The sequence below is a fragment of the Hypanus sabinus genome, chromosome 2 (assembly GCF_030144855.1).
Source record: "Hypanus sabinus isolate sHypSab1 chromosome 2, sHypSab1.hap1, whole genome shotgun sequence".
In the NCBI taxonomy this organism is placed as follows: domain Eukaryota; kingdom Metazoa; phylum Chordata; class Chondrichthyes; order Myliobatiformes; family Dasyatidae; genus Hypanus; species Hypanus sabinus.
In genome coordinates, this window is record NC_082707.1 from 64,405,184 (window position 1) to 64,648,976 (window position 243,793).

The following is a 243,793-nucleotide window of genomic DNA, read 5'->3' on the forward strand; positions in this document are numbered from 1 at the left end:
CCCTAAAAAATTACAAATTTTACCATAATCACATGGTATTGCAGCATTGCTGTGAATTCTAGGAACAGTGACAGTTGCTTTAATTTTTGAACACAAACATCAGAGCTCTTGCTTAAATTTTTCTGGAAGTTGGAGCTATCAGCAAGCTGGATAGAAAGACTGACATCATACAAAGCCAAGCACTGAGGCAATGCAGATTAATACCTCATGCACGATATTAGCATTCCATTAGGGGAACCATATTCCCAGCACAGAACCAGCTCTGCACAGAAATAAACCCCCTGACTGCTCATCTTTTACAATTCACCAAACAAAACTGCATGAGTCATGTTAGGGATGTGGAATGGGAGTGGAAGTGGTAGTCATTTTGAAGACGGCGGTTCAAGACTCTGGATAAACATATTCAGGGAAACATCCATATGTGAGGATTACAACTGATGTGCAGCTTACAGTATTTCAGCTTGATAATAAAATCAACAATTAATGGCCTGATGATCTATAACTTTCAATGTAAAAATAATTTGGTGAAAGAATGCTGAAAACAAAGCTTTTCTTCCTGCAGCACAGACTTCCCAGGAATCCAAAGTTCAAGCAATCAGAGGGTAACAAGTTAATGTTTACTGCTATAACCCTGCAACAGGGCATTTGGATCCTAAGCACCGGCTCCTTTTTAATTACTGATTCAGGCTGCCCTTCTGAGGATTCCAACTTCTTCATGTTTGATTTCTAGATTCTCTGCAATTGCATGCTGTTTATCAGGAATTGATTGATGGTTCCTAAATTAAACTGAGTTCCTTGTTAATTAAATACATTGGATATAATCAGATATTTTTATTAAAAAGCAGCTATGCAAATTTATGAATTATACATGGGTTAAAGAAATTGAAAATCAGACTCTGCTGGAGCATGCACAGACCCATCAGAATCTGAAACACAAAGACAGGTTTACTTTCCTTAAAGGCCAAGCCTGCATGTATTAACCTGATTAATTCTAAGCATTTAAATTAGCAGATTGAGATGGAAAGAATGAAATACAAGGGGCCGATCTGATCCCTGGACAGATTGCAGCACATCTTCCCATGGTGACGGCAATGCAATCTGTGAAGTTTACTGCTCCCTTGAGTAAATTTTACACCCTGCAGAATCAAGAGTCACATTTTTGACAAAGCCAGATAAGGAGAGATTTACACAGGAGATTCTACAGATGGTGGAAATCTTGAGTAACACACACAATGCAATGTTTTGAGTTCAGACCTTTCATTAGGCCAGAAGTCAACATATGAAAGTGAGTATCATGAGCTGGTGGGTGTCAGGTGATACCAGGTAAGGGGAAAGGTGGTTGCATGGGGAAGGAGGGAAATTGTGAGAAGCTGGGAGGTGATTAGTGGGAAAAGGGGAAGGCTGAGGAAGCAGGAATCTGATAGGAGATGACAGTACAGTAAAGAGGGTGGGGAACTGAAAGGAGATGGTGGTCAGGTCATCAGGGTGGGGAAGAAAAGTGGTTCTCAGAAGTTTGAGAAAACAATGTTCATGTCATCAGGTTGGAAACCACCCGGATAAAATACAAGGTGTTGCGTTTGACCTCAACATAACAGTAGAGGTGAACATGGACAAACATGTTGGTGGGAGAATGGGAAGTTGAAATGAGATTGGCAGCCACTAGAAGATCCTGCCTTTTGCAGGGGAAGAGTGAAGAATGAAGTGGTGTCCCAATCTGCTTTGAATTTCGCCAATGGTAGAGGAGCCCACAGCAGGAACAGTGGATCCAATAAATGATCCTGATAGACTCACAGGTGAAGCACTATCTCACCTGGAAAGACTGTTTAGGGCCCTGAATGATGGTGAAGGAGGTGGTGTTGGGGCAGATGCAGCACTTGTCACAGTTGCAGGAATAAGTGCCAGGAGGGACATCAGTGAGGAGAAATGAGTGGACGATGGAGTCACATGGAGAGTGATCCCAATGGAAAGCAGGGAAGAGGAGAGAGGAATTGATGTGTCTGGTGGTAAGATCATGTTAGAGATGTGAAGGTTACAGAAAACGATGTGCTGGACGCAGAGACTCACGGGGTGGTAGATGATGACAAGGGGAACCCTACCCCTGTTATGACGAGGAGTGGAATGGGTAAGGGCAGACAAATGGGAAATGGATGATATACTGGTGAGGACAGAATCAGTAATAATGGAAGGGAAGCCCCACTTTCTGAAAATAAGAGGACATCTTAGCTATTCTAGAATGGAAAGTCTCATCCTGAAAACAGGTGCAGTAGAGACAGAAGAACTGAGAGAAGAGAATAGCATATTTTATGTGTAACAGGGTGGGAAGAGGTATTGTCATGATAACTGTGAGTATTAGTGAGTTTGTAAAAGATGTCCCTAGGTAATGTCTTTAGAAATGGAGGGGGAGAGGGATATCAGAGATACTCCACCATCCTCTCCTATCAGATTCTTTCCTCCTCAGCATCTTCTATCTCCTCCCACCTTCTCACATCATACCACCTCCACCACCCTCCTTCCCTCTCACCTAATGTCAACTACCACCCAGCTGTTTATACTCCTCTACCTCCCTCACCTTCTTATTCTGGCTTCTGCCCCCCTTCCTTTCTACACCCGATGAAGTGTCTCGGCCTGAAACACTGACTGCTTTTTCCTTTAATCTGCTTGTCACATTGACCCTTTACTCTGAGAATCTTGTGCTAGTATTTATACCAATGCCTGCTTACTTTGTCCAATAATAGCAAAAATACACTACAAGTGTTTCTTACTGAATTTAGAAATGACCTAAGTGTGTCTGTACAGCATCATCTTCAGCACAGGCACCTAAAATTATAGTGGACAGCAAATTTCTTCAAAAGTGTTGCCTTCTCACGATTGTTTTTGTTTATGATAGACCTCTTGAAGCTGAATACAAACATAATTTCAGACTACATGTATTACATAGGACTTTGCAGAAACAAGAAATTAGCTTCTATTGAATGTAATGTGTTTGATTGCGTAACAGAGCTGATACTTTGCAATAGTTCAACTGAGCTAAAAACGTTTGGTTGCTGACTTCCATTTGTACTCAGTGTCTGAGGCTTCTTGCTTAAATTTACAACAATAACCAGCCAACATTGGCAGATTCCAGTTGGCCTGATACCGTTCTTCCATGACCACAATGTCCTGGTGAAACCTTTCACCTCACTCCTCGCAGGCAGTGCCAAGATTTGCAGGGTAGAAATCAAAATGAGAATAAAGATGAATCTTTAGTGACACATTGCACTTCATGGTTTTGTATGCTTGAAGCATGTTGTCAACCAGCTGCACATAGTTTAGTGGCGTAGTTACCAATAAAATTTTTTTACATCCTCGAATGCCTTCCATGTGTTTTTCTCAGATTCCACAAGAAGTTTTTCGAATTGCCTGTCAATGATGACTTGTTTGATATGTGGACAACAAAAATGCCTTCCTTAATCTTAGCATCAGTTATTCTATGAAACATCTGTCTCAAATATCGACACCCTTCATGGATATTTTTGTGTCTGGTGGCAGCAGATTCCACTCTTGCAGTCCGTCTCGGTGAAATACACCGAGAGCCTCCTGACGGGGGATGGATGAGAGACTCAATAGGACAGGCTTAAAGGCGATGGCCAGGACTGGAAATACTATAATGAGAAGACTCAGGCAAACAATACTGACCAGAGAGGCATTCATTGCAAAGTGCCATTGTGGCGATATCTACAAAAACACCAAAGGGTTGACAATAGAGCAAAGCAGGTCCAGTTGTGGAACGAAGGTGACTCAAGTACAACGCACAGGCTCAACATCTGATGAGGCAATGGAGAACTCCAGCCAGGAGTCACTCCACAAAGCTGAAGATCTCCCTGCAACTGAGCTGCCCCAGTGCCAAAGAAGAGACCGTCTCCTCTGACACCATAAATCCATTCATCAAGGAAAGAGAGGATCAGATGGCTTGGATCATCAGACAATGCATCTTGGAAGCAGTTTGATGATGACCTGGATTACATCTTGGAAGATACATTGGCAGAGCCTGTCTACAAAAAAATCGATTCCGTCACAGCCATTGTGTTCAACTTTGCTAAAGAGTGGTTCGGCCCAACAGAAAAGAAAGAGGATCAAAAACCGTCCCAGCAACCAATCAGCAGGGAAAGGGACATTCACCAGCTGAGAAGCGAGATAAAGCTCCTGAACACACAATCCAAAAGCAGTTCACCTGATGAAAAAGGTGGTGTCAAAGCTCTAACCAGCAAACTGCGGCAACAGCTGTGCAAGCTCAGGAGGGTGGAGCTGCTGTGAAAGTGAAAAAGGGAGAGAGAGAGAAGGAGAGCACAATTTATTAAAATCCCATTCAGATTCACCAGGACACTTGGCAGCCAACAAAAATCCGGCACCCTAACCAGCTCAAAGCAGGAAGAAGAACAATTTCTGCAGGAATCACACAGTGATCCCCCTATGAATCAGGGACTATAGTTCAATCCAAAAGCCCCTAACTAAGAATTCAGCAATTGAGCTGAACATGGCAGGAGTTCCAGGATGTCATCAAGAGGACAAAGTCACCTGCCACCCCAGGACCAAGTGGTATACCCTACAAGGTACATAAGTAATGCCAAAAACTCCGCTGGAGGTTGTGGAAGATAATGAGGAAGATTTGGACCCCAGGTTCTATCCTACCAAGCTGGAAAATGGTCAAAGGATACTTTGTTCCTGAGGAAGAAGATTCCTCCACGTTCACTCAGTTTAAAGCAACCTCCCTCCTTAACGTGGAGTGCAAGATATTCTTCTCAGTGCTTGCAAGAAGGCTGACCTCTTACTTGATGGAGAACCACTATATCAACACTTCCATCCAGAAAGGTGGCATCCCCGGTTTCTCTGGGTGCCTCGAACACATCTCAATAATCAGCCAATTGATCTGCAGGGTCAGGCAGAAGAAAGGCAACCTAACAGTCATCTGGTTAAACCTGGTCAATGCCTACAGATCAATTCCACGTGTCTTCATCGATGTTGGCCTGGACCACTATCAGAAACACGAGACAGAATCACCAGCTATCTAGGAGGGTTTAAGCTACGCTTCACTTCAGCGCACTATACAACCAGGTGGCAAGACCTCCACAAGGGAATCCCAATGGGCTGTACCATCTCTCCCATCTTGTTTGTCATGGGTATGAAACTCCTCATACCAGCAGCAACAGACATAACCCGAAGCCCAGTGTTGGAGCCTGGGATCCGATAACATGCAATATGGGAGCTCCATGGATAACATCACAGTAACCACCGTAACCCATGTCCAAGCAAGATGGGTTTTGGAAACCCTGGACATTGTAGCTACCTGGGCTAGGATGACCTTCAATGCCAGGAAGTCCAGATGCATGGTAACTAGCAAGGTTGGCAGCAAGTTCAGCTTTCGAGTACAGGGAGAAGTCATTCCATGCATAGAGGACAACTCAGTAAAGTGTCTTGGAAAGTGGTTTAATACAGCAATAATGGATAGCGCCAACATCACTGACACTGTAAAGCAGACTGAAGAGTGGCTGAAGAAGATTGACAAAACCAGGTTTTCTTCAGTGGGTCTCTACATAAGATCAGGCCAGCTACAGTTCCCATTGTCATCGGTAGTGGAGGAGTTCAAGGTGGCAGTGTAGAGTTGTGTTAACACTGAGGGCCGCTGATGACAGGCTAATAAACCAAGCAGGAGTCACAGCAAGACTGGGCTGAAAGTGGGCCACCAACTCGGCAATAGACCAGGCAGCGAGCTCGTTGTAATCGAGAGACATTGGCAACCCAAACCTTGGACGGCAAGGCCTTGACTCTGCACACTTTCAATGCTGGGGGAGTGCAAATGCAAGGAACAGGTGTGACATGGTCCAGGCAGAGGTACGGAACTGTGAGGACGAAAGGCAGGTTTCGAAGGAGATGGAGTTGGGAATCACAGGGCACCTGGACGAAATGGTATCTTCTCAAGTGTAAGATCATTTGGGCAGAACTTTGGAGACTGGGGAGTCCTTCCACATTTCTTTCCTCCTGTGGTCCATGTATGACACTCTCTGACACCATCGCAGCTGCACAAATGGGGGCTGAGAGAGGACCATAACTACAAGTTTTGTGGTCAGCGGGGTTCACTGGCACACATACTCTCAGGATGTAAAACAGTTTTAACACAAGGACAGTGTAGGGGGCTCCACGACAAGGTCCTGCTGTCCCTTGCCAGCACACTGGACCTGGAGAGGTGTAAGAAGAGACCAGCTGGCAGGGAGGCAAAAAGGACAGTCACTTTCATCAAGGAGAGAGCCAGGACAGTCATATCAAAGAGACTTAAATCCAGTCTGCTGCAAACTGCTAAGTCATGGGAGGTGAGGGTCGATGTGGGGAGAATGCTACAGTTTCCGGAGGCCGACCAGACATCATACTGTGATCCACTGAAGACAAGGAAATCATCCTGGTGGAGCTCACAGTACCATGGGAGGAAGGATGTGAACAGGCTCACGAGAGGAAGGCCCTGAAGTACCAACCCTTAGTTCAGGAGTGCAGGGACAAAGGATGGCAGACGTGGCTATTCCCCGTGGAGATTGGCTGTAGAGGATTCCCGGCAAGGTCAGCATGGAGGTTGCCATCTGCGCTGGGCCTTGATGAGAAGAGCAAGAACCAAGCAGCTCGCAGGATGGGGGAGGAAGCAGAAAGAGCCTCTTGCTGGATATGGAGCAGGTGAGAGCAGTTGAGCTGGAAGTCAGATGCAGATGGGCAGTGACTTGGCCTCCATTGCTACCCGCCAACCGGAGAGTGTAATGGTTAAGGGTTGAAACACTCCATGAAAGTTTGGCACCACCTGACAACTCCTGCTCCTGGCCAAAGGCTACAGTTCCCTCAGCAGGCAATTGTAGAGAGCAGCCTGGTGTATGATGCTAGCATCAGTTATTCTGGGAAGCATCTGTCTCAAATATCGAAATCCTTCACAGAAATTGTTGTGCCTGGCAACAGCAGATTGTACCCTTGCAGTTTTAAATCCAGTAATTCTGCTTTTGCCTTTGGCAAACCCAAATCTCAATGACCAGGCCATTTACCTGAGATTGTGTTATCAGTTGAAGCTCAATCGACATAAAAAGTCCAAAATCTGTATCAGTGTCGTGAATTATGAATTGAAATAACAAATATAGGTGGCTTTTTTTAAAAAAGTGTTTGATAAGGTAATTTCATTGCAAAAGTATTCAGAATGCCAAATCTTTGTTGTCCAATATTACCAGCAACCACCTCACCAAATATAAAAGCGATTATACAGTTCTTGAAGGCACATGACAGCTGCCCAGCATCAGCCTATACCCAAATTCAATTGATGTGGAGGCAAAGAATCTACTTTGCTGGTCTGAACCATGTATAATCTCAAAGAGCAAAGATCCCTGAAATGCCACTGAACACTTTGCAGCTGGCAAAACCCATTTCCAACTTCAACAAAATAAAATAATGCAGAACTCTTAAATGTAATTTGAAGCAGTAATTAAAAATATATAATTGTATTGCAATTTCCTTAGCTCTCTTTCACTGCACCTTTCCAATATTTAGTGCAATATTGGAGAATTGGGAATGGATTCCCCAGTGTAAATGCTGAGGAATCTATAATTGAGCTACATTGCTAGATCGCAAAAGAAGCCTGTGGTGGAGCTTCTTCATTGATATGTTCAAACAGTTTGGAAATTCTGCATCTTGATATGCTGGTGTAGATAAGAAATCCTATCACTTACCATCAAATTCTAAATTAAAAATTGACCGTGCCATATTTACTTTCTAAATCACCTACACATTTACAGTATCGCTTCTCAATCTGGTCTGATATTCTTTATTGCATTCAAAATAAATCAAAAACAATATTTTCACAAAGCAGATGTCATCCTGACAGAAATCTCACACAATGAGATCCAGACATGCAGAAAACCATATTTTTTTAAAAAAGAAAACTAATCAAAACGTTATCATTTCTTCTAGAAGCCTGTAAAAACAACGGAGTTGCAAGGTTTGATATTTAACATTGCTTCAAAATAATTATTTTAGAATAGAATTAAGAGGAGCTTTGATACAAGAGAAATATCAATATGCTTTCAGGAATGTAGGATGAGTGACTCATACATTCTGAATTCTAACACATGATTGTTTTCACCAATTTGCAATATTCAGGATTTTTTTCTTTCATATTCATATTGAGCATATGTCAAATCATATGTTGCAATATTTTAATAATGCACCAAAAATTGACTAGTTATTTCTTTGCAGAAGTATCATTCGAGATCTAATGGCACACACACAAAAGAGAAATTTTGCTCAGATAAATCACTTAAAAAATCTATGTATATTATTTGCATGTGAGTGTAAATAACATGCAATTGTCAGAGCCACTTCAAAGTATGGAAATGCAGATCAACATCACAGATGGTGGAAGTTTGGTAGCTAGATAATTAACTAGAGACTCGAGACAGCAGATGCTGGAATCTGCAGTAAAATACAAGCTGCTGAAAGAATGCAGCAAGTCAAACAGCATCTGTGAGGGCAAAAGGTTTGATCTCGGCACTAGGTCCTGGTGCAGGGTCTCGATCTGAAACATCTAATACTTCTTTACCTCTGCAGATGCTGTTTGACTGGTGAAGCTCAGGTATTTATTTAATAGTTTTGAACTGGGGATAGTAACGGACTAATAAACCACATTATCAACTGAGTATCATGTGGCTAACAAACTGGAAATGCCCAAATGTAGACAAATGTGATATAGATTGATTTATTCACTTCAAAGTTAAACTAAAATGAAAGCTGTATGTGAGCTGTCATAGTTACTATATTTTAAGAAAAATCTTTCTCATCAAGAGCTGCTGTTATTACATAAAAGTGAGATTACAAAAACATGGCATTGTCACACTGAGGATAAAGCAATTCCAGGTATGTTTGTCTGATGTCCCACCTTCAGAGCTCCCACCATCAAAAAACATTAGTTATCCACTGCACTATCTGTAGCACTGGCTATATCACAGATTTTATAGGCATCTTCTCAATGGTGTCAATGAAGTCAAGTAGTGTTTCTAATGGCAAGATAATTAAATTGCAGTCTGATTTGGTTGGTAAGCCATCACTGTATTGACATGTTTAATTATGTTCAGTACCAATGATAAAGAAAAATACTTACAGAAGACAAATTGTTGATTGATGTTTGTGGGGGTTTGATGTTTACCAAATGAAGATGGATGGAACCAGTTGTCCTGGTCCACAATTAATCTGGAGAACGTGCATGTTATGTAGCAGGGTGTATCACATTCTTTGAATATTACAAGGCAAAGCAAAAGATGATCTAATGCTCATTAATATTAAATACATCACTGCAAAAAGCTACACATTTAAACAACTGAACCTTATACTAACACAAGATTTGACAATTTTCATGATTAAATGAGGATAACGATTCAGATTCGAATTCATCATAACCAAATTCTCAGTAACAATTTTTATTTGGCATTAATGTTTTAATTTCAAATACTTTTCAAAATTTGCTTGCAAATTGAAGCAGAGGCAGGCTGAAAGCGAAAGCAGACAAATGTCATTAAGAAATTAATTTTAAACATAAAAAGCCGATGGTAAAAAAGTCAGCTACAACAGTAACAGCTTACCGTTATGTATCATCTTTAAAAATAAACAAACAGAAGGTTCTTCACAGTTCTAGCATCAAGGAAAAACCTTGTTCCAAGATTTGAGGATAAAGAAAATGAAATAGAGAGGCACAAAGTTTAAGGACAGAATTTCAGGGTTTATGTGTTGCCACAAGAGAAGTGATTAAAATTAGGGATGGTCGAGAAGCCAGAATTCATTCTGAAGAGAAGTTATCATTCTTAAATGTCAAATCAATTGCTTCCACTGTGCATGTTGCTTGGCCCACTGAGTACTTCCAGTATTTTATGTTTCAGTTCAGAATTCCACCATTCACAGTTCTTTGTTTTATGTTCAGAGCTCTATTCATTCATGGTTTTGAGTAGAGGGCAGGCCAGTCTCATATCCTGTGTCCCTCTTGGATCCATCCCAACAACTTCTTATGGGTTGGTTGGGTTGGGGAGGTAGAAGAGTTCTACTCACAGTCCCTGGAATTGGATTGTAAAAATTGAAATTCGGTAGGCCAAAATCTTCAGAGAGCAAGATTCTAGCCAAATATTACAATTTCTCTAGCCCCTATGATTTTAATGCTATGCTCAGTTACCAAATCCAAACAGTGGGAAGCAATTAGGCATGACATATGAATTAATCCCATGCACAACAAAATCCACTTACAATCATCCTTAAATGAAGCAGAAGAAAAAATTTCATCTCTTGTCCTTCATTAGAAATGTGTGCTCATTTTGAAATCAATGACAACTGCAGTGAACTCCAGGGAGAAATATCATTGTACAGAGATCTAGGTCTGTGTATAAGAACTACTGAACTGTTTATTAATTCAAGACCTTTACAAATGCTCATTGAAAATTAATCGAATCTAGAAGCTGCTGAATAGACTAAACAGTCACTGCAAATCAGTTATTGATTGGTGGAAATGTCCTGTCCCCATGCGCTCTGAAGATCTACTCTTAACGTTACTACATTATTCAGGGAAAGGTAAAAATATTGCACTGGAGTAAGGTAGGAAGATCAAATATTAAACTTTCAAAAATTATGCTGGCTTAAGTTACTGCATTTCCAGGAGATCTTGGTATCTGATATTGTCAAAAGCTTTTGTATAGTCGATGAAACATTTTTTTGTACCTGGATGGATTGTTCACAGATCATCTGTAGAATGAAGATTGCATTTCTGGTTCCAAAAATCTTCAAGATCTTGACGTAGATAGGAAAGATACACACTTCTTAAGAAACTTATACTGGGACCAGACAGCATCCATCAGAATAGAAGGAGAAGTGGGTGAGTATGGGAATATCATGAGCGGAGTCAGGCAAAGTTGTGTCTTTTCACCTGACTTATTCAACCTGAATAGTGAAAATATCTTGAGAAGTATCAATGACGTCAAAGGACTCACAATTGGATGCCATAATATAAAAAAATTCAGATATGCTGATGACATCGTACTAACAGATGACTCAGAAACAAAACTTCAAGAACTACTCACTATAGTGGCAGCAGAAAGTAAACGCAGAGGCCTCTCAATCAACACCAAGAAGACAGAAAGCATGGTCATCTCCAGAAAGACAAACATCCCACAATGTGTGATCAAGATTGGAAATACAAACATCAAACAAGTCAACAAATTCAGATATCTTGGCAGCCAAATATCAAGTGATGGCAGGTGTGACGCAGATATCAAATACAGAATAGCAACGGCGAAAGAAGCTTTCCAGAAAATGAAGACCATATTAACAGACAGAAAGATAAGCATGTACACTAAAAATTTCAATCATAAATACTGCAGTGCTACAGTTATTCTATTCTGACTTATGGAAGTGAATGCTGGACCATTTCCCCAGCAATGGAAAAGAGACTTGAAGCAGCTGAATTATGGTTCTACAGGAGAATGGTAAAAATATCATGGACTACACACACATCAAATGAAGAAGTTCTCAGAAGAGCCCAAGAAGTTAGATCACTCGTACCAACAATAAGAGAAAGATAACTCAGATTCCTAGGACACATCATGCGGAAAGATGAACTAGAAAAATTCATACTCACCGGAAAGATCGAGGGGAGCAAGCCTAGAGGAAGACCTCAGCTAATGTACATCAAAAGCCTAGCCAGGTGGCTACACATCGAGGAAATGGAAGCCATCCCAAGAACAAGGGATAGATCTGTGTGGAAAACCATGGCCACCAATGTTCACTTTGGATATGGTACCTAGACAGGCAGACAGACATACAGACACAAGTTACTGCTATTATTTTGTAAAATAACTAATGATTTATAACTAGAGAGTGTTATTCTAATCCATATATGTTCAACTTCAGGGAAAAATGGGAGGTTAATTTCTGAGGGGGTGACAGTGATTTTGTGGAATCTCCATCTAGCAGAAGGCAAGATAGAACAGAATCAGCACGTTCGGTGTTTTAGTTGTTTCTCCAATGTGTCAGGGTACAGATGCACATGAAGACAAAAGAGACTCCTTGAGAAATTTTAGCGCTTATCTCACTACATAATTTTATTTCTCTTTATTGACAATTGCTTAATTGACTGTATTCTTATTATTTTCTCACTAGAGTGAAAAGAAACATCAATTTTCAGATTCCCTCTCATCAAGAATTCCAAATGGTCAATCATATTTTGCAAAAATAGATCAATTCCTGAAAAGTTCTAGATAACCAACTGAAGTAATCCAACACCAAAAGGGTAAGTAGCTGAACCCACATCTATAGAGCAGGGTATCTCTATAAAGCCTTGAAGTTTGTGGGCTACGTATCCAGAAATTAGCCGGCATACCATGCAACAACACTTCTCTACATGTGTATATTAGGAAGACATGTGCTTGCTCAAGTTCAACCAAGTCTTTCTGTCTCCTATTCCTGTAGTTTCTTAATATCATTAAATTCACAATGGACCATAAAGACTTCACTATTAAAATAACTGGACCAAGAACCTTAGAAGTTTTAAAAGTCAGAAGCCGTTGAATTGGAAACCATTATAAAGAGTAATTTAGCAGTGCAACCAAAGGAGGTTACAATAGGAAACTCCGTTTTATCTCTGAACAATATCCTTGTTTGCACATGGTATTTCAAGTCAATATGCAGGTAGCAGGTTTGAACAAAAAAAAACTATATGGAAAGTTTTGAAAGTTTGTACTTTCCCACTTGAAATGTCAACTTATGAATATATAATTGAGTTGAAGTAAAATGCTATTCTAAACGTTATCCCATTGTATTTATTGAAATCATGTTTGACCACCAGGAATGCATTTCAAAATTGTGACTGTTACAGTAAAATTGTATTACATAGTTGACAAATACCACATAGGATAGGAGGACAGAACTAAAATTCCATTTTTCAAAGTAGAGTGTGGGATAGCATGAAGTTCAATGTTAGGTCAAAATGGAAACTGCATTTTAAGCTGCTATTGATAAGCAGGGTTTTACCTTCAAACAAGATTTCTTATCCACAAGGACATTGTAGACAGGGACATATAACAGGGTCATTCATCAATGGAAATTAACATAGATTACCGAGTCAATGAAGTTAGAGAAAGGTGACATCATTAGTCACCAGAAGTCATAGCTGATTGATCAATATTCACTGTTGTTGATTCATTAATGCCATTCTAGTTGAACTTTCTTTTTAAAACTTTTATACTTCCAGAATGATGCATTTGGAATTTAACACAGCATCTTACATTCTTCCTATATTGAGACAAACACAACTGAACAAAACACTGAGTATGGTAGCCAGAATTTTCTAGAGAAGCAACATTACCTCGTGGCTCGAGCTGAACCCCATCATTCAGTTGTAAACAAAAATACTTAGGAGAATTTGTGTGTCCCTCAGTGTACAGCTCATCTTGGAAGACCACATGTTGTACGGTGTTGATAATCACTGATGCTGAATGGAAGATAAAGGAAAATTAACTCAAAGTTATAAATCCTGTTAAACCTCAAGATGCTACACTACTTAAGAGGAGCCACAGACCTCCAAGCTCTGCTTCTCATTGTCGCTTGATTAAACAATTTTTACTTCCAAACTCTCAAATCTTTAGAGGATTGTGCCATGTGATTAAGTGCTCTCCAGGCTACAACAATGTACAGAATACTGAACATTACAGAAGTTCACGAACAGTTGTGGAATAAGCTACATATTCATTGTTTATGCTCTTTGCAATCCTTACCGCTGCAGTGCTGAAAGTTCAACAGCCTACTGAACATATAACTGTGTGGAAGAGGACAGACTTTCAGTCCTTGATGTCTTGTTTAACAGGGTTTCAATTTAGACTAAATCATTTGTCTGAACATGATTCATTAAAGCCTCAAACATAACTGATTCCACCTCTACTCCAGCAGCTATTCCAGAAAGCTACAAGTTCCTTTAAACTTTCGCCCTCTCACCTTAAATGCATGTTCTCTGGTATTTAACTTCTCTACCCTGGGGAAAAGATTCTGGCTGTCTACCCTATCAATGCCTCTCAAAATTTTATATATATTTATCGGGTCTCCCCACCACCTCCGACATGTCTGAGAAACAAGCTAAGTGTGTCCAACATCCCTTATAGCTTATACCTTTACCCTGGCAAGCATCTTCTGTGCCCTTCCAAAAGCCTCCACGTCCTTTCTGTCAGGGTCAAACAGAATTGTGCACAATATTCCTTGTGGCCGAACCAAAGATTTAAATTGATGCAACATGACTTCCTGACTTTTAGACTCAATGCATGTACTAATGAAGACAAGTAGACCATGTGCCTTCTTTACTACCTTACTCTACTTGCAGGTTCACTCTCAGGGTACTATAGACTTGGGACCCAAAATCCCCCTGCTACTAACAGCCCTGCCATATACTTCTCCCTTGCACTTGACCTCCCAAAGCGCTCAGATTGAACTCCAGCTGGCACTTTGTCCATCCATATCTGTAACTAATCTATATCCTGCTGTATCCTTTGACAACCTTCTTCACTGCCCACAACTTCACCAATCTTTGTGCAAACTTATTTACAAACTTATTAATCCATGTATCTGCATTTTCATCTGAGAAGTGCATTTATGTTGCAAGTGAAGCAGCATTGATAGCAGCAGAACACCAGCGGTTAGACCTCCAGCTGCTCCCTCCTGTCTACTAGGGGCAAGCCAGTTCTGAATCCAAACTATCAGGTCACCATGGATCCAGTCATCTCAATCTTTAAACATGAGGGACCTTGTCAGATGCTTTACTAAAGTCCATGTAGAAAATGTCTACTGTCCAACCTTCAATCACCCCCATCTCCTCCTCAGATGAAAACTCAATCAAGTTTGACTAAGCACAGATTTGCAACATCACCTGTCTCCATTCATTCCCTCTCCCCCCACCACTGAGGTCTGCATCTGCTCCTTTCACTTCCTGGAGAGGGGAAACTGTATCCACTAGACACTAGAACACTACAGCACAGTACAGGCCCTTCAGCCCTCCATGTTGTGCCGACCCATATAATCCTTTAAAAAAAGTATTAAACCCACACTACCACGTAACCCTCTTTTTCTTTCATCCATGTGCCTGTCCAAGAGGCTCTTAAATAACCCTAATGTTTTAGCCTCCACCACCATCCCTGGCAAATTATTCCAGGCACCCACAACCCTCTGTGTAAAAAACTTACCCCTGATGTCTCCCCTAAACTTCCCTCCCTTAACTTTGTACCCATGCCCTCTGGTGTTTGCTATTCATGCCCTGGGAAAAAGGTACAGGTTATCCACCCTATCCATGTCTCTTATAATCTTGTAGACCTCTATCAAGTCCCCTCTCATTCTTCTACACTCCAAAGAGAAAAGTCCCAGCTCTGCTAACCTTGCCTCATAAGACTTGCTTTCCAATCCAGGCAACATCCTGGTAAATCTCCTCTGCACCCTCTCCATAGCTTCCACAACCTTCCTATAATGAGGTGACCAGAACTGGACACAATACTCTAAGTGTGGTCTCACCAGAGACTTGTAGAGTTGCAACATGACCTCTCTACTCTTGAACTCAATCCTCCTATTAATGAAGCTTAGGATCCCATAGGCCTTCTTAACTACCCTATCAACCTGTGCAGCGACCTTGAGGGATATATGGATTTGAACCCCAAGGTCCCCCTGTTCATCCACACTCTTAGGTAACTGACCATTAACCCCATTCTCAGCCTTCTGGTTTGTCCTTCCAAAATGCATCACCTCACACTTAACAGGATTGAAGTCAATCTGCCACTTTTCTGCCCAACTCTGCATCCTGTCTATATCCTCTTGTAACCTTCGACAACCTACAGCTCCATCCGCAACTCCTCCAATCTTCATGTCACCTGCAAACTTACTCACCCATCCTTCTGCCTCTTCATCCAGGTCATTTATAAAAATCACAAAGAGCAGGGGTCCCAGGACAGATCCTTGCAGTACTCCACTAGTCACCGACCTCCAGGCAGAATACTTCCCTTCCACTACTACCCTCTGCTTTCTTCCTGTAAGCCAATTTTTTTTTATCCAAACAGCCAAGGTTCCACTGATCCCATGCCTCATGACTTTCTGGATCTCTCACTGCTCAATTCCAAGCCACAAACAACCCCACCCACATCTTCCTTTGCTGCCAGCATTTTATGTAACTGTCAATCCTTTCAGCTGCACTGTAGAAGATTCATGTGATGAAGGCACCAATCGTGGAACATACATTCAAACATGTTTTTTTTTAAGTGAGCTAGTACATCCTAGATTCAATACACCATTCAAACTTATCACCCATGGTCACTGCTGTGGCGTGGATGAATTCACTGCAGAGGGAGTGAGTTACTGGTAGATACAAAGCAGCTTCATTTTTCGACAAAACCAAGTTCAGCAGACATCTTACGGACGGAGACACTTTCGGTGGAAAGGTCTGCTGACTAACGTGGGGCTCAATATTTATTTGCTACACACATGAAGGATAATTCCATATCTACAAGGTATAGACAATGCTTTCTTTTGAAGCTACATACAAGCTTCACACCTCCCGATTACACCCATCCCACTGGCGCCAGCAGTATCAGGACTGGTATTCAGGAATCCATTGTTCCAAACTGAATCCACAAGGACAATCCATATTTACAAAGTACAGATAATGCTGTCTTTGAAACTGCACGCAAACCTCACACCTTCTCACCAGCAGTGTCCGGACTTGTACTCCAGTATTCACAGCTTTTAGGAAATGCATTATCAAGGAGCAGAAGACTGGTGGCTGAAGCCATTTACTATTTATTATGTGTTAAAGACCTATACCCAAAGATTACTCTTTCACCAGTCACCACCTATCCCGTTTTCTTTTTCTGACTACAGAGATATAAATGAGCTGACCCTTTACATCAGTCAGGACTCTTGAAAAGAGGAATAAGTAATGAGTTGACCTCAGGTGTCATCTCCTGACACTAGCACCTTCCACAAATTCCCTACCAGCCATTGGCAGCTTGCAAGAGGAATCTTTTTTTTAATGCCCCCTGAGATATTCAAAACCTACTTATTTATTTAAATAATTACTTCCAGTAATTCAGAACATTAAAAATAAAATGAAGTTATCTAAGAAACATACAGAATTGTCGTATTCCCCCACAGAGCCACAAACCCAGTCAGATGACATGATCCTTATTCCAAAACCAGTCTTCACTAGGTTAAAATTGATTGTGGAGTGTGTTGTATTCAGATGCTCTCTTTGGTGAATTGCTGCTTCACATTGAGCTCAGTGATGATTTAATATCAAAATACTGCCAATTAAAAACGATGCAAAAATCATTAAACTAGGCAATCATATTTATAGAAACAATACTTTGTCTCTCCTTTTGCCTGCCAACCTGCAGGCCCAGAAACAGCTTTCAGATCTTGTACCAGGTCTAATGGTGGAGGATCCAAGTAACGATTCCTCAGGAAGAATTGACTTTTGCACAATGCCTTCTACAAAACTCAGTGTATTATTCCCCAAGGTTACTCCAAACCAATTGGCCCTCCCAAGAAGGATTCATGCAGCAGGTCCATGGGAAAGGCACCAAACTGCAGCATCTCATAAATCCGAATATGGAAAAATATCACCAATCGATTGCGGTGTCCAAAAACCTGGAACCACCAACTCAACAGTACTGCAAGGGTACCTACACCAGACAAACTAAACCAGCTCAGTGCAACTCACCACTATCACCTCCTCAAGGGCAATTAAGGATGCATAATTCTTTGCCAGCAGAACCTGCACCCCAAATGATATTGTTATTAGTTTTGCTACTTGTGTAACATGAAGAATCACAAAGAAACTCTGGCAAGAAACACTGTATGTGAAACACATCCAAGTTAAAAAGAACCCACTGTATTTTTCCGGAGTGACTAGAGAAGCACCTGAAATTGGAAATAGAATGCAGAGCAGATATCAGACATTCCACTGCTAAGTTAAGCAAAGAAATCAATTTCTATAATTTCTCCTCTGCAAGAGAAATTACTTTGAATGGCCCTCATTTACAGTGATTGGTGCTGAAAGGATAGCATATTAAATTGAAAATCAATTGAGGGACAAACCCAATAACGCCTTCTGGCATAAATCGCATCACTTGGTCTATGATGTATTTGATAGTCATTACAACTGACAAGAGGACAAAACTATCACTTAGACAAAAGCATTTATCTGACAAACAAATGTTGTGCACTTTGGTGCAGTTATAAGAGTTAATCCAAATTTGAATTTAGAGTGGCACAGTAGTGTTCTGGTTAGCACAACACTTTACAGTACAGGTGACCTGGGTTCAATTCCCGCTGCTACCTGTAAGGAGTTTGTACGTTCTCCCCGTGATTGTGTGGGTTTTCTCCAACAGTCCAAAAAGATGTACTATTTGGTAGGTTAAATGGTCATTGTAAATTGCCTTGTGATTAGGCTAGGGTTAAATCAGGGGTTAATGGGCAGCATGGCTCAAAAGGCTGGAAGGAACTGTATCTCAATTAAAAATAAATAAATACTATAATACTAATTCCTCCTTAAATGACAAAGAGGAATTTGGGACTTTGTCAATCAGAAGATATTACCTGGTGGGAATATGCTCACAGTACATCTTGAAAGGAATCTGAAACTGCCACTAGGCATTTATGTATTTTCAATAAAAAACAAACAAATAATTTTAAATCCATCCAAATAATCCATAAATGTTATTGGCAGAAGTAGACACATACATTAGGAGAGAAAGAAAGGAATATTCAATTAATAATGAATTCTGAATTATTTGTGGAAAGTTTATGAAAAGCTGAAAGACAACCATTATCCTAACACTGGTGTTCAAACTACTTGAAGTTAGTCACTACACCATTCGGTGAAAACTAAAATCAATAATAATTTTTCCCCAGGTAATGCGATATTTTTGTCTGCAAAGTCATAAATAATTTCAGTACCTTTGCCATTAAGAATGGCAAAATAACAATTAGGTTTTAATCAGTATTCTGAGGCAACTGCAAATTTTCTGGATGAAATGATGAAGAGTGCGTAAGAACCAAAGGTATCAGAACAACTAGCTTGTAACAAGTGGGTGTTTATCAACCTCAATCAAAAATTACATATTCTCCAATTTGTAACTCCATTAATCATACAAATTAAAAACTAGGAATGTCAATTGAATTGTGGTGTTCTGTATTCAATGGTAATATGCATCAAATACAGGTGATGAGCGTTTTGGAGGTAAACATGTTGTATATGAGCTGCATTATGTTTTGTATTTATGCTGCAATCAGCCTGTACACGGTGTATGATTGCCACATCAGGACTTCAAAAAACTGCTAGGAAATGCAGCACAGAAGGAAACCATTTGCTCATTATACCCACAATGCTCTATCTAGCTATCTCCTCAATCCCATTCCTCCTTTCGCTTGTTATAAAACTGTTCCTCAAGTATTTTGAAACACTCCTTTCCCCATGCACCATCCTATCCTTTCACTTCTTCCCCTCCACATCTTCTATCTGAGAAGGTTACTGCCCTCAGAACTTGAAAGTGAATTTAAAACATTGCAAATAAAGCTTTCTTTTTCCTCTCCTCATGACTTCATCTGTACCTTCATTTGTCTTAACACTTCTGTCTCTGTCTTTTTAAAAAAATGAACGTAGAAACAAAGGAACCAGTCCTTTTGTACTCAGTGATAGGTGAAACTAACAAAACTAGTAATCAAGTGCCTAAATAAACTAATTCCTTCTGCCTATACAATGTCCATTTCCCTCCACTTTCTGCACATTCATGTGCCCATCTCAGAGCTTCATATTTGTCTTCACCTACCACTCCTGGCAGTGTATACTGGGCACCACCACTGTGTAAAAAAACTTGTCCCACATATCTCATTTGAGCTTATCCCCTCTCACATTAAATCCATGGCTTCTAGTATTAGGCATTACAACCTTGAGAAAATGATACTGGCTACCTACCCTACTTGTGCCTCCCATAATCTTGTCATCCTCTATCAGGTCTCCCCTCCAGCCTTTGATGTTCAAGAGAAAATAATCCCACAGTTTGTCCAAACTCTCCCCACAGCAGATGTTCTCTAATCCAGGCAGCATCTGGTAAACTTCTTCTGCACTCTCTCCAAAGCCTCCACGACCTTCCGATAATAAGGTGACCAGAACCGAATGCAATATTCCAGATGCAGGCTAATGGAATTTTATAAAGCTGCAATATAATTTCCCAAATCTCGAGCTCAATACCTCATCTAATAAAGCGTATGGTACCCTTTCTTTATCACCCTTGCATTCTGCAGCCACTTCCAGGAAGATCAGGAAGCCCCAAGATCAACAATGTGCATCAATAGCATTAAGGATCTTGCCTTGATGTACGGTCTCTTTACCCATGATCACTTCAGATTTGGCCAGACTAAACCCCATCCAACATTTCTCCGCCCATGTCTATAACTGCTCTATATCCAATGTTTACCTCTGTTCTGAGCCCCAAACAGTCCTTCTCGGAGAGGCAACGCTTCACTTGTGAACCTGCTGGGGTCATCTATTGTGTCCAGTGCTCCCAGTTCAGCCACATCTACATTGGTGAGACCCATTTACCCATTGCTTCTTCGAGCACCTCCACTCCATCTGCCAAAAGTGGAACAGCTCACTGGCCAAGCACTTTAATTCTAATTCTCATTCCTTTATCCAACGTGTCAGTCCATAGCCTCCTTCTGTCCCAAGATGAGGCCATCCTCAGGGTAGAGGAGCAACAGCTTGCATTCCTCCAGCCAGATGGCATGAATATTGATTTCTCCTTCCAGTAAAAAAAATCCTTTCCCCTTCCTTCTTCTATTTCCCACTCTGTCCTCTTGCCCTGCTCACCTGGCTATTATCTGCCTCTGATGCCCCCCACCTTTCCTTTCACTCTCCTCCCTATCAGATTCCTTTCACTCCAGCCCTTTTCCTTTCTTATCCATCTGGCTTTACCTATCACCTGCCAGCTATCTTCCTTTCCCTCACCCCACCTTTTTATTCTGGCATCTCCCCCCTTCCTTTCTAGTCCTGGAGGAGGGTCTTGGCTGAGACCGACTGTTTCTTCATTTGCCTGACCAATTGAGTTCTTGCAGTATTTTGTGTGTGTTGCTTTGGATTTCCAGCTTCCGCAAAATTTCTTGTGCTTACCATATCCTGCTACATCCTTTTTAATGTAATTGTTACATCGACAACTTTGGTCAGCACTTCATCTCAGATATTTCCTGTTCTCTCCACTCCGCCACCTCTTTGCAATTTTAAGCACGCTCATTTTCTCATTTTTCCTGCTATGTAGGCTCTTCAAACTGAAACAGACTCGTATTTTTCTCCTCCAGATAATGTTTAAGTGAGAGTTTGACAAGCTTTGGTTCTTGTTCAAAGTAAATGTATTATCAAGTACATATATGTTACCATTTATTACCCTTGAGATTCCTTTCCTTGCAGACATTTAAAGTGAGAAGAGAAATTTATGAAAAACAAAACATAAGCAGACAAAGCCTGACTTACAGCCAGTGTGCAAAAGAAGACAAACTGTGCAAATCATACTGAGAACATGAGTTGTAAAGAGTCTGTGAAATTGAGCCAGCAGGTCATAGAATCAATTTGGAGTAGTAGTAGTAATTGACATTATTCCTGCCAGTTCAGGAACCTGACGGTTGTAGGGCAATCACTGTTCCTGGACTTGGTGGTGTGGGGCTGAAGTTATTTGTACCACCTGCCCTATAGCAGTAGTAAGAAGCAGCTCTTAATCTTTCTAGCTTCTACCCATCTCTTTGCAGGGCTGTAGAATCTAAGCTCTGGTGCCATTCTAGTGGAAATCTTTCATTTTTAAAACATGGATACTTGCAGAACGATGCACTCAGAATTAAATACGGTATCCCAGCTGAACCCTGTCCGGTGCTTTACAGAGGTTTGATGTAACTTCAAGCAATACACACAAAATGCTGGTGGAACGCAGCAGGCCAGGCAGCATCTATAGGGAGAAGCACAGTTGATATTTTGGGCCAAGACCCTTCGTCAGGACTCTTTCTTGCTTTTGTACTCTAAGATGTCATATTTATTAAAAGATGAATGAACAACTAGTGTTAAGTTGTTCACTCACTTTCACTATCTGCTAAAGTCCCTCCCCTCAAAATAGACAAGCGCATTTTCTCAGCATTCCCAATGATCACTGTTTTTGTGTGGCCTCAAGTATGGAAGTTCAAGTACCCCATGATGGGTTAAAGAACCAGCAGAAATGGAGAACACTTTGGAGTCCGGTATTGCTATTAACTATTAGTGTTTATTAGTAACTACGCAATACAGTAATATAAATGAAGTTATATCAAACAGGTTAGCAATGATTATAAATATATATAAGTGTGGAAATAGGAAAACTAAGCTTTTTCAAGTCTAGGGGTAAATGAATACAGTCTTACAATGATGAAGAAAGTTCTGTTCAGTTTGTGGTGTTTAGTTGAGTAGAGTTGGAGAGAGGGAGGAGTGTAGGTCTTCAGGTGAGCTGGTGTCGTCGATCTTCCTGTTGTCCTCCAAAATCCTTTTAAAGTCACCAACTGTGATAATGATTAAGGCAACCGTTCTTCTGTGGTGGAATTATCAACCTAGGCAAAGGTTGGACACGCAAATAACTCCCCACTGGTCACACCTTTTTGGCACTGTGAGAGCCAGTTATCGATTCTCCTGATTGATCCTCCAAAATCCCACCTTCCTGTGGGCACAACAAGCTCATGCGGTGTCCAAAACCGTGTGTGGGTATCCAGCAGCTGCCTTGGCATTTATCTCAGCTTGCTGAACACCAGCTGTCCATCAAACTGCTCTGCCCTTCCCTCTCTGTAAGAACTTACAAGCAGGCAGTGTCTTTGTAGAAATGTCAACAAGCTGCCAAGAATCCATAACATCAATCTTCCAAGTATTCTTCTCCTCTCTCTCTCTCTCTCTCTCTCTCTCTTAATAATAAAGTCTCTGCGTTGGACACCTCCCTCACTCTCTTTCTTTTTAAGAGCACAGATCATAGGGTCAATTCAGGACCCCGTCACAGGAAGCTTCAAGTGTTACTGCATGCTGCCATTCTACTTACTTCAACAAGACTGGGTTTGATCAGGGCAAATTAAGATCTATGCAATACCCTGACAAGCAGTGATCTTACCTGTGGAGAAATTTCTCAAGAAACTATTTGACCTCAGAAACGATGGCTGCAACATGGATGGAGGCCACTTGACTCAAAAAGTCCATTATGACTTTATGAGAGTAATCCAGTTACTCTCACTTCTCTTCTCATTCTCACAGATATATAATTTCCTTCCTTCTGATATAGACCCAGCTCCTTTTGAACACAATTGAATCAGCCTCTAAGGCAAAATGTGGAACTGCATTTGCAATCCAATTGCTCAGTGTAAAACTTGTCCAAATGTCACATTTGCTTGACAGTCACATTCATTCTCTATCCTTATTTCTTGGCCCCTTCTCCAATGGGAACTGTCTCTCCATCTATTCTGTGTACTCTTTATTATTTTAGGTATCTTTATCAAGTCTACAGTACTTGTATCGCTCTTTGTCCCAAGAAGATAATCCCATTTTATCCAGGTTATCTTCATAACTGAGTCTTTTATCTTTAAAATCAATTTTGTTGATCTCCTCTGTCTAATGTTATATACCCCGTGGGTATCTTGTGACTGTCACATGACCATGATGTAATTGAGTCTCTGCTGAGCATGATGTAATGGTCTTGTGATGGTGGAGTGATGTAATTTTCCGGCCAGTGAAAGGTCATGTATTAGCCTGTTTCAACAGGTATAAAAGGGGAAAACCTTGCTGTGACGTAGGTCAGTTTATTGTTTAATTCGTCAGTGACTCCGTTATGCTGCGTATTCATCTCATGATGCAGTTTTGTTTTAAAGTGGAGTTTTACTTTCTGCCTTATGTCTCAAAGGTTATTGCCGGCAGTCTCGCCAAATGCTTCCAGTTCAGTCCAGTCGGAGAGTGAAGAATTTAACGAAGTACAGAGACCTGAAGGATTGAGTAAAGTTGGCGTTGTCGGCGGTAATACAGGATCGACCTTATTGAATCCTCATTCAGAGGGTAGTGGCCTGCATCCGAGATAGATCCTGCATTGTGAAAGCAGAAAGAGCTGGACACAGCGGTATTCGCCAAGGAAAGCTCAGTGCCTTTAAGCCATTTTGTTTCCTTCATCGTAAATCCTTTGGGCAAGGCATATTTCTGCTGGGATCAGTAGTAACGTCACGTCATCGAGGAATTCGTTACTTCAGGGAAGTCTCTCCTAATTGACTGTATAACTCATTTGGATTTTAGCATTTATCGCTTTAAGAACTGTTCAAGTTGCCGTAGAGCCATTAACTTCCAGTTAAGTTAGTTGTTTGTTTACTTTTGATTTCTTTATTGAGCAGTGTTTAATAAATGTTTTACTTGCTTATAAAAAACCCATCTCAATCCTATATTCATTAACGCCATATCATAACAGTACACTCTGAAGTCTTTAAATCTTTCCTAAAATGTACTTAGAAATGGATACAGTATTTCAGGCTATCCGTAAGAAGGGCCTTTGATCTGATATGTTAACTGGTTTTTATTTTCTTTATTGTTTTATTTGAATCTACAGTAACTGACCCTTCAGACCTAACAAACCTGTGCTGCCCAATTACACCTATGTGACCAATTAACCTACAAACCCGTACTTCTTCAGCATGTGGGAGGAAACTGCAGCTTCCAGAGGAAATCTACACAGTGACAGGGAAATGTACAAGTCCTTACAGACAGCAGTGGAATTGAACTGGGCTAGCGGCTGCTGAAATTGCGTTATGCTAGCTGCTACAATATCATACTGCCTCTTTCCACAGATGCTGCTTGACTGGCTGACTTCTTCCAGCATGTCTTTGTTTCATACTGCAAGTATAGCAGACAAGCACTTCATGAAGGATCAAAAACATATTGCTCTTGCACGCAGTACTTCTATGAAGTACAATGTACCATCTTCTATTTTCTGACAGTTTCAAGGAACTATTCACAAGTACCTCCGAATCTCTATTATTTTACCTCTTTCAGATTTATGCCTTCCCATTATTCTTTGCAAATATTTCACAATGCTCAGCATTAAATATCAATTGCTAAATAGCAGTCTGTTTTATCAGCCCTTCTATTCTTTCTCTATTTACTCTCCTCCTAATAGTTCAATGTGCCTTGAAGTTTGTGACATCGGCAGCTTTGGAATTTATGCTATTGGACACCTGGATACTGCCCTCCCCCTTCTTCAGGCTGTGCCTTCTATTCTTTGGAGGCCACCCATTGTTAAATTTTGAGTTGATTGAATCATTAAAATATATTGAAGAAAGTAAAGGTACAAATACCAATCCCAATGGAATCCCACTGTGCATGTTCCACCAGTCCAAGAGGGGAAAAAAAATCAGTCTTTGACTCCTATCATCCATTTCTCATTACTTCTATTCATGCTGTAACAGCTCCTCTTAGTCCATGGCTTGAATTTAATTTTTAGTTTGTGGGTATGATAGATGATGAGAATCCTGAGGGAACAGGGTGGAAGAGATCCAGTTAGCTTATTCCCAAAGCAGGCCATCAGCACCATTTGTCTAAAGTGGTGGCATTGCTGAGATTCAGGCTACAGGCACCAGGTCGTGGCCAGAATGGTGGAGAGAAGGGGCCTCCCAGTCTACTGCTTTCAACAGCTTGGGATCTTCAGCACCACTACAACCTGACCTGGTGGCTTCGGTGAGAAAGAGGCCATCATCCACTAGCTCACAGCAAATTCCTTTCTTCTGGTGTGGGGAGAGATGTATTGGAATCCGCTTGGTTCTTTCCCAACATAGAATTCCATGCGACACACACAAAATTCTGGTGGAACACAGCAGGCCAGGCAGCATCTATAGGGAGAAGCACTGCCGACGTTTCCGGCATCCCCCATTTGTGCATACATCACAAATGGGGGATGCCATGCAGAGCAGACTCGATGGGCTGAATGGCCTAATTCTGCTCCTATGTCTTATGATTTTGTGGACTTATCTGATTTGGGCACTGAACTCATACTCATGGCCTTGCAGCTCTTCTGTGTGCTGTGACCTTTCCTTTGCCCTGTCCACTAGTGTTAGTGGGAGAAATTAGCTGGACTGCAAATGATGGGGTGAGATAAACAGGCTCAGTGAAATGCAGAGATTATGCAGTGGGAGGATGGGTGATGGAAAGTGAAGAGTAGATGGGATCAGGCTAGAGTTGGGAGGCTGGAGAAAGGGATGATTGTTTTCAGAAATTAATTGAACAGGAGACAGGAAGTGAGAATGTGGAGGCAGATGGTGTGTGGCAGAGAGGAGTTGGCCAGAGGAAGGATTGGAGTGTCCCAAAGACATCACTAGAACTCTGCGGAGTAGGGGAACAAACATAGGAAAACCACTTAAGGGAGAATCTCTTTAGAAAAGAGAGACTCCAGACTCCTATCAGAACAGACCTGGCAAAATCAGACACTTACAACAAATACCAAGGCCCTACTTGAATTAAAAAAGGCTGACAATTTCTATCACTATAGATGTTACCTGACTTGCTAACCAATTCCAGCATTATGTTTATATTTCAAATTTCCAGCACTTTCATTCCTTAAAGCAAGTTCTCTACAAATAACTTACTGAATGCTATATATATATATATATATATATACACACACACACACACACAGTATATATTTTTTTAAATACAGACTTCACATATCCTTCACAAGTCTGTCCATTATGGTACTTCATCTTCCTTCAGCCTACATTGGGGCACTGGTCTTTATTATTCAAGATCCCAGTGGGTTTAGAAACACACATTGAGTGCCATTGATTGATTCCTTCGACATAATTGTTAAAGGGCACGCATCAGCTGGAAAATATTTACTCCATTAAGCAATTATCTTGGGAGGTATTAACTTTGGCTCACAAAATAAAATTTGGAAATGAATTGCAACCCAGAGCATAAAATTTTCATCTCATTTTGAAGATAAAACAGAGCATCTGTGAGATATTACAAATCATAAACTGAAAAATTGTATTTCAACATAACACATAACCTTGCAGCTACAGATTTCCCTCACTCTTCCATTTTCTATCAAATCTGTCTTAATGAGCATGAAACGGAATGCTTGGAACAGTGACAGGCAAGTTTGAAAACAAAGTGACAACCTAGTAAAGCTGTAATGCGCACCTGCATTTCTGCAGAGTAGCAGAAGGAACGATCAATGAAATGACCAAAGCAGTTCCGCAACCAGGGCAGGAGATGAAAGCTTTGTCGTCTTCCTCATACGATCACAAACCAGAGGCTCCATGAGCATTGCTAACCTCAAAGATGGCAAAGCCCAGCAAGTGCACAATAAGATAAGGCAATTATTTTCAGCCAGTTACATTCACATAAAATTGAATGCACTGGTTACAGCTCAGTTATGGAACAATAGCATTTAGAAGCAGCTTAGTTTTAAAAGCTCATGTGCTTCATGACTCTCGATCTTCAGTCAATGCTTTTCAGCACAACACTAATAACTACATGACAAAGCAGGAAATTGTTGAGCTATTTCCTGTCCACAAAAGTGGGACGAATCTCATCCATTCAGTTGCCTCTCTATTAATTGAAACTCAGGAGACAATAAAGAGACAAAAATATCAACAATGGTACGTCAAGTAACATTCGCCAATAACCTACTCAATCTAAATCAGGACTATCCAGGTACATTTCATTCCAAAAGGCATCAGCAAATCGATGTGACTGGAAACCCATCCATCATTAAATTAGAGACGGGATGCTTTAGATTTCGCTGATTTCTCAAGGGCAACAGACAATAAAAGCAGGTGACCACTACATTCTGTGACTTAAAAATATTCGTTTCTTGAGGTTCAGCTCTGAAGATTCCAGATAGATGTGGACTAATGGTTCAACCTACTGAAGCATCACTTCTTCAGTTTTGTACTTTGAAACAAAAAACAAAATTTCAATCGCCTTACTGATTACTTTTTGTATTTATATATGGACACACATATTACTTCTTCGTCTCCACAGATCTGAGTAGCAGCACATCAAGAAAATACCCTTGTCTCTTTCTCAGATCTGAAATTGTCAATCTCACACCTCCCACACAGAAGTGAATTTTCATCAAGAGATTTCAAGCTTCATTAGATGTGTGGAGTAGGATCCAATAGCACCTCTCAATAGCTTATCAATAGTGCTATCATTTGGTGATGGTATTGATGACATCTTCTCTTCCTATATTGATGACTGGGGTGAGGCAGGTAAGGCAAAAGCTGGCCAAGTTTTATTAATCCTGTGTTTTTATATATGTGACTGGCACTTTTCTATAACTCATCGTACGGGGCCTATCAGAGGCGTCAACAGAACTCTACAAACTAAATAAGTGTACAGAAGGGGTAAGCGGAACGGCCACCGGCGGGAGTAGGCTGATGGCAATGATAGAACTGACACGCTTTGGCTCAAAAGAGGCATCAGCTCTGTGTACAGCATCTGCTAAGGTTTGCTTCTTGTCTTTTTTCCTTCTCTTACTGTACCATTTAAATGGCTGCGGTGAGTTCTTCGTGCCGGATGTTGGAGAACTGGGAGATCCAGAGTCTCCCGGGGAACTACAAACTTGTGAAGTGCATCCGGCTGCAGCTCGTTGATGACCGCGTTCGGGATCCGGAGCAGCAACTGGATGACCTTCAGCTTGTACAGGGGAGTGAGGAGATAATTGATTAAAGTTACAGGGAAGTAGACACCCCAAAGTTGCGGAGGCAAGTATCTGGGTGATGTCAGGAGAAATGTAAGTAGGCAGTTAGAGCAGAGCACCCCTGTGGCCATTCCCCTCTGAAACAAGTATACCGCTTTGGATACTTTTGTGAGGGATGACTTCCCGGGAGAATGCCATGGCGACCAGGTTACAGACACTGAGAACGGGTCCGTGGTGCAGAAGGGAAAGAGAGAGAAGAAGGGAGCGGTGGTGATAGGAGACTTGATAGTGAGGGGAACAGACAGGAGGTTCTGTGAACATGAACGGGACACCTGGATAGTATTTTGCCTCCCAAGTGCCAGGGTCAGGGATGTCTCAGATCGTGTCCACAACATTTTGAAGAGGGAGGTGGAGCAGCCAGATATCTTGGTACATATTGGTACCAACGACATAGGAAGGAAAAGCAATGAGGTAATGAAGAGAAAATTAGAGAGCTAGGTAGAAAGCTGAGAAGCAGAACCTCCCAGGTAGTAACTTCTGGATTGCTGCCTGTGTCACGCGCCAGGATGATTTGGCAGACGACTGTACGGCTGAGAAGCTGGGGCATGGGGCAAGGCTTCAGGTTCTTGAATAATTGGGATCTATTCTGGGGGAGGAATGACCTGTTTAAAAGTGACAGGTTGCACCTGAACCCAAAGGAGACTGATATTTTTGCGGGCAGGTTAGAGCTGTTAGGGTTTAAATTAATTTGGCAGGGGGTGGGAACCGGAGTGAATGGACTCAGGATAGGATGATAAAAAAGTAAAGATAGCGTGCAGTCAGATTGTCAGGAGGGCTGGCAGGTGATGGGACTTAGTTGCAGCCAACAGGCTGAGTATCAAATCATTAGGGATGCAGAATCAGAAAGGATAGTAAATACAGTACTCAAGGTGTTGTATCTCAATGCACTTAGCATAAGAAATAAGGTTGATGATCTTGTTGCAGTATTACAGATTGCCAGGTATGATGTTGTGGCCATCACTAAATTGTGGCTGAAGGATGGTTGTAGATGGGAGCTGAATGTCCAAGGTTTTACATTGTGTCGGATGGATAGGAAGGCAGGCAGAGTGGGTGGTGTGGCTCTACTGTTAAAGAATGGCATCAAATCAGTAGAAAGAAGTGACATAGGATCGGAAGATATTGAATCCTTGTGGGCTGAGTTAAGGAACTGCAAGGGTCAAAGGATGTTGATGGCAGTTATAAACAGGCCTCCCAACAGGGGGGGTGGGGGGGGGGGAGGTGGACTACAGGTTACAACAGGATATAGAAAAGGCGATTCCAAAGGGCAATGTTATGGTGGTCATGGGAGATTTTAACATGCAGGTCAACTGGGAAAATCAGGTTGGTAATGGAACTCAAGAGAGCAAGTTTGTTGAATGCCTATGAGATGGCTTTTTAGAGCAGTTTGTCATTGAGCTTACTAGGGGATCAGCTATACTGGATTGGGTGTTATGTAATGAACCGGAGGCGATTAGGGAGCTTACAGTAAAAGAACTGTGAGGAACCAGTAATCACAGTATGACTGAGTTCAACTTGAAATTTGATAAGGAGAAAGTAAAGTCTGATGTAGCAATATTTCAATGGAGTAAGGGAAATTACAGTGGTATGAGAGAGGAGTTGGCCAAAGCAAATTGGAAGGAGTTGCTGGCAGGGATGTCAGCAGAGCAGCAATGGCATGTGTTTCTGAGAAAAATGATGAAGGTGCAGGAAAAATGTAATCCAAAAATGAAGAAATACTCAAATGGTAAGATAGTACAATCGTGGCTGACAAGGGAAGTCAAAGCTATTGTAAAAGCAAAAGAAAGGGCATACCACAAAGTAAAAATTTGTGGGGAGATAGAGGATTGGGAAGCTTTTAAAAACCTACAGAGAGCAACTAAAAAAATAATTAAAAGGGAAAATGTGAAATTTGAAAGCAAGCTAGCAAATAATATCAAAAGTGGGTAGTAAATGTTTTTTCAAGTATGCTAAAAATAAAAGAGAAATGTGAGCGGATCTGGGACCACTAGAAAATGAGGCAGGAGAAATAATAACGGGGGACAAGGAGACAGCTGATGAACTAAATGAGTACTTTGCATCAGCCTTCACTATGGAAGACACTAGCAGTATGCCTGATGTTGTAGTGTGGGAAGGAAGAGAAGTGGATGCAGTTATTTTTACGAGAGTGAAGATGCTTAAAAAGCTAAAAGACCTAAAGGTACATAAGTCATCCGGACCAGAGAAGCTGCACCCTAGGGGTCTGAAAGAGGTAGCTTTAGAGATTGTGGTGGCAGTAGAAATGATTTCAAAAATCATTGGACTCTGGCATGGTGCCAGAGGACTGGAAAATTGCAAATGTCACTCCACTCTTTAAGAAAGGAGGAAGGCAGCAGAAAGGAAATTATAGACCAGTCAGCCTGAGCTCAGTGGTTGGGAAGATAATAGAGTCAGTTGTTAAGGATGAGGCGATGGAGTACTCGGTGACACAGGTCAAGATAGTACAAAGTCAGCATGGTTTCCTTCAGAAAAAATCCTGCCTGATGAACCTGCTGGAATTCTTTGAGGAGATTACAAGTAGGATAGATAAAGGGGATGCAGTGGATGTTGTATATTTGGACTTTCAGAAAGCCTTTGACAAGATGTCACACATGAGGCTGCTTATCAAGTTAAGAGCCCATGGTATTACAGGAAAGTTACTAACATAGTTAGAGCATTGGTTGATCGGTAGGAGGCAGAGAGTGGGAATAAAAGGATCCTTTTCTGGTTGGCTGCCAGTGACTGAAGTTGTTCCGCAGGGGTCGGTGTTGGGACCACTTCTTTTTATACTGTATATAAATGATTTAGATGATAGAATAGATGCCTTTGTTGCCAAGTTTGCAGACGATACAATGATTGGTGGAGGGGCCGGTAGTATTGAGTAAACAGGTAGGATACAGAGGGAAGTAGACAGATTAGGAGAATAGGCAAGAAAGTGGCAAATGAAATTACAATGTTGGAAAATGAACGGTCATGCACTTTGGTCGTGGAAATAAATGTGCAGATTATTTTCTAAATGGGGAGAAATTCTGAGATGCAAAGGGACTTGTGTGTTCTAGTGCAGAACACCCTAAAGGTTAACTTGCAGTTTGGGTCAATGGTGAGGAAGGCAAATGCCATGTTAGCATTCATTTCAAGAGGTCTAGATTACAAGAGCAAGTGTGTGACACTGAGGCTTTATAAGGCACTGGTGAGGCCTCACCTTGAGTATTGTGAACAGTTTTGGGCCCCTCATCTTAGAAAAGATGTGCTGGCTTTGGAGAAGGTCCAAAGGAGGTTCACAAGGATTATTCCAGGAATGAAGGGGTTATCATACAAGATACATTTGATGGCTCTGGGTCTGTACTTGCTGGAATTCAGAATGATGATGGGACATCTCACTGAAACCTTTCAAATGTTGAAAGGCCAAGACAGAATGGATGTGGAAAGGATGTTTCCAATGGTGAGAAAGTCTAGGACAAGAGGGCACAGCCTCAGGATAGAGGGGCGCCCTTTCAAAACAGAGATGCGGAGAAATTTCTTTAGCCAGGGGGTGGTGAATTTGTGGGATTTGTTGCCACATGCAGCTGTGGAAGCCAGGTCATTGGGTGTATTTAAGGCAGAGCTTGATAGGTTCTTGTTTGGACATGGCATCAATGGTTACGGGAAGAAGGCTGGAAACTGGGGTTGGGCGACGGAAAAAAAAGGACCAGCCATGGCTGAACAGTCTCGATGGGCCAGATGGCCTAATTCTTCTCCTATGCCTTATGGTCACTGATGAAGTGCAATTCCTACAAGAATGCAGAATGAGGAGCAAGCTCTGTTCAATAGATTTTCAGCAGAGCAGCCAAAATACTGTCACAAATAGCTGCTGCCATTTCAGTAAACTTAACTTTCTAATGACAGTTTCATCAATTGTACAATTTTTGCTTAAATATTTCTGAAGTAACATTTAAGCATTTCACATGGCTATTGCAAGACACATTCTAAGAAACGTTCGGTTACAACATGTAGCAATAATGCTCATAACATCAACTTGATTTGTATAATCAAGAATTTTTTTGATTCTGAAGATACATTTTAGTATCATGCTTTTGGATTAGCATGTGATAAATGAGTGGTGCTCAGCCAGTGTAATAAAATGTGCAATCTAACTCATGAAAATAAGATTTTCTCCAGTGTAGTGGAGAAAATGTAAGTGAATGAGGAAAAGAATAAAGCCCTTTGCTTGAATCCCTATGAATGAAATGTTACAGAAAATGAGATTAGAGACATAGTTCTTCAGATATTACCCATCAAATATATATGAATTCCGACCAGCCTCTGAAACAAAGCTGATTGGAGGAGGAAATTTATTTCAATTTAGTAGTCTTATTGCTCAATTATGAAGTTACTCGTTGAGCATCGTTATGCTTCACTCCTCTCAACGTGCATGGATTCCACCTCATAATTAAAAGTAACTTTGTGCAAATTCCCAACTGCAAACAAAACTAAAATAATTCAAGTAAAATTGGTAACTTAATAGGTACATCAAAGCATCAATTCTTCAGTTTTGAACTCTTGAGACAAAAATTCATGGCCAGAAGTAAAAGGTGGCATGCACAAGAAATTTGCAAAGAGATTTGCTGCTTCAGTAACAAAAGAATGATGTGTCTATTATGAAAGCATAAGCTTAATATATTTGTGATAATTATTAAATTGCATTTTGACCAAAATCCTTATCCCTTGTCTAATAAAGGAAGAAACCAAAAGGTACTAAGACTCAAGCAATACTGTCATCTGACAATTGAATGCTACAGTTCAGGTTAAATGTAAAATCTCTATATAAAAAATACTTAAAGCATGAAGCCCATAAATGCTTTCAGAATTCTGTTGGATAGTTTTAATGGATGACATCATGACCAAAGGAAAACAAAATACTGGCATAGGCTGCAATCAGCAGTGCATTAGGCCCTCAAATGATGCAGGGAATGCACCCAGGGCACAGAGAACAAAGCACATGATGGTTATTTAATTTTTTGCTGATATGTCATATTTTAATCAAACAATGCAAGTTTTGTCAAAGAAAAATGACTTGGCTCAGTTAAAGGTTATGATTTACACCCTGATCCAGCAGCAGAAATCAATGGAAGGCTATCCTAATTTTTGGAACCAGGCTGAATTTTCGGGACTGCTTGAGAGGGTTGCTTATTCTGTTTATGGAAAAAAAGGTTTTTTCTTGCGTCACCTTAAATAAAAATTGAGGAAGAAATGAAATCAAATTGATATTAGAAGTCAAAAAGAAGAGAAAGGATAGAGAAAGACAAGAAAGAAATAAAGGCTAAGAGATTTTCACAATTTTTCTGGAAATAGAAGGGGTTTCGGTCAGGATAGGGAAAATAAAAAATATAGTCAGGTTCAGATACAATTTTCTCACCTTGTTCAGAGAAAATGAATGGAAAGGAGTGAACAGAGACTGAAGCTGTTAGCACTTGGTGGGCAGACTCTCAAACATGACTCGTTGAACATAAAACTCCAAGAGCATCTAGAGGTCAGACACAGACATCCAGATCTCCAGCTGCACTGTTGGACTCATCATTGAGCCCTCTGGCAGAGCAACAATGTGCTTAAAGATTGTCTGAATGTACCTCATATTTGTCCCGCAACCAGGGAAAACTCGTGAAGGAACAATACCCCACTGTGATTCTGAATGGGATTACCAACCCCTGTGGCTAAAGCAAGCACACTTAGTGTTTTATCTATTTACTATCTGATAAAATGTAAATTATATACTAATAGTATCTAGGTAGTAAAATAATTCAAATTGTTTTAATTAAGTTTACATTCATAATTTTTAACAAATTATTTAAACCCAATTAAATAGTTTTTAAATATTTGTTATTCAGATATTTGTTAAAGATCCATGAGTTTTTAACACTGATGAGTTGATAGTGATCATTGGGATCCAATACCTGAGGATTGCTCACATACAGAGCCTTCTGAGATGAAGTTGGTCATCTCAGTCAGCAGTATACAGATGAGTCGTATGCCAGATCCAAGGCAATCTACCCCAATGATTTCTGTTCAGAGAGTGTGGAACATTACAATGTAGTTTCTGAGGAAAATGCCAAATTATGTACAAAACAACTCTCCTCATTTTAAACCATGAGCAGCACCTAAAACTCTAAAATAATTTAAACTATTCACATCTGTGCAAATCTGAGGTATTTATTGAACTTTTCCTAAATGTTTTCCTCGTTGTCTGGAGATCATCACCCTGATAGCTTACCATAATAGAATTTTTACTTAAAACACCCTTCTTATATTCTAAAAGATGTTCCCTTTTATTTACACCAGAAATAAAATCCATCCATTATTCCCTAATGTATCTACACACAAAGTCATCCACATGAAATGTGTCCGTCCATAGTGATTTGGACCTTTCAGCCCATGCTCTAGAAACCTTGGCAGGCAATGTCCAGCCAAGGACACTGAAGTAGTCTGGAATTTCACACAGAAACAAACCATCATCTGATATAAGCATTCAGCCTCCAATCCGACAATAAAGGCTCATGGTTATGATCCAGTATTTAGATTATGGATCAGATATGAAGTGAGATAAATGTTGGCAACTGGTTTTCCGCCCATAATCTGGCCACATAACTTCCAGATCAGTAAAGTATAATTATGCAAGTAATGGACAGTTGAATTTATTTCCTTCATTAGATTTCACTTTCATCAAAAAAATCTATTCACACTTATTTCCATTTCTTATTTCTTAATCAATTTCCAACGCTGATTTATTTTCTTGAGTCATCAGATTTGATACTTGATTAAGGCTGATCGTAAAAACAAAATGATTTGTATGAAGTTAATTCCAGTTCAGGCATCTAGTTTTATTCTCAGAAAATTCTATTAAATTAGTGCCGTATGTTTTATTGTTTCATATTCAAACCAACATGCCCTGTGACGACTTCTAACTTGAGTAACAAATCCTGTCAGGATCAAGTATTAACCAAAATTTAGTTTGTTTCATGTGCTTGGGGAACCCTGTTATGTCACATCCAGCTATTTTTCAGATATTTAATACTTTATATTCTTTTCATATCACAATGTACTGGTCTTAGTAGAGTACAGGCCATTCGGCCCACAATGTTGTGCCAAACTAGCAAAAAGCAAATCAAAAAGCACCCAAACACTAACCCCTTCTACCTACACCATGTCGATATCACTCCATCTTCCTCACATCCATGCATCTATCCAAATGTCTCTTAAAAACCTGCAATGTATTTGTCTCTATCACCATACCAGGCAGTGCATTCCAAGCATCCATGATTCTTTGAATAAAAAACTTACCCCTCACTACCCCTTGAACCTTCCCCCCCACCCCAACCTTCAGTGCCTGCCCTCTGATATTAGGCATTTCAACCCTGGGAAACAGATACTCTCTGTTCACTCTATCTATGCCTCTCATAATCTTATAATCTCAGATCTCCCCTCAGCCTCCGATGCTCCAGAAAAAACAACTCAGGTTTATCCAGTCTCTCTTAATACCACATGCCCTCTAAACCAGACAGCACCTTGGTGAACCTCTTCTGCACCCTCTCCAAAGCTTCAACGTCCTTCCTATAACGGGGAAACCAGAACTATATGCAGTACTCCAGATTTGGCCTTTATAAACCAGAGTTTTATAAAGTTGCAAAGTCAGAGTCCACATTGCTGAATTAACTGTAGGTATCTTTTCTTAATGGCATTTACATAACATGAGTACTCTGCTTTTATATTGCTTACATGTCACATCTTTGAATATCTAATTCTGTATATTCTTTTCATATCACAATATATTGGTCTTGGAGGCCCCATTCCTGAACTAACTATTTGCATCTTTTCGTAATGCTATTTGCATCACCTGAATTTCCTGCTATCCCGTTTTTATATTGCTCACTACAATCAGAAAGCCACCTCCCTTAAGAAATGTCTCCATTTTAATATGCAACAAGAAGACAGGTACCTATGTTGAAGATGCTCCACCAAATACTCAGATTTCTTTTGGCCCAAATCTCATTTAAGATGCTGTAATTCATTCTCAGCAGCTGTTGACCATTAGAGGAACAATTACATGTTGCCAATATCATCTAGAAATAAAAATCTTTTATTTTGAGTTTAATACTGCTGCTATTTCAGCATGGCTTGATCAAGACATCGAGTGCTGGAGAAAGCCAGATTTCACTATTTCAGATTTCTTGTTCTGCTTTTCTAATCAGCAAGCAAAACATGACAACCAAATAGATGCATAACTTCATGAATCATTTCCAAACTGAACTCACAATATTATTTGACAATAACCAATCTTTCAATTAATGTACAAGGCTAAATGTTAAGTGCATATTTAGCTTACAATTTTTGATACTCTAAATTACCAAAATCAACAACACGCCATGAAGGAATGACTAAACACATACCTATGTGCAAAGAAAAGATAAGTCAAGCTTATTTAATGGAGTTTATCTGAAGCTAGACGGATTGTGATGAGCCAAGCAAACTGTAAGTGAAAATGTAATGAAAACGTCAACAGCATTTCAACTCTACCAGAGAGCGAGATTACTTACGATAATAATTTTGGAACTAAAATGACAGTCATCTATACTAGTTTGCAGGGACATGCTGTAAATCTTCAATTTTAGACAGGAACAGTCTGCCAGCAGTTACATTTCCCAAGATAACTTGTTACAGCAGTAATAATTCAACTCGAGGACTAATAAAGAGCAATTAGAGACAGGTGTTGAACAAATACAAGTATATTTGGATCACCAATGAAGAGCAGTACCAAGCTTAGAGACTATCTAAAGGTTCTGAAAAAGTCATATCATGTACAGGCCAGTTATGTCCCACCCATCTCATATCATTTCCTCCTGAATCAAAGGAGCATCTGTAAAATTTACTTGAGGACAGAACTGAGAAATCCCCTTTTACAGGCTCCTCTTGTACATTGAAAACAGTGAGTCAGTGGAAGGACCTTGTAAGTTAATTTCAAAACTGAAAAGAAAGGGACACCTCTGGAAGCCATAGCTTGAATAAATAGATTTCACAATCTTGTGCTGCTCATTTCAATCACCTCTTGGTACAGGAATTATTACGGACCATCTCTCTGCACTTTTTCCCCCCTTTTTAAGAAAGTAAATGTGATTTCCTGAAATTTTGTTACTAAAACCTGTACAACTTGCCAGCCAGAAATTTACGCCATCTGCTGATTACTTATTTTTACAACCCAACTCAATAGAATGAAACCTGGGATCTACTCCAATGTTTCTAAGGACAGAACAAAGTGTGCTAACTGGTCAAATCTGAATACGTTCATTAAAATGAATAAGATAAACTGGCAAAAATAACCTATCGTAAAGAAAAAAAAACTGATGCATTTCAACCATTTTATGAAAATATCACAAATAACATTCTATTACATGAAACTCGTGAACTGGGAAGTGAAAGAGAAAGATGACTACCAAAGTTAACATTCAAAGCATTTAAACTTCACAAAACTTCAGACCAATCCTTTTACAAATATTCAAGATTTATTAAATTATCTATCAGAAACATATTTCATAAATTCCCATTCCATGGCTCATGTTGGTTCATTGCCTCCTCTTGTGCTGAGGTGTGGCCTCTCTCAGGGTGGAGGAGCAACATGTCATTTCCCGTCTGGTAAACCTCCAATCTGATGGCATGAATATTGATTTCATCTTCCAGTTATATTTAAAAAAAAACCCTCTTCCTTTATTCTCCCTTCTGGCCCTTACTCTTCTCTCCTGCCGACCATTTTCCTCTGGGTCCCTTCCTCTTTCCCATTCTCATATGGTTCTCTCTTCTCTCCTATCAGATGCCTTTATCTCCAGTTCTTTACCTTTTCTGCCGACCTGTTTTACCCACTACCTTCTGGTTATCCTTTCTCCCCCCGCCCCCCCAACCTTTTTATTCTGGCATCTTCCCCCTTCTGTTTCAGTCCAGGAGGACGATTTTGGCCCAAAATTCATTTTATTCAGCTTAACCTGCTGAGTGCCCCCAGCATTTTGAGTCTGTTAGATTTCCAGCATCTGCAGACTCCCTCATAGTTATTATCAATATGAATTTGTATTGTTTACAGGCTTTGCAAGCCTTGTTAACTCAATAACTCAAACACAATCACAATTTTGTGGAGCAATGCTCCCTGGCTACTGTCATTTACAAACAACTCCATATGAAATAGATCAAAAGCTTTCTCAGGGCAATAAGCATGTAGCCCATCGAGAAGGGTAAAGCCTTTACTGCTTGGACTACTAATGCCTGCCTATGACACAGAAAGGAAAAGAGATGTGACTGTGAAAACAATAACATTGGAGGTTTAGCCAGCAGCAGTAACATGAACCACTGAGACTTACTGTGGTTAGTAGCATTTAGCTAACACTGAAACAGGAATGGTGGAAAGAATCAAACACGAAATGAGAGAAAAAAAAAGTCAAAAACAGGAGAACCAATTACATAAAAAAACCAAATTGCTATATTTGTATTTTTACCTTTTCCAGTTGCTGTTACAAATTACAAGCCGAAGCCTTCATAATTTTTGATTGAATTTTCTTCAATTAATACCTAATTTATAGCCCAATCATAAAATGCTACCTAAGCCTGTATTAGATCATGTTGCAGAATAACTTATCAAATGAACATAATCAATTTCATTGTCTGATAAAAAGGAAGTGTAAATATTTCTAATGTTCCTCACAGGCCGTGCATTACTGTGTAGATACTTAGTTATACTGGTCAGTTCTTTAACTTCATGTGATTGCATTTATGAAAATATTATGATAACCAAACAAATTGACATGAAATAATATTATCTGAGCAATTAACATACAGTATCTATTAAATCAACCAATATTCTTGTGAAACTGTACTTTTACGAGTTTATCTTGGAAAAGTTCTCACTGAATTTCTTACTGAAATGAAATAGCCCTGTCTGAGCTCATGGATCTTCAACATTTTCTGAGCATTACTGGAAACCCTGATAATGCTCCAAGCTTTACAAAAATATGAGCTTTATTTGCATTCTCAAAAACTGTATTTCAACGTATTATTAATTACAATACTTTTTCATACAATTATACCAGATAAATACTATTATGGATAATTTTAAATTTAAGGAATTCATATTTCCTCAAAAAATCCCACTGGAAAGAATTGTTATCCTCAGCTACAATGGCTAAGAGAATTAAGATACATCTTGGGTTCTGAAGTAATGGATGCTCATGCTAAAATTACTTAATTAGAAACTTGCAACCATAAACCCAAACTAATTCTATTTTTTTTTTCTTCCTCCCGTGTCTTCTTGGTGCATCAGATGGCAACTTTGCCTTTTCTTTAGCATTTGTCTACTTTACGAGGCCAATTTGCCAGCTCGACATTGAACCCAGCATGGGTGGAACTTGTGCAAGGAGCCGGCTGGATACATACAGGCCATGCTCTCTTCTCACTACTACTATTTTGCAGAAGGTACAGGGGCCTGAGGTCCTACACCACCAGATTCAGAAACATTTATCACCACACAGCCATCAGCTGCCTGAACCAGCATGGATAACTTCACTCATCTCAACTCTGAACTAATTCCATAACCTACAGCTTCATTTTCAAGAATTTTACTATTAATGTTCTCAGTATTATTATTTTCATTTGCAGAATTTGTATTCTAATGCATATTGGTTGCTTGTTAGACTTTAATTATGCATAGTTTTTCTTATGAATTCTATTGTATTTTTTTTCTGTTTTCCTATATATACCTGCAAGAAAACAAATCTCAAGGTACTATATGGTGACATACAGTATACATTCTTTGTTAGTAAGCTTTCCTTGATTACCTTAAATTTAACTTTTGAAGATTGTGAGGTAAGGACAGAACCTATAACTACAGTGAACAACAGATTTCAAGGTATGGGTGTATATGATAGAGCTTATGAAAGTCAAGCTTCCCATCATAATTAATGGGGTGACAAGGAGAAATTATATCCACAGCAAAAGGTTAAATAATATTAACATACAAACCCCATTTCCAGAAAAGTTGGGATATTTTCCAAAATGCAATAAAAACAAAAATCTGTGATATGTTAATTCACGTGAACCTTTATTTAACTGACAAAAGTACAAAGAAAAGATTTTCAATAGTTTTACCGACCAACTTAATTGTATTTTGTAAATATACACAAATTTAGAATTTGATGGCTGCAACACACTCAACAAAAGCTGGGACAGAGGCATGTTTACCATTGTGTTACATCACCTTTCCTTTTAATAACACTTTTTAATCATTTTGGAACTGAGGATACTAATTGTAGTAGATTTGCAATTGGAAATTTTGTCCATTCTTGCTTGTTACAAGACGTCAGCTGCTCAACAGTCCGTGGTCTCCGTTGTCTGATTCTCATCATGATGAGCCATACATTTTCAATAGGAGATAGATCTGGACTGGCAGCAGGCCAGTCAAGCACACGCACTCTGTGTCTACAAAGCCACGCTGTTGTAGCCCGTGCAGAATGTGGTCTGGCATGGTCCTGCTGAAATAAGCATGAAGTCAGCATGGATGACTGAAAAATTGCAAATGTTTCTCCACTATTTAAGAAAGGTAGGAAGCAGCAGAGAGGAAGCTATAGACCTGTTAACCTGACATCAGTGGTTGGGAAGTTGTTGGAATCAATTGTTAAGGATGAGAATACAGAGTACCTGGAGGCACATGACAAGATAGGGTAAAGCAGCATGGTTTCCTGAAAGGGAACTCCTGCCCGACAAACCTACTGCATTACTTTGAGGAAATTACAGGCAGGGTAGACAAAGGAGACGCAGTAGACGTACTTGTATTTTCAGAAGGCCTTTGAGAAAGTGTCGCACATGAGGCTGCTTAAGAGCCCATGAAGTTACAGGGAAGTTACTAGAATGGGTGGAGTATTGGCTGAGCAGCATAAAACAGAGTGGGAATAAAGAGACCCTATTCTGACTGGCTGCTGGTTATCAGTGGTGTTCCACAGAGGTCGGTGTTGGGACCACTGCTTTTTACTATGTATGTCAATGATTTAGACTACATTATTAATGGAGTTGTGGTTAAATTTGCCGATGATACAATGATAGGTGGAGGAGCGGGTAGTGTTGAGGAAACAGAGAGGCTGCAGAGAAACTTAGATAGTTTAGGGGAATGGGCAAAGAAGTGGCAAATGAATCACAATGTTGGAAAGTGTATGGTCATGCATTTTGGTGAAAGAAATAAATAGGCAGACTATTATTTAGATGAGGAGAGAATTTAAAATGCAAAGATGCAAAGGGACTTGGGAGTCCTTGTGCAGGATACCCTAAAAGTTATCCTTCAGGTTGAGTCGGTTGTGAAGAAGGTGAATGCAATGTGGGCATCCATTTCTAGAGGTAAGAGCAGGGATGTGATGTTGAGGCTCTATAAGGCACTTGTGAGACCACATGGAGTGTTGTGTGCAGTTTTGGGCTCCTTATTTTAGAAAGGATATACTGACATTGAAAAGGGTTCAGAGAAGATTCACTAGAAAAATTCCAGGAATGAAACGGATACCGTATGAGGAACGCCTGGCAGCTCTTGCGCTGTATTCCCTGGAGTTCAGGAGAATGAGAGGGGATCTCATAGAAACATTCCAAGGTTAAAAGGCCTGAACAGATTAGATACAGCAAAGTTATTTCTCATGGTAGGGGATTCTAGGTCAAGAGAGTATGACTTCAGGATTGAAGGACGTCCTTTCAGAACTGAATTACAGAGAAATCACTTTAGTCAGTGTGTGGTAAATCTGTGGAATTTGTTATCACGAATTTGCTGTGAAAGCCAAGTCATTGGGTGTATTTAAAGCAGAGATAGATAGGTTCTTGATTAGCCAGGGCATTGAAGGATATGGATTAAAAGCAGGGGAGTTGGGTGACTGGAAGAATTGGATCAGTCCATGACAGAATGGTGGAGCAGACTTGGTGGGCCGAATGGCCTACCTCTGCTCATATATTTTATGGTCTTATGGTCCCGGGAAGAGATGTCACCTTGATGACAACATATGTCTCTTTAAAATCCTAATATACACCTCAGAGTCAATGGTACTTTCACATACATGCAACTCACCCATGCCATGGGCACTGATGCACCCCCATACCATCACAGATGCTGGCTTTTGCACCTTTCGCTGATAACAATCAGGATGGTCGTTTTCATCTTTGGCACGGAGAACTTGATGCCCGTTTTTTCCGAAAACTAGCTGAAATATGGACTCATTTGACCACAGCACACGGTTCTACAGTCTTTCGGTCCATCTGAGATGAGCTCGGGCCCAGAGAACTTGCCGGCGTTTCTGCATAGACTTGATGTATGGCTTCCTCTTTGCATAATACAGTTTCAAGTTGCATTTCTGGATGCAGTGATGGACTGTGTTAAGTGACAATGGTTTTCCGAAGTACTCCCAAGCCCAGGTGGCTATAATTGTCACAGTAGCATGACGGTTTCTTAGGCAGTGCCACCTGAGGGCTCGAAGATCACGCGCATTCAACAGTGGTTTCCGACCTTGCCCTTTACACACTGAGATGTCTCTGAATTCTCTGAATCTTTTCACAATGTTATGTATTGTAGATGTTGAAAGACCTAAATTCTCTGCAATCTTGAATTGGGAAATGTTCCTTTTGAACTGACTATTTTGGAAAATATCCCAACTTTTCTGGAAATGGGGTTTGTACTTGCAACCAAGCTTTTGTCAAGGATTTGACTAAAACAACTAAATTAGTGTGTGTTTCAGGAAGGAATGAGACAGTAGCTGTATTATTATGATGAAACTAAACTGCGAAGGATAGACCTAAACCACCAAGACGAACAAGCGTATTGGTTTCAAAATGTTGCGACATCCAGAAGCTCATTTATAAATGTCCGACATATACTTCTGGCCAATGAATACATGACATGCAAAGAGTGATCCCACCTGTCCCATTATCCCACACCAGGCTACCATTCAGAGTCTTGTTAAATGGTTTGCTCAACTCCATGTAGTCAATGCTTACTACCCTGCCCTTGTTAATACTCTGTCACCTTTTCAAAAAGGTCAGTCAAATTTTTGAGACATGACCTCATACACACAAAGCCATGCTGACCATCCCAAATCAATCCTTGACTTTCCAAATGCAAATAAATCCTGTCCCTCAGAATCCCTGATAGAAATGTTAATGCTTGGGTCAACAATGTTATTCCTTGGCTTATCCCTGCTGACATTCTTAAATAAGGCACATCACCCACCAAACAATTTTCCAATACTTCACTTCCAATCCCTCCAAATCCCAGAATATCCTAGGATATACAGTATCTTGATTTTTAAAAAATCTAACAGAAGGCAACTGAAAAAGCAATAAAGGGAGAGAAAATGAAATATGAAGATAAGCTAGTTAAAAACAAGAAATGGATATATAGAGTCAGAGAGAGGCAAAAGTGGACATCAGACTGAGGGGAAAGTAGTTTGAAGAATAAAATAATGGTGGCTGAACTAAATAAGAATCTTGCATCAGTCTTTACGCCTATAACATGCCAGAAGAGAGTCAGGGCAGAAATCACTTCAGTCACTGTTTCTGGGAAGTTGAGAAGTCAGAAGATGGATAAATTAGGAGGATCGCTGCAGGGTGCTGAAGGAAGTAACTGAGGAGATTCTGGAAGTATTGGTAGTGATTTTCCAAGGCACAAGAGTCAGGATTGGATCAAGATGACTGGAAATTTGCAAATGATGTTCCACTCTACAGGAAGGGAAAAAGGCAAGACAAGAAATTAGGCTGATAAGCCTGACTTCAGTGTTGGTAAGATTTTAACTCCATTATTAAGGTTTCAGGGTACTTTGAAGCACGTCATAAAATAAACTGAAGTAACAAGCAGGATAGACAAAAAGGAAGTCTGTAGATGGTGTTTACTTGCATCTTCAGAAGACATTTGACAAGATGCTGAACATGAGGCTGCTGAGCAAGATAGGAGCCCATGGTATGACAAATGGGCTGGTCTTATTCAGCATTTTAAATTATCTGAATAACAGAATTGTTGGCTTTGTAACACACACAAAATGCTGGAGGAACTCAGCAGGCCAGGCAGCATCTATGGAAAAGAGTATAGTTGATGTTTTGGGCTGAGACCGTCATCAGGTCTGGAGTCAGAGATAGGAGGTGGGGGAGGGGAGGAAGAAACACAAGGAGATAGGTGAAACTGGGAAGGAGGAGTGGTTAAGTAAAGAGCTGGGAAGTTGATTGGTGAAAGAGCTACACGGCTGGAGAAGGGGGAATCAGATATTTCCAAAAGATCTTTCCTTCTCCCCTACATTCTGCTTTCCGCAAGGATCCCTCCCTATGTGACACCCTTGTCCATTTGTCTCTCCCCGCTGATCTCCCGCCTGGCACTAATCCTTGTAAGTGGAACAAGTGTTACACCTGACCTACCCCTGCACCTCCTCCCTCACTACCAGTCAAGGCCCTAAACGGCTCTCCTGGTGGGGCGACACCTCACCTAGGTCTACTTTATCCAATGCTCCCGATGTGGCCTCCTGTACATCGGTGAGAGCCGACATAGATTGGGAGACCGCTTCACCGAGCACCTATGCTCTGCCTGCCAGGAAAAACGTGATCTCCCAGTGGCCACCTGTTTTAACTCCACTTCCCATTCCCATTCCAACATGTCAGTCCTCCTCTACTATCATGATGAGGCCACGCTCAGATTGGAGAAACAACACCTTATATTCTGTCTGGGTAGCCTCCAACCTGATGGCATGAACATCGATTTCTCAGACTTCCAGTAATGCTCCCATCCCCTCCTTCACCATTCCCATTTCCATTGTACACCTTATCTCGTTGCCTGCCCATCACCTCCCTCTGGAGCTCCTCCCCCTTTTCTTTCTTCCATGGCCTTCTGTCCTCTCCAGTCAGATTCCCCCTTATCCAGCCCTGGATCTCTTTGAACAATCAACTTCCCAGCTCTTAATATCACCCTTTCTGGTTTCACCTCTCACTCTGTGTTTTTTCCTTTCCTAACTCTGACTCCTCCCCTTTTTTACTCCAGTCCTGCTGGAGGATCTCGAGCTGAAACATCGACTGTACTCTTTTCCATAGATGTTGCCTGGCCTGCCGAGTTCCTCCACCATTTTGTGTGTGTTGCTTGGATTTCCAGCACCTATGGGTTTTCTCTTGTTTGTGATTGATGGCTTTGTGGTCATTTTTGAAAATGATACTAAGATAGGTGGAGAAGCTGGTTGTATTGGGGAAGCAGGGAGTCTGCAGGAGGACTTGACAGATTGGGAGAATTGACAAGGCTGCTGATGGAATATAGTACCAGGAAGGGTGTGGTCATGCACTTTGACAGAAGAAATAAAAGCATAGACTGTTTTCTAAATGGGGAGAAAATTCAGAAATTGGACATGCAAAAGTACTTAGGAGTCTGAAGATTTATCCACCATTATGCATTTCAAAATATCAAACATCTCATCCATGTTGATAAGCTCCAGAACATCACCAGTTCCTCCCCCCAAATCACTAGCTCCCATACTTCCTCTATTGTAAAAATAGATGAGAAGTATTTAGTTAATGCCTCACCATTTCCTGTGGTTCCACACATTGGTCAACACAATAATCATTAAGTGGACCTACTCTATCCTTTATGCACTTCCTATTGTATCACTAAGGATTCTTCTGCGCTTGATATAGCATCATTAAGGATTTTCCTTGATCTTGTCTACCAGGGACATCCACTTACCCATTTTTGCCCTCCTAATTTCCTTTTCATCTCCCCTATTTCCCTTATCATCAAGGAAATTGCTTGATTCTAGCTGCCTACAGCTGACATTCACCTCCCATTGACATTACCCTTGACTACAGCTGTGAAGATCCCTGCGGCATCTGATGACCCTGTGATCTCTGTCTCAGAGGTTGATGTTAGACTGTCTTTAAAGAGTGTGAACCCTCGCAAGGCGGAAGGTCCCGATGGAGTACCTGGTAAGGCTCTGAAAACCTGTGCCAACCAACTGGCAGGAATATTCAAGGACATTTTCAACCTCTCACTGCTACAGGCGGAAGTTCCTACTTCCTTCAAAAAGGCAACAATTATACCAGTGCCTAAGAAGAATAATATGAGCTGCTTTAATGACTACCGCGCAGTAGCACTCGCATTGACAGTGATGAAATGCTTTGAGAGCTTGGTAATGACTAGACTGAACTCCTGCCTCAGCAAAGACCTGGACCCATTTCATTTTACCTATTGCCACAATAGGTCAACGGCAGACACAATCTCAATGGCTCTTCACACGGCTTTAGACTGCCTGGACAACACAAACACCTATGTCAGGATGCTGTTCATCAACTATAGCTTAGCATTTACTACCATCATTTCCACAATCCAATCCTGATTGAGAAGCTGCAGAACCTGGGCCTCTGTACCTTCCTCTGCAATTAGAACCTCGACTTCCTAACCGTAAGACCACCATCTGAGCAGATTGGTGATAACATCTCCTCCTTGCTGATGATCAACACTGGTGCACCTCAGGGGTGTGTGCTTAGCCCACTGCTCTACTCTCTGTATACATAGCATAGCTCAAGCACCATCTACAAATTTACTGACGAGACAACCATTGTTGGTAGAATCTCAGGTGGTGACAAGAGGGCGTACAGGAGTGAGATATGCCAACTAGTGGAGTGGTGCCACAGTAACAACCTGGTACTCAATGTCAGTAAGATGAAAGAACTGATTGTGGACTTCAGGAATGGTAAGATGAAGGAACACATACCAATCCACATAGAGGAATCAGAAGTAGAGAGAGTGAGCATTTTCAAGTTCCTGGCTGTCAAGATCTCTAAGGATCTAACCTGGTCCCAACATATCGATCAGTTATAAAGAAGGCAAGACAGTGGCTATACTTCATTAGGAGTTTGAAGAGATTTGGTATGTCAACAAATACACTCAAAAATTTCTATAGATGTACCGTGGAGAGCATTCTGACAGGTTGCATCACTGTCTGGTATGGAGGGGCTACTGTGCAGAACCGAAGGAAGCAACAGAGGGTTGTAAATTTTGTCTGCTCCATCTTGGGTACTAGCCTACAAAGTACCCAGGACATCTTTAGAGAGCGGTGTCTCAGAAAGGCAGCATCCATTATTAAGGACCTCCAGTACCCCGGGCATGCCCCTTTCTCACTGTTACCATCAGGTAGAAGGTACAGAAGCCTGAAGGCTCACAATCAGTGATTCAGGAACAGCTTCTTCCCTACTGCCATCAGATTCCTAAATGAACTTTGAACCCTTGGACACAACCTCACTTTTTAAAAAAAATATTGTCAGGGTGCTGGAGCAGGGACCCAGTTGCAAACCAAGTACTGTGTGACTGTGATATTTACTGAGTAGCAAATCCAAGGGGGTAACAAAGTCGGTGTCAAAGTTCAGGCAGAGATCAAAACCTGCAGAGAAATCCAAAAACCAGAATTGGGAAACAGACAAAGTCGATATTCAGACAGACAAAGTTCAGATACAAATGCTGGAAAACTCACTGGCACAATCTGACAACAAACAGGTGAAAGCACCGGACTGAAATACACTGAGCAATAAACAGAGAGGCAGATGATAGGTGGAGCACAATGAGACACAGGTGGCAGCAATACAGGTAATAATGAGAAACAGGTGAGAGGCAGAGTATTCAGTAATCCAGGGGCCAGAGTAAAGCAGGAGTGCATGGCAATACAAAACCACAGACTGACAGCTAGGGGGAAACACACAAAAAAGACAGAGTTCAACTGGAGGTACTGAAAAATATATATAGTATCTCTATTTTTTGCATGATTTTTAATTTATTCAATATATGTATACAGTAATTGATTTATTTATTATTAATATTTTATTTTATGTTTTTATGTAAGGGGTTTCATTATGTTACTGTGTATGTTAATCAAAATGGCTTCTTTGTTATGGTAACTGGTGAGAGAGAGCTTTCCCTCGCAGCTTGTTTGGGTTATAACTACTGATAACGAGAATTGTATTCATTTGTTAACTGATTGGGATAGATATTATTCTTTCTTGTGGGTCTGTAAGCTAGTGTTGTGCAGACTTTTGGGGAGTTGGAGGGGAGATTGTGCAGATGGAAGACATGCTGAATGTGCTCTGGTTGACCACCAAGGTTGGTCCCAGGTGGTGGGTCAAGGAGGTCAGAGAAGATTGAATAGTGGACCGAAGACTTCGAGCTCCAACGGTTGTGTATGAATTGACTGAACTCTGATAAGTTTTGGCACCTTTTCTTTCTTTTCTTTCATAGATATTGTATTGCTATTAATTACCTAGTTCAAGTAAGATTTATAAAGTGTAATCTGTAAAGTGTACATTGTGTGCTGGCTGATGATTGAGGTTTGAGGCCATATCAGGTGGCATTGCAACCGTGAGACAAGGTTGGGCGGGGGACGGGGTCTCCCCTAGATGCATTTGAGCCGATGTAGCTGAGCATTACACTACTATATTATGTATTACATTGAACTGCTGCTGCTAAGTTAACAAATTTCACGTCACACGCCGGTGATAATAAACCTGACTCTGATAGCCCTCATCAACCAAGATTCCCTAATCTTGACAGAATGCCAGTCACTCGAACAGGAACATGCTGGCCTTGATTTACTCACATTTCATTCTTGACGGCCTCCAACTTACCAGGTGTCCTTATGTACAAACAGGCTGTCCTGGTCAACTTTTAAGAGTTCCTGCCTGATGCTTCAAAAGTCAGCCTTTCCTCCAATTTTGTAATTTGAATTGATGACCAGTCCTATCAGTTTATGTAACTATCTGTAAATGAAAATAATTATGGTCACTGATCTCAAAGTTCCTCCACTGACACCTCAGCCATTTGTCCAACATCGTACACTAATAGAGAGAATGGAGCCCATTCTCTTGTAGCATCATCTACAAATTATTTCAGAAAACTTTCCCAGACAAACTTAAATTCTGCCCATCTAATTCCTTAGTACTAAGGCAATACCAAATAATAATCAGAACATTAAAATGAACTGTTATTACAACTCTCTGTATTCCTAACTGTAATCCTACATATTTGCTCCTCTAATAATTGCTTACTATTTTTGGGGTTCTATAGTATATTCATGTAAAGATTATTACATTATTATTTCTAAGTTCTACTTGCATTACTCCACTGGACATTTCCTCCGGGATGGCCTCTGAGGTATTGCTATAATGTCTCCCCAATCAATAGTGCAAAACTCCTTCTTCTTCACCTCTGTCACACTAGAAGAATTAATGCCCCAGAACACTGAGCTAGAAGTTGTCCCATTTTTTATCTTGAAGGAAACTACCTTTTTTCGCTGAGCTAGACAGTTCACAGAATTTACAAGATGCAATATATTTGATCTGCAATTCCACCCATTCTTTAAAATCAACCACCTAGAATTTGAAGTGATTTTGTCCATTATATGAGAACACAAAGAAAATGCTCAAATACCAATTCCTAATGGAAAAAAAAATTATATATTAAAGTTGAATCTGTAGACAAATTATAACAAGTATTTTTAGGGTAAAAGACAAGTACAATGCTTTGAGATTTTTGTTTAAATATTAATTCAAAACACATGCTGCTGTATGTGATACTTTGACAATGATATCATCCTCAGAGCTTTTCCCACAAGGATCACTTCTCCCATCCAAAAAAAATTGATTTGTTTGGTATGGATACTTCCTCAGAAAATACTGCTGCAAAGTACAAGCAAAACAAAAGTGGTGGCATTTCTTCTGGAGCAAGCTACCTTATCAGTCTTTCTGAATACTGAGTATAGCAGCAATTTATGGCAGCAGAGAATGGAAAGACTGGATAGACAAGCAAGAACACAAATCCTCCCCCCCCCCACCCCCCAACACACACTACCCATCAAAACCATACCCACCCAAATAAAAAGAGCAAATTGAAGATTTACGTGCAGAATTTCCATTAGAACTTGCTCGATGTTTCTGGAGAATAAGCAATTCAATACAGAGATAAAGAATTTATAATACAATTTCATCCACCTACTTCGAACCAAGGATTCTTTTTCTGACACAAAGAACTCAAGCTCTGTGTGAAAATTAATTCAAATTGAGATGCAAATATTCAGAATATTGAAGAGAGTGTAAGTTGAGTGAATCCGCAAACTAAAGGAATTTGACATGGACAGGGATCTTTCAGGAATATTACGGCTTCATTTATCCTCTCTATTATTCTCTATAATATGATGCATATTTCAAAATTTGATAGTAGTTTGGGAGATTCTAAAAGGGTGCCCCAGGAGATATTACTTTCTTTGAAAATTGGACCAATCCCATGATGATTTTATAAAGCTCAGTCAAACTGTTCAGAAGAACATCTTCAAAATAGAATAAAATGAGCATACGACAACCAAGCCTGCTTCAAAGTAAAGCAATAGAGGAAATTAATTCTCTTGTCTGCCATGTCATTTCATCCAAATTCAGGAATTATAATCTTTTGTCTGGAGATGTTATGCTGAAGTGATGGAGTGTAACCTACTTAGTGTTAAATTTTACCCTGCCACACTAAGAAATGTGCCAACAAAGGAAGCAAAAGATCTTGAGTAACAAGCACAGCAGCAAATTAAATTAAAGAATTGACTAATTAATTGCATAATTGATAAGATCATGGCTTATCAGCTGAAACATCATCACCTGCTTTTGCAATAATACCAAATTTGATGGACAATAAGAACAAGTCCTGAGGTGGCTGGATAAGGAATCATTTGGAAGATCTACCTATGGACAGTGATCCTTCCTTTAACGCTGGATTTAACGATTGAGTCATTGGTTACCCACAGTCTGGAGTTGAAAATATATTCAGGAATACAGGTTTTGAATAATGGCTGTTATAAAAGAAAGGAACAGTAGATCTGTCCACAGGTTCTCTATATTTTTCATGAATATAGTACCTTTGGTTATACTTCACATTATCAACTGTTCTCCATACCTTTGACTGAATAAGGAAATTACTGAGACAGTGCCAGATGATGAAATTATGAATTTTGACATAATGCAAGAATTGAAATACTGAATGCTTTCAGCAATACTCCCCAATTGAGGTACTGTGTGGTTGCCAGGCATATTGTAGCCCACCTTTGATACTCCTCCTTCTGGATCAGACTTCATCTCAGGAGGTGGATGAGTCATTAACATCCTTTGCAACCCCACTGAGACTTTGAATATACATCCTTTCATCCTACAGTCTTTCCTTCTTCCCATTTCCATTGTCACCATCACATCTGTTACAATGACAATGCCTTTCTGCTGCCTCTGAAATACTATTCTCCCCCGGAATTTTGCCTTTCCCCCTGCCATACTGGTTGAATCTGTCAACTGTATTCCCTCTTTCATTTCCCAGGGACAGAACAAAAATTAACATCCTCCAGTACTCACCTTCCTCCCCACCAGGTTTTGCATTCACCATATTATCCTGGGCAATTTCAACCAGCTCCAACTTGATCCCACCATTTATCATATCTCCTTTCTCCTTGAATTTCACAGGGACCAGTCACTGTCAGACTCCCGAGTCCATTCTTCTGACTTTACAAACCACTCCCTGTATCTCTTTACGCAACCAGATATTCAATAGCTGTCCACTCACCTCCTCCTTTCACAAATTCCAGGGATCTAAACAATCATTCCAATTAAGGCAATTACATTTCTTCAATCTAATTCATTGCGTATGGTGAAACCATACTTAGGAATGCAAGTTTTGTGGGTTCCTCAATTTTGAAGAAATCAAATGGAGATTAAGTAAAGAGCTTCCTTAGGAGAGCTCCCACACTTCCTGTTGTATGTCACATTGTCAACCCCACTGTCTGCAGCCTCGTCCACTGCCACAGAGGCCCATCATAAACTGGAGAGAAAACATTAAATTGCATTCTGGGCACTTGGAGCCTCCTGGAATGAACATTCAGATTTCCTAATTCAGGTAAATTGCTCTCTCAACATTTTCCACGTAATGCTTGCATTCCTTCCTCAACTAGTGTCCCTGAAGGGCATTGTTAATGGTCACTGCTCATGCTCCTCATCACCTGACCAGTTTTAATCACACTCATTATCGTCTTATTCCTCAGTCCCCTAGCCATTCAAAAATTGCAAACTCTCTACTTTTCTACTAGATCTGAAAGTCCTTGGCCAAAAAGATTAACTAGTATCTCTTTCGACTGATGTTGCTCAACTGGTTGTGTTGTAGCATTTTACTCTTTTACATTTCCTTTTGCAGTTTGATTTGTTTTTTCTTGAATCAGCAGTGTTCTTTAACACAATCATTCACTAGATTGTGAACAATGACATCAAGCCGTTAGTTATTGCCTTTCATAATTTCATAACGGTCATGCCTTCTTGAACTTCTGCAGGTTTTGTGGTGAAGGAATTTGCAAACTTGGAGGGGTGCAGCAAAGTTATGATGGCGCTAAACGACGACTCCTTAGCTTGCATCTTCGGAAACAACTCTATTTCTGTCTTTGATATCTCTCTTTTTTCCTTTTGAAGACCCTGACTTTGGTTCCATGCAGGAATAGAACCCGCTCTCAGGGCCTCATGACTGGCTGCTTTTTGATATCCCAAGGTCATGGACTAAAAGGCAAGCATGCCTGCAGGGCGCCGGATTTTCTTGGCTCTGGAGACGTGCTGATTCCAGGCCAGTGCCGCTGACTGATACGTCGCGGGAGAACATGGAACATCAGGAGCAGCGTGTTAGCTACCGTGGGTTGTGTATCTGAAGAGCTACACTGTTCTGGGGCCAATTCTCCAGGCACAGAGCTCGGAAAAGTGACGCAACAGACTTTTAACATTGTAAATCAGTGAGTTGTTTGTTATGTCTCCCCTCCCGCTGTGAAACGGGGACACCTCTATTTCACTTATTAGGGAGGGAGAGCCTGTGGTATGTTGAATTACCGGGTGAACTGGTCATCTTTGGGGTACTGCAAGTCTGTGTCCTTACTGATGCTTTGCTGCACGCTTGTGTGCTCGGTGGTGGGAACTGATGCAGTGGTGGGGGGGGGGGGTGTCATTGCCTTGCTACAGCTTGTGCATGTGTGGGGGGCTTTGGAGTTCTAATGTTTAATTGTCATTCATTCTTTGGGGCACTCCTTAGTTTTCGTGGATGTTTGTGAAGATAAAGAATTTCGGGATGTATATGGCGTACGTTTCTCTGACATTAAATTTACATATCTCAAGATGGCTCCTTTTTTCATACAAGTCATCTGTCACCCATCACATTCAACGTCTCAGTCCCAGTTTGTAACTCTCATTTTAGATTTGTCAGAACAATCAAGCTTAGATTAAGCCATCAAATAATGAACAGAAGGCAGTGAACACAGGCCAGTCCACTCTTAGAAAACAAGATTTCCAAGTTCTGGGCTGGAGGCTGATTCCCCTCCTGTCAGTGCTGCCCTCCAGTGTTCGATTGGTGAAAGACAAGCTGGATTGCTTATGTCTGTGGCATGATGATCAGTCTATGGGTGCTTGCCAACAACGTCTCCCACGCACCATCAACCCACAGGAGATGACACACAGGGACCTGTGTGTGCTACATGTACCTTGTGCTGTGTATGATTATTGGTACTGTGTTTTGCACCCTGGCCCTGAAGGAAAACTGTTTCATTTGGTTATATCCATGGGCATTTATGTATGGTTGAATGACAATTAAACTTGAACTTGAACCTGTTCAGAAAATGACATTTTAAATACATCAGTAGGAATTCTGAAGGCAATCAACAATTTTGAGTCAAAGCTGGCTTACATCCTCACTAAATACTACCACAAACCTTGGATACTTTAAAAGTCAAGTCACTTTTTATTGTCATTTCGACCATAACTGCTGGTACAGTACACAGTAAAAACGAGACAACGTTTTTCAGGACCATGGTGCTACATGAAACAGTACAAAAACTACTCTGAGCTATGTAAAAACAACACAGAAAAAGCTACACTTAGACGAGAGACCTACCCAGGACTGCATAAAGTGCACAAAATTTCAACACAATCTGATCTTAAAATTTGTTAAAAATCAAACTGAACTGAACTTAAAATTCTTTTAAATCAGGTTGACATATCAATTTTGTACTTTGTCACCATATACAATGCTGAGATTCATTTTCTTGTGGGCAATCATAGTAAATCCAACAAACACAGTAGAATCAATGAATGATGACGCCCAACAGGATGAACGACTAATGTATAAAAGACAACAAGCCATGGAAATAAAAAGGGAAATAATGTAGTGATGTGCTGCACACAGAGCTAGAAATAACGACAACACAGTCAGTAAGTTGCACTCCAGACTAGTTTATTCAAACTTTTTCGCAGTTCCGTTCCCACCCTCTCCAGGCGGAGATGACGTCAGAGGTGTATTACGAAAGTCTCTTCCCGCACGTGGGCTTTCTCCCCTTGCTGGTGAAGAAGAAGGCCCAATGTCATTTTGGGGCTGGCCTCTCTGCTGACGCGTGAGCTATTTTGTGAGCCAGTTCGCCTGCAGAGAAAGTGGGTCGCCACATAACCCCTCCAGAACTGGTGATGCACCCCCCCCCCCCCACCCGATGTCCCCAGTCTGGATCAGTCTTTGTTTGGGCAGTCTGCCTCTGCGCAGCAGTGCCTGAACCTCAACCGGCTGTGCCAAGTCCACTTGGGTCAGTCCCCGTGAAAACCCCCTCTTTTCCCCCCCAATGTCCAGAACGCACATGGACCCGTTGTTGTTGATCACCTTGAATGGTCCCTCATATAGCTGCTGTAGCGGTGCCCGGTGTCCGCCCCTTCGTACAAATACAAACTTACAGTTCTGCAGGTCTTTGGGTACGCAGGTCGGGATCTGTCTGTGTTGTGAAGTTGGTACAGGAGCCAGGTTGCTGAGCCTTTCGCATAGTCTGTCCAGGACTGCTGCGGGTTCTTCCTCTTTCCCCCTTTGGGCTGGTATGAACTCTCCTGGGATGACCAGGGGTGCACCGTACAGTAGCTCGGCTGACAAGGTGTGCAGATCCTCTTTGGGCTCTGTGCGAATTCCAAGCAAGACCCAGGGAAGCTGGTTCACCCAGTTAGGCCCTTTGAGGCGGGCCATGAGAGCCGATCTCAAGTGACGGTGGAAACGTTCCACTAGACTGTTTGACTGTGGGTGGTAGGCAGTTGAATGGTGTAGCGTGTTCCCAACAGGCTGGAGGTGAACTGGGCGCCTCTGTCGGAGGTAATGTGGGCCGGTATCCCGAAGCGTGCTACCCAGGTTGCAATCAGCGCTCAGTCGCAGGAATTGGCGGTGGTATCAGTGAGCGGGACCGCCTCTGGCCATCTCGTGAACCAGTCTACCACAGGTAGGAGATATCGCGCTCCTCACGACACTGGCAGGGGCCCCACGATATCCACATGAATATGGTCGAACCTTCGGCTGGTGGGTTTGAACTGCTGCGGCAGGGCTTTGCTGTGCTGCTGCACCTCGGCTGTTTGGCAATGTGTGCACGTTTTGGCCCATTCGCTGACCTGTTTGTGAAGTCCATGCCACATGAACTTGCTGGAGACCATCCGGACGGTTGTCCTGATAGATGGGTGTGCCAAGCCGATAATGGAGTCGAAAACTCTCCGCCACCAGGCTGCTGGGACGAGGGGGCAAGGTTGGCCGGTAGCCACGTCGCACAGGAGGGTCCTCTCACCTGGGCCTACGAGAAAGTCCTGCAGCTGCAAACCCGAGACTGCGGTCCTGTAGCTGGGCATCTCGTCGTCTGCCTGCTGCGCCTCTGCCAGTGCTGCATAGTCCACCCCCAGGGACAGGGCCGGGACAGCTGGTCTGGAGAGTGCGTCCGCCACGATGTTGTCCTTCCCCGAGACATGCTGGATGTTCGTCGTGTACTCGGAAATGTACAACAGATGTCGCTGCTGGCTTTTAAGAAGTACCTGATATGCTGGATTGCCAGATACAGTGCCAACAGCTCCCGGTCAAAGGCACTGTACCGTAGGTGTCTGCTGAAGAACGCCAGGTATTGCCAGCGCCCCTCGATGATCTGCTCCAGAACCCCAGCGACCACTGTGTTGGATGCGTCCACTATGAGGGCGGTTGGAATTTCTGTTTTGGGGTGCACCAGCATCATGGCATCTGCCAAGGCTTCCTTCGCTTTAACGAAAGCGGCCACGGCCTCCTCATCCCAAGTAATGTCCTTGCCTTTACCCGACATCAGGGTGTACAAAGGGTGCATGATACGGGCTGCTGAGGGGAGGAAACAGTGGTAGAAGTTCACCATACCAACAAACTCCTGCAGGCCTTTGACCGTGTTGGGCCGGGCAAAGTGGCAGATCTTGTAGACCTTGGTAGGCAGAGGTGCTGCCCCGTCTTTGGTAATCCTGTGGCTCAGGAAGTCAATGGTGTCAGGTCCGAACTGGCATTTGGCCAGATTGATTGTGAGGCTGAAATCACTCAGCAGGGAGTAAAGCTGGCGGAGGTGGGACAGATGCTCCTGATGACTACTGCTGGCTATGAGGATGTTGTCCAAATAGATGAACGCAAAGTCCAGGTCGCGTCCCACCACATCCATTAGCCGCTGGAACGTCTGTGCGGCATTCTTCGGGCCGAACGGCATGCGGAGGAACTCGAACAGGCCGAACGAGGTGATGAGTGCTGTTTTGGGGATGCCTTCAGGGTGCACTGGGATTTGATGGTATCCCCAGACGAGGTCTACTTTGGAAAAGATTCTTGCCCCGTGCAGGTTTGCTGCAAAGTCCTGTATGTGCGGCACGGGGTAGCGGTCTGGAGTTGTAGCCTCGTTCAGTCTGCGGTAGTCACCGCATGGTCTCCAGCCCCCGGCTTTTGGGCACCATGTGCAGGGCCCATGGGCTGTCAGACAGCCAAATGATCCCCAATTCCTCCATCCTCTTGAACTCCTCCTTTGCCAGGTGGAGCTTTTCCGGGGGGAGCCTTCGTGCGCAGGTGTGGAGGGGTGGTCCCTTGGTCGGGATGTGGTGCTGAACCCTGTGTCTGGGCATGGCTGCCGTGAACTACGGTGTCCGAATCGATAGGAAGTCCACCAGGACTCTGGTGAGTTCGTTGTCGGACAGTGTGATGGAGTCCAGGTGTGGGGCCGGCAACTGGGCTTCACCAGGGAGAACGTCTGGAAAGTCTCGGCATGTACCAGTCTCTTCCCTTGCAAGTCGACCAGCAGGCTGTGAGCTCGCAAGAAGTCCACCCCCAGGAGTGGTTGGGCCACCGCGGCCAGTGTGAAGTCCCTCCTGAACCGGCTGGCGCCGAACTACAGCTGCACTGTGCAGGTGCCGTAGGTCTGTATCGTGCTGCCATTTGCAGCCCTCAGGGTGGGTCCTGGCTTCCTGTTGCTGGTGTCGTACCCTGTCAGGGGTAAGACGCTGATTTCCACTCCAGTGTCAACCAAGAAGCAGCGTCCCGACTGTTTGTCCCAGACGTACAAGAGGCTGGGCCTGGTGCCAACCGCCATAGCCATTAGCAGCGGCTGGCTCTGGCATTTTGCAGGGCAAGTGACAAAGGCGGGCTTCTGTGCCCCACCGCTGGTGGTAGAAACACCACTGTTCATTGGCCTCCTCACTCCTGCCTGTGTTGTGTGCGCACCATTGCCAGGCCTGGTCTGGTCTGCTGTTGGGCGCATGGCCTGGTAATCTGACTGACGGATGCCACACTCTCCCTCGTGACTTTCCACAGCACATCTGCCCGGGCCTTCTGGGGCTCACTGAAATCTGCATCGGCCAGCAGCAGATGTATGTCCTCAGGCATTTGCTCTAGGAACGCCTGCTCAAACACGAGGCAGGGCTTGAGTCCTTCAGCCAGGGCCAGCATCTCGTTCATTAATGCTGACAGCAGTCAGTCTCCCAAACCGTCCAGGTGCAGCAAACGGGCACCCCGCTCACGCCGTGAGAGGCCAAAGGTCCCAATGAGCAGCGCCTTGAATGCTGCATATTTGCCTTCTTCCGGGGGCGAATATATGAAATCCGCAACCTGGGTGGCCATCTCCTGGTCAAGGGAGTTTACCACGTAATAGTAACGGGTGGAATCAGAAGTTATCTGCCAAATCTGGAACTGGGCTTCTACTTGGTCAAACCACACGCGTGGTCGCAGCATCCAGAAAGTTGGCAATTCTAGCAAAACTGCGTGAAGAGTCGGTCATCTTTGGTCCAAATCCCGTTTGGACTGTTGGGGTCACCAATGTAGCGATGTGCTACACACAAAGCTAGAAATAACGACACACAGTCGGTAAGTTACATTCCAGACTAGTTTATTCAAGCTTTTTCGCAGTTCCGTTCCCGCCCTCTCCAGGCGGAGATGATGTCAGAGGTGCGTTACGAAAGTCTCTTGCCGCACGCGGGCTTTCTCCATTTGCTGGTGAAGAAGATGGCCCAGCGTCACTTTGGGGCTGGCCTCTCTGCTGATGCGTGCGCCGTTTTGTGAGCCGGTTCGCCTGCGTAGAAAGTGGGTCGCCACAATAAATAAAGAAATAAAATGAGCGGTAATTATCGAGAACATGAGGTAAAGAGTCCTTGATAGTGAGTTCTTGGATGGTGGGAGCAGTTCAGTGATGGGTGAGTGAAGTTATCCCCTCTGGTTGAGGGGTAGTAAATGTTCCTGAACCTGGTGGTGTTGGTCCTGAGGCTCCTGTACCTGATTCCTGATGGCAGCAACAAGAAGAGGGCTTTACTAGTGACAGACTGGGTTGTATCCACTACTTTTTGCAGGATTTTCCATTCAAGATCATTAGTGTTTCCATACCAGGACATGATGCAACCTGCCAATATATTCTCCAACACATAATCGAAAGAAGTTTGTCAAAGTTTTAGATGTCATGCTGAATCTTCAAACTTCTAAAACAGTAGAGGCACTGCTGTACTTTCTTCATAACAGCTCTAATGTGCAGGATCCAGGACTGATCCTCCAGAATGATAACACCAAGGAATTTAAAGTTGCAGTCCATCCCCACCTCTGATCCCCCAATGACTGGCTCACGGACCTCTGGAGTTCTCCTCCTAAAGTCAATAGTCAGCTCCTTTGTGTTTCTGACATCATCTCCTCTACACCCTCTGCAATATATTTTATCAATTTATAATATGATGGCCAAAACTATACGCTGTAGTGTAAGTATGATTCAGCCAAGTTTCAGTACAAGTTTACCATAACTTACAACCTATTCAATTTTGTCCTACTCGAAATAAAAGAATAAAAAAAAACTTACTTTGTTTTTATTTTCTTATGGCCTTGTTAATCTGTGGCAAAACTTCTAACTTTATGCAACTGTATTTGTACTCCAAGATCCCATTTCTCTTTACACCACCAAATCCTGCACCTCCAAAGCAATGTGATTTCTCAGCTCTTTTTTCCAAAATGACTATTCATACATATCAAATTTTAAAATTAATGAGCCAATTACTCATCTATTTTGAAACTCAGAACTTTAATGTCCTCCTGCAGTTGGTTGGAGAACTCATCAACATAAGCAACTGCAAAACTTACTGCCTCCCCACCCTCCTCCCGGGAATTATATTGTTCATTTCAGAGACTAAATGGTTAATGTACAGTAAATCATGAATACTAGTGTTCAATAAGTACAACTGAATTATAAATTTATATTTGTAACTTAATAAGATTTGTATCCTAAATGCTTACAGGAAATTTATTGGAATAGCTTTTCATTATTTCCATGCTTTGAAGCAACAATTCTGTTTATGACTGCTTTAAATTGGAGGACAAACTGTGATGAAACCATTTATTACAATGGATTCTACTTTTCCTGTACAATAATTGCCACATTAAACAACCAACTCTGAAATGATCAAATAACATAAGCTGCACAAAAATATCATTCTGGTATTGCACTCCCTGTTCATCCTAATTTGCAAAGAAATGGATTCCCATTTACGATCCAAGGGACCTTAATTTTGTGGTTGTGAGGGGCCAGATATGTCCGCATTTGACTTCATTATTCCACAAGTATGACACCTTCTGCAGTATGTACTTAAACAGATATCTAGAGATTTCTGTCCGTGATTTCTTTTTCTTTGTAACATAGCTTTGCAGATTTTTCCAGTGTAAATCTTCGGGAATCTCACAAGAACCAAAAAAAGGGTATTTACAAGATATTCTAACTGGAAATCTCTGAAAATATTGCAACATTTTCTGAACTATACAAATTATTATTTGCAAACTAAGCCTTAATTATGAGTCAGCATTTTAGTTGACTCCAAAAAGCCCCGATTTTACATACACAGATTGTCATCAAGTATTTCAAAATTCAGTGGATTATATCACCATGAGCTGGTTGATTAATTGAAATATCATAGAGAAACAATTCCATCCTTATTCTGTGTTCAATTAAAATAAGCTTTTGCTTTTTGCCTTAAAATCTTAAAATATGTTTTTTTTTGTTGCTATGTGTGAGAAATGTTGCCCAGCAAGTTTAATGAAAGCACTGTATATTTCTGGATGCCATGAATACCTTACAATTAATGGCTGACACCTGCACTTCAACTACTCTTAATTAAGAACTACTATCAGGGAGGAGGAACAGGAGTCTGAAGACTGATACCTATCAGTTCAGAAACAGTTTCTTACATTCCACATTCGATTTCTGAAAGGTTTATAAGTGCTACCTCATTATTCCTTTTTGTTGCATTTTCAAGGTGAAATGGCTTGATGGAGTGGATGTGAAGAGGATGTTTCCTGTGGTGGGAGAGTCTAAGATCAGCCTCAGAATAGAGGGGTGTTCTTTTAGAACAGAGATGAGGAGGAATTTATTTAGCCAGAGAGTGGTGAATCTGTGGAATTCATTGCCACAGGCAGCTGCGGAGGCCAAGTCTATATGCATATTTAAGGCGGAGGTTGATAGATTTTTGATTGGTCAGGGCATGAACCAATACGGGGAGATTGGGACTGAGAGGAAAAATGAATCAGCCATGATGAAATGGCGAAGCAGACTTGATGGGCCAAATAGCCTAATTCTGTTCCTATGTCTTCTGGTCTTATGCATTTTGTAATTTATAGCAATTTTATGTTTTTGCACTGTACTTCTGCCACAAAATGACAATGATAACAAAACTGATTTTCAGTTCTTATCACAAGGACACCACAGTAAAACGTACATTCTAGATTAAAGCCCTGGCAGACACCATAGTGAAACTCTCTGGAAGTGTCTGATTCTTTGCACGTGATACAATGTGTATCAAAACCAACTTGGATTCATTTTGCCCCAATTGGGTTGTACCAAGACAACTTCAGGGTATCCATGGAACAAAGAACTATTAAGGAGCCAAATTCTCCAAATGAGCTAAGAATGATTGCTCTCGAGTGATTGTCACATCCAGGGGTCCTGGTAAAATTGAAGACAAGGGACAATAGTGTGAAAACATTCCAACGAATGACATCACATCTCACAATAGAATAGAGAATATAAAAATCCATCATTAACACTCTTAGGGAGATGTAAAAATTCCTTAATGAAGCCCTAATTATCCTATCAAATTTGGTAAGAATGCTTTGGCAAGCTTTGTAGCCAATCATCATAGTCCCAGGATGTAACTACAGGAGTTCCTCAAGGAAGTGACCTGGGATCAACCATTGCCAGTTAGACGGTAAGACATATGAGCAGAGTTAAGCCACTTGTCCCATCTGGTCTGCTCTGCCACTTGATCGTGGTTGACTTAAACCACAAGACATAGGAGAATTAGGCTATTCGGCCCCTCACATCTTCTCTGTAGTGGGGTTGAGACCAATTTATTTTCCTTCTCAACTCCATTCTCTGTTTCCTTACTAATCAAGAACCTATCAACTTCCACTTTTGATTTATCCAATGATTTGTCCTCTATAGCCATCTGAGGCAATTAATTCCACAGATTCTTCATCCTCTGGCTAAAGTAGTTGCTCACTCTGAACTGATGAGTTGTCCTTCTCTTCTGAAACTCCTTATATATCTGAAAAATAATTACCTTTTATATCGATGCAAAACCTAATTAAGGTTTGCAGAAACTTCTTGCATGTAAATTAACACATGAACACTTATTTTAGACAGGAAAATACACATTCAAATCTTTCCAGCTCACAATTACTTTTATTTTTAAAATGGTTTTTCTTATAGCAGTTGTCAAAATGCTCACCGGCGTGAGTGAGGTGTACTCACCGAAATTCCAGAGCCAATGATTCCTCCTGAATTTCACACCGTGAGAGAAATGTTCTTTTTGGCAGACCTTCTGTAGAGCATTGGGAAAAAGAGCAGTACATTCACTTAGAAACCAAGAAGGGCTAATCCAAGAACTTTTATACCAAGACTTTTGCGGTCTTTCTGGACCAAGATCACAAGTCAATGTCATTTCCAGAATTTCCACCTTACGGTCCATGAATTCTACTGCATCTCTCATTTGAACACTAGTGTATCTGATAATGCAATAAGGACAGAAGAAAAATTCTTTCATCACTGATTTCATTCCATCAGAAGACCAAACATGATGATGTTCATTTCTAAAAATAGTGCCTAGAAAAGAGAACTCATTCCTGGATGTTCTCAAACCAGTAGTGCAACAACCTTACCAACATGTGGAAATCTGTGGTCTGTGATCAGATAAATTCAGCAAGGGCAGGAGCACACAGATGTCCAATATAACACTACAGATTATTTGTCCCTTCAAATACTTTCTGTATTTCCATTGGGGATGTGAGAGGGGTGGCAAATTCTGCAGGTCACACATTGGCCATATCAGACCCCACTAAACTTGAACTGATCACATCATCCAAGGGACTGCCTAATAATAAAGTGACAATGATAAATAGCTATCTTGTTTAAAGCTTGCACCAGTAACTGATTTTCAGACTTGTAAATGTTACAGAATTAAGCAGAATGCTGCTGTTTTAAACAAAATCATTATCTTACTGAACATTAAGTTTGTGGCAAGTTTGTGTAATGGTTAGATAATTGGACAATTAATTCATCGGAATCCTCCCTCTTCCACATGATTAACACAACCTTCATGTAACAAAGCAAGAAGCCATCAAAAGACAACTAGTGAAATTCATTGCAGTACAATTATAAGATCCATACGCCCCATCAATGTACAGCATGTAACAAAAGGCAGAAGTTTCAATAAAGAAACAATTGCTACACGTCTTTTCAGTACAGGCAGTCCCTGGGTTACATAAGGATTCTGCTCCTGACGATTATCCAGAAGCTGATACTACATCTCACCAAGCCAAAAATGTCTACTTTCTATGCCGACATATACTTCTGTAGATAACATTCCAACTGGTTGCCTCACTGTCTGGTGTGGAAGGACTACTGCACAGGATCGGAAGAAGCTCCAGAAAGTTGTAAACTCACTCAGCCCCATCATGGGCATTAACCCCCCCCCCCCAGCATTGAGGGACACCAACAACTGATGCCTCAAAAAGGTGTTATCTATCATTAAGGACCCTCATCATCCAGGATACCCCCTATCTTTTTTATATACAAGTTGTGGATGACTTGTATATAATGTGTATATATGTGAAATTTGTTGAATATAGCTGTGATATAACTGTTTTTGATTCTGCTAGAATATTTTCATTTCATTGAAAGAATCATCCTAACACTACTGTGGGTACCATCTCCAGTCATTAATCAATACCATGAGGCTTCTTTTTTTATTATTATAAGTTTGAAAATCCATTAAAAAGCTTTTGGAAGAATTTGAACTAAGTCATGTCTTCATATGTCTGGTCATCCACAACTTGGTAAACCCTTATATCTGAATAATGTCTTCCCCAGTCCAAGTGTTAGACAGAATATAGTCAGGATCCTCATGTCTCCATCATAAAGTAGCTATAATCTAGATTACTCGTTAATTCTTTGCCTCCAACCTCTGATTCAATTTGTACAATGTAGTGATTACAGTTGCAAGCCCATATTCCATCTATGATCAAACCTGGTCTTCTAGTGACTTGTTACCTCCTAATGAGTTGCTATTCAGTCTTTATAGGAATAGATACTAAGAGCTGATTTGCCTTCCTTGTTGCTTAGAACTCAGGATAAAAAGAAACTCTCCTTACCGAAGGTTTACTTTAAAATTCATGGCAATTAGACTAATTCTCATGTCCAGAAGCAAAACCAATGGCTTCCCATGAGAGCAAGTTTTACAATTCAGCAAATCTGCATATTGACAATATTACTGTGGATGCTTTATATTTTCAAATGTGAATGATCATAATTTTTTAAAAAAAGTTTAAGCAGGTGAACAAAATAAGGCAATTAAAATTTTAACCCATTTGGCACTTCAATACATTTGGAAAGGGGTGCAGTTTAGGTTGGTTCAGTACATTTGGACAAAAAAAATAGGTTCAATTTAAAAATTGCTCTGAACTTTCCGGATCTCCCCTTATCTCCTCAACAGCTGCCCTTACCAAATGTCTGGAAGAATAGCCCATAATAATTTCACCACTAAATAAAGCAGCATTTTTATTTTCAAACTAATAATTATCAACAAATGCCAACATCCTATTCTCACATCATGTCCATTCATGATTTACATTCAAATACTGGCATTGAAAAGGGAGCAAAATTTATTAATCCGAGTATTCCGGATTTCAGGATTTATTCTACTCCCTCTGATAAAATCCCAAATCCAATTTCCAAATGGACATTGAACCTAAGAACACAATCTCACTTTATATTATTTCTATTTTTTGCACTATTTTTAATTTAACTATTTAACACACATATATACTTACTGCAGTTGATTTACTTTTTTTTCTCTCTATATTATCATGTATTTCATTGTAATGCTGCCACTAAGTTAACAAGTTTCACAATAAATGCCAGTGATATTAAACCCGATTCTGATTGAGCTCATCTCATACACAAGTAAAGGGAGCAGCATGCAAATTTCTTAAAATTTACACAGTATAGACCAACGAACTTCAACTATAATCGTTGAAATTTACAGCGCACCATTGTTCCATCGTTTATGCGCCAGAAATTTGAAGGGTGCCTTTCACTTGGAACTGACAGTGCAGCACAGATCCACACTGCACTCATGCTCCCCAAGGCACTGTCCTCAAGGATGGCAAACCACCTCACACACAATAAATTGTTTAAATTGAATCACCGAAGGCATCAAGCAAAAATGCAACAGGCATTGCATGGCTTCAGAACCAGGAGAAAGGAAAGAAGCTTAACTAAAACAAATTGTTCTAATGTGCCAGTTTCCAAGAGTGCTGATGAAACATATGTGCCAATCACCTCCAATTCCTTGATCCAGGCTGTCAGATCTGCGGCTAGTTACACTTCCCACAGACGTTATTGGGTGGCCTGTGAGGTTCTCTGACTTCCAACATCTCGTAGGAGGTGAATTCCATTGCCCCGACTGCCTGTTTATCGACACCAAGACAAAGTATTTTTAAATGAAATGCAGAATTAGTATTTAACCCAATAAATTTTAAAATATTGTACCTGTTGAGTTTGTTAAACTCAGTTTCCCATGATGATTTCACCATCTGCATTAACAGCATAGTACTGACATATAGCCAAGTATGTGTTGCTGTGACAGAGAAAATATTTTATTAACAACCAATTACTGCTTAAGACAGGAGCAGAATTAGGCTATTCAGAGAGTCTGTTTTCAAATGGTGAGAGTCACTATTTGATCATGGCTGATTTATTAACCTTCTCAACCCCATTCTTTGGGTGTCTTCCCATAACTGTAGATGCCCTTATTAATCAAGGCCCTATCAACAATCTCTTTAAATATTCCCAATGACTTGGCCTCCACAAACACCTGTGGCAAAGAATTCCATAGATTCATTTCCCTCTGACTAAGGAAATCCCTCATCTCTATTCTGAGGCCGTGCCCTCTGGTCCGAGAGTCTCCCAACAGAAAGATAGTCAAAGAGAACCACAGCATAGAGAAGTACAGCACAGAAACAGGCCCTTTGGACCAACTTGCCCATGCTGAACTATTAATCTGCCCAGTTCCATTGACCTGCACCAGACCATACCCTTCCATACCCTTTTCCTCCATTTCCCTATGCAAATTTCTCTTGGTTGAAATCAAACCTGCATCTATCACTTCCATTGGCAGCTCATTCCACACTCTCACCACCTTGGGTGAAGAAGTTCCCCCTTATGTTCCTTTTACCTTTCACTCTTAATCCATGACCTCTAATTTTAGTTTCACCCAACCTCAGTGGGGAAAAAAGCTGCTTACATTTACTACATTTATACTCTCATAATTTTGTGCATCTCTATCAAACATCCCCTCGATTTCCTATGCTCTAGTTAATGAAGTCCTAACCTATACAACCTTTCCCTATAACTCAGATATTAAAATCCTGGCAACATCCTTGTAAATTTCTTCTGCACTCTTTCAATCTTATTGATGACTTTCTTATATGTAGATGACCAGAACTGCACAGAATACTCCAAAATAGGCCTCACCAACATCTTATAAAGTTCAATTTAACATCCCAACTCCTGTACTCAATACTCTGATAAGTGAAGGCCAATGTGCCAAAAGCTCTCTTTATGACCCTATCTTCCTGTGATGCCATTTTCAAGGAATTATGGATATATATATTACCAGATCCCTCTTTTCTACCAAACTCCCAGGTGCCCTACTACTCATCATGCATGTCCTTCCCTGGTTTATCATCCCAAAGTACAACACCTCACACTGGTCTGCATTAAATTCCATCTACCATTTTCCCAGCTAGTCCAGCTACAAGCTTTGATAGCCTTCCTTACTGTGCACTATGCCAATTTAGGTGTCATCCACAAATGTTCTAGTCCAGTTTACGACGTTTTCATCCAGACTATTGATATAGATGATGAACAACACATGGATACAGTATCGATTACTAGTCAGCAAACCACTAGTCACAGGGCTCCAGACAGAGAGGCAGCCATCTACTACCACTCTCTGGTTTCTCCCATGAAGCCAATGTCTAATCAAATTTACTAACTCATTTTGAATGCCATGTGACAGAACCTTTTTGACCAACCTATCCAGGACTTCGTCAAAGATCTGTTAATGCCATCTAGACAACATCTATTGCCTGGTCTTCATCATCTTTCCCAGTAACTTTCTCAAAAAACTCTCTAGGATTGGTTAAGCATAAATGACCAGGCATAAAGCAATGTTAACTATCCGTAGTTAGTCCTTATCTATCCAAATATATATCAGACCCCTGCAATTTCTGCACCAGCCTTCCACAAGGTCTGAAGGAACACCTTGTCAGGCCCTAGGAATTTACCTCACTACAGCAAACATCTTTCCTCCTCTACAATCTGCATGCAGTCTATTACCTCTCCGCTGTTTTGCCTCATTTCTGTAGACTCTGCATTTACCTCCTGAGTAAATGTAAATGTAAAAAAAGTCCATTTATAATCTCTCATCTCTTTTAGGCTCCATGCATATTGACAAACCTGATCTTCGAGAGGTTCAAATTTGTCCTTTGCTATCCTTTTGCTCTTAGTAAAGCTGTGGATGCCTTGCTTCACCTTGTCTGCTGGAGAAACATCATGCCTTCTTTTAGCCTTCATGACTTTCTTACACTCCTCAAGAACCTCATTTGTTCCTTCTCACCAAAACCTGCTACGCGCCTTCTTCTTCACTATGACCTCAATATCTCATGAAAACCAGGGTAATCCTATACCTGTTATCCTTACTTTTGTCTTCTCAAAATCTCACCTTTGAAGGCTTTCCAAAGCCACACTTTTGCCAGAAAACAGCTTGTCCCAATCCACACTTACCATATTCTTTCTGATACTATCAAAATTGGCCTTTCTCCAATTTAGAATCTCAACCCAAGGACTGGATCCTTACTTACCTTGAAGTTATGGCATTATGAACTCTAGATGCAAATTGTTCCCCGACACAAACTTCTGTCACCTGTCCCGTCTCACTCCTTCATAGGTGATCTAATATCGCACACTCTCCAATCGGGACATCTGCATGTTAAGGAAACTTCCCCGAACACATTTAACAAACTCCATCCCGTCTGTCCCTTTTACCCAATGGGAGTCCCAGTTAATATGTGGAAAGTTAAAATCTCCTGCTATGTTTCCTGCAACACTCTGTGATTTCTCCACAAAGTTGCTCCACTAAATACCTCTAAATTGCATGGTCTATAATATAAACCTATTCATGTGGTCATACCTTTCTTATTCCTCAGTTTCCCCTTATAGCCTCAGTAGACAGGCTCTCCAACCTACCTTGTCTGAGCACTATCAGGATATTTTTCTGAACTACTAATGCCACCCCTCCCACTCTGTCATATCCAAAACAACAGAACACCGGAACCTAAAGCAGACTATCCTGCCCCTCCTGCAACCAAGTCTCACTGATGACTACAATATCGCTCAGCTGCCTTTCCTATAATACTCCTTGCATTGATATACACAACTCAGAACATTACTCCCAAAATGCTCATTCTTTCAATTTCTGACTGTGTATGTAGACTTAACATTCTTCCCCACAACCACTCCACTATCTGCTCCACTGCCCATCCACCTGGAACTCTAGTTTAACCCTGCCCCTGTGCAGCTCCAGCAAACCTTCCCACAAGGACATTAGAGTTCAGTTGAAACCCGCCCTGCCTCTATAGGTTCCACCTTCCCTGGAAGGAAGGACAATGATCCAAAAATCTGAAGTCCTCCCTCCTGCACCATCACCTTAGCCTCACGTTAAACTGCATTAGCTTCCTATTCCCAGCCTCACTAGCATGTGGCATGGGTAGCAATCCTGAGATTGCAACCCTGGAGGTTGTGACCTTTAACTTCACACCTAATTCTCTGAGCTCACTTTGTAGAAGCTCATCATGCTTCCTAACTATGTCATTGGTACCAGTGTGGATCATGACCTCATACTGCTCACTCTCGCACTGACACTAGCACCCGAGAGTCAACATATCATCTGAGAATCCTGTTCCTATCCAGAGACCCTCCTGTCTGTTCCCCTAACCCATCACAACAACTCACCTCTTCTTCCCCCACCCCCTTTCCTCTGAGCTGCAGAGCCAGACTCAGTGATTGAGATCCGACCATTGTGGTTTTGCTCTGTGAGGTCATCCCTCACGGCAGTATTCAAAATAATATACTTGTTATTGAGGGAATGACCACAGAGCTACTCTGCACTGGCTGCCTATTCCCTTTCCCCCTTCTGACGGCCACCCAGTTACTGTGTCCTGCAGCCTTGGGTGCAATGTGGGTTCAAAAAACTACGTAATGGTAGGAATCTGCAAGATTATAAGCCTAGCAGGAAGGAGCTTAAGAACGAAATTAAGAGAGCCAGAAGGCCTTGGCGGACAAGATTAAGGAAAACCACAAGGCATTCTACAAGTATGTAAAGAGCAAGAGGATAAGACGTGAGAGAATAGGACCAATCAAGTGTGACAGAGGACGAGTGTGTATTGAACCAGAGGAAATAGCGGAGGTACTTAATGAATACTTTACTTCAGTATTCAGTGCAGAAAAGGATCTTGATGATTGTAGGGATGACTTGCAGTGGACTGAAAATCTTGAGCATGTAGATATTAAGGAAGAGGATGTGCTGGAGCTTTTGGAAAGCTTCAAGTTGGATAGGTCACTGGGACTGGATGGGAAGTACCCCAGGCTATTGTGGGAAGTGAGGCAGGAGATTGCTGAGCATCTGGCAATGATCATTGCATTATCAATGAGGACAGGAGAGGTTCTGGAGGATTGGAGGGTTGCGGGTGTTGTTCCCTTATTCAAGAAAGGGAGTAGGGATAGCCCAGGAAATTACAGGCCATTGAGTCTTACTTCAGTGGTTGGCAAGTTGATGGTGAAGATCCTGGGAGGCAGAATTTATGAACATTTGGAGAGGGATAATATGATTAGGAGTAGTCAGCATGGCTTTGTCAAAGGCAGGTCATGCCTTACGAGCCTGATAGAATTTTTTGAAGATGTGACTAAACACATTGATGAAGGTAGAGCAGTAGATGTAGTGTAGTGTATACAGATTTCAGCAAGGCATTTGATAAGGTACCTTATGCAAGGCTTATTGAGAAAGTAAGGAGGCATGGGATCCAAGGGGACATTGCTTTGTGGATCCAGAACTGGCTTGCCCATGGCAGACAAAGAGTGGTCATATTCTGCCTGGAAGTGGTGTGCCTTAGGGATTTGTTCTGGGACCCCAACTCTTTGTGATTTTTATAAATGACCTGGATGAAGAAGTGAAGGGATGGGTTAGTAAATTTGCTAATGACACAAAGGTTGGGAGTATTGTGGATAGTGTAGAGGGCTGTCAGTGGTTACAATGGGATATTGACAGGATGTAAAACTGGGCTGAGAAGTGGCAGATGGAGTTCAACCCAGATAAGTGTGAAGTGGTTCATTTTGGTAGGTCAAATATGATGGCAGAATATAGTATTAATGGTAAGATTCTTGGCAGTGTGGAGGATCAGAGGGATCTTGGGGTCCGAGTCCATAGGACACTCAAAGCTGCTACGCAGGTTGACTCTGTGGTTAAGAAGGCATACAGTGCATTGGCCTTCATCAATCATGGGATTGAGTTTAAAAGTCAAGAGGTAATGTTGCAGCTATGTAGACCCTGGTCAGACCCCACTTGGAATACTGTGCTCAATTCTGGTTGCCTCACAACAGGAAGGATGTTGAAGCCATTGAAAGGGTGCAGAGGAGATTTACAAGGATGGTGCCTGGATTGGGGAGCATGCCTTCTGAGAATAGGTTGAGTGAACTCAGCCTTTTCTGCTTGGAACAATGGAGGATGAGAGGTGACCTGATGGAGGTGTTCAAGATAATGAGAAGCATTGATTGTGTGGATAGTCAGACGCTTTCCCCCAGGGCTGAAATGGCTAGCACTATAGGGCATAGTTTTAAGGTGCCTGGAAGTAGGTACAGAGGAGATGTCAGGGGTAATTTAAAAAAAAACCACAGGTAGTGAGTGCGTGGAATGGTCTGCTGGCAGTGATGGTGGAGGTGGAAACGATAGGGTCTTTTAAGAGACTCCTGTTTGGGTACATGAAGCTTAGAAAAATAGAGGGCTATGGGTAAAGCCCAGGTAGTTCTAAGGTAGGGACATATTCAGCACAGCTTTGTGGGCCGAAGGGCCTGTATTATGCTGTAGGTTTTCTATGTTTCTAACTTCCTTCCTGTATCACCTAATGATTTACCCCTCAGCCTCCTGAATGATCCACAATTCCTAAACAATATCTGTAAGAAGCTATGGCTGGATTGCATTTCTTGCAGGTGTAGTCATCAAGGACACTGGAGGTCTCTTTGTCTTCCTACATCCTGCAAGAGGAGCATTCCACTACCCTGCCTGACATCCATACTGCTCTAACTATGTAAAAAGAAAGCAAAAGGAAAAAAAAACAAAAATATCTACCTAGAGCCTATGCCTTTCCTCGTTGAAGCTTCCATGAGCCAAATCCTCAACTCCCCACTCTAGCACTGGCCATTCACTCAATAGCCACTCCCACAATGCTTGTTCCACTTAAATTTATCTTCTTTTTATTGGCCCTTGCCAAGTGCCCAATTTCACGAAATTCAATGTCCTCCAGCAGTGTGTGGCACACAGAATGTCCCGACTGCCTCTGTAATTTCTTTTGAAATCTCTCTCCTGCTATGTAAGAATGCAACATCTCTGAATTCAAACTGAGAATGTTGAATGTTGATGGGTTTGGCTCCTCACAACCACAATAAATAAATCAATCTGGGGTCTTTACATCATAAATGGGAATCCATTTCAAAGCAAATTAGTGTGGACATACTAAAGTGCAGTATTAGAATGACATTTTAGTGTAGCTTCTGTCATTGATCTCTTTAGAGCTGATAACTTTAACATTGTTGTTTCGGTACAGTGAACCTGCAATAAGCAGCTTCAGTGTGTGTTTTCTACCACTTAAAAAATGTCATAAGCCAAATAGCTCACTTAAAATCATGGAAATAACAAAAACATTCTATGACATTTGCTTTGTACATCTATGATACAAATCTTAATCATAGAAATATACTAGCATTATGAGTAAGATGTGATGTGTATTTTAATTCAATACTCATATCCACATAAATTAAATTAAATATAGGACCAGTTTATAATTATTAAATAACATACTATATTTGCAAACTATATTTCAGTCTGAAAAAGTATTTATTACTGAAACATGACTAACTGACTCTTCTTCTCTCAGTCATTAGCAAAGCAAAATTCATTTCAAACAACACAAAATACTATTGTGATTTCCAAATTGGAGGGCAGGATTTACCAGGAGTATTTAACCTCAAGTCTCAATTGATAATTGTGAAAGGAGTGTTGCAATTGCTACCAATAACTAGCCTCCATTCGGAAGGAATTTGAGGGCTTCAACTGGCATGAAGAATTTAGTAATTAAATTGGCTGATAACCCTTGAAACTCATTTTTAAATTACATTATATGCTCCTGTCTTACAATTATAAAAGCCATTCCTTCAGTAAATTTAGAAAACAGCTGAGAGCACAGTCTACCACAATTGATTCAGTTGAAGATGTGCTTCATCATGAGTCCCATTCTTGATCATTTCTAAATTGTTGTTTAGATACCAGTGTTAAAAATTGCCCAACTCTGTCTCATTTATAGCCACACAAATCCATGGCCCAGCAAAGAGTTGGATTGCAGGGTCTTTTGTCCAATGCATCCATAGACAAAAAGTCCTTGTCTGTTTATCTCACAGCCATTTTAATCAATGCACCTGTCCAAATGCTTTTTAGACTGAGCAAATGCTGCCTCCTTTACAGCTTCACTGACAGCTCATTCCAAATGCCAACGGAATGTGTGAAAAAATTGTCCCTAAAATTCCTTTTAGATTTTTACTCTCTTACCCTAAATTTATTCCCTTTAATTCTAAACTCCCACATTCTGGAGAAACAGACTGATCCTGATGTTATATACCTTCGTAAGATCATCCCTCAAGCAAGGGAAAAACATTTGCAGTGTTATGGGTGATGAGAAAACCATGGGGAGATGGGGTTCAGAGTTGACACCCCCCCCCCCCATGAACTATGCTGCTAACGAGAGAGAGAGAGATAAAGAGGGAGAGAGGTGCCATTCAGTACATGCTGATAATGAGAGAGACACAAGGTTTTAAAATTATGGCTTCTCCACTGATTGTTGAATTTACTTCCAAGGACTTTGCCTGCTTGTGTGAATCCTTGTTGACATAGCAGAGTGATGCCAGGTGCTTGCTGAGACAGCAGGGAGTGGCCCAGTTTGATGGACGTGATCATTTGATGGATGGCTGGTACCCTGGCAAGGGAGATAAAAGACGAGTCTGCTGAGACACAGGCAGACACGCCACTGGACACTGACCGAGTGTTGTGCACCCACAGGAAGGTGGGGGCTTGGGGGATCGATTCGGGGGAATCGGTCAGAAGCTCAGAGTGTGTGAAGGCAGGTCGGTGGGGGCTTGTACGTGTGTCCATCCTCGCCTGGGTGACAAGTCCACCACTGAAGAATGGTCTAGCCGGGAATGGAAGGGTCATAATCGATGACCACAACAGAACAACGGAAAAAGAAGACAACTGAAGGTTTGCCTGCTGCAGCTGCTCATCTCTCTCTCTTTCTCCAACGTCACAACAGCAACTACCTCAACCCAAACTGAACTGAACTCTGCATTATCTTAAGACTATTCATTTACCCCTAGACTACGATAGAGCTTGGTTTTGATTCTTATTCCTACACTTCTGTATTTATCATTGCTAACCTGATTTATATATATATATATATATATATATATATATTTGCATTTTTAATACTGTATTACTTAGTTGTAATAAACACCTTTAGTTACAGGTCCACCGGACTCCAACGTATCATTCCATTTCTGCTGGTTTGGTAACCCAGTCATGGGGTATGTGACGGCAGCCTCTCCTTACAACTCAAGCCCTCAGTCCCAGTAACATCCTTGTGAATCATTTCTGTCATCTTCCCAGGTTGACGGCATCCTTTCTCTAACTGAATGACCAGAAGTACACACAATACTCCAATTGTGGCTGATACATTTGTGACACGAAGGAACGCACCGGAACAGGGTGAAATCAGATACAGGGAAGTTTCCTTCCCAGAGTGCTCAGTTTTAAATAATGCATACACATTTATAATGCACTCCAAAAATGGATAAATTTAAATTCATGCCAATACATGTGGAGAGTCTTACCACCAAAACACATGATTCTACTGTCTTGGAGATCAAGGTTAGCAGGTGCATGGAAGGATCTCTATCTACAAGTCACACACTATACTGAATTTGAAAAGGAGGAATATTCATTGATATTTTATTTACATATTGAAAAGCTCTTCCAAAAAGCACAATAGTAGAGCCTTCATAACATGAACTATAGCAATTAAAGGCAATTCATCACCTTCTGAATGGCTTTGAGAGATGGGTTCAAATTATTGGTCCCTTCCAGTAAAACCTTAGTACTGTAAGTGAATAAAACATTTAAATAATGTTTGGTGCATATATAAATCAGTATTATCGAGTCATTAACCTTTGTGAAAAATATTCTTCAATGTCACATTATAACCATACACAATTCCTTCCAAAATAACACCACAGTCTTCTCTTCAACTGCTTGAAAGATGTGCAATGAAACAAAAAAAACATGTTCACTAAATCCAGCAAGCTATCCTCTGCTAATCTTTACTGAGCTGCATCAGTTTACTGTGTCGTTTTATGGTACCCTGTTTTCGAAAGAGACATCATTTATCTCAGTAATCTCCCTTTAAATTGGATGCTTCTTATCAGACAATATCTTTAATGGATATATCTCCTGTCAGAACGTCAAGTACTTCAAATTTACTCTGCAGGAAGATTTGAAACCTTTTGCAAATATTTTGATAAAGTAAAAACTATATGAGAAGAAATTAAGCCAAGTAGGTGAAGCATATTGATCTTTGCCAAATTACACCCACCACTTCCATATAGATTTATTTAGGGATGACACAATTATATTACAACACAAAACAACATACAATAATTTGAAGAATCTCTTAATTTCTGTTGAAAATTCACAAATTATGAAATTTTGTACCCATCACACTGTAGTATTTTGATTTTGCAATCTAATCAGAAATAATCTTTCAACCATTTGCTATTATTGAAAACTTAAATCATCCTGCAGGACCAGTCTACCACAATTTCATATTTGATATCAATTATATAGCTTCAATATTACTCCTTGGGACAAGAGGAGTTTGAGGTATTATTCATCAACTTCTGTTTTTTTGTCCTCTTCAGGTCTTTAGAATTTAAAAATTTTCCAATTTTCTGCTTTGGAGAAAATGAGAAGTTCTGACTGTACTTTTAATAGCAACACTTCTAACGAGAAACTTTTAATGAAGTTCACAATTTTTATAATTATACCTTTAAACGATTCTGATAACTGCAGCTGGGTGGTTGGAACACCATATTCATACTTATCGGAAACAAATGAATATAATCATGCTCAAAGATGTGATGCTATTTCAATACTCAGCAGCACAGGGGAGGAGACAGCAACTTGCAAAAAGTTGTCTCTTATTGGCAGAGTCAATATGCACTTTGCCAATATATTAAAAAGTTAAGATCAAGTGGAGCAGCCAGTGAAGAGCTGAGGCTTTGGCAAGGAGGCAAAAAACTGGGTAAAGTTTTTTTTTGTTAATCTGAGACCTTCGACATTATTGATAGAATAACAGTCAGGGCAGTGGAATTTTCTTTCAAGATGTGGCAAGTTACTGAACTTATAGATATCCCTATGACCATGTCTGTGTGAAAAGTACACCCGGATGCAGCTCCTGATAGACCAAGTGAAGGATCGGGAGCTGGAGTTGGCTATACATAGGGTAATTCAGGATTCTGAGGATAATTTTACTGAGGTGATCGCTTTCAGCTTCAGATTGCAGATAGATCATTGATCACCTGAAGGGGAATAAGCAGACACACCAAGGTTCTCCTTTGGCCATTCTCCTAACAACTATATCCCTTTGGATACTGTTGAGGGGATAAGGGATGATATTTTAGAACTCAGCACCAATCTGTGGGTGAAGTCAAGCAGAGTGAAAGTGATAGGGGACTTGATAATAAGGGGTGCAGATATGCATTCTATGGCTGCATTACAGGAAAGATGTGGAGATTAGATAACATGTAGAGGTGATTTACCAGGAAGCTGCCTTGATTAGCAAGTATGAACCACAGGTTAAAGCATACTTGGGTTGCTCTTGCTGGAGTGTCACATGCTGAAAAGAGGCCTGATGAAGAGCTTTACAATGAAGAGATGCAAAGATAGGGTAGAGAGTCAGAGTCTTTTCCCTATGGTAGAATTGTCAAACACTAGAGGACATGCTTTTAAAGAGAGAGGGGGATAATTAAAGAAGGTATGAGTGCCAAGTTTCATTTTAAAACACAGAATGTTTGCCCCTGAAATAGTTACCAAAGGTAATAGTGGAAGCTGGCTGTTTGGTGGAGTTTAAAAGGTTTTTAGATAAAGACATGAATTTGAAGGGAATGGAGGAATATGGATGATGCACAGCAGGATATTTAGTATAAATTGTCATCAAGATTGGCACAACACTGAAATAGCTATCAAATGTGAACTATTCTATATTCTCAATATGCTCATACAATTCTTCTGTCAGATCAAATAAAGTGTGCTTTCAAGAAAAATAGGCTTTCAATAAAGAATTAGGAACAATTCCATAAAAGTGTAAACAAAAATTGTTCGAATGGTAAGAAAATAATTAATTCCATGCATGGCTACAAACCAGCACAAAACATTGCATCCTTGCAAAAATAAAAACCATTACCAAGTCCATAAATACCATAAGGATATGCAGACAACTGGCAGACATTGGCATTTTTAAACACATTCTTTATGTAGAAAGTGAACTTGCTGCTCATGTGATTTATATTGTGGACAGCTGAGACTTGGGTCATTTAATCGAGCAAATCGACATCCATCATTGGTCTACGCTTCTGGTTTTGCAATCTGAGCAACATAAAGCTCTCCAGAGAGCAAATTAACAAATCCCAAAGTGCAGATTGAAGTGAGACATTAACCAACAGCTAGCCTGTGGTGCTGTAATTCAGTCCTGTGTATTAGAAATATGGAGCTAATTTTCCAGCACAAAGTAGTCAAAGCTCCCTTCCAGGTAATTAATACAGAGATGCTGCTGCATAGCTTGAGGATATGAACATATTGCTTGACGAAACTATGATGCATTCTGAACTTCCATTTTAAAATAAGGATGGATTCTTTTTACAAAACTGATTTCTTGTGAAGAACTTTATGCTGGTTGATTCTCAATGCTGCTGCTGCAAATGAAGATGCATCACAGACTCTTAATGCAAATGAATAAAATTCTCAATGGGCAGGATTATGAAAAAGTATGGAAAATTAGTATTTTTCCATTAAAATGAAGACTGGAAGTATTTATAATTGCTGTTTCTCAGGCTCTAAAAGAAATCAAATGATTTAAATTATAGCAGGCTATTTAGACTTGTCCAGAACAGAAGCACCCCAGAAGATGGACTGCAACTTAATGAAGGTAAATTCAGAATAAGCCTACAGTAATACCATTTCACAAAAAGAGGAGTTAATCGATAGAACAGGCTCCCAAAAATAAAGGAATCAGATTGCATTGATTTATATAAATGGAATTTGAGTAAATTTATTCAGTGACATTATTTTACAGAAAAATATTCAAATAATTTTTGTACTTTTATGCAGAGAAGTGCTCTCGGGACTTCTGCAGGGAACAGAGACTTGATCCTTAGAGAAATCTCAAGAAGGAAGGCTAAACATGACGAGCAGAATTTACCAGCCAATGTGTGATGTGACAAAGATGGACAAAGTGAACAATATTTCCATCAGGGAGCAGCAAGTATGATTCCCATCCCTATCTCAGCCCTTCTGCTATCATCTATATTTTAAACTATTCCATACTTCTCAATGGCCGTTCCAATTTCCATCTTTAGTTCATTTAAAAAACTGCTGTATGCATTCTAACTCGTACCCAAGTTTCATTTGCTCTTTGAATTTGTCCTTGCTGATCTAAATCATCTATTTTAATCTCAATTTTAAAATTCTCAGATTTGTACCCATAATCAATCCTCCATTATCTTATTACTCTTAAGCTGTAGTTTTTTTGTCCATCCTTCTAAAATCTGAGTTCTTCTAATTGTGACCTCACATGCTTCCAACTTCCTTACACTTCTGAAAATTTATCCCTTTCTTTCAAGTTGTTCCTTAGTCTGGAGCGGTTGCTTATGGTGAGTAAGTGTGAAATTTATAAAGTGAGCAGGGTTTATCAAGATTTTCAGCAAAGTTTGAGATCATTTGGATTATTAGGCACTTGGCAAAGGCCAATAAAGCATTTAAGTGGAGCAGCCACTATGTGAGTGGACCAGGGTTAGAGTTTGATAGCTGAGGCTTTGGGTCAAGAGGCTTCACTGTGAAGAGATAAAAGCTGAGACAACTTTCTGGTAAGTTTTTTTCTTATTGCAGTTAGGGCAGTGGGAATGACAGTCAAGACAGTGGAGTGTTCCTGTTGTGGGATATGTGAAGACTGGAGATCTCCAGTATTCTTGATGACTACACTTGCAAGAAATGTAACCAGTTGCAGCTTCTTACAGACCATGTTAAGGATCTGGAGCTGGAGGAACTCTGGAGCTAAGGGAACTCTGAATCATTCAGGAGGTTGAGGGGTTAATTGACAGGTGATGCAGGGAGGCAAGTTGCACCTAATGTGCAGGACATAGGTAACTGGGTGACTGTTAAGAGAGAGGAAGGGGATAGGCAATGGGCAGGGTGCCTCTGTGGCCATTCCCCACAATAACAATGGATATTATCAGAGAATGACTTTTACAGAGAAAAGCCTCAGTGGTTAGGTCTCCAAGACTGAGTTGGGGTCTGTGACTCAGAAGGGAAGGTGTGAGAAGAGGCAAGCAGTAGTAACAGGTGATTCATTGTTTAGGGAGGCAAACACGAGGCTTTGTGGATGAGAACAAGAATCCCAGGTGGAATGTTGCCTCCCAGATATCACGGTCAGAAACATAGGGTAACTGATCAAGTCTGTAGCACTCTTCAGGGGAAAGATGAGCACCCAGAGGTGATGGTCCATGTCAGTGCCAATGACATAGACAGGAAGGGTGATGAGCTCAGGGAGTTCAGCACTGATATATGGGCAGTAGATCCATGGTGGTGATCTCTGGATTGCTACCTATGCTACAAAATAGTGAGGCTGAAAATTGGAAGATAATACAGTTTAACAAGTTACTGAGGGTGCAGGAAAAGGGCTTCTGACCTTTGGATCTTTGGCTTCTCTTTTAGAGAAAGTGGACCTGAAGTAACTGGACGGTTTGTACTTAAGCTGGAGGGTGACCGATATCCTTGCAAGGATATTTGCTAGTGCTGCTTTGGGGGGTGGGGGGAGGGTGGTACTTAAAAACCAGAGCTTCAGGGGGGTGGGAACCAGAGTGTTAGTGGCAGCTGGTGTAGTGGAACTGGGGAAGTAGATGTTAAGCCTACAAAGACAGGAACTGAATGGTTGAGGGTGGTGGGACCAATGCTCAAAGTTGCATCTATTTCAATGCAGAGTATGTAACTATACCAATGAACTTCGAGCTTGGATCAGCATATGGGATTATGATACTGTAGCCACTCTTGACATTGGTTGGAAAGACATGACTGGCAGCTGAGGGGAGGGGGCTTGTCTACTGAAGCTATACGGATAGAACTAACGAATAAGGAAAATATGACCATGTTAAAGGGATATTATAGACCTCCCAATAGAGGGATTATAAGACTGTGATAGCAGGTGATCTGAACTTTTTGCATATTGCCTGGGGTTCCCATACTGTAAAAGGACTGGATGGGACAGAGTTTCAGGAAAGCTTCCTAAATCAATATGTAGAGTTCCCAACTGGAGGGTGTGATACTGGATCTCCTTTTAAAGAATAGCAAATAACAGAAACGTGGGTAGGGGAATACATTGGATCCACGGATCATAATTCCATTAGTTTAAGAGAATTATGAAGGATAAGGCTAGCCCTTGGCTTGAGATTCTAAATTGAAGAAAGACCAATGTTGATTGTATTAGAAGAGATATGACAGATGTGAATTGGGATAGGTTGTTTTCTGGCAAATGGGTGCTTGCTAAGTGGGAGGCCTTCAGAAGTAACATTGAGAGTACAGATTTTTATGTTCCTGTTGGAATAAAAGGCAAGGCCAACAGGAATAATTGGGGAACTTCATTTTTTTTTTAAAAGGCAGTTGAGGCCCTGGTTAAGAAGAAGGAGGTGCATAGCAAATACAGGCAGCAAAGAACGAGTGAGGTGTTTGAGTACAAGAAATGCAAGCAAATACTTACAAAGTAATCAGGAGAGCTAAAAGAAAAGGGAGAATCCAAGAGCAAAAGAATAGCAAGATTCAAAATTCTGGCAGATCTGTGTAGTCATCTATGCAGAAAGCTGCAAGAGATGGTGAAGATTATGTGGATTTTCTTTTGTATCTGTAGTTGCTTGGGAGACAGAGTCTACAGAACTGAGGAAAATCAGCAGTGAGGTCATGGATCATATATGGATTACAGAAAGGGATGTGCTTGTTTTCTTGAGGCAAATGAACAGAGTTAAGTCCCCAGAGTCTGACAAAGTGTCCCCTTGGTCCTTGCAGGAGGTGAGTGCAGAAGTTGCACAGGCCCTGATTGAGGTATTGAAAACATTAAATACAGCTGAGGTGCTGGAGCACAGCTGATGTTATTCTATTGTTCAAGAAAGACTAAGAATAAGCTAAGAAAATACAAGCTAGCGAGCCTGAAGTCAGAAGTGGGTAAATTAATGGAAGATATTAGACAGGGTCCGATTAGGGATAGTCAACACAGCTTTGTGCGTGGTAGGTCACATCTACCAAATCTTATAGAATTTTGAGGTTACCAGGAAAGTAGTTGAAGAAAAGGCAGTGGGTATGTGTCACATGGATTTTAGCAAGGCCTTTGATAAGGTCCCACATGGGAGGTTTGTCAAGAAGGTTCAGTCACTTACCCTTTATGATGAGGTAATAAATTGGATTCAACATTGGAAAAGCCAGCGAGTGGTGGCAGATGGCTGCTTCTCTGACTGGAAGCCTGTGACTCGTGATGAGCTGCAGTGATCAGAGCTGGGTTGGTTATCATTTGTCATCTATGTTAATGATTTGGATAGTTTGGTAAAATGGATCAGCAAATTTTTGGATAACTCTCAGGATTCAGGATGTAGTGGACAGCGAGGAAGGCTATCAAAGCTTGCAGTGGGATCTGGACCAAGTGGAAAAAATGGGCTGAAAAATGCCAGATGGAATTATATGCAGACATGTCTGAGGTGTTACATTTTGGGAGAACAAACCAGGGTAGGGTAAACACAGTTAATTGTGGGGCTCTTAGGTAGAACAAAAAGGATCTGAGAATACAGGTCCATACTTGCTTGAAAGCGGAGTCACAGATAGATAGGGTCATAAAAAGAACATTTGGTATGTGACCTTCATAAATCAAAGTATTGACTATAGGAGATGGGATGTTATTTTAAGTTGTACCAAACATTAAGGAATAATTTGGGGTATTGTGTGCAGTTTTGGTCACCTATCTACAGGAAAGTTGTAAATAAGATTGAAAGAAAGCAAAGAAAATTTACAAGGATATTGTCTGGACTGATAGACCTGAGTTATAAGGAAAGTTTGAGGGGAGGTTTGACAGAGGTATACTAAATTATGAGGGGTATACATAGGCGAATGCAAGCAGGTTGGGTAGGACTGCAAACACAGGTTATGGATTAAGGGTGAAAGGTAAAATATTTAAAGGGTACCTGAGGGGGAATTTCACTCAGAGTGGTGTTATGTACATGCAACCCTGGGGAAAGTACCTCTTACATGCACGCAACACTAAGTTTCAGCAGCAATAGAACACACCAGGAGTCTGGTTTTGCTGTTAACAAATCACTTATTTTATTAGTAACTATGTAATATAGTAACTTAAACCAGGTAAACCAAGGGTTAGCAGTGTTATACATATATAGGTGTAAAAAAAATTCCCAAACTTTTTCAAGCCCAGGTGGCAAGAATACAATGGTATTACATACGATGGTATGTAAGAAAGTTCTGTTTAGTTCAAACCGCAGAGTTTGAAGTGAGAGAAATATCTGTAATCCAAACAGGTGTCGTTGATCTCCCCGTTGTCCTCCAAATCCTCACACAAAATATCACCAACGGTAGCTTATCACAAAAGGGATCATCTTCAAGGGAACCACCACCCAAGCAAGGGTCAACACACCAGCAGATTCTACAAGGTTGCCCCAATCACACATAATGGGATAGCCACTTACTCAGTTCAACATATGAAATAACTCCAGCAGTGATTTGCCACAGGGGTGCCTTTCTTCAGTGAACTACCACACCCAGACAAAGGGTAAACACACACGTGGTATTCACAAAAGGTTTTCCCCTCACCAGAGAATCCACTCCTGTGGATTAACTCTGTGACAAACACATTTTCGTATCCGAATGGCAACAAACTCACCCTTCACGGGCTACTTGGAGAGAGAGTGTCCAAACACTGATCTCTTTGTTACCAGGTTTCTTCTGTTTCAAACCTTCCCCCCCCCCCCCACCTGCAAACTTCAAGTTGCAGCAACTTGCAAGTCATTTATCAATACTCTGAATCGATCTCAACTCACCCCTTTTGGGCAACTTAAAGTTTAAACCAGCAACCAACTCACTGGTATCTTCCATTGACCGAATCCATCTTGACTCTGTGTGTCTGTGACTGTCCTTGTAAAAAGTAAACAAGCAGCAAAGAAACCATAACATCAATTGTCCATCAAATAACTCCACCTCTCTCACCATAGCAACAGAACAATTTTTATAGTCAGCAGAAATCCAGCAGAACTGACAGGCCACAGAAAAATTGAACCCTGGGGGTCTATAACAGTGGCGAGAGGATGCAACAAGCTGTTAGCAGAAGTGGTGGATGCAGGCTTGTTTCAAAATTTAAGAGAAGTTTAGATAAGTACATGGATGACAGGGATATGGAGGCCTATGGAAGAGTTCCTGGTTGATGAGACAAGCAGAGTAACAGTTCAGCATGACATTGATAGGCCAAAGGGCACGTAACTGTGCTGTTACAGCACAGTCTCCATATCTTCTGAAGTCCGTGCTCTAAAATCATATTTAAGCAAAGATAACTCAAGACCATTAACCCCGGCTCAATAAAATTGCATGGTTCTTACCTTTCAAATCAAAATTAAGTGCACTTGCTTTGCCATTAAGGGATCAAGTATGGGAACTAAGTGGCTACAAAATCAGGTTACTCCAAAGCACCTCAAACTCCATCTCTGCTACACAGGGCAATGCAACATGGAAACCACCACCATTTGCAGTTTCACTCTAAGTCTGTGCACCAGTTGACTTAGAAATATGTCCCTGGTCCTTCATCATTGCTAGATTCAAATCCAGTTTGGCTCAGGCACCAAAGCCTTTCCTCTTGGAGCAAAAGTAGCTAAGGTATATTAAATCATAAGGAGCACAGATAAGGTGACGAGTTAGTCTTTTTCTGAGGGTAGTCTAGTCTAATACTAGAGATCATAGATTGAAGGCAAGCGGGCAAACCGGCTGAGAACTGAGTATCAATTTCCATCCGCGCACACTGGTAGATATAATGAGCTGCCAGACGACGTAGCAGAGCTGGTTACAATTACATCTTAAAAAAACACACCTTTGGACAGGGACATTTATTAGAAAGGTTTGGAAGGATAAGGGCCAAATAGAACTAGCTCAGTTAGACAAATCGTTCAGCATTAAAAAGTTGGGCTGAAGAACCTTATTCCATGCTGTACAACTCTATGATTTGATGATGGTCCTCTCGGCACCATGCTGATAAAATAAAATGAAAATTACAAGTTTTAACATATTGGTATTGTTTACTGTCTGTCATAATTGTTTCACATCAAGGGTTGCTTCATCTTGTATGATGTGGCCTGATTCTCTGAACACGACTCCTCAAGGAAACCAAAGAAAAAGTTATCCCTCAAGGCCATTTTATAATGACTTAGTGGATTTTGGCCTACAGTAAATATCTCTTCACCGCTGATTTTAAAAAAAAAGGGATTCTGCCATCGTTCATGGTAATCAATATATTATCTCCATGAAAAAATTCTGAAGCCTCTTAGTTTTTGAAATAACCTACTGAAAATATATGCAGTTTGCACTATTACATGTGGAAATTCAGTCATCATGTGCAGTGAAAACAATGCAAGGAGGTAAGGTAGTGTAGATGCTGTAATCTATAATGAAAGTACTTTGATATAAACGGTTCAAATACCTTCCCATCCTGTAACTTAATGTACTCACAGCAGACTATCAATTGCTCGAATATATAGAAATAACCACTAGATGGCAAACAAGCAACACAATGAATGCTGATTTCCTATCAAGTTCTACAACCATGGTGCAAGTTATTTTCTCTAACAGTATAATCTAATTAAGCCACTTTAACAATGTAAATATAGTTATATGCCAAGTTACTAAAAAACGTTAACCCTCCAGTTCCCTCAAATCTTTTCTCTCTCACTCTTAATCTATGCACCATTGGTTTGGACTCCTATAGGAAAAAGACTGTTCCAGTCCAGCATAGCAACGGCTTTCTAAATTTGAAAACATTTGTGTAGGGTTTCCTCTCATCCTCCTATGGTTCAAGAAATATAGACAGCCTAGCTACCCTCTCTCTATTACTCAGGCCCGCTAGTCCTGATAATATCCTTGCAAGTCTTTCCATCATTCTAACATCTTTCCCATACAGAATGGCCACACTGTAGACAGTACACTAAGTACAGCCTCAACGATGATTTATGCAACTACAACACAATGTCTCAACCCCTCAATACTCAAATGATTGGACTGATCACAGTTAACATGCTAAATGTTTTTTTTCAACATCCTGTCTGCCTGTGATGCTACTTTCATGTACTTGTAATCTTAAGTCTCTGTCTGAATGCACTCTCTGGTGTCCTACCATTCAGTTTCAGCCCTATGCTAACTTGACTTTTCAAAAATGCATTATCTTACATTTATCCACATTGAAATCCACTTACCACTCCTTGGCTTACCTCTGTAACTGAGCAAGATCCCCTTGTAATCTACGATAACCTTCTTCACAATCAATGCCACCTAATTTCGTATCATCCACAAACTTACTGATCAAGCTTTGTACATTTAAATCCAGTCGATAACAAATAGGGATCTGTTTCTCAGTATAGAAGACAGTGATGCCACAGAGGTTGCACGCCGCCACACTCTGGCTTCTTGACTGAGAAACAACCATCAACCACCAACCTCTGTTTCCTACCACTGAGCCACTTTTGAATATGCTGCATATTATTTAATGCAACTCTGATATTGAATCCAACAAACTCAAGCTTCTCCTGGGACTCGTGTCTGGCTTGGTTACGTAAAACAGAGTATAGTCCAACTGTCACAGCCAATAGCCTAATGTATCTGGTTGTAAATTAAATGTTTCCTTACACAAGCAGCATTACCATTGTCCTGCTTTATTACAAACCGTTACACAAATGATTCAATCTAGTTTTAATGCTTATGTGAACTTGACTGTGATTATTGACAAGAGTTCACTTGAGAAATGAACTATGATCTAAAAGCAAAGTGCTGCAAAATGGAAAATATTGGAATTGGCATTGATGACAGCAGAAAGTATAGGTTATTGACATGGCAGAGCTTTCATCCAATTAAATATCATTGCGCCAAACATTCATTGTTCTTCTCTTCTCACAAATGCTTCCTCAGCCAAATGTTTTCAAAGCTGCATTGAGAAAGAAACTTTGTTTGTACAATGGCTTTGTGATTTGGTGCACAATGTAATAGCTTGCTGTGGATACCAGTGAACTGGATAGGTATTTTCACAGTAATATCCAGAACCAAGTGTATTCAATAAAACATCTGCTTCAAAAGATCTGAAAAAGTTACTCAATTACTCCTCTCTTCAGATTTTGAAAGCATCTGAAAATGTAAGATTGTGATAATGAGGAACCCAATTTTCTTAAATGAATTAGTTCTTTTTAAAAAAAAAATACCTGATTTGGACACAGATAGCTGAGCCCTCCATGAGATCCATGTGATTGGCCCAGCAACATTGGAAAAGTAAAAAGCTTGAAAGGAATCTGATAGAGGACTGTGAATGGGGACACCGGAGGAGGTGATAGGCAGGTGAGGAAAAAGGGTAAGGGGTGGTTGGAGTGGGGGAATCGAAGAAGGGAAGGCGAGGGGAAAAGGGAAAAATACTGGTTGATAAGGACTCTTGACCTCACTCACCATCCGTCTCATTAGAATGCAGCACTTCATTGTTTACCTATACTGCACTTCTCTGTACACTTTATTCTGCATTGTTATTTTTTTTAACCTGGTCAACCTCAATGCATTGCATAATGGTTTGATCTCTATGAACAATCTATAAGACAGGAGTTTTACTGTATTTCAGTATATGTTTTCAATAATAAACCAATTCCAATACTATCCAGGAGATAAAGCTTCCCTATCATATTCAGATAAATGACATGCTCCTTTGCCCAGGGACCCCAGTTTAACATTTACGAATGTAAGAAATAAGAATAAGCCATCTGACCTTTCAGCCTGCTTTATCAGTCATCAAGGTCGTGACTAATCTTTCACATCAGCTCCACTTTCCATTATAATTTCTATATCTCTCAATTTCCCTAATTCCCAACAAGTCTGTGTTTCTATCTTGAATCAATCCATGCACAACATCTTCCAGAGACAGCATCTCTCATTATGGACTGTCACCATCCAGGATATGCGCATTCTATGTTTAAGAATATCCCCCCCCCGCTTTTTTTTAAAATGTCTTGCACTATACTGCTGTCACAAAACAAATTTCACAGCAAATATCAGTGATAAGAAACCTTACTCCAATCCTCAGCGATGGTGTCTGAGCTGCGCGGCCAAAGAATCCAAAAAGTTCTCCGGCCTCTGAAGAAATTTCTTATTATCACCCTAAACTGCCCATGCCTTATTCAGAAATTGTGCCACCTCTCCCGCGGCAGGGTTGAAAAATTCCTCCATGCACCCAGCCTATGAAAATCTTATCATCAATTTGTAAGGTTTAATAAAACCCCTCTAATTATTCTAAACTCTAGAGAATACAGACCCAACCTAGTCACTCTCAAATGGAAATTTCACCATGTCTGGCCTCAGTCCATTAAATCTATGTAGTAGATTCTTTCTTAAGGAGATCAAACTACACACAATACTCAAGGCACATTGTTGCCAAAGACCTGACAACAGCAGTAAGACTTTATTATTCCCTTGTCAAACCATCTCATACTAAAGGTAAGCAGACCATATGCCTACCTAATAAATTGTTGCACCTAATATTGGTACTCAGTAAGTGTGCAGAAGCAAATCCATACTATCCAAATTTTAACTAATTAAAATATCTTACTTTCATGTTCTGGACAACTTTGAACTTTGCCAGACTATGCTCCACCTGCTTTGTTTAGGGCTACTCACTTATCTTATCCAGAACCCTGTACATGCAAAGTACTATCCTGTCTAGTTCAGTATTTTCAACTGAATCATCAAAATGGTGTTTAGTCTCCTCAGCAAAACTGTTGAAGAAGCTTGTCAAAAGGCTTGGCACAGCCTACCAACCTGATAGGGATCCACTTATTTCCACTCTGCTTTCTGTCCAACCAAATTTCAATCTATGCCCATATAAAATCTGGAGCTCTACCTGCTCTGATCTTATTGGCCAATCTGTTGTGTAGAACCTTACTGAAAATCTTCCACAAATCAAAATACACACCTCTATTAGTTCCTCTTTACCTATTAAACTAGTCACATCCTCAGAAACTCAAACAAATCAGTCAAATGTAGTAAAACATTGCCAATTCAATTATTATTTTCAATGTGTTTTTCATATTTTCTCAATTCCTTGCAACATGGGAAGCCACTTGGCTCATCAAATCAATGTTGGTTCTCAAAGCAATCCCACCAGTCTTTCTCCCAAAGTTCCTTGCTTCTCTCCTGATTCTCCTTCCATTAGCTGACGTTTAGAAGGTATATAGTAGCCAGTTAACTTATTAACAAAACTTGTGGATGCAAAAGGAAACTGAACATCAAAGGAAATCTACTGGGGGGGGGGGGGGGGAGATAAACTTGGGTCACCGAAACTGTTCTGTATTAGCATAAATGCTGAAGCACTCTATGACCCATATTTTGCAATATCTTTAAATTATTGATTCCAGCATTATCTTCACCACCGATATTATACAGAGGTTAGGAGGAGGGAGAGAGGTCATTTTTTTCGTAACTTGCACTTCACAAAAACAATTCTAGAATAAAAATATCTGGAAGATATCCATAAACACATTTTCTCGAAGACACCAGTGGACTGCCTCGTTGAAATACTGTTAAGGACATCTTAAGTCAGTCATGTTTATACTACAGTAAAATACAAATCACAACCAACAAAAACTGGTTTCCTTCACTTAAGGAACATATATGAAATAGTCAAGTATTTTGCAATAATCCAATCTTCATGGCAAGATCTTATGATATTTGCAGATTTGCCTGAAACCTAACTCACCAGTTTGGAACTGATAAGTCAGAGACATTTTAAAAATAATTGAAATGAATGAAAAAAATTAGAAACAGAAATAAAAGTAATTTATGAAACTCCATTCAAAGAACATACCAGATGTATTAGGTATGCATGACATAAAACAATGGGTTCACTAAGTTAAGAGAATAAAACAGCTCCTGCATCTAATTTCCAGTAGCTGAGAAAGACTGGAACATGCTGTCATGTGCAATACAACTGGCATCAGCATGAACTAGCTCATTGCCAAGATGTCCTCAATAATGCATCATCTCCTCAAAATGGAAATATTCATTTTTCAGCTTTCACACACACATCAATATTATCCAATCTGGGGCATTACTACCACGTTCTCTCCTCTACATCTGGATATTTATTTAATCTGAAGTGCACTAGTAAATTCAGATACAGTCAACTGCATTCACTGGCAATAAAGCAGTAATGTTCTCTGGATTTAAAAAGAACTTTAATCAATATAAAATGGTCATTAACAATGTGTGCAATTCATGTGTATGTTGATAAAACATGCCTGAAGACAATGTTTTGTTGCTCAAAAAATTGTTCATTGCTTAACTGCAGCTTAAATAGTGGTTACAGTCCAAATTACAAAGATAAAATCTGTGGACATACAAACTATCCAATTCCGAAGAGCTCCAGGCTAGTTGAAGCTGATATTTTTCTTGATTGTTTGGATTTCTGTACTTCTCAGGTACCCTGTACCAAGCAATGATTATTATACAAATTAAATATTTATCACAATAGATATATTGAAAATCTCAGCCTTCTCCAAATGGAAAACACTATGTGCAAAAGTGCCGTTGTAATATTTCATCTGTAAATTTTCCATTAGAAAAGTATTGTAACAGTCTTCTGTCAGTTTATTTTCATAGTTCCAGTTGTGGAAAATTAAAAGTCTTCCCCAGTACAATTCTTCAGATTATTTTAATACACTCCGAAATGCCAGTGCTGATCCATGAACAGTATAATGTTCTGGTAACTGAAAGAAACGAAAACAGGTAGGAAACTTCAACCACATTTTGCAAGTGACATGATTCACCACAAATGAATGGATGGGATAAAAGTAGAGACACATATGCTGCTCTTAAAGCAGGAATATTGTTAAAAACACCAAGTAAAATAATATGAGAATCTGATTTGATGGTGACTCAAATAAGTTAATCTTGGAGCAACAGTATTGAGCACAATCCAAATTCTAAACAATGTAGTTTTGATCATGACAATCAATTCATTCTTGTTAAAAGTATCTTCCATATCACTTTAGATTTGTTGCATTTAAGATCAATGATACTTTCAAGTGGATCTATTTTATTGAGTCCATTTTATATCAAATTATTTTCTTACTTGTGCACCGAGTCTGGAGAGGTATCGATTCCGGACTGCAAATGCATTCATTGGCTGAATTTTGGCCAAGTCTTCAACTTGTTGTTGACGAATCCTTTCTCCCTTTGCAGCCCTACAAAACAAATAAAGTATTATTTATACATCACTTGAATCAAATAAAACATGGCTAACCACTAGATCACTGTTGACAGCATGAGTTTGACCATCTTTTAAGGAAGGAATCAAATATCCATTCCCCTGAAAATCAAAAGTGTCTTCCAAAATCTCGATAACTCTAGCTTAACTGCAAATATTTCTCATTCATTTATCTTCTAAATCAAATATCCATTCCCCTGAAAATCACAAGTGTCTTCCAAAATCTCGATAACTCTAGCTTAACTGCAAATATTTCTCATTCATTTATCTTCTAAACAAGCAACGATTGAAAAGTGCTTCAGATGTCCTTACTTCAAAGATAGATAATTCCAAGATCTACTCATGTCAAATTGGACAGGATAATGAGAACATGAACTAAAACTTCATTTCTGAGACACTAAAAACAAAAACTTGGAGCTCCTTCATTTAGCATGAACACTGCAAGCACAAGGAGAAAAATCAAACAGTATGTATTTTTGTTAAGCAAAGAAATTTTTAAATAGAACATTTCCATTTGTTACCAAACTGTTGATTCAGTTTAATTTCTAAAACAAACACATGGGGTACCTTCATTCCCTCCAGCAATTCACTGATAATGAAAAGTAATTACTGAAATGAAATTGATTCTACAGAGAAAATAAAATTCAGTTCAACTTGCATTAAACCAATGAAAACTAACTTGCAATCAAATGATAAATACATCGAGGTGACCAGTACTCTTACAAGATAAGAGCAATACAAAACACAAGCCAAATACAAAAGTACCACTGTGCACATGAAGTGACCGTAATGAAATAAGCAACCATTTGAATTACTTCACTGGCAAATTAATATGTTTTGACACAGACCTTGCTTAAGCAAATTCAAGTAACAATTTTTAGCTCGCGATTGTTTCCAGTACGACAAAACTTTCATCGCTATTTTCTTAAGCTTAATATGCAAGTTACAAATAAATTCTAAATTGCTAAACTTACCCATTCAAGGAATATCAACTGAAAGGTGGATAACAAAACCAGGGATCACAGAATTGTAAAAGATGTACCATTTTACAAATAATTAATAAACTGAAACTATCTTACTAGTTAAAAATGAGCAAATATGTTAAAACATTTGGCAGTTTCTTAAAATAGTTTTACAACATTTTGCTGCTCAGTTTTTTTTGATGTTACAATCAACATTAACAATTTTCTATTAAACTAAGAGCTTTCTTCCCTCTGCCCCTTTGTGAAATCTGTAAACTGTATTAAAAATATATTCTTCATGTTGATGTTTTGATGAAGAAAGGTTGTATACTTCTGCCCGAGGGCTGCCAGTCCTAATCCTCATCTGTAAGAAATTGTGGTGAAAGTTACTATTATGAATCAGCTACATGAAATTATGAACACTAATATGACCACTCATGGGCTTCCACTCCAGTTTTACAAAAACTGCTCATCTTTAAGTTACTTTGTTTAATCACTGCTTCAGAGTGTGTAAAATAATATAATTCTTAAAATGCAGACCTCTTAATTCAAGTAACCTTAAAAGTTCAACTGCACATGTCCAAAGGCCAGAGCAATAAAAAAAATCTGAATACTTTTAAAATTGGTATACAGCATCATATTCAAAGTGGTGCATGCAGTGTGATGGATTCTGACTGGGTATACAGCAATTATATAAGGGCATTTGATGAAAGTGAAGCATCTGATTGTTCAGGTTCAAAGCAGCTCACAAATTACAAAAGCAATTATAGTTTGTAAACATGGTGAAACAAAATAATTTTAAAACTGCCTCTGGACTACATTGTCCAATGAAATGATTCCCTTTCACCAACACGATGATTAGGATATGGAAGTATAAATTAACATTTAAGAAACAGAATAAAGTAACAGGAATAAAAATTAAGTAACTGTTTTAGCACTGGAAACGTTTCAAGTCCAAAAGCAGCTGCAGCAAGGATGTTAAAGTAGATGCAAGCAAGGCCAAAAGCCAAGAAGCTAGCTCTTTGATTTTCATTTCTTTTCTAAAACAGAAAGAAAATACTCAATACAAACTACAAAATAAAAAAATTCTGCTGATTGTTTAACTCAATGCCAAATTTAGTAATTACTCCTAAAACTGGAAAAGTTGTTAATAGATTTATTTTTATCTTTATACCCAGAAACTGGCTAAATCCTGTAAAAGAAAAGAGAAAAGAGAAAAGAACCTCTGCACACTATTTCTGAAAGGCATCAGTGATGAATCCTCCACTGCACTGAAAACTCCACTACAAACGACTAAGGCCACCAATAAAGCAGAAGCATGAAAATTAAGCTTGAAGCACAATATCTCTATTTGATTTGGAATAAAAAGAAATAAGATTGGTACTGGAACAACAACAACACATACAAGATGCTGGTGGAACACAGCAGGCCAGGCAGCATCCATAGGGAGAAGCGCTGTCGACTTTTCGGGCTGAGACCCTTCGTCATGACTAACCGAAAGGAAAGATGGTAAGAGATTTGAAACAATCAAAAATCAAAAAAAGGTTGGTATTGGCACTGAAATACTGAAAATGATCAAACTTTATACAGTAACCTCCAAATACACATTTTCATTCCCAACAATTAGAGCAGATTAATTGTAATAAATTAAGCTCTGCTATATCTATAGTTATTCCACAAATTGTGAATTAGGTCCTTTGAAACTAAATTTGCTAAGCTCTAAAAAAAAAATGTATCAAGCTTCCCATCTTTAAAAGCTAACTGAAAAGTCCATTCAGACATTCAACAACGTTGTCCCACAAACGTTAGTGAACAAACTCTACTCCTCAGTCTAAATACACCACTGAGCAATTGGATGTTGGACTTCCTAACTAACAGACCTCAGTCAGGATGCACAACCATGCCTCCTCCATCATCCTCAACACAGGTACACACATCTCCTCCACCCGAGGGCTGAATGCTCAGCTGATTGCTGTACTCGCTACTCACACATGGCCAAACACCTGAGCCATCTCATTGTCAAGTTCACCGATGACATGACAGTGTCATCATCAACAACGATGAGACGGTCTACAGAGAGGAGGTACCAGGCAAATAACTTCCTCAGTGTCAACAAGACAAACGATGGTTATTGACTTCAGGAAAACTTGCACCACTCTCCTCTCTTCACATCAGTGGAAACTGCAAGCAGTTCCAAACTCCTGGGGAGTGTCACATCTCACACAAACTCTCATGGTCCTAAAATACATCCTACATGTTCAAGGAAGCTCACCAACACCTCTACTTTCTGAGGAGGCTGAACTATGCACTATACTTGCATCTTTCTCCAGGTGCGCAGTAGAAAGCACCTTAACTTCTGCATCATTGCACACTATGGAAACGACACTGCGGCAGGCAGGAAGGCACAACAACGGGTAGTCAAAACGGCTCAACATATCACCGGCACCAGCCTACCCATCATCAAGTACATGTACACAGCAAGTTGCCATTAAAACGGCCAGTCACATCACGAAGGATCCCACCCACCCACAGCTGTTTGTCCCACTCCCATCAGGGAGAAGGCTATGTAGTATCAATGTCAGAACCACCAAATGCAAAAACAGTTACTGTCCTGAAGCAGCAAGGCTGATGAGCACCTCCACCTACTAACCCACCCTTCCACACTCCCCCACCACTACTTTACTATTTCCTGTAAGTCATCTTATGCACAGACACTCCCATACCTAGTGATGTTTTAAATTTTCAATGTACATAAGCTATTTTATAGATTCATGTTTATTGTGTTTTTGTGCTGCTTTGGATCTGGAGTAACAATATTTATTTCTCCTTTATACTTGCCTACTGGAAATGACACTGAACAATCATGAATCCTCGAAAGCCAACATCTCTGAATACAAAATAAATAAGCAGCTGAAAACCAAAACAAACACAACAATGGCATTTTTTAAACTGAAATATTCTAATAGATAGCTATTATTTTAGAGCAAACCTTCCAGGACAAGGCACAAAGGGTTTCATTCTTTTGTATCAAGAGAGGTCAATGAACAATGTGAGAAATACTCAAAGATATTTAATGCAAGAATAAGCAGAGCTTCAGCAAGTAAAACTAGCTGCCAAATTAGAGAATGATTTGTAAATGTAATCAAATTTGAAAATGCCATACAACTATTTCAGTCATTACTTTGTACATGGTTATAACCACCTACAGTTCAATGATGACTGCACACATGCAGCTCTTATTTTTGAACTGCAGTTACAAACTGTTAGCAACCCTACAACTCTACAACCAGGTTTCTTTAACCCATTAGACTAATGACAGAGAATACAACTTTCCAACATTTTCAAATAAGTTTTAACAATGACCAGCAAAAAGAATACGTATCTGAACAATGTAATCACACAATAGCTGGAAACAAAAAAAAAAGCCATTTCATCAATATTTTAACTCTCAAAAAAGTACCCCCAAAAAAAACTGCAAGCCATATGAATTCAGCCATTCGGTTCATTGAATCTCCACTATTTGATAATGATATTATCAACCATGTAACCCTGCCTTTGTCAGAACCTTTGACACATAACTGATCAAGAACCCATTAATCTCTGCTTTAACTGTACCCAATGACTTGACCTCCACAGCCATCAGTGGCAATAAATTCCATTGATCCATTTCCATTGCTTCCTCATTTCTATCTGAGAGGGCTACCTCCTTGAGGCTGAGCTCTTTGGTCCAACTAAAGGCATCAATTCTCTCTACGTCCACTCTATCAACAGGTTTGAATGAGATCCTCCCCATCCTTTTAAACTCCAGAAAGAACAGGCCGAGAGCCATCTTTACATTTACTCTCTCACCCCCTGGACCGTTCTCATAAACCATGGGTCATTGGACTCTCTACAATGCCTGTAATCCTACCTTAGAAATGAGGCCCAAACTAATTATAATACTCCAAATGTGGACTGACCACATTATTACAGACATTCATTTTACATTCCAGTCCTCTTGAAATGAATTTTAACATTGCATTTGCCTTCCTTACAACACAACCTGCAAGTTATCTTCTTGGGAATCCTGCACTAGAACTCCCAAGACTCTTTGCACCACCAGTTAATGAATTCCCTCTGTATTTAGAAAATAGTCTGCACCTTTATTCCCTCTAGCATAGTACACAATCACAGAGTTCCCTATGCTCTATTCCATCTGCCACTTCTTTGCCCATTCTCCCAACCCATTCAAGCTTTCTGCAAACTCCCTGCTTCCTCAAAACTATCTGCCCCTTCAACTTATCTTTGTCTCACCAGCAAACTTGGACACAAAGCCATCATTTCCAGCATCCAGATCCCAACATACATTATGAAAAGTATCAAACCCAACATGGACCATTGCAGAACACCATTAGTCATCAGTTGTCAGTCAGCTAATCCTCTATCCATACTTGTACCTTTCCTGTAATTCTGCAGGCTGCTAGCTTGCTTAGCAGCCACATGTGCAGCACCTTGTCAAAGGCCTTATAACCATATAACAATTACAACACAGAAACTGGCCATCTCAGCCCTTCTAGTCCGTGCCGAACGCTTACTCTCACCTAGTCCCACCTACCTGCACTCAGCCCATAACCCTCCATTCCTTTCCTGTCCGTATACCTATCCAGTTATTTTTTAAAATGACAAAATTGAACTTGCCTCTACCACTTCTACTGGAAGCTCGTTCCAAGTTCTCCCTTGTGTTACCCCTAAACTTTTGTCCCTTAACTCTCAACTCATGTCCTCTTGTTTGAATCTCCCCTACTCTCAATGGAAAAAGCCTATCCATGTCAACTCTATCTATCCCCATCACTTTTAAATACCTCTATCAAGTCCCCCTCAACCTTCTATGCTCTAAAGAATAAAGACCTAACTTGTTTAACCTCTTAAGAAAACATCATCCACTGATTTCTCTTTGTCAATCCTGCTTGCTACTGCTTCAGTTCTGTCAGGCAAGATCTCCTCTTAAGGAAACCATTCTGACTTCAGCCTATTTTATAATGTGCTTCCAAATAATGGAAAACCTCATTCTTAATAATGGACTAAAATCATAATTACCAATGAAGTCAGGCTAACTGGTCTGTAATTTCCTATATTTTTCCTCCCTCCCTTCTTAAAAAGTAAAGCAAAACTTGCAATTTTTCATCTCTCTGAAACCACTCTGGACTCAAGCGATTCTTGGAAGAGATCATCACGAATACCTCCGCAGTTATTTCAAATACCCCTTTCAGAAACCTAAGGCATAGTCCATCTAATTTATCTGCTTTCATACTTCTCAGCTTCCCAAGCACCTTCTCCATAGTAATAGTGATTACACTCACTTCTGTCTTGATTCTCTTGAATTTCTGGCATGCTGCACAGTGAAGACTGATGCAAAATACTTAATCATTTTGTACATCACTTCTTTGTTCCCCATTACTAATACTCCAGTGTCATTTTCCAGCTGTCAACCCTGACATTTATTTTACTCTTCATGTATCAGAAAAAAAATTTAGTACTCTTTAATATTAGCTGGTTTACATTCATATTTCATCTTTTTGTTCGTTTTTAGCTGCCTTCTGTTAGCTTTTAAAAGCTTCCCAGTCCTCTAGTTTTCCACTAATATTTGTAATATTGTATGACCTTTTTCTGTTTTTGTGCTCTTTTTGACGTCCCTTGTTAGGCACAGTTGTCTTATCCTTCTTTTAGAATGCTGCTTTTTCTTAGGGATGAAATGATCCTACATCTTGTGAATTACTTCCAAAATTCCAGCTATTGCTACTCTACCATCATCCCTGCTACAGTCCCCTTCCAACTAGCACCAGCCAGCTTCTCTTTCATGCTTCTGTAGTTATTTTTACCCATGTAATACTGATACATCTGATTTTAGCTTCCCCCTCTTAAATTGCAGGGTGAATTCTATTATATTATGATCACTGGCTCTGAAGTGTTCCTCTACCTCAAACTCCCTAATCATATTTGGCTCACTGCACAACATCAAATCCAAAGTTCTGAGTTTAGAAAATAACTTTACATAAAAAAAATCACAGAATTTGAAATGTGAAAAGCAGTTGAAGCAGTTCAGAAACAAAGTTTCTCAAAACATAACAAAAATGGCGCACATACAGTGATTAATTTCATTCCAGGTACCATTGCAGGATCAGACAAAATTAGATAATAATCATAACATATGTCACCAGTTTAATCATTGCTGGCTAATCTTTTGATCTGAATAAATCATACATAATACATTATAAACGCCAAATGCTCGAACAAAATTATGCTTGCCCACAGGAGTTACACAAAAAGAGAGCCAACTAAAACAAGCAAAGTGAACACTAGCTTCACAGTAAGAATTACGCAATAGAGAATTTGAAATTTGCAAGTTTTATGATTCAATATTCTTAAAGTGACAAACAAAAGTACAATAAAACAGAGCTCTAGGGGGATTGTTCGCAGTAATGTTCATTTTACTGCAACTAAATTAAGTAGTAAGCCCAAGGATATGTGCAATAAGATTAGGGACCAATTTTGGAACATTTCTAAGGATTTTTTTTTAGATTTCAATTATTCAAAATATTCCAATGCTCCTTCTGTAGTGAATTTAACATTCTAACACTGGATTGAATCCCATCAAGAAAGCCATTAAAATAACCAAAATATGAAATTGCAAGAGCGGCATCTCCTTTGATAACAGGTTATGTCAGCCATTGTATTCATTATGGTAAAAATATTCAGACAATCTCCTCCAGTACTATCTGACATTCAACAAACCAAAATAGTGTACACGATTGTGATCAATCCACATTTACAGGTACTGTGCAAAAGTCTTGGGCACGTGTAAAAAAAAATACTAAAATGCAAAGATGCTTTCAAAAATGCAATGAAACATTTCTAAATGTCCAAAAAATTATAAAGAGCAGTAAACAATAAAAAAAAAGTATATCAAATCAATATTTGGGGTGACCATCCTTTGCCTTTAAAACTGTGTCAATTGTCTTAAGTACACTGTTGTGCAGTTTTATGAGAAAATCAGCATGTCAGTTGATCCAAGTAACTTGGAGAACTTGAAACAAGTCTTCTGCAGATTCTGGCTGTCTCACGTGCTTCTGTCTTTCTAGGTAATGAGAGAGCCTCAATAATGTTGAGATCAGGGTTCTGTTGAGGCCAAACCAACTGTCCTTGTTCTTCTTTTCACTGGAGATGGTTCTTTATGACCTTGGCTATGTGTTTAGGTCATTGTTCTGCTGCAGAATGAAGTTGGAACTGATCAAACATCTCCCTGATGGCAGTGTGTAATGGATGAGAATTTGCTTGTACTTCTAAGCATGAAGGATCTCATTAATTCTGACCAGATCACCAACTCCATTTGCAGAAATACAACCCCAAACCAGAAGGGAACCTCCGCTGTGTATCATTGTTAGCTGCCATCATTCATCCATATAGCTCTCTCCAGCTTTCTTATGGACAAACTCGTCAGTCTGGAGTACTTGCTGCCATTGTTTAGCACCCCAATCCTTGAGTTTTTGTGCGTAGGTGAGTCTCTTGGCTTTGTTTCCACTTCAAAGGAATGGTAGCAACTCTTTCACAAAGACCACTTCTGACAAGAGTTCTCCAGACTGTAGAGGGGTGTACTTGGGTTCCAGTGGTTACTGTAAGCTCAGACCTATTGCAGTGCTGGACTTCTTCTGATTTAGAAGGGATGCTCGTTTGATATTGCTATCATGAGTTGAACTCTGTTTCCATGAATGACCACCGCACTTCTGCTCCTCAGCCTTGCCCGTTTCTTTGTACTTCTTCAGGAGAGTTTGGACAACACATCTTGAAACTCCTGTCTGCCACAAAACTTTTGTTTCGGAGAAACCTTGCAAGATGATAACCATATGTCTTGTGCTCACTCTTGACATGGTGTATGATTTGAACATTGAACCATCACATCTGTCACACTCTCACCTTTGAGTCTGGTTGCTTCCACACCCATTTCTTTTTCAGTTAATCAGTTTACTTCATTCAACTTATTACGTCATCGATCATTAGCACCCTGTTTGTTAATTTTGTTTAGTCATGCACTGGGCTACATACCTACAAAGTAATCAAGGTTTTACTGGTGTAAAGTGGTCTATTACATAACTTTCTTTAATGAATGCTTGGAAATCTAAAATTTGCTCTTTTTTAATGCAGAAGACAAAAAATAAACATGTAAAACAAAATTTATATAAAAAATTTAACTGCCTAGGACTTTTGTACAGTACTGCACATGGTATAATGGGAAAAAAAGAGGAACTCAAGCTTGAAATGATACCCCATCTTAGCAAATTAACTGGCAAGTCTTTAAAATGTTAACCTTACAAAGCTTCCAGTAACCTAGATACTTACTGATTCAACGCTTTTTCACTGCACCGAAACAATCAACTGGTGGAATGTCAGGAAAAGAAATACCAATACCTCACTTTCAGTAAATGGGGGTATAACCAATCATTTTTCCAAAGGAACATAGTCCAAAGTAGCAATTGCTGCCTCTTATGTTTTCAATTATCTTTTACTATGTTTTTTGTTTATGTTGAGGGATATAGTTACACTAGTGGTACATAATAAGAATTTTATTTTGTTCTGAAACTTTCTCGCCTGTTGCAAGACAAAGTTCTGTCTGATGGTGAAATTAAACATGAGAGGAAATGTTCTGCTAACCTGGCAGCAGCACGAAATGGGTTAACAATTCAGCTTAAAAACATTACATTCAAATAATAGATCAAATATTCTGACGCAAAGTTAATGACTGTAAACTTTAATACTGCTTCTTTTCAAATTTGTACTATATAAATAATTTGTTTGTCAGTTTAAATATTGTTGCCCAGGTCCCACTGTGTGTGTGGACAGAGACCACTTCACAAGTTGTGAATGGAGCTGCATGGCATGAAATCTATGAACACCTCATTTATGATTAAGTATTATTGATGTAGTAGTTATACTCATTTGGGGTAAGGATATTTGTCAAGGAACCCCCACAATAATGTTCAACAACTACATCCTTTACTTTATGCTAGGTCTGACTCCCAGCCTGTAAAATATTTCCTCAATTCACTTTCACTTAAATGGTTTGATGGCACAAAACTGACAATTACAAACAAGAGAAAATCTGCAGATGCTGGAAATCCAAGCAACACACACAAAATGCTGGAGGAACGCAGCAGGCCAGACAGCATCTAGAGAAAAGAGTACAGTTGACATTTTGGGCCAAGACTCTTTGGCGGGACTGGAAAAAAAATGAGGAGTCAGAGTCAGAAAGCGGAGTGAGGGAAGGAAGAACCACAAGGTGATAGGTGAAACTGGGACCAGGGAGGGGTGAAGTAACGAGCTGAGAAGTTGATTGGTGAAAGAGATACAGGGCTGGAGAAGGGGAAGTCTGATGGGAGAGGACAGAAGGTCAAGGAAGAAAAGGGGGAGGAGCAGCAGTGGGAGATGATAAGCAGATAAGGTGAAAGAGGGAAATGGGAATGGAGAATGGTGAATGGGGCAGGGCATTACCTGAAACTCAAGAAATCGATGTTCAGGTCATCAGGTTGGAAGCTATCCAGACGAAATATAAGGTATTGACTCTCTAACCTGTGTGTGGCCTCATCACGGCAGCAGGAGGCCGCCATAGACTGACATGTCGGAATGGGAATGGGAAGAGGATTAAAATGGGCGACCACTGGGAGATCCTGCTTGTACTGGTGGATGGAGCGTAGGTGTTTGACGAAGCAGTCTCCCAATCTGCGTCGGGTCTCACTGATATACAGGAGGCAACAATGGGAGCACTGCAAACAGTAGATGATCCCAACAGACTCTCAGGTGAAGTGTCCCCTTACTTCTTCCTGTGAGGGAGGAAGTGCAGGGGCAAGTGTAACGCTTGCTCTGCAAGCAAGGGTAAATGCCAGGAAGAAGATCAGTGGGGAGAAATGAATGGATAAGGGAACTGCATAAGGATTGGTCCCTGCAGAAAGTGGGGGGGGGGGGGCACCCAAATAATGTGCTTGCTGGTGGGATCCCACTGGAGATGGCAGAAGTTAAGGAGAATTACATGCTGGATGCAGAGGCTGGTGAGGTGTAAGTGAGAACAAGAGGAACTCTTATCGCTGATGGGGTGGTGGGAGGATGGGTTGAGGGCAGACGTGCGCGAATTGAAACAGATGTGGTTGAGGTCAGTGTTGATGGTGGAGCAAGGAAGGCCCTTTCTTGGAAGGAGGTGGACCTCTCCTTTCTTCTGGAATGGAAAGCCTCATCCTGAAAGCAGATACGGTGGAGACAGATGAACTGAGAGAAGGGGATGTCGTTTTAACATGTAACAGGGTGGGAAGAAGTCTAGTCGTGTAACTGTGAGAGTCTGTGGATCTATCATTGACACCAGTAGATAAGCTGTCTCCACAGATAGAGACAGAGAGATCAAGAAAGGTGAGGGAAGTATTGGAAATGGACCCGGTAAATTTGACGGCACGATGGAAGCTGGAGGCCAAGTTGATAAAGTCACGCGTGAGTGCAGGAAGCAGCACCAATGTAGTTATTGATGAACTGAAGGGAAAGTTGAGGAGTGTTACCAGTGTAGGCTTGGAACATAGACTGCTTCACGTAGCTGCCAAAAATACCTGGGACCCACACCTTCTGTTGACAATTGCTGCCTTGCTGTCATAGCAGTTGCTCTCAATTTACTCCTAGAATACAGCCCTTCGTTTTTGTTTGAATCAAGGTCAGGAACCCACTGGTCCTGTGAGAACCTGTACAAGTAAGTTATTGATAACTAAATACTGGTTAATTTATCTTTAGAGATTATTCTATCATATTGGTGAGAGCAAGTGGTTGGCTCAGTAAGATTGCATTTTTGGGCTTTCTGTGGACATTTGTAGTTTAAAAAATCTTGCTCTGTGTACTCTAGAAGAGAGTAGAATCATGGATTGATTTTAAAACAGGAATACTTCATATTATGCTCAATATATTGTTAAGCCTATTTCCCAAGTTATTTTACGTGCATAGTAATTTCTTCATAGAAAATTGACTAAATTTGCTGAAGACTCGTTTCTGTGTTACTGTTATCTCCAAGAGCATCTAGAGCAATTCTGGCTAATAAGAGTTGCAAAGGTTAAAGCTCAACGTTTTATTTGAAACTTCTGTTCACAAAACTGCTACTACGTGCATATCTCTTCATATGAGCAAGCATTAACCATCAGGCACAAATAGATAGGAGTAGGACTGGAGTTCTGAAACCATTTATTTGCTCCAGGATCAGTTTTCTAACAGCATACTTGCCACTCCTGCATGCAATCACGTGCTACTGCTTCTTTTTTTGTTGTACCTGCTTTTATGTCTGTTATACTTCACTTTATTTCTTATTGCTTCTTAATTAAATCTATAGCAATAGGGAGAAAAGGCCAGACAATTGCTGCCACTGAAGGCTCACAACACCTCCAAGATGCATTTATTTAGGAACTGATCTTAACACTAAAACTACCCAAGCTTATTTACTCTTACTCCTTCTTCTTCTGTCTTAAACACTGGGATGTTACACCTTGCCCAAAAGAACTTACTCTGCTGCCGCAACAGCTTGGAGTTTTGAACGCTTCCATGCAGTCACATTCAGATCACCCTCTAAAAAAAATTAAAATAAAGATTGTTATGAAAATTTAAGATTCTTTACAGCAATCAATATCTAACAATTTGGAAACTTTAATTGGAAGTTCGTACCTGACAGTAAATCCACAAAATAGAGCACTACAACAGCCATTATTGCCACTGGAAAATCAAAAGGCAAACACTGTAGTCACATCTTGATAACTACAACCCAGTTATCTAAAAACTATTTAAAATGAACAAAATAAACACATTTAATTAACAAAATTAAGCTCTTTCACAGCCATTAAACATAATGTAAAATGAAGGATCTATTACAAATCTTCAAAACATTTATTTCAGGTTTTGATTGAAGCACAACTGTAAAACTCAAATGTAACTCTAAATTTTGAATGTAGAGTTGAGCACTCCACTTGCAAGAGGATATACTAGACTATTAAAAAAAACACTTCCTAGGGAAAGTACTTTTGAGGAAAGGAATTCTTCCAGACTGACAAAGGAAAAAGGGAAGCAATTGAGGAAAGCAAATCTTAAATCTGGGGGCATAAAATACATGTTTCATTGTTATCTCACAACAAAATTCACCAAAATATATCAAACAATGTACACAGGAAGGAATTGACTGGTTTCCCAATAACACCCCCTCTCTCCCCAACAAATGTTTCAAGATTAAAAGTGCCCAATTATTTTTAGAATAATCAAGTAAAAAAAAGTATGTTTTTACATCCAAGGCATTCTTTACAAAGAGTGAAACTTAGATGTTTTTCAACAGATCAGTTGAGGCCCAAAATTCACATTCTTCTACTGACATGTTTTAAATCATTTTCAAAAAGTGCTGTGCTCCATACACTAGCTTCCTGATTGTCAGGCACCATGTTATAAGTAAAACTTTAGTGTATTGTCCATGCAAATACTTGGGTATTCACTTAAGTTGACATCCTAATCAATACAACTGATAGGCTACCAAATAAGACAAGTACAGAATATACAATGCTTACCACAGAGACAGGCACAAAAGAATACTTCAAGTAGCAGGTACCCTTTTGAATCCAATATAGAACCTGCAGCAATTGAAATCACTGCAAGACCCAGATTCTGTATAGACTGCATGCTGAAATGGGAGATTCATATCATAATAAACAATACCACAATAAGTACAAGTTTACTAACATAAAACTAGGGTTATCGAATGGCTCAAACACTTAATTTTTGGAAAACAGCTGACTTCCTCAACAGGAAACATGCAAGGTGAATAGTTCAGAAAGAAAAAAGTCGAAAATGAAAAAACTCCAGAACTGAATCAATCACAGAATAACAGCTTATAGAATCATAATACAGGACACACACTGCCCATCCATGCAGATCATGATACCTTGCCATGCTCATTCCATTTTCCCCCATGTTAGGCCTGTGTCCCTCCATACCATTCCCATCCAAATACCAGTCCAAAGATCGCTGTTCTCTCTGCCTCCACAATCTCTTCTGGCAACCTATTGATGTTCACCATCTTATGCTCGGAAAATAATTTGCCCTTCAAATGTCCTTTCAAACGCTAAACTGTGCCCTTTTGATTTAGACCCACTGTCTTGGGAGAAGAATCTTATTGGTGCCCCTCATAACTGAAAATGAACCCAGCCTATCCAATCTCTTCCAACAATGACAGCTCCCAATTCTAGACAACATTTGAGCCCATCTCTTCTGCATTCCTATTGCTACCAAATTCTGCCTATTGTGTGGCAACCAGAACTGCACACAGTACTCTGAGTGCAGTCTAAACTATGTTTTGTATAATGCAACGTCACATCAGATTCTTATGCTCATTACCTTGACCTGTAATGTTTGTAATTTGTCAGCTTACCAAATGCCTTTTCTCACTGTTATCCAACCCTGTTGCCAGATTCAGGAAGCTATGGGTTGTACTTCAGCACCTCTCTGGATATTGATGCTTCAAAGGTCTCCTCTATTTACCCTTTATGTCCTACCAGAATTTAAATCCCCATTACCTTAACACATGCCCGATTATAATCCTATCAATCACCGCTCTGCTAAACACTTCAGATGGTTTACATCCTATCTCCTGAGACAACTTCCTTTGACCCTATCAATTTTCATGCTGTCTGGAAACTCCAAATGACACTACTTACACCCCCATCCCAGTATTTCACAGAGAGTATAGTCCAAAGGTCCCAGGCCAATCTGTGTCCAAAGTCACATTTAATTGGCACATGCACAAATACACGTATGCACAGCAGCAATGAAGAACTTACGTGCAAGCAGCACCATATGCACATAGCATATAAGCAGCATTCACAAGAAAAACAAATTAAACAAATGATTTCCAGTCAGATAAACACTCTTCGGCCAGTACCATCTGCTTCTCATCACCAGTCTGCCAACACACCTCTGAGTCTTTGAATTTTAATCTTTTGGGCCAACCTATCATGCAGGACCTTGCCAAAAGCCTCATTAAATTTTGCATAAACTGTCACCACCACATAGCCTTCATCAACTTTCTTAGGTACCTCCTCAGAAAAGTCTGTTTTGCAAAGCATAATCCCCTGGCACAAAACTAATTTCTTCTGATCAGTTCCTTCCTTTCCATCAGAAACCCAGCAATCTCCTCCCTTACTTCCCTCAGTATCCTGGGATAGATCTTGTCAGACCCTGAAGATATATCAACTCCAATATTTCTAGTACTTCCTCCTTTCTGGTAAAGACATAGTCCTTTAACTCCATGGCCTCTTACCTGGTCAATACCTATGAAAACAGGTAATTTAGGATTTTGCTTACACCCATCTCAATACACAGAATACCCCCTGGCCCCTGAGGGGATTTATTCCTTCATCAGCTAATCTCTTGATTCTAATATATCTTGAAAGGTTTAAAGATTTTTCTTAATCCTACTTGCCAATCACACTTCATGTCTCCTTTTTGCTCTCCTGATTTACTTCAGCTTCTTCCTTTATCCCCTATAACCTGCAAGTGACTCATTTGATTAAAATTCCCTGAACCTGGCATAGCGTCACTCTTGTACCTAAAGAAAACTTTAATATCTTTTATTCCCTAAACTTATCACCTTTGCTTTTTACTTTTGCGGGAGAAACTGAGTCCGATCCCTTTTAATCTTGCTTTTAAACATCAACTACTAATCAGCTGTTGCTCTCTCTCTCTCAGCTACAGAACAGCTACTTCCAATCTAGCTCTCCGAGGTCTGATCTTACTCTATCAAAATCTGCCTCTCTCATTTTGCGACCCTAACAGAAAGACTAACTTTATCTTTTTTTAAAATATTACTTTAAAGCTTTCTGAATGATGGTCAATGTTCAGAGTTTTCTCATTGTTACTTCTAGATTCCTTAGTAGCTAGTTTTGTTTAATTTTCATCATGATGGCAGACATTGGTGATCTGAAGGCATTGTTTCTAATTTGTATCATCTTCCACCAACTCCCAGTCATCATGGGCTTATCTTCACTATGGAGGAGGAGGAGGAGGAGAGAAGGGCTTTGGAGAAACTTAGACATAGCAAAGCATCAGGACTTGTTGGTGTGAACCCCAAGCAGTTGGGTGAAGATCTCCAGAGCATTGGAAAGGGTCCTGACTGTGTGGAAAACATCATGTGTGGTCCCAGTGCCCAAGAAGGGCCAACTGAAATGACTACACACCTGACCTCACACATCATGAAAACCGCTGAGAGGTTGGTCCTGGCTCACCTCTGACTCCTGGTCAGATCAGCCCTCAACCCCCTGCAGTTTGCCTACCAGGAGCACTTTGGAGTTGACGATGGTGTCATTTACCTGCTGAACAGAGCCTACTCCCATTTGGATAAGCAGGGCAGCAATGTGAGGATCATGTTTTTTGATTCCTCAAGTGCCATACTGCCCTCATTGCTAGGGGAAAAGCTCCATGCAATGCAGGTTGGCACTACCTTTGTATCCTGGATAATGGACCAGCTGATTGGCAGACCAGCTTGTGCGGCTTCAGAGCGGTGTGTCAGATGTGGCTATTAGCAGCACTGGGGCTCCACAGGGGACACTACTGGCTCCCTTCCTGTTTACCCTGTATAACTTGCACTTTACACACAACACAGAGTCAAGTTATCTGCAGAAATCTCTGATGACTCTGCAATATTTTGGTGTATAAAGGGAGGACAGGAGGAAGAATACAGGGCCCTGGTGGAGGGCTTTGCCAAATGGTGCAAGCTGAATCATCTGCAGCTCAACATCAGTAAGACAAAGGAGATGGTGATGGACTTTAGGAAGACTAAACCTGCACTGCAGTGATGTGCTGGGGCAATGGCATCAACATGGGTGATGCCAATAGGGTCAATAAATTGATTAGAAAGGCTGGCTCCGTTATAGGAGTGAAACCAGATGCACTGGAAGATGTGATAGAACAAAGGACCCTGTGGAAAGTCCTGGCAATTCGGGACAATATTTCTCACCGTCTGCATGCCACCTTGGCTAAACAGAGGAGCACTTTTAGTAATAAAATAAAATAACTGTGCTGTTCCAACGAGTGCTATTTGAGGTCATTCTTACACTCGGCAACTAGGCTCTATGAGCCCACACACACAAGAGCCGGGGAAGAGATGACACCCTCTTGTTAAGACTCTTCGAGACAACTTTTTTTTATTCTAACGTCTCTTCAAATATTTGTATTCTTGCATATCTGTGCACTTATAATGTTGCTGTGAGACTGTTATTTCCTTTGGGGTCTATTAATTATCAGTTTGTATCTCTCTCTTCGATGTCCTATACAGACTGTGTTATGTCTTTCTTGATTTGGATTGTTATTTTATTCCTATTACTGGATCTCATTGCTTCCTTGTGGGTTCACAGCTGTTGTAATTGCTCACTATCATGTTGTTAAACAATTCGCTTTTGTCATCAGGTTGGCCACTTTATATCTTTGTGCATTTCATTTAGTAGCTGGAAGCACTTGTTAGAAGTCGATGGAATTTCAATCAATATTTGTATCTGTCTTTCATTAGAACACTTAATAGTACTGTCTTCTTACCCAAGCTCCTTGCATACTGCAACACATCGGTGAATGTTAAAACCGCCTTCAACTACAGCTACACCAGGACAGGAGTCATCTATCTAGTTTAGCTGAAAATGTCAGGGAAAACTCTTGAGCGAGGGCAGAATAGGGAAAGGATACACAAAGGTGATCTGATATTGATTCTACAAGCACCCACTACTGAAAGTTAAAATGTTGGCAATGGAGAAGAGAAGCCTTGAAACCAGGTCAGTGCGATCAATCGGCTTATCTAGATTACCTAGATAGTCTAAAGCATCAGTGGCAAGCATGGCAGCACTGGAATCCTGTGCCAGGGCTGAAGCAGCACTAGCTAGGACGTCATTTGCAGAAAGAGAAATTGCTGTTAAAGTGAGATAGGCTGAATTAAACAGAGGAAGTCCACCTGGAGTCCACATTAGAGGCACTGCAGCATGAAAAGGAGGCAGAGGCGGTTTCAGCTGAGGCCAAAGTCTTTGAGGTGGGCATGGAGCAACCAAAGACCATTCTGCTTAAGCTTATACCCACTCACTAGCAGACACCGAAGATTCAGGCCAGCCAATCAAGACTGAAAGCGGGGAAGTGGGCTCTCCGTCCTCAGGATAACATCCCACAACTTGACACCTTTCACCCAAATGGGACAGAACAGAGTCAGCCTCCTTCACATGCTCAATGCTCCTACGTACCATGGCATAACTAATGCAGGTGGTGATGCTGCTTAGCCTCCTGGTAAGGTGCATACACCCCCTATGAATCCCAAACTCATCATGATGGGTCAGGACTTGCGAGATTCCTAGCCCATCATGACCGACCGACAGCTGGATTCACGAAATTCGACGATCAGCCAGAAAATTACTGGGCTGGGAAATTCACATTCTGCAAAGCCACTGAAGACCTCAAGCTCAAGCCTACTGAAGAACTCGACCTGCTGGTGAAGTGGCTTGGACCCAAGTCTGCTGAGCATGCAAGCAGGTTAAGGTCAGTTCACATCAAACATACCAGTGCTGCTTTAACTTCAGTCTGGCAAAGACTGGCAGAATGCTACAGATCTGCACTGGCAAAGGAGACTGCTGTTTTCAACAGACTCGAGTCTTTCTTCAAGACTTCTATCAGGGACTCCCTATGCCTTCAAAAACTAGGAGACCTGCTATTGGAGTTGGAGGCAGCCAAAGCCGAAGGCTACTTATGTGGCTTGTCTTGCCTCAACTTTGCACGAGGAATCTGTCCCATTTGGAGAAATTCCCCTTTAGTCTACAGGAGAAGTGGATTGCAGAGAGGACCAGATACAAACTGGAAAAGGGAATCAGCTTCTCAGCCTTCTATTTTTCTAGTTTCATCCAGAATGAAGCAAAAATGAGGAACAACCTCAGTTTCATTATGACCACCTCCAGCTCAGCACCACTTAAATCAGGAAAAACATGTTAGAGCCCCTGTCATGGTGCACAAAACTGAGGTGGATAACGCTGTCCAAAAGGATGATTCTAAAATGTCATAAGATCCTAACAAACAGTGCCCTCTACATCGGAAACAACACCCTCTCCCTAGTGTAAAGGATTCAGGGAGAAACCTCTAGGAGTGAAGGGCCTTCCTCAAGGAGCACTTCATATCGTTCCGCTGCTGTTGTTCAACCAGCCACTGGGCGAGGGACAAAACGGTGTCACCCAATACTCTGAATGTGACAGCGACAAACACATTGCAGCTCTTCATGTTAGCCCACCTCCTTGGTCTGTGAAGAATAACACAAGTACCTTATTACTACATGGCAGGGAGGGAGATGAATCCCCTTTCTCTCTAAGTTGCCATTTCTTCCAGCACAGGGTACTCAAGCAACGTAATCCGTCTCCAAATGCACGCTTTGCACAGAGGTCAGCACTGGGATGGGTGATAGTAGGAGATGTCTGCCTAGGGAATGCACAGAAATCTTCACCTGTGAATATCTTCAGAACTAGCATTCTGGAAAATGGACACCCCAGTCTCATGACTCCCTGCCTTAGCAGCATCCACTCAAGGAGAGCTTTGGCCAGTCCCGCCAGCCTCCTGTCTCTCCTGCCTTGACCTTGCAACAAAGAGGTTAGACAAGAAACACAACAAGCAAGGGTGAATATGTTTTAGTCCATACAAAGGATGACTACAAACCAGTTTCTTCAATGGATGGCCTTACCTTCCTGAGGGTGATGGATAATCAAGATCCATCAAGAACTCATACAGCTGGGTGACACCACTCCCCTTCCTTAGCCCTGACAATGCCCCCTGATCAACTGTGAGCAAACAAGCAGTCACTTTCTTTCACTTGCATGCATACTCAAGAAATGCTCTGAAATTACTTAGGAAGAAAACAAACACTACAAATGGGACAAAAGTCTGTTGGAAAATGATTGAAACGTGAACACTGGTTACAAATCTGTAAAGACGAAGTTAGTATTTTAAGTTTCTACAAATTTTAGATTTGTTTTGGATTCTCTATTGTATATTTGATAATATCCAGTTGGCTCATTTCAAAGTTTGGGTAGTGATCCCTCTTGAAAGACAAAAATTTTACTCTGCATTTTTAATCTATTTGATGGTCCTATTATTCTTTAGTATTTGACTGTGCTATTCAATTGATCTGAATATTGATTCTAATATATTTCCAATTCTAATCTGATTCCAATATGTTTAATGTTCAGTTGGCATCTTTTAGGGAGAGTTATCTCTTATTCCTGATTTGGATTGTTATTTTATTTCTAATTTCTAAATCTCACTGCTTCCTTGTGAGTTCACAGCTGTTGTAATTGCTCATTATCATGTTGTTGAACAATTAGTTTTCATCATCAGGTTGGCCACTTTATATCTTTGTACATTTCATTTAGTAGCTAGAAGTCGAAGGAATTTCAATCAATATTTGTATCTGCCTTTCATTAGGACACTGAGAAGTAGCCTTTTTACACCAGCTCCTTGCATACCGTAACATGTTGGCGAATAATGAAACCATCAACTACAGCTATGCCGGGACTGGAGTTATCTATCCATCTAACTTAAGAAAATGGGGAAAACTCTTGAACGAGGTAAGAATATACTACTTCAGAAAACCCCAAAATACATTTTATAAATTCCTCCTAAGGCAATACTTGTAGTTTGGGAAAATTACCCTATATAACCTTTTTTAAAATTGTTGTTCACTACTGGGATAAACAAATAAACCCAAAATGACTTTCCCTTTCTTATTACACTTATGTAACCTCATTCGAGGAAGCCTCAAAGATAACCCGAGTACTATCACAATACTTGCCCTAATTAACAGCGCAACACTTCTTCCTCCTTTTCACATCTATCATGCTTGAAATGTCTATACTGCAGAACACTGAGCTGCTTGTCCAGCCCTTCCCTCCTCCTCCTCTTCTATGACTGTAACAATATCAAATCCCTGCACTGATACATGCGCTCAGTTCATTCACCTTGTGAAACTGCTTGCATTACATTAAGTGCAGTGAAACCTACAAGTCCTTTTGTTTCCCTTCCTATGCCTACTATTCCTACTGGACTTGCCTGTTCCATTTTAAAATGGAATACAAACTGATACAAATACACTCCATCTGCTGCACTGTCACTGTGTCCCAACCCGCCTTAGAGGTTGAAATCCAATCTACAAGGATATTGGTCCCCCTTCAGTTCAGATACAACCATTCTTTCTTGTGCAGGTCAACCCTACCCTAGGAGGGATCCCAATTAATCAAACACATGAAGTTCTTTCTGAACCACACACTTACCTGTTCTATCTTCCTATTTTGACACTCATTAGAATGTGGCATGGAGAAATAATTCTGTGATTCTGACTCAAGAGGCCTTGCTTTCAACATTTGAACCATCTTCCCAAATTCCCTTTTGCAAGATCTATTTCTTTTCTTCCTTTTGTTAGAATGCAGAGGACCACATTTTCTAAATTGTTTTTTTTTACAAATATTTAAGTCTCTTCCCTCAATGTTATCTGCCTTGAACGTGTAAATATTTGCAGCCATATTGAAATAATTTTTAAGTATTATTACTTACAAGCCATAAGCTGTTCCCAGTTGGTGTTCAGGAACAACGAATGCCACCATAGGCCAGAGTGCACAGGCAAGCAAAGAATATGATATACCCAGTAGGCACTGAAATTAAAAGCATGTTTTCTTTTAATCTGTACTTGAATATAGAACTTCAAAACCAAATTTGGCATCAAAAAATAATTTCTGTTCAAATGTGAGATATGTCAAAATATTTTTGACCCAATGAGATGGTCATAGAAACTGAACTACAAGTCATCCAGATGTTTTAAATATATTAGGGAGGCATCAAATCTACCAACCTGAGGAACGTGGTGGATGGGTAGAAACAGGGCCAACTCCCGTAAAACATCTATTTTTTTTTAAATTACTGAGATGTAGCGCAGAATAGGCCTTTCCAGTACTATGAGCCATGCTGCACTGCAATCCCCCGATTCAATCGGAGCCTAATCATGGACAATATACAAATACTAATTAACCTACCAACTGGTACATCTTTGGACTGTGGGAGAAAACCAGACACATGGAGGAAACCCACACGGTAATGGCGAGAACATACAAACTCCTTACAGGCAGCGGCAGGAAATGAACCCAGATCAACTGTGCAGTAAAGTATTGTGCTAACCACTAAGCTACTGTGCGGCCCTAATACAAAACTTAATGAACACGTTTTCAGAAATTAAATTAGAATACACTGTGATGCAATTTTCTGTTCCCTATCAATACCAAAGTTTAATTTGAAATCAGCTTGACCAAAATGGTCAAATCTGCTGTCTAAATCAATGCCAGATGCTGTCGCCAGTTTCACCCAGTTTATTTTAATACAAAGGAGAGGATATAACTTTGATTTCATTTCAGAAATCAATTAAGAGCCAATTTCACAGTAACAGACCAGACAAGAACACCAAATTTCTTGCAGTGAAGGACATGAGTGGACTAATTTAAAACCTTTAAAAAATTTCCATTATACAGAACAATTGAGATTGCACAGCTGGCGTGATGGGACTAGGAACATGCATCCCTCAATTATTTGTTCAGGTCTCTGCTTTCTAGAGGCCAGTACTTCCCCAAACCCATTAACATTTAATGGTAACAAACAACTCATTCTCAGTAGAATAACAGGCACAAGAACTCTGTCTTCAACGCCATTTAAACTTTTTTTAAAACAGGTAGGTTCAGATGGAAAGTTTAGATTACAAGTCCACATTTACCTGTACTTAAATGACATTATGAATGAAGTTAACTATTCGTCATGGAGGATTTGTGTTTAAGTACACGATTAGGTTTTACCAATACACTTGCTAGACAGAATTTTTCTTAAAACATGGTTGCAGATTAATTTAAGATATTCAGATTTAAAAAATGAATGGGATTTACATTACTTTTCAATGAGTTTTCTTAAAGTATTAACTGAAAATATGTTTACCATGGCAATCCAAGGGTTCCAGAAGGTGAATGCTAACATCATATGAGCAGCCAGTGTCATCAGAACAGCAGACATCACCCAAAATATATTCTTCCCTACTTTATCTACCATGATTCCCAGGATAGGCGAAGCTGGAGCAGAGATAATGTATACAATACTAGAAAAGAAGACGAAGAGATGAATATCCCATAGAGTACTGGGGGTCAAACATTTCCTGTAATCATTACTCTTTATGAACACTACAATCACAACAGGGGAATCTGTTAATCCAAATTAACAAATATCATTATACAGTCGGCCCTCCTTATCCACGGATTCTGTATGCGCGGATTGAACAAACCGTGCATCGGGAAAACCCAAAAGTTCTCTCTCCAGCATTGTTTGAGCATGCACAGACTATTTTTTCTTGTCATCATTCCCGAAACAATACAGTATAACAACTACTTACATAGCATTTACATTGTATTGGGTATTATAAGTAATCTAGAAATGACTTAAAAGTACAGGCAGTCCCCAGGTTATGAATGAGTTCTGTTCCCCAGTCCGTCCTTAAGTCAGATTTGAAGTCGGAACAGGTACATCCTGTATTATTTAGCGTCAGTTAGTCAAAAGTTTTTCTTAGTATATAGTACATATTTTACCTTTCTATGCATATAAAAAACTTAAGAAACATACGTATTTCAATAATTTAACCACTGTGTTGCTTAGTAATAATTGTAGCTCTCATCGGGGCAGGGCCTTTCACATTCCCCATTAAAATTTTTCCAATTGTTGACCAACTGTAGCCTAACGCTTTTCCAATGACCGATGGCGTTTCACCTCTTTCCGATCGCTTTATTACTTCCACCTTATTTTCAATCGCGATCATGATTATTTTCGTGAACAGAAACACTGCGGATACACAGCGGCGCCACCAGGTCCTAATGTCCACCACACGGTGACATGTTAAACAAAGTCTGGGATTCCGCTGCATCCTAAAGACCACTGCACTGAGACAGGTTAAAAAAGAGACTTGAGAATACGTGAATTTTGGTATCCACGGGGGGTTCTGGAACCATTCCCCCGCCGATAAGGAGGGCCAACTGTACCTTCATGTTGAGAAAACAAGATTTTAAAATACCAGTGATCAAATTCAATACATCACCACCAGATAAAGAGGACATATAGCCAACTTTCCTTTTTGATTAATGTCATGAAATCAGACACCTTTACAGTACAGAAGCCACCTGGCCTATACTGTCCATACCAGCTAAAAAGGGACATACCTGGGTTAATTCCTCTTCTCCTGAACTTCAGCATAATGGGTCACAGTATAGCCAATACTTTTTGAATGGGAAGATCTGTCCCCACCACATTTAGGCATTAATAGACTCCAATTACATTTTCTTCCCCAATTATGTTTCCAACATTCCATAACCCTACTGTCAGCTCACTCTAATTACTGATTTCTTATCTAAAAGAAATAGATACTTCCTGTTTCAGTTACATTTTTCTGAGTTTTACACATCTCAATTAAATCAACCTACCATACAAAAGTAGGGAATTCCACCACAGCTCAGCTCTGTTCATAATTTAAAGTTCTCCAGCTTACTTATCTGTATCTACTGCACCACCCCAAGTATTATCACATCTTTCCTCAAAGCATTCTACATTGTGCCAATGGCTGCCCAATGCTTTTCCCTGACTTCAATTGTGAACAGCCTAGCTGCAATGTGTGTCTCGGCTGGTAAATGCCATGTCCCACATGCCATTTTAAACTAACATCTAAAATGGACAAAATCTAACATATCTGCAATGAACAAAACTGACATATTAGAAAATAGCTTAATGTTTCTTAAATTATTTCTTAGAATTTGCTTTCCAATCCTCTGCTCCAATAGGATTTATCTCAATAAATCAAGGTGCAATTTACCAGCATACTGTTATTGAATTAACTACAATGCAGTAACGTACTTTTAAAGTTATTCAAAATATCTGATCTGACAATACTACTGCAAAATAAAATGTTTAAAGAACTGAAGCGCTCACAAATTGCTTAAGTACACAAATAAATTCATAACTAAAATGACCAAATACAGAGCATTTAAAGGTATTAAATTGAAATGATGTAAACAGATACTGTAAATTGTCTCACTAATCCTTAATTGTTAATCCCAACAATTTTCTTGATAAGCAAATCCAGAATTGATCAAAACTAAAATACCTGTTAATTAAACTGGCTTCTTTCAGAGAAAAGTTGAATTTTTCAATGAAGAACACTCTACAAAGTATAAATAAATGCATGTTAATCATCAAACACGAGGAAATCTGCAGATGCTAGAAATTCAAGCAACGCACACAAAATGCTGGTGGAACGCAGCAGGCCAGGCAGCATCTATAGGGAGAAACGTCAACAGCGCTTCTCCCTACAGATGCTACCTGGCCTGCTGCGTTCCACCAGCATTTTGTGTGTGTAGCATGTTAATCATACACATTTATTGAAGAAATAAACATGTGCCAGTCTACCTTGGGGAATCGGTGGTGGAGAAAGTCAGAAGCTGTCTTGGGCCCAGCACACAGATAAAACCAAAGGAAAACGGACCAGTATTTTCACTTTCTTAGGAGGTTAAAAATATTATTGGCTTCTCATGGAACATTCAAACTAACTTCTACAGGCATGTTGTTTAAGCAGCCGGCCAGTGGTGTCATGATATCAGCACTACACCATGTTGGGTTGAGAGTCATGCGAGCAATTCTGCCTTGTAAAGAAAAGTGAAATGCTACGGAAAAGACAAAAGTGCCACCCAATGTGCCATAAGGCGCTAAAAGGAACAACTGTTGAAAGTACTCTGACAGGTTGCATCATAATCTGGTATGGCAATTTGAATGTGCAGGAATTTAAGAGGCTGCAGAGAGTAGTGGACTCAGCCCAATATATCACAGGCAGATCCTTACGCCCACCAGTCCTAGCTACAGGAGGTACTGCCCTCAAGAAGGCATCTAACATCCCTATCATCCAGTCAATGCCATCTTTTCGCAGCTACCATTTGGCAAGAGATACAGAATCCTGAAGCCCACACCACCAGGTTCAAGAACAGCTACTTCCCTCAATTAATCTGTTCTTGAACCAAATATTAAACGCTAATCACTACAGTTTAGCAACACTATTAACAATTTGATAACTTTGCACTAGAATGGACTTTATTTAAATTGTTATTCCATTTAAAAACTGTATAATTTATGTTTAATTGTTTTATATTGCCTATATGCTGCTGCTGTACCTGTGTATACACTGCATGCACTTGTGCATCTGATAAAATCATTTTTGCCTTTGATAATGGCTGGATATTATTTAAATTCAAATAGATGCTTTCAAAGTTTTCAAATCACAAGTGCCTGTTTTTTTTCCTCGATTGTCCTGATAGAAGGCAGATAGAAACAATTAAAATCTAAAACTAGAAAAAAATGTCTGTGGTCTGGAAAATTTACTACACTGATACAGAAGTCTTAAATTTGTCACGATTGTCAGAGTTTTGCTGTACTCCATCAAATGCTGCTCAACTTAGGTTGTACAAGAATTTAGGAAAATAGCTTTAGGAAATTATCAAGATTAGATCCACTTCTCTGAGCACACATTTACAGTATTTCCATCTCCAAATATAACCTTATAAGTCATCTATTACTTTAAATTCATTGGCTCTTCCTCTTTGAACTACAAATAACTTCATTGATATCATTGCTTGAAAAGCAGGCATGGGATGTCTGCCATTTTCATTAAGTGCCAACAACTTTATTTGAAAATAATTTGTTTCTTTCTCATGACAATCTTCCATAGCTCAATTGACTAATTCATCTCATTCATTTTTGTAATTCAAGCATGTCATATGGGAATTTTTTTAAAAAGATGAATAATTCAGAAAATAATTAAACATTGCACACCTTCCCCAGCAAAGCACAGCTTATTATGTTATCTTTCCTCTTTCCAATCAAGAACCACCTCAGCTCATGATTTCCCTTTTGAGACTAAAATTGAGTTGTCTTCTGTGTATGCATACCTGTATAAGAACAACATAATTTTTCTACTACCCAACTTGCAAAATGACTATTACATAGAAGAAAAAATTTGTGAACCCTTTGCAATTATCTGGTTTTCTGCATTAATTACTCATAAAATGTGAGAGCTGATCTTTCTCTAATCACAGTAATGGAGGAACACAATCTGCCTAAACTAATAACACACAAACAATAGTACTTTTCATGTCTTTATTGAACACAATGTTTAATCATTCACAGTCCAGAACTTCTTTTAGGAGCAGTAACCTCCACCAAATGGTTTGTGTTGCTGCTGGGCAGACTTGCACAACAACAAGGCAGAATTTTAAACCATTTCCCTATCAAAACTGCTTCAGTTCATCAATATTTCAGGGATACTTACATGAACAACCCTTTTCATGTCATGCCACAGCACCTCAATTGGGTTTATGTCTGGACTCTGACTTGGCCATTCCAAAACAAAAATTTTCTCCTTTTTAAATCATTCTTTTGTTGATTTACTCTTGTGTTTTGGATCATTGTCTTGTTGCATCATCCAACTTCCATTCAGCTTCAGGAGATGGACCGCTACCCTGACATTTACTTATAAAAAAAGTCTTTTTACAGTTTTGAATCCATTGTTCTCTCAACAACTGCAAGCTGTCCAGGCCCTGAGGTAGCAAAGCAGCCCCAAACCATGATGCTCCTTCCACCATTCTTCACAGTTGGGACAAGTACTGTTGTTTGTGTGTTTTGCCCTTTTCCCTCCAAACATAGCAGTGTGCATTTCTGCTAAAAAGTTCAGCTTTTGATCATCTGTCCACAGAACGTTGTCTCAAAGGTGTTGTGGAACAGGTGGGTGATATTTGCAAACTTGAGACATGCAGCAATGTTTTTTTTTCGGAGAGCAGTAGTTTGCTCTATAGTGTCCTTCCATTAACACCATTCTTAGTGTTTTTCTTATTGTGGATACATGAATAGAGACTTTAACAAGTTCTAGAGATTTCTGTAAGTGTTCTGCTGTTACATTTGGGTTCTTTTTTCGCCTCCTTCAGCATTGCATGTTGTGCTCTTGGTGTTATCTAAGGAGAGAAGCAACAGTACTATATTCCCTCCATTTGTAGGGAATTTCTCTTACTGTGGACTTACTCAGGTCTTTGTAGCCTTTTCCAGCTTCATGCATCTCTACAATTCTTCTTCAAAGGTCCTCTAACTGGTTTGATCAAGGCATGGTGCACATAAGCAGATCTTTCTTGAGAAGGGCAGGTTTCATCAGTAACCACACTGCGTGTCTTTTTTTATAGGGCAGGGCATCTCGACAACCACACCTCCACTCTCACCTCTTTCACTGGAACACCTGATTCCAAATACCTTTTGTAGAAGGCTTTACGCCAGAAGTTCACAAACTTGTTTGAACCTAGACAGTGATTGTTTAAATGGTGTACTCTGTATTGACAAGTACAATTGTTTATGTGTTATTAATTTCCACAGATTGTGTTTATCTATTATTGTGACTTCGATGAAAATGGGACCACATTTTATGAGTAATTAATGCAGAAAACCAGATAACTGGAAAGGATTCATAAACAACTTCTTGCAACTGTACAACAGTCCTCCATTGCTTTGTCAATGATTAGTTGGTACCATCCCGCTATTGGCATTCTTTTGTCCAGTCATTTTCTTTCTCTTGGGCTACAGTACACTGAAATTTTGAGATATCTGGAAAAGCATTTACAACTGTCAAAGGTCCATGCCTTTGAATTTATTTTCCTTTCAGAGCTCTTCCTCCATGATTTAAAACATGGTGAAATGTTTTTCGAACTCAAGATATGGCAATTATCACAAAATGGCATCTTCCAAATTCCTACTCTCAGACATCTGAAGATTTAACATGTCTACATCACATAAATACATTAAATACCATATACTGAAATGCTTTTCCAATGCCTGCCTCTCAAAATAAACATCAATGCCCCTAAAATTAAAAAAAAACATTTCACATTAAGCAACTACAACAAATGCACTTACTTTCCAAGTCCAATAAATGGAAATACAGCCACATAATAACATACACAGATGACAAATATAAGCCAGAGGGCTCGTGGAAAATCTTTTACATCCGTCAGTTTAATGACTTCACCTAGAAAGAGAAAAATTGTAAAGCATTTGGTGTGTCAATTATTTTAATAGATTCACAATTAACAGGAATGCACACAGACTATCAAAATTCCTGTTTTTCAGAACTTAGTTTGTAACCCAACTCATTACTTGCTACTGCTGCCCCTCAATCCAGTAACAACTATCCCAGTACAATTCCACTCTAAGTTACCAGGGCAGGAAGGAACATGATCAAAAATGTTAATAAAGAGTATTCCCAATCTCGAAAATGAGAAGGAAGAACAGATTTCCTACATATCATGGACCAGTCACTTTCTTTTGTTCATGCTGCAATATAACAATACAACAGAAGCTTGATATACAATTTGCCTTCATCAAACTCTGATGGTTGTGAATGGAGCACAAACTTCGCTGAGTAAAGATGCTTACCAACGACATGCTTAAGACACAAATTTCATACTTAAACTTTTGAACATTTAAGCATTTAAAGTATACAAGGCACAATGTTAAAAATGCCTTATAACAACTGTTTTAGCAGCCATCTTAAAGTTAGTGTGACCTTCACCCCCCTCCTTAACTTGCTAAATTTGAAAAAAATTGCAACATCTAATCAGCCACCTACTGAAAGAAAGCACTCATTTCAATAAAGAGAGAAACTGGACTACAAGTGATAATTGCAAAGTACACAAATTAGATATTTATTCCATTATGGCTTTCCAAGTTGAACGTTTAAAACATTCAGTTTTTGTTACTTCTACCAAAACAATAAAGATTTGATCGCACCTGTTTTCCCTTGATCTTTTTTTAAAATCCTTTTAGCTCTTCTGTCCAAGTAACCAATCATTAAAGCACACAACAAGGAGAAAACACATGTTGAGGTAGCTGCACAAAGAGAAATACAGTTAAATGATGTTCAAACTGTTCAATAGAGAAGATTCTGAAAATACAAACTGAAGAATAAAAAAAACCCAACATATTCCACAACCTAATGGAGATTAATTGGTCATCCTTCTCACTTAAAAAAAATACTTCGCACAAAATTCCTGGTATTTTATCCCAAAGGACAGGAAAGTACTGGTCTGGGAGAGCAATACTTTTTCAAATTATGACAAAGGATGTTTACATGAATTGCCACAATCAGCAGGTAAATAATTAGTTTAAAACTCATTTGAAGCCCAACATCATTCTAGTATGCATCTAAATGATCCCCAAAAATTAAGTGAAATCTAAAATTACAATTTAAGAAAACTGACAATATCTAGAGGATGCTGACAAATTAGTGCAATACAGTAATGATATACTTCAAAATCCAAATCTCATAATGAGCCACATTCACCCTTTCTATATTTTACTGACTTTTAAATATTAGTTGCAGAGAAACAATTTCATACAACAGCAAACTAAAGATTACTTGTAAATATCAAATCCATTTTACTTATGCTCCAGTGAGTAAAATGATTAAGTCAAGAAACACTTTGGTTTATGCTGGTATAACACAAGAATTATGACTAATATGCTCAAACATCCAAATACCGAGTATCAATCAATTTCAGTACAACAACTATTTCAAAAGACACAAGTTATTTTTATACTGAAAGGTTAGAGGTGAAATTCTAAATCACAATCCTAGAAACTATCTCCTTTCTGAATCTTTCTTGCCAGACTTACTAAATGAACCATGATTGGCCCTCAAACAAGTAATGCTTTCACTTCTCTGCCAGGTAATTAGCATAATAATTGAGAAACAATCATTACTGAAAATTGAACTTCAAACCTGAACTGCAAGAGAATACAAATATGAAAAATAACAAAGATGTATTCATTGTGATGACTGACATTCAAATCAGGATGTTGCTCAGTCAAATCATTTAATTAAAAATGAGGTACGCACCTATCATGAGACTTATACCAAGAGTCTTGTAGCCTGTATAGCCGACCATCATTGCTATTTGGGAATAGATCCATCCCATAATGTTCATGTTCACAGTACTGCCCTGTAAAAAGGCAAAGGTTAAACTTTATGGTCTTAGACCTAGTTTATATTTCTTAAAATAAAAAGTTCCAATAAAATAAAACGATTACTCAATGTGCTTCACTTGCATCTATCTCTATGAAAAAATTCTTGAGAACCGCTCTATGATGTCAAAGCGATGGCAACACTTTAAAGATAGACTTATATAAATTAATTTCCAGTTTTTTTTAAAAAAGAGACATCTGAATAGACTTTAAACTGGCACTTTGAGTTTTCCATTCCTTTGAGAATAAAATAAAATTGGTATGCTTCTTACACTCTGTCAACCTGAAATTAATTAAGAGCAGTAGAATTACAAGGCAGCTAAGAATCTGCAAGAACTACTTATGAGGGGAAAGTAATAGATGATATTTAATGCAGACAAGTTAAAAATACTAAATATTGCATTAAGGTAAAATAAAATATTTCCTTCATGAACAGAACATAAATGACAAACTAAAATTAAGCTGCATAGATTTGATGATTGACCTGCATAACAAATGCAGTCAACAAAATAAATTCATGCCATTTACACAAACTAATCAACTGAGAAGTTAAAAGAATTTGTCTAATCTATTTCTCCACTAGATCACATTACAAGCTATGTACCTATATTTGTTCCGTATTATGCAAACATCCCAGGTACTGAAAGTTCAGAAAACAAGAGCTAGCCAGTCAAAGCACGGTAATTGTGAAATTCCGAAGGAATCATTGGGCCTTTAGGACTTTTGAACAAAGCATGCAATGGAAAACTAAACAGAAATTTAAAAAAAAATTGCCGATTGAATAAAAGACATGACCAGATATTAAGAGTCAAATTCTTAACTGAACAGCAAATGTTAATTGAAAGAATTATCAAGCTGGAGGTGAACACTGAATCTGGAGTCTGATTAGATGGGGTTCTGAATGTACAAACACATCTTTTAAGAAAAATAGGAACATAAACTTTACTATGCTCCCAAACCTTTTTTAAATCAAAACAAGAGGCTGAGAGTGAAGGAATCTCAGAGAGAAGTCTTTTTTTTTAAAAACACACTGTTCGGGGAAAAGAGGCTAGACGGTGAAGGCACATGACGTAGAGCGCCAAAGGTTTAAAAAAAAGACCACCATATACAGCGGGCAGCGGAGAGAGAGGGAGCAGAGTGGGATGGCTTTGGATCAGCAGGCTTCGGTGTGAACAGGCAGAGGTTTTGTTTAGAGTACAGAGAATGCCAGGCAGGACGTTGGAATGCTCCTCTTGCAGGATGTGGGAAGTCAGAGAGACCTCCAGTGTCCCTGACAACAACACCTGCAAGTGCATCCAGCTGCAGCTCCTAACAAACCACGTTAGGCAACTGGAGTAGGAGCTGGATGACATCCGGATCGTTCGGGAGAATGAGGAGCTTACAGATAGTAGTCTCAGGGAGGTAGCTACATCAAAGGAGCAGGGCACAGGTAATTGGGTTACCGTCAGGTGAGGGAAGGGGAAAGGGCAGGCAGAGCAGGATTCCCCTATGGCCATTTCCCTCAACAACAAGTACACCAATTTGGATACTGTTGGGGGGGGGGGGGGGGGGCGGATGACTTACCTGGGACAAGCTGTGGCAGCCAGATCTCTGGCACTGAGTCTGGTTCTGCAGTGCAGAAGGGAGGGTGGAAGAAGAGGAGAGCGGTACTGATAGGGAACTCGACAGTTAGAGGTACAGACAGGAGGTTCTGTGGTCATGACAGAGACTCCCGGATGATTTATTGCCTTCCAGGTGTCAGGGTCAGGGATGTCTCTGATCGTGTGCACAGCATTCTGAAATGGGAGGGTGAACAACCAGATGTCATGGTACACACTGGTACCAATGACGTAGGAAGAAAGAGTGAGGAAGTCCTGAAGAGTGAGTACAGAGAGCTTGGCAGGAAGTTAAAAAGCAGAACCTCGAGGGTAGTAATCTCAGGATTGCTACCTGTGCTACGTGCCAGTGAGGGAAGTGTAGGATGCTCTGGAGGATGAATACCTGACTGAGGAACTAGTGTAGGGGGGCAGGGTTTCAGATTTCAGGATCATTTCACTCAGGCACCTCCTGGGCTAGGTGGGATCTGTACAAGTGAGATGGGTTACACCTGAACTACAAGGGGACCGATATCCTTGCAGGGAGCTTTGTAAGTGGTATTGGGGAGGGTATAAACTAGATTTGCAGGGGGATGGGAACAACAGTGAAAAGAAATTATGTTAAAAGTTCATGCAAAGTCAGAAATAGAAGGGTTGTGTGTGGTGGTAATAATCTTCTGAGGTGTGTCTATTTCGATGCAAGGAGTATTGTGGGGAAGGCTAATGAGCTGAGGGCGTGGATTGACACATGGAATTATGACATTATAGCTATTAGTGAAACTTGGCTACAGGAGGGGCAGGACTGGCAGCTTAATGTTCCAGGGTTCCAATGTTTCAGATGTGATAGAGGCAGAGAGATGAAGGGTGGGTAGGGGGTGGTGGCATTGCTAGTCAGGGAAAATGTTACAGCAGTGCTCAGGCAGGATAGGTTAGAGGGCTTGTCTACCGAGGCCATATGGGTGGAGCTGAGAAACAGGAAAGGTATGACCACATTAATGGAGTTGTATTATAGACCATCCAATAGTCAGCGCGAATCAGAGGAGCAAATCTGCAGAGAGAGAGAGCAGAAACTGCAGGAAACATAAAGTTGTGATAGTAGGGGATAATAATTGACCACATATTGATTGGGACTCCCATAATGTTAAAGGTCTAGATGGCTTAGAGTTTGTAAAATGCTTCAGGAAAGTTCTCTAATTCAATATATAGAGGTACCAACTAGAGAGGATGCAACTAGAGAGCTCTCCTATTAGGAAACAGGTGATGGAAGTGTGTGTAGAGGAACACTTTGGTTCCAGTGATCATAACACCACTTGTTTCAACTTGATCATGGATAAAGATAGATCTGGTCCTCGGCTTGAAGTTTTAAACTGGTAGAAGGCCAAATTTGAAGAAATGAGAAAGGATCTAAAAAGCGTGGATTGAGACAGGTTGTTCTCTGGCAAGGATGTGATTGGTAAGTGGGAGGCCTTCAAAGGAGAAATTTGAGTGCAGAGTTTGTATGTTCCTGACAGGTTTAAAGGTAAAGTGATTAAGAATAAGGAACCTTGGTTCTCAAGGGATATTGGAACTCTGATAAAGAAGAAGAGAGAGGTGTATGACACGTATAGGAAACGCAGCTTGAGTATAAAAAGTGCAAAAAAAAACTTAAGAAAGAAATCAGGTGGGCTAATAGAAAACATGAGGTTGCTTTGGCAGTCAAGGTGAAGGGTAATCCAAAGAGCTTCTACAGGCACATTAAGAGTAAAAGGATAGTAAAGGAAAAAATTGGTCCTCTTGAAGATCAGAATGGTTAGCTATGTACGAAACCAAAAGAAATGGGGGAGATCTTAAATGGGTTTTTTTGCATCTGTATTTACTAAGGAAACTGGCATGGAGTCAATGGAAATAAGGCAAACAAGTAGTGAGGTCATGGAACCTATACAGACTGAAAAGGAGGAGGTGCTTGCTATCTTGAGGCAAATCAGAGTAGATAAATCCCCAGGACCTATCAGGGTATTCCCTCAGACCTTGAATGAGACTAGTATTGTAATTGTAGGGACCCTGGCAGATATATTTAAAATGTCGGTATCTACGGGTCAGGTGCTGGAGGATTGGAGGATAGCTCGTGTTGTTCCATTGTTTAAAAAAGGCTCATAAAGTAAGCCGGGAAATTATAGGCCGTTAAGTTTGACATCGGTAGTAGGTAAGTTATTGGAAGGAGTACCAAGAGATAGGATCTAGAAGTATTTGGATAGACAGGGACTTATTAGGGAGAGTCAACACGGCTTTGTGCATGGTAGGTCATGTTTAACAAATCTACTAAGAGTTTTTCCAGGAGGTTACCAGGAAAGTGGATGAAGGGAAGGCAGTGGATGTTGTCTACATGAACTTCAATAATGCCTTTGACAAGGTCCCGCATGGGAGTTTAGTTAGGAAGATTCAGTCGCTAGGTATACATGGTGAGGTAGTAAATTGGATTAGACATTGGCTCAATAAGAGAAGCCAGAGAGTGGCAGTGGAGGATTGCTTCTCTGAGTGGAGGCCTGTGACTAGTGGTGCGCCACAGGGATCAGTGCTGGATCCATTGTTATTTGTCATCTATATCAATGATCTGGATGATAATGTGGTAAACTGGATCAGCAAATTTGCTGATGATACAAAGATTGGAGGTGTAGTGGACAGTGAGGAAAGTTTTCAAAGCTTGCTGAGGGATTTGGACCAGATGGAAAAATGGGCTGATAAATGGCAGATGGAGTTTAATACAGACAAGAGTGAGGTATTGCACTTTGAAAGGACAAACCAAGGTAGAACATACAAGGTAAATGGTAGGGCACTGAGGAGTGCAGTAGAACAGAGTGATCCGGGAATACAGATACAAAATTCCCTAAAATTTGCGTCACAGGTAGACAGGGTCATAAAGAGAGCTTTTGGTACATTGGCCTTTATAAATCAAAGTATTAAGTATAAGAGTTGGAATGTTATGGTAAGGGTGTATAAGGCATTGGTGAGGCTGAATTTGGAATACTGTGTGCAGTTTTGGTCACCAAATTACAGGAAGGATATTATTACGGTTGAAAGAGTGCAGAGAAGGTTTACAAGGATGTTGCCGAGCCTTGAGAAACTGAGTTACAGAGAAAGGTCGAATAGGTTAGGACTTTACTCCCTGGAGCGTAGAAGAATAAGGGGAGATTTGATAGAGGTATATAAAATTAGGATGGGTATAGAGTGAATGTAAGCAGGCTTTTTCCACTGAGGCTAGGGGAGAAAAAACCCCAGAGGACATGGTTTAAGGGTGAAGGGGGAAAAGTTTAAAGGGAACATTAGTGGGGGGGGGGGGGGGGGGGCTTCTTCACAAAAAGAGTGGTGGGAATGTGGAATGAGCTGCCAGGTAAAGTGGTAAATGGGGGCTCACTTTTAACAGTTAAGAAAAACGGACAGGTACATGATGAGAGGTGTATGGAGGGATATGGTCCAGGTGCAGGTCAGTGGGACTAGGCAGAAAAATGGTTCGGCACAGCCGAGAAGGGCCAAATGGCCTGTTTCTGTGCTGTAATGTGCTATGGTTATATGGTTCTAACCTTACAGTACTAAGGCAACAGAATTCCAGCGAGTAGAATTAAACTAATTTAAACAAAAAGAAAAATAATCATACTAAAACAGGGCAACAGTATTCCGTTCGTTCCCTAATCCAATTCACCTTTCCCCAGTTTTATGCTCATTATGTTTGCTATCTCAAGAATGCTAGATTGCTTCACTGTCACATGCTCATTGAAAGTTAACTGGTGTAAACAAACAGATCAAAAGATTACTGAAACCTAGCACAAAATTATATTTATGATTAGCTCCACTGATGTTCTTTACTGCAGATGTGTGTTAAAATGGTGCTTATTTCCAGACATCTTAATGAACAAAATCAAAGTTTGATAACCCTTTGGGATTTTGTTTTATATTTTTGGATCTAAAATATGCAATCATACCAGTCTAGCCATGCTCAGCTGTAACCCAAACACAAGGTTCAGTTCTTTGCCTTTAAACCAGCTGACTGCATATGTATTTTGTGCCACTGCCAGTGACTCTCCACCAATCCTGTTGAAGGAAAAAGAAATGTGATTAAGCTGCACTGCCATTAATTAAATAATGCCAACTCCAATACAACAAAGTGGATACTCCTTTTGACATGCAGGTAAAAACCATTTTTAAAATTTTTTTTATTGAATTTTCAAATAGGTTACAGAATGAAAAAAAATCACATTGTAATGGAAGAAGTGAAAAATTAGAAAAATCATAGAATACCATCATTAAATATTGCTGGATCAATCCAAGTTGAAACTTTCAGAGAACTTTAGCATTATAGAATCAAGTGCCCAACACAATAAAAATAAAAGACAACCAAAACATGACAGCAAGAAGTTACATAAAATACTTAACTCCAATTAACTAAGGTGGAAGTGCATTGATTATTTTAAGTTGATATCAGACTTAAAGCTCTATGCAGGGTCAAAGGTGAGCTAAAATGGAAATTGCCTGAGACAGCTCAAGACAGTATTGAAAAAAAGGATCACTTAGAGATAAGGGAAAAGAATTGTGTCCCCTCGATGTGTGTGAGAGAGAAAAAAAATGCAGCTATTCAGGACTAGTTACAGGTTAAGCAAGCTGGCAAAAAACAAGGAGAAAGAAATTCCCCACTAGGTTTGGAATGTAATTACCATGGATGGGTAAGTGTAGATTAAAAAAAAAACAGGTTATAACCACAAAGATAGACTTTAAGATTAGTTTCAAGTAATTCAATAACAGCAAAAATTAAAACTGTTCAAAAAGAATAGCAAGAAAACATTAAAATCACATGAAGCATGTTAATTACATTTCAAGATAAGCCCTTTGAGTCTGATCTATCATTAATGAAACCTGTGACTGATCTTCAACGTTAGTGCCAGTTTCTTGTTTCTCCATAAACTCGGATCCCCTGAATATCTAGAAACCAGGCAAGATCATTTCCATTTGGCTGGACAGTAGAGAGGCAACGGTTGATCATATACAAAAGCTGATGTCCTAAGCTTGAAAGAAAAAAGTTCACTATGCTCACAGTCACTTGCAATATTGGTGCTGTCTGAAAAATTCAAAATGGAGTTAAGGAAACAGATACGAATGTGGGAAACGGCAGCATATTTAAGTATGAAAGTGAGATGATTGGAATTGTGGGCTTTAATTGCAAGGACTGTGGTCAAGCATGAAATACAAAAGCAGATTTGTTGAAGACTGAATGGTGAAACCTTGCTCCAGTATCAGCATGATAACCTGAGATGAGAGAATAGGTGAATATAATCAAAGGGTTGTATTCAAAAGATGTGCCTTTTTTTAAAATTTCTTGTGTTCACAATGCAAACATTGTTGGGAAATTCAGTATTTATTGTGCATCCTTATTTACCCCTGAACCAAGGAGGCAATCACAAGTCAACATTTGAAGGATGAAAGTTACTTCTATGTCAGACTGGGTGGGGATTGCAGACTTCCTTCTGAAGACATTAGTGAGTCTGATGTTTTGTGACATTCTACTATATTCGTGATTATTAATGAGACAGTTGTTTATTCCAGGTTAGGTTTTTCAGCTGCTGAGGTGGAATTCTAATTCATATCTCTGAGGTCTGGCAATTAGTCCACCTTAATCTCTGAAGTAAACTTGTAAAAAGTATAGGATCAAGGCTAACGCAAAGAAAATAAAAGTTAGTTGGATAGATGATTTCAGTACAGGTACAACGTATATTTTAGTGGAGACTTTAATGGAATGAAACATCAAAGGCATTTTATGTGAATATAAATAAACAAAATTTGACAGTGACACTACAGCAGGTAACAAAATAGTCAGGGAAATAGGTGTGCACGCATATCTTATAGGATACAGAGAGGTAGGAAGCCAAAAGTGTTTGAGAAGGAATTCCAGAACTTAGGGCATGACAGCCAAAGCTAAACACTCCAGTTTTGCAACAACAGTATTACAGACCAGATGAAGTAGAACAAGAAGTGGTAACTTATATTCATATTTGCTCATGTGGAGCTAAGAGGGAGAGGTCAAGGGCAAGGTCATTAAAGTATCTTAAAACAAAAATGATAATTTTAAAATGAAAGTAAACATCAACCAAGAATCAATGCAGGTCAGCAAATACAGGAAAAATGGGTGACTAGGAGTTGACGCAAGTTAGGATCAGTAAACAAAGCTTTGGATGACGTTTCTATGCAGAGTGGATAAAGACAGCTGGAGTTGTTGGTTGTTGAGGTTTCAGGACAGCAAAGACAAGTTCACTTCAGCAACACAGTTTTGGCAAAGTTGGAGTTAAGCAATATTAGAGATGGAAACATTGTCTCAGAGATGGCACAGATAAAGTCACAACCTCATTGTAGGTTCATGTCAGTGTACAATTCCCACTGCCTCTTCCCTTGTTTGAGACCCTTCACTTGAATTCTAACTTAGTTCCAGGTTAGGTTTATCTGATGGTGACCCTTTAAAATACCTTGAGGTATCTGCTTGTAGAAAATGCACTACACAAAAGGAAGTTCTGATTGTCCTTGTTTTGTGTGTTTTTTTTAAATGTAACCACACAGATCATCAACAAAGAAAACATTGTCAACATGCATTCAGCATAATTTTTTTTTAAATCCCTGGATATACCAATGAAGACATTTAAACAAATTTTATAACCATTAACTGTAAACCAAAATCAGATGATAGAAAAGTGAAACAACAGAAAAAGTTCTAAATACTCAAATTATGTGGTCAATTCTTACAAACAATAAAAAACTGTGCTAATTCTGATTTGATGCTACACATTTCTCCAACATTAGGACAATGAACTTTAAAACAATAACCAACATGTTAAGAAGAGATGTCTTTTCATTCCTTTTGGATCCTTTAGGCTTAGTATGTGTGGAACATAGAATAGAGAACACTACAGCACAAGAACAGCCGCTTCAAGTCGTAATGTCAATGCTGTACATAAATGTTAAATTTAACAACATTTCTTCTGCCTGCATATGAATCCATATTCAACCTGTAAACACCACTATCACATGTTTCCACCACTATGCCTGTAGATGTTCTAATCAGTTACTTTCATGTAAAGTACCAAATATCTTCACAGCAAGATTCGAAGCAAGGCGGCTGCAAATGGAACGGCTAAGGGTTCCCAGGGCGAAGGCAATTTACTACTCAGGGTAAAGAGAGGCAAGACTGCGCAGGCGCATGATGTCAACCAGTAGTGTGGGAAAAGTTTAAAAAGAAAACCACCATATCCAGCGGGCAGTGGAGTGAGAGGGCAGCAGAGTTATAGGGCTTTGGCTCAATGGGCTTAGGCGGTAACAGGACAAGGCGAGGTAGGTTTACCTGTGTTAATCGTGGAAAGGCAGTATGTGTGTGAGGCCAGTGATCTGTGCTTGGTGTCAGATGTGGGAAGTTCTGGAGTCTCCCAGCCTCCCAGACAGCCATAGCTGCAGCCCCTAAGGGACCGCATTAGGGAACTGGAGTTGCAGTTCAATAACCTTCATCTGGTCGGGGAGAGCAAAGAGGTGATAGGAAGGAGTTAGATGCAGGTGGTCACACCGGGGCCACGGGAGACAGACAGTGAGTAATGGTCAAGAGAGGGAAGGGGAAGAGCCAGGTACTAGAGAGAACCCTGTGGCTGTCCCCCTGAATAATAAGTACCCCTGTTTGAATACTGTTTGGGGGGGGGGGGGGGGAAGAGACAGCCTACCTGGGAGAAGCAATAGTAGCCATGCCTCTGGCACAGAGTCCTGCCCTGTGGCTCAGAAGGGTGGGAAAGGAAGATGAAGGAAGTAGTGATAGGGGACTCTAATAGTTAGGAGATCAGAGAGGCGATTATGTGGATGCAGGAAAGAAACTCCGATGGTAGTTTGCCTCCCAGGTGCCAGGGTTCAGGATGTTTCAGATCGTGTCCACGATATCCTGCAGTGGGAGGGAGAACAGCCAGAGATCGTGGTACATATTGGTACCAATGACATAGGTAGGAAAAGGGAAGAGGTCCTGAAAACAGACTACAGGGGGTTAAGAAGGAAGTCGAGAAGCAGGACCGCAAAGGTAGTAATCTCAGGATTACTGCCTGTGTCATGTGACAGTGAGTATAGGAATAGAATGAGGTGGAGGATAAATACGTGGCTGAGGGATTGGAGCAGGTGGCAGGGATTCAGATTTCTGAATCATTGGGACCTCGTTTGGGGCAGGTGTGACCTGTACAAAAAGGAAAGGTTGCACTTGAATCCCAGGGGGACCAATATCCTGGCAGGGAGGTTTGCTGAGGTTGCTGGGGAGAGTTTAAGCTAGAATTGTTGGGGGGGGGGGGGTGGTGGAAACTGAACTGAAGAAACTGGGGAAGAAGTGGTTGGCTCACAAATAGAGAAAGCTTGTAGAGCGTGCGAGAGGGAGGGTAGGTAGGTGATAGAGAAGGGATAAGTTCAGTCCAACATCTGATTTCTGCCTATTTTAATACAAGAAGCATCATGAACAAAGTGGATGAGCTTAGAGCTTGGATCAGTACTAGGAGATATGATGTAGTGGCCATTACAGAGACTTGGATAGCTCAGGGACAGGAATGGTTACTTCAAGTCCTGGGTTTTAGATGTTTCAGAAAGGACAGGGAGGGAGGCAAAAGAGTTGGGGGTGTGGCACTGTTGATCAGAGATAGTGTCACAGCTGCAGAAAAGGTGGATGTCATGAGGGATTGTCTACAGAGTCTCTGTGGGTGGAGGTTAGGAACAGGAAGGGGTCAATAAATCTTCCGGGTGTTTTCTTTTTATATATAGGCCGCCCAACAGTAACAGGGATATCAAGGAGCAGACAGGGAAACAAATCCTGTAATAACAGCGTTGTCATGGTGGGAGATTTTAATTTCCCAAATATCAATTGGCATCTCCCTAGAGGAAGGGGTTTAGATGGGGAGAAGTTTGTTAGGTGTGTTCAGGAAGGTTTCTTGACACAATATGTAGATAAGCCTACAAGAGGAGAGGCTGTACTTGATATGGTATTGGGAAATGAACATGGTCAGGTATCAGATCTCTCAGTGGGAGAGCATTTTGGAGATGGTGATCACAATTCTATCTCCTTTACGAAAGCATTGGCGAGAGATAGAAACAGATAGTTAGAAAAGCGTTTAATTGGAGTAAGGGGAATTATGAGGCTATCAGGCAGGAAATTGGAGGCTTAAATTGGAAACAGATGTTATCAGGGAAAAGTTCAGAAGAAATGTGGCAAATATTCAGGGGATATTTGTGTGGAGTTCTGCATAGGTACATTCCAATGAGACAGAGAAGTTATGGTAGGGTACAGGAACCATGGTGTATAAAGGCTGTAATAAATCTAGTCAAGAAGAAAAGCTTACAAACGGTTCAGAGAGCTAGGTAATGTTAGAGATCTAGAAGATTATAAGGCTAACAGGAAGGAGCTTAAGAAGGAAATTAGGAGAGCCAGAAAGGACCATGAGAAGGCCTTGCCAGGCAGGATTAAGGAAACCCCAAGGCATACTACAAGTATGTGAAGAACAAGAGGATAAAACGTGAAAGAATAGGACTCATCAAGTGTGACAGTGTGTATGGAACTGGAAGAAACAGCAGAGGTACTTAATGAATACTTTACCAGTATTCACTGCAGAAAAGGATCTTGGCGATTATAGGGAGGACTTGCAGTGGACTGAAAAGCTTGAGCATGTAGATATTAGGAAAGAGGATGTGCTGGAGCTTTTGGAAAGCATCAAGTTGAATAAGTCACCGGAACCAGATGCGATGTACCCCAAGCTACAGTGGGAGGCGAGGGATGAAATTACTGAGCCTCTGGCGATGATCTCTGCATCATCAACGGGGTCGGGAGAGGTTCCGGAGGGTTGCGAATGTTGTTTCCTTATTCAAGAAAGGAAGTAGAAATAGCCCAGGAAATTATAGACTAGTGAGTCTTACTTCAGTGGTTGGTAAGTTGATGGAGAAGATCCTGAGAGGCAGGATTTATGAACATTTGGAGAGGCATAATGTGATTAGGAACAGTCAGCATGGCTTTGTCAAAGACAGGTCGTGCCTTACGAGCTTGATTGAATTTTTTGAGGATGTGAATAAACACATTGATGAAGGTAGAGCAGTAGATGTAGTGCATATGGATTTCTACAAGGCATTTGATAAGGTACCCCAAGCAAGGCTTATTGAAAAAGTAAGGATCCAGAACTGGCTTGCCCACAGAAGGCAAACAGTGGTTGCAGACAGGTCATATTTTGCATGCAAGTTGGTGACCAGTGGTGTGCCTCAGGAATCTGTTCTGGGACACCTAATCTTTGTGATTTTTATAAATGACCTGGATGAGGAAGTGGAGGGATGGGTTAGTAAGTTTGCTGATGACACAAAGGTTGGGGGTGTTGTGGATAGTTTAGAGGGCTGTCAGAGGTAACAGCAGGACATTGATAGGATGCAAAACTGGTCTGAGAAGTGGCAGATGGAGTTCAACCCAGATAAGTGTGAAGTGGTTCATCTTGGTAGGTCAAATATGATGGAAGAATATAGTATTAATGGTAAGACTCTTAGCAGTGGAGGATCAGAGGGATCTTGGGATCAGAGTCCATAGGACGTTCAAAGCAGCAGCCTAGCTTGACTCTGTGGTTAAGGCGGCATACGGTCCATTGGCCTTCATCAACCGTGGGATTGAGTTTAAGAGCTGAGAGGTAATGTTGCAGCTATATAGGACCCTGGTCAGACCCCACTTGGAGTACTGTGCTCAGTTCTGGTCACCTCACTACAGGAAGGATGTGGAAACCATAGAAAGGGTGCAGAGGTTGCCTGGATTGGCAAGCATGTCTTATGAGAATAGGTTGCGTGAAATTGACCTTTTCTCCTTGGTGCGACGGAGGATGAGAGGTGACCTGATAAAGGTGTACAGGATGAGAGGCACTGATCATGTGGACAGTCAGATGCTTTTTCCCAGGGCTGAAATGGCTTCCACAAGAGGACAGTCAGATGCTTTTTCCCAGGGCTGAAATGGCTGCCACAAGAGGGCACAGGTTTAAGGTGCTGGGGAGTAGGTATAGAGGAGATGTTAGGGGTAAATTTTTTTAAAAAAAACAGAAAGTGCGTGGAATGGGCTGCCGGCAAAGGTGGTGGAGGCAGATGCAATAGGGTCTTTTAAGAGATTTTGGATAGGTACATGGAGCTTAGAAAAAAAGAGGGCAATGGGTAACTAATAATTTCTAAGGTAGGGATATGTTTGGGTCAACTTTGTGAGCCAGATGGACTGTAATGTGCTGTAGGTTTTCAATGTTTCTAAATAAATATATTTATGCCAACCTTAATAATATACAATAGAATAATTGTTGCCATGATTATAAGGAACCAAGGAATTCATATTGACCAACACATGTTTGGCAAAGAAACAAACATCAACTTACCCAAACACAAACCTTCCAAGTTCCATTAGCCAAAAAGCATTCACCAGGGCTCCAGATGCAACAATAACCTAAAAAAACACAACACTGATATTTCTTTTTACTGATGCTCCTAAGCATGGAATGTTGTAATGTCTCAGGAGGCCTTCCCCCCCACCCCGCCCCACAACTATCAGACTCCCAAATCAAACACCACTTTTACAGCCCCACCCTGGAGTGGAGCAATGCTTTTGTACTCTTAACACCAACTCTCTTGGTTATTCTAACACTGTCATTTTAATATTTTTCTGTACGATAGATTGGACTACAATCTTTGCACCACTCTACTGTTCTATTCTTAAAGTTTGAAGTACATTTATTATCAAAGTAAGCATACCATATACAACCTTAAAATTCATCTCCTTACGACCAAAGACTGATACGAGTTTAAGCGCTGGGGAGCCACAAAGCACACATGCCAGGGAGTCAAGGGGTATGGGAAGGGGCTAGAAAATCGTGCCTTGAGCAATGAAGATTTAGCTATAATTTGTTAAGAGTGAATTGTTTTTTCTAAACATATACAGAGGATTCCAGATAATTGGTCCGTCAGTTAATCAGGGCAGCTGCTTGTTTGGGACAACTCTTAAAAGTTGAAAAACTGATCAAGAAAATAGTTGTGATTCTCCTCAATGATCTTGGATACTGAGCACTTAACTGGGAGAGGAGTCTTGCTGAATAGATTCTAACTAGCATCAGTTGCTTGAACTTATGTGGCTGTCAGACACTACACTGTGTTTAGAGTGAACGGTTTTTAAAAATCGTGTTAGCTGGGTGTGTATGTTCAAAGAGGATTGATTTTTGTCACTGATTTTTGGTGAGAAATAAGCAGTGAAACAATTGAGAACTGTTTGCTCACTACAGCTTCAAGCATTCAGGCTTGGAGATGCCAGAAATGGCTGGAAATGAAAATAAAATGATTTCACTATTTCAATAAGTTAGGAGTTATGAAGAATTTGAAAGTATCAACAATCATCTTGATTGTTACAATGAAAATGAAGATGCAATCATTGAAATCATTAAATGAAGGCTGTCCATTGTCTACATTAGGTATCTGCACTAATTTGTTAATTTACAATCTATCAGAAAGATACGGCAGTGCATTGTCATATCTGAACATGACGGCGAAACCTGTGCGGGATTGCTTTTAAAAATGAAAAAGCTGTTGCACTGGGATGGTTCTACTCTCTCAGCCTTGGAAGTCTGGGATTCAGTGATACCAGCAGTCGTCACAAACTGGAAGCTTCCTTGGTTGCAGCAGATAACCATGACTCTTTCTGTAACTTCTACAGACCCTTCACTCTCCAGGAAACATTTTAGAACCATCTTCTTTCCCATTGGATCTCACTGTTGGTCACATATGCTCAATTGGTTGGAACTGACTTCACATGCAAGGACAAGCATGTCCCTATTTCATCAGGGTACGAGACCCGTGAGCTACTTTCATCTGCTTTAGCCCGCCTGTCTAAATGGAGTACTGGGATGTGGCCTCTGTCTTATGCAACCAGCTACTTGGAGCCACAGGTGAGAGCCGAGTGCCGGATGGGGATCAAAGGTGAGTAACATAGTAGTATTCTGTATTTCATTGAAATACAAAATTCGTTACTCAGTTAAACGGTAGCTTGTGATTTTTATACCTTAACTATTTCTATGAAACTCTGCCTAATTAGGACAGTTGCTTAATTAAGCCTGAACGTACTGGTCCCAGTTAACTGGAATCCACCGTATACTATTAATTAATAAGCTGCAATCCACAGGAATTCTGAAACAGAATCATATAATGAAAATCTGTTGATGAAATAGGCAAATGCACACTCAATAGCCAACCACAATTCTACAAAAGGGCTTAACACTTGGATAAAATAGTATTTCTACTCACCTGGCCAAAACAGACAAATAAGCTGAAGATTATTGTTCCCAAACTGTAAGAAAAAGGTTGTACAATTTACATCTATAGCTTTCATAACATGATAGAATTCACCCTGCAGTTTGAGGGGGAGAAGCTAAATTTAGATTTATCACTATTAGAGAGGCATGAGAGAGAGGAGCTAGCCGAATTTGATGTGAAGGGGACACTAGCAAGGATATCTGTAGCAAGGAGCTTCTGAAGCAATTCAGAAGGCATGAGATAGATGCATCTCAAATAAGGAGCATTCTAAAAAGAGGATGAGGCAACCATGGAAGTCAAAGCAAAAGAGAAGACATAAATTCTTGCAAAGCTAGTGGAATAAGAGGGTCTTAAAAACCAACAGAAGAAAACCAAAAAAAATAAGAGAACAGATGAAATATGAAGACAAGCTAGCCAATAATACAAAAGAGGATTCAATTTTTTTTCAGATATATAAAAAGTAAAAGATGGACGAGACTGCTGAAAAATGGTGAACAAACTTAATAAGTATTTTGTGTCAGTCTTCACTGAGTAAGACACCAGCAGTGTGCCAGAAATTTGAGTGTGTCATGAGGCAGAAGTGGGTGTAGCTGCTATTTATAAGGTGGTGCTTGGGAAGTTGAAAGGTCTCAAGGTAGATAATTCAGCTGGACCAAATGGGCAACACCTTAGAGTTCTGAAAGGGATAGCTGAAGAGATTGTGGAGGCATTAGTAGTGACCTTTCACTAGATTTTTGAATAGTTTTAGAGGGCTGGAACATTACAAATATCATTCCACTCTTTAAGAACTGAGGTTGGCAGAAGAAAGGAAATTATAGGCCAGTTAGCCTGACTTGAGTGATTGGTAAGATGTTGGGAGTCCGTGAAGGATGAGGTTTTATTCGAGTCACATGATAAAAATAGGCCAAAGTTAACATGGTTTCCTTAAGGGGAAATCTTGCTTGACAAATGTGTTGGAATTTTTTAAAGAAATAACAACCATTGATGCTGGCTGGCCAGCTGATTTCTTCCAGCATTTTGTGTATGTTGCTTGGATTTCCAGCATCTGCAGATTTCCTTTTAATAGTAGATGTTGTTTACTTGAGTTTTCAGAAGGTTTTTCAAAAGGTGCTGCACATGAGGCTGCTAAACAAGATAGAGCTCATGGTATTTCAGGGCAGATAATAACATGGATAGAAGACTGGCAGGATGGCAGGAGGGAAAGAATGGGAATAAATGGGGCTTCTTCTGGTTGGCTGCTGGTGGTGTCCTGCAAGGGTTGTTATTGGGACTGCCTCTTTTTACATTATATGTCAATGATTTAGATAATGGAATTAATGGCTTTTTGGCTAAGGTTGCAGACGATACGAAGATAGACAGAGGGGCAAGTAGTGTTGCGGAAGCAAGGAGTCTGCAAGACTTCGACAGCTTGGGAGAATTGGCAAAGTGGCAGCTGGAATACAATGTTGGAAGGTGTATGGTCATGCACTTTGTTAGAAGGAACAAAGGCAGACTATTTTCTAAATGGGGAGCCAATTTAGAAATCAGAGGTGCAAAGGGACTTGAGAGTAAATGTGCAAGATTCCATAAAGATTAACGTGTAGGTTGAGTTGGTGGTAAGGAATGCAAATGCAATGTTAGCACTCATTTCAAATGGACTACAATATAAAAGCAAGGATATAATCCTGAAACTTAGAAGGCATTTGTCAGACCGCACCTAGAGTATTGTGAGCCTCTGTATCTACACATTTCTTTCTTTATCAATCTTTTTATTAATTAAAGAGTACATACATATATATACACACACACATATAAATAAATAAGAGAATTATCTCAAATATCTACATCATTAACAATTCATATAAAGGTAAAATAAACATTATCAAGATCATACATAGTATTAATTTAATAGTATGTAATAAAGAATGAGATAATTGATTCTCATCATTTCATGAAAAGAAAGAAGATAAAGAAACTTTTATAATTTTAATACACATAAAAAAACCACTAAACAAACAAAAACGAGAGAAAAAGGGAACTGGGCAGCTCAAACTGAGAGTGAAAGCAAGAAAAAAGAAAAAACTTTCTGATCAAATCCAACATTTCGAGGAGGTAACTGGAAGAGCCAGAACAATTCCAGTAATGTATGGAGAGAATTTGATGGCTCTAGGCATGTACTCGCTGGAGTTCAAAAGAATGAGGGGGTATCTCATTGAAACCTATCGAATATTGAAAGGCTTAGATACAGTGGGCATGGAGAAGATATTTTCTGTAGTGTGGGAGTCAAGGACAAGAGGGTACAGCCTCAAAATAGAGGGACATCCCTTCAGAACAAAGATGAGGCGGAGTTTCTTTAGCTAAAGGGTGGTGAATCTGCAGAATTCATTGCAAGAGGCAACTGTGGAGGCAAGTCACTGGGTATATTTAAAGTAAAGGTTGATAGATTCTTGAGTAAGGATGTGAAAGGTTATGTGGAGAAGGCAGGAGAATGTGATTGAGAGGGATAATAAATCAGCCATGATGGAATAACTGAGCAGACTTGATGGGACAAATGGCCTAATTGAGCCTCTATATCTTATGGTTTTTCAGATCATAACTCCACCTATGTTTAAAAACTGCTATTTTTAGTCCTAATTTAAAAGGAAAAATCAATCTTTACTGTTGGTCTTACCGCATTCCAAAAACTCTGTCCAGTAAAAATCCTCCAAGAAAGCAAAGGATAACATTGGGCCAAGAATACCAGGCATATAGCTCCATGAATTTAACAGTATTCACATGCATATCCTGTAAGATAAAGATCAATATTTTCTTAAGTTGATTTTCAAATCCTGTTGATAATTCTGAACTCTTACACAAGGGCATAGTATTATTCAATTTTGATGTCATTGAATGAAGTAATAATTACAACTACTTAATATCATATTAAATGAAATACTTCAAATGCTGGAAATCAGAAGTGAAAACAGTTAAAAAAAACCCAAAAAGATTAGAGAAAATTGGCTCAAATCCAAATTAATAGTCACACTTCCACAAATAAAGCCTCTTCTGCTGAATTTTCAATGATTATTCAGATTTACAATTGTGAGCTAGAGGACAATGAAATTATGTTTCACATGAAAGAATTAAGGATTCATAAATAAGGAAGCAAATGTAAGAGCACATTTTTCCTTATTATCAATATTTTAACTACTTAATTCAAATTATATGATAAATTCCAATTTCCTGAGTGTGAATTTGAAATTATAAAATGATAACAAAATAATCTGAAATTAAACATTGGTCCCCCGGATCATCAATGAAATATAATGACAATCAAATTAGGTACTAAATGTTGCCTTGTGAATTTGAGAAAAGGGATACAAAAATAATTTTAAATCACAATTCACTGCAGTTCAGTTTTGTTTGAAATACACCGAAACCTTGTGGTTTTTACCCTCATGACATTCAATTTGAAGTTTGCGATACAACTCATTTCAATTCAGTGTTGCACAGCTAAGTGATTTTAAGCACAGAAATACAGCTTGGATAACTTACAGAAACATTTAAATACAAATAACTCAACAAGTTTAAGAAAAATATTTACTACAGGAATGTAGTTTCATATTCAACATTAAAAAAGCAATAAAATACACCAGCATTTAAAAAATTACATGCAAATGTTATGTTTGTTCAGTTGAAAATATAGATCTCAAAAATAAGCATATTAAAGTTACCTACTTCACGAGTTAAATAATGGAAAATGACAGTGCCTAGAAATGCATCCCCACTCAAATATATATGGACTGAATTTCCAGAGGTACTGTCGGATTCAACTCTGCAGCACATTTAGCACTATATTTCGTCAAATACTGGACAATTTCCTAACCATGCCTGTGTATAGTAAGTTGTTCCTTGGCAAACTGGAGATGAAATTTAAATTTTAAACAGACAATTTTTAAGATATAGATCCTCCTGAAAGGCTGCATATACAATTACTTAAAGCTCAAAGGTGAAGAATTCATTTAATGGACAAAAATGTTTGTTGCACTTCAAATGATTAAACAAAAAAAATCTTTCAATCTACTAGCAGTTGCAAAATTGTCCCAAACTCCCCCCTTTTCAACTCAACAGGACTGTGAAGATCAGTATTTAGCTATTAAGAAAATCAAGAAATATGACATTTATATGGGAGAACACCACCAAACTAAAAGTTCAGTCAAATTCTTACTGAACAGCAGAGCAAACACTTGATCTAATGGTCATATTACATGCAGACATTTCAGTTGAATGACATTACATTTTTGAGAGAAAGTACACTTCCCCAGTGACAAATACAGACTACACGTCTGCATTGTCTGCATTTCGACAAGATCTGCTGAACTGTTTCATTTGCACTAATCCTTGTCATTTGCACAGAATTGGAGTGCAATGACTGTAAAAGGTTTCAGCTTGTTACAAATTTACCCACATCTCTGATTATGAGTGTCAGCTCCAAACACACACATGGTCTGCAATTGTAGTTAAGACACTTAATTGTCAGCAGGACATCTTAAGCATTCAATATAGCAAAGTTTCACAAAATTAGAAGTACTACAGAAATCGCACAAAAGTATCTGAAACAAGCAAACCAATATGTTTCTCTAAAATCAGTCAGTCCTTCAATATTAATGATTCAGCTGTTTTACACTTACGTTCATTACTTGGGTTTGTAGAGCAGCTGGGTTATCATAACAGAAATAGCTACCTGTAAAAGAGAAAAAAAGCTGAAGTACAGGTTAAGGAACTTGAAGATACAGACAATTCAGAAACAGCTTCTTCCCCTGCCAACAGATTTCTGAATGGTCCATGAACACCACCTCATTTTTCCTTTTTTTTTGCATTATTTTTGTAATTCATAGCAACTTTATGCCACTGTCCGGTACTGGTCCATAACAAATTTCACACCATCCAAGTCAGTGACGATAAATCTAATCTTTCAGATATTAACGATTGCCTGCACTTTACACCTCAATGACCCTATGATTTCGGTATCTGAGGCCAACGTGAAAGCATCCTTCAGGAGAGTGAACTTGTGAAAAGAATCCAGTCCAGATGGGGTACTTGGACAAGTACTAAAGACCTGTGCTGATCAAATCTCTGGAGCATTCACCGATATCTTTAACGTCTTGCAGGCTTCAAATCATACCAGTGTCCAAGAACATGGCAACCTGCCTCAATGACTATTGTCCAGTAGTACTTACATCCACTGTGATGAAGTGTTTTGAGAGGTTGGTGATGCAACATTATCAAGTTCTGCCTCAGAGGTGACTTAGCTCTGCTTCAATTTGCCTACTAGCACAACAGGTCCAGAGAAGATACTATTTCATTGGCTGCTCACTCAACCCTGGAACATCAGGACAGCAAAGATGCATACATCTGGATGTTCTTTACTGACTACAGCTCAGCATTCAGTTCCATCATCCCCCAAAAACTGATCAATAAGCTTCAGGACCTTGACCTCAATACCTGTGTGTGCAATTAGATTCTCCATTTCCTTGCTTGTAAATCCCAGCCAGTTCCAATTGGCAACATCTCCATCAGCACAGGTGCTGTCTGCTTACCAGCCTGCTCCAGTTACTTCATACTTCTGAATGCGAGGCTAAGTACAGCTCCAATGCCATTTTCAAGTTTGATGAAGACAACACTGTCATTCAAATTAAAGATGGTGATATATCAGCATATATGAGAGAGTCTGAAAATCTGGCTGAGTGGCGCCACAACAGCAACCTCTTACTCAGTGTCAGCAAGAACAAGGAGCTGGTTACACTGGACAGCAAAGTTTTTCTGAAAGTGTTGCTTCCTCAGAAATATCTTGTGGTTATGATAGACCATTTAAAGCTGAACACAAGTATAATTTCAAACTACTTGTATCATGTAGAGTTTGGAGAAATGGGAAATGAACTTTTATTGAATATAACATGTTTAATTGCATAACAGTGCTGATGCTTTGCAATAGTTGAACTAAGCTAAAATATTGTGTTGATGATTTTCATTTGTACTTAGGGTCTGCGGCTTCTTACTTCAGTGTCCAACAACAATCAGCCAGCATTGATGGATTCCAGTTGCCCTGATACCATTTCTGCATTACCGCAATGTCCCAGTGAAACCTTTCACCTTGGTTATCGCTGGCAGTGTCAAGGTTTTCACGGTAGAAGTCTGAATGGAAAGGCAGAAATTGGATCTTTAGTGACATGTTGCACTTCATGATTTTGTATGCTTGAAAGATGATGTCAACCAGCTGTATGTAGTTCAGTGCTCTGTAGTTGCCAAGAAAATATTCACTAACATCTTTGAATGCTTTCCATAAGATTTTCTCCAGTCCCACTAGAAGCTCTTCAACTTGCTTATCATTGATAGCCTGCTTGTTTGAAGACCAACAAAAATGCCTTCCTTAATCTTGGGAAAACACGAGGAAATCTGCAGATGCTGGAAATTCAAACAACACCACACAAAAAATACTATTGGAACACAGCAGGCCAGGCAGCATCTATAGGGAGAAGCACTGTCGACGTTTCGGGCTGAGACCCTTCGTCAGGACTAACCGAAAGGAAAGATAGTAAGAGATTTGAAAATAGTGGGGGGAGGGGGAAGTGCGAAATAGTAGGAGAAGACCGGAGGGGGTGGGATGAAGCTAAGAACTAGAAAGGTGATTGGTGAAAGTAGTACAGAGCTGGAGAAGGGTAAGGATCATGGGACGGGAGGCCTCAAGAGAAAGAAAGGGGGGGGGGGGAAGCACCAGAGGGAGGTGGCAAACAGGCAAATAACTAAATATGTCAGGAATGGGGTAAGAAGGGGAGGAGGAGCATTAACGTAAGTTAGAGAAGTCAATGTTCATGCCATCAGGTTGGAGGCTACCCAGACGGTATATCCATGCCCCTCTTTTTCTTCGCTACATTGACGACTGCATTGGCGCCTCCTCTTGCACGTGTGCTGAGCTCGTTGACTTCATTAACTTTGCCTCTAACTTTCACCCTGCCCTCAAATTTACCTGGTCCATTTCCGACACCTCCCTCTCCTTTCTTGATCTTTCTGTCTCCATCTCTGGAGACTGCCTATCTACTGATATCTACTATAACCCTACAGACTCTCACAGCTACCTGGATTATTCCTCTTCCCACCCTGTCTCTTGCAAAAAGGCTATCCCCTTCTCACAACTCCTCCAACTCCACCGCATCTGCTCTCAGGATGAGGCTTTTCATTCCAGGACGAAGGAGATGTCTTCCTTTTTTAAACAAAGGAGCTTCCCTTTGTCCACCATCAACTCTGCTCTCAAACGCATTTCTCCCATTTCCCGCACATCTGCCCTCACCCCATCCACCCACCACCCCACCAGCCTCCAGGTCCAACATATAATTCCCCATAACTTCCGCCACCTCCAACAGGATTCCACTACCAAACACATTTTTCCTTCCCCCCCCTTCTGCTTTTCACAGGGGTCGCTCCCTAAGTGACTCCCTTGTCCACTCGCCCCCCCCCCCCCCATCCCTTCCCACCGATTTCCCTCCTGGCACTTATCCTTGTAAACAGAATAAGTGCTACACCTGCCCTTACACTTCCTCCCTCACCACCATTCAGGGCCCCAGACAGTCATTCCAGGTGAGGCGACACTTCACCTGTGAGTCGGCTGGTGTGGTATACTGCATCCGGTGCTCCCGGTGTGGCCTTTTATATATTGGTGAGACCTGACGCAGACTGGGAGACCGTTTCGCTGAACACCTACGCTCGGTCCGCCAGAAAAAGCAGGATCTCCCAGTGGCCACACATTTTAATTCCACGTCCTACTCCCATTCTGATATGTCTATCCATGGTCTCCTCTACTGTCAAAATGAATCCAAACTCAGGTTGGAGGAACAACACCTTATATACCAGCTGGGTAGCCTCCAACCTGATGGCATGAACATTGACTTCTCTAACTTCCATTAATGCCCCTCCTCCCCTTCTTACCCCATTCCTGACATATTTAGTTATTTGCCTGTTTGCCACCTCCCTCTGGTGCTTCCCCCCCCCCCCTTTCTTTCTCTTGAGGCCTCCCATCCCATGATCCTTACCCTTCTCCAGCTCTGTACTACTTTCACCAATCACCTTTCTAGTTCTTAGCTTCATCCCACCCCCTCCGGTCTTCTCCTACTATTTCACATTTCCCCCTCCCCCCACTATTTTCAAATCTCTTACTATCTTTCCTTTCAGTTAGTCCTGACGAAGGGTCTCAGCCCGAAACATCGACAGCGCTTCTCCCTATAGATGCTGCCTGGCCTGCTGTGTTCCACCAACATTTTGTGTGTGTTGTTCCTTAATCTTGGCATCAGTTATTCTGTGAAATAGCTGTGTCTCAAATATCAAAACCACTCACGGAAATTTTTATGTCTGGTGGCAGCAGATTTCATCCTTGCAATCTTAAACCCAATAACTCTGCTTTTGCCTTTAACAAACCCAAGTCTCTGACCAGGTCATTTAACTCAAATTGAATTATCAGACGAGGGTCACTCGGTGTAAAGGGTTCAAAATCTGTATCAGTATCAGTGCCCTTTTCCAGTCCTGTCTCGTGCATCATGGCATCCTCCTCTAGACGCACATCTCAGGCAGTTTTGGTACTTAAGATTACCGCCGCATGGCACAAGTCTCAAGGCTGAAGTGAGATTGGGGCTTTCAATGTTTTTAGCAGAGAAACCAGGCACCCTGGTCAGACAGAAGTAGCAGTCTGTCACATGATTCTTCTGCTCTCACTGTATCATTGGGACAGAGAACGGCACTGACTTCCGAGTACATCTCAGCCAAGAACCGTGATCAACAGCGCATGTTGTACAACAAATGTGAGGATCCCAGGCTTTGTCTTTGTTCTCAATTTTACACCCAAAGTAGAGCATATAAGCTTTCTTAATAAGTGGAGTCATGCTTTGTCTATCAGGTTTAAGTGTATACTCTTCACACATACAACAAAATTTGCAATATTAGCCAGACATTTCGCTATCACAAGTACTCTTGAAAATACAATTACTTTAAAATACGCCCAAAAGTACTCAGGATGCATAATCTTTGTTGTCCCGTCTCATTGACTTCAGAGGGAGGAAAGCAGAGGTCCATGAGCCAATGCTCATTGCAAAATCAGAGGTGGAGAGAGTTAGTAACTTCAAATTCCTTGGTATTATCATTTCAGAGGACCTGTCCTGGGCCCAGCATGCAAATGCAATTACAAAGTAAGCACTGCAGCAGCTCTACTTCTTTAGAAGTTTGTGAAGATTCAACATCATGTCTAAAATTTTCACAACTTTTTATAGATGTGTGGTAGAGTATACCGACTGGCTGCATTATGCCTGGTATGAAAACACCAATATTATTGAACAGAAAATCTTACAAAAAGTACAGAACACAGCCCTGTCCACCAGGGTAAAGCTCTCTCCAAGCACACTTACATGGAGTCCTGTCAATGGGAAGCAGCATCCATCATTAAAGACCCTTACCATTCAGGCCATGCTCATTTCTCACTGCTAGCATCAGGACCCACACCCCCATGTTCAGCAACAGAACCATGAGGTTCTTGAACCAGTGTGAATAACTTCAGTTGCCCCATCTCTGAACAGTTTCCACAACATATGGAATCACTTTTAAGGACTCTTCATCACATAATCTTGATACATTTATTCATTATTTTCTTTTGTACTTGCAGTTGTCTTTGGTTGTTCTGTTGCGTTTCTTGGATTTATGTATAAGCCTGCAAGAAAAAATTCTCAGGGCTATATATGGACGTCAGCGAGTTGACCAGTGGGGAGGATTTAAAAGGAGAGAGTTTTTTCTTCAGCGGTTTGATCGAGGCATGACAGCACAAGCGCGTGGACATCAGTGAGTTACAACAGCAGGAAGGATTTTAAAAGCTTTTGTTACATACCCCGTGGGTATCTTGTGACTGTCTTATGACCATGGTGTAATTCAGTATCTGGTGAGTATGATGTAATAGTCTTGTGATAGAGGGGGAATTTAATTTCCCACCAGTGTGAGGTCACATGATGTAATTTTCCCGCCAGTGAGAGGTCATGTGATAGCCTGTTTCAACTGGTATAAAACAGGAAAGCCTTGCTGTGATGCAGGTCAGTTCGTTGTTGTCAGACTCCGTTATGCTGCGTATTTTCTCATGACGCAGTTTCGTTTTAAAGCGGAGTTTTACTTTCCATTGTAAGTTGAGCCAGCAGTTTTGAAAATCACTGCCAGTTATGTTCGATGTATCTTCAATTTCATTTTAAAATCCATGTATTGGAGACTGAAGATTTGTCGAAGTACGGAAAACCCGAAGGATCGGTAAAGTTGGTGTCATCAGTGGTAATACAGGATCGACCTTATCGAATCCTCGTTCAGAAGGTAGTAACCTGCATCTGAGATAGCCCCTGTATTGTGAAAGCAGAAAGGGCTGGGCGCGGCATTATTTGACAAGACAAAGGTCAGTGCCTTCAAGCCGTTTTTATTTCCTTTGTCGTAAATCCTTCGGGCAAGGCATATTTTGACTGGGATCAGCAGTAACATCACGTCATCGAGGGATCCGTTACTTCAGGAAAGTCTCTCCTAAATGACTGTCCAAATCACTTGGACTTTTACATTTACCACTTTAAAAACTGTGTTCGCATTTATCACTTTAAGAACTGTTCAAGTTGCCATATAGTAGTTTACTTCCGGTTAAGTTAGTCGTTTGTCGACTTTTCATTTTTATTGAGCAGTGTTTAATAAATGTTTCATTTGTTTATAAGAAAACCTGTCTCAATTCTACATTCATTGTTGCCGTATCAGAACACTTTATAGAGCGGGCATTCGAGGAGCGGGTGACAGAGTAGAGGGAGTCAGAATCAGAGGGCTTTGGCTCAATGGGGCTAGGGAACTGGAGATGCAGCTCAATGACATTTGTCTGGTCAGGGAAAGTGAGGAGGTGATAGAGAGGAGCTACAGGCAAGTAGTCAAACAGGGGCCTTGGGAGACAGATAAGTGGGTAACAGTCAGAAGAGGGAAGGGTAAGAGTCAGATACTAGAGAGTACCCCAATGGCTGTCCCCCTTAACAAAATTACTCCTGTTAGAGTACTGTTGGGGGTTGGGGCTGAGAAACCTACCTAGAGGAAGCAACAGTGGCCGTGCCTCTGGCACAGAGTCTGGCCCTATGGCTCAGAAGGGTAGGGAAAGAAAGAGGATGGCAGCAGTGTTAGAGGACTCTATAGTTAGGGAGAGGCAAACAGGTGATTCCGTAGATGTAGGAAGAAACACATATGGTAGTTTGCCTCCCAGGTGCCAGGGTTCAGGATGTTTCTGATTGTGTCCATGATATCCTGAAGTGGGAAAGTGAATAGCCAGTGGTCGTGGTACATATTGGTACCAATGACATTGGTAGGAAAAGGGAAGAGGTCCTGAAAAAAGACCACAGGGAGTTAGGAAGTCGAGAAGCAGGACCACAATGGTAGTAATCTCAGGATTACTGCCTGTGCCATGCAACAGTGAGTATAGGAATAGAGTGAGGAGGAGAATAAATATGTGGCTGAGGGATTGGAGCAGGGAGCAGCAATTCAGATTTCTGAATTATTGGGACCTCTTTTGGGACAGATGTGACCCGTACAAAAAGGACGGGTTGCACTTGAATCTGAAGGGGACCAATATCCTGGCAGGGAGTTTTGCTACGGCTATTGGGGAGAGTTTAAACTAGAACTGCTGGGCCGTACAAACTAAACTGAAGAGACGGAGCAAAGAGTGGTTGGCTCACAAACAGAGAAAGCTTGTAGAATGAGAGAGGGAGAGTAGGTAGGTGATAGAGAAGGGATACCCTCAGTCCTATGTTTGATTTGTGTCTATTTTAATACAAGATGCATCATGAAGAAAGCAGATGAGCTTAGAGCGTGGATGAGTACTTGGAGCTATGATGTTGTGGCCATTACATAAACTTGGATGGCTCAGGGGCAGAAATGGTTACTTAAAAGTGCCAGGCTTTAGATGTTTTAGAAAGGTCAGGGAAGGAGGCAAAAGAGGTGGGGGTGTGGCATTGCTGATCAGAGATAGTGTCACAACTCCAGAAGAGGAAGTCATGGAGGAATTGTCTGCTGAGTCTCTGTGGGTGGAAGTTAGGAACAGGAAGGGGTCAATAACTTTATTGGGTGTTTTCTATAGACCACCCAGTAGTAACAGGGACTTTGAAGAGCAGATAGGGAGACAGATTCCAGAACGGTGCAGTGATAACACGTTTGTTGTGATGGGGGATTTTATTTTCAGCAATATTGGTTGGCATGTCCCTGGAGTGAGGGATTTAGATGGGGTGGAGTTTGTTAGGTGTGTTCAGGAAGGTTTACTGAAATAGTATGTAGATAAACCTACAAGAGGAGAGGCTGTACTTGATCTGGTACTGGGAAATGAACCCGGTTGTGTGTCAGGTCTCTCAGTGGGAGAGCATTTTGGAAAAAGTGATCACGTCTATCTCCTTTGCTATAGCATTGGAGAGGGATGGGAACAGACAAATTAGGAAAGAGTTTAATTGGAGTAAGGTGAAATATGAAGCTATCAGGCAGGAACTTGGAAGTATAAATTGAGAACAAATGTTCTCAGGAAAATGTGTGTCAGAAATGTTCAGCTGATATTTGCATGGCATTCTGCATAGGTATGTTCCAATGAGACAGGAACAGGAACCATGATGTACAAAGGCAGTTGAAAACCTAGTCAAGAAGAAAAGTTTACGAAAGGTTCAAAAAACTAGGTAATGATAAAGATCTAGAAAATTATAAGGCTAGCAGGAAGGAGCTTAAGAATAAAATTAGAAGAGCCAGAAGGGGCCATAATAGGCCTTGGCAATAGGATTAAAGAAAACCCCCAGGTATTCTATAAGTATGTGAAGAGCAAGAGGATAAGGCATGAGAGAATAAGACCAATCAAGTGTGACAGTGGGAAAGTGTGTATGGAACTGGAGGAGATAGCAGAGGTACTTAATGAATACTTTGCTTCAGTATTCACTACGGAAAAGGATCTTGGCGATTGTAGGGATGACTTACAGCAGACTGAAAAGCTTGAGCATATAGACATTAAGGAAGAGGATGTGCTGGAGCTTTTAGAAAGCATCAAGTTGGATAAGTCATCAGGACTGGACGAGATATACCCCAGGCTACTGTGGGAGGTGAGAGAGGACATTGCTGAGCCTCTGGCAATGATCTTTGCATCATCAATGAGGATGGGAGAGGTTCCGGAGGAATGGAGGTTTGCAGATGTTGTTCCCTTATTCAAAAAAGGGAGTAGAGACAGCCCAAGCAATTATAGACCAGTGAGTCTTACTTCAGTGGTTGGTAAGTTTATGGAGAAGATACTGAGAGGCAGGATTTATGAACATTTGGAAAGGTAAAATATGATTAGGAATAGTCAGCATGGCTTTGACAAAGGCAGGTTGTGCTTTACGACCCTGATTGAATTTTTTGAGGATACGACTAAGCACATTGATGAAGTTAGAGCAGTAGAGGTAGTGCATATGGATTTCAGCAAGGCATTTGATAAGGTACCCCATGCAAGGCTTATTGAGAAAGTAAGGAGGCATGGTATCCAAGGGGACATTGCTTTGTAGATCCAGAAATAGTTGCACACAGAAGGTAAAGAGTGGTATAGATAGGTCATAATCTGCATGGAGGCTGGTGAGCAGTGGTGTGTCTCAAGAATTTGCTCTGGGACCCCTTCTCTTCGTGATTTATACACAGTACCCCGACCTAAACGTCATCTAAAATCTGTGGATATACCTCTAAAGAGTAGTGCATGCAAGACGGCCCAAGAATCTCACAGAACAGGAAACCTTCTGCAAGGAAGAATGGGTGAAAATCCCCCAAGCAAGAATTTAAAGACTCTTAGCTGGCTACGGAAAGCGTTTACAAGCTGTGATACTTGCCAAAGGGGGTGTTACTAAGTACTAACCATGCAGGGTGCCCAAACTTTTGCTTCGGGGCCTTTTCCTTTTTTGTTACTTTGAAACTGTAAAAGATGGAAATATAAAAGTAACCTTGCTTAAAATATTAAGAAATATGTCATCTTTAACTTTATGCTTTTTGGAAATCAGGTCATCTTTTACTCGCTTAGCTATTCACAGTAACAGAAATTTTGACCGGGGGTCCCCAAACTTTTGCATGCCACTGTATAAATGACCTGGATGAAGAAGTGGAAGGATGGGTTAGTAAATTTGCTGATGACACAAAGGTTGGGGGTGTTGCGGATAGTGTGGAGGGCTGTCAGAGGTTACAGCGGGACATCGATAGGATGCAAAACTAGGCTGAGAAATGGCAGATGGAGTTCAACCCAGATAAGTGTGAGGTGGTTCATTTTGGTAGGTCAAATATGATGGCAGAATATAGTATTAATGGTAAGACTCTTGGCAGTGTGGAGGATCAGGGGATCTTGTGGTCCGAGTCCATAGGACACTCAAAGCTGCTGCGCAGGTTGACTCTGTGGTTAAGAAGGCATACGGTCTATTGGCCTTCATCAACTGTGGGATTGAGTCAAGAGCCAATAGGTAATATTACAGCTATATGGGACCCTATTCAGACCCTACTTGGAGTACTGTGCTCAGTTCTGGTCACCTCACTAGAGGAAGGCTGTGGAAACTACAGAAAGGGTGCAGAGGAGATTTACAAGGATGTTGCCTGGATTGGTGAGCATGCCTTATGTGAATAGGTTGAGTGAACTCAGCCTTTTCTGCTTGGAACAATGGAGGATGAGAGGTGACCTGATAGAGGTGTACAAGATGATGAGGGGCACTGATTATGTGGATAGTCAGAGGCTTTTTCCCAGGGCTGAAATGGCTAAAACGAGAGGACACAGTTTTAAGGTGCCTGGAAGTAGGTACAGAGGAGATGACAGGACTAAGCTTTTTACAGCCTGTATTGTGCTGTTTCTATTTTACCCAGGAAAATGCTGACATCAGTGACAAACAACAATGCTGGATCTATAAATACAAAATACTAAGTTATCTGCCGTAGGCTACCTCTTTAGTGCATTCATAGCCAGCCATAAAGCTTCACAAGATTCCTTCTATTCATAAATTATATCTCAGCAAAACAAAATGTGTGTTGATTTGTGATTTCAGACAACTGAAGGCCAATCAAAATAGCCTAGTTTCCAAGTGCAAAGGCACAATCCATACTGTTAATGCACTGAGTTTTGCACTTTGGACTATTCTGCCACCCCAGCATATTGTGTACATTTCAATTCTCCCACTGCTCCAATGACCTGAGGTCAATATAGAGGTTTAATACTGTCTGTGTAGAGTTTATGAGTCAAAGCCAAAGTAAAATTTACAATCAGAGTACATACATCTTACCACATAAGATTCTTTTTCTGTGGCATACTTAGCAAATCTACAGAACAGTAACTTGTAAACAGGATCAATGGACAAATAGTGCAAACACAGATATAAACAGCAATAAATATCAAAAACAAGATAAGAGTCCATAATTATTGAAGTTAACCCCTTTTGTTCAGGAGCCTGATGACTGAGGGGTAGTAACTGTTGTTGAACTTGGTGGTGCGAGTCCTAAGGCACTTGCACCTTCTACCTGATGGCAGCAGTGAGAAAGAAAAGAGCATCACCTGGGTGGAGAGGATCTTTGATAATGGACACTGCTTTCCTATGGGACTGTTTCACGTAGATGTGCTCAATGATTGGGAGGGTAGAACCATGATGTACTGGGCCGAATCCACCTTTTGAAGGATTTTCTGTTTAAAGGCATTGGGTGTTTCCATACCAGGCCATAATGCAGCCCGTCAGCGCACTTTGCATCACACATCTACAGAAGTTTGCCAAGGTTTTCTATGACATGCCGAATCTCCAGACTCCTGACAAAAAACAGACACTATCATGCTTTTTTCTCAATTATATTTACATGATAGGTCCAGGCAGGTCTTCTGAGACAGAGACAGCCAGGAATTTAAAGTTACTGTTGCTCTCCACATCTGATCCCCGATGACGATTGGTTCATAGACCTCTGATTTTCCTCTCCTTAAGTCTACAATTAGTTCCTTGCTCTTACTGACATTAAGTGAAAGGTGGTTGTTATTACAGCACAAAACGTAATTTTCAATTTCTCTTCTGTTAACCGATTCATCCCCCATTTGATACAGCCCACAACAGTGGTGTCATCAACAAACGTGTATGGTATTGGAGCTGTACTTAGCCACAGTCATTGGTCTAAAGCAAGTAAAGCGGGAGCGGGGCTAAGTACACATCCCTGACGGTGCTCCTGTGTTGACGAAGATTGTGGAAATGTTTTTGCAAATCAGTACTGACTGAGGTCTGCAGGTGAGTAAATCCGTTATCAAACTGCACAAGGGGTATTGAAGCCCAGGTCTTGGGAGTTTACTGATCACTTTTGAGGGGATGATGGTGTTAAATGCTGAACTGTAATTGATAAAGAGCATGCTGATGTATACATCATTACTGCTCTAAGAGCAGGTAAAGACCTGATGAGCCAAATGACCTGCCATATTTATTCAAAAGCACAAGGAAAAAAATGTAACCATTTCTGCAGTCTGCAAATAAAATGAAAAAAACATTCGAATGGAATTTTTAATCAAATGTTCCCATTTACCACTGCTGCACATATACGTGACAGTTGCGCAACCTAACAACTTCATCCTGGAACAACAACCCGCCGTAAAGGCAACAGGAACCTTTAATATTATGAACAAGGTCTACATTCACAAGAAAGCTCAATTGGACATTTTTAGCACCAAAAACATATATGAAGCCATACAAATGAAGCAGCAGGGTCGAAACACCGATAGAACTCAACTCGGCAAAAACCCCCTTATACAGTTTGTCCCGCGGGAAGCGCGACGGGATAGGGATTGCGGGATCCCAGAAGGTTGCCCGGAGCGGTGGAAATGTGGAATCCTATCCGCAGGTTGGCCGGGGAGAATCCCACAGGCCGGGTCCCACTGGCCCGTTTCAGGACTTCCTGGTAACTGATGCCCCAGAGCGGGTCATCGAAACAAGATCCAAAGTCAGTTGGCTGAAAACTTACCGAAGCCCAAAAAGCACATAAGGATGAGCACCACGAACCGGTGTAGCCCTTGCCGGGGGTCGCACAAGGCCGAGGCGACCCTACCGCAACATGAAACCGGTTTGTCGTCCTCGCAGCCCAGCAAACTCTCCCCCTCTCCTGCCATTTCACCCCGCTCTCTCCAGCCAGCCCGGCGCCGCCCACGTGATCCAGGTCACACTTCCTGGAGACCAGGCAGCAACTTCCGCTGCAGATGACCTCAGAGTCACGGCGACGGATGCTTACCACTTCAGCTGCTCGTGTCCCCACTGCACCAGTACAGTATATGTGGAACTCGGAACGGCCTCTCAGCCACCCTCATTCTCACAGGTAGGTTCTTATCCTGGCTGATCACATTCATGTTCTCATTCATCCAATATTCACGAGTCAATTTATTTATTGCCATATACACCAGGGTGCAATGAAATTGCTTGTTCACAGAAAGTAATGTAGTGCAGGACAAAGCTTGCAGTTAAATCTGAAGAAATGCAATTTGAAGTACTGTAAAAAGAAATGCTAAAATGACAATGACATAAGTAGAATTAATAGTCTTAGAACGTGACAGCGCCAGCGGGAAAGGAACGTGAAATGGTTCTCAGAAATGGAGAAGGAACAGTTAAGTCAATTTTTAAGGTGTTGACTGATCCACGTGAAGGAAAATGTCTCTTCATTCACATATTTAAAATATCGTAAACAATAATGATGTTTGTTTTTCAGATTTTGATAACGGCATTTTGCAATTTCTGTACAGTTTACGGAAGGACATCTGCCAAACACAGTTCCCTCCAAGAATCTGACATTTTCACGACAGTCGTAGCAACTTTTACTAGCAATGACAGCAGGTATAATACTGGAAAATTAACATTTTAATGACTAGACAAACTCAAATAGTGCCTCCACATTAAACAGCAATTCATTTGTATCTCTGCCAATTTAATGTGCTGCATTGAATGCTCACGATCTGGTTTTCTCCATAATGAAGAACCAAGTAAGAATAGCGACTAAAGGAGATGCAAATACTGGAACTTGCAGCGAGAAAAATAATGCTGAAAGGCCTCGACCATTCAGGCAGCATTTATGAAGGCATAGGGATAGTCAATATTTTGAATGCAGAGTCCTGAAGTGTCAGCTATACTTATACCTCCATAAATGCTGCCAGATCTGAATTCCTTTAACAGATTTTATTTTTCTTCAGCCTGGGAAGTGCATTGCAGAATGCTTCTGTATAGTCAACAGGGTTGATCCTGAGATTCAATTATTTTTTAAATCAATGTTGAAAATTTGACCCTTAAATTATTCCCACAAAGCATTTTAATAGATGAAGAAACATCATCTTCTGAGTGGTCTGTTTTGATGAATGGGTAGAATCACAATTTTCTCTCTCCATCTTTTACCTAACCTGCTGAATTGTTTCCAACATTATTTTTCTCCTTTCTTCCTCATTCATCCCTTAAATTTACATCTCTTCCAGATACGTTAGCTGTCATTAAAAAGCCTTCACCAGCATCTCTCAGCCAGTACAGTATTCATGTAATTTCTGTCTCAATTTGAAAATATATTGTTCTGTCCTTTACTCCAGACCCATATCATTTACAACTTTAAATATTTGATTTCTGGGTTTTCCCAAATTTTGATAAAATATCATGGACTTTTTTTCTTTCTCTACATTTGCTGAGTATTTCTGGCATTTTCTGTTTCTATAACCTGTGCACCTTTGATCTCGTGTTCTCAGTATCATGCTTATTTACTATTTTTGTTTTGTATCCTTTTTGTATTTGCAGTTTGTTGTCTTGTGCACATTGATTATTTGCCCATCTTTATGAACTCTATTGTATCTTTGTACTTACTGTGAATGCCTGCAAGAAAATGAATCTCAGGGTAGTATATAGTGACAAAAATGTACTTTGATAATAAATTTACTTCAAACTTTGAAAAGTTGCAATCATCTAATTTTTTTTCTCTTGGACATTCATCAAATGGAGAACAACAGAATATTTAGAAAAGACTGCAGGTTCATAATGAAAATGTCATTTTGGTTTATGTGACCTAAAACATAAGAAACAATTTTCCCAAACCTTTTAGGATTAATAGAAAAGCATAAAAAGGTGTGGCAGAGTATGTACGCACATTAACAGTTAGTGTAACACTTTATAATCCCAGCTTTAAGATTGGGGTTCAATTCCCTTCACTGAATGCAAGGATTTTGCATGTTCTCCCTCTGAATGTATGGAACTCCTCTGGGTGCTTTAGTTTCCTCCCACATTCCAAAGACATGGGTTCAGATTATAAAGTTGTGGGCATGCTATGTTGGCACTGGAAGCATAGTGACACTTGTGGGAGTGTGTTGGGACATTGAAGCAAACAACACATTTTACTGTAAGTTTCGATGTGGATGTGACATATAAAGCTAATATTAATCTTTTAAGCTTGTGAAATACATGGTCATTCCAGTCCCGGAAATTACAAACTGCCCACCCACCATCAAGGACATTTGTACAGAAAGATGCTGGAAAAGGACCTGTAACATCTTTGAGAATCCCACCCACCTTGCTTATCCCACTCACCAAGGAAGATACTACATAGGATCCATGCCAGGACCAACAGACTCAAAAACAGAAACTCTCTCCAAGCTGTAAAGCTGATCAGCACTTCTGCCCACTAACTGCACCATGGTTTTATTTCCCGTTAGTCACCTAATGTAGAGCACCGTGCTACTTTATGGACATACAATCAATCTTGCTAACTTACGTACTTATAGTTAATGTGTTTTATTAACTGGCATGGAGAACTTTACTCACGACTCAACCTACATACTCACTTTCAAGGACTTTTTCCAACACAAGTATTCATCATTATTATTCTATTTGGACAACTTGTCTTCCTTTGCGCATTGTTAGTCTTTGTCTATGTATGGGATTTCATCAATTCCGTTTTATTTATTTTCCTGTAAATAGCTGTGAGAAAATGAATCACAAGGTATAGTATATGATAAAGACATACTACAATAATAAATTTTACTTTGAGTTTAAGTGTACAGTTGATGGTTGGTAGGGGTTCACTGGCTGAAGGGCCTGTTCCTCTGCTGTATAACAGTATGACTCTAAACACCAACAAAATCTGATTCCAATTATGCATCCATCAAGCTGAAAAGTAAGGGCAGAATGAGGTCAGGTTTAATATCACTGACATATTTCATGATATTTGTTGTTTTGCAGCAGCAGTACAGTGTAATACATTAAAAATGACCATACCTTACAAGAATGTATACTGGATATATATATATATAAAATAAGCAATGCAAAAACAGAGTAAAAATAGTGAGGCAGTGCTTGTTGGTTAGTTCATTGTCTGTTCAGAAATTTGATGGCAGAGGGGAAAAGCTGTTCCTAAAATGTTGAATGTGTCTTCAGGGTCCTTTACTTCCTATCTGATTATAGATGGGGTCCTTAATAATGGATGCCACCTTTTTGAGGTATTGCCTTTTGAAAATATCCCCAATGCTGGGGAGACTAGTAGCCATGATGCAGCTGGCTTTTGCAACCGTCTGCAGCCTTTTCTGATCCCCCAGTGGCCGCTCCATACCAGAAGGTGATGCAATCAATTAGAATGCTTGCTGCAGTACATCTGTCAAATTTTGCTTGAATCTTTGGTAACATGCCAAATCTCCTCAAGGTCCAAATGAAATATAGCCATGGATATGCCTTCTTCAAAATTGCATCAATATGTTGGGCCCAGGATATTCAGAGATGTTGACATCCAGGTCTTGAAACTACTATCCTTTCCATCACTGACTCCTTGATGAGGACTGCTGTATTTTCCCTCAAAAAGTGAATGGGCAGATTTATCATAATGTGCCAAAAGTTCCAAATTTCAGGAAATCTATATTCCTGCCAATCTATATTAACATCTAATTAGTAGGGGATTGTCCTCACAATAAAAACATTCGAGTTAGGAGTAAAGAAATTTGGCCCTTTCAAACCTGCTTTGCCATTCGATAAGAACGAGGCCGATCTGATTTCACCAAAAATATATTTCTGACAAATGTTTTTCCTCGATCTATTAACACTGCCTGAATTGCTGGACAATCTTACATTTATAATTTTTAATTTTCCATTGTTTATATTCTCACTCTCTAACACTCCTCATTTCATTGCTTTTGTTCATTTCCTATGTCTCTAATTGCCCCATCTCATTAATCCATTGACCTAATGTTATGAACAATTTATTCCCATGGTTACACTTGCCTCGCACTACTATAGATATTCCTGTATATTCCCCCACTTTGTCTTCAACTTTTTCCCCAATTCTGACCAAGGGTCTTCAAGTATTCTGTTTCTCTTTCCACAAGTGCAGCCTGATCTGTTAAATGTTTATGGTATTTATTAAGTTAAAGAGGATTTTGTAAACTAAAGTGATAAGACAGCACTTAAAAAATTCAATCGGGAACTACTTCTTGTTACATACACCTGTTAGGGTGCATTCTCCAGATACCTTATCAGGTAACCATCGCCTTCAGCCAGGAGCAGGTGTCATCAGGTGGTTCCCAACCTTCACAGTGTTTCGACCCTTAACCACGACACTGTCCAGTTGGTGGGCCGGCAGTGGTGGCCAAATCACTGCCCATCTGCTCCTGGCTTCCAGCTTCTCTCCTCTTGCCTACTCCAAATCCAACAAGAGGCTCTTTCTGCCTCTTCCCCCATCCTACGAGCTACTTTCATCCAGGCCCAGAGCTGACAACAACCGCCATGCTGATTTGGCTGGGAAACCTCTGCAGCTGATCTCCACAGGGAACAACCATGCCTGCCATCCCTGGTCTTTGCACTCCTGCACAAAGAGCTGGTACTTCAAGGCCTTGCTCTCGTGGGCCTCTTCCCATCCCTCCTCCCACGGCACCGTCAGCTCAACCAGAATTAATTTCCGGTCTTCAGTTGACCACAATACCAGGCAGAGGGTTGTGTGCACCACCTCCGGGAACTGCAGCCTCCTTCCCACATCTCCCAGGACCTGGCTGTTAGCAGCAGATTTGGCTTTGGTTGTTTAGTTACGAAAGGCCTGGCTCCCTCATTTGATGGTGATGGCCTTCCTCAAATCTGTGCCAGCCATCCTCTTCTTGCATCTCTCTCGCTCTCGTTTGTCAGCAAGAGCCAGCAGCACCTTATCATGGTGCCACCTATACCGCCCTTGAATTAGAGCTGTTTTACACCCGGACAGTATATGAGCCAGTGTCCCACAGAGCTTACAGTTCAGGTCCTCTCTCATCCCCCATGTATACAGATGTAATGGCGAAGGAAGGGTGTCATACACGGTTCACCAGAGGAAGGAAATATGGAAGGGCTCCAGTCTCCATAACTCTGCCCATGAGATCTTGCGCTTGGGCAGATCCCATTTTGTCCAGGCACCCTGGGACACTTGTTCCACTGACATTCACTTCTCTTCCTCACGGATCCGTACTTCTGCCTGTACCATGTCTCGCCTGTTCCTTATGCTTGCGTTTCCCCACTGCTGGAAGTGAACTGAGCTGAGGCCTTGCAGCTTCAGAGAACACACTGCCTGCTCTACTGCTGCGTTGGCTGCTCACTTGCGCTCAGATCTGTTTGCAACGCCTGCTTGATTTACCAGGTCGTCATTGGAATCTCTCAAGCTTGATGAGGCTCTGCATTTAGCCACCTTGAATTCCTCCACAAATGATGACAGGGGAAGCTGCAGTTGCTCAGATCGCATATAGAGGCCCACTGAAGAGAAGCTTGGGGGAACTCCTAACCATCTCCGCAGGTGCTTGTTGGTTTTACTCTCAATGCCCTCTACGGCAGTCATGGGGAACTTGTAAAGTCTGAATACTCTACTAACTGTGGAGTCTGAATCATTAAAAACAAAGACAGTTTTTTTTTGGTCAGGAGTGAAAGAGAACAGTGAGAAAAAAAATTCCAAGGCCTAGTTGAGAACTTCCATAATTTACAAATGAAAGGAGGAAAGAACAAGCTGTCTGATTATTTTGATGTTATAATGAGGAATTCTACCAAGCTTCAAAGAAAAATGCTGCAACAAAATCTAAAGAGGGTCTCCTGGTGGCATAAAATAGAATTACACCATCTAACAGAAATGAACAACCCTTACATTAGGACAGAGGTCGGCAACCTGCGGCTCTGGACCCACATGCGGCTCTTTCATCTCTGTGATGCGGCTCCCCGTGGTTTGTTAGCTTTTGAAATGTAATTCGAAATTTGAAGATTATGGTGATCTTGTACAATCTAAAAACTTTGTGGAGACCCCATTTCCTGGCACATCCGAACCAGCTCACAATTAGCCACCGTTCCGGCTAAGGGAGATAGCCTACGGGGGTTTGCGAGTACGTGTCTTTTGGAGCATTCGCGCCCACGGGGACGGCTTGAGGGAGGCTTTAAAGCCAGGCTGTTTAGTTCGAATAAAGTTACCTTTGTCTGCAGTCTTTATTTTAGCGCTGCGTGTAACACACCGCTACAACATGTTTTTTATCGCTATTAATATACATCACCACTGCCAATGCCTGACACCCGCCAGTGCGCGCTTTCTTTTAATTCTTCGATCCAAGGTAGGCTAGCTATGGAGTAACCTTCAACCCAACGTCTTTTTTTCGGAGTTCAAAATGTTTTTGTTGCATGCAGAAATGTAATTTCGTTTTCTCTGCAGGAGTTCATCAATTTCATAAATGCAACACATTATAGTTTGTTTATACATAGCATAAAGGCAAAAAAACCCGTTGTATGCAGTGTTATTTCATTTTAAATGTCAAACGGGTTTTGTGGCTCCCAGTGTTTTCTTTTCTGTGGGAAATGGGTCCATATTGGCTCTTTCAGTGGTAAATGTTGCCGACCCCTGCATTAGGATGAGCAATACAATACTAGAACATTAGGAAGTTTTTGACAAGAACAGGCCATTCACCCAACAAAGCTTGCCAAATTCTTATTCACACAGTGTGTTAAAATAACCATAGAGTTTAGATTTCAAAGTCTCTAAGGTACTACTCTCAACTACACAACTAGGTCGTTTGTTCCATGTGTCCACAACTCACTGTGTACAGAAATGCTTCCTAATGTTAGTCTGAAATCCCCCTTTAACCAGTCTCCATCTATGGCTTCGTATCCTTGTTGATGGATTAATTTTGAGTAGCAACTGGCATCCACTTATCCCCTGAATGATTTTGGATAATTCTTTAATGTTTCTTCTCATTTTACCCTCTACTTAGGCTAAAAAGAGTTAATTCTTTCAATCTTTCATCATATCTCATACCCTGTGGGCCTTGAATGAGTCTAGTCACCATTCTTGAAACTCTCACCAGTGCCTTCACATCCCTCACAAAATATGGAGAAGTATATATTGATACAACACATTCAAAATGTTGGAGGAACTCTGCAAGCCAATTATTGATGTTGCCCTGCACAAAAAATAATTAAGTTCATGTCCAGAAATTAAGAATTGCTCTAAATAGCATTAGCCAGCAACCTTCATAAAAACATAATTGGAATATCTAAAAGATAAAATGTTAGAATGGGCAAAAAAAGTAGCAGATGGGATATAATGTAGGGAAGAGTATGGTCATGCACCTTGGTACAAGGAAGAGAGGCATGGACTATTTTATGAAGTGAGAATATTCAGAAATCAGAGGTGCAAAAGGATTTGGGAGTTCTTGTGCAGCATTCCTGGCCACATGTGCACAAGGACTCCTAAAGATTGACTTGCAGACTAAGTCAATGGTAAGGGAGGCAACTGCAATATTAACATTCATTTTGAGAGGTCTAGAATATATAATCAAAGGTATAATGCTAAGGCTTTATATGGCATTGGTCACATTACACTTGGAGTGCTGTGAGCTGCTTATCTAAGAAAAGGTGTGCTGGTATTGTGAAAGGTCATGAGGAGATTTGTGAGAACGATTCCAGGAATGAAAGTGTTAATGAATAAGGAGTGTTTGATGGCTCTGGGTCTGTACTCACTGGAGTTTAAAAGAATGAGGATCTGATTGAAACCTATCGAATATTAAAAGGCCTAGATAGAGTGGGTATGAAGAGGATATTTCCTATAGTGGGGGAATTGAGAATGAGAGGGCACAACCTCAGAATAGAGGGACATCTCTTCAGAACAGAGATAAGTAGGTACTTCTTCAGACAGAAGCTGGTGAATCTGTGTAATTTGTTGCCACAGGTGGCTGTAGAGGCCATGTCATTGGGTATATTTAAAGTTGGACAGGTTCTTGAATAGTAAGGTCATCAAAAGTTACAGGGAGAAGGTCGAAAAATGGGATTGAGAGGGATAATCAGTCATGATGGAATGGTGGAGCAGAATTGATGGACCAAGTGGCTTAATCCTGCTTCTATGTCTTATGGTTTTTCTGAAATCCCTGACCACAAGAAGGAGATGATTGAATAGTCGGTGGAAATGATTTCTTTAAGGAATGCTATCATTGGTAGAATTATAAAATCTTCCATGACCAACAATTTACTTTATATTTATAATTTTATTTATAATCTGACATCTGTTTCAGATCCTAGAAGCTATTCTAAAGTGGAAATAACTTAGAAACATGTTTCCATAACCAACTGCTGCCAAACTAGACCTGCATTTGCATTTCTTCAACTACTACCAGTTTGAACAATGCTGTACAATGTACAAACAACTTTACATTGTTTCAATTCAAAAAGTGGTAGTAAAACAAACAAGTAGGGGTCTTAACAATTGCAATGGCCTATCGTTTTGTTTTCTTGGAGATCTGAACAGTACAACTCATTTCGCCTACGTCACCCAAATATTTTGAGATTAATGCACTCATCTAAATTGCTTAGAGATAAAAGTCACCTGTTGTAAAATTTCATGCTCAGCATGATGGGAATGAAAATTGTTCAAAACTAGAAATAACACAACCTTCAATTTTCCAAACCACAATAGCCAGTTCTATTAAGTTTGCAGTTCAGTGCAATTAATGTTTCCAATTCTACTTCCCTCAAAATAAAATATTTTAAATCATGTTTTGGAGAATTCAGAATTGTAATCCATGGATTTACAATATATTTTGAAGATCCCAATCAAAAAAGGATTTGTATGTAATTTCAAAAGGATCTGGAAGACCTTAAAAGTGAGACGAGAACTAAAAATGCAATGGAACATGAATCTACTTTTCCGTGGTGGGAATTTTATCTTTAAATAAAACCCCATAAAATTCTCATCAATTCAACTGGAAGACACACATAAAATCTATTGTTAATTAGCCTGTATATAATAATAGCCAAATTAGTTAACAGTATCATCAGCGGACAAATGAAATATATTTCACCTAATAGAACACTTTTCGTATTCTGTCTTTGTCGCAATTTGCTCACTGTGAAAATCCCTGTGATACATGCTAAAAGGGCACTGACTTAGTCCCATCTACAATCAAATCAGCGAGGGCTATTGATACCATAACCTGCTTAGTATTTCCAGAATTCTCTTTTACTTCACTTTTGAAAGCTTGATTTAATGTTTAGATGCAAATATGCCACCTTTATATGCCAGCATATTGAAAAAGGCTATCTTTATGGAAAAATCATTCAGGAAACATTACAACAGAACGTGGTAAATAATCTCAATAAATAGTGGAACATTTTGTAACTGACACACGACAATGCACCAAAACTTAGTTATCTTTGTCGTCAAAAAACAGTGGCTTCAGACTTTAAATTAATGCAGTACCCTTTTAAATTATCACAAAATATAAGTTAAGTTTTATTTTTGAAATACAATGTCTAATTGGAACAAAATTTAATTGTCAATCACTGTTGTAATGAGAATTAAACAGGTCATAGTTGGTAAAAAAAATGAGCCTTAGTACAGGATTTTGTACTTTGATGGACGATGAAATACTAAGGAAAAACAATAGAAACAAGAAAGATTGTCTTCAGGAAAAAATGCTGAAAACAAGTTTTTGAGGAAAAACCTTTCAAATAAGTTCAAAGTGCTCTAAACGACAGTGGATTCCAAGTAGCAGCATGAAGAAATAACTGTCCATGCGTTATAACCTGGTTATCAGTTTCCTTAAAAAATAGGTTGATCTGTTAACTGGAAAATTACAGCACAATCAGCCTCTTCTTAAGATGTAGCGATTACTAAATTAACTGATAGTTACAAGACATTTAGTTCTTGGCTTTTCCTTTTTTAGCTGGCAATTGACCAGTTGCTTCCAGGTACTTGTTGACCAACTCTTCTTGTACACTGGGCAAACAAGGCTGGTATCTGGTGTAGTCCATAGTGTATTCACCTTTACCCTGAAAAAAATATTTTTAAAAAGTTGTGAACAAAACTTGGTGTACCCTTTAAAGTATTTTGTCATTAACTTGAATTAGTTTTGATATGTTCAAAGACTTAATACACTTGATCAATTAGTTTTCATTACGTTATTGCTGACTGTCATTGAATTGTCGTCAATTCAAGGTGACACAATGGATAGTGTAGTTGTCCATAGGGTTTACGAAAGTAGGTTGCCAGGCCTTTCTTCCGCGCAGACACTGCTGTTACCCAGGTTGGGACTTGGTCTGATTCAAACTCAGGACCATTCACCTTGAAGTCCAGTGCTGATGCCAATACACCACCAGCTAGCCCAATTTTCATTATATAAAGGACAAAAAATCAAATCCAAAATATTTATACTTAATCTACAAATAATGTATCCTTCAATCACATTGCTACATCAATTATTGTGAAAAGTGATTGAATAAGTGATTGACAATAAACTGGACTGGTCAAAGAACACTGAGGCTGTCTACAAGAAGGGTCAGAGCCCTCTCTACTTCCCAAGGAGACTGAGGTCATTTAACATCTGCCGGATGATGCTGAGGATTTTCTACGAGTGTGTGGTGGCCAGTGCTATCATGTTTGCTGTTGTGTGCTGGGGTAGCAGACACCAACAGAATCAACAAACTCATTCGTAAGGCCAGTGATGTTGTGGGGGTGGAACTGGACTCTATGACGGTGGTGTCTGAAAAGAGGATGCTGGCAAAGTTGCATGCCATCTTGGACAATGTCTCCCATCCACTCCATAATGTACTGGTTAGGCACAGGAGTACATTCAGCCAGAGACTCATTCCACCGAGATGCAACACGGAGCGTCATAGGAAGTCATTCCTGCCTATGGCCATCAAACTTTACAACTCCTCCCTTGGAGTGTCAGACATCCTGAGCTAATAGGCCGGTCCTGGACTTATTTCCACTTGGCATAATTTACCTGTTATATTATTTATGGTTTTATATTGCTTTATTTCTACACTATTCTTGGTTGGTGTGACTGTAACGAAACCAAATTTCCCTTGGGATCAATAATGTCTGTCTGTCTGTCTGTAAATGGCCTTCAAGTAGAGAATTATGAAGTTATCAGCAATAAGCAGTTTTATATATTTCATGATCTACCTCTGTGCAAGACCGGAGTTCTGAGGCATATCCGAACATGTCATTCAGTGGTACCTGCAAAAAAAAAATAAATATTTTGCTTTCTAGACAACTCAAAATTGCTTTCCCTTACTCAATTAAGTGTTTGTTGTTTTATGATTTGGCATGAAAGGTAAATGACATTTAAAAGAAACAGGTAAGAAAGTGAACTGATTCAAAATGAGGCTTTTTAATAGTTTTTTTGACAAGTCTCACAAAAGCATATTATGAAGATTCTTACAGAGTCTATCATACCTACTGCTACACAGTACACTACATTATATCTCACCAACTGGAATTCTTTATATGTGATACCACTATTGATTTTTCATCAATTATATCTAGAACTAAATAAAAGATTTTGCAGAAACCATTCCAGTTAGTCACATCTATTTAAAAATTTTGTGAACACACAAACAGGAACATTTCTCTTAGAATTCTTTAGAATATTGCTGTGGCACTTATGTGGTTCATGTGATGACAAAATACCAACATTGCCACCAAAAATGGCAAAGATTTCAATCTATAATACTTTAAAATTAATCTTTCATGACATGTTCCAAATGTAGGATATCCTTCTGAAACAGCTTTTGGTGCTTATGGACAGGAAGTACAAAGAGGGAACTATCTTCTACAGAATAAACATTACCATGGTGACTCAGTGATAATTAACCATATATTACACAATAGACAGGCATAATACTTACATCAGCATAAAGTGTGAAATATCCCTCTGCTCCATCCTGGCCAGTGATAACACCATGTCGGCGATTGATCCCAGCAATGACAACTCCTTGAAATTCATTAGGAGCTACCACCTCTACTGACATTATGGGTTCCAGAATAATCACACTAGTCTTCTCCATAGCTGAACAACAAAATTAGAAAGTAGTTATTACTGTAATATGCTTGCTTCTTCAAAATCTCAAGGATCAGGACTACTATACAATTAGGAAGGTATGCAAATCCTTGTTTAGGAGTGAAGATACATTTTCTACGCCCATCCAAACCAGAGCTAGGTGTTTGCTTCTCTTTCTTATATACCTTCAGGGGATGCTCCACTCTCTGAATGCCAACTGACCAACTGAGTTCAATTGACCAACTGATGCCCACATTCTCAAATTTAATATCTAACCTGCAATTTACATGAAGTATGATTGTAATTTTTCTAATTAATGCAGCTGCAAGAAGCCACTTTCATTCCTCCCCTTCCCCTCCTCCACTCAAGGTGTTAACAAATCACATTCTAAGATAGCAGGGAGAGAAAAAAGATTAAAAGACCAATTAGCCAGTTGGTAGGAATTGCTTGAACATAATGTCCACGAAATGATAACAGAATGACTAGAAAAATCACAATATGCTCTAAAAGAGTCAACATGGGTTTTAGAGAAAAATGTAAATTAAGTTATTTGAGGATGAAGGTAGAACAGGCAAAGAGAAATAAGTTGACATACTATGTTTAGATTGTCAAAAGATTTTTGATATGTGTCATACACAATATTGTTGCACAAAATGAGCTCTCTGACCTACTTTGTATATTAGCAAGGATGAATAATTATGGAAACAGAAGAAACCCAGACCATAAGATACAGGAGCAGAATTAGACCATTTCGCCTATCATGTCTGCTTCGCCATTTCATCATGGCTGATCCAATTTTTTCTCTCTGCTACAGTCTCCTGCCTTCTCCCAATCAAGAATCTATCAACCTCTGTCTTAAATATACATAAAGACTTGGCCTCCACAGATGCCTGTGGCAAAGAATTCCATAAATTCACCACTCTGGCTTAAAATAAACAGACTATTTTTGGTCAGCAGGTTATTACTTGCTGATGTTACAAAATGTTATGTTGGACTTACTGCTATTGACAATTATCTGAATGAAAGTGAGTATAATGTTTACTAATAACACTAAATTAGTTGGTTAAATGAACTAAGTTCGATGCAAAGGGCTATTGACAAGAATGTGCACTGCAGTAACATATTGGAAAATGTGAGCCTTTACTAATTTTGGTAATAATTAAAAAAACACATCAGAATATTTTTAAATGGTAAAACCAGAATAAATGTTGGCATGCATGTAGTTGGCAGGTAATCAAACTACAAAAAGATATCATTCAGGTGAATGATTTGGAAGACAAATTTTATTTTGTCTTTTATCTCCGGAGTGTTGAGCACACAAGAAATCCAAAGAAATTTATTTTCATTACTGTCTTAAGCACTGAACTCAGGACTCTGTCCCTGATTTTAGATTGTCCTAGCCTCACAGCATCTTTCCTGTTGAGTCCTCTTGCTAACTCACGTACTTCAGTATGATCAACTCTCACTCTTCTGAAGTACAGGGCGAGTCCTGCTCTTTTCCTCAGTGCAAATCCCTCTTCCAGAAATATTCACTAACCCCGACTTAATTATCTTACTCTTAAAGAGGACACTAGATGCTCATGTCAATAAATATATTCAAAGCTGATATTCATACAGGGGGTAAAATGGAGTTAAAATTTTGGGTGGAAAGTTAATGATTTGCATGATTTTGATATGGGAAAAGTCAGCTCAATGGGTTGCATGGATATTTCCGGCTTCCATTTCACAGATTCTTAGCTGATCATTCTTCCCAATGGCTGGGTAAAAATAAATCCAATGGAATTCACTTTCTATCAAAATGTGTGATTATCTAGATCTGTATAACAGTGTTTTACGAAGCCATACATTCCTTATGTGCAATTATCAAAATCTGTAGAAGTTCAATTTTGTGACATGTGCTTGCTTCACCACCCACCAAATACATCAGATACAGTTACAATAAATGTAATATAACACAAAGTTAAAATGAAAATGATAATATTTTCTTTGTGAATAATCTTTTGTCAACAAAGGCAAAGCTCCTAGCATGAAGAAACTTAGTATCATTTGTGGCATCTGTTAGATAAAAATATTAAAATTTTAATTTTTCCAGAGTGCCAATTCAATTCTCAATTTCTAAACAAAGATACCTACAAAACTAAATTCATGTTTGCTGAAAATAAAACATTTGTACTTCTCAAACAATAGACACTTCTGGCCAAAATTAGATCATCTAGTAAATTCAATAACATAGTAAAAAATTTATTGAGGAATTTGCATAATTCATATTTTTAATTAAATATATGATTGAATTTACTTTAATTTCACATTTTAACTCCCAAGGTACAGAGGACTTTGAGAATATTCATAGTTAATATTTTTTCTTATTTTCTGTGAACTCTACAGACCCTGTTTGACTGCACCCTCTCCGGCTCTGATGAAAGAGATTTCATTGGAATCCACCATGTGATGTGCACCATCCTCCAAGACAAATCGCACTCCAGAGATTTTATGAGCTGTAAGAGGACCCTTTTCACAGGCTTCAAGAAAACCCTGTAAAAAGAACATGCAACTTTATGACATTTGAAACACACAGATACCAGAGGAGGTCTAAACCCAGAATAATGCCTGCTAACTGTTAAACCCAATGCAGAAGATAAAGTAAGCTGTATATTCACCTTGTAGATAAATGTTTAATGATGCTTTTAAGATTAAAAGGATTTGATGAGATGGATGTAATAACAATGCGTTGATCATTTGCAGGAAAAGCAAAACTAAGGGCCAAATAAGATTTCATTGATAGAGGTAAAAAGGACATCCAAGATAATTCCATTGAGTGGCTAGAATGTGAAATTTGTTACCAGATATATTTGAGACGACTAGTATTGAAGAGGAAATCAGATGACAGGAACAGAATGAAAAGATGATGGAGTTGAACAAGATACAAATAGGATGAGGAAAATGTGGTAATCTTCAACATGGATTACTGAAAGAAAGGCTATAAACTGTAAACACTGTAAACATTTTATAATTTTGCAAGACAATATATTTCAATTTCTCTTCCTCTCCCTTCTCTCTTTTTCCATTTCCCATTCTGGTTCCCCCTTACTCCTCTTCTCCGCACTCACTATTGGCTCCCCTAGGTGCCTCTCCTTCTTCCCCCTTCTCCCAAGGTCCACTGTCCTCTCAGATTCCTTCTTCTTAAGCCTTTTACCCTTTCCCCCTATCACCTCCCAGGTTCTCAATTCATTCCCCCCCACCCAAAAGCCTTTCCCCTCACCTGACTTCAATGATCACCTGCTAGCTTGTACTCCTACCCCTTCCCCCATCTTCTTCTGGCTTCCTCCCCCTTCTCACATCCTGATGAAGGGTTTTGGCTCCAAACATCGACTGAGTATTCCTCTCCACAGTTGCTGCCTGACCTGCATTTTGTGTGTGCTAGGCTGGAATTCCAGCATGTGCAGAACCTATTGTATTATATTTCAATTTAGTACTAGATATCATACGGTCCCATAAATTTCATGTGTTCTAGTTAGCTAGTTTTAATTTTGCCTTTATCTACCAATAACTCACTTTTTTTCTGCTTAACAAACTTAAATGTTTGGTTCTGTTGGGAGTGATTTGTGGGTAGCAATTATTCTGACAATTTTTCTTCAAAAGCAATTACAAATTCTCGACATTTCTGTTCTCCTACCCCAAAGAATACAGTATAATAAATTGGGTTGTTGAAAATATTGCTGGTGACAAATCAAGAAAAATTATAGTAGATAAAAATGAATTAAATGGAGATGGAAGTAATAATCCATTACCTTCTCAATGGCTGGTATAAACTGCTGTGGTACATTTGTTCCAATTGTTCTGTCAGCAAATTCTAACTTGATGTAGTTTTCAGGCTCCAAAGGTTCCAACATTCCAATAACTTTGCCAAACTGGCCTGCACCACCAGACTGCTTCTTGTGAGTAAATTCAAAGCTGGGAAAAAATAACAATCATCAAAAAAGATCCTGTAATAATTATGTAACTTGTAAATACAAAACATTTTCTGAGAGAAAAAATTGGATCAGCCATGATGAAATGGCGAAGCAGACATGATGGGCGAAATGGTCTAATTCTGCTCCTGTATCTTATGGTCTGGGTTTCTTCTGTTTCCATAATTATTCATCCTTGCTAATATACAAAATAGGTCAGAGAGCTCATTTTGTGCAACAATATTGTGTATGACATGTATCAAAAATCAAGGACCCCCATCACCTTGGGAGATACATCTCACACAAACTACCATAATCTTTTGACAATCTAAACATAGTATGTCAGAGGGTACTGTTTTAATACTTACATCTGAGAAGTGGAGAGGATGTTTCCTATAGTGGGGTATTTTTGGACCAGAAGTTATAACCTCAGAATAAAAGGATGTCCTTTTAGAATAGAGATGAGGAGGAATTTCTTTAGCCAGACAATCCAAATCTGTGGAATTCATTGCCACAGAAGCTGTGGAGGCCATGTCATTGAGCATATTTAAAGTGGAGGCTGATAGATCCTTGTTAATAAGAATGTTAAAGGATATTGAGAGAAGGCAGAAGTATAGGCTGAGAGGGATAATAAATCAGCCATGATGAAATGGTGCAGCAGATTCAATGAAGTGAATGGCCTGATTCAGCTCTTATGTCTTATGGTCTTAAGATAAACTATCTCTGATCATTTTCATTTTGAGATCCAATCCATTCAGAATGACATGACGCTACAATGCTCCTGCAATTAACTATCTTTGGGTGAACCTGCTGTTCTTTGGGTGATCCTGCTGCACTTTGGGCTTTTCTATCACAGAACCAAATGAAAAATTGTCATGAGAATGCTTAATGAGATTGCCATGGAGAACAGTGATAAACATTATTACACCACTTCCAAAACTGTGGCAAACTTCAGGTCAACTTCACATTAATAAAGATACATGACAGACTGCATTGCAGATATTTATGTAAAACTCATAACCAGAAAAGACTTGTTGTTAATACGAGAGAACAGCAATAATTAAACTAGTTATTTGACCTTCATTCTGCAGAAGATTATAAAAATGTTTAATCAGAATCAATTAATCTGAGGTGCCACTGTAATTTTTAGTAGGCTTCGGGAAGATGTGGGGAGAATCAGTGAAACTATCTTCTAATTTAAATTACTATAATCCCTAGCAATAGGCATACTATGGAGAATAAAGAAGAACAAATATCATCTAGCTCATTTTTTGTTAGTTTGTTTCTAACATTTATACACATTTTATAATAAAAGGTAGTAGGCACCATCTACCAAAAAGACAGGACAGCTGAGTCTTTTAAAGGAAGAGGAGGTGGAATTTGCTTCATGGCAGTTCTTTCTCAATCCTGCTCACCCGACCTGGAACATCAAGTAATTCCACCCCAGCCAACATCCCACAGAGCTGAACACCGTGGACAGCAGTCATGAAACAGCACACTCTGATGCCCTCCCTATCATTGCAGGGGATTTCAACCAGGCCAGGTTGAAGAAGTCTCTGAACAACAGCCACCAACATACCGCCAGTGGAGCCATCACACTTGAACACTGTTACGCCACCATCAAGAATACTTCCTCTGCCATCCTACACTCACAGTTTGTAAAGTCCAATCACCTGGCTACACTTCTACTCTTGGTGTATAGGCAGAGACTAAAAACGCAACACTAGTTGTGAGGACTAAGGTGTTGTCAAGGGAGGCGGAGGAGCACTTACAAAACTGCTTTTGAGTCGGTGGACAGGACAATATTCAGGGTTCATCTTTGAACTGAATTAGTACGCCACCATTGGCACTGACTTCATCACGACCTTTATGGAAGAGTATATGCATTGGAGAGCTTACCCAAACCAAAAGCCATGGATGAACCAGGAAATTTATAGTCTGTTGAGAGCTAGATCAGTGGCATTCAAGATTGAAGATCCAGAACTATACAAGAAGTCCAGGTATGACCCATGGAAGGCTATTTTAAGAGCGGAAATACAATTCCAAAAGAAGTTAGAGATGGAATCAGATGATGTCAATTCTGCTAGGGCTTGCAAGCTATTATTTCCTACAAGGTGACACTTAACATCATGTATTGCTGTGATACTTCACTCCCACATAAGCTTGTTGCCTTTATGCATGCATTGAAAGGGAGAATAAAACTAGACCTGTGTGAATCCCTACAGAATCCTGTGATCCAATGATCTCTGTCTCTGAGGCCAACACAGGCAAGGCATTAGGACCTAATGGTATATCTGTGAGGGTACTAAAAACTTGTGCCAACCAACTGACAGGAGTGTTCAAGGACATCTTCAATCCTTCACTACTGCAGTTGGAGATCTGTATTAAGTTCCTGCCTGCTTCAATTGGGTGACAATCAAACTAGTGCCCAAGAAGAGCAAGGTAAGCTGCTTCAATCATTATTGTCCAGTTGCACTCATATCTACTATGATAAAGTGCTTTGGGAGGTTGGTCATAACCTGAATGTACTCCTGCCTAAGAAAGGACCAAGACCAACTGCAATGTGCCCAACAGGTCAAAGATGGATGCAATTTAATTGGCTCTCCACTCGGCCTTGGATCACTTGAACACTGAGTGTGTCAGGCAGCTATTTATTGATTACACCTCAGCATTCAACACAATCACACACTCAGTTCTAATCAACAAGCTTCAAAATCTGGGCCTCTGTATCTCATTCTGCAACTGCTTCCTTAACTTCCTCATCAAGAGATCATAGTCTGTGCAGATCAGAAGTAACATCTCTCACTGACAGTCAACTCTGACACAATTCAAGGATGCATGCTTAACCCAGTGCTCTACTCTCTCTAACATTGAGCTAAGCACAGCTCAAACACCATCTATAAATTTGCCAACGATACAAATATTGCTGGCAAAATTTCAGATGCTGACGAGGAGGTATACAGGACTGAGACAGATCAACTGGTTGAGTGGTGTTGCAACAATAATGTTGCACTCAATGTCAGCAGGACAAAGGATTTAGCTGTGGGCTTCATGAAAGGGAAGTCAAGGGAACACACCCCAGTCCTCAACGAAGGATCAGCAGTTTCACTGGATGTTAACATCTCTGCAGATCTATCCAATGTATTGATGCAATTACAAAGACACGACAGCAGTTATATCTCATTCGACATTTGAGGAAACCTGCCGTGTCACCAAGGACTCGTGCAAATTTCTTCACTGTACTGTGGAGAGCATTTTAATTGGTTGCATAATAGTCTGTTATGGAAGGTCCACTGCACAGGATCAGCCAGCTCCATTATGGGCACTATCCTCCCCTGCATTGAGGTCACCTTCAAAGCATTGCCTCAGAAAGATGGCATCCATCAAGGACCCCCATCACTTTGGGAGATACATCTCACACAAACTACCATAATCTCAGAACACATTCTATACGATCAGGAAAGCTCACCAATGCCTCTACTTTCTGAGGAGACCAAAGGGGACTATGCACATCTATACTCAGGTCCTTTTACAGATGTGCAGCAGAGAGGAAGGCTCTACAATGGGTAATCCAAAACTGCCTAGTATGCGCCAGAAAAGGGCCAGTAATATCATGAAGGATCCTACCCATCCTGCTCATGGACTATCTGTCCCACTTTTCTCAAGGGGAGGCTATGTAGCATCCATGTCAGGACCACCAGATGCAAAAACTACTTTTCCCCAAGCAGTAAGCTCCTCCACCACTTTAGCATTTCCTACCACAGTCATCTTATGTACAGACACTCCTAGTATCACTTTATGTACATACAAAGTATGTAAGCTATCTTATTTACATTGTGTTTCATTGTCTTATTTATCTTATTGAGCTTTTTTCCCCACTGCATATGATCAAGGGTAACAATTATTTCTTTTTCTCCTTTACACTTGTGTACCAGAAATGACGTTAAACAAACTTTAATTTGAAACCTTGAGGAACAGATCAGGAAACAGATTTTACAAAGGTACAAAAATAACAGGGCTGTTGTCATGGGTGACTTCAACTTCCCTAACATTAATTGGCACTTCCTTAGTGCAAAAGGTTTAGATGGGGCAGAATTTTGTTTGTTGTGTGTAGGAAGGATTCCTGATAGAATATGTAGACAGTCTGACTAGAGGAGAACCATACTGGATTTGGTGCTCAGCAATGAACCAGGTCAGGTATCAAATCTCTCAATAAGTGAACATTACAGAGGGACCTTTAACATTACCTTTAAGAGGCATAGGACCAGATGGAGTGGGAAAGCAATTACTTGAGGGGAGGAATTAGGATGCTATTAGGCAGGAAATTGGGAACATAAATTGGGAATGGATGTACTCATGGAAAAGTGAAAGTTGCAGGAGCACTTGCATAGGGTTCTGAATAGGTTTAACTTGTTGAGTTAAGGACAGCAGGGTGAAGAAACCATGGTTGATAAGAGATGTGGAACATCTAGACAAGAGGGAAAAAGAAGCATATATAAAGTTTAGGAGGCAAGTTTCAGGCAAGGCTCTAGAGCAGGGTTTCTCAACTGGGAGTCCATGAGAGATAGCAATTAATTAAAACACATCACTTTTTGAACCTTGTGCTCGCAGTGGTGGGCAGTGACTGAGTGACCCCATTAGCCATCTCGTTAGAGGTCTCTCAGCCCAGTACAGCAGTACACAGTAGGCCTCTGTTTATTTGGTTGAGTCCATGCTCAGTCTTTTTCTGATGCGAGATGGGGAGGCCATTGATAATTGTTGAGCACTGTATTGCATGGAGGGGAGGACAACAGGCTGATGAGGAGCATGGTACATTTTCCAAGCACTGAATGGACTTACCCATCTTGGGCTGTGACATCAGCCTCTCCCTCCCAAATTACCTCCCCCAACTTCCCTTTACATGCGCTTTACTGACTTATGGGAGTGAACAAACTCTACTGATGTAGTAGAAAATTGGAAGGAAATTTTCATTCTGGAGAAGAAATTTTTACATGACTTGACTCAGCTGCTGCCCTGCTGCTTTGCTGTTGTGGTAAACATTACAAAAGGTGGATTGTGTAGGCTAGAAGTGAATTGTATAGTGAAGTTCCCTCATTTAATTACTTATTATACTGCTCTCTTTGAGGCCCCATGTGCCACCTAGGCACTAAGGGTTCAGATGACAACGATTGCTCTAATTATGCAATAATGGACAGAAGTAAAGTCCGTCTTTACAATGAAAACTAATTATCAATGGGCTTTACATGGACTGATGATCCAAGTTGTGCTATTCCTTTGTCCTTAGTCTGTGGCAAACAACTTATAAATGCAGCAGTAACTCCAGCAAAATTGACACTAACTACAAATTACCGCCATATGACATGTAAAAATGCTGATTATTTTAAACAGCTATTGGAATCTCAAACCAAACAGAGTGAAGCTTTTATTAATAAAGTCAGTCAGTAAAAAGACTCGGGAAGCAAGTTATTTAGCAGCAGAACTTACTACCCAGAACATTTTAGCCAGAGAGTAGTTAATCTGTGGTGTGCTCTTTCACAGACTGCGGTGGAGGCCATGTCAGTGGGTATACTTAAGGTGGAAGTTGATAGTTTTCTGACCGGTCAGGGCATCAAAGGATATGGTGAGAAGGCAGGGGTATGGGGTAGAGTGGAATCCAGGAATAGCCATGATGAAATGGTGGTGCAGACTTGATGAGCTAAATGACCTAATTCTGCTCCTATGTCTTATGGTCTTTCCCCGAAAAGGAAAAGTCACACAGTTGGTGAGAACCTAATACAGGTGTCTCCCGTTCTTCGAATCTTCGATTTACAACACCTCTCTGTTACAAAAGACCTACATTAGTTACCTGTTTTCGCTGACAGGAGTTTTCACCTTTACGAAAAAAGGCAAAGTGCGTGAAAAAAGGCAGAGCCTCCCCCAGAACTGCATTCTAGCCGGCATTGCTTAAACACGTGCCTGTGAGTATTTGTTCTTTATGTCAATTTATTTTGTGCATCCGTTAGCAAGATGAGTTCTAAGGTACAGTATGGGAAAAGCCTAAAAGAGCTCGGAAGGGTGTTACACTTAGCATAAAACTAGTCATAATTAAGCATTTCAATCATGGTGAATGAAGTAAGGACATGATAAATTTGGCTAAGGAGGCTGGGTTTGTGGAAGTTGACGAAGATGATGTTGAAGAGGTTTTGGCATCCCATGATCAAGAACTGACAGATGAAGAGCTGATGCAATTGAAAGAGGAAAGGATAGCAATCAAAATCGAACGCAGTAGGAACTGAGTATGAAGCAATTGCGTGAGATTTTAGTTGCAATTGACAACACTGCAATGACTGCAGAAAAATATGACTTTAATTTTGAAAGGGTATGGCGGTTTAGGGCACACTTGTAGGATGGTTTGAGTGCTTACAAAGAACTGTATGATAGAAAAATGCGCAAGGCTAAGCAGTCAAGAAGACTGTTGTTTTTCAAGCCTTCCCTATCAGCCACAGCAGACGACGAAACTCAACCTTCGACATCGAGGCAGGCAGACACAGAAGATGTTAGTGACATGCCTGCCCTGATGGAAACAGAAGATGATGAGATGACACTCCAGTCTCCCACCACCCCAACCTCTGACGATTCAGCCGAACACACCATCATCAGTGTGCTCACTGTCTTCCTGATTCCGGTAAGTGAAACTACACTGTACATACATTATTTCTACTTTATATAGGCTGTGTATTTTTATGTGTTATTTGGTATGATTTGGCAGCTTCATAGCTTAAAGGTTACTGGAAAGAGTGCTTCTGCCGAGAGCACTTGTGCCGAGTGTTTTTGCCGAGAGTGTTTCTGCTGCAAGTGCTGCCAAGAGTGCTTGTGTGAGATTTTCACTACGATGGACAGTGTTGCAATGATTGCAGAAAAGTATTTCTACTTTATGTAGGCTGTGTATTTATATCACATAACCATATAACAATTACAGCACGGAAACAGGCCAGCTTGGCCCTTCTAGTCCGTGCCGAATGCTTACTCTCACCTAGTCCCACCTACCTGCACTCAGCACATAACCTTCCATTCCTCTCCTGTCCATATATCTATCCAATTTTTTTTTTAATGACAAGTTGATAGAGTGGTTAAGAAGGTGTACGGTGAGAAGCCTTCATTATTCAGAGGGATTGAGTTCAAAAGCTGCAAGGTAAATGTTATAGCTCTATAAAACCCTGGTTAGATCACACTTGGAATATTGTGGTCAGTTCTGGACACTTAATTTTAGGAAGGCCATAGAAACTTTAGCAAGGGTGCAGAGGATATATACTTAGAGACGCTTTTGTTACGTACCCGTGACACGTGACAGTGGTGTTGAAGCTATACTGGACTTGAGGTAATGGTCTTGTGATGGTGGAGTGACGTCATTTTCCCACCAGTAGAGGTCATGTGACAGGTTTTTTTTACAGGGTATAAAAGGAGGACCCCTCCCTGTGAGGAGGGGCAGTTCGTGGCTGGATTTGCCAGTTTGACTTCACGCCACTGCGTGGTTCAATATTATGACACAGTTTAGTTGAAAGATGGAGTTTTATTTAATGCCTAAAGTTTAAAAGGTCATTACCGGCAGTTTCTTTATCATACTGCCAGTTAAAAATCAGTGGAGAGTGAAGATCGGAGTTCAGGAATTAAAAGATCGAGGAAAGTCGATTTCGATGGTGAAACAGGTTCGACCTTGTTTGATCCTCATTTGGAAGGAATTCGTTGGCTGTCCCTCTGATAACCCCTGTGAATAGCAGAAAGGGTTTGGATAGTTTTGTCAAGGAAAGGTCAGTGCCTTTAAGCCATTTCATTTCCATCTTCGTAAATTCTCCGTGGGAAAAGTAGTTCGACTGGGAATCGCAGCAACACGATGTGAAAGAGAATTTAAATCGTCTAAAAAGTCTCTCCTTTAATGGACTGTAAGCATTTTGAACTTTTGCGGTACTACTTTGAAGAACTGCTTTTGCAACATCGCTTTAAGAACTGTTTTCGCTTTATTCCTTTAAGAACTGTTTAAGCTGCCGCACAGCAGTTGATTTCCGGTTACGTTAGTGGTTTGTTTACTTTTGGGGGTTTGTTTTTCAGTGTTTAATAAATGTTTTATTTGTTATAAAACCCCCCGCCTCACTCATATATTTATTGTTGCTGAATCCGTAACACTTTAAAGACATATTGCCTGTATTATAGTGGAGAGGTAACTTGTACCACGCCTTTTTCCTTTAGAGTTACGGAGAATGAGAGGTGACTTAATAGATATGCACAAGATGATAAGAGGCATAAATTGAACAGATAGTCTGAGACCTTCTCCTCAGGGTGAAACTGTTTTTTTCACCAGGGTGGGTATAACTTCAAGATGATTGGAGAAAGTATAGGCGAATGTCACAGATAAGTTCTTTACATGGAATGCCCTGCTGGGGCTGGTGGTAGAGTCAAATACATTAGGGGCATAGAAGAAACTCTTAGATAGGCACATGGAATACAGCAAAATGGAGGCTATGTAGGAGGAAAAATGTTAGATTGATCTTAGAATATGTTAAAAGATCAGCACAACATTGTGGGCCAAAGGGCCTGCACAAGAACCAAAAGGTTTTGGTTTTCTTAATAAACATTTCAGTATGAAAGACCTATAACTTTGGAAAGATGTAAAATAAGCTGCAGTCTTCTTATGACTTACATGATAACCAATTGCTTTTTGAAATTAACTTATTTCACTATTTAACACTAAATGCAGACAACTAATTACAACAATGACACCTGAATACACTTTCATCAGATGCTTCTCAATATCTGTCTAATTAGCTTAGACAAATAACTGTAATGAAGCCTCAATCTGATGAATCAAATTCAGAACAATTCTAAAGTTTAATATTTTCTGCATAATCACTGTCATGTTAAAGTGCTAACAGATTTTAAACAGAAAGTATGAGATCCAAGAGATTTTGATTTGCATTACATTATTTCACCTCCATTTATTTCACTTCACCCGGTCAGCCATTTACTTAATCATGTGGAAAATAAATTGCACTCACCAAACGGGAGTAAAAAACTCAAAGCTATCCAAGTAAAAATACAGTGACCAGATGAAATGACCCAAGGCAAACATAACCTTTCATTCAATTTGACATTTGAGATACACTGGTTAAACATTGGACTCAGGGTGTAAATGGCTTTTTTGGTTTACTGCCTTGCAAGCTTTGCAAACACATACTTCCCTCCCCCAACCATTTCTGAAAGTTTTTGTAGTTATCTGATATCCTAAATGCGTAATTTATTTTGGACTATCTAAGTACTCCACTTCAAATTTCTAAGCTAGCACAAAATGGAAATACAAGAGATACACCTGTAAATTGTATTGGGTTCCTTGAAACAGCTGTACTTCAAATTTCTCTGCAAGCAATTTAAAATAATTCTCAACAATGACAAACAAGTAATGGAAATAATCAATTTGTTACTATGATGCTTCTGTTATTACTTTAAGATTGAAGGTGATGGAAATTAACAGCATTACAAATTCCTATCAATAGGGAAATAGGAAAAATGCACTACAATGTATTTTGGACTGAACATCAAATTTCAATTGTTAAGGGAAATCTTTTTTTTCTTAAAACTGAGATACACAGAAGGAACAAAATCATCAGTGCATAATGGATAAAGGGAAATGGTCAGGTATTACAGACAAGCTTTTAAGGTCATGGCAAAGAACATGAAACATTAGAATTTATTAAATGCGCAATGGTTGAGATCGTGATTCTGACGCAATGTTGAAGCTGTACCTTCCACAAAAGTAGAGGCTCAAAGTTCAATTCCAGATTGGTTTTGTTCAAGCATGTACTCGATTCGAGGTTTAGTCATTTGTGTCTTACTATCATTGAATGGATTGTCAAAATCAAACGATTTAGAGATTCCTGGCACTAATACTGAAATTTCTGTAGGAAACCGCCTTGCTCACCAAGCTGCAAGTGTGGCTATTCATTACTTAAATTACCGTCATGGATCGCCATACCGACTCTATCAGCTACATAAGCTGAAAGAAGTCCATCGTGAGGTAAGATTACATTAAAAAATAATCACTTGCTTTCTAAATTATTATTTGCAAAGGTTGTCTCAAAATATATTTTAAAAAGAAATTCTGAATGTGCTGTTGCTGCAAACTGTAATCAATTATGTTTCATACCAGACATTCAAGTTACAAAGTAGGTGTACAGAATTAAAATGCAAAGCACATAAACAAGAGATGACACTGCTTCGTTACTGATTCAGAAACTGTGCAAAAAAAAAACCCTCAATATTTATTTTACTAATAATTCGGGACTAATCAGTAAATCAGCTTACATTATAGTTACCAGCTTATATCACTCACACTAGCTAGCATTTTTAGTTTCAATAATACTCATTGTTTGTAAGCTTATAAAACTAAATGGCAGATTTAAAGTTGAAGGCTGCTTTCAAATTTTCAAGTTACCTTTTTCTAAATCACCTGTATATACTGTACATTTGCTTTACAAACTGTTCACACCAAGTGTTTTACTAAAGAAATGAAAAACATACACAGCTCTATTCTGCAAACATCAGGGTGGGTTAGGCTGTTTAACAGTACAAAAACTATTTTGGCTTCAATCTATGGTGCTTAGCAACAAAAAGATTTCTTGCATTTACTAATACAATATAATATTTAATCTTAGAAACCTAAACTAAAATTTCTATAAAATTTATCCAACTCAAAGTTTGCAGATTATTCTGCTTTTTTTGAAAAAGTCATTTCCTATCAGTTTACATGCTTAAACATTAGTCACTCTTTCTTAACTAGACAATAGACCAGTGAACAGAGTACACTGAGTTAATCCATACTACATTATAAACAAGAGAAAATCTGCAGATGCTGGAAATCCAAGCAACACACACAAAATGGCAGAGGAACTCAGCAGATTAGGCAACATCTATGGGAAAAAGTAATCGACATTTCAGGCCGAGACCCTTCAGCAGGACTGGGGAAAAATGATGAGGAGTTAGAAGGGAGGGGAGGAAGAAACACAAGGTGATAGGTGAAACTGGGAGGAGGAGGGGTGAATTAAAGAGCTGGGAAGTTGATTGGTAAGAGTTAAAAGACTGGAGAAGGGGGAAGCTAATAGGAGAGGACAGAACCTCATGGAAGAAGGAAAAAGGGGAGGAGCACCAAAGAGATAAGGTGAGAGAGGGAAAAGGGGACGGAGAATAGAGAAGGGGGGCATTACTGGAAGTTCGAGAAATTGACCTTCATGCCATCAGGTTGGAGGCTACCCAGACAAAACATAAGATGTTGCTGCTCCAACCTGAGTGTGGCTTCATCGCAAGAGTAGAGGAGGCCATGGACAGAGGTGTCGGAATGGGAAGAGGAATTAAAATGGGTGGCCACTGAAAGAACCAGCTTTTTCTGGCGGACGGAGCGTAGGTGCTCAGCAAAATGGTCTCCCAATCTGCTCGGTTCTCACTGATATACAAAAGGTCATACCGGGAGCACCGGATACAATAAGTGACCCCAACAGCCTCACAGGTGAAGTGTTGCCTGACCTAGGACTGTTTAGGGCCCTGAATGATAGTGAGGGAGGAGGTAGAGGCGCAGGTGTAGCACTTATTCTGCTTGCAGGGATAAGTACCAAGAAGGAGCTCAGAGGGGAGGGATGACTGGGTCCAATCGTCCCTCCCCAGTTTCATCTATCACCTTGTTTTTCTTCCTCCCCGCCCTTCTAATTCTGACACGTCTTTTTTTTTCCAGTTCTGCTGAAGGGTCTAGGCCTGAAACGTTAACTGTATCCCATAGATGCTGGCTAGCCTTCTGAGTTTCTCCAACATTTTGTGTGTGTTACTAGATCTTAATTGGATTCTTTTAAAACACATTAAGGAATGGCAGATATACTTAAATAATTTGTAAGTTTTTAGTTATATACTTTATATCTCTGTTTTGCTTAAAAACTGACATTGGGATTTATTAGAATGCAATCTCATAAAAATTTACTGATGCAAATGATAAATCAGAAGTTCTCACTGCAACTCTAATTTAAACTGGATTACCTCTGAGGGTGTATATGAATCAGAATCATATTTATTATCACTGGCATGTGATGTGAAATTTAACTTAGCAGTAATTCAATGCAATATATAATCTAGCAGAGAAAAAATAATAAATAGAATAAAAGTAATAATAATAAGTAAATCAATTACATATTTTGAACAGATTAAAAATGTGCAAAAACAGAAATACTGCATATTTTTTAAAAAAGTGAGGTAGTGTCCAAAGATCCAATGTCCATTTAGGAATCGGATGGCGGAGGGGAAGAAGCTGTTCCTGAATCATTGAGTGTGTGCCTTCAGGCTTCTGTACCTCCTACCTGATGGTAACAGTGAGAACAGGGCATGCCCTGGGTGCTGGAGGTCCTTAATAATGGATGCTGCCTTTCTGAGACACCGCTCCCTAAAGATGTCCTGGGGACTTTGTAGGCTAGTGCTCAAGATGGAGCTGACTAGATTTACAACCTTCTGTAGCTTCTTCAACTGTGAGTGAGTGAGGCCTCCATTGGTCAGGGTCAACCATGGATGTTGCTTCATTGCTGGTGAGATACGCAAGCCTACACAGTACAATATGGAGAGCTGTTGCCCAGGTAGCAACTGCCCCTCTCCACACATCTAAAGAACCCAGAGGAACGGCAGTATTGCAGAAGTTACCAGGCAGCACTGAACTCAGCTTGGGTCTGCCTTAGGGACTCCAGCTCAAGATTCTTCCCTTGTACGCCCAAAGCTTTCCCCATGAGTGGGCAAATGTTTGAGATCAGAATATGATCTGTACATTTATATAATAATGTCAAAAATATTGAACTATACACAACTGTCCATGCATCAATTATAGCAAATCAAAGTTAATATAGATAAGGTGTTCCTCTCTCAGCATCGAAACCACAAGGATGAGATGTTAAATTCCATTGAGATTTGTTGCAGTAGATCTTTTGTAAACAGGATCTTGTTTTTCTTGACTACTAGAAACAAAATCCTTTCTTGACAAAGAAACCCATGCATCATTCTGGTCACTAAGGTACAGGAAGGATATGAGAAGACTGGAGACAGCAGGGAGAGATTTACTAGGATTTTGAAAAGAAACATGAACAAGATATATAAAACAATGAGCAATATGGATGACACACACAAAATGCTGGTAGAACACAGCAGGCTAGGCAGCATCTATAGGGAGAAGCGCTGTTGATGTCTCGGCCCAAAACGTCGACAGCGCTTCTCCCTATAGATGCTGCCTGGCCTGCTGTGTTCCACCGCATTTTGTGTGTGTTGTTGTTTGAATTTCCAGCATCTGCAGATTTCCTCATGTTTGCTCTAGCAATATGGATGGATAGATTGCAGGAAACCCTTTTCCATGTTAGAGGTAGAAAAACTAAAGGACATAGGGTAAGGGGAAGATTCAGATGGGATACAAGGGAGATCTTCTTCTCCCAGAGAGTGACAAAACTTAGAAACCACTGCCTGATGGTGCAATTGAAACTGAATTGCTGACAGCAAGTGTCAAAATTTATGCTTAAATTGCTAAGAAGACTATGAACCAAATTTTGGGTGATGGGGTTAAAAAGGAAGGGTACCCACTGGTTAGAATGAACGTTGGGCAAAATTGCCAGTTTTTATGCTGTACAAGTCTATGATTTTAATAAAATGGTTGATCGGTATCAGTGTTACCACCATGTGTATTGCCGGATACTTGTTTTAACACTGTTGAAAATGAAGCTCAAAACATTCAATTTTTCACAATAAAAATTAACCCATTACATTTCATTTTTGCATTCTGAGCCCATTCTGCTTAAAGACTATGATTTTCTAACATTACTTGCCTTTCATTTGGTTTTCTTCATCTGAACAAAATAAGCAAAAGGCACATAGTTTATAAACTATGACAGGCAAATCAACATTTTGTTTTAAGTGTTGGCACATACATCTTGTACTGGGTTGCCATTTGAACACTTTTATTAATATAAATTTCAGACTGTGGCAAACACTATTCAGTCTATCAGAGGCTCATCACATCCATCCATCCAGTCGATCTTAATAGTGCATTGCATCAGGCAGGCTGGCAGTCTCAGAGATGCCTACCACCTTCACCATTCCCTTTTCTCTCTTCTACACACAAGGGAAAGTTACAGGAGCCTGAAACCTGGGATGACTAAACTCAAGAACAGCTTCTTCCCCACTGCTATCACCTCATTCACATTCCCTTCACAGTGGTAATGCCAGTGTCATGAACCTATGATTCTTCTTCTTCTGTTATTGTGACTTTAGGATTTCTTTCTGCATACCTCAGTTTGCGTTGCTATATTTTGCACTATTCTGTTATTTGATGCTTCTCAGTGTATTTATGTTGTATTTATTATAAACATGTTCATTGTTTATTCCTTGAGCTTTTGTTGGACTTCTCAAGGTTGTTGTCTAGTGTAGCACAAGCTAAAGTGATGGTGAGTGCCTGTACACAGGCAAGTTTGGCTGATCAGCAATGCCACTTACACATGTTTAGAGTAATTTTGATAAGACCAATCCTTGTACTGATTCTAAGTTGTAAAGTTGATGAAGAATGACCAGTTAGACTGAGCCACAGTCTTCCTCAACATTAGATGACTAGCCAAACTTAGAATATCAACTCCCATCACCACTATCAAGGCACAACAAAGAATGACAAATAGGTCATACTCTTTTTCTGGAAACCTCCTTCAATGAAAGTCATGAAATATAGGACCTAATTGCAGCAGCTGGACTCAATGCTTGAAGGTCTCAAAGGGATTGTTTAAAGATCAGAGATAAATTATTTATAAAGAGCTATCTCCATTAATTTGCCCAATGAAAAGTCAGTGGCTTGAGGGATTCACAATGGCTTCCCTCTTTTTAGTAGCCTGCCCCCATCTCTTTGGTTATTTGGTGTTTTGGTGAACAGCTTTAAAAACACAGCAAACAGGCATATCCTCTTAACCCAAATGGGACTGATGGGACTGAAGACTGATAAATTCCCAGGACCTGATGGTCTGCATCTCAGGGCATCCCAGTACTTAAAGAGGTGGCTATAGAAATCGTGGACGCATTGATAATCATTTACCAATGTTCTATAGTTCCTATGGATTGGAGGGTAGCTAATGTTATCCCACTTTTTAAGAAAGGAGGGAGAGGAAAAAAACGGAATTATTGACCAGTTAGCCTGACATCAGTGGTGGGGAAGATGCTGGAGTCAATTATAAAAGATGAAATAGCGGCACATTCAGATAGCTGTAACAGGATTGGTCCAATTCAGCATGGATTTATGAAGGAGAAATCATGCTTGACTAATCATCTGGAATTTTTTTGAGGATGTAACTAGGAAAATGGACAAGGAGGAGCCAGTGGATGTAGTGTTCCTGGACTTTCAGAAAACCTTTGATAAAGTCCTACATAGGAGATTAGTGGGCAAAATTAGAGCACATGGTATTGGGGGTAGGGTACGGACATGGATAGAAAATTGGTTGGCAGACAGGAAACAAAGAGTAGGGATTAACAGGTCCCTTTCAGAATGTCAGGCAGTGACTAGTGGGGTACTACAAGGCTTGGTGCTGGGACCGCAGCTACTTCCAAGATACATTAATGATTTAGCTGAAGGGATTAAAAGTAACATTAGCAAATTTGCAGATGACACAAAGCTAGGTGGCAGTGTGAAATGTGAGGAGGATGTTATGAAAATGCAGGGTGACTTGGACAAATTGGGTGAGTGGGCAGATGCAGTTTAATGTGGATAAATGTGAGGTCATCCACTTTGGTGGCAAGAACAGGAAGGCAGATTACTATCGAAATGGAGTCAAGTTAGGAAAAGGGGAAGTACAACGAGATCTGGATGTCCTTGTTCATCTGTCACTGAAAGTAAGCATGCAGGTACAGTGGGCAGTGAAGAAAGCTAATGGCGTATTGGCCTTTATAACAAGGGGAGTTGAGTATAGGAGCGAAGAGGTCCTTCTGCAGTTGTACAGGGCCCTGGTGAGACCACACCTGGAGTACTGTATGCAGTTTTGGTCTCCAAATTTGAGGAAGGACATTCTTGCTATTGAAGGAGTGCAGCGTAGGTTCAGGAGGTTAATTCCCGGGATGGCGGGACTGTCATATGTTGAAAGATTGGAGTGACTGGGCTTGTATACACTAGAATTTAGAAGAGTGAGAGGGGATCTGATTGAAACATACAAGATTATTAAGGAACACAAATTGCACCACAGATGGTCAAGTCAAGACGTACAAAAAAGCTGGATGAACTCAGCAGGTCAGGCAGCATCTGTTGAAAGAAGCAGTCAACGTTTCGGGTCGACACCCTTCGTCAGGATTATTACAGGATTGGACATGCTAGAGGCAGGAAACATGTTCCTGATGTTGGGGGAGTCCAGAACCAGATGCCACAGTTTAAGAATAAGAGGTAGGCCATTTAGAACGGAGTTGAGGAAAAAACTTTTTCACCCAGAGAGTTGTGGATCTGTGGAATGCTCTGCCTCAGAGGGCAGTGGAGGCCAATTCTCTGGATGTTTTCAAGAGACTGTTAGATAGAACTCTTAAAAATAGAGGAGGCAAGGGATATGGGGAGGAGGCAGGAACAGGGTACTGATTGTGGATGATCAACCATGATCACATTCAATGGTGGAGCTGGCTCGAAGGGCCGAATGGCCTACTCCTGCACCTATTGTCTAATGTCAAAGCTGTTCAAAATAAATCCCACTAGGTGCAGTAGCTGTTGTACTTTTAATGGAGGCAAGAGCTGCAACTAATTTCTGCAATATGTAAGGAAAAGGGCAAATTCTAGAGAACCTATTTTTGTGAAATTGTACCCAGCTTCTTATTCTTGGGAATTTTTGGTAAGGGCTGATGATGAGAAACAATTATTTTGTGTTCTGAATTATATTTCCATTAGGAGTGTTATGAATGTACCACAGCTCTGAGGGGCCAAAGGGTGCAGGGTAGCCCCCTCCTTTGTGAGAATCGCAAGATCACTATTGATTTGGGTCAGGAGACCCAGGAAATGAGAGAGAGACGTGCGGAATGTTTTGCTCCCCCGGCAATATAAAGCTACGGGAAACGGCCACTGTCTCTTGGAGACGAACTTGCGTATTGCAATACTGTGCTATGTGGAAGCCCTCAGACGAAGTGGGCTGGTTGAGGGAGGGATTGCCTCACCCCAACCTGATTGACATCGGAGACCCTGTGAGTCAGGATGAAAGAGGGTCTGTGGGAACAGCCCCTACAGACGCACCAGAAGAAACGCTAGTGATCCCGTAATAGCGGAAGCCGGTGGGGAGGCCACGTACGTTCGGTTCCATTTGCCCCGGAACCGGTGCCTTTACCACGGAAAAATGGCTTTCAGCTAACAACGGGGAAACCAACTCCCAACGTCTCAAAGGATTGACATCATAAAAGGCCTGGGTAAGTTTTAAACCCGTCTTTCTCTCATGCCACAAAATGCTGCAGCTTGAACGAACTAACAGTGACTTTTATATTTCCATTGGACAATACATTATCCACTAGACAACGATAGAGCTATTTCTTATTGATTATTATTATACCCGCGCGTTTAGATTTAGTATTGATGACGTATATTATCTGTATGTTTGCATTGATCTTATTTTTGTGTATCTTTATCAATAAATACTGTTAAAAATAGTACCATCAGACTTCAACGGGCCTCTCTATCTTTGTTGTGTTATGAACCCCGTAACTGGGTCACTTACCAGCAAAGATAGAGAGGTCCGTTGAAGTCTGATGGTACTATTTTTAAAAGTATTTATTGATAAAGGGGCACAAAAATAAGATTAATGCAAACATACAGATAATATACGTCGTCAATACAAAATCTAAAGCGCGGGTATAATAATAACCAATAAGAAATAGCTCTATCGTTGTCTCGGGGATAATGCATTGTCCGATGGAAATATAACAGTCACTGTTAGTTCGTTCCAGCTGCAGCGTTTTGGGTTTAAGAGAGAGACAGTTTAAACTTGCCCAGGTCCTTTATGATGCTAATCCGTGAGTCGGGGAGTTGGTTTCCCTGTTGTTAGCTAAAAGCCGTTTTCCGTGTTACCAGCCACCAGTTCCAGGCAACGGAACTGAACGCACGTGGCCTCCTTCAAATGGCGTCCTGCGATCACGGGAGTGCTAGCGTTTCTTCTGGTGCGTCTGAGGGGCTGTTCCCCCAGACCCTCTTTTATCCTGACTCGCAGGGTCGTAGATGTCAATCAGGTTGGGGGTGATGCAATCTCTCCCTCAACCAGCCCACTTTGCCTGAGGGCACCCACGTAATACAGTCTCCAATCCACAAAATTCGCCTTCCGGCGACAATGGCCATGTCCTGTAGCTTTACATCGCCGGGGATCGAGACGTTCCGCACGTCTCTCTCTCTCTCTCATTTCCTGGTCCCCCTGACCCAACCCAACAGTGATCTTGCGATTCTCACAAAGGAGGGGGCTGCAGGCATAACCGTTGGTAAGTGTCCCAGTTACGGGGTTCGTAACAAAATTGGAGTTCTCGTCTCGGGATTTGACACCAAATTGGGAGGCCAGTGAATCGGGCTTGTAAGTCCAAACCTTGGATCTGGTTACGTGGGTAGCCAGACGGGAAACCAGCAAAGATGGACGTGGGTGAATTTATAGAAAACCCGACTCTGGAGGCGCTAAAGGCGGCCACCAAATCAGACTTGATAAATTTGGCGAAGGGGTTAAACCTCGCAGAGGTGAGGTCGTCAATGAAAAAGCGGGAGGTGCGAAGGGCAATAACTCAGTATTATATTGGGAAGAATGTGCTTGCAGCTGAGGTATTGGAAAATATCCCCGAAAAGGTACCAGGTAGTGGGACGGCTCAGTTAGAGTTGGAGAAATTAAAGTTGGAACATGCAATTAAGTTAAAGCAGCTGGAGGCAGCTGAGAAGGAGAAAGGGCCGAGAGAGAAAGGGAGCATGCGCTCCAGCTAAAGGAGTTAGAGGTGAAACGGGAGCAGGAAACGGGAGAAACAAAGAGAGCATGAAATTCAGTTAAAACAGCTGGAAGCAGCTGAGAAAGAGAGAGAGAGAGCTGAGAAGGAAAGAGAGTATGGGGAGGCAGAGAAACAAAGGAAACATGACTTGGAGATGGAGAAGTTAAGGCAAGGGCGAAGAGATCAAGGGTCAGACCAAGAGGGGGGGACGTCACGTGATGATGTAGGATCGAGACACTGGATCCCAGCTGTCCTGTAAAAAATCAATAAATTAATGTTTATGTGAAGAAAAGTCAGTCAATACTTTCTAAAAGTTACTTATAAACTACTCCGGATTGTTTCAAGTTATGCCTCACAAACAGAAGATGAAGAAAATTACGACCGTAAAGGCATCGCAAGTTGGAACAGAATCAAGGCCCACTTCTGCCAAAGAACCGTGGGCTCAGGTACATTTCACCTCCAGCGATACAGAACAGGAAACTGCGGCAACATCGATCAATCCTAACGAAAAAGACCAACGAGAACTGCGCAAATGTGAAGCAAGGAGCATGGGCAAACGAGAGCAACCAGAACTACAAATCCCAGTTACGACTGAAACCGAAAGTGAAAGTGAATCTGAGGGAGAGTCAGATTCTCTGGAAAAATCAGACGAAGATGGAGGTAAAAGTTTTTCTGGAAATATAGAAAAGACTTTGATGCAAATAATGTGTAAATTAGGCGCTTTAAAAGTAATCAAAAGAAAAATGACAAATATGGAGATTATGTTTGATAAAATGACAAAAAGACTGGAAAAAATGGAAAAGAGAATTATAGATTTGGAAACTACAACAGAAGACATGGTTGAAAGAATGAATAAAATGGAAAATGATACTACTGCCTGGACATCAGAAAGAAAACAATTTATGGAAAAAATTGATAAGCTTGAAAATTTTAGTAGATGAAACAATATTGAAATTGTTGGACTTAAAGAAGATATAGAAGGAGAAGATCCAATAAATTTTTTTCAAAAATGGATCCCTGAAAAATTGGAAATGGATGGAGAAACTCTAATTGAGATTGAAAGGGCTCATAGAGCCTTAAGGTCAAGACCTCAAGCTGATCAAAATCCACGATCAATTTTGATAAAATGCTTAAGATACCAAGATAAAGAAAAGATCCTGAAGGCGGCTGCCCAATGTGCCAAAAAGAGAAATGGGCCAATGATGATAGAAGGGAAGGCAGTTCTTTTTTATCCTGATATAAGTTATAATCTTTTGAAGAGAAAGAAGGAATTTAACCCAGCGAAAAAAGTCTGATGGGAAAAGGGTTATAAATTTATAATGCATCACCCAGCAACACTGATAATTTTTTTGGAGGAGGGAAAAAGAAGATTTTTTACCGATTATCGAGAAGCGGAGGAGTTTGCACAAAAACTTCCATTTATTCACTAATTACACATAGAGATTTCCAACGTAATGGATTAAAGATGAAGATAGAGACAGTGAACGGAAGTGATGGACATTTAAGGAGGATACAGGGGAGAAAAGCAAAATTTCAGAAATACTAATTGAGAATAGTATTTTTTTTTCTTCTTTTATATATATACTTTTTTATGTTGCGGGGGGACTGGGGAGCTTTGGATCGATTACTGCGGGATTCACGTGTGTAATCATGGCGATCGCCATGACCCGTACATCAGAGGGGGGTAATGTTGTGTTCTTTTTTTTCGCAACATTAGTAGGGGGTATTTTGTTTTTTTCTTTATACTCTATTTTTCTTCTATCTTTCTGCCTGGATGATCGGTGGGGACACACATAGCAACATGGAGAATTTCAAAAAGATTTCCCAAGATACCACGAAAGTTGAAAGATTAGGTATTATTATAGATTGGAGTGACGTAATTAAAAATAATGACTAATTTACTGAATTTTTAAAGTTTTAATGTTAATGGGCTTAATGGACCGGTAAAAAGAAAAAGAATTTTAACATACCTTTAAAAAATGAAAACAGATATAGCTTTTTTACAAGAAACACATTTAACAGACATAGAACATCAGAAATTAAAAAGAGACTGGGTTGGAAATGTTATTGCAGCTTCATTTAATTAAAAGGCGAGAGGAGTTGCAATTTTGGTTAATAAAAATTTACCAATTAAAATACAAAACGTATTAATTGATTCGACGGGGAGATATGTAATTATACATTGTCAAATTTTTTCAGAACTATGGACTCCTATGAATATTTATGCACCAAATGCAAACGATGTAAAATTTATACAAGAGGTCTTTTTGAATTTGGCTAATGCACATGACAAAATATTAACAGGTGTAGATTTTAACTTTTGTCTAGATCCAGTTTTAGATAGATCAACAAAGGTTGTCACAAAATCAAAAGTAGTAAAATTAACTCTATCATTGATGAAAGACTTAAATTTGATTGATATGTGGAGAAGAATTTATCCAAAATTAAGAGATTATTCATTTTATTCAAATAGACATAAAACATATTCAAGGACAGATTTTTTTCCTATTATCAACGAATATTCAAGATAGAGTGAAAAATGCGGAAGAATATTGTCAGATCATTCTCCTTTGATAATGACAGATAAAGAGGAATCAATTTATAGATGGAGATTTAATTCAATATTACTAAAACGTCAAGATTTTTGTGATTTTATGAAAAAGCAGATTCGGTTCTTTTTAGATACAAATTCACATTCAGTTGATGATAAATTTATATTGTTGAAGCAATGAAGGCATATTTGAGAGGTCAGATAATAAGTTATACTTCTAAAATTAAGAAGGAATATATGATAGAAATAGATCAATTGGAAAAAGAGATTACAAAATTTGAAAAAGAATCTCAAAGAAATATGACAGAAAAACAAAGACAACTTATTAATAAGAAGTTACAATATAATACACTCCAGACATATCGAACAGAAAAAGCAATTATGAGAACTAAACAGAGATATTATGAACTAGGTGAAAGATCACCTAAGGTCCTTGCATGGCAGTTAAAAACAGACCAGACTTCTAAAACAATAAATGCAATTCAAACAAGAGTAAATAAAATTACTTATAAACCTTTAGAAATTAATGAAACGTTTAAAAATTTTTATTCTGAGTTGTATAAATCAGAATCACAAAATGATAATGTCAAGATAGAAAGGTTTTTATCACAAATAACTCTTCCAAAATTAAATACGGAAGAACAGAAGGGATTAGATATGCCTTTTACATTGAAAGAGGTCGAAGAAGCCCTAGGATCACTTCAAAGAAATAAATCTTCAGGAGAAGATGGTTTTCTGCCTGAATTTTATAAAAAGTTTAAAGATTTATTAATTCCTCCTTTTATGGAGTTAATACATCAAGCGGAAAGAATGCATAAACTTCCAGAATCTTTTTCGATAGCTATTTTAATAGTATTGCCAAAAAAAGATAGAGATCTTTTAAAACTAGCATCATATAGACCTATTTCTTTATTAAACACTGATTATAAAATAACAGCAAAAATCTTATCTAACAGATTATCGAAATACTTACCAAAATTAGTACATATGGATCAAACAGGATTTATTAAAAATAGACAATCAGCAGATAATGTAACTCGGTTATTTAGTATAATTCATTTGGTGCAAAAGAGGGAGGAAATGAGTGTGACAGTTGCTTTAGATGCAGAAAAAGCATTTGATAGATTGGAATGGGATTTTTTATTTAAAGTATTAAAAAAATATGGATTAGGAGTATCTTTTATAAAATGGTTTAAAATACTAATCCCAAAGCTAAAGTAGTGACAAATGGTCAAATTTCAACACCATTTCAGTTAACAAGGTCAACTAGGCAAGGTTGTCCATTATCACCTGCTTTATTCATGTTGGCGATAGAACCATTAGCTGAATTAATTAGAATGGACCCAGATATTAAGGGTTTTAGAGTTAATCAGGAAGAATACAAGATTAACTTATTTGCTGATGATGTTCTGCTTTATTTAACAAACCCATTGCACTCATTGCTTAAATTATCCTATAGATTAGAAGAATATGGGAAAATATCAGGTTATAAAATAAATTGGGACAGAAGTGAAATTTTACCTCTTACTAAGAAAAGGAGATTATAGTCAATGTCGATTAATAACTCAATTTAGATGGCCGGCAAATGGTATAAAATATTTAGGTATAAGAGTTGATAATGATATAAAGAACTTATATACATTAAATTACTTACCATTACTGAAAAAAATTCAAGAAGATCTTGATAAATGGTAGGTAGAGTAAATACCATAAAAATGAATATATTCCCTAGGCTACAATACTTATTTCAATCACTACCAATACAACTACCTCAGAAGTTTTTTCAAGAGTTAAACAAATATGACAGGAAGTTTCTTTGGAAAGGTAAGATGTCAAGAATATCGTTGGAAAAATTGACATGGAAATTTGATCTAGGAGGGTTACAACTTCCAAATCTTAAGAATTATTATAAAGCAAATCAACATAGATTTATTGCATCTTTTTTTGAGAAAGATGGACTGGCATGGATTAGAATAGAACTAGATAAAATAGGAGAAAATACACCAGAAGATTTTATATATAAATGGGAATCTAAATGGATACGAGAAAAGAAAGAATCTCCTATATTAAAACATTTGATTGACATGGAATAAGATAAATGTTGATGATGAGACAAAGAAATCTTTATTAGCAAAGAGATCTTTAATTCAAAATAGACTTATTCGTTTTACAATGGATAATCAACTTATATATAATTGGTTTCAAAAAGGGATTAGATATATAGGAGATTGTTTTGAAGGAGGTATATTAATGTCATTTGATCAATTAAAGAATAAATATAAAGTATCAAACAACACTCTTTTTTGTTACTTCCAACTAAGGGCTTATTTAAGAGAAAAATTAGGTCAAACAATGTTATTGCCGAAATCTAATGAAATAGAAACTTTAATTCAAAAAGGAAAGATTAAAAAATTTATCTCTTGTATGTATAACTTGATTCAAAAACAGGCAATTAAACAAAGAGTCCATAAGTCAAGACAAAAATGGGAAAGTGACTTGAATATTAAAATTGAAGAAACAAATTGGTCAAGACTATGTCTTGATAGTATGACAAATACAATAAATGTCCGGTTAAGATTAGTGCAATATAATTTTTTACATCAATTATATATCATACCACAAAAAATAAATAAATTAAACCCAAATTTATCCCATCAGTGTTTCCGATGTAACCAAGAAATCGGTACTTTTTTACATTCTACTTGGTCTTGTTCTAAAATTCAACCTTTTTGGACAAATTGAAGAGTTTTATTGGAACAGATTATTGGAACACAACTTCCACATAATCCAATATTATTTTTACTAGGCGATATTGAAGGGATAAAACCGAAACCCAAATTGAATAAATATCAGAAAGAATTTATAAAAATTGCACTGGCAGTAGCCAAAAAGGCTATTGTAGTTACTTGGAAATCGGATACATACTTAAATATAGATCGTTGGAAGAAGGAAATTTATGGCTGTCTTCCACTTGAAAAAATTACTTATAATTTAAGAGATAAATATGAAACATTTTTGAAAATTTGGCACCCTTATTTACAAGAGACAGGATTAAATATATAGGTGCTCCGAAGATGAAATAATTGGTTATTTGGGGAAATAAATAAATATATATACTAAAGTTATTACGAACTCCATGGAGCATGTGGAGATCTTCCGATATCCAGGCACTAGGGGGGAGGGGGGAAGAGGATATATATATTTTTTCATATATTTTCTTTTATTTCTGTAATTATTTGAAAACTCAATAAAAAAAGTTAAAAAAAAAACGGGTCAGACCGAGAGGAACGGTTTAATGTTAGTTGGGAGTTGAGGTTAGTCCCTCCGTTTGAGGAGACGGATGTTGATAGTTATTTCTTGCTTTTTGAAAAGGTGGCAGTGAATCAGAAGTGGCCCAGAGATCAGTGGGTGGCATTGTTACAAAGTGTGTTAAAAGGGAAGGCACAGCGGGCATATACAGCGTTGTCCATGGAGGAGGAAGAGGGGGAAAGTTATGACAAAGTAAAGGCGGCCATTCTCCGGAGTTACAAGTTAGTACCTGAAGCGTATAGACAAAAGTTTAGAAATTTAAAGAAAGGATGGAATCAGACGTATACCGAGTTTGCCTATGAGAAGGGGGTGCTCTTGGACCGTTGGTGCACAGCAGAGATAGTGGCAGAGGATAATTGGCGTCTCAGGGAGTTAATTCTGATTGAGGAATTTAAAGGTTGTGTTTCGGAGGATATCCGGTTGTATTTGAATGAGAAGCCAAATAAGTCCATCTCAGAATTTGCTAGGTTCGCAGATGAATATGCCCTAACCCACAAGACAAAGTTTTCCTTGAATAAAAGTTCCCAGAGAGACCGTGGGAACGATCGAGAAAGCCCGCTGGCTGAGGCAGAGGTCCCGCCGGGAGCTAGTGGTAATGTTGAGGGGGAAAGGCCAGACGGCCAGAGATTTCCGGGCTTGATCTGTTTTAATTGTGGAAGGGGGGGGGGGGGCATATTGCATCTAGGTGCTTTGCTCCTAGGAAAGAGACAGGAAAAGGGAAAGCAGCAGTCCCTATCGGATGTGCCGTGGTAATCAGTAAATCGACAAGAGAGCCCCGGGTAGACAGAGTACAAGAAGGGCCTGAGACTTGTCTGTCAAATGGAACCCTGTCTGTGAGGGAGGGAGACACACCAGTTCCAGTATGGATCTGGAGAGACACGGGGGCTGAGCTGTCGTTGATCAGCAGTAAGGTACTAGATTTTGGTCGCAAGACGGGAATGGTAGCTGTGAAAGGGATAAGCAAAGGGACAGAAATGGTGCCCTTACATAAGGTCATTATGGATTGTGAGCTGGTGTCTGGACCAGTTGAAGTAGGGGTGCGATCAGAATTCCCGAGAACTGACGCGGACGTCCTTCTCGGTAACGATTTAGCAGGTGGTAAGGTTTGGGCAGCCATGACGATGACCAGCTGGCCGGTGAGTGTTGCGGACCCGCCCCTAGATTCCAAGATCTATCCCGCATGCGCGATCACTCGCAGCATGTCGAGAGAGGCAGCTGAGAAAGGGAGCAGTTTAAATCCGGCCAGTTCCGATTTGGCCAAGACGTTTTTACCGACCCCGTACAATGAGGGTTTAGAGGGTGGTAAAACGAAGAGTAGTAAAGTAAAAGAGGGTAAGGGAGAGGAGGTAGACCTGCCCTTAGCGAGGAGAAAAGTTCTAGGGGCAGAATATAAAGATGAGAAACAGCTAGAGCTGTTAAAAGGTCCAGGGTTGGACCTGGATGATCTGTCTGGGTTGGCAGAACTGTTTGAAGAAGTTGAAAATGCTAGAGGTGTTCCCGATAATGAAATGAGGGTAGTCCTAGATGAAAAGGGTGCCCTTACCTTGAAGAGGTCTGCTGGGTTGGCAGTTGAGGTTGTTTCAGCCCGCGGGGTTGAGTTTACTCCGGAAGGGAGTTGCCCAGAGAGTAGCTGGGAGAATCAGGGGAAATTAGAATTTGGACCGGGTATGGGTACTGAAAGCCTGAAAGAGGCAAATATCCCGTTTGAGTGTGTCCAAGATGTGGATGCACGTGGTACTAAACCTAGTACTGGAGCTCAGAAAAAGTCTGAGGTATTTGATTCCGTTGACAGGGAAGGCCGTCTTTGTGGGTCAGATAGACGTGGTTCAGTGAAGAAAGGGTTAACCTTGGTAATAGTGGGAAGTGAGAGTTCCCAGGTGATTGTGCCCAATGGTGGGTTAAAAGTTAATGCGGAGACTAAAAGTGGGGAGATAAATATTATTATTGAAGGAAACGGGAAATATGTATTTCCCAAATTGAATGAAAAAAATTAAAAACCTGCTTACAGACTTACAGATTAAGTTGGAAGATGACAGGGCCCCCCATGCTATTGTTATTCCAGAGTGTGGTGTGAAAAGGCAGAATTTGAAATGCTGCTTGAACAAAGAGTTCGAACTGAAAACTAATAGCCTGAAGGGTCCTGAAGAGAGGGCTAGCAACCTGGGTAAAATTAAAGAATTGGGTGGAAATTCAGAAGATGGTCTAAGTTTGGGACACAGTGTTGATAAAACAACTCCTATGGAAGAAGCGGGCGAGAGCTTATTTCGCCAGGGTACCCAAGCTCCCCCCGTGGGAACTAACCGGAAAAGAGGCGATGGTTAATGGGGGACGCCATTTTTAAATAGCAAAAGCTGGTTTTACGGGATTTCGACAAAGCATGTGAATAATAAAGACAACCCCATGGAAGCCTGCCTGTTAAGTTTGAAAGCAACAGAAAGATTAGTATTTGCATGAACTTTTGTAGATACACGTAAGCTAAGATCACAACTCCTTAGTTTTTGTTTGCTGAAGGAAAGAAATAAAAATAGGTGGTTATTAAATTGAAGTCTGATGCTACAAGACTTTAGTAAGGTACAAGAGGTTAAGATATTAAAGGAAGTGACCCTGTAATCGTTAACTGTTTAGATTCTGAATTGAATGTATAACTGTATTACTCTGTAGTGAAAAGGAAAAGCTTTTGTATTGTGTTAGATTCTAAAATCCTGTAAGACTCTGTACTACTTCGTTTCACCGCTGGTGAAAACGCTTTGAAGAAAGGGGGTGTTATGAATGTACCACAGCTCTGAGGGGCCAAAGGGTGTGGGGTAGCCCCCTCCTTTGTGAGAATCGCAAGATCACTATTGATTTGGGTCAGGAGATCCAGGAAATGAGAGAGAGACGTGTGGAATGTCTTGTTCCCCCGGCGATATAAAGCTATGGGAAACAGCCATTGTCCCATTGTCTCTTGGAGACGAACTTGTGTATTGCAATACTGTGCAACGTGGAAGCCCTCAGGCAAAGTGGGCTGGTTGAGGGAGGGATTGCCTCACCCCAACCTGATTGACATCAGAGACCCTGTGAGTCAGGATAAAAGAAGGTCTGTGGGAACAGCCCCTTCAGACGCACCAGAAAAAACGCTAGCGATCCCGTAATAGTGGAAGCCGGTGGGGAGGCCATGTGCGTTCGGTTCCATTTGCCCCGGAACCGGTGCCCTTACCACGGAAAAACAGCTTTTAGCTAACAACTGGGAAACCAACTCCCAAAGTCTCGAAGGATTGACATCATAAAAGGCCTAGGCAGGTTTTAAACCCGTCTTTCTCTCAAACCACAAAATGCTGCAGCTTGAATGAACTAACAGTGACTTTTATATTTCCATCGGACAATACATTATCCCCTAGACAACGATAGAGCTATTTCTTATTGATTATTAGTATACCCACGCGTTTAGATTTAGTATTGACAATGTATATTATCTGTATGTTTGCATTGATCTTATTTTTGTGTATCTTTATCAATAAATACTGTTAAAAATAGTACCATCCGACTTCAATGGACCTCTCTATCTTTGCTGGTAAGTGACCCAGCTACGGGGTTCGTAACAGGAGCAAGAATGACTTATCAAAGAACCACAATAACACAATTTATTTCGCTAGGGAATTTTCAATCTTGGAAACAAGTACCACCTTGAATTTGAAGTGAAAAATGAAAGCTCCTCAAATGTAAGTAGAATATCAATACTAAAATTATGTCATGCATGCAATATTCTTTGTCCAGTTTTAAACAAATAAATCTTCTTTTATACGTAATTTGATTTTGGTAATGTGCTTTTCGCAGTAGGGAATCACATGAATCATTTGTAGTTATCTGTTTCAAACAACTAAACTAGGGTCTAAGCACCCTTGCCTCAAAAGAATAAACAGAGCCAAGTGATGGAAATGATACTACAGAACTAAACTGAAAATTAAAATCATTGTCTTTCATCATAGGTTACTGAAACCTGTGTAGCACATGTATCCTTTTACAAGAAAAATACTCCAGATGTATCTCTGCAGTGTGATTTAAGAGACCTCAAGAATGACAGCTTAAAGAAAGAAAATGAATTTTTCTTCAATTTGAGAAATAAGGAAGACCCGGTGATAGGCGGAAATATTCCTGGTATGATGTCTTAGTTACACGTTTAGTAGCATTAGCATTAAGAAAATGTTCTGAAAATATTATGACTTTAAAACTATTTTCTCCCCTCTGAACATCAGATAATTTTGGATTTATAAGCCCTGAAATGATGCCAATCTGGCAACTGTCAAAAGTTAGTGCCAGCTATATAATGTGGCAAAAATCCACTGAAATTAAGAGGTATAACATGCTTCAAATACGGAAAATTAACCAATGGGTAAGAAATCAAAATAACTATCCATCACTGGGCATTGCTGATTTGTGGCATTTTCATTTCATGTTTTAATAATTAAACATCTATCTTTCAGATCAAGACAGACAAATTTCTTCAATTTACCTACACTGTTCTTCTCCATGAGATCCCAACCCAGGTAAATTATTCAAAAATGAAATCCATTGGCTCCATAGCAAGCTCAAACTATTTGCATAATGAACAGGCAGCACATTAATTACATGAAATAAATGCTATTTTCTTTGTCCTGAATAGGAAATAATTATATGTAATATGTGGGTGATGTGGAAGCCTGAACATTCACCGATGGTGAAATACACTTGCTTACCCTCTCCATCCAAAAGTTCTTCTGAAGAGTCAGAACTTGGGAGGACAGAGAGCCCTGGATTCCAAGTACCGGAGCAGCCTAGATCACAAGTGCTGGAACACCCCAGATTGCAAAGGCGTTAAAAGTCAGCTACTGATTACTAAATGTCCAAATGGGACACCATGTATTTACTAAAAGAGTTATTTTCCTTTATACTGGCAGCCCAAAAGAAACCAAACTAGGGACATTATGAGAACAGTATCTCATAATGTAGTTTACCTGTTACACTAATAATGCTACTCTAAATGTCTCACACTCTACCTTGTATTTTAAGACCTGCTATAAAACTACATGTACTTTGTACAAGATAATCAAGACATACAGGGTAAACCTCTTTCAAATTAAGAAAATAATTGTTAACATCCATTTATTGCATTAATAAAACCTGTGTTTCTATCAAAAAAGAATGGTCAATGAAAAATTTTATTTCTGAGCAGATTTATAATCCATCATAGTCTGCTTTGATATGTTCCACATCATAGCTTTAGATCGAATACTTTTTATCAAACCAAAACATCTAATCTTCAAAACACTTTAGTGAAGGAGTGTGAATGTAGCAACAAAGGCTCAAAAAGCCTGGAATGTACAGACTCAAGGGGTCTGTGTTTTCAGTCAGCAAAATTTATTTTATTCAAACTGGATTTTTGCTACTGTTTACTGTCAGGTAAAATTTACAAAAATAAAAAAAATCCAAGCACATGCATATCTTTGCTAAGAGCTCTAAGTTAATCCTCACCTGCTCTTAAAAAGAGGACAGTCTTTAGAGTGAACATACTGTAGACTCACAGCAGTGTTAATTCAGAACAACACACACAATATGCTGGAGGAACTCAGCAGGCTAGGCAGCATCTAACGGCCTGCTAAGTTCCTCTAGCATTTTGTATGTGTTGCTGGGATTTCCAGCATCTGCAGGTTTTCTCTTGCTTGTGTTAATTCAGAATTCCTGTTTATCTATTTTTATTCCAACTTCTTAAATCTTTCCTTGAAAATTATGCCCCATCTTCATCAGTATTTCAACTACCTTGAAAAATTGTCTCCATTGTTTCTCTGTGTCAAAATTTAGAAATTGCACTTAGCATTTCTAAAGAGGACACAACTATCACTATTTACAGTCAATTTACAATGAACCATATAGAAATAACTGAAGTATACATGTGCAATTAAACAAAAAAATTCAAAACTTCTATTAGTAAATCATAAACACAAGAGATTCTGCAGATGCTGGAAATCTAGAGCAATACACACAAAATGTTGAAAACCTGTGCCCTATCTGCCAAAAACAGAACTTCCTGGTGGCCAGCCATTTTAATTGCTGTCCCCATTCATGTTCCAATATGTCAGTCCATGGCCTCCTCTTGTGCCATGATGAAACTACTCTCAGGGTGGAGGAGTAAGGCTTCCTATTTCATCCGGATAGCCTGCAACCCGATTGTATGAACATCAATTTCTCCTTCCAGTAAAAGTGTTTTCCCTCTTCTTCTATTCCCCACTCTGGCCTCTTACTCCTTCTCCTCACTTGCCTCTCACCTCCCCATGGTGCCCCTCCAACTTCCTTTCCTTCCATGGACCACTCTCCTCTCCTATCAAATTCCTTCTTCTCTTGCCCTTTAACCTTTCCCACCCACATGGCTTCACATTAGCCTGTCCTCCTTCCCCTCCCACCACTTTTTTACTCTGGTGTCTTCCCCCTTTCTTTCCAGTCCTGAATAAGGTTCGCAGCCTGAAACGGTAACTGTTTATTCATTACCACTGATACTGCCTGACGTGCTGAGTTCCTCCAGCACTTTCTGTGTGTCGATCAAGCTTCTAATAGTGGTTTGCTGCCTTTCAGTAGGTGTGTGCTGCTCTGGTATCTTCAGTATAATCTTTAGAAAAATGATTCGATGAGAACTTCGTACAATTATTCAGACTGTTAAACATGCAAGTCTTGCAATGCAGACTGCTGATTCTTCATTGTGGCTTTCTTTGAGGCAATTGAAAAAGCCTTACCATGGTAATCAACATGTTGCTCGATGAGAATTATTTTAGCTTCTGAACTGTATTCAAGTGACTTGTAATTCAGAAAACAATTTTCCTAGTTAACCCATTCCAAATTAACCCGTAAGTACAAAAAAGAACAGCATTCTCAGATTTATTGCAACATTATTCATGGAACATGGGCATAAGGGATTGCAACTTACACTTCCTCATTTAATGAAATGCAAACTTGTGAGTGCACAAAATCAAACCAACAATATTCTCTCTCTGCCAATGTGCTGGAATTCATTCACATTACAGTGTTAATGTATGTATTTCCCAATATGAAGATTATAATTAAAAAGATCATCACACTCGTAACACACATTTATCATTAGATTCTATTTCTTCCATTATGAAAAGGATTGATCAAGCTTTACAAAATCTTGGAACTGTTTGGAACCATGAACAGTTTTGGGCTGATATTGGCATGGAAGGCCGATTCACTAGATTGTTAATGGGCTCCAAATTAATTTTACATTTCATGGAATAGCTACTTGATTGACATTTTTATCAATGAATCAAAATAAAATTTTCTGTTGGTAAAATCAGCGACTGACCACGTAGAAGAGATGTTCTCACAAAAAGAAGCTCTTGATATTACTAATTTTAAATGTAAAATTGATAAATTTTGGTAAAAAAAGAACAGCGAATGATATGGGGCCCAGGTGGATAAGGTAGAGATCAGCTGTGATCTCACAGACTAACACAATAGAAGCAAGTGGACAATAAGTCTCCTTTTGTTCCTAAACCTCCCAGCCACGTAGTGCCTTAAGATAATTTTCTTAATAACAGCAACATTTTACTAAGTATAAAACATTTCAATTAAAACACATTAAACACTCTAGGTGAACTTTAGTAAAATGGGGAAATCAGATTTTTAACTTCCTTCAAAGCTCCACAACATAGCATACATTAGCAAAGTTTTAATATCAAAATTTACTTACGGAACAGGTGAAGAAATAGTTTCTCTGAAGGCAACTTTAGGTTTTCCCATTACACATGGACAATTGTATTCTCTTTCTAATCTCTAATAGTGAGCAGAAGAAAACCAATTATATACCATTTATGTTTATTTAAAGCATCACATCGAGCTTACCACAAGTACGGTTAAAGGTACTTTTACATTGCTTATTATAGCTCTGAATTAGGGAAACCAATGTTCTTAAATTGGTTTAAGAAAACTTAGATCATTTCAATCTGGAAATCATTTTTGGAAGGCTTGCCTGATGCAGCTGCTTTGGAATCAGAATAAAAATAGCAGCATAAATACATCGTATAAAGTCTTATACATGGAGAAACAAAGCCAAAATGTGTCATTGCATATATAAAAAAGTTAGTGATAAAAATTGTGTATCCTAAAATTTGTATATCCTATGTTGCAAATAAGATGGCAATAAAGAAATTACACATGGACTAAGATTTCAAAATGCTCAAAACCTCAAAGAATTCAAACAACTGTTTTTCACTGAACTTAATTTTTTTTATTTTAACAATTAGTAAACTATAAAACAAAATACATTTTGAGCATCAGTTTTAAACAACTAAGTTTTGGAAATGTAAGCTACCAACTTACATATTTGCTCTTTATTTTAGGATCCCAGGGATTGTCTGGTTGTTGCTTTCTACGCATTTTAAGAAAGCATCTTTCTTAGAAATTGATGCCGATTCAAAATACTTCACAAAATCAAGCAAAATCCCAATGTCGTAGCCAGTTTCCTCTCAATTTCACTAAGAAGTGATTGTTATAATATTCTGGAGCAGCTAATCTTTTGGCAGGTTTCTGACAAAGAGCAGCCTGTGTGGATTATACCAGCTTTCCTCCATTGCAATCCATAAGCAATCAGGTTAATTATGTCCAACTGTAATAGAAACATTTTAAAAACTGCTGCTGTACTTGGGTCAGATTACCAATTACAACTTTTTATTTTAACATTTCCATTTTTTCTAGATCTGGAAACTATCAGGGCTGGCAATGTTGGCAGTTATGTAGCTGCTCTAGTTACTCCTGAGATGTTGGACTTGAATGCTTGTGTCACTTTTCATAGTGCTGTAAGAAACAGAATTCCGGGATTTACTTTCAACAACAAGGACATGGTGATATATTTCCAACTTGGGATGGTGTGTGACTAGATGAGGAACTTTCTGATGGTGCTGTTCCTCTGGACCTATTGGCCATGCTCCCTTTGATGGTGGAGGTCATAGGTTTGACAGACAGCATTGGAGTATGTTCAGTTGATGTTACACACTTCAACCACTGTACATCAACACTGGATGAAATAAATATTTGGAATAGTGCATGGGGAACTAATCAAGTGGGTGACTCGGTCATAGGCTGAGTGGTATAATAACAACAACCTCTCACTCAATGTCAATAAGACCAAAGAACTAATTGTAACTTACCAAAGAACTAATTCAGGAAAGAGAAACAAGAGAGCCATGAGCCAGTAATCATTGGAGGATGTCAGTAACTTTAAATTCCCAGGTGTCATTATCTCAGAGGAGCTGTCCTGGACCCATTATATACATATTATTGCGAAGTAAGCACAACAGTGCCTCTGCTTCTGCAGGAGTCTGCAGATGTTCAGCTCGTTATCGAAAACCATGGCAAACTTCAATAGACATGTGGTGGAAAGTGTGCTGAGTGGCTCCAGTACAGCCTAGTATGGGAATACCAATGCCTCTGAATGGAAAATCCCTCTAAGGGTAATGGATTCGGCCCGTACATCATAGGAAAATCCTTCCAACCATCCAGCGCATCTACATGAAATGTTGCCATCATCAAAGTTCCTCACCACACAGGCCATACTCGTAACTTGCTGCTGCCATCAGGTAGAAGGCAAAGGTGCCTTAGATCTCGCACTACCAGGTTCAAGAACAATTACTATTGTTCAACCATCAGGCTCTTGAACAAGATGGGATAGTTACACTCCTGTAAGGACTCTGTTATACTGTTATTTCATACTTGTTATTTATTGCTATTTATTTATATCTACATTTGCACAGTTGTTTAGTTAACAATTCCTGATGTTTGCAGTTTAGTTACTGTTCCATAGATTTGCTAGGTATGCCTACAGAACAAGAATCTCAGGGATGTATGTGGTGACATGTAGGTACTCTAATAATACATTTCACTTTGAAGTTTGAACTTAGAGCTAGGACGCACCTCGACAGGAAAGGCATTGGGCAGTGTGGGCTAATGTAGACAAAGGGGATCAGCATAGATGGATGATAAAGTTAGCATGAACAAAGAATTCTGAAGGGGCCCAATTTTACTCTGTATGATTCTATGATTTAAGTTCCAAGTTATGCACATTGCTGTTCATCCTCTACCAATGATCTGCCAGAAATGAAATCTTGGAAATATATTCCAGGCAGATGGGGCTTGTCAACCACGGTTGCAGCTAACACAGAAGAAGGAAAATTCTGATCTCAAACCTCTGCTACCTTGCAGCTATACCCAACCATAGGGAAAACTTCTGGAGCTTGAGACCCCAAGGCAGTGCTATGCTGAGTTCAACATTGACTGGCAACTCCTGGGCCAAACTGCACCAGCCTTTGCTGTTCCTTTGGACTCATCAGCTGCATGGAGAGGAGAATCCTGCTAAACGAGCAACAGCTTGCTCTCCATATGATAACACCACAATTGGTCTCTTTTCCAAACACATATTATAGAAAGTGCAGGGAAGATTCATCAGACTAGTTCTTGTAATAACAGGTCTGTTATATGAGGAGTGAAACAGCAGGCTAGGTCTTTCTCTAGAGTTTAGATCAACTCCATTTCTCACTCATTAAAGTGTCAAGGAAGACTGAAACATCAAGGCAAATGCGGTAGAGAGCAAGTGGTCGAGTGGTCACTCTCCTCGATGCTGCCAGAGGATGTTATCAAAATTCTGAGATTTATGAGTTGAATTGTGGACTGTAGTTCAAACTAACTGTAGTTCATATTGGTCTTCTTCAGTTTTCTGTGTTTTCTTCCATATTTTCTTGTTGCGAGTTGAGGTTGGGGGATTTGGAGTTTGATGTCGTTGTTGCTGTTTTTCCCTGTGGATCGATCTGTTTGTTTTTTTGTGTGAGGGAGGGGTTTAAAGGTTTGGGTTTGGCAAGTTTTTGTTTCTTTTTTGTGCGGGGTGGGTGGATTGATGTCTTCCTTTCAATGACTCCCACGGTTTACTTTGTTTTGTGGCTATCTGGAGAAGACTAATCTCACAGTTGTATACTGCATACATACTTTGATAATAAATGAACCTTTGAACCTTTATACACTCACGATTGGAATAATCAATCAGGACTAAATCAAAGAGAAATTTCTTTAGGAGGTGATGACTTTCAGAAGGGTAAGAAGAAGAAACACATACCAATCCTCATAGAGGAATCAGATGTGGAGAAAGTGAGACTTTCAAGTTCCTGGGTGTCAAGATCTCTGAGGATCTAACCTAGTCCCAACACATCGATGCAGTCATAAAGAAGACAAGACACTAGCTATTCTTCATTAGGAGTATGAAGATATTTAGAATGTCAACAAATACGCTCAAAAACCTCTATAGATGTACTGTGGAGAGCATTCTGATAGGCTGCATCACTGTCTGGTATGGGGGGAGGGGGTTACTGCACTGGACCGAAAGAAGCTGCACAGAGAGTTATAAATTTAGTCAGCTCCATCTTGGGTACTAGCCTACAAAGTACCCAGAACATCTTCAAAGCGCGGTGTCTCAGGAAGGCAGCGTCCATTATTAAGGACCTGCAGCACCCAGGGCATGCCCGTTTCTCACTGTTATCATCAGGTAGGAAATACAGAAGCCTGAAGGCACATACTCAGCGATTCAGGAACAGCTTCTTCCCTCTGCCATCCGACTCCTAAATGGACATTGAACCCTTGAACACTACCTCACTTTTTAAATGTTTATTATTTCTGTTATTTTGCAAGATTTTTAATCTATACATACACTGTATTTGATTTATTTATTTACTTATTATTATTTTATTTTGGTTTTTTTCCCTTCTATATTATATATTTCATTGAACTGCTGCTGCTAATTTAACATATTTCTGGTCACATGCTGGTGATAATAAACCTGATTCTGATTCTCTTTGGAAGATCCTACTTTGCAGAGGACATATCCTTTACAGCATTCAAAAATCAAACAAAATGGCGTAAGAGGGGCCAGGTGTGCAGGGCTGGATGGCCAACTTCTGCTCATATATTTCATGCCAATCTCAATGAAACAATTCAGCTCATGGGTTGGATCACCTGCTTTACTGTCTCCCCTTGAGGTTCAGTGAGATCAAACATGCAATATATAAGATCAAACACAAGATTATATCAGTGAACCTCAGTGCCTCCACTGCTGAAATCTTTATTATTTTGTAAGCTCATGACAAGCCATCCGCTGATGCTTTCCCTGTCCATAACTGCATCATCTTCTCATGGAGTTTGGTCGTTTACGACTACTGACATCTACTGCTCCCCTGACCCCCAATACACAAAATGAAACCGGTAAACACAAGTAAGTCTACAGATGCTGGAACTCCAAAGTAACACACACAAAATGCTGGAGGAACTCAGCAGGACAGGCAGCATCTATGAAAAAGAGTAAACAGTTAACATTTTGGACCAAGACCTGAAAGATTGAGTTTACTTTTTTCCATAGATGCTGCCTGACCTGCTGTTCCTCCAGTTGTTTGTGTGTGTTAAATTGAAACTGGTAGTTGTTGGCATATCCCTTAACATCATGCACCTTATCTCTCCAACCTGCAGCCCTACATCTTAATGTGCGTTGTACAATTCAATGATCCTCCTTCCGTGTTCCACTTTACTTGCTGGCAAAGCTTTTAACCACTTTCATCTGCCCAAAATCATTTCCCTCACTCTTTTGTGAAACACGTTAGAGAACTGTTAAAGACAGTACACGAAATGTAATTGTTGCTGTAACTGCTAAAACACACACTCTCTCAGGTTTTTCCATGTTCAAAACTGCCAGATTCAATAAATGAATCCAAAAGAAACTAATGTAACAGAAAGATAAACTTCAAATATGTTTGTATATCAGTATAGAAATGGTCGTTTTTTTGAGAAGATTCGATACCCTGAAAACCGCAAGGTTTTGCATGGGTTCTAAACATATTATCACTAAAGTGAAAGGTAATTATACTTCACCAATTACCTTTATAACTGTCAAATCAAATGTAATTTGTCCAAGTTAAATGAGGCATACTTTACTTAATGTAAATGAAGTCATTTCCCAGTCCATAAAATTAGCAACAGTAAAGCTACCATAAATTCCAGTATAATGGTTTCGTAAGTATGAAGGTCACAGTGGCTTGCTTAATACTGGGCAGGATAATGAGAAGATAAATTATATCAGTATGTAAATTCCAACAAACTAGACCATAAAACCTAAAAGGCAATGCAAATCACACTGCTGATTTTATAGTGCCATCATTAAAACTATATGGAAATTAATATTAGGAAGGGAGTATCTTTGCCAATAACATAAGCAACAGTTACTCAGCTGTTTCCATATTTGGACAATGGGCGACAGAGAAAGAGAAGCCCAAAAGTTGACTATAATAATCTTCAGCAAAATCCATTTCAGAGAGTAAAGGACTTACCTAAGTTATGCATATCATTAGAATTTTAAATGAATTACAGAGAAAAAAGAATTCTTCACACAGGTCAGCTGAAATTATTGGACACCGTCCTCTTTTTACATGGGTGTAAATAGGTATTTTTCATGAACCCACATCTTTAGTGTAACTATAGACATCTCAGTTCAAGTAACAGTATAGACATACAATTTTAAAGTTCTGTGAAATACATTGATTTTGAAATATAAACAAAATGTTATAAACTAAACCAAAAATTTAAACTATTAGATAAAATGTAATAACAATCAGTTAAATACCTGTGCATAAATTTCCAAATGCAATTCACCCATTCCTGATACAATGGTCTCTCTGCTCTCAGCGTCATAAGTAATTCTGAAAGTAGGATCCTCTCGGGTAAATCTTCCAATGCCTTTGGAAAATTTATCCAAATCATTCTGAAACAAAATGCAGGAAATTATGAAGTGTTTTCTATAATATTAGAGCAGAGAAGTACTTTCATTCTCTCAAAACAGTATATTTAAATTTTTAATATACGAACAAAGAAAACTTGTATCTTCGTATTTGCAATTCAACACAGATTGTGGTGGGTTACAATGAAATAAAGTCGGCCCTCCTTATTCGCGGATTTCACATGCATGGAATCCAACCAACCGCAGATTGGGAAAACCTGGAAATTCTCTCTCCAGCACTCGTTGTTCGAGCATGTACAGACTATTTCTTCTTGTCATTATTTCCTAAACAATACAGTATACCATAAAATTACATAGCATCTATATTGTATTAGGTATTATGAGTAATCTAGAGATGATTTAAAAGTACAGGCAGTCCCCGGGTTACGAAGCAGTTCCGTTCCTGAGTCCGTCTTTAAGTCGGATTTGAAGTCGAAACAGGTACGGCCCGTATTATTTAGCGTCAGTTAATCAAATGTTTTTCTTAGTATATAGTATATATTTTATGTTTCTATGCATATAAAACACTTAAGAAACGTATGTATTTCAATAATCAAACCACTGCATTGCTTATTAATAATTGTAGCTTTCATTGGGGCAGGGCCTTTCACATTATCCATTAAAATTGTTCCAATCGTTTACTGACTGCAGCCTAACACTTTTCCAATCACCGATGGCGTTTCACCTCTTTCCGATCGCTTTATTACTTCCATTTTATTTTCAATCGTGATCGTTATTATTTTCATGAACAGAAACACTGCGGATTCAGAGCTGCGCTGGGTCCTAAAGACCATCACACTGAGTTAGGTTAAATAAGGGATTTGAGCATCCTCGTTTTTTGGTATTCGCGGGGAGTCCCAGAACCAAACCCCCGGGGATAAGGAGGGCTGACTGTAACTTGAGATTTTAATTGGAGAACTTAGGGAACCAAGAATACTAAATGATTTAAAAGAAACGTTTTCTATCTAATGTCCTCTGCCGTTATTCAATTGTTATGCACAGAAGCATAGGTTATCTTAAATATTCTTATTTTAAACATAAATATTTAAGAAAACCTATTTGTCCTTAAATCTAACCAGTGTAATGTATTTACTTAGAATATTACTTTTTAGAAACATTGAAAACCTACAGCACAATACAGACCCTTCGGCCCACAATGCTGTGCCAAACATGTACTTACTTTAGAAATTGCCTAGGGTTGCCCGTAACCTGCCATTTTTCTAAGCTCCATGTACCTATCCAGGAGTCCCTTAAAAGATCCTATCGTATCCGCCTCCTCCACCATTACTGGCAGCCCATTCCACGCACTCACCATTCTGCATAAAAAACATACACCTACTTCCAAACACCTTAAAACTGTGCCCTCTCGTGTTAGCCATTTTATCCCTGGGAAGAAGCCTCTGACTAGCCACACTATCAATGCCTCTCATCATCTTATGTTTCTAAACACAGAAGGTAAAACATTAAGTAAATACATTGCATAGTAAAGCATTAAATTAACCTGAAGGATAAAGAGATCAATTTAGGGGTGAAAATTATAAAATGTAATTTTGCTATAATAAATTACTTCACAACCTATTTATTTATTTACTTAGAGATTCAGCATGGTACAGGATTATTCATCCAATCTATTTTTACATTATTGTTCCCGTTTCAAATTATGATGGAAACTTTGTCATTCTTTGTGATTTTTAGAAGGCCAACAAAGTACTTGAGTAATATTTATACAATATTTATTTCTAGCCAATCCTCTTCAAGATGATCTGAGACTGGTTGAGAATGAGTAACAGAAATTCACAAGCTACTTTGCGATATTTGCCCTTATTAGTACACTTAGGAGGACTTTATACTCCAGCGTTTTGAATTATGGAGAAAAGATCTAGAAACTTTGAGCTTACTGTTCAAAATAAATGTATGGAATGGAATTCAACGCATAGAAAATACAGTTCAGAAGTATGGATCTCGGAATGCATACCTTATTAACAGGCTTTATTGCAACTGATATCACAGGTTCAGGAACATGAATAGACTCCTGTAAAAAAAATTAGTATCACATTTGTAATATCACAGATTGCATTAACAGATTATTTTTTCATTAAGTTCCAGTGAATTTCTAAATTATTTTGTTGTTGCATCTTCAACAGCAAACATTTTAAAATGTTGTGATTTAAAGAACTTGAAAATAAAATAAAATAAATTTATTTTATGTTAGTTACCAGATTTTAATGAAAGAAATTTATAATCTGGTTATTTTGAGGCAAAAATTGAAGAAAGCCAATTGAACCATTCAGTTCACTTGCTTACAACTATTTTCTGCATCAGAATATCTTTACAATTTTACCAAATGAAACTTATAAATAAAACAACTGGTTAGCTGCAGTTCACTAAATCAACGCAACAACTGGGGAGAACTTGAATATATGAGAACAAGTGCAGAACAACAGTGAATACAAAGTTTAAACAGCAGAGCTCCAGTGGGTAATAAATTACTTGTCACAGAAATTCATAATATGAACTGCTTCAAATGATTACAAGACTTGTAGACTGACAGAGTCACATATTTTCCCTTGTTGCCCGATCTTAATTGAATTTCAAAAGACAAGATGGATTTTCTGGAGGAGTGTGTATCTTACTATCATAGTTGGAGAAACTAAAAATATTTGCAAGATTTTGCTGATAGTTCCTTCCTTACCATTGAAAGATTGCTGTTCGTTTTTGAGGTAAACGTATCACCACTTGCACAATCAATGCCAAATAAAGCACAAATGTCACCAGCAAAAACTTCCTCCATATCCTAGCAAAGAAAAGTGGAAAATTATTTTTCATGGGTAAATTGAAACAATTAGCCATTAATGTTTACATTATTTTTATTCCCATCAAATAAAACCAAATGAAGTGTCTTACTAATTAACTTGATCATAATGTTCAAACATTCAGTCTTGGCAGACTAAAGCTTGTACCACTTCCACCAATGAACTGAAAGTTTTGTAGTCAAATCTAATCAAGAAAGCAATCATTTAATTTCAACAAATACTTAACAACTGCACAGAAGAATTTTGCATTGTTGAACAAATAGCCTGAGACAAAACTGAAACAATTAAAAATTTTGGCAGGTTTCTTCCAACTTATTAAATCACTGTAAAGAGATTAATGTAAATTAATGTAGAGTCTGATGCATGACAGAATGATATCCAACTTAATTTAATGAGTATAAGGCAATTCCTGTATTTGCCTTCGTATAATGGATAGCCTTCAAGTAGGACAGATAAAGGGAATGCAGTGGATGTTGCATATTTGGACTTTCAGAAGGCCTTTGACAAGGCACCACACATAGGGTTGCTGACCAAGTTAAGAGCCCATGGTACTACAGGAAAGGTACTGGCATGGTTATGGCATCGGCTAATTGGTAGGAAGCAGTGAGTGGGAATAAAAGGGTTCTTTTCTGGTTGGCTGCTAGTGACTAGTGGTGTTCTGCAGGGGTTGGTGTTGGGACTGTTTCTTTTTATGCTGTATATCAATGATTTAGAAGGTGGAACAGATGGCTTTGTTGCCAAGTTTGCCTGGATACAAAGATTGGTGGAGGGGCAGGCAATGTTGAGGAAACAGGTTGGCTGAAGAAGGAATTAGATAAGGAGAATGGGCAAGAAAATGACAAATGAAATACAATGTTGGAAGATGCACAGTCATGCACTTTGGGAGAAGGAATAAATGTGCAGACTATTTTCTAAATAGGAAGAAAATTCAAAAATCTAAGGTGCAAAGAGACTCAGGAGCCCAGGTGCAGAACACCCTAAAGATTAGCTTGCAGGCAGAGTCAGCAATGAGGAAGGCAAATGCAATGCCAGCATTCATTTCAAGAGGTCCAGAATACAAGAGCAGGAATGTGATGCTGAGAAGGCACTAGTGAGGCCTCACCTTGAGTATTGTGAACAGCTTTGGGCTCCTCATCTAAGAAAAGTTGTGCTAGCTTTGGACAGGGTTCAGAGGAGGCTCACAAAGATGATTCCAGGAATGAAAGGGTTATATGTGATGGCTCTGGGTCTGTACTTGCTGGAACTTAAAAGGATGAGGAGAGATCTCATTGAATCCTTGGAAATACTGAAAGGTCTACACAGTGTAGATGTGGAAAGAATGGTTCCCATGGTAGGGGAGTTGAGGACAAAAGGGCACAGCCTCAGGATAGAGGGGCGTCCATTTAAAACAGAGATGCAGAGAAATTTCTTTAGCCAGAGAGGTGAATTTGTGGTACTTATTACAACAGGCAGTTGTGGAGGCCAGGTCGTCGGGTGTACTGAAGGCAGAGCTTGATAGGTTTTTGATTGGACAACATGTCAAAGGTTATGGGGAGAAGGCTATGGAGTGGGGCCAAGAAGGAGGGGAGAAAGGATCAGTATGATGAATGGTGGAGCAGACTCGATGGGCCAAATTGCCTAATTCTGTTCCTATGTCTTAAGGACGTAATCACATGACAATACTGCCTATCCTATACTGACGGTTAAAATCAACTGCCTTCACTTTAGTTTTTTATTTTTGTTCGGATTTATGATACACATGCTTATCACGTGAGCAGCAAGCATTAGAATCATATATATTCTTTAAAAAAATTTGACATACAAAATGCTAATTGCACCAGGTAAACTTCAAGACCAAAAGAAAAACTAAGACTTTTGGACATCGTTCTGAATAAAAAATGCAGTTTTCTAATCTGAGTACATGAGTTATATCACAAAATAACATATAGGTTGGATGGGCAGAGAATAGATACAGAATTATGTGCATTAAAAGTAAACTGGAGAATGTACAGGTCAAGGAAAGATATTTCATAGATTAAATAGAAGTCATACCTCCATTTGATCTGCATGCATTCGAACTAAGCGCTGCACTCGGATCTTTTTGCTAGTTCGTGTGTTGTATATGTTTTCACTTTTTTTCAGCATGCCTTGGTAAACTCGAATATATGTTAACTGTCCAAATTTGCCTGCCTGATAAAGCAAAAGGAAAACTATACTTATGCAAGTAAAGCTTTTCTCAGTATAATTCATATTCATATGTAGTAGTGGAATTCTTATTCATTAAAAAAATTGTATTATTGCAACTGAAGAAAACAAGTCCAACTGTGTTTTTCAGTTACATTAAACTTAGTTAAATACTACATGTAAATATTAAGGTTACAATTTTTAAAGCTTGAAATTATTTTGCAGATTACAGAAAATTAATGTAATCAACCTTTCCTGATAGCAAATGAAAATATCAGTAGTTAGGTCTATGATACAAATTTGCTTCAACTAAATTTGAAAGTCAATGAAGAACAGCTTTTTTAAAAAAAAGTTCCAGGTTTATCACCAATGCAATTTGCTTATTTGGCTACTGAGCTTTTTTAGGCAATCAATCATTAGATTTAAAAGTAATCTAACAATTGGAAAATTGCACATGGAAGTATTCAAAGGAGATTCAACAATTATGTCACTCTGAAACAATTAACTGTTTAATTAATCCTATATTGTCAAGTCTAAGTAATTTAATGAACTTACAGCCACAATATCACATACTTATTTCATTTGTTTTTATCACTGGCAAGCAACTGTAATCAAAACAAGATTACAAACAAGAAAAACATGAGATTCCAGATTAATCTTCAATCATGTGGCATTTTGGTTGATTTATTTTTTCTTTGTTTCTTATCTGCAGTTGGTTTCATAAACCTTTTAAATGATGGTAATTTCCATCAAAACTACTTGCAAATGTCATGTTTTGTTGCATGAGGGAAATGTGCTTTTTGCTTCTCTGGCACGAAATATACTAACTTTGAGTGATAGATTATGTAAAATTTCATTCAATGTTAATACAACTACTGAACCCTATTTTAAGGAGCAACTTAAAAGTTTGCCAGAACAGTCATCTTTTACGCAGTTATGGAATTAAATGCATAAGCAAAAGAATGTAATCATCATCAAATTACCTCAAGTTTGAAAGCTAAACCTACGAATGGGTAAGATGCATCTCTTTTTGGATCCATACGAACTTTCACATAATCTTCTGAATTCCTGAAGAAAATAATGTTTTTTAAATGTATTTTTCACTCAGATTTTACAGTTAACTTGTGAAAATATCAATGCAATCAAATCTGCTACTTTCATTCCATCCTACATTAGCCCTGTTTAGTATTCACCCCACTTCTCATGAACGTTAATTTTTTAATGTGCAAAATAACCTGTGTAAATTCCTGCCGAAACTTGGCCCTCCCTATCCCAGGAGCCGATCCAACAACAAAAGCCTCCATTTTCTATTTCACAAATTCTGACCAACTCTGCATTCTCCATTTGCTTTGGTACAGCATGTCATAACTTCAGCAGCCTAGTCATGACATTCTGGATTTTCCATTCACCTCCACTTCTCCATTCTGCCATTCTCTTTCAAAATAAAACCCTCCATTTATTAAGCTGTTAGGGTACAAATCCCTTCAGATTGTTTCTTCTTTTTTTCCTTTTTAAAAACATCCATTTTTTAAAGATCTGCTGTCTACAATGTGCCATGGCATATACTGCTATAGAAAAATAATCACAGGCCTGTCGATATATAATCAATGAATCTAAACAAATTGAACAGATAAACAGCTTAAAGAATCTGAACTCCACAAGTATGATCTGAGCTTGAAGGTTAGATTGCCTAACCTTTTTATCATGTTTTTCTGGCTGGGTAAGTTCTTGTTGTGAGAACAGATTTGTTCCCCTTTGAGTAAGCTTCAAATTCTAATAGCAGTTGAACTCGACCCTTATCACAGGACAAAAACAATAAAGATCAGTATAACCATTAGTTGAATAATTCTCATTATCATGCTAATGATTGAAGTTTTTAAAATCAGTAACAACAAAAAAAAAACTTACTCTTGGTTAGCAATGGCAAAATTTTGGACTTCACTTGGATCTGGTAGATAGTCTAGAACAGCATCCAACAGTGGCTGCACACCTTTATTTTTCAAAGCACTTCCCACTAACACAGGAGAGAATAACCTGCTTATAGTTACTCTCCTTATTGCAGCCTAAAAATTATTAAAGACAAAAAAGATCTCAATACAGCCACTAAATAAACTTTACAATAAAAAAAACAAAATGATTTCAACAGTTGCTTCACTCTCAGCTTGTTTGTGTCACCTTTATTACAGAAAGACAATAATATGAAATCTGTAAAATGAGATCTAAATGTATTGAATAAAGTTCGTCAACATCTCACTTGCTTCTTATAGATAATGACTTACAAGAAGTCTGCAAGCATTTGAAGTCTGGCACCATATCCTATCTGTCAAAAAAACATACCTTCAGATCAGTAATTGTAGGAACTTTCTCTTCAAGAAACATTTCTCCAAGCTGCTCATCCACATTGGCCACACACTCAACCAGCTCCTGACGTCTGTCTGCAGCTTCTGCACGCATATCAGCAGGAATGTCATCATACCTAATATTCTGACTAAGCGAATAAGACAGATATTAATTTGTATTCAAATCCTTGTATTTCATCAGTTACTAACAAGTAATAAAACCAAATACATAAAGCCAAAATTCTTTATAGCTTAAAACTTATCCAGGTTTCAAACAATATGCCAAATTATTACAACAGTACATGTATAATATCTGAGAACCTGACTCTGATCTTTTAAGTACCACTGGATATAGAAGCTATGAAAATATAATACTTCTTGTTTAAAAATGATATGCAATGTAACATTCCAGCTGACATTAGTAAGGAGTTTCTGGAAGTACTAACATGGATAAAACACATGCTGATTTTATTCAACAAGCAGAGATTTGTAAAATGCAATTTGTACCTGACATGTTTAATGCAGTAGAAGAAGCAAATACGGTGGATTATATGTCAATGTATTTTGCAATGGTGTTTGGTTAAATAGAGATTTATTGATAACATTGAATGGTGTTTTAACAGAGAAAAGTACCAAAACAATATCCGCTTTTCAAAGTGAAATGGTGTAAACACCAGACTCCCCCACAAATCAGCTCATTGCTAGTTTCTTTATAAATTTACATTATTTCTATGTGCATGATCAGGACTTGGGTACAGAGAGAACAAATCAAGTTATGAAGTAAACTGTCTCAAGTGAAAATCAAAATCAAATTCAACATCTGATTTGAAGACAGCATTATATACTTATTATACCAGCTGTACTTCAAATGATTTAAAATAGTTGCACAAGAAACCTTGAAATTACAATTAGTGGTGTAAGTTGGATAAGTCACCGGGACTGGATGGGATGTACCACAGGCTACTATGGGAAGTGAGACAGGAGACTGCTGAGCCTCTGGCAATGATCTTTGCATCATCAATGAGGACAGGAGAGGTTCCGGAAGATTGGAGGGTTGCAGATGTTGTTCCCTTATTCAAGAAAGGGAGTAGGGATAGCCCTGGAAATTACAGACCACTGAGTCTTACTTCAGTGGTTGGTAAGTTGATGGAGAAGATCCTGAGAGGCAGGAGTTATGAACATTTGGAGAGACATAATATGATTAGGAATAGTCAGCATGGCTTTGTCAAAGGCAGGTTGTGCCTTATGAGCTTGATTGAATTTTTTGAGGATGTGACTAAACACATTGATTAAGTTAGAGCAGTAGATGTAGTGCATATGGATTTCAGCAAGGCATTTGATAAGGTACCCCATGCAAGGCTTATTGAGAAAGTAAGGAGGCATGGGATCAAAGGGGACATTGCTTTGTGGATCCAGAAATGGTTGCACACAGTAGGCAAAGAGTGGTTGTAGATGGGTCAGATTCTGCATGAAGGCCAGTGATCAGTGGTGTGCCTCAGGGATCTGTTTTGGGACCCCTGCTCTTTCTGATTTTTATAAATGACTTGGCTGAGGAAGTGGGGGGATGGGTTAGTAAATTTGCTGATGACACAAAGGTTGGAGGAGGTGTGGATAGTGTGGAGGGCTATCAGAGGTTACAATTGGACATTAATAGGATGCAAAACTGGGCTGAGAAATGGCAAATGGAGTTCAACCCTGATAAGTGTGAGGTGGTTCATTTTGGTAGGTCAAACATGATGGCAGAATATAGCATTATTGGTAAGACTCTTGGCATTGTAGAGGATCAGGGGGATCTTGGGGTCCAAATCCACAGGAAACTCAAAACTGCTACGCAGGTTGACTCTGTGGTAAGGCATACGGTGCACTGGCCTTCATCAATTGTGGGATTGAGTTTAAGAGCCGAGAGGTAATGTTGCAGCTGTATAGAACCCTGGTCAGACCCCACTTGGGGTGCTCCATTCTGATCGCTTCATTATAGGAAGGACGTGGAAACCATAGAAAGGGTGCAGAGGAGATTTATAAAGGTGTTGCCTAGATTGCGGAGCATGCCTTATGAGAATAGGCTGAGTGAACTCGGCCTTTTCTCCTTGGAGAAATGGAGAAGAAAGGTGACCTGACAGAGGTGTTCAAGATAATGAGAGGCATTGATCGTGTGGATAGTCAGAGGTTTTTCCCCAGGACTGAAATGTCTAGCATGAGAGGGCATATTTTTAAGGTGCTTGGAAGTTGGTACAGGGAAGATGTCGGGGTAAGTTGTTTTTTTTTATGCAGAGAGTGGTGGGTACATGGAATGGGCTGCCGGCAGCGGCGGTGGAGGCTGAACGATAGGGTCTTTTAAGAGATCCCCTGGATGGGTACATGGAGCTTAGAAAAATAGGATATGGGTATAGCCTAGATAGTTCTAAGGCAGGGACATGTTTGGCACAGCTTTGTGGGCCGTGCTGTACGTTTTCTACGTTTCTATGTTTTCTATGTGTTAATCCTGTCATAAGATTACAGAATGTCCAAGCATAGAAGCTGTACCAACTGAATATCAAGTCCACGCCAATGTTTTTCACCTCTTTTAAGCATTTAAAGAGGAAAATTCAAGATGATAAAACTTCAGATGGGAGGGGTAATGGTCGTATTTTGATCATTTCAATTGATGAATTTAGAAAAAAAATTTTGACTTGGTAGCATATGACTTTGGAGTCAAATTCAGGATTTTGAAATTTAATTCCCAAGCAATATAATGGAATGTTATCATAACAAAGTTGATTAAAACAATATCTGGACTGGGAGTCTTAAGAAGCACTTGTGAAAAATAATACAATGAAAGTTCAAAGTAAATTTATTATCAAAGTACATTCATGTCACCATATGCAACCCTGAGATTCGCTTTCTTAAGGCATACTCAGTTAATCTAAGAAAGATAATAGAATCAATGAAAGACTGCACCCTATAGGATGGACAAACAACCAATGTGCAAAAGACAACAAACTATGCAAATATAGAAGAAAAAAAAGACAAGAAAGAAATAAATAAGCAATAATTATTGAGAACATGAGATGAAGAGTCCTTGAAAGTTAGTCCATGGGTTGTAGAAACAGTTCAGTGATGGTGCAAGTGAAGTTACCCCCCCAGTTCAAGAGTCTGATGGTTAAGGGGTCATACTGTTCCTGAACCCAGTGGTGTGGGTCCTGAAGCTCCTGTACTTTCTCCCTGATGGCAGCCAAGAGCGGAGAGCATGACTTGGGTGCCAGGGTCCTTTTTGACAAATGAGGCTTTCCTGTGGCAGCGCTCTGTGTAGATGTGCTCAGTGGTGGGGAGGGCTTTACCCATGATTGGCTGGGCCGTATCCACTACTTTTTTGTAGGATTTTCCATTCAAGGGCATTGGTGTTTCTATACCAGACCATGATGCAACCAGCCAATATATTCTCCACCACATATCTAAAGAAGTTTATCAAAGTTTTAGATGTCATGCTGAAACCTTTGCAAATTTCTAAGGAAGTTGAGATGCTGCAGTGATGTTTTTGTAATTGCATTTATGTGCTGGGTCCAGGACAGGTCTTCTGAAATAATAATATTGAGGAATTTAAAGTCGTTGACCCTCTCCACCTCTGATTTGGACCGACTCATGGACCTCCAGTTTCCTCCTCCTTAAGTCAATAATCAGCCACTGAAACTTCTTCACTAAGCAATTTAGGACAATAAAGAAAATGTAATCCCAATGGTTCCAGTAGTCATTCACATAAAGAATATTCACAGGAACTGGCTTCACAAATACACAAAGGTTGCTTGCCTGTATTCACCTTCTCTAAACAGAAAGAAATGCTTGTTGATCAACTGCATGTTCAGTCCTGACAAAGAGCTATGACAGGATAAATTTGGACTTTCTTAAACAGCTAAGGCCAAAGTAAACAAATGTACTGTCTAACACTGAGTTGATGGAAGACTTGCACGTAAGGCACACAGGAGTAAAATATCTGGTGTATGGAGCTTCAGTAAAATACTATAATGAGCCATGTACTGACAGCATCCCTGGTAGAGTGCTCAGAGGATGTGCATACCAGCTAGCAGATGTTCTTACTGACATCTTCAACATCTCCCTGAGCAGCGCCACCGTTCCAACGTGCTTCAAGGCCGCCACCATCGTCCTCGTGCTGAAGACGTCTTCAGTGTCCTGCCTAAATGACTACCGTCTCGTTGCACTTACATCCATCATCATGAAGTGTTTCAAGAGGATCGTCATGAGGCACATCAAGACCCTGCTGCCCCCCTCACTGGACCCTCTGTACCATCCCAACCACTCAACAGATGACGCCATTGCCATTGCCCTCCACCTGGCCCTAACCCACCTGGACAAAAAAGACACACATTCAGATGCTGTTCATAGACTTCAGTTCAGCATTCAACACAATCATCCCTCAGAAACTGATTGGAAAGCTGAGCCTACTTTGTCTGAACACCTCCCTCTGCAACTGGATCCTAGACTTCCTGACTGGGAGACCTCAGTCAGCCCAGATCGTGAGCAGCATCTCCAACACCATCACACTGAGCACGGGGGCTCCCCAGGGCTGTGTGGTCAGTCCACTGTTGTTCACTCTGCTGACCCACGACTACGCTGCTACACACAGCTTGAACCACATCATCAAGTTCGCCGATGACACGACCGTGGTGGGTCTCATCAGCAAGAACGACGAGTCAGCTTACAGAGAGGAGGTGCAGCGGTTAACGGACTGGTACAGAGCCAACAACCTGTCTCTGAATGTGAACAAAAGAGATGGTTGTTGACTTCAGGAGGGCACAGAGCGACCACTCCCCACTGAACATCGACGGCTCCTTGGTAGAGATCATTAAGAGCACCAAATTTCTTGGTGTTCACCTGGTGGAGAATCTCACCTGGTCCCTCAACACCAGCTCCATAGCAAAGAAAGCCCAGCAGCATCTCTACTTTCTGCGAAGGCTGAGGGAAGTCCATCTCCCACCCCCCATCCTCATCACATTCTACAGGGGTTGTATTGAGAGCATCCTGAGCAGCTGCATCACTGCCTGGTTCGGAAATTGCACCATCTCAGATCGCAAGACCCTGCAGCGGATAGTGAGGTCTGCTGAGCAGATCATCAGGGTCTCTTTTCCCGCGATCACGGACATTTACACGACACGCTGCATCCGCAAAGCAAATAGCATTATGAAGGACCCACACACCCCTCATACAAACTCTTCTCCCTCCTGCTCTCTGGGAAAAGGCACCGAAGCATTCCGGCTCTCACGACCAGACTATGTAACAGTTTCTTCTCCCAAGCTATCAGACTCCTCAATACCCAGAGCCTGGACTGACACCTTACTGTCCTATTGTCCTGTTTATTATTTATTGTAATGCCTGCACTGTTTTGTGCACTTTATGCAGTCCTGAGTAGGTCTGTAGTCTAGTGTAGTTCTTTTTTTCTCTCTGTTGTTTTTTTACGTAGTTCAGTCTAGTTTTTGTACTGTGTCATGTAACACTATGGTCTTGAAAAACGTCTCATTTTTACTATGTACTGTACATAGCAGTTATGGTGGAAATGACAATAAAAGTGACATAACTTGACTTAATTGCACATTATTTCATTATATTAAGCTATCATTAAAACTTTGTGAATTTGTAGACAATTGAATTTAGGTTTAAGATTTTTTTTACATTTTCACTTCCCACCTACCCTAACCCCATTATTTTGGAATTAAAAATCTGCACAGTTGAATATGGGATAGCAGAGGAGAGGAAAGACTCTAAAAACAGAAGTAACTCAAGTCGTAAGAACGCCAAAAAGAACAAACCTGTTATCTTGTCTAAATAACTGCACTGTTACAAATTAAGTTGTAATACAGAATAATTACTGTTCATTCATATATACTTAAGCCTTTCTATCTGATGAAAGGATTAAAAATTCTTTGTCTATCCTTCAGAAAGTAAGAGTTGAGAAATACATTTGTCCACTTATGGGGAAGTTTTACTATTAGAACCTTAGCTCATGTAAATATACTAACTAGATAATGGCCAGTGCAAGTAGAAACTAAATCTAAGGGATTCTAGATCTGCATTTGAAATTAAACTGAAGGAAGAATTCATAATCAAGCCTCAATTTGAAAGAAATTGTATGATTTCTAAAAGGAGTGAAGCCATTGACAAAGCTTAAGGATTTTGGTCTGAAGTGTCAACTATTCTCTTTTACATAGATCTACATGGCTTGCTGAGTTCCTCCAGCATTTTGTGTGTGTGCTTTGAATTTCAGCATCTGCAGATTTTCTCTCGTTGGTGAAAACTATTGACTTGCTTGCCATGACCAAATCTCCTGCTGCTGCACTGCCATTCCTTATCAGGCAGCATTCTTGCAGCATCTGCTTGAATTGGATAATATTTGATGGAAAGAAGGGTTCATTCTCAAGGATATGCAAGATGAAAAAAGGTAACAAATATAAAAGCATTTACTCGCTGGGTATTGCAGAAAAAGCATGTGTCTGTTGCCTTGGTCAGAGTACACATATTGGTTGAAAGCATTCACCAGAATCCCAGAGCTTATTTAGAATTTGGAGACCTATACGTAACATGATCTTCTCAATTCAGCAGTTAAAAGGAAATGGCATAAACATTGTCTTCAGTGGCCTCACCAAGTTCTTCACTTGTCTGAGCAAGGGTGATTCATTTAGGTTGATGAAGAAAATTTCAGCTTGCTAAAGATGCTCAGAGTCATTTACTCTTTTCAAACTCCAAAGGGCAACATTTCATTATCACAGGGCACCAATGAAATCCATCAAAATGCAAACCAGGGGCAAAAAGGGTTACATTTTCATGTTAAGGTGAAACAGTCTTTCACATACCATCTCAACCACAGAAAGCATCTATTTCCACAACAGAAGTGATGGAAAACTGTCCAGGCTTGTCAATCTGAGAGCCAAACTAACAACAGATCCTCATCATGAAACTGCTCTACACTGACAATGAATTGATAGGACCTCATACCACGGAAAAATGATCATGCAGGACATTAACTGTGGGCTGAACACCAAACTGAGCTTCCCAAACCTGTCAAAGCAGCAAAGAATGCACCACATGTGAAAGTATAAGAAACAAAAGGACAGCTTCCACCTTGCATGTATTAGACATGTCCTAAGCATTTTCTGCATATGCTATGTTCATTGGCATACAGCCATAATGAAGTCAATGAAATCTGCGGTGTTGACCATGTCCATCCAATAGGCAATAGCCGAAGACTTTTCATATCAGGGAGCTAGTTAATGGATCACAACTTGTTGCAAGTCTGTAAAAGAGCTCCGAGGGTAACTGCAAACAAAATGTGAAGATGTTGGGCGCTGAAATGGGCAATTGGAATATCCCCACCAATAATTAGTATTGATTAATTATAATCAAGACCTTTGAAGACTGGCTGTCCAGGAAGAAAGGAAGAATGGAAAATACAGCTGGCAGAGAATAGGACCAGAGTAAATAAAAAACATCAAATTTCATCTGCAGCAAGTGCAACAGAAACCAACATACTGCAAAAGGCACCATTTTATCCAATAGAATCAAAATAGTAAAATAATTTTCAATGGCCTTGTATGCTTACAAAACAAATAATATTGTTACCGTTGTGGAACTAGATTTTCCAAAAGTTATAAAGTAAGCTGCTATAACATCTGTATAATATTCTTACCCAAATTGGCCATCAAAGTAAACTGCACGTTCCTCTATGAGATCAATAATGCCAGTAAGGTTTCCTTCCAGACCAATTGGAATTTGAACAAATGCAGTGTTAAGATTCAATTTTGACCTGCAAGTTGAAAGAAAATCATTTTTTGCACCATCCATTAAAACAAAACATGATTCATTTTGAATATTCTTACTTTCAGATCTTAAGATACAAAATAAAAACTAAGTCCAGTAAGTTATTAATGAAAAATAAAATTACCCCTTAAAAGATGGGATCCTAAATGTTTCAAGTACACATAACCAGTAGTCAAACAGAATGGACTACCTCACACAGAACCACATTTTCAATGACTAATGGTTACTCTGAAATGATGACAGGCTGAGCTAAATAGAAATAAAACAAAAATAAGGACACCTGGGTTTAAAGTTATCTAATGAATTCTACTGGAAGATCTGAGGTCAACTGCAATGATCCGAAGGTTTAAATCATCCAGTCACAGTCTCTATCACACAATGTATATTAAGGGTGGGTGCCAATGTCAACTGTAATAATTCACTCAAGTACAAGTCATATTTTTTTCTTAAATACTGGAGACAGATGCTATTAAAACTCTTTTTGCAAAATATCAAATCACATTGAATTAATGTAATACATTTTTTTATATAATGGGTGCTAAATTGTGAAAGGCTCAAAGCAAAAGGTAAGGATTTTACACAAGCGTAGAGTTAGCTTTACTATGTCCTAATCTGCCATCTAGTGGCAGAAATTTAGAAGATCAGCACAAACTGAAGTGAGGCTACAAACTGAATGAAAAATAAACAAGTGAGAATTTGCTATTTTTAATTGGGATAGAAAAGCTGAAAAGATTGAATAGGAAAATTTTAAGAGAATCAATATTCTAAGAATCTAGACAGGTAGGTTGGAATAAAAAGGATTTGTTGTATTTGTAATGGTGTATAGCAAATCTCCAATTATGAAAAGGGAATTAAAGAAATCTGCACTCAAATGAGAAAATTGAAAGATGATGATAGAGCTACCTGGAGGTCTTTTAAAAAATTATAAAACTATCTGGAGAGATGCATGTCTCTCTAACACTAAATGGGAAAAAGACAGAAATTCCCACAATGTGTTGAGGATTCCGTCCTCATTTAAAGGAATCTGACAAAATTCACTTTATATGTGATTCCAAAAATAACAAATGTAAAATACTCAAAAAGAAACATATTAAAAGTCAAATTTAATCCTTGAGAGTAACACGCACCAACAAAAATTTTGATGGCAGCAGCTAACATTTTCTGTGTGCCTGCCTGCATCTTTTAAATAAATTTCACATGAATTCAGAAATTTTTATGTTACTGTATTTTTGCCAATTCTACTTGAACACTGAACACCAGAAGATATGGCTTAGTCCTTTCATTGCAATGTGCTGCACATTAGAACACAATTGTACTGTTCAATATATCACAACTGTCCACCATTTTCCTGCAATTCTTTCCTAATTGAAAGACTTCCTCTCAGAAGTAACAGGAGCTTTACAAATAAGAAAGCAACAAACAGCAGATGCTGCAAACCTGAATTAAAAGCTGAAAATGTTTCGTCAACAGCATCTAAGGATGAATGGATGTGATAACGCAATGTTCTAAAACATTTTGTTTTGATCTCCGTGGATGTTACCTTGCCTGCTGAACATTTACATTACATCATTTTCTGATTTTATATCAGGAGTTCAACATTATCTAAGAGAGCAATCTCTAAAAATAATTAGAATATGTATAAGAAACCATGAATGTTCAAGCCTTCTTTCTAATGTTATAAACCAGCTGTCATTTAAATTTCAAGGTATTCGCCTCTACTGCAGCCCTTCAACTCACTTATTGAGCTGAAATCTTATGCATTTACAACATAGTTAAATCATGTAATGTCTCATATTTAACAGTTTGATATTTTGCACATTCACCAACAAACCTCATTTGTTGAAGAGCACGATTGGGATTAGCTCCCAACCTGTCCAATTTATTTATGAATGTAAGGAATGGAACACCATAACGCTTCATCTGTCTGTTCACAGTCATTGTCTGGCACTGAACTCCACCAACTGAACACAAAACTAGAACAGCTCCATCTAAAACTCTTAGTGCACGTTCCACCTCTATTGTAAAATCAACGTGTCCTGAAAAACAAAAATAAAATATCTGAATCACTAAAAACTACATTACACGATACTAAATTGCAATTTGTTTAGTGATATTATAATTTTTTAACATTTGATAAATGACAAGACTGAACCAGAGTCAATACTTCGCTAAACAAAAAGCTGCGCAATTTTTCCATATTTAAGATAGAGTGGTGTGCTTATGAACATTATCAACAGGGAAGGTTCCAGATTCAATTTCTGCTCTCAAATTAATTAACTGTCTTCCAAAGAAAAGGCACAGTGGAGTTTCCAATTGCTCCATCAAAAGAAAATATAAAAATTAGGATCCACCATCTTTCCTGTGATGCCTTTGAGAACAGTCCATGGATTTGAGAGAACTTAATAAATCCTGCCTGTAAAATCTACATCACACTGATACTTAATAATTAACTTCAAAGATAGACGGCATTCGAAGACAAATGATACACCATTACAGGCTACTAACTTTAAGTGAATGGGAAAAATGGGGACAGTCTTAAATATTTGTTTGTTTACTGGTTTAAAATGGGCGAACATCTAATTTTAGCTCACAGATTATTAAATAAAAGTGTGACCAAATTTGTTAGGGATTAGTGATGTGGGGCAGACAAGTTTCTTGTACACCAAATAAATTACTGTAGACTGAACCTGCATACGCAACACATACAAAATGGTAGAAGAACTCAGCAAGTCAGGCAGCATTCATGGAAAAGAATAAACAGTCGACGTTTCAGGCCAAGACCTTCTTATACCTTCAACTATCTTCCACTCAACTCTCACAACATAATTTTCTACTGACAAGCAATTTTTGGACAGAATTATTTCTCCTTTCTCAGTATTATTCAAAGCTCCTCTAAGTTTATCTTCAGAATTTCATGGATATTAATCATTTTCTTATATATTACCTGGTGTGTCAATTATATTGATATTCCTTGATTTCCATACTGTGTAAGTGGCTGCAGATTGGATAGTGATGCCTCTTTGCCGTTCCAGTTCCATAGAATCCATTACAGCACCCACACCATCTTTTCCTTTTACCTGTCAATCAAAAATGAATCATTAACAAGGAATAATTACATTTGAAAATTCAAATTTATCTTAATTTTGCACCCATCCTGTATTTGCTAACTAATGAAATACATACCTACCTAAGTTTGGACACTGTTATTTGTCATACTTTGGATCAAAGGAAGAAAATTAACAGACTGCTGTGTTAATTTATCTGTATTAGTATACCACAAGTTACTCAAACTTTAGGAGCTGTGGGAAGTTTGAATGAAATTCCCTTGTTCTTTATTTTAAAAGAGAGCCACAATTAACTGATATATTGTTCTGATATTCTGATTTATTATTGTTTATACAGTAGCAATACCACATAATTACTAATTACCAGTTTATAGTCTAAATGCATAATTCATTAAGAAGTGACTTTCCTTGCATCCTGATGCACTGTTATGACTGAGTTATCAAACTAAACAATTTAACAAGATATCCCTAAGTTATCACAGATATCCCTAAGATAAAGAAAAAAACAACAATAGTGCTGAAATCACGGAGCAGGTCAGCAATATCTGTGAGTAATAAAGTGGGTTTAACATTTGAGTCAATTACCTTCCACTAGAACTGAGAAAAGTTACAGGTAAGTCACCATTTCTTGCTACAGATGTCATTGACTTAATAATTTAGACATATTATGTTTTATTTCATAATGGTTTTCTCTCAGATTTTTGTTCAAAAATTGATAATTCTTTCAATAAAAGAAAAAGGATTTAAGAAAAAAACAAACCAAGAGTAGTTAACTATTTACAAACCAGACATTTTGCTACAGGTATAGACACTATAACCAGTTACAAGTTCAAAGATAAATGTAGACTTATTTTCAAGTAAATGAACAGGTTTCAAGAAATATTTTTATTAGTACCATGACACTTTGCCATCTAGAAACACTGAGTGAAAGTTCTTTCTCCCCCTCCCCCAAACATGTGACACATAAAAGTTTGCAATAGATGAATCAGACCAGAATTATTTCATTCCAGCTCTGAAACTAATGGTAGCATAGCGATTAGTGTGACACTATTACAGCTCGGGGACGTCAGAGTTCGGTGTTAAATTCCGACTTAAGAAATTTGTACATCCTTCCTGTGAGCATGTGGGTTTCTTCCAGGTGTTCTGATTTCCCCCACAGTCCAGACACAAATTAGTTAGCAGGTTAATTATTCACTGTAAATTGTCCCATGCTTAAGCTAGGGATAAACAGGTGGGTTGATGGGCGGTGCAGCTCGTTTTGCTGATAGGGCCTGTTCCACGCTGCATATCTAAAAAAAACATGCTCAAATAGAAAAATTCAGTGGTTGGGCTTCAACAATTTAAATAACTTGTAACTCGTGAGAATTAGGCTGCAGAAGTAAATTATGTAAAATTATTCTGATGAAATTACATATTAAACTTGGGCCAAAATTTTATTCCTTTAAATTTCCCCAGAACTTGTCAGTCAACAGGCTAAAAATTGGAACATTTGAGAAATGTAAAAGGATTCTTAGTACCTCATGCATTTCAGCTATTCTTCCTGTATAGTATAGAACTCTTTCTGTCAGTGTTGTTTTCCCAGAATCAATATGTGCAGAGATTCCTATATTCCGAATCATTTTGTTAGGTAATATTCGAGATGAACATTGTCGACAGACGCTCCATAAAATCTGGTAGGAAATAAAGAAAGTATTGATTTTACACCTCTATATTGCTCCTCACAAAACTCTGCACTTGTAATTAGTTTTAAGAAATAATTGTTAAGTTATATTAAGTAAAACATTGACATTATATCTCCATGATTCAAAACTTTAAACAAACTTCCAACAATATTTCCCATTGATTTCCCCTTGGACAGTAATCTGCACACCTTTAATTATTTACTACAGTTCTTCCTAGAGTAAGAAGTTATCAAACCAGAGAAATATGACCCACACAATCTAATTGTCTATTCATCCAATCAGCTGGCAACTTTTACGTTGAATGGAAGATATTGACTCCTATCCCCAAGAGGAAATTACTGAAGAATCAAAAATTTATTATTTTACTGACTCAATTTGCAGACTCAAGTATCACGATTTCTTCTGCCATTACAAAACGTCAAAAACTAGAAGATTCTTATTTGAATGCGATTTTCAATAAGCTGCAAGCATCACTGAATGGCAGTTTGGCAAATGTGTGTTTTAGTGTCTCATCTGCACTCTCCCTCATGATAACAATGCTACCTCAACAAAACCACACTGCAGCAGGCTTGAATTACTGTTTAGAGACATGAATGAATATTGGCATCCCTCATAAGAAATGAATTGAGCTAAAGAATTAAAACAAATACCATATCAAGAAAATAGTGATGCTCCTGAGAAGCTATAGGGGCTTCCTAACAATATGATTTGATAAAGGTCCTAGCTTATACAGGGCAAAGAGTGGATGGTTTTAGGCACTAAGGATTTAAATTGATGGACATCTGGTATAAGAGTATGAGGAAAAACTGTTTACTAGGTGGGTCAATATACCACATAACTCCAAGAAATTTGCAAAAAAATGTTTTATGATCATTTATTTACTATTCAATGTGGAGAACAACGTATCAAAAGTTGGACAATTTTGACACACTGGAAAGTCCCCAAAAATGACATCAACAAACAAGATGGCCACCAGCAGAAAAACGTCAGAAATCTTACTGATAACCATCAAATTGCAAGTTTTTTAAACTTGATGTTTTAATGAATGCTCTTTTCACCAACGCTTTTCATATAACAGTAGTTCCTGGAATCAAAGTTGTATCTGTACTGACGTTATGACATTATCAATAACGTAATCAAGGGACAACTCTGGTATTAAGTACTGACGTCATGACACATAACATGCTACCTTATGGCTTCTCAAATGCAGTCTTGTTCATCATCCTCTTCTACCACTGGCTTATTTGTCATATTGTCACATTGTCACAGTTGCCATCTCTGCAATGCTCACATGCACTGGTGCATTCCAGCCCGTGCTTTCTGCAAGTACACATCAGCGTACTGCAGCCTCCTGAACAGTTGCAGTGAATCATCTGAATGAGTACCTCTGGAGCAGGCCTTTTGTCTGTCATCACTGGAATGAGTTTTTCCCCTTCTACCCTCCGTCCCCACTCAGACGGCTCCATTTCATCACTACAGCCCATCCATTCCATAACCTGGTAGTAAGTCTGCAGGGAGTGAAACTTACAGGCCGAGGTGGTTGGTGGCAGTCTTTCAGGCGTGACAAAAGTCTTAGCTCTCACAACTTTCTTGCAGAGCATATTGTATCTGATAGATGTCAGGGAGTTGTTCTGATTTCCATTGAACAACGCCACCATTGCCCCACAGGCATTGGTTTCCACAACATCTTGATGTTGCTTTGGTGAACAGAACGCTTTCGAATAGTCTCTGATTCCCTTTTCTTTCTTGATAATTCTTTGGAACCCCGACTTCTTTCTGATCCCAAATACTCTGGATGTTGAGTCACATCCGGTAAAGGGACGGAGAAACAAAAGATTATTACAAGCCGAGTACCTGCTTGATAATATAGGCATTTGATTTTGCCTTGACCGAGCAGAAACAGAGTTCAGTGTAGTTTGTTACCACTACATGGTAGAGGAAGAGCACGAGGAGATCTGTACCTTTTCCAACGTGGATGGTAGATTTGAAAGCAGATATTGTGGCGGCTGCTTTTGCAATCTCAATGTTGGCATCTTCTTCAGCTTGAATCACTTCGTAAACGTTCCCAGATGAGCTGGATAAACACCTGCTTGTTTGCCTCATTTGACAAGAAGTCCTGCTTTTTTCTAACAAATTTTGTCACCCCTGTAATGTTTACCTTGTTTGCATTCAAATTTCTACTTCAACGCTGATGACTACAACCCTTTATGCTTGGCCCAACCCCATAACCATCAAACACTACAGTGGCTCTGGCGTAATGTTTGACAGTGAATGAGGCGTAGTCACCCGCAATTGAACTGTCGGTGCACCCTCCGTCCATTTTCATCTGTGCAGAAGTGATCCCCCATTTAGGACATAGTGATCTGTCACTGGGGCTGTCTGTGTGACAGCATTGTCCGATTTGGAGGTGACAGTTCTTTATCGCCTCTGACAGTTGTGGCTTATCCAGCTGGTGCAAGATGTTCTTTGCTTCAAACAAAGACATCGCATATGGACAGAGTTTATTAGTTCATCACCGTCTAGCCAGAGATCACCGGTCTGTGATACAACTAGAAACCTCTGGAATAAAACGCTGGGTCTACGGTATGGTCTTCAGCAACTTTGACTGCTCTGCTGGATGCTAGTGTCTTGACCTTCAAACTCCGTCCATCTTCCTAACTATGTCATTTCCTATTGTGAACAGGCCATGTACACTGACATCCACATTTGCATAATCCCATGATGATGTTGCTCAATGATTTATCATCCAAAAATGGCGTGAAACAGTCCAGTTTTGCTGTGACTTTTTCAAGGTCAGCCTCATCTCTACTCACTCTGGAGGTGAACAACTCCTTATGTTGTTCACCTGTTGTGTAACTCTTTGCAGTCAGTTCCTGCATGGCAAGGTCGACACAGTGGAAGAGAGAGTCCAAACTGCTCTCTGGCGCTCTGACAACCCACTTCCTCGCGTTAGGCCCTCTGGGCTTTTTAGTGAGTGCATTATTGTCTGTTCTATCACAAGATCAGAGCCAAGGCCAGCCTAGAGTTGGCTGCTACGCCTGATTACATGGAACCCAGACTGGAACTTCTAACGAAACTCAGGGTTATCATCCTCCAATGCATGCATCTTCTAAAGATAGAGACAAGCTGACTTCAGATAATTTGGATGGTCAGCGGCCGCAAATATTGACAAGCAATCTGAGATGGTACTGAGGTGCATCTCCCATGACCCCATTCGATCGGTCGCAACAAGTGCCCTAGCAATCTCTACCATGTGCTGGTAAGTTGACCCACAGTGTGACGTCATGAAATAATAGTTCATAGTTCTGGCGATAAAACACACTCTGCGGGACTGTGGCGACCCACTTTCTGCGCAGGCGAACTGGCTCACAAATAGCCAGCGCGCGGGGGGAGACTTTGGTAATGCACCTCTGACGTCATTTCCACCCAGAGAGGGCAGGCGCTAGGGATTAAATGCCAGCGCCACAAAGTTTGAATAAACTAGCCTTGAAACAACTTACCGACTGCGTCGTTCTCTCTAGCTCTATATGCAGTACATCGCTACATTGGTGACCCCGACAGTCCAAATGGGATTTGGACCAAAAATGACTGACTCTTCATCTGTTCACGCAGTTTCGCTAAAACTGCCGACTTTCTGGACGCTGCAACCACGCGTGTGGTTTAGCCAAGCAGAAGCCCAGTTCCAGATTCGGCAGATATCCTCTGATTCCACGTGTTACTACCACGTGGTGAGCGCCCTTGACCAGGAGACGGCTGCCCAGGTTGCGGATTTCATACATTCGCCCCCGGAAGAAGGCAAATATGAAGCATTCAAGGCACTGCTCATTGGGACCTTTGGCCTCTCACGGCGTGAGCAGGGTGCCCGCCTGCTTCACCTGGACGGTTTGGGAGTCAGACTGCCGTCAGCATTGATGACCGAGATGCTGTCCCTGGCTGACGGACACAAGCCCTGCCTCATGTTCAAGCAAGAGTTCCTGGAGCACCTGCCCGAGGACATACATCTGCCGCTGGCCGACGCAGATTTCAGCGACCCCCCCGGAAGGTGGCGGCCTGGGCAGACGTGCTGTGGAAAGCCAAGAGGGAGAGCGTGGTGTCTGTAGGTCAGATTACCAGGCCATGCGCCGAACAGCAGACCAGACCAGGCCCGGCAGGGGGGGAGCGCACACTACACAGAGGCAGGAGTGAGGAGGTCAGTGAACAGTGGTCTTTCTACCACCAGCAGTGGGGCAAAAAAGCCTGCCGTTCTCGCCCGCCCTGCAAGGGCCAGGGCCAGGGCCAGCTGCCGCTAATGACTATGGTGGCTGGCCACCAGGACAGTCTCTTGTATGTCTGGGACAAACAGTCGGGAGGCCGCTTCTTGGTCGACACCGGAGCGGAGATCAGCGTCTTGCCCCCGACGGGGTATGACACCCGCAACAGGACCCACCCCGAGGGCCGCAAACGGCAGCACGATACGGACCTACGGCACCTGCACAGTGCAGCTGCAGTTCGGCGCCAGCCAGTTCACGTGGGACTTCACACTGGCCGCGGTGGCCCAACCAGTCCTGGGGGCCGACTTCTTGTGAGCTCACAGCCTGCTGGTCGACTTGCAAGGGAGAAGACTAGTACATGCCGAGACTTCCCAGACGTTCTCCCTGGGTGAAGCCAAGTTGCCGGCCCCACACCTGGACTCCATCACGCTGTCAGACAATGAATTCACCAGAATCCTGGCGGACTTCCCATCGATTTTGGCACCGCAGTTCATGGCAGCCATGCTCAGACACGGGGTACACATCCCGACCCAGGGACCACCCCTCCACGCCCGTGCATGAAGGCTTCCCCTGGACAAGCTCTGACTGGCGAAGGAGGAGTTCAAGGGGATGGAGGAATTGGGGATCATACGGCGGTCCGACAGCCCATGGGCCTCCCCCCTGCACATGGTGCCCAAAGCAACAGGGGGCTGGAGACCATGCGGCGACTACCGCAGGCTGAACGAGGCTGCAACACCGGACCACTACCCTGTGCCGCACATTCAGGACTTTGCAGCAAACCTGCACGGCGCATGGATCTTCTCCAAGGTAGACCTTGTCCGGGGATACCATCAAATCCCGATGCATCCGGACGACATCCCCAAAACGGCACTCATCACCCATTTCAGCCTTTTCGAGTTCCTCTGCATGCTGTTCGGTCTAAAGAATGTCGCAGAGACGTTTCAGTGGTTAATGGACGTGGTGGGACGCGACCTGGACTTCACTTTCATCTATTTGGATGACATCCTCATAGCCAGCAGCAGTCGTCAGGATCATCTGTCCCACCTCCGTCAACTCTACGCCCGACTGAGTGAATACAGCCTCACGATCAACCCGGCCAAATGCCAATTCAGTCTTGATACCATCGACTTCCTGGGCCGCAGGATTACCAAAGACGGGGCAATACCTCCGCCCGCCAAGGTAGATGTGATCCGCCACTTTGCCCGGCCCAACACGGTCAAAGGCCTGCAGGAGTTTGTTTGTATGGTGAACTTCTACCACCGTTTCCTCCCCTCAGCAGCCTGTATCATGCACCCTTTGTACACCCTGATGTCGGGTAAAGGCAAGGACATTACTTGGGACGAGGAGGCCGGGGCCGCTTTCGTTAAAGCCAAGGAAGCCTTGGCAGATGCTGCGATGCTGGTGCACCCCAGAACTGATGTTCCGACTGCCCTCATGGTGGACGCATCCGACACAGCAGTCGGTGGGGTGCTGGAGCAGCTCATCGAGGGGCACTGGCAACACCTGGCCTTCTTCAGCAAGCACCTACGACCACCCGAACTCAAGTACAGTGCTTTCGACTGGGAGCTGTTGGCACTGTATCTGGCAATCCGGCATTTCAGGTACTTCTTAGAAGGCAAGCCATTCACCGTGTTCACGGACCACAAACCGTTGACCTTTGTGTTCACAAAGGTGTCCGATCCCTGGTCGGCTCGCCAGCAGTGACATCTGTCCTACATCTCGGAGTACACAACGGACATCCAGCATGTCTCGGGGAAGGACAACGTTGTGGCAGACACACTCTCCAGACCAGCTGTCCAGGCCCTGTCCCTGGGGGTGGACTATGTAGCACTGGCGGAGGCGCAGCAGGCAGACGACGAGATGCCCAGCTACAGGAACGCAGTCTCGGGTTTGCAGCTGCAAGACTTTCTCGTAGGCCCAGGTGAGAGGACCCTCCTGTGCGACGTGGCTACCGGCCAACCTTGCCCCATCGTCCCGGCAACCTGGAGGCGGCGGGTTTTCGACTCCATACACGGTTTGGCACACCCATCTATCAGGACAAGCGTCCGGCTGGTCTCCAGCAAGTTTGCGTGGCACGGACTTCGCAAGCCGGTCAGTGAATGGGTCAGAATGTGCGCGCTGTGCCAAACAGCCAAGGTGCAATGGCACACTAAAGCCCCGCCGCAGCAGTTCGAACCCACCCACCGGAGGTTCGACCACATTCACGTGGATATCGTGGGCCCCCTACCAGTGTCGCGAGGAGCACGGTACCTCCTAACGATGGTAGACCGGTTCATGAGGTGGCCAGAGGTGGTCCCGCTCAGCGACACATCTGCTGATTCCTTTGCCCGAGCACTGATCGCAACCTGGGTAGCACACTTCAGGGTACCGTCCCACATTACCTCCGACAGAGGCGCCCAGTTCACCTCCAGCCTGTTGGAAACGCAGCTGCACCACACAACTGCCTACCACCCACAGTCGAACGGACTGGTGGAACGCTTCCACCGTCACTTGAGGTCGGCTCTCATGGCCCGCCTGAGAGGACTTAACTGGGTGGACGGGCTTCCCTGGGTCCTGCTTGGAATTCGCACAGCGCCCAAAGAGGATCTACATGCCTCGTCGGCTGAGTTGGTGTATGGTGCGCCCCTGGCCGTCCCGGGAGAGTTCAAACCAGCCCCAAGGGGGCAAGAGGAAGAACCTGCAGCTGTCCTGGACAGGCTACGCGAAAGGCTTGGCAACCTGGTCCACGTACCAACTTCACAGCACTGACGGACCCTGACCCATGTACCCAAAGACCTGCAGAACTCTAAGTTTGTGTTTGTATGAAGGGGCAGACACCGGACGTCGCTACAGCGGCAGTACGAGGGGCCATTCAGGGTGATCAACAACAACGGGTTCACGTACGTTCTGGGCATTGGGGGGGAGAGAGGAGGTTTTCACGGTGGACCGACTCAAACCGGCCCATGTGGACTTGGCGCAGCCGGTCGAGGTTCAGGCACCACAGCGCAGAGGCAGACCTCCCAAACAGAGGCTGAACCAGACTGTGGACATTGGGGTGTGTATCGCCGGTTCTGGGGGTGGGGTTATGTGGCGACCCACTGTCTGCGCAGGCGAACCGGCTCACAAATAGCCAGCGCACGGAGGGAGACATTAGTAATGTACCTTCGACGTCATTTCTGCCCAGAGTGGGTGGGTGCTAGGGATTTAAATGCCAGCACCGCAAAGTTTAAATAAACTAGTCTCGAAACGACTTACCGACTGCGTGTCATTATTTCAGCGCTATGTGTAGCACATCGCTACAGCACTACCATTGTTAGAAACAGTGAAATATAGCAAAATAAGACAGGTATGGGTCTGATTCTTTTCACTGGTGGACATTTTTTTAACGTCAGATTTTTTTTACTTTCCCGTGTTCCGTTTCTGTCCAACTTTTGATATGCTGTTCAGTACGTCTTAAAGTACAAGAAATGACCAGAAAACTTTTTTTGTAATTTTTTGGGGTAGTGGTATTTTGGTGCTATATTGACAGCGTTATACACTCAGCAAACAGGATGTGAAATGTTCGACCTGTGAAGAAACAGAGTCAATTCCTGCTGAAGGAAATTGGACAGACATCAGATAGGATAAGTTGCAGCATTATGAGAAAAAGGTACAGAAATAGGACTGAGAGAATTGGTCTACAGGAAATGGGCAGAGATTCAATGAGCCCAAGATTCAAGTGTATTATTAAGAAATGTATAAATTACATAACCTTGAGATTTGCTTGCTGTCAGGTTGTGACAAGGCAAGAAACTCGCAAAAAAAAAAACAACTTAAAGAAAAATAAAGGAATACAAAAGACCAATACTCAATGCACCAGAGAAAGAAAAATGTACAAATCATGCAAACACTTGAAGTGAACAACAACAGCATTCTGAACTAAAATTGAATCCCCAGATCCGAACCAGAGAGCAGCCCGCAGAAGGCCCAGACCCGTGCTAATCAATTCATCATAATAGCGGACACAGAAAACAGCAACTGGAGCAGTCTTCACAGCCTCAGCACCACAGAGAGAACCATTGTGGAAAACAAGCAAAATCAGCTCTCGCCCATCTTTTCAGTCCACCTGGGCCAGCATTTAAATTGACCCTGTGACAGAACAGTGAGATGCTCTATCATGCTGGAGAGAGGGACGAAGATCACAGAGAGCAGGTAAAATCGGTTATCAGCTTCAATCTGGGCTGGCATTTAAATTGTCTAAGCAGTAGCATCACTGCTGCAAAACACCCCGGGCCAAGATCACGCTGCCAGCGACTCACTCTGGGCCCACATTTCATCAGCCAGGCTGAAGCTACTCTCAAGCTCTTCAAATAAGCTCAGTGCCCTGGGCGATGCAACCTTGCACCCGGGCCAGTCATAAAAGCATCAAAATCGAATCCCCTCTGCCCAAGTACCAACTTCTCCTGACCGCACCCAGAGCGATTCAACCTTGCTCCGAGCATCAGAACTCCATCTGCATTAATTCATCGCTCTGAACTCGCCTCACTATCACCTGCCCCTTCACAGTTTGCGGTGATAATTGAACACAATTTACCTCAGGAAAAGTATTTTTAGCTGATTTCTTAGTTTTTTTTGACTCCCAGGAAGCTGCTGCACACATTTGGTATCTTCAATTGTCAACTGCAGTGTTGCAATAAACTTTGATAGCAATACATACCAAAATCCATTTTGCAGAGGACATTTGCTAATTGGCTGATGCAATTTGAAACTTCATATAAATAAATGAGAAGGAACAAATTATATTGAGCTTCCAACCCTGATTCATATCGAAAGGTGAGGTGCTGGCTGGTAAAGCAGCAATGCAGAACTATTTACACGCTAAACAGTGACAAAGCTAAGTGATCCCATGCCCAATAGATCAGATAAAAGCTGTGCATCCTGCCTCATCTGGTTGTGAATGGTGCTGGACAGTTGCTGATGCGTACACAAAGTTCAAATCCATTCACAAATCCTCAGCAGGAACCAGTCGTTAGCTGCATGCATCTGTAATCAAGACAATAATCAGGCATAGACTAATAACTGGCAAGTAGCATTCGGATTGCAAATGTGCCAGACAATAGCCATCTTCAACAAGTTTAGAAACCTACCCTTCACATTTATTGCCACCACCATCACCTAGTCCCTCACCAGCAATATCTGGATTCACCATTGCGCAGAAACTTACTCAAACGAATCACTTAAGTACAGTGATTACAAAAGCAGGTTGAAGCTGGGCATTCTGTGAAATGTGACATATCTACTGACATGGCACTCCAGGAATATAAAGGCACACCCAGCATTTGCCTGACTGAATGCAACTTCAAAAACACTTGACAAGCTTAAGAACATCCAAGACAAAGCAGCATGGTCATTCCAGTTGACCCAAACAAGTGTAATTAAGAGTACGTTAAAGGATTGACACAATATCATGGGCCTGTACTGTGCCACCTTCAGTGCGGTACAGGCAGCGGGACACCTTCAGCACAGTACAGGCCCTTAAGCCCATGATGTTGTTTTGGTAGGTCCAATTTAAAGACAGAAAATGATATAAATGGTAAGACTCTTGGCAGTGTGGAGGATCTGAGAGATCTTGGGGTCCGTGTTGATAGGACACTCAAAGCTGCTGCGCAGGTTGACAGTGTTATTAAGAATGGGTATGGTGTGTTGGCATTCATCAACCGTAGGATTGAGTTCAAGAGCTGTAAGGTAATGTTACAGCTAAATAAGACCTTGGTCAGACTCTGCCTGTTTTGTTCACCTCACTACAGAAGGATATGGATACTATTGAGAGAGTGCAGAGGAGATTTACAAGGATGTTGCCTCGGGTGTACCTTATGAGAATAGGTTGCGCGTACTTGACCTTTTCTCCTTGGAGCGACAGAGGATGAGGTGACCTGATAGAGGTGTGTAAGATGATGAGGGGCATTGATCAGAGATCCAGAGGCTTTTTCCCCAGGGCTGAAATGGCTAACATGAGGGGGCATAGTTTTAAGGTGCTTGGAAATAAGTACCGAGAGGATGTCAGGGGTAAGTTTTTCAGACAGAGAATGGTGGGTGCGTGGAATGAACTGCCGGCGGCGGCGATGGAAGCGGATACAACAGGGTATTTTTTAAAGAGCCTCTTAGATAGGTACATGGCGCTTAGAAAAATAGAGGGCTATGTACTAGGGAAATTCTAGGTAGTCTGTAGAGTAGGTTACGTGTTCGACACAACATTGTGGGCCGAAGGGCCAGTAATACGCTTGTAAATTTCTATGTCCTATGACGGCGATGGACAATTTAAACAGCTGATAGGAGGACCATACTACAACAACAATCTCATCCCCACTGATGACAGGCCCAGTATATGAATGCTAATGGGACGGCGGCAGCTTCAGGCAGAAATGTTGAAAAGATCCATCTCAACTATCGCCTGCGATCCCGAAGCAGCTGCAAGACTGGATTGCCAGTGACAGCAGGGACAACAGTGCACGTTCAGTCGGTGAAAGCTGGCTCAGGAATCACGGACCCCATCATTAAACTTGCTCCTGCCAAACTGCGACAGGGGTCTCAGACCCCTTCTCCAGTCCACCTTCAGGACTGGTCTTACCTGGCGGACACTGCGCAAAACGGCGGGCCGCGCCGGCTTCCGCGGCAACGCGAGAGCGGCTTTCAACAGGTACATGGCGACGAACCCTGCCTACCCACGCCGCCGGCTTCTCTGCGCTGCTGCTTCCGGCAGGCAGCACGCAAGGTCGAGGCTGCCGCTTCCGCCGCACGGCGCCGGACTCCGCACACTGCGCCCTCTACCGGCGGGGCCTGGGGAAGCTCCTCCGAACACATCCGCTGCAGCGCACCATCAACTTGTATGTAGTTGCTGGGTCGTCCCTTACGCTCATGCTTGTAGCTCCTAAACCCCGATCTCAAAAGGAATATGCAGAGACAAATTGAGAGCTCCTCAAACAGGGAGGTTTTATGTTTCACTCCTGGACAAATAGTCATAGTGAGGGGACTTCAGAGATGATCAAAAGTGGGTATAGTACTTGGAAAGATTAAAGACAGAACTGGACCCCCCTCTCTACACAGTGGAGATTGTACCTGATGTCACCTGGAGATGACACGTCGATCAATTGAGGAGAACAGTGGCAATTGTTAGAGAAGGAAGATGGTCACAGCTGTCAGATCCACTCCCCTGCCGTCCCAGAGTCACCCACCACAGAGGAGGCTCAGAACCCGGTACTGTTTCACAACCACAAATCTCACCTGCCAGAGTTATCACCGACTCCACTTCTATCAGGTAAGACTTTATTGTCCCATAAATTGTCCCATTTAGGCCTAAAACTGTAATCGTTGTGGAGGATTTGTGAGTCCACAACGATTACAGTTTTAGGCCTAAATGGGACAATTTAAAATCTATATAGTAGTTGTCCTGTATAGTGTACTGTGTACAGGTATATATATATATATATATTTGGGTTGAAATGCATTCTATATTGAGTTGGAGTTTATAGCTAAGCAGGGTAGAGTGTAGTGTATTTAATATTTCAGTATTATTTGAGTAATATTGTAAACATTTGATTGTGTTCTTTGTTTACATATTTCATTACGGGTTAATGTAAGAAGTACATACGTCATTGAGCACACGTCATCTGTGAGTCTCTTTTAAAAAAAACAAGGCAAGTATGCCGATTCCTGTGTTTTTCTTTCAGGTACTTTCTGGAGCTTCCTCCAACTAAAGATATTCATTGAGGGTTGTTATTTTGTATGGGTGTGGTAAACTGGACACGCGCCTCTGCTGACTGCTCCTGTGGCTCCTCCCACGGACCCCGGTATAAAGGTGATTGGGGCATAGCTCCTCCCTCAGTCTTCGACATGTCGTGCTCCCCTTTTGCTGTTAATAAAAGCCAATTGCTCACTTCCAGTCTCCTGAAGTTATTGATGGTGCATCAATGGGTGAGTGGCAACATCAAAGAGCCAGGAAATAGTGTGGGATGTAATGCCTTGAGAGAGCAGCAAGCACAACTGTGTATTACCAGTGATTATTTATGATATATAGGGTAATTAACCACGTAAAAAGACTGCAAATCAAACTGATATATATTGCATGCAAATGGCCCAAATTTAAATTAGTCAGGACTTCATTGGCAGTGGCATTTTAAAGTACATTTTTAACGAATAAAGTTCTAGATCAATATTTTCAGTTACTTCAAATCACATTAATGTTGAGTAGTTCTGAGATAAAGGTTTTTGACCCTTTGAGACTTTACTGAGACATGTTAGAGAACCTAATAAGAACTTAGCCAGCTCTTTACGTCCTGCTCCTGAGACCTGACATCTGCAGTCAGCTGCTCTGCAAAGACTTTTTTCCCATACATCTTTAAACTTCCCTTTCTCATCTTATGCACAAGTCCTCTAGTATGACTGACTGCCCTGTCTGTGCTTCTCATAAGTTTGTCAAACATAGAACAGTATAGCGCAGGGCAGGTGTTGTGACGCACGATACTGACCCTAGTGTATTTGCCTCCAGCAGTGTGTTTCACAAATGCACTTCTGATATCTCCCCTATGCTTTTCTGCAGTCACGTTATAAGAATGCCCTCTTGTATTTACCATAGCCACCATGTGAAAAAGGCACTGGCTGTCCACTCTACCTATGCCATTTATCATCTCATACAACTCTATCAAGTGTCCTCTCATCCTCCTGTGCCCCAAAGAGAAAACTCCTACCTCAGTTAACCTTTGCTTTTTAGATATGTTCTCGAATCCAGGCAAATTTCAAACAAGAGAAAATCTGCAGATGCTGGAAATCCAGGCAACACACACAAAATGCTGGAGGAACTCAGCAGGCCAGGTACCCACTATGGAAAAGAGTACAGTCGATGTTTCAGGCCGAGATCCTTCCTGGTAAATTTCCTCTGCACCCTCTCAAAAGCTTCCATATCCTTACTATAAGGATGTGACCAGAACTACACAGTACTGCCAAGTGTGACCTCACCAACATCCTATACAACTGCAACATAATATCCCAACTCCTGTAGACAATGCTCTGATTGATGAAGGCCAGTGTGCCAAACACCTTCTTCAAACCTTTCCTTACTGAAGGACCCGGCACACCAGATGGCATCTTTAAGAGGCCAAAGGCTCATTGATATGGCTGAAAGCAAGGGAGAGGGGGACTCCAAGCCAAGCTGAGACAAAGAGGGTTGAGGCCTCCTCTATCCAGCATCCTCTTGGAGTCACTGGAGAACAAGATTGAGAACCTCACAGTAAGACTGCTGTAATGAAGAGAACTGAGGGTCTGTCCACTGTTTGCTTGATTGAGATGTGGTTTTCTCTGGGCACATCAAATACAGTGATCAAATCCAAATGCTTCTTGATTTACTGTATGGAGCAATCAGGTGAGTCAGGAAAGCCAAAAGGAAGAGGTGTGTGTATTATGATGAACTCTTGTTGGTGCTCCAATGTGGTGGTTTTGTTGAACTCGTGTTTCCCCTGACCTTGAACACCTCGCAGTCAATGCCGTCTGTTCTCTTTACCTAGGGAGCTCTCTGTAATTCTGACCACAGTTTACATGTCACCTGTGACTGACTATAATCAAGTAGTCACAATACTGCATGATGCTGTCTCCAAATAAGAAACAGTCCATCTTGGTGTATTTCAAATCTTAGCCAGAGACTTTAACCCGGCTTGTTTGAAGAAAATCCTGCCCAATTACCCTCAGCATATAACTTGGAGGACCAGAGATCCCAAAACACTGGACCACTGTTATATTAAGATAAGGAATGCCTAACTTTCCTTGCCCTGACCACATTTTGGTAAATCAAATCACTTGGCTGACCTTATCCTACCTGCATACAGGCCAAGGCTAAAGAGCAAAGCTCCAGAGATGAGGAAAGAAGAGGTGGTCCTGGGAGGCAGAGGGGCAGCTACAGGATTGCTTTAAATCAGTGGACTGGGCCAGGTTGAAGCATTCAACTAGAGATCCGAAAGAATCAGAAGCCCTGCATGAACCATGAGAACAAAATCTGCTGAGAGCCAGATTGGAGACATTCAAGTCTGGTAACCAAGAAAGTTACAAGAGGTGTAGGTACAATTGTCGGGAAGCCATCTCACAGGCAAAAAGGAAATCCTGGACCAAACCAGAATCAACAAAGTGTGCTCAACAGTTGTTGCAGGGCTTGAATACGATCACCTTTTATATAGTTAAGTTACATGAGAGACAGCAGGTCTCATTGCCTCCTATGCTCACTTTGACCATCAAAACATGGAGGAACCATCACAAACTCTCACATCTCCCAATAATCCTATGACTTCAGTCTCTCAACCCAGCGTGCAAGCTGCTGTCAGGACGGTGAGCCCATGACAAGATCTGGCCTGGACGGGGTACCCAGTAGCACTAACATCCACTGTGATGAAGTGCTTTGAGAGTCTGGTGAAACACATCAACTCCTGCCTGAGAAATGACTTCGATCTGCTCCAATTTGCCTACAGAAGCAACAGGTCCGGATCAGATGCCAACTCATTGGCTCCTTGCTCAACTATGGAACACCTGGACAGCAAAGATGCATACACCAGAATACCCTTTATCAACAACAGCTCATCATACAAAACCAGCATCCCCTCAAAACAAATCAATAAGCTCCAAGACCTTGGCCTCAATACCTCCTTGTGCAATTGAATTCTGGAATTCCTCACTTGTAGACCCCAGTCAGGTTGAATTGGCAACAACATCTCCACGATCTCCATTAGCACAGATGGA

The 243,793-nt window shown here is 40.2% G+C and overlaps 3 protein-coding genes and 2 long non-coding RNA genes across 8 annotated transcripts; 3 read left to right on the forward strand and 2 right to left on the reverse strand.

Moving 5' to 3' along the window:
* Window positions 1–89,859: 89,859 nt before the first annotated feature.
* On the reverse strand, window positions 89,860–154,222 carry mfsd1 (major facilitator superfamily domain containing 1). 3 transcript variants are annotated; one of them, XM_059947398.1, is made up of 18 exons: window positions 154,022–154,160; window positions 150,921–150,977; window positions 141,670–141,722; window positions 139,671–139,783; window positions 137,012–137,054; window positions 135,100–135,167; window positions 127,654–127,762; window positions 121,999–122,101; window positions 120,891–120,989; window positions 120,018–120,129; window positions 116,182–116,238; window positions 113,979–114,135; window positions 112,560–112,657; window positions 104,516–104,628; window positions 103,632–103,679; window positions 103,475–103,535; window positions 90,823–90,934; window positions 89,860–90,457 (listed from the first exon to the last, which is right to left on the reverse strand). In XM_059947398.1, exons 3-18 carry the CDS (start codon window positions 141,673–141,675, stop codon window positions 90,398–90,400), a joined length of 1,359 nt encoding a protein of 452 aa, XP_059803381.1. In that variant the 5' UTR covers window positions 141,676–141,722; window positions 150,921–150,977; window positions 154,022–154,160; the 3' UTR covers window positions 89,860–90,397. The 3 variants fall into 3 exon arrangements, with proteins under 3 accessions (XP_059803381.1, XP_059803365.1, XP_059803370.1); XM_059947382.1 differs by lacking the exon at window positions 150,921–150,977 and having other exon boundaries at window positions 89,861–90,457; window positions 154,022–154,222; XM_059947387.1 differs by lacking the exons at window positions 89,860–90,457; window positions 90,823–90,934; window positions 150,921–150,977 and adding an exon at window positions 91,403–92,283 and having other exon boundaries at window positions 154,022–154,222.
* A 35-nt stretch (window positions 154,223–154,257) lies between these two features.
* Window positions 154,258–176,128, forward strand: LOC132379491 (uncharacterized). Its single transcript, XR_009507443.1, has 4 exons — window positions 154,258–154,369; window positions 154,757–154,881; window positions 168,714–168,968; window positions 176,020–176,128. It is a non-coding gene; the product is annotated as an uncharacterized LOC132379491 (long non-coding RNA).
* On the reverse strand, window positions 163,751–239,802 carry gfm1 (G elongation factor, mitochondrial 1). The gene is made up of 18 exons (XM_059947369.1): window positions 239,646–239,802; window positions 228,645–228,797; window positions 227,007–227,139; window positions 225,894–226,098; window positions 223,932–224,048; window positions 216,258–216,408; window positions 215,829–215,983; window positions 214,904–214,988; window positions 213,789–213,926; window positions 211,637–211,738; window positions 210,920–210,976; window positions 208,792–208,929; window positions 202,834–202,916; window positions 170,117–170,279; window positions 168,716–168,860; window positions 166,177–166,337; window positions 165,452–165,505; window positions 163,751–164,313 (listed from the first exon to the last, which is right to left on the reverse strand). The coding sequence occupies exons 1-18, from the start codon at window positions 239,718–239,720 to the stop codon at window positions 164,182–164,184; spliced, it is 2,247 nt and encodes a 748-aa protein (XP_059803352.1). The 5' UTR covers window positions 239,721–239,802; the 3' UTR covers window positions 163,751–164,181.
* On the forward strand, window positions 179,850–200,420 carry lxn (latexin). 2 transcript variants are annotated; one of them, XM_059947421.1, is made up of 7 exons: window positions 180,087–180,117; window positions 180,208–180,320; window positions 198,752–198,817; window positions 199,085–199,253; window positions 199,352–199,488; window positions 199,580–199,642; window positions 199,759–200,419. In XM_059947421.1, exons 1-7 carry the CDS (start codon window positions 180,102–180,104, stop codon window positions 199,951–199,953), a joined length of 759 nt encoding a protein of 252 aa, XP_059803404.1. In that variant the 5' UTR covers window positions 180,087–180,101; the 3' UTR covers window positions 199,954–200,419. The 2 variants fall into 2 exon arrangements, with proteins under 2 accessions (XP_059803393.1, XP_059803404.1); XM_059947410.1 differs by having other exon boundaries at window positions 179,850–180,320; window positions 199,759–200,420.
* Window positions 239,803–239,804: 2 nt separating the features above from the next.
* On the forward strand, window positions 239,805–240,951 carry LOC132379487 (uncharacterized). Its single transcript, XR_009507442.1, has 2 exons — window positions 239,805–240,332; window positions 240,745–240,951. It is a non-coding gene; the product is annotated as an uncharacterized LOC132379487 (long non-coding RNA).
* The last annotated feature ends 2,842 nt before the right edge of the window (window positions 240,952–243,793 follow it).

Bases quoted from the DNA above. Each gene is read 5' to 3' on its own strand.
- gfm1 (XM_059947369.1), bottom strand. From the start codon at position 239,720: ATGTACCTGTTGAAAGCCGCTCTCGCGTTGCCGCGGAAGCCGGCGCGG. The intron at 202,917-208,791 runs GTATTTAACTGA...GCTCACTATTAG, and splicing joins ATTTGGAAATTTATGCACAG to AGATTAGAAAGAGAATACAA. The intron at 166,338-168,715 runs GTCTGTAGAGTT...TTTGTTGTTCAG, and splicing joins AGAGGGTGCAGTCAAACAGG to CTATGGAGAAGACTAGTGTG.
- mfsd1 (XM_059947382.1), bottom strand. From the start codon at position 154,166: ATGGCAGGAGAGGGGGAGAGTTTGCTGGGCTGCGAGGACGACAAACCG. The intron at 103,680-104,515 runs GTAAGCATTGTA...TTGATTTTCCAG, and splicing joins CTTTTGTGCCTGTCTCTGTG to TGGCAATAATGGCTGTTGTA. The intron at 103,536-103,631 runs GTACGAACTTCC...AATTTTTTTTAG, and splicing joins TTTTGTGGATTTACTGTCAG to AGGGTGATCTGAATGTGACT.
- lxn (XM_059947410.1), top strand. From the start codon at position 180,102: ATGTACTCGATTCGAGGTTTAGTCATTTGTGTCTTACTATCATTGAAT. The intron at 198,818-199,084 runs GTAAGTAGAATA...CTTTCATCATAG, and splicing joins AAAATGAAAGCTCCTCAAAT to GTTACTGAAACCTGTGTAGC. The intron at 199,254-199,351 runs GTATGATGTCTT...TCTGAACATCAG, and splicing joins GATAGGCGGAAATATTCCTG to ATAATTTTGGATTTATAAGC.